The following is a 222,174-nucleotide window of genomic DNA, read 5'->3' on the forward strand; positions in this document are numbered from 1 at the left end:
AATCCAGCCATTTGTGACAACATGGATGGACATTGAGGGTATTATGCAAAGTGAAATAAGTCAGAGGGATAAGGTCAAATACCGTATGATTTCCCTCATTAAGTAGTAGATAATAACAACAACAAACAAACACATAGAGACAGAGATTGGATTGGTGGTTACCAGAGGGGAAGCGGAGAGGGAGGAGGGCGAAAGGGATAATTTGGCAGAAGTGTGTGGTGATGGGTTGTAATTAGTACTGGGGTGGTGAACATGATGTAATCTATGCATAAATAGAAGTATAATGATGTACACCTGAAATTTATACAATGTTATAAACCAATGTTACTGCAATAAAGATAATATTAAAAAGAAAAAGAAATCTATGTGAAAGAATTCTGAGTAAATCAACATGTTATCACTAAAAAAAAAATAAAAAATAAAAAAATAAAAGAAGGCAGGAAAAGGTGAAAAAGAACAAAGAACAAATGAGATAAAGAATAAAATAGCAAGATGGTAGATTTAAATCCAACCACAATGATAATTAAATTAAATGTAAATGATCTAAGTACTCCAATAAAAAGACAGATTGTCAGGCTGGATTAGAAAAAAGTCTGATCCCACTAATTATTATATTAAGTGTTAAGAAAAAACACTTCAAATTTAAAGACACAGATAGGTTAAAAATGAATAGATGGGAAAAAATTGTAACATGCTGTATTAGTTTTCTGTGGCTGCTGTAACAAATTATCACAAATGCAGTGGCCTAAGCCATTAAAATTTGTTATCTTCGGTTCTGTAAGTTAGAAATCCAACAATGGGTCTCACTAGGCTAAAATCAAGGCATCAGCAGGGCTATAAACCTTTCTGAAAGTTCTAGGGGAGAATCAGTTACCTCACCTTTTCCATCTTCTGGAGACTATCCACATTCCTTGGCTCATGGCCCCTTCCTCCATCTTTAAAGCAAACAAAGCAGGTCTAGTCCTTCTCACATCACACTACTCTGACCATTCTTTTATAGCCACATATCTCTGAGACCACAACCAGGAAATGTTCTTCATCTCTAAGGAATTATGCGGTTAGGTTGGGCGCACCTAAATAATCCAGGACAATCTCCCCATTTCAAAGTCCTTAATTTTATGGACCGGCCCCGTGGCTTAGTGGTTGGGTGCACCCGCTCCGCTGCTGGCGGCCCGGGTTCGGATCCCGGGCGCGCACCGACGCACCGCATCTCCGGCCATGCTGAGGCCGTGTCCCGCATACGGCAGCTGGAAGGATGTGCAGCTGTGACATGCAACTATCTGCTGGGGCTTTGGGGGAAAAAAACAAATAAATAAAATTAAAAAAAAAAAAAGTCCTTAATTTTAAGGCATCTGCAAAGTCCCCTTGGCCATGTACGGTAACATATTCACAGGTTCCCAGGACAGGATATGGACATTTTTGGGAGCTATTATTCTGCCTACCGCACACACAAACATTAATAATGAGACAGCTGGAGTGACTATCAGACAATTACACATGGGACATTCATCAAAAGAGACCATAAATTGGACCATATAAAAGTTCCAAAAGTTTCAATTAATTTAAAAACACTGGACTCATACGGAGTATGTTCTCTGACCACAAAGGAATTAAATTAGAAATCGATAATAGAAAGATTTGGAAGTAACAAGGGAAATTATAAAATATTTTGCACTGAATGAAAATGACAACAAAATTTGTGGGATGCAACTAGAACAGTGCTTAGTGGGAACTTTAGAGCTTTGAGTGCTTGTATTAAAAAAGAAGAAAGGTCTAAAGCCAATTGTGTAAGCTTCCATCTCAAGAAGCCAGTAAAAGAAGAGCAAATGGAAACAAAAGTAGGTAGAAAAAGGAAAACCTAAAGGCAAGAGAGGAAATCAATGAAATAGAAAATGGACAAACAATAGAGAAAAATCAACGACATCAAAAACTGGTTGTTTGAAAGTATCATAAAAGTGGATAAATCTTTAGCCAGACTGATTTAAAAAAAAAAAAAAAGAATACCCAAATTACCAATATCAGGAATAAAAGAGGAGACATCACTACACAGCCTACAGACATTAAAAGGCTAGTAGGAAAATATTATAAACAACTTCATGCCAACAAGTTGGACAACTCAGATGAAATGGATATATTCTTGAAAGACATGTATTCATTTCCTATTGCTGCTGTTAAATTACCACAAACATAGCGACTTAAAACACAAATTTGTTATCTTACAGTTCTGGAAGTCAGAAGTCCAAAATGGGTTTCACTTGGCTAAAATCAAGGTATCGGCAGGATTGCATTCCTTCTGGAGGCTCTGGAGCAGAATCTCTTTCCCTTCCTTTTCCAGCTTCTATAGGCTACCTGCATTCTCTTGGCTTCTGGTTCCCAGATAGCAACTGTTTCACTCTGACCTCTGCTTCTGTTGTCACATCTCCTCTCTGACACTCATCTCCCTCTTATAAAGACTCTTGTGATTACATTGGATTCATCCAGATAATCCAGGATAATCTATCCATTTCAAGATTAACTTAATCACATAAAGTCACTTTTGCTGTGTAAGGTAACACATTCACAGATTTTGGAGATTAAGACATAGACATCTTTGGGAGGTCATTCTGCCTACCAGAGAGACAGATTACTGAAATGGATACACAAAGAAATAGAAAATTTGAATAGCCCCGTAACTATTAAAGAACTTGTATTTGTAGTTAAAAATCTTCCCACAAAGAAACCTCCAGGCTGGGATGGCTTCAATGGTGAATTCTATCAAACATTTAAGGAAGAAATGAACATTGACTCTTCATACCAAATGCAAAAATTAACCCAAAATGGATCATAGACCTAAAAATAAAAACAAAAGTGATAAAATTTCTAGAATAAAACATAGGAGAATTTGTTTTTGGCTTTGGGATAGACAAAGAATTTTTAGATAGGACACAAAAAGCATGAACTATAAATGAAAAAATTGATGTTTTTCTTTATCAAAATAAAAACCTTTGCTCTTCAAAAGATAATGTTAAGAAAATGAAAAGGCAAGTCATTGACTGGAGAAAATATTTGCAATACATACATCTGACCAAGACTGCTTTCCAGAATATATAAAGAACTCTTACAACTCAATAAGAAGAAGACAAACAATTCAACAGAAACAGTGAGCAAAGAAGATATACAAATAGCCATAAGCACATGAGAAGATGCTCAACAGCATTAGTCATCAGGGAAATACTTATTAAAGCCACCTTAATATACTACTACTCATGAAAATTGATAACATCAAAAAAGGCTAAAAATACCAAGTGTTAGCAAGGATGTGAAACACTTGAACGTCTCATACATTGCTGATGAGGATAAAAAATAGTACAAACACTTTGAAAAACAATTTCGCAGTTTCTTATTAAGTTAAATAATACTTAGAATATGACTCAGCAATTCCAATTCTAGATTTGTCCTCCAGATAAAACATACAAAACATAAAATATATGAAAACATATATCCACACAAAACATATGAAAAAAACATAAGAGAACATATGTCCACACAAAAACTTGATCATAGCAGCTTTATGCAAAATAACTCAAACCTGGAAACAACCAAAACGTCCATCAACAGGTGAATAGATAAGTTATGGTATATCCATACCATAGAATACTACTCAGAAATAAAAGGGAACAAACTATTGATATCTATAACAGAATAGATGAACCTCAAAAGAATTATGCTGGGCAAAAAGAAAGACGCAGAAGAGGATATACTCTATGATTGCCATTTATATGAAATTCTAGAACAGGCAAAACTAATTTATCTTGACAGAAACCAGATCAGTGGTTGATTGGGGCTGAGGATGAGAGTAATTGACTGCAAAGGGGCATGAGGTTACTTTTTGCAGTGATGGAAATCTTGATTACAAGGGTGTATATATTTGTCAAAATTCATTGAACTGTGCACTCAAAGTGGGTGCACATTATTACATGTAAATCATAGCTCAATAAAGTTTACTTTTTTAAATAAAAGAAAAAGTCAAAAAATGAAAACACTTGGGCCCCATTCTTAAGTGAGTTCAACACAGCAGGACTAATATGGGGCCCAGAAATCTGCATTTTAAACAAGCCCCATGGATAATTACGCTGCAGGCTGTTTCAGTTATAGAAATAGTATTGGTCTCTATGAGCACCCAACTCTTGGACAACAAATCAACAGGCAAGCAAAGACAATTCAGAAGAAAAGTGTTTGAGTTTTTGTGTGCCTTCATTCCATCCCCCAACCTTCATTCTTTAGCTGGAAAACTGATCACTACCAAAGCATCCTCCTGAGTGCTCGGTTCTCCCAACTGTTGGCTCAGCTGTGGATAAGCTTCCTACACTCATTCTTTACAAAAGGAAGTTTACTAGGAAAATACATGGGAGAAAAGCAAAATAAAAACACAATACAAGTGCAGAGAAATCAATATGTTTGCAGAGCACAGATCCCTTCCCACAAGGTCATTCATGTCTGGTACCAGATGGACGTGGCTTGTCCAGCTCACTGGACATATGATATTCACAGATATGTCTACCTTAGGGGAACAGCAGGTAGACAGGGAGCCTGACAGGCCACCTGTGTGGAGAATGGAACAGAACAACAACAGATATGCTAAGAGCACTTATAGCCCAGAGAAAAGTCATTTCCCTGCTAAATTAGATTAAACTAAAGTGCTATATTTCCTTTCCTAAGTCTTTTCCTGCTGTGTCACATATCTTCCCCATCTTTTGGCCCCCTGTTCCGTCCACCTGTTGAAATCCTTTCCATCCTTCATGGCCCACCTTGAAGAACACCTCCTTCTTTTCAGATCACCATGGTCAAACACAACCTCTCCCTCCGCTGAACTCCTTTGGCACTGGGCTTGAAGAGCTCTTATAGAAATTTTGGTTTATATTTTAGTTATTCATGTGCACGTCATTATCTACTCTACTCGATTGTAGTCTCCTTGATTATAGAAATTGCAACTTATTATCTATGCAAAGCATAGCCTGCACAGTTCCTAGTACATTACTCAGCACTTAGTAGGTGTTTTACATACATGTATTGTAGAAATTAATAAATTATTCAGTCCATGCTGATTCATTATCTCTGAGCTTTTGCTTGTGCTGTTTCCCCTTTCTGGAAAATCCTTCCCACTGCAAGTGTTATTTCCTCCAATAAGCCTTCCCAGATCCCCAGGCTGTTGGGCTCCTATAGCACATTGGGTATAGCTCCATCTTATCACTTACAACCACCAGTGTATATTGAAATTAAATATTTATTACCTGTTTCACCTACTTAATCATAAGCCTCAAGAAGCCAAAGTTTCCATCCTAGTCATCCTTATCTTACCACCACCCAGCCCAGTGTTTGGTGGTAGTATGCATTTCATAAAGGTTTTCCAAACAGAATGATCTTTTCAGAAGTTTCTGGAAGCATTAGCCCATGACACAGAAAGCCTGGTGTATTTAGTTTGTGTTCCATTAGAGTGGCCAAAACTGTCCTGAGGTCTCCTTCCCAGAGAAGACCCAGCACAAAAGGCCTTCCCATCCTAAGTTTTCTCTTGGCTGAAGGAAGGAGTAGGACTGGATGTTCTCTAGGGCCCCTTATAGTCCTATGATCCTCGTGTTCCAGGGAATTCCCCAGCAGAATAGATAGTTGAGAACAATAGAGCAAATGTGGCCTCTCCTCAGAAGGTCTTTAAGATGGACCCCCAGCTTCTGAGATGGCTGGACCTAGGAAAAAGAATTTGTTGACCCTTTCAGTGACCCACGACTTCCTCTTTTTAAATACATTTCTCTTTCCTACCAGTCCCACTGCACTTTCCCAGTGTCACTGCTTCTGCCTCGCCCGCTTTCCCTTTCTTGCTAGATTTATCTTATCCATCCCGGGGCTCCTTCGTTTATCCTGCTCCCCTACCCACTCTCTCATTCGCCTTCTTTCTCTCCTGTCAGCTCTGCAGGAAGCCGAACTCCTCACCAAGCCCAGAGGTGGGTGGACCCTGGCGCCCGGTCCCGCCCCTCGGTGCGTATGTGAATGTCTGTGTGGCAGTGACGCGGCGCCGGCGGCGGGGAGGGAGGCCGGGCCCGCCGGAGAGGGAAGCGAGCGGATCGCCGGGGCTGCTCGGCTCCTGCGCGCCCTCGCGCTCCCCGCCGCCCGCCGAGGCGCAGGCAGGGCGCAGGCGGCGGCGGGCGGCATGGAGAGCCTGCTGGAGAACCCGGTGCGCGCCGTGCTCTACCTCAAGGAGCTCACGGCCATCGTGCAGAACCAGCAGAGCCTCATCCACACCCAGCGCCAGCGCATCGATGAGCTGGAGCGGCGGCTGGACGAGCTGAGCGCCGAGAACCGCAGCCTGTGGGAGCACCAGCAGCTGCTGCAAGCCCAGCCTCCGCCCGGGCTCGTCCCCCCGTCGCCCGCCCTGCTGCCGGCTACCCCGGCCACCGCCGCCACCGCCGCCGCCGGGGCCCAGGAACCGGTCCAGAACCACGGACAGCTCTCGCACGCCGCGCCACAGCCCGCGCCAGAGCAGCCATCACTTCAACACCACGGACAGCTCCTGGCGCAGCCCCAGCCGGGCCCCAGCAGCAGGGCTCACGCACCCCAGTCGCTCCATCAGCACCCAGTGGCGCCCGGGGCCGTCGCCGACAAGCAGAAGGAGCGTCCCCCGAGTTGTTGCGCTGCCGCTGGAACTCTCCTTCAGCACAAATCCCCCGCCGCCCTCGGCAAGGGCGTCCTGAGCAGGAGACCCGAGTGAGTGGGGAAGAAGGGATGGGGACTGTTGTGGTGGGAGAAAGAGAAGCAACGGGTGTGAGGAGGAGACAAGGGGGAAATTGGGTGCACCTAAGAGTCTGAAGGACTAGGGTAACATGAAGTGAGAAGATGCTTGGGGGTAGAAGTGTGTCAAGGAGATTTAGGGGAAAGGAGGGAATGATATCAGTGTTTGAGAGGGTTTGGGGGATGTTAGAGCAAAAGTGAGTATCCAGACCATCATTGGGGGCAAAGGAGAAAAGAAATAGGTTTTAAGTGATTGGGGATATGGGAAACTGGCAGGTTTTAAAAGGAACAAGGTTCACAGGAAGTTGGGGTAAAGATTAAACTGAAGAAAAGAGAACAGTTGAAGATCTTTTTTTTTTTTAAGTTAAGAAAAATTTGGAAGGGAGTTTGGGGAGTAAAGTTATTTGAATGAAGAGTGAGATACGAAAAAGATGGAGGCTTGGCAAAGAGATATGCTAAGAGCTTTAAAGGCCTGGGTCCAGGAAGAGTAGAATTAGGGTCTGAGGGAATTCAGGAGACAGGGGATACGGCAGAAAAGCAGGAATGATGAGAGAAGGCAGGGGGGTTTGAGACAGAGGAAGATGAAGGGTAAGAGAAAGCATTTTCCAGAGGAAATGACCTGGATCTTAAACTGATGCAGTGGGAGTCAAAGCCAGGAGTGGCTCATTCAGGGAAGCTTACTCTGCTCTGACCTGAGTGGGCACCTTTCTTCTAAATCTCCACAAAACCAGAGAGGTGAAAGCAAACAACCCACCAAGCTAATGGAGGACTCAGTTATAGTGTGAGGACTCAGTCTGGTTATAGCTTTTTCCTCTGACTCAAGGAGGGTTTCTGTGCAGGGTTTGGCAGTCATGGAAAGGGAACAATGATGAGAGAGACAGTTGGCAAACGGAGTTGGTACTTGGATGTAATTCCTGTTTAAACCTCTCTGTTATGGCTGGTGACTGCAAACCTGGTTTCCCCTCAGTAATTTGGTGATAACTGGAATCTCATGTTGAGTTCCAAGAGAAATATGCTCATTAACCCTCAGTGAGGGACTCTAGGACCTCAAGCTCTTTCTTTACTCCCAATGTCCATGAAGTAGGAATATGGGAAGAAGAGATGAAAGAGGACTGGACTGTTCTCTCCTCTGTATTGGGAAGGCTGTGACCATTTTAGCTTCCTGTCTCTGATTAGACAGATGACGGGAGAACCGCATGGAAGAACAGCTCAGGGGAAATCAGCACCTTGTCAGCACCTGACCCTGACAATGATGATGCTAAGATCCAGGTGTAGGGAGGGGGGAGGAGAGCCAAGAATCCCATCTTCACCTAGTCTTGGTGTGCTTTAGGTCTGGGGATACTTGTGAGGATTTGACGTATTCCTTAAAAACTCAATTTTTTTTCGCATCTACTGTAGATTTAGAGAAGTTGGGTCAGGATATGTTAGCTCGCAGAGTAGATTTGACTGGAACCATGGGCTCTTAGAGGTGCAGATCCAGGATAATCTGACTTGGCAGACGTACAGCATTTGAGTCAAGCCCCAAGAAGATGTGGTTTTCTTCCTCAATGGCCCATTTGCCCTTTCTTCAGTGTCACAGTTTTCTTTCCTTATCTGGCATAAAAAGCAGAAAGTCAGTTTTCCCTCAGTGCCCATGGCTCAAAAAAGGCAACATCCTCCAATATACTACGTGGATTTTTCCCAAAATAGAAGGAAAAGAACTCTTTTATTCCATTTCCCTGGGGGCAGCCACAGCTTCCTGGTCATTCTTATTCTTCATCTGATTCCTCTCTTTATGCCCTTTGGTGTCTCCCTTCTCTTCCATTGCATCCTCACTTTCTTTGCATCCCTTCAGGGGACTGTGTGGGCAAGAAGGATTGAGGAAAGACAATTTTCTTAGATAAGGACTTTGCTGTGGCCCCCAAAGTAGCTTAGAGAGCCCCAAGTCTGCTGCCTAGGTGCTCTTGCTGGGAATCCAGGGAAATAGGAATCACCTGGATTCCTATCCAGCCTCACATGTCAAAACCAGATAGGAACTGTAGTGTCCTCATCTTTCCTTCTCCCTTGTCCTGCTTTTGCTTCCCAAGGGAGCAGAACAAAAATAAGAATTAATTAGAATGGTGGAGAAGAGTGGAAGTTGTTGGAAATCTTTCACTTAGGAAGTTGTGCCAGGCACTAGGAGGTTAACACCACCAGTAGCTTCTTCCTTCTCCAGATCATTCAGCTTTTCCCCCTGCTCCTGAAGCCTGGACACCCAGAGACTTAGAGAGTGAGGATATGCATGCCTCACCTCCTCCCTGCAGCTCTCTCCCCTTGGATGTGAAATCATGGACATCTTGGCTGGCTGAATGCCTTTTGTGCCTTTTGGACCACCCATTTCTCCCCACTGTTTTGCCTAACTTCAACCGAAGTTTCCCCCAAAAAACCTCAGGAAGGAATCATCTTTGCTGACTACATGTTTGGACCCCCCCTGCTCTCTACCCATGAGCCCCATTTCAGATGTCTGTCTTCCTCTGCCCATACCTCTCAATGGTGCAGGGCTAGATGCAGCCAGCAAGCAGAGAGAGACCTTCACGGACAGGGTGAAGTGAGCAGAGGAGGAGCAGAGCCGGCAGCCCTCATGCTGGTGTTTCTCCTGGGGAGCTCCTGCTGCATCACTTCTCTACTGGGTGTGCTCAAGTAGGAAGAGACAGCAGAGGGGGTGGTCTTCGGATCATAATTTCACTGTCAATCTTTTCTCATTCCTTGATTTCCCTTCTCTGGCCTCATTAGAGTGAGAATGCAGCCCTGTGGAGGCTGCTGAGGGGTGGGTAGAGGTGGGTAGGGGTTCCCAAGGGCCAGGCATGGTATTAGATGCATTATCTCACTACCCAGTTGGTCTTTTATCCCCAGAACTCCTCTTCCTGCCCAAATCCAGCAGAGGCAGGAGACCAACGGAACCTGGGACAGGGAAATAATGTATCATTTAATTGTCATCGGATCTGCATTAATATGCAGCCTGGCCTCTCTCCCTCCTTCAGCTGAGGGAGATATGAAGGTGGTGGCCTTGGAGATCAGGCCAAGGCAGCAACCATGTGGGGGTGGGTGAGTGCAAACATATCATGAAGAAAGACACTCAAGGGGTTAAACTCTTTCTCTGCTTGCTTCCTGGCTCTTGCTAAGCTCCAGCCCCCACTGCTTTCGCCTCTTAATGAAAGCAGCAATCGTAGCCTTCCTCTTTATTTTTTTCAATCAAGGCTCACAGCATCCACAGAATTGAATATCTCTTTCCTGGCTGGAACGAGAGCCTCAGCCTGACCTGGCAAATTCTCCTCCTTGCCATGCAAGCACATGACCCTCCGTGAAGCTACTGGCTTCAGTGCGACCACAGCTTCTCTGTTTGAGCACCTGTTTGCCCACCCACCCAGCCATGCATTTAGAGCCCATGGATCCCAGGCTTGCCCATGTCCCCAAGCCCAGGAGCAGAGGGTTACTGGAGGCTGGGTAAGATTGTTGCATTAAAATTCAAATCTAGTTCCTACCCTGAACTCCCACCTGCAAGTGGCTGTCAAGTCTGACTGGCTCAGCAGCTCCTGTCCTCTCCTCCCTTCCTTCCTCCCTTGTCTCCCTTTTATACTCTTCCTCTTTCTCCTTTCCTCCTTTCCTCCTTACTACTTTCCTCCTTTCCCTTTGTTGTTCCTTCTCTCTTCCTCCCTTCTTCCCTCTCCCTCAAACACTTTCTCTCTCCCATATTATCTTCCTTCTATCTTTTGCTTCCACATAAGGTGCATAGGGAAGTCTCCTCTTGTCTACTCCCATCCTCTAAGCATGAAATACTTCTTAGGTCATCTTTTGAGCTCCGTGGTCTCATACTGACTGGAGGCTGGGGGATGGCTACAAGATCACTGGATGTGCTTTTTAGCCTGAGTTGTCTAAGACGCCAACTGAAGCACGTATCTCTGCTGCTACTGAGTCAGTGTTGTCTGCCTGGAGGTGGCAGCTGATGATCGGCCAATCCTGGGAGCTACTAAAAGAGTGGGAAGGTCTGTCAGTCAGTCAACTCTATGTATCAAGTGTCCAGTCCATTCAAAACTCCGCACTCTGTGCTGTGGAAAGTTGGGAAAGAAGCAAACAGTCTTTGCTCAACATACGCAAGACATGTAGCTAGAAACATTTAAACAAGTGTAAGCAGATTGCAGCTGCTTAGAGCTACCCACTATCAGAACAGCACAGGGCAAGAAGGATGAGCATATAAACCATAGTCAGACCCCAGAGAGAAGGACTGCTTGGATGAAGTCAAGGGTTTACGTCAGGAATAGTAAGAGCCAAGGATAACTGGAGGGGGGACAGAGCCCAGAAGAGTCAGTCCTCGGAGAGCACTGTACTGCATGTGCAAGATCCTCTGACATTGCAGTCCCCCTACCCTAGGCCCCTCCCACCAGGCTAACCCCCTCTCAACAGGGTAAGGGGAGCCTCAGCACTCAGGGTCCTTGTTTACCTTGTGCCTAGAAGGCCTGCTTGCTGAGCAAGCAACACTATGGCCAATGCTCACCAACCTGCGTATCCTCCTTCTCTCTTCCCCAGGCTCCAGCAAGGAGAGGACTTCTAGCTGGTAAACTGGGAAATGGGGCCAGAATGAAGGCTCAGGAGAGGAGGGAGCGTGTGTCTTTTTGCTCACCTGGAAGCTGGCACGGAGTGGGCATTTGTAAAGACTTGCTGGCCTCTGCCTTTCCAAGGGCCCAGACCACTGCTCTTCTCTCCCTTTAACCCAAAAAGAACACAATTAAAGAGAAACAAGTCACCCCTGGCCTCTGGGAAACTCCATTGCCTCCTTCCTCCCCACCAGGCCCTATGCCTTGCTCCACCTGTCTCTCTCCTTCCTTACTCCCAGACCCTTCCCAGACCCCACAGTTACCACCACAGGGCCTCGCAAAGGCATCCTGGCATGTTTTTCCATTGGCCTGAAACCAAGCAAGAGGAGCAGCCGTTGGTCCTGCTGATTCAGCAAATATCTGTGCAGCCTGAGTTTCAAAGGTCACTTATGAAAAAAGACAGATGGGGTCAGGTCTGGGTGGAAAGTGAATGAAAGGGAGGGTGATATGAAAAAGGAGGAGAGAGCTGGGACAAATAGCTGGGCCCATGGACTGGAAGGAGACTTGGATCCTGAATTTAAATCCCACTTAAAGATTGTTTTTTTTTGGGGGGGGAAGATCGGCCCTGAGCTAACATCTGCCAATCCTCCTCTTTTTTTGCTGAGGAAGACTGGCCCTGGGCTAACATCCATGCCCATCTTCCTCCAGTTTATATGGGACACTGCCACAGCATGGCTCTACAAGCAGTGCGTTGGTGCGTGCCCGGGATCCGAACCGGCGAACACCGGGCCGCCGCAGTGGAGTGTGCACACTTAACCGCTTGTGCCACCGGGCCGGCCCCCCACTTAAAGATTTTTAGACAGGCTTCCCTTGTTGCGGCACCTAAACATTCTTCACTGGAATCCAAACATACTCTCAGCGGCCCTGGACACAGGGCAGCAGCCGGTTAGTAAGGGGTTTCTTAGTAAGAGGTCCTGGGGACACTCTCACTGCATCTGGCAGATCCCCAAATGCAAGGCCATCTGGCAGGATTTCTGAGGCTTTGGCCACTGCAGCTCCTTCCTCCTCTGCTTCTGGAAAAGCACAAAGTGCAGATTCCCACACAGGCTGCAAAGGGTTTCTGGTTTCCATGGAGGAAAGGGGTGGTCATCTCCATTTCAGGCAATGAGGGCATTAACAAACAAACAAAAAAGGATCAGGAGTAGAGTGAGGGAGAAATTCGATTTTTCAGGCTGAAAGGAACTTAAGGAAACCATAGGATCACAGAATTTTCAAGACGTAGGTGTTAAGAACATGGCTTTGGAGGGAGGCACACCTAGCGATGAAGCCTGCTCTACCAGCCACCAGTTACGAGACCTTACCATCATCATTTACCTGCTTTGAGCCTGTTTTTTCATTTATAAAATGAGGAATGATATCTACTTCAAGGGTTGTTGTAAAGTTTAAAAATTAGATAGTATCATTTGCTTAGTACTGTTCCAGGCACCACAGTCAGTGCTCAGTACATGGTAGTCTTTCTACAGATAGAGAAACCAGGGCGCATCCACATCAGACCACAGCGACAGACTGGAATCCAGGTTCAGGGCTCCTTCTATCCTTCCAGACACATCCTCTCTACATGTGCCCTCTCCTCATCTCCCCCTACCTCTGGACAATGTGCACCCAAGCTATTCCAGACACACGAATGTGAGCTGACCTTGAAATGCAGCCCCGCAGGACAAATCCACCAGCCCTTGGTGATTCGTGATGAGGTCTCACAACTGTATAGCTGGGAAATGCTTCCTTAAGCCCAAATTACATCTCTTCTGTTGCATTTTAACATTATTTGCACTTCTCTTAAAGACATTGAAGAGATCTGAGTTATCACCCAATGCCCCATGGTGATAAGAACATTTTCTAAATGGGGAAGTTACAGTCCCGTGTAGTATATGGACTTGTCAAGGATAAAAGTGGAGGTGGGAGGAATGGAGTCTGAACCAGGAGACTGCTTCCCACTTCCCTGCAATGAAAGCTAAATCCATGTCTCCCAATTCTTCCATCCTGGGGTTGGAAGCGTAGACTCTGAGGTCAGAAAGCTGGAAAGAACAGCAGGGAGGGACTGAGAAAAGGAGAGGCCTGACATGTTGTAGGGTTTTGGTGGTGGTTGGTGGGCAGTTGGGGGAGGACTCCATTTTTCTGGTGAAACCCAGGGGGTAAAAGAGTTTCTTCTCGTAAGGACTTGCTTAGATAAAATACCTTCTAGGAAAAACAAAACAAATGGAAAAGAAAATATGGTGGGCTTCTAAAATTCTGTCCCAGGGTGGTTGTGGCTGTGAGGCCACCATAGGCAAAGACCACTCTGTGTGTGTGTGTGTGTGTGTGTGTGTGTGTGTGTGTGTGTGTATGTGTGTGTGTTGGGGCACTGGGCAGGGTGGGGGGCCAGGCTGTTTTGCTGTTGCTCTTTGTTTGGAATAGTCCATCTGGGAGGGTTATATAATTCTGCAAGACTGGCGTGTGTACCGTTCCTTCCCGGCGGGCGGGCAGGCTACTGTGGACAGAGGGCACGCACCCTGTCCAAATCCCTGCCCATGCTCTGGGCCGGCATTAGGCAATTCCCTTTAGGCCACAGCTGTAGGGGCTGGAGGGCTTTAGGAGCTGGACCAGGGTCCCCCAGCCCATCTGGAGAGTCAGATGAATGTCAGAGCTGGAAAGGTCCTATAAGATCATTTGGTCCAAACTTCTCATTTGGCAAATGAGGAGACTATGGTGTAAGAGAGAAGCGACTAGTGCTTCCAAACCAGTTAGTGGCAGAACTAGGTTTAGAGCTCAGATTCTCTTCACTCTTCAAACAGTACTCTTAACAATATATAGCGATGGACCAGAAGAACTGATCAGGACTGTTCCACGGGTGTGCAGGGCCAAACTTACAGCTAGTATGGGGGTTAAGGCGACCCAGGGAGGTCTCTCTGCCTTCCAGACTATCTCGCCTATGCCAGCAATTCCAGAATTAGAGACTTCTTTGGGTACTTCAAAATTATCTGCCATGTTAAAATGCAAATTCTCCTAGGACAGGAGAAAAACCACAGATTTAGCTATATCAGCCTTTTACACTTCAGCATAAAAGAGTTTATCAGAGCAGTTTTCAAGAGCAGGTTTGATAAGGGAAGAGGATGCCATGGCGGCACTGGCTGACTAAGGGCCAGGGCAGGAGGCTCACAAGGAGTTGAAGGGCTCATGAGGGAGGCTGTTGAGAGCCTAAACGATCTTTATCTCCACCATATTTTCCAGGGAACTGGTACTGACTTGCCTGGGTCTGGTAAGCAAAGGGGAGGGATCCAGGGCACCCCCACATTGGCTTTTCTTGGAAAAATAATTCTCTGGGCTGTGGAAGGGATACTTTTCCAATGAACTTCACGTTTAAGACCCACAAGGCAGGGATTTAAGGAGCATCCTGGTGCTTGGTAAGCACTCTGTTGATCCTTTCTAGGATCTTAAAATAATTTTTTGGATGGCAAAATTTCACACAACTCTATTGCAGTTTGCTATGGGGTGGGAAGATGTGGGCAGGAAGGGCTAGTAGGCAGTAGAGGTTGGTGTCACTTGAGCCGGAAGAAGATGGGGGACGAGAGGCTAACTCAACATCTAGTCGGTGTTGGACAAACACTGGTTGAATGAATAAACTCTGAGTACGTAGGGCCCAGGCAGGCTCATCGATGGTGAGTGGAGGGAGAGGAGGTGATGGTGTCAGGGCTGAGGAAGATCTTAGCTGGAGTGAGGCCCCACTGGGGGAGCAGGCTGTGCTTAGGCCCAACAGCACAGTGTCTGCAGCTGAGCATGCGTGAAAAGCTGGATCAGAGGCTCGGCTCTTAAGGCTGGTTGTAGAGTGAGGAGAACATGGGTGCTCCTTCCAGCTAACAGATCCCACCCCAATCCTATCCACGAGCATGGAGAGCCCTCCTCTCCCTCTGCTTCCAGCCTCTGACCAGACTAGTCCTCAGCCTGGGAAGCTACATTAAGAATAAATCACGAGAGAGCCCTTTGAGTGAGCATTTCATCTCAGTGACACCCACACAGACACAGCCTAGTTAGCAGGTTGAACTAAAATTGGACAATGGGTCTATGAGGCTGGGAGGGAAAGGAAGCCTGAATTGTGGCCATGTTTCTGGGTGGAAAGAGATGAGAGCTGGATTTTGGGGTCACCATCTGGCCTGGGAGACACAGTAGGAACCAGCACCCAGGCTCCAGGTCTCTTATTCCTATTTCTCAACCAGACAGTGTCAGCTCTGTTCAGGGAAATGTTAGGACACGGCAGGGAGGGTGAGTGGGTGTGTGTACTGCACAGATGTGTTTGTGGGACTGAGCAGACGGCTGCACATGGATGGGTGTGTTACTAACGGGCTGGAGGATTTGGGTGACAATCCACACTATACAACAAAGCTCAGCATAGGCCTTCTTCCCACCTCCCCATGACACCCTGTCTGGTCACACTGTCAGGACTCTGGGTGCCTTCTCCTTTCTCTGCATGACTTGATCCATCCCTCTTGGCTAGCCAGCTCCTCCTGGGTCTCCCCCTCTGCAAGATGGGGTGACTCTACAGTGCCTCTACTCCCGGCCTTCCATTCCTCACTCTGTCTCAAGCTTGAAGGAGACCAGGCCTCTGGAGGATGTTAACCCTGGGGTGGGGGTGGGGGGGCGGAGCCTGCCTGGAGGGTGGGCATGTGAAGGGGCGGGGCATCTGGGACTCTCTACTGAGGTGCTGTGACAGGAAGCTCAGGTACTGGGCAGCAGCGTGATGCACAGAAAGCTGCAGTGTGACTTTCCTATCTTGGCCTAGCTGTGGCCAGGGCCTGGCACCATGTGACCTTTCAGGGCTCTGGATATGTCAGGTCAAACCAGCCAACAAGCCGTCTTTCTGCCTCCAATCAGGAATGCACTCCCCATCCCAGGCAGAGAGGCAAGGGAATTCCATAATTTCTTCCTTGATAAACGATTGCAAACTACCACAATTTTCATTCAACACATCAATTCAACACAATAATTGTTTTAAAACAGCAACAGAAACTCTGCAGAGCGGTTGGGAATCTCTTGCTAGTGTCTAGTGTAAGTGTTTCCTGTGTACAGCCTGGTCTTTACAAACAGATGCCCGGAATGCTTCCAAACTGGCTCATTTGACATCTTTGACATTCTTGGCACTACTTAACTCATAGGAGCCCATCAGGGAAGGCCAAAGGGAACTCCAGAGGCAGGTACAAGACTGTTGGGCGGCACCGGAGGGGATACTAGCTTTCTAGGCAGCAGGACTCCGACCCAGAAGCCAGGACCCCTGAGTCCTGATTGCTGTGCCCACCCACACAGACCCCAAGTGTAAGCTTAGAGCAAACCCCTCCCCTTCTCTGGGCCTTGATTGCCCCTTCTGCCCAATGGGGACAATCACTCTTTGCCTGGCTTTTTGCCCCTCTCTCCTCTCAGCTCACCAAGTCTGTGGCAAAGCAGAGCTATTAAGAGGTTGCCGCAGCAAGAAGGACCTAGCTTAGAGGTGAAAAATGACTTCCAAATGATAAGATCCTTGGGAAGGTAACTCAGGATGGGGGACTGAGGGAGACTTGGAATTCACAGACCCCTGTGGGCCCCGTGTAGAGCGGCCCTGCTCTGCAGGCCAGGGAGGGATAAGGTGAATTTTGCAGGGGCTTCTAGCTCTAAGTACGCCAGGAATTTCCACCGGGCTCCCTCTGGACATTAATGCGTAAAAACCGGGAGCAGCGGGAGGCGAGAGCTCAGCCTTCTCCTTCCCTGCCCCAGCCTGAGAGCGCCCCCTTCCTTCCTCTGGTCCTTCTCCCACCCTCTGCCCCCAAATTCACTCGGAAAGCCTGGGGAAAGCCCTTCCTCCTCCGGCCGCGTTCCCCTGGGGGCTTCTCCGTGGAGAGGGAAGGCAGAGTCAGGCTTTCGGCTGTGTGGGCGGGCTGGCGAGCCGCTGACAAGCTGGATGGAATATCCCGGCCCACGCGCCCCTCCCCGCGCCCAGCTCCCCGCTTCCCCGCGGGGGAGGCGGCGGAGGGGGGCACCCCCAGCGCGGGGAAGCCGCGCGCCCCCTCCGCCCCGCGCCCTCGCGCCCTCGGTCAGGCGAGGCGGTGCTGAGTCACCCGCTCGGGAAGCGCAGTCTCCGCGCCGTCCCCGCCCCGCGCCACACCTGTGCGCCCAGGCTCCCCCCGGCCCGCGGCGCCTCCGCCCGCCTTCCGGGGCCCTCGCTGCGCCTCGCGCTCTCCTCCCCCCCGCCGCCGGCCTCCCTCCCGCTGCCGCCCTGCCTCTCTCCCCGCGCCCCGTGCCGTCTCTCGAGTCTGGCTGTTTCCCTCAGTCCTTCCTCACCCCCGCGGCCCTCTCCGACTCAGCCTGGCGCGCGCCCCGCCGCCCGCCCACGGCGTCTGGGAGCACCCACCGCGCCGCCGCCTCCCGCGCTTCCCGGGAACCGCGGGGGAGGGGAGGGGGCTCCGTGCTGCGTCACCACCCGGCCGCTGCTGCTTCTGCTGCCGCCGTCCGGGGCCCTGGTGGCATCGCCGGCTTCAGACCGTGACCCGCCCACTCTCCACCCGGGCTGCTCCCCCGAGGGTGCGGACCCTCGGGGCTGGATGTGCGCTTGTTTCCCGGCGTCCACAGGCCCCAGCCCGGGCTGGTCTGAGTGGATTCCCTTTGGAGAAGCAGGGGAGAAGAGGCGGGGGCGGCTAAGAGGGTCAGGGATCAGGGTGGTGTCACGGAGGTCCAACTTGTACTCAACATCCCCCTCTCCTAGCCTTCCTTGTACCCAAGACACCTCAGCACAAATACGCAGCCCTGTCTTAGCCTCCCCACATTTACATTTGTACTTTATAGCATTGTATAATCTTAGAATTCTGGCCCAAACTATGACGAAGCATACTAGTTCAGAGTGTGGCGCTGGGTTTGAATCCTGACTCGGTCATGTATTAACTGTGTGATCTTGAGCAGTGACAGCCTTGGTTTTCATCATTTGCAAAATGGGGAAAGGAATAGTACTAACCTCACAGGATTGCTGTGAAAATTACGAGGTAATGCCCATGCAGCGCCAGGCAAGCCTAGTGCCGAGAGTAGCCAGGGCCCAAAGTATAGTAGCTGCTGGTATTGGGGGCCTTCGGGCAAGAGCCAGGCCAGAAGGTGCTTATTGAAGGGAGAGTGCTCTTCGTGGTCTCCTTGTGTCTCCAGAGGGCTCGGAACAGGACTCCTTTTCCCCTCTTTGACAGTCCCTCAGATATTTGAAGACAGTCACCCCCTTCTCTAGCCTTCCTGTCCACTATTCCCCCTGGCCCCAGTCTTATTTTCTCTCGGACTAGCACACCTAAGCCCACCACTTCCCGCTCCACGTGGCTTTGTGGGTGGCTCCCCTTTCCTCATCCAGAACAGGACCAGGAGGGAGCCGTGCGCCCAGAGGGTGTGGCCAGGCCAGCGTGGGCACGGGGAGCCCCTCCCTCACCCCCTGCCCCAGCTGCACTGGTTCTGGACCCCCGCCTGGCTCTGGTCGCCGCCTAGGAACCCGCTGGCTTCCAGCCCCAGGCCACAGATGGGACCTGCCAGACGCGGGCAGTGAAAGCCCCTGGGCTCTTTTACTTAAAGGCCTCTGCCCTCCACTTCTGGCCACCTGTACGTGTGCTGAACTTCTCCCAGGCCCCTATTGGTTTTCATTTTGTCAGTCTGGTTGTGTCCTTTTTAAAATTTAATGTATTATTTTCAAATAGATAATACATTGACATAGGACAGAATTCAAAAGATGTAAGAGTTGGCAGTGAAGTGTCTCCCCACCCCTCTTTCTAACTCACTCACCCCCACCGCCACCCCTAGCTCCCAGGCAACTACTGTTAGCAATTACTCACATATCCTTCCAGGGATAGTCTATGTACGTTCAAGCAAATATGTACATATCTATGTATATATGTGTGCGTGCATGTATTTTTGTTTACACAAATGGCAGTATACTATATGCTGTTCTGCACTTTGCTTTTTTCCGCCTAATAATCTTTCTTGGTGATCCTTCCGTATTCAGTATAAAAAGAGCTGCCTCATTCTTTTGAGCAGCTGTAGAGTGTTCCACTGTATTGCTGTGAATCTAGGTCCTTTCTTCTTGTCTGCTGCAAGTTTGGAAGGCAAGCTCTGGGCAGCCTGCCCCTGTTGAATCATTTGGGATGTGCTTTTCTGAGGGCAGCGGTGGGGGAGGCGGATGTTATCTTGGCCCTCCAGCTGTTGACGTGCCTCTGTAGCGTCCCACAGACATTGGTAAATTGTGGTGGAAATAAGATTCAGAGAGCGTGCTCCCCTACCTGGAAGCTCTTCTCCACTCCTCTGGCTTGGCTCACTTTTGTTCCCTGCAGCTGCCTTTATTATCTGCTGTCATCAGGGTTGGGGGAGCTGCCAGGGTGTCATAATCTGGTTCAAAATGAGCTGAAGATGAGTCCTAAAACCCCACCTCCTTCGGGAAGTCTTCCCTGATCGGAGAAATAACCTGAGGTTCTCACTGCCTCTCCCCTTACCTCCCACCCCAGGCCAAGCATACTCCAGTCCTTGCTAAGAATGAAATTCTTTATTCCTGTGGCTTAAAAGTGCTTGTTTTCTTTGCTACAGAAGTCTATGTTCATGGCATCTGTATTTTTTCTTTCACTTAACAAACATTTATTATCTACTCTGTGCCAGATACTGGTCCAGGAACTGGAGTACAGCAGTGAGTAGCCCCCCGCCCCCCAAATCTCTTCACGAAGCTTACAGACAAAAAATAAACAAGACCAAGAATTAAAACATACAGTACGTCTGATGGGATAAGTGCTCTGGAGAAACATAAAACAGAGAAGGGGGCCTGGGTGTAGAGGGGTTTGCTGTTTCCAACAGGGAAGGCCTCACTGAGAAGACGACACTGAGCAAAGACCTGGAGAAGGAAGTTCTGTGCAGTGTGGGGAGCACGAGGCCTGGTGAGGGAGCCTGCCTGGTTGTTCATGTAGGACAGAGCAGAGGGAGCTCGGGGAGAGGAGTCTGAGGAGAAATCAGAAGCGTTGAGGGGTGTAGGGAGGGTGGGAGAGTGCAGGGGTGCAGTGGATTGTAAGAGATTTTCAGCTGGGATTTCCAAATCCACCAGGCAGTGTTTGGAAATGTGTGGGGACATTTAATTTTCTCAATGGCTGGCAGGGTCGAGGGGGAAAGTGTTGCTCTACCAGCCTTTAGTGGGCAAAGGCTAGGTCAAACATCCTATAGTGCACAGGACAGTTCCCATAATGAAGAATTGTCCTGCTCAAAATACCAGTGTTTCTTGTTGAGAGACACTGATAGGGCCTTAGAGTCCACTGTGAAGAGTTTGGCTCTTATTTTAAGAAAAACTGGGAACCATTGGATGGTTTTGAGCAGAGAATGCTTAAAAGGAACCTCAGCTGCTGGGTTGAGTTTCAGTTGAGAATAGACTGAAGGAGGAAGAAAGCTAGAAGCAGGGAGATAAGGTGGGAGGTTGTTGCCAAGTCCCGGTCAGAGGAAGTAGCTTGGACCAGGGGTAGTAGCAGTGAAGGTGGTGATAAGCAGTTAAGCCAACAGCCCTTCCTGAGGGATTAATGTGGGGTGTAAGAGAAAGAGGAGTTGAGGATGAGCTCAAGAGTTTGGGACAAAGTTATTGGAAGGTCGAGGTGGGGAGGTCTGGGGGGGAAGATGAGGGATTGAGTTTTAGACATGTTGAGTTTGAGATGCCTACTAGACACTCAAGTGGAGACAATTCATAGGCATTTGGAATGGACTGGAGATATAAATTTGGGATGGCTTTTAAAGCCTTGAGACTGGATGATACCACCAAAGAGTGAGGAAAAGAGACTGAAGAGGACCAAGGATGGAGCCTTGGACCACGCCCATGACAAGAGGTGGGGATGGGAGCTGAGAAGGAGCAGCCCAAGAAGGAGGAGACAGCGGAGAACCACGTGGTGTTGTAGGAAGGAGGTGTTTCAATGAGGAAGGCAGGAACATAGAGTCCAACACAGGGGGTCGGGTGAGGGATGAGAGCTGTCAGTGGCCGTGGGTGACATTGAGGCAGTTGGTGACCTTGAAGAGCATAGTTTTGGTAGAGCGGTGGGGGAGAAGCTTGACTGGTGTGAGTTTAAGAGAGGAGGGAAAAGAGACTTAAGAGACACGTCCACCAAATGTGGTGTGTGGACCTTGATTAGGTCCTGATTCAGACAAAGCAACTGTAAAAGGACATTTTTAAGGCAATTGGGGAAATTTGAACACAGATACTGGAGAATTATTGTTAATTTAGTTAGGTGTAATAATGATACTGTTATTATATCTTTTTAAAGTTCTTACCTGTTAGAGAGACATCTGGGTGAAATGACATTATTTCGGGGGTATGTTTTAAAATACACCAGCAAAAAAGTTGGGGGTGGAATATTGGCAAAATGTATGTTTGAAATTTCCCTGATAAAAAATTTAAAAGATGACAGAATGAGAGGAATTGTAGAAAGCGAGTATACAAAACTCTGATGAATTTTGCTGTAAAGAAGAGTAAAGAAACAGGGTGATCACTGGAGGGGAAGCAGGTTAAGACAGAGGTTGTTCTCTATGGTGGGAGAGATGGTAGCAGGTTTGTTTCCATCAGTGGGACAGTCGACTACACTTACTGACCACCCACCACAGAACAGGCCCTCAGCTAAGTCGTGTGGGGAAACTGAGGAAGGCCGCGTCACTACCTAGAGGAAAGTAATGATAATTTAATGAAAGCTAATATGTTGTCATGCGCTTACTATGGGCTAGGCACTGTGTCAAGGGCTTTACAAACTTTATCTCAATGTATGTCCTAAGAACTCCTCCTTTACTGGGGGATGAGGCACAGAGGTTTAGTAACTTGCCCTCGGTCAAGCAGCCAACATGAAGCTGTGTCCAGACTCAGGCCCTGGCAGTGCGGTTCTGGTGGTCAGCGCTCTTAGCCTCTGCTCTCCGCTGCCTTCCTGCAGACGATTGCAGTGCAGGGCACCCAAATGGCCAAGAGAAGTTTCCCAAAACACACTTGCCCCGGCCTCCACCCTAGAGACTGTCGTTCAGTCGGTGTTGGGGAAGGAGAGCAGGCAAGTGTACTTCAAATGAAGCTCTCAGGACTCTGAGGCAGCTCCCTGCTTAAGAACCAACAGAATAGATCAGCCTGAACACACTCATTTATCAACACATATCCACGCATATCCACGAGAGTGCTGTAAATCATGAGGCAAGCTGGGGGCTAGGGAAAAAAATTAAAATACGACGAGCTGTGCTGTGCAGGAGAAAGGAATGTGGAGAGAGGGGAGCTGAGCATCTTGTTGTTTAGGGAAGGGGGATTTTATTTAGGTTCCTCAAGGGCTCGAGTCATATCTGTACACTCATTGCACAAGTATTTATTGAGCACCTATTGCATGTTAGCTCTGCTGTAGGTGCTGGGGATTCACAGGGAGCAAGTCAGACAGACTCTGCCATCACGGAGCTCACATTCAAGAGGAGAAGACAAGATATTAAACAAGAAAATTAACACATGTATGTATCAATTCATAAGGACTCCAAGGAAAAACAAGGGGAGGAGCGTAGTTTTGACGGGAAAGACCTCATTTAGGAGGTGACATTTGAGCAGAGAGATTAAATAAAGCTGGGGACAGAACTGTGTGAAGACTTGAGGGAAACATTCTGTGCAAAGGCCCTGGCACTGGAAGAAATGCATGTGTTCGATGAATAGAAGAAGGGAAGGGTGGTCAGATGGCTGAGAGAGAGATATATATATAGAGAACAGAGTTGTAGGGGTCAGAATGGGCCTTCCAGTGGAGTTTGTGGGGTGGGAGGTTGATGGGAAGTCATGGGGGTGGGGACTTTGAGCAGGGGAGTTATGTGATCCATAACAGAAAACAGAGTTGGGGGTTCAAAGGGCAGAAGAGGGAGAGCAGTTCAGCAGAGAGGGCCCTGGAGTGCAATTCACAATCATTTGATATTCTCTCATTATTCCACCTTTCTTTCAACATCCATGCACTAATTTCTGCTATGTGCTAGGCTTTTGTGTACATTTATTATCTCATTTTATCCACACAATCCTGATGGGAAGGTATTATTATCCCTGTCTCACAGATGTGGTAACTGAGGCTCAGAGGGGTTAAGGTGACCCACCCAAGGTCACACAGCTGAAGTGGTGTCTTCAAGATTCACACGCAAGCTGTAGCCTTATACCCTCATGTAGCCATCCCCACTCTAGGAGTGTCCCCTGCGGTGTGGGAAGTGCTTCCCCTAGGCAAGGCCTGATCGGGAACAAGGCTCAGAGTTCAGGGACAAAAAGGCTGGTGGCACCATGCCCATGTGACAGTTGTTCATGTTGCTGCAGCTCTGAACTTGGCCTTTGGCCCACTCGTCTCTGTCATGCCTTGCAGGACTGGGCTAGAGGACTGACAGGATGACCCCGCATGGAGACACAGAGGGATGATTTGCAGTCCCACGGGACAGCGTATCCTTCCATGGCCCTTATGGGAAGGAGGGGTCATGTAGGGGTAAAACATCCTTGGTCTCGGTCCTGTATGGTATGTGTGTGCACATGCCTGGTTGTGAAAATATGTGTATGTGTATATGTATGTCTACACATCCAAGAGTGAGTACATTCAGATATATGCGTGTGCAGGATTGTGTGTGCATAGGTTCAGGGAATTTATATTGAGTGTGAGACTAGGAATATATTTAGGACCTATGTGCCTTGTTTTGAGATTTCTGGATGTGTACATGAAGTGAGGTGTGCATGTTAAGGAGTGTGTGCATGTGTGTGCGCACGTATGTATATTTATGTGTATGAATCTCCCCCCCCGCCCCCGCAGGTGTATATAAGCACATTGAGTGTTAGTGTGAAGCTGGTTCACCAGCTGCAGCAGGTGTTTCTGTGGGTATGAGTTGGGTTGGTACACATGAGCCTCGGGTGGCTAGGAGGTCAGTGGAAGCTGTGGGACTGGGGATTGGCTGGATGAGGTTTTGTGTTTCTGTCTATCTCAGAGTCTGACTGTGGTATGGAGGGCAAGATCAAGGCTCTTCCCTTCACGGCCCAGAGGCCACCTCCCCTGCGGATGCTCGCCATGGGGTCGAGGGTGCCAGGGGCAGCCTGCAGCAGTGGAAGGGCACGGGGCTAGTCTTAGCTGTGGGTTCTCAGGAGGTCATCAAACCTCTCTTAATCTTAGTTTCTTCATCAGTCAAATGGCATTAATATTAACATTAATTTTCATAATTATAATATATAATTATTTTTACTACCATTATCCCCTGGAATTACTTTTAGGGCATTCAAAAGTGTTTTGTAAATCAGAAACGCGGTACAAATGCAGTTGTTATTATTGACCGGGACACGCCTTCACCGACCCTGGGGAAACAATGGGTGCCCACGATTGACTAAGGGTGGGTGAGTAATGCGTGTGGGCGGGCTTCTCTGGTGCTGTGAGGTAGGATGTGGTGCAAAGCAGACTGCGGCTGGCATGGCCTGGATGGCCCTGATCCGTCCTCTCAGGCTGGCTTTGCCCAGCAGCCAGGCCCCCGTTTGCCGGGTAATAAAGAGATCTCTTGTGAGGGAAGCTGGCAAGATGCAGCCAAGTGCCCGGCTCTGTAATTCACGGCGAGCTGCCAGCCTGGCGCTGGGAGCCCTCCTGGCTCCCATAAAGGAGGCTGGACTTCAAACAAGTAGGCTTCAGGCCAGGCAACTGAATGGCTCTGGTGTTGCTGGCAGTGGCACCCTGCTGGGCAGGAAGAAGAGGGGCAGCATGAAGCTCGGGGGCTGGGAGGAAGCCCTGATAGCTCTGGGGCTGGGCCAGGGCGGTGAGCGTGGAAGGAGGAGGAGGTTGGGGCCTCCAGGCACACTCAAGTTACAGATGGAATTTCCTGGTCTGAGTTATGCTTCCCCAAGACTGCCAGGTGGATGCCAAGGCTGTATGACATTAAGCAAGTATCTTGCTCTCTCTAAGCCTCCTCATCTGTAAAATGAGGATTAAAAGGAGGTAATGCAGGACCTACAACTAGGGTGTACAACTACATACTGGGGCTTTGGGGAGGAAAAAGTGGAAGATTGGCAACAGATGTTAGCTCAGGGCCAATCTTCCTCAAAACAAAGGAGGTAAGGTATGGAATGGGCTTGCATATGCCTTGCACATCTGATGATAGTGGTGAATAGGTCTCTGTGGTATGTACTTGGGCTTTTGTTTCCATGCATGTGCACGTTTTGTGTTATGTGTGTGTTTGATTCCCCATTTCTCTCCTGCATCCTCAGTAATAGGGACTTATTCATGCGTTGAGTCGAGCAAATGGTATCTACTATATGCCACAAGCCAGGCTACGTCCTGTGCTGGCTGTAGAGATGGATTGGTCACAGGCACAGCTCTGCCCTGGAGAGCTCACTCTGGTACAGGGAGATGGGACATGTATATAAACACTGGCGATACAGCGTGGACAAAGTGATGTTGCAGCCTGCTAGTGTCCCATGCAGGGAGGCTGCTGTGGGAGTCCAGAGGTGAGTGTCCAGCCCGGGGAGGTGCAGAGGCCAGCAGGGGAGGGGCGTGGGCACAAGAACCAACCAGGGAAGACTTTGCAGAGGAAAGGTCTCCGGCGCTGGGCCCTGAAGGGTGGGCAGAATCTGGAGATCTGGAGATTGGAGTAGCCTGGGTTATCTGGCTGAGGCCTCCATGGACTTTAGTCTACTTCCTAGTCACACACTTCAGATATGGGTAGGGCTGGGCTGTCCCCCCAGTGTTACTGCAAGGCTTCGAGTGTGCAACTCCAGGGCTGAGGGGGAGGGACTCCGGGTCTCCAAGCAGCAGGAAGGTACTGACTGGGCTGGGCACAGTGCTGAGCACTTGAGGTATTCACTCACTTAATCCTCACGGTAATCCTTTGAGGTGGATGCTGTTTTACAGGTAAGGAAACTGAGGCTCGGGCAGGCCAGGCTGTTAACTAGAAAGTGCAAACCCAGACTTGGACTCTGGACTTCCTGTGCCTCGGATCAGTGCATGTGCCAGATATAGACATTTATGTTGTCCCTGCTGTATGCTAAGCATCGTACTAGCACTACAGCGTTATCTTGTTTGACCTTCATGATGACCCTATGAGGTAGTTTCTTTTATGACTCCCCCTTTGCAGTTGAGGAAACAGGCTGAAGGTCAGATAATCTGCCTGAGATTCCACAGCCATCCCAGCGGGAAGGCGGGGACTGAATGCAGGTCTTTCCAAACCTAAAGCCTGCTGGCTTTCCGTGGAACCATGCTGCCTTCTTTGATGTGAGAAGGGGCCTCGATGAGATTCCTCCCCAGAGGATTGGGGGCTCCCTCACTGCTCCATGTAGGCACACTCCCAGGACCAGAGGACCTCAGTTCACTGGGAAGTGCTGTAATGAAAGGAAGAGACAGAAGCACTGTGTGCCCACCAATGTGGTCATGGAAGAAGAAAGGCACTAGGCAACGGAAGCAAAATCAACAAGTGAGACTTTATCAAATGAAAAAGTTTCCACACAGCAAAGGACCATCAACAAAATGAAAAGGCAACTTATTGAATGGGAGAAAATTTTTGCCAATCATATAGCTGATAGGGGGTCAATATTGAAAATATGTAAGGAACTCATATAACTCAACAGCAAAAAACAAACAATCCAATTAGAAAATGGGCAAAGGACCCGAATAGACATTTTTCCAAAGGAGATATACAGATGGCCAACAGGTACATGAAAAGATGCTCAACATCGCTAATCATCAGGGAAATGCAAATCAAAACAACAAAGAGACATCACCTCACACCTTTAGAATGGCTGTTGTGAAAAAGATGAGAGACAACAAGTGTTGGCAAGATGTGGAGAAAAGGGAACATTTGCGCACTGTTGGTGGGAATGTAAATTGGTGCAGCCACTATGGAAACCAGTATGGACATTCCTCAAAAAAGTAAAAATAGAACTATCATATGATCCAGCAATCTCACTTCTGGGTATATATCCAAAGGAAATGAAAACAGGATCTGGAAGAGATATCTGCGCTCCCATGTTCATTGCAGCATTATTCACAACAGCCAGGGTATGGAAACAACCTACATGTCCATCAATGGATGAATGAATAAAGAAGATGTGTGTCTATGTATATACACATATGTATACATATATATATACACACACAAACAATGGAATATTATTCAGCCATGAGAAAGAAGGAAATCTTGCCATTTGTGACAACATGGATGGACCTTGAGGGCATTATACTAGGTGAAATAAGCCAGACAGAGAAAGGCAACTACTGCATGATCTCACTTATATGTGGAATCTGAAAAAAAAAAACAAGTCAAACAGAAACAGAGTAGAAAAGGGGTTTCTAGGGGCTGGGAAGTGGGGGAAATAGGGAGAGGTTGGTAAAAGGGTACAAACTTTCAGCTATGAGATGAATAAGGTCTGATCTAATGTAAGACATGGTGACTATATGTGATAACACTGTTTTGTATAATTGAAAAAAAAAAGGCACGCACTAGATTCAGGCTGACTGTGCCCCCAGTTCAGCAGACATTGAAGAGGTAGTGGTGGCAGGTCCTGTGCAAGGGCATGGGCATAGGGACACACAGGACATGGAGTTTGCATTGGATTGGGAAATACAGCAACTAACTCAAGAAGGAGTGACTACCCTTTATTATACAGTACTGTGGGCTGTGGGCTGAACTCCTAAAGTACATTTTCGCATTCAATTCTTTCAACTCTCCAGTGAGTTACTACTATTATTATGCCCATTTGGGATATAAGGGAAGATGCTCAGAGTGGCTAAGTGACTTTCCCAAAGTCACACAGCTAGTAAATGTAAAGGTGCTGTGTACCTTCGAATCAGCCCTATTCCAAACCAAGGTCTTTCCCCTGTGCCTGCCGCCTCCATGCAATGAAGTCACGTTTTCCGAAAGGCAAGGTGGTGGTCTGTGGATGGACTGGGAGGTGGGGGAGTCTGGGCCCAGGAATTGCAGTCAGGAGGCCGTTAAGAGTAACAAGCAGTGCCCCTGTGCTGCCTGCACTCTGCGTCATCTGCAGAGAGCTTTCCTTCCGGCTACCTCTCGTGACACTCAAATGACCCAGTGGGCAGTGGATTTCACAGATGAGGGACAGACTTGGAGAGCTCAAGTGACCTGCCCCAAACCACACAACCGGATGTCTCCCTGGAATCTGAACTTAGGCCCCCTGTTGGGTCCGCCATGCACCACAGTCTCTTCCGTGCAGTGAAACAACTTGGGGCCTGGGACCAGGCCTGAAGTCAGTCCTACCTCAGCCTGTGAGCAGTGGGATTTTGACTAGTTACTAAATTTCTCTGCTCTTCTGTAAGATGGGGATGATGATACCTACCTCTCGGGTCCATTGTTTTATAGTTATTGTGCATCACATTCCCAGCAGGCAATATGTGCTCCATAAAGAAATGGACGAGCAAGCAGTCATGGAGTGTTCACTGTCTCCTGAGCTCTGTGGGGGAGACCCTGAGTAAGAGGAGAGAGGACCCTTTCTGTCAGGGAAAGGATGCCTTAATGCCTGCTTCAGGAAGTGTGGAAAGGAGATGGGGTCCACCGTCTGCAGTTTGGATTGAGTGGAAAACTTGCAGAATCGCATCAAGCCCCTTCCTTTCTCCCAGCCCCGATTTCCCTATCTGTACAACGTGAGAGACGGCAGTAACAGTGCCCACCCCCAGGGAGAGGAGATGTGGGCTGCCACACTAGTCCTCAAGAGCAGATGCAGAGATGTGGGCTCTCCCCTGAAGCAGCTTATCATCCAGTGAGGAGACAGGCAAACAACCACAGTCTGCTATGAGAGTGCGTAGCAAACCCCCCAAAACTGTGTCTTAAAACCACCCCGACACTTAAAACAACAAGAAGCTTCTGTTCTGCTCAGAAATCGGCTTGTTGGGCACAGCTCCTCTTTGCGCCACATGGCATCATCTGGAGAGGCTTAACTGAGGCTGGAAGGTTCACGGTCAGGACCGGCAGCAAATGGCTGGCGAGCTGGTGCTGGGTGTTGGTTCCTTTCCACATGCACCTCTCCTCCCAGCCTGGGGGCTGGTTTCTTCCTATTACCGTGAAAAAAAGGAGGTAGAAGTACGAAAAGCAGGCAGACTACTTCCCTGGAAGTCAAGGGAGGAGGGTGTTTCAAGAAGGAGGGTTTGGCCGATGAATATTGCGGAAAAGTCAAGTCAGTTAGGAACCGAGAAATTCCCAGTGGGTTTGGCAACCACATCAGTGGGGACCTCCTTGGTGCAAGTTGTATTAGGGCTCTGGGGGAAGAGCCCTGTTACAGCAAGTTGGCAGGAGAGCAAGGGGAAAGGAAGCCCCTGCAAGCAGGCAACTCTTTCTGGAGGGCTGGCTGTAGAAGGTGGAGGGAGATGAGTTGGAGGGAAAAATAACATTTTTAGAATGAGAGATTTGAGCCTGTTTACACGCTGGAGCAAAGGCCTATGAAATTGACATTGAGGACCAGCAGAGGAGGAGAGGGCATGAAGAGTTGTAGAGACTGGAGAGGGCTTGGAGAGGAGGAGAACACCTTGCCTCTGAGACCAAAGGGAGAGAGGTAAGGGTGGCGGAAGTGGGCACATTAATAACAGCTGACATTCATTAAGCATTTACCATGTGCCAAGTTCTATTGTAGCTGCTTTACATGTCGTAACTCATTTCATCATCAAAACAATGCTTTAAAGAAGTTCTAATATTAACCCCATTCTACAGATGGGGAAACCAAGGCAAAATTTATACAGAGGAGTTAGGTAGGATTACTCAAGAAGTCTTCCTCCAGGCAGCGAGCAAAGGAGAGCAAGAAGAGCCATTGCAGGAGGGCGGCAGGGAGCTCCTCTAAGACCACTACAACTGGATGAGATGGGGCTAGCTTTAATAGCGGCAGTAGGAGGGCTTGGGGTTAGAAGAATGCTTTCCCAGCTGTTTTTTAAAAAAACAAAACATTCCCCCCCCCCCAAATTAAACCTAATGGTTATCCTTAATACATAAAACAGACCAAATCTGGGCCGGCTCCGTGGCTTAGCGGTTAAGTGCGCGCGCTCTGATGCTGGCGGCCCGGGTTCAGATCCCGGGCGCGCCCCGAGGCACCACTTCTCCGTCCAACCGGACTCCAACCCGGGGCCGAGTCCCACGTACAGCAACTAGAAGGATGCGGACCTATGACGTACAACTATCTACTGGGGCTTTGGGGGGAAAAAAATGAATAAATAAAATCTTAGAAAAAAAAAAACAGACCAAATCAGAGCTCCATTGGTTGAAGTGTAAGGGCCTATGCTCTGCTTTCTCCAATTTTCTCCAGCCTCAGTGCGGCCCCTGGGACAGCCACTGGGCACTGAGGCTCCTGGGAGCCCGGGAGAAAAACACCAGGTTCCTGCAAGACCAAACTCACATCCTTCATATGAATGGCTGAAGAGCCTGCAGTGTGCTTTTAGGGAAAATTTCTCTGAAAAGGAGAGGCAGGCCACTCTTTCCCTGGGGTTCTGTAACCTTCTATTCCTTGGTGGCAGGGGCATGGACTAGATGAACTTTAAAGCTCTTCCAAAGGAAAGTGAGCAGAGAATGAAAGAGAAGCAAATCCTGGTGAGTGGGAGTTCCACCCAGAGATTTCAGCCTTGCCAGGTGTGGGGCAGAACAGTGGACCCGGTGGGCCTACCCGGACCTGGATACCAACAGGGTGATATCGTCTGTAGCCTTTTGCCCTGGACTGCTGGAACATCTGGAATCGCTTGCCTCATTAAGATCTTTCCAAAGCTTTCTGTGGAAGACCGTGCAGTGGCAGAGTGCAGCAATGAGCAACGGAAATCTACCTCCTGCTCCACAGCCTCCAGGCCTGGGGGAGGGGCTGGGGGACAGAGGAGAAGGAACTCAAATGGCATCCTGCTGGCAACAGAGCTGTGGTTGCTGAGTTCCTCTGGGGCAAAGACTAATAATATCAATCATAGTTGTTATAAGATCTTGCATCTGTGCAGGATTTACGATGTTTCTCCCAAGGCAGTTTTACATTTAATGTCTTACTGAATCCCCACAACTCAGTGAGATAAACAGGGCAGGTATAAGAGCCTCACTCACCATCACTGGACCTTCCCAAGGGCTGGGAGTAGTGGAGTGGGGGCTGGCTTCCCTTCTCGGCACTGTTACCACTGCACTTCCCAGGGTCTCTCAGCCCCAGGCCCATGTCCAAAATTTCCCACATTCCACCATCGCCACCCCCAACTTTCTCATTGTCCTAGTTTCTGGCCCCCTGGACTCCTTTGGCTCAGTCATGAGCCATCTGGTCTCTGAAAATCCAATCTAGTGGTTGAAGGGAAGGAAAAATCTGGTGTTTTTTTCTGCTGCTTGAGGGGGGGTTAATAATTAGGTGATCTGGGAGCAATGGGAGGAGGGAAATTATTCTAAAGCCTCTTGATGAAGTATCAAGAAGTGAGAAGGGAGAGGAAAAGATTTTGGTCTTAGAAAAAAAGTCAACCATATTAAGGTACAATTCCAAACAATAAAATTCACTTCATTTTAAGGGTATAGTTTGATGAGTTTTGACAAAAGTAACCGCAATCTCAATCAAGCTATAGAACATTTCTGTCACCCCAAATGACCCCTTGTTCCCTTTTGCAGTTTAATCTCTCTCTTCCCATGTCACTGAACCTGATCTGCTTTCTGTCACCATAGTTTTGCCTTTTCTAGAATGACACACAAATGGAATCATACAATGTGTAGACTTTTGTGTCTCGCTTCCTTCACTTAGTATAATGCTCTTTTGAGATTCATCCAAACATTCATTAGTGCATGTATGAGTAGGCTTGTTCCTTTTTATTGCTGAAGAGTATTCCATTATATAGATACACTACAATTTATTTATCCATTTACCAGTTAATGGACATTTAGGTTGTTGCTGGTTTTTTTTTTTCCATGAGTCTGTTTTATTGATACTAACTGCCTCTACATACATTTAGAACACATGGTCCACATGTGTGCAGGATACATCATTTGCTCAGTTTACAGACAATGCTTGGTGTACATATGTATTTGTGCCCTCCTTGTATCAACTCAGGGCCAGCTTCATCCCACTCCTACTCCTCTGGCCCGGGCACAGATGCTCACAAAGTGGGAACCACTCATTTTAGTCACACAACTCAAGAAATAAATATTCAAACCAAAACACTTACGTGGATGTTTACCTTTTTTTATTGTATTTTATTTTACTGTGGTAAGAACACTTAACATGAAATCTACCTTCTTAAATTTTTAAGTGTACACTATAATATTGTTAACTATAGGCACAATGTTGTACCACAGAATAGAACTTATCTATCTTGCATAATTGAAGTTTTATGCTCATTGATTAGCAATTTCCCATTTCTCCTTTTCCCCCAGCCCCTGGTAACGCCATTCTACTCTCTGATTATAGGAATTTGACTGTTTTAGATACCTCATATAACTGGGATCATGCAGTATTTGTCCTTCTGTGACTGGTTTATTTCACTTACATAATGTCTTCAAGGTCCATCCATGTGGTCACATATTACAGGATTTCCTTCTTTTTTAAAGCTGAATGATATTCCATTATATGTATATACTAAATTTTCTATTTTTTTTGTGAGGAAGACCAGCCCTGAGCTAACATCCGATGCCGATCCTCCTCTTTTTTGCTGAGGAGGACTGGCCCTGGGCTAACATCTGTGCCCATCTTCCTCCACTTTATATGGGACGCCGTCACAGCATGGCTTAACCAGCAGTGTGTCGGTGCGCACCCGGGATCTGAACCGGTGAACCCCGGGCCGCCGCAGTGGAGCGTGCACACCTAACCGCTTGCGCCACTGGGCCAGCCGCTATACTACGTTTTCTTTATCCATTCATCCATCGATGGACATTTAGGTTGTTTGTAAATCTTGGCTATTGTGAATAGTGCTGCACTGAATACTGGGGTGCCAATATCTCTTCAAGATCCTGATTTCAATTTTTTTTTGGATAAATACCCAGAAGTGAGATTTCTGGATCATATGGTAGTTCTATTTTTAATTTTTTGAGAAACCTCCATACTGTTTTCCATACCACCATTTTGCATTTCCACCAACAGTGTACAAGGATTCCAATTTCTCCACATCCTTCCCCACACTTGTTGTCTTTTGTTTTTTTGCTAACAGCCATCCTAACAGGTGTGAGGTGATATCTCATTGTGGTTTTGATTTCCATTTCCCTGATGATTAGTGACTTTGAGCATCTTTTCATGTACCTTTTGGCCATTTGTATGTCTTCTTTGGAGAAATGTTTATTCAAGTCTTTAGCCCATTTTTTATCGAGTTATTACTTTTTTTGCTATTGAGTTGTAGGAGTTCTTTATATACTTTGGAAATTAACCACTTATCTGATATATGGTTTGCAAATACTTTCTCCCATTGCATAGGTTGCCTTTCCACTCTTGATTATTTCCTTTGCTGTGCAAGAGCTTTTTATTTTAATGTAGTCCCGCTTGTCTATTTTGGTTTTTGTTGCCTGTGCTTTTGGTGTCATATCCATGAAATCATTGCCAAGACCAATGTCATAAAGTTCTCCCCCGATGTTTTCTTCTGGGAGTTTTACAGTTTCAGGTCTTATGTTTAAGTCTTTCATCCCTTTTGAGTTGATTTTTGTGTACAGTGTAAGATATGGGTCCAAATTTATTCTTCTGTATGTGGATATCCAGTTTTCCCAGCACCACTGGTTGAAGAGACTCTCCTTTCCCTGTTGCCCAGTCTTGGCTGCCTTGTCGAAGATCAGTTGACTATAGATGTGTAGAGTTGCCGGTTTTTCACTGCTGTGAACATTTGCTGCCAAGAATAGTTTTATGTCCATGTATGTTTTTATTTACCTTGGGTAAATACCTGGGAATGCAGTTACAGGAGCATGTGGTTAGTGTGTGTTTAACTTTGTAAGAAACTGCCAGATTGCTTTCCAAAGTGTTGCTCCATTTTACCTTCCCACCAGATGTGGCTGAGAGTTCCAGTCGCTCCACACCCTTCTCAACACATGGTTGTCAGACTTTTTAATTTTATTCATTCTAGGGCGAGCATAGTGGTATCTCATTGTGATTTTAATTTGTATTTTTCTAATGATTAATGATATCATTAGTGTATTTTTTTGATGAAGTATCTGCTCAAATCTTTTGTACATTTTTTCTTTTTTTTTTTTTTAAAGAGACAGAAGGTTCCTTTGCTTGAATTTTATTTTATTTTATTTTTTTTTTAGATTTTATTTATTTATTTTTCCCCCAAAGCCCCAGTACATAGCTGTCTGTCATAGCTGCACATCCTTCTAGCTGCTGCATGTGGGACGCGGCCTCAGCATGGCTGGAGGAGTGGTGCCTCGGTGCGCACCCGGGATCCGAACCCGGGCCGCCGGCAGTGGAGCGCACGCACTTAACCGCTAAGCCACGGGGCCGGCCCCTGTACATTTTTTCTATAAGGTTGTTTGTCTTTTTATTATTGAGTCATAAGGATTATTCATTTTTCTTAGTGTCTTTCAAAGAGAATTTTTTTATTTTGATGAAGTCTAATGTATCAATGTTTTTCTTTTATAGTTTGTGCTTTTTTTTATCTTATCTAGGAAATCTCTGCATATTGTAAGTGACAGATTTTCTCCTATGTTTTCTTGGAGAAGTTTTATAATTTTATCTGTTATTTTAGGTCTATAATACATTTTGTATTAATTTTTATATATGGTGCAAGGTATCGATTCAGTGTTTTTTTTTTTGCATATGGATATTCAGTTGTTTCAACACCATCTGTTAAAAAGATTGTCACTACCCACTGAATTATCTTGGTACTTTTATCATGAATCAATTTACCAAGAATCAATATATGTTTGAGTCTATTTCTCACCTCTCTGTTTGGTTCAGTCAATCTGTATGTCTCTCCTTATGCCTTCATCAAATTGTCTTAATTTTGGTAGTTTTATTTTAAGTCTTGAAAGCACATAGTGTAAGTCCTACAACTTGCTCTTGTTTTCCAAAGTTGTGTTGGTGATACAGCCTCTCTCACCCCCCAGGAATGGGAGTAACTTCTGAGAAAATAAGGGTATCTTTTCCTGCTATTCATCCTATTTAGATAGAGAAGCCTTCCCGGAGGAGGTGAGAAAATTAAGAGGAAGTGACAAAAAGGAACCTCGTCTTCAGGCTCTACCAGCACCAGGATGGTGGAACCAGGACGGGTGGGGATGGGGGAGGCAACTGCAAATGATTCTGAGATTTCTCCCTTTTCCTTGCGCTCAAGACAGTTCCTTTAGAGAGGTTCCCTGGCTGTTTCCTTCCAAACTCTAGGGATTAACTCTGCTGTCTTCAGCTTGGTGAAAAGTAGAGGGGTTCCTCCTTCAAAGTTGCGCCACTGGGATCCTGGCTTTTCCTCCTTGATTTTCCTGCTGGGAGTCCCCCTTCTTCACCCCTCTGCCAGCTTCACCCACTGCAGGACTGCACACATCATCAGTTCCTCTGAACTACTCAACTGTTTTTATGGCCGTGCAGTGGAATCCTGCGTCTCAAACTGAATATAGACGTGGGATGTTATAGGTGCACAGCTGCCTGTAATTTTGAGCACCTGGCCTGGTGGAAGCTTTAAAGAGCTCCTGCAGCACTGAAGTTCCCTTATCCTTCTAGCCAGCTGGCCCTCAGACCTCTGCCCTTCCCTTCGCAGCACCACCACTCTCTTTGCAGCTTAGTTCTTTAAGAAACGGGGCCCTTTGCTGGCTGAACCCTCAGTTCTCTTCTTCCTTCAGGTCCACCGGCCTTCTTTGACTATCTTGATTGGGTGGTGCCCTGAAATTCCCTGAGCAGCTGCTCCTCTCATTCCCTGAGGACTCCCAGCTCCTTCCCAGGCTGGCTTCACAGCAACACATCCCAGTCCTCATTCTGGGTCTGGACTGCCCCACATCTAGGTTTACCACATCCCCCCACAATCCAGCTACCTCATCAATATCCATTAGTTTGAGGCACTGGGGATTGCCAAAGCTAGGAACAACTGAATTCTGCCTGAAGTCATGGGCCCTGGAATTAAGAGTACAAGAAATAAGCTTTTGGCCTGGATACCACAAGCTTCCCTCCTTTGGAATTCCATGAGCCAAAGGCTGAGAATGGATCATGTTGTGAATTTCCTTGAGTCCCCGCAAGTTCTAGAACTCCGAGGGCCACAGCCCTGGGCTGTGAACCCTGCAGACTATGATTTGAACAATGCCTCTGGAATTGTGCGACTTGCTAGCTCTGAGAAAGCCCCCCCAGGCTCCTGCTCCAGAGTGGGTTAGGGGCTGTATGATTCCAAGGCCTGGCTCACGTTCCTGATGTGCCTTGAAGGGTCCCCTGCACCCCAAAGTGCAGCGACTGCACTCAGGCCCGTGAGCACAGGCCTTTCTCCTTTCTTTACTCCTCCAGTAGCAATGGGCAGCAGACGAGGCCTGGAATTCTGCCTAAATGCCCAGCATCTTAGGGATCTGCTTGACTTGCTGGGACCTGTCTCACTCCACACCAGGCCTCAACTTCCACCACAGTGAAATGGGGATGCGGAGGTGTTGTGGGTCACCCTCTACCTGGTGTGATAAATCAGGCACAGGGAGCTGAGCATGTCAAGTGCTGAGGCCCCCGGGAGGCAGGTGCTGAGAGCAGCTGGTTCTTGCTATGTTGAGGGGATGTTTTCTTGCCTCTTGGTGCTCACAAAATGCAGCACTGATTGACTTCAGGGAAGCAGGACGCGTCCTTGGTGGAAGGAAGACTTCTTCCTTCCCGTCTGTCATTGAGCTGCTGTTACTCATGTAGCTTTCACCTGTACGATGTGCTTTTACATCCACCGTTGTATTTGCTCCCCTAAAAGCCCTGCAGGGGCAGTAGTTACTGTTGTCCTAGTTTTACATGAGAACACCGAGGCTCTGAGGGCTGAGGGGCTTGAATGAACCTCCACAGGGATGTGATCCATTTGTGGAGGGCTGATGACCCTGGCATAGATGTGGGGTGGGGGCAGGGCCTCAGGTCGGCCTCACTATGGGTTCTGTGACAGAGGCAGGTTGTGCCCATGCCCCCGCCTCACACGTGGACAGGCTGTGATGGGACATCCTGGTGACAGCCTTGGGTTGGTGCCACTCCAGGGACCCTGTCTTGTCCCTCCTGTCCCCTGTTCCTCTTCTCAGCCTCTGGGGCCCAGTGGTTCATCTGCTGTGGTGGCAGTGCTCCCAGGGAAAACGGGAAGAGAGGGAGGCAGAGAGAGAGGAAGGGCTGTGACCTGCAGACTGGGGATTCAGGAAGCAGGGTCAGGACAAGCCTCGGACTTGGGCAGAGAAGAACAACCCAGGCAACGGTTCCTCTGCCCACATCCTCATTATGGCTTCCTTTTCCAGCTTCAATCAAACAGGAGCTTCATCTGTTGTTAATTTGGATGTTCTCTTAGCTGGTGGGCTCCCTGAGACCCGGACTGCATGTGATGCTTCTTTGCACACTCGTGCATTGAGCACCAACAGTGTACCGTGCCCCGGGGTAGGCAGTGGGGACTCCCAGTTCAGGGCTTGGTGGCTGGACACATTAATGCTCACTGGCCAAAAACTTTTTGAAGTAGAGTGATGGGCACGATCTTTGAAACCAGCCTGCCTGGGATTTAGGCTCTCCTACTAACTAGCTGTGTGACCTTGGGCAAGTCACTTACCTCCTCTGAGTCTTGGTTTTCTCATTTGTAAAAAAGAGGATGATCACCCACATCATAAAGAGTTGTCATAAGGAGTGAGGCAAGTGTCAAATGCATCAGTGGTTCACAAACGCACTCTGCCTCAGTTTCCTGATCTGTAGAGTAATGAGGAAGTTTAGTTGGATGTTGTTTTATGAGAATTAATAAGTTAATACATGGAAAGAGCTTAGAACAGTAGGTGTCATGTAGTAAACACTATTAAGTGCTAAGATACAATTATTAGTATTTTGCTGCCCCAAAGTTATCGTCTATCATCTATCTACTAAACTCTAGACTTTATTTGTATTTTCCTAGATCTTCCACTGATATCCTCTTTCTGCTCCAGGATCCCATCCAGGGTACCACATGACGGTTGTCGTCTCCTTAGTTTTCTCTGGCCTGTGACAGTTTCTGTCTCTTGTTGGTTTTCATGACCTGGACAGTTTTGAAGAGTACTGGTCAGATATTTTGTAGAATGTCCTCAGTTGGGGTTTGTCTGATGTTTCTCACAGTTAGACTGGGCTTATGGGTTTGGGGGAAGAATCCCACAGAGGTAAAGAGTAAAGAGCACTTCTCATCACATCTCCAATTTTATTTTTCATGGGAAGGAATTCTTTGGGTCCCTTTGTTTTGGTTCTCCTTTGGGGTGGAGGGAGAAGTCTGGGAGGCTGAAGCTACGTTCAGCCAAGTCACGACCTTGGGCCAGGAAGGTGGCCAGGCTGGTCAGAGACGGGCAGAGCAGGACTTATAATTCAGCATGAACTAAACCCCAGAAAAGGCAAGAAGGGAGGTTATAATGGGGAGCCCTTGGCCCAGGCTGAGGAGGCCCATGGGGCAGGAGGTGGATATAGGAGAAACAGGAGGAGGGCTAAAGGTAGGCTTCCTCTCTCAGCTGGACTGGCCTGAGGACCCCATCCGCAGGAACCCCAAAAGAGACTGTAACCTACTGCCATAGCACTGCCATCCCAAGCCTGAGGTGCAGAAGGACTTGGGACATCCAAGCTTATGTCGCCCATTGCATGCGCCAACGCAGCCGAGTCTGGGGACCCAGGAGAACCATCTGGAGCCTGCCTCAGTGCCAGGTCAGAGGAACAGCTCGCAGCCCTGGGAGGACACCTCTGGGAAACAGAGGTGGGATCAGAACAGAGCCGCCAGGCTCCGCTGTGCCGGCCTGACTGTGTCTGGGTGAGCTCTCCTCCTGAAATGCCAGTGCCGCGGGTGCTGACAAGCTGTGCCTCTTTGCCCAGGCTCTCGGGGGCTTGTGTTCAGTTCCTACCCTGTCCGGGGGCACACAGGTGCACCTGGGGGCGGGAACTATGCCGTAGGTCCTCCGCTCTGTCTACATACTTGGGTCCACTGCCCCTCCACTCTTTGGGCTCTGAGCCCCTCTAGTTCCTGCCCTGTCTCCTCCTTTCTCCTTCCCTTCTCCTCAGTCCGGGAAGCCCTGGAGGCTATTGACTGGGTTTGTCTTTGCATTATTTGCGGGATCTCAATGTAGGATATTAACTTTCCTTCTGTCATATTGCAAATACATTTTCCCACTCTATCATTTGTCTTTTGACTTATTAGGGTATCTTTTTCCATAGAAGATGTTTTCATTTTATGTAGTCAGATATGTTTATCTCTTTCTTAATGGCTTTTCAGTTTTCTGTTTTGTTTTAAAAGTCTTCCCAACACCTAGGCTATATTCCTAAGTTTCCTTCTGAATTGTCCCTTGTTTTATTTTTTCTCATTTAAACATGCAATCTCTCTGGAATTTATTTTTCTCAAATTAAGGTAGGCTCCAATGTTATTTTCCTCCATGAGGATAGGCAAACTCAGCAGTTCCAGTCTATGCTCTCAGCGCTGAGGACCTCCAAGTGATGTATGGAAGGTAGCTACCAACATTGGGGCTAGGAGGTCAGGGAGGTGGCACAGACCAGCCCCACCCCCCGCCCCTTCCTGACCATGGAGCTATCCTACTTTGGATGTTTTACAAAATGAGTTTCCAGTAAAGACTGGTATTGGACCAAGTGTTCTGAAGCTAAAGGAAGTTCAAAAATCCCTTTCAGGTGATCTTTGGGGGCCGTTCCATGTCTGACATTCTCTGACTCCATAGTGGTGACTGCTTGCTGCGGGAGAGAAGGCAGTGGATCAGCATAACTTTAGCCAAAAGTAGTTTCAATATGAAATCCAAAGGTGGCTCAAAGTAGATATTAGAATCACAGCATTTTAGAGTGGAAGGGACCTTGGAATCATCGAGTGTAATGGCTCTCGATTCTGGCTGCCTTGAGAATCATCTAGGAGCTTATAAACAGTCCTGGTACCCCGACCTAGGCCAGATCAGGGGAGTCAGTCCCTGGGGAGTAAGGCCCAGGCATCGGTAGTTTTAAAAATCTCCTGGTGATTCTAACAAGTGAGGGCTGAGAACTACTTCTCTAGTTCAACTCCCTTATTTCATTAGTAAATACACTGGGACCCAGAAAAGGTGCACTAGGTACCACACAGCCGGCGGCTGGAGAGTTGGCACCGAAACCCAGATCTCTGCCCCGAGTTGGTGTTTTCATCTGCATCATGTGAACCCCTCGGCAAGCACCAGACCTTGGACTTGCCGCCGGCAACACTGAAATCTCTGTATGAGTGCTTTGTGTCTTTGCATATGATCGGCTTAAAAATGTTTGCTGTGTGCAATTCTGTGCCTGATAGATGAGTAGACTTAGTTCTGCCTAGCCAGACCTTGTAACAGGGTTATAAAGAACTAACGATGAGGGCCGGCCCTGTGGCTTAGTGGTTAAGTGCGAGCACTCCGCTACTGGCGGCCCAGGTTCGAATCCCAGGCACGCACCGACGCACCGCTTCTCCGGCCATGCTGAGGCCGCGTCCCACATACAGCAACTAGCAGGATGTGCAACTACGACATACAACTATCTACTGGGGCTTTGGGGGAAAAAAAAAGGCGGAGGATTGGCAATAGATGTTAGCTCAGAGCCGGTCTTCCTCAGCAAAAAGAGGAGGATTAGCACGGATGTTAGCTCAGGGCTGATCTTCCTCACCAAAAAAAAAAAAAAAAAAGAACTAACGATGATAATGATAAAAGATAGAGCAGAATAAATGGTACATCTGCACAGAGGAGCCTGCTGCGGGGATGGGGTGCAGAGGAGGAGTCGACAGGAGGTCGGGAGTCTGCAAGCCGGAGGTGGTGTTTGAACTGGGCCTGATGGGTGATGGAGAAAGGTCGGGAATCAGGGCTGCGCTGCCTTCCCTGGAGCAGTGTGTGGCGCCCTCGCTGTTACACAGGGCAAGGTTTCAGGGCAGAAATGCCTGGGTGTCAGAGAGCCAAGCTGGGACCGGCCTGTCTTGCGCACTCTGACCTTCTTCCTCTGCTCTGCCCTCAGGAATGAGACCGTGCTGCACCAGTTCTGCTGCCCAGCCGCTGACGCCGAGCAGAAGCCCGCCTGCTCCGACCTGGCCTCCCAAAGGTGGGAAGTAATTGTGGATGGTCCTCCCTTCCCCACCCACACCGTCCTGCCCCTCAGAGCAACGCGCACACCACTGCGCAATCTGGTCTCTTCCTCTCGAGTCTTGTGTCTGTGTTTGTTCTTTGTTTTTAACCTCCTTCCTCATACTTCCGTTTCTCTTTCCTTTCACTGGACCCCTGATGAGCCATTCCCAACTTTTGAGATCACTGTATCCTATTGTTCAAATTCCAAACCTACTCTCCTTCCCACTAAACACCCTGTATAAAATAGAATCTCTTTAAATGTGAAGGGAGATTAATATGATTATATATATATATATATATATATACACACCTCACATGGTAGGCGAGCTGGCGCTCAGTAGGTGCTCAACTCATGGTAGTGTCCATCCTTCCTCTTATAACAAATATTTATGTTTTTCTTTCTAATCTTTCTCCATCCATAAAGGAGCCAAGATGACTGAGTTTAATTTTAACTTCATTGAGTTAGTTGACAACCTGGGAAGAAGGAGGGAATATGGAAAAGTCAGGGTTCAGTGTCCTGCCCCAGGCTTTCTCCTGCGTCTTGTTTTGGGTGGTGCATACTGCCTGTTTCTTCCTGTCTCCCTTCCTTGGAGTCTGTCTCCACCATGCTTTCGTCTTTCTCCTTCCACCTTCATCTGTCTCCCTGCCCTTCTGCTCCTCCACTCCATCTCCTCCTCACCACATCAATGTCCTCTCCCCCTTGTCTTGATCCGTGTGTGCTGTCGGCCTCTGTCCCTATTACACTTTGTTCTCTTTTCCTTCCACCAATTTTTCTGTCTCATTTCAACACTTTCCCTTTTCTTTACTTGTTCTTTACTTCACTGGGAGTCAAGATACTTGGATTCTGGCCTGAAATTTGCCCCATCCACAGTCTCCTGTTGTCAGAATTTGGGCAAGTTTCTTAACTCCCCTGGGCCTCAGTTTCCCCATCTGTATAATGAAGGGGTTGGTCCTAGCAGAAAGTAACATTTACATGTAATCTCGTTGAGCCTCTCAACTGCTCAGTGAGGTTAGACCAGGCAGCTTTTATTATCCCTGTCTTATGTGAGAGCAAAATAGGGTTCAGAACACTCCAGGGACTTGCCCACAATCACACAGCCCGTAAGTACCAATGCCCACACTTGCACTGAGGGCATTTGACTCCTGCTTGCCATTTCCAGGTTTAAGACTCACTGATTCCATGATCTTTCTCCCTTTATTCCTTGGAAAATAACTAGATGGTAGCTACTGAGCTTGGGGACAGAAAACCATCCCCTGAAAGGCATTACTACTCATTTTCCCTTAAAGGGAAGTCAGAGGGGATCGGGGAAGAGGCAGGACTCCAAGGAGGGAACTATAGGAGTTGCGCCAAAATAAGTGGCCTACCTTTGAGATCCTTAAGTCCAGGGCTGAGGGCAGCATGGCAGTTCCCTGAGGCGGACCAAGTTGGAGGATGGAAGGCAAAGGGAAGGACCCAGTGCTGTTGCCGGTGCCCTGGGTGGTCTCTGTGCCGAGTTCTGTGCCCAGTGACTCAAGGAAAAGTAAGGCCACTTGGATCCTTGAGAAACTCCTCATCTGGCGGGCACTGTGATGCCCCCACGTTGAAACTGGCTCATCTGGAAACTGGAAGGAAGAAGCGAAATGAGAGAATGAGACAGTGGGAGAGAAGAGGAGAGGACAGAGAGTAGGGTGGCATGAGGGTGATCCAGGAGGAAGGAGATGGAGGACCCTGTCTTGTTCCTGTGAGCTGTCGCTGCTCAGACACGTGGCCGAGTCTTCTTCCTAATGTCCTCCTTGCCAGGGGAGGAGAAGAGAGAAAAGCCTTGCACTGTGCCTCCCACGCCATCAATCCTACTCAATTCAGTCAACATTTAATTGCTACTGCCCAAGCACTGGGCACGGGTGAGGGGGGTAACATAGTGTCCTCAAGAAGCTCAGCCCGGGGAGGCGCCAGCAGCGGAAATCCTGCCTTGGGTGGTCCTTCCTCTCTCTCACACTCGCCCCTCCCATTCTTTCAGGTGCCAACACTCCTCTGACTGCCTGGCCGGCCCACCCTGCAGCCCTGGCTCCGAGTGGGAAGGGGTGGGAGGAGCTGGTGTGGGAGAGAGAGGCGGGTGTATGTGGGGGCAGAGGAGGGATGCTGCCCCCTCGTGGGGGCCGGGTTGCCAAGGAATAGGCTTCTTTTCCAAGATTCTGGGTGGGATGGTAGGAAATGGAGTATCTTAGTTTCCCCTTGGAGGGGCAGGCGCCAAGCTTGGCATGAGGGTGCTCTGGGGAGGGAGTGTGGGTGGGGAGAGATTTTCTCGAACGTTGGTTCCTGGAGGACTGTGGGCACTGCCTGCTGCAGCCCTCCCCTCTGTGTGGGGTGGGCAGACTGCCCCCAAGTTGGTCCGGACCTTCTGCTCCTCTCTGCCTCTGTTCCCAGTTATTCCAAGTTGTCCTGTCTGTCTTGTCTGTAGCTTCCTAGAGTGTGTTTCTGTCTGTCTGTCTGTCTCTTCCATGTCAGTTTCTTAGCTTCTCTGGCAGGAGGCCCTCTGGATGTTTTCTGACAGTTCAACAGTGTATGTGTCAATCGGTCTGTGTGTTCTTAGCTTCTTGGGAGAATTCCATCCTACAATAAGTTTTCTCCCATCAGATCCCCAACATCCCTGCACCCAACCCTATCAGTGACCCCTCACCACCCCTTATCCCTTCCCTTTAACCAGGTGTCCCGCCTCCAGAGAGTGTAGTCCAAACCTCCCTGTGAGTTTCTCTACAAGAACGTGCCAAGAAAGAGACCGGGCTGAGGGCTAGCACAGTGTGGGTGGGTCACAAAGCCCTCTGGGCCACCCTAGGAGATCCTGGGCTGAGCTGTGGGGCTCTGAGACAAGCCAGGCTCCTCCGCACCGGTCAGTCTGGTTTCCCACCAGCTCAGCCAGGCTCCAGCTGCATCAGCCTTCTCTGAGGGTTTCTCGGGATAAGCCAGCTGCTCTGCAGGAGACGAGACCCCAGTAAGGAATCCAAACCAATCAAACAGATCTCAGGGTCATCAGGGCCTGTGGTGTGTGATCTCCGAGTTAGTCATGGAGGCTCCCTCACCTTCTTCCTCTGCACCCCAGCTGAAGCCAGTGGTGACCAAGGACAGCACATGTTTAAGGTCTCTGTCCCCTCCTTGTGCTCACCCCAAGCTGCAGGGCTGATCAAGAATCCCTTTCCTTCAGCAGCTGGGCTCATCCCCTGGGGCTGCAGTGGCCGCTGATCTGTATAAGCTGATCACCCACAGCCCCATCTGATCAGACATGTCAAGAGGAGCTGCTGCAGCTTGAGGCAAACCCTCAGCCCGGGGGAGAGGCACAGGGGTCCAGGAGGCAGCATGGTCCCAAAGAGGCAGTGAAGCCCCAGCCCCCCGGCAGATGGGTGCTAGGACAGCCTTCCGTAGCCACCTGTAGAGCAGCCTTGGGGGGATGGGGTCAGGAGAAACTCCGTCTTGGGACCCGGAGCCTGCCAGGGAGCAATGCTCCCAGCAGTGGGAAGACCCAGAGTTGAGCCAGCCTGGAACTGGGTGTCTGTAAGAGCGGAGGCCGAGCGGTGGGCATCAGGGACTGGGGTACAGTGGAGCGGTTATGACGCTAGCACAGGCCTCTGAGGCCAGACCACCTGCACACTGCGCCTAGGTTCACACGCCCCTAGACAAACAACCTACGCTTCCCAGGGTAATTAGGCCCTCAGGTGATGGCTGGCAGGGGTGCAGCCAGAGCAGCCGGCCAGGGGGCAGCAAGTGCGTGCCAGGCTCTTTCTTCCCACTTCCCCACCTCCTCCTGCTGCTAGCTAATGACAGGCCTTTATTCTGGGGAACTGAATAGGCTAGTAATTGCAGCCCTACTTTCGATCCCACAGGCTCCCCTCCCTCTCAGGCTCTCAGGACATTCGGAACAATGACACTGGAGCTGGCCAGCCGCCTCCCAGCATCCAGCAGAATGGCAGCCCATTTGTCTTGGTGGGTGGCAATGGGGTCTGAGATGAGGAAGACTGGCTTCTATTAGAGTAATAGAAGGGAAGGGGAGACACAGGGAAGAAACAGAACAAACCCCAGCCCTGGGGAGGAATAGGGCACGGGTAGGGGGACACTGGGCAGCAGACTGAACTGACTCACACCCGGTTATTTGGTCTTTCCTTCTCACCCACCCCACCCTTAATTCAGGATGGAAGAGACACCAATATTTATTGAACATATTTATTGAAGATGCCAGGCATGTTGCACTAAACACTCTCAATATTTTATCTCGCCTAATCCGGAGATAGCTGCTATTCCCATTTACAGACAAGGAATCTGGGATGGAGAGAAGTTCCGTATCTTGATAGAGGGACCACTGCTAATCAGTTCTGGGGCTGGAAGGTGAGCCCAGGTCTAACCCCACAATGCAACCTCTTCTCACAGAGCAGCTGTGAGGATTTTTTTTAGATGCACAGGAGAAATCCTTCTAGCCATTTCATTTGATCTTAAATAACATCTATTTTCTCTGATTATAAGTTATACTTACTAGTTGTTGGAAATGTGGAAAATACAGAAATATAAGGAAGAAAATAAAAACGGAATCCAGTCATATAGAATTAACCACTGTTAATATATTAGTGTGCAACCTTGCAGGGTTTTATTTTTCTAGGTACTGGGTTTTACATTTTCCCCCCCTTAATAAAAAAAAAAAAAAAGATTTTGTAGCCTGCATTTCCCACTTACTATTATAGTGTGTGCACGGGGGGAGCCTCCCGCCCTAACCAGTCCCTCCCGGTGCCCTCCCCCCGCTGCTGGCGCACGTGGCTCCCGTCTGTCACCCGCTAACCGGCCCACAGAGTGTGTGTCGCGGTGGCTGTGGGCGCCGCTGGCGGCGGCGCTCCTGACACCCTGGAGGAAGGGACACCCTTCCCAGAATGGCTGTCAGGGAGAGCCCTTCGTTAGCATCACCAGCGCAGCTGGCCGAGGCGTCATCAATGGCACAGCAGTGTTTACTCAGCGATTAGGGAGCAATTAAATTCTCAATCGATACGGTTTAGTCTTCAAACAGCTGGGTTCGGGAGCCTCGGCGTCGCGTGCCTGCTCCCGAAGTCACACCCAGGCGCAGAGACGCAGGGAAGCCTGCCCCGCCCCCGGGGGAGGGCGGGTCGCTCTGGGAAGCCTCGGCTTCCCTCGCAGGCCCCGGCTGGGGCGGGGGTGGGGCTCTGCGTCTTCGCGCCAGGAGGCCAGTGGGCGGCAGCCGAGGCCCAGGGCAAGTCCAGGGGTTGGTGCCCAGAGGCCTCTGCAGGGGTTGGGGTCGTGTGACCTAAGGCAGCACTGTGAAAATTCCCATGATGCTGTGCCCCGGAGTGGAGCCTCTGCGGACTGCGGGCCCAGGAGGTGTCCTGGGAGTTGAGGGCTCCCGTCTGGTGTGGGACAGCAAACCTGCACCAGAGTGCGGAGCAGCAGGGGAGGAGGGGTGCCCCTCCTTCTTGCTCGGGCTTTCTGAGCGGGTTTGCTCAGCAGTCGCCTGAGGATCTCCGTGTAGTTACGGCAGAATCCGCCCTGGCTGGGTGCTGCACTGAGGGCGACCTCAGCAAAGACGGCAGAATTCAGCCCCAAGCTAGAGAGATCCGTCCCCTGATGAACTGTGTGGCCTGTCGCTTTACCACTCTGCTTTTTGCCCCATCTGTGTCTTCCTGGCCAGACTCAGGAGGCACAAAAGACAAAATAGATGTCAAAATACTTTGATACCTTGGCCAGGAGTGTCCCCCCAATTCCAGAGAGTATTAGGGAAGCTTTGTCTTGTCAGGATTTTTGACTTTCTGTTCAGATCACTTTTCTCAGCTGGGATGTGAAACTGTGTTTGGAGTCAAGTGTTTGTCCAGGCCAATTTCCTCATGTACTTTTCCCTCCCAGGCCTTGAGCCGTCCTTTAAGACTGGTCTCTGTGTGAGACCTGGGTTGTCACCAGCAGGTACTTGGGAAACTTACCCGTCCGAGAGGCTGTGAGAGTGAGGCCAAGCTGGGGCCACCTTCAAAGAGCTGCTAGTTGGGACAGACAACGTCCTGTCAGCAGTGTGTCTCGAGATAGAGAATTCCTCCTCACTCTGTATTTCTATTCTGTGTCTCCCACCCATGAGAGAGGGAGAGAGAATTCTAGCTGTCATGCACTGAGCACTTGCTATGTGCTATATAATTTTCTTATTTAATTCTCACTGAGGGCCGGCCCTGTGGCTTGGTGGTTAAGTGCGCGCGCTGCGATGCTGGAGGCCTGAGTTCTGATCCCGGGCGCGCATCGAGGCACCACTTCTCCGTCCATCCTGAGGCCGAGTCCCACATACAGCAACTAGAAGGATGTGCAGCTATGACATACAACTATCTACTGGGGCTTTAGGGGAAAAAAATAAAATAAATAATTCTCACTGAAAACTTATGAAATATTACTATTCCCATGTTCCTGACAAGGAAACTGAAGATGGGAGATGATGAATGACTTGTCCAAGGGCCACATACCTGGGAAATGGCAGAGCTAGGACTTGAACCAAGCGTCTGTTGCAGCTTCTGCCACCAGAGTCGGATGACAAAAGAAGGGAGGCGTTTTCAAGCATAGGAAGTAACAGTGTGGCGGGGGCGTGAACAGCAGCTCCCACTTCTGCACCACAGGAAGGGGGCTGCTTAGGTCAGCTCCTCCCAGAAAGCCTGCTGGGTGTTCAGGGCCCGAGCCTTTCTTTCCTGCCCCTTCACCCCGTGCGTGAGGCTGTTTGCGGATTCCAGGCAGCGTTAGGTCAACACATCAGAGTGACCGTGCTGCAGAGACAAATCACCGAGAGAATACTTTCAGGGGGAAAAAAGCTCTAGGCTTTATTATTTAAAGAAATAAACATAACTAAAGATAATTCTTCCAGAACACCAAAATGGAAGATACAACAAGGAATGTCTAGCTATCTCTGTTCAGTTGGCGTTCATTAATGCAGAGTTTTGTCCAATTTTCTGGGAAACAAATTCTTTTTTTGTTTACTGAAAACGTCTTGTTTGAGTCTCTTGGATAGTCTTTTTTCATTCCTAGAAAGAGTAACCTCTCTTTGCACGCCTAGAGATTTTTCTAACCTATTTCCTGTGTTCTTTTGTTTTGTTTTTTCCTCTGAAAGGTCATCTGTACCTATTCATTTATCTTTTAACCAATAACATGACCATGAAAATAATTTATACTTTTGGTAAGTGTTTCTGATGTTGACAAAAAGGGTTTTAAATCCGTTTCATCAAACCAAAGAAGAGGAAATAATCTTAATCTATAGCAAGAGTGATTTAATCAGATCAGGCATTTTTAAAGACTTTACTGCCTTTGCGAGGCCTTGGAATAGCTTAAGAAAGGAGATTTTTAGAGATTTCTTTTGTGACAATTAAAAAAAAAAAAAAACAAGAAAGATAGCTGTCTGTGAAGGAAGACTGGCGTGTGTGCCTGTCCAGGCAAGGGAGAAGTGCTGGGGGGCAAAGAGAAGGGGTCTGTTGATTTTGAACCACAGGATGTCAGCCAAGGGATGCACCAGCCCTTTATTGCACAGATAGGAGACTGAAGACTAGGGGAAGCCCCCTTGCCCAAGGTCTCCCAGCTGGTGAAGTGCAGAACAGGGTAGAACCCAGGCTTCCCGACGAAGCTGGTGCTGTCTACCACGAGACTTAGACAAGGCATGCGCTTCTCTGTGCCCCAGCTTCCTCAGCTGTAACGTGAGGGTGAACTGTCTAATCCGCAAGGCCCCTCTAGCGGTGATTCTATGAGGACGCCCTCTGCCTTGGCCAGGGATGGGACATACACATGGAGAGACCAGGAGCATTGACAAAGCAGGGTAAAGGGCAGGTGTGTGGTATGAATAGTAGACTCGAGAGGCGGATGGGAAAGGCAATGTTCCAACTAGTCCGAGCATGTGGAAGAAAAGAGAGGCATTGGGTAGGCCAGTGCATGGCTTTTTTCTTTCTCCATTTTACTTATTGTTAAAACACAAAAGGAAGTTTTAAAAAAGGAGGAAACCCTCACCTCCCTCCTAATCCTACAAGCCCGGCACGACTGCCTCCTCTCGTTTTCCCTGTCCCCACGCATCCTGGGCAGTGCAGCCTGGGCACTGGGATGTAACCCCTGGAATGCCACACGGGAGAGCCTGCTACCCACTCCCCTTCCTCCATGCTGGCAGGTCAGCACTGGTCCTCATCTCGGATACAGTTCCTTTCACTCTAAGGACAGAAATGACGCAAAATGAGGGAGGGTTAAGCAGAAAGCCAGTCGTAACCTTAACAGCTAACGTGTGTTCGGCGTTTTCCAGGTCACAAGCCTCCTTCCCATCCTTTCCCTCATTTGATCCTCGCACAACCTTAAAGGTCACAGGGCCAAGAATTATTGTGTTCTTTTTATAGACGAAGACATACTCAGAGAAGAGGAGCAACTTGTTAAACAAGTTCCCGAAGGGGGAGGCTGGCAGGGGTTCAGACGAGAGCCCAGGCAAAGAGAGGGGCCATAGTGAGCTGGGACGTTGGCCCTGCTTCTGCCTTGTCACTGTTTGAATGTGTTGCCTCAGGGGCCACCAACCACACAGACTGGCAGGATCTTGGTGTGGTCACCAAGTTCTAAGCCCAGGTGACAGTTCTGCAGGTTCAGAGAATCAATTAGACTACTCTGAGCTCCTCGGATTCCAGGGGCACTGACTCACCAGAAACAAAGTCATGAGACTGATATATTAGTATGATTTACTAATTCACAAGAAATGATCCTGGTGAGCAAGGTGTTCATAATTACTGATCAGTAAAGAACTTAAAAATATGAGAGTCCCCTTTCTTCTCAAGGGCAGAGGGGCGAGCGCCAGATGATTTTTATAGAGTCGCTTCTACGTTGGAGAGGAAGAGAGAGGTGAGGAGGTGGTAAAAGAGTGCCCTGGGCTAGAAGATAACTTCAGGAAGATTTCAAGGAAGCACTAGAATGTGGAGCAGATGAGAGCATAGAAAGAGCAATTCAAATCCAGGGTCAAGTCCTGGCTTGGCCACTTACAAACTCTGTGACCTTGGTTAAGTTACTTAAGCTTTCTAATCCTCAGTTTATGTGTCTGTAAAATGGGAACAGCAATAGCACTTCCCTCTTAGAGTGGTTGGGAGGATTAAGTGAGATGATGCATGGGAAGGTGTCTGGCATATAGTAAGCACTCAACAAATGCTAGCTGTCTTAAAGCTGGATTTGTCAAGAGCTGAGAGGGAGAAATCAGTCAAGACCCAGGAGTCCTGGGAGGAGGGGTCTAGAAACTTAGGTGTGACTGGGAAATGTTTAGAAAGAATGGGCTGATGACTTCAGGGGGTGGGGTTCTAGTGGCAGAGCCCCTGGTATGGCAAGTAGGAGGGGACACACTACCTTGCATGCTGTTCAGGGCCACTGAGCTGTGCCCTCGGAGAGAGGGCCCAGCTGCTTGCTTGGATGGCAGGCCGTGGGCGTGGAGGCCGTCTCTCAGGGGTTTCTGTTCGAGCCCATGACGTATGGAGTGTCAGCTGGAAAGAGCCCAGTATCCACGAGAGAGAGACTGAGAACTGAGGGACCAATTTGGGAAAGAGATCGGAGAAGCTAAAGGCCTAGATGAACGCCAGTCAGCAGGCAAACAGGCCCGGAGAGGAGATTTTCTAGACATCAGGGCAGGAGAGGCAATGATGTAACCGAGCCCCAAGCCATCCCAGCGCAGGCCAGAATGAGAATCTTCTTGCCAGCTGACAGTTAGACTGCCTGCTCTCCTAAGAGGCGGAGACAGTTTAACTCTCGCAGGGAAAGGTGGCACTGACTCCTGCCCTGCCTGTGGGGGAAGGGGTCCCCAAGCTGGGATCTCTGAGGCTTCTTCCCAAAGCCAGTGTGTCCTACATTGTCCCTCCCTCCCAAACACTTTTGGAGATGACCCGTGAAACCCACAGGCATATGGGAAATGGCATGGCCATTCTGATACTGTAAGCTTGTGAGTGGTTTTTTGCTGCAGCAAGAAAGATTGAAGCTAGACATTAGGAAGGACTTCCAGTAGGAAAGCTGAAGATAAAGAAGGTGACTGTAGGGAAACAGGTAGGGAGTCTTGCTCCATAGTAACCTGATGGATGTCCAGAGCGATGTCCTACACTACTGGTAATTCTGCCATTTCCACCTCTTGTGTCACAAGACTCCTGTTTTTGGCAAGCACACAGCTGACTCCACAGGCACCTGTAGGCCATCAGAGATCTTTTCTCTGGCGTATGGTGAACCTGACCCTGTGAGGAGCTGGGAGGGTATCCTTCCCTGGAAATGACATGGGGCCAAAGGCATATCTGCTCTGCTGTGCCAGGTAGGGCTGATCTGGGTGGGAACAGGAGGAGGATGAGATGAAGGGACTTTACAGCCACGAGAGTACAAAACACCCAGGTGTGGTGTCCTGCCCTGCCTCTGGGAGGCACTGTGTGCCCATGGTTTATGTAGGTCACCATCATAGGGCTCTCGAGGGACCCAGGAAGGACAAGAGGTCTCTGCTCTCCAGGGAGTAATGGCTCTTTAGTTAGAAGCTGGGGAAGCACAACTGGCCCAGATTAGGGGAGGAAACCACATTTCCTGAGCATCAATTAGTGTCAGAGGCTTTATGGACATTGTTTTATTAACTCTCCCAGCGAAATCACGTGGTAGGTATCCCACTTTACACATGAGGAAACAGGCTCAGAGAAGTTAAGGAACTAGCCCAATGTCACACAGCCTGTGAGTGTTTGGATTTTAACCATGGTTTGTCTTGTCTGGTTCTTTTTTTGTGTGTGTGTGAGGAAGAACAGCCCTGAGCTAACATTCATGCCAATCCTCCTCTTTTTGCTGAGGAAGTCGAGCCCGGAGCTAACATCTATTGCCAATCCTCCCCCTTTTTTTCCCCAAAGCCCCAGTAGATAGTTGTATGTCATAGTTGCACATCCTTCTAGTTGCTGTATGTGGGACACGGCCTCAGCATGGCCGGAGAAGCGGTGCGTCGGTGCACGCCCGGGATCCGAACCCGGCCGCCAGCAGCTGACTGCGCGCACTCAACCACTAAGCCACGGGGGCGGCCCCTCGTCTGGTTCTTAATCTTGTACTCGTTAAGCTCTGCTGCCTCCCAGCCCTTATTACCTTCTGATAAGCTTCTCAGCATCATCTCTAACTCAGAGCTTCAGAAATTGTACCTTATGGGAGAGTCCAATATTTCTCTGTTTAAAGAGTTCTAGCACAAGACACCAAGAATGTAAAAAAAATGATAGCTGAAGTTAAAGGACCGTTCTTTATTCTGAAATCACATCCTTCCTACTTTTCATATTCTTTTATAATATTACAGGGAAGCTGAATGGTGCTGTTGCTTTTTATTTGCTTACTTGACAAAATAGCATGTTAGAAATCCTAAAAAGGAGAAAGGTGGTTGCTGCTTACATAGGGCTTACTGAGCATTTTACATACATTACGACCTTAATTCTTTCAGAGAGAGGAAAGTGAGGCACGAGGAGGTTAAGCGACTTGCCCAAGGCCACACAGCAGGTCAACGGCCAGAGCCAGTTCAAACCCAGCCAGTCTGGTGCGGCGTCCACACATGTAACTGGTCCAGTGGTGCCCCTAATCAGGAGCTGGCCAACACTACCTGTGGCCCTGTGTGCTCCCTCCCCCAGGAACCCCAAAGCGCTCACACCCTGGACCTGGCTCCCAGCCGGCTGGCGGGCTGACGCTTCTCCTGGCTATACCTCTCCCAGCATCACCCTTGTGGCTCCTGACGGTCACCACAGTCCATTTGGAGATCCTTACACCTCCGGGCCACAAAGGGTCAGAAGCAGGGGATCCTTAAGGAACAAGTTCATTTTCTTTCTTTCCTTGCTGAAATAATGGGCAAAACCCAGCTGCGGTCAGACCTCTGCCATCTTTCCAGTCCTGCCAGCACGGAGTTGCAGGGCCGTCACCCTTGAAGGGGCTTCCTGACCCCTTTGGGGTCTGCATGTCCCCGAGCGTTCCCGAGCCTCCCTGCGAGCACTCAGGCAGACATGTGCTCCGCCAAGCGGCCCCAGTGCTTGCGGCAAGACAGGAGGACGTCGGCCCTGGGGACAGGCCGGGGACCGCTGAGCACGAGTGCAGGACGGGGTCCTCCGAGGAGGGAGGAGGAAGACACGGGTATCCAAGGCTTCTAAGGTGCTCTTTCTGCAGCTAGGCACAGGTGGATGTGTTTCTTTATGCCTCACGTGTGTTATTGACATTTGTGTACAGAAAGTAGTTCATAATGAGAGGACAGTTACATCGACAGCGGAGTTCGCTGGGCCGTAGCTGGAGGGCTGCTGGAGCCGCTGCGCGACGCCTCGGGCGCGTGCAGGGACCTCGGGCGCGTGCAGGGACCTCGGGCGCGTGCAGGGACCGCTGTAAAGGCGGCGCTTCCGGAGCTTCCTCTGAAGGTGCGTGAGGTGAGAACGTCAGGAGGGGCGGCGTCTCACTGGAGGGGCGTGCGGCGAGCAGACCTACAGGAGAGAAACTCGGGCGTGTGTCCAGGCGCAGGGAGCCCCGTGTGCACGGGCTGGAGAGGCGTGCGTTGGTGAAGTTGGGTGCGTGTGCCCGGGAGGGTCAGGGATGTCCTCAGAGCTAGAGCCAGGCCCGTTTGTGAGAGAAAAAAATGCTCAAAAATGTCAGCATTCCCGTGGCAATAAGATGGCATTAGTCAGTGTGGCCAGCGTGGGAGCCTATGAGGGAGGTGTCCTGAGGAAGCTTCTAGACGAGGCCTCCCTGAAGCCTACCAGGTGCTGATGTTCTGCCGTGGGGTGGGCTAAGCAGGGAGGTTGCCCCGTGGGACGTCTGGGGACAGTCTGCGTGAGCTGCTCCTCTGGCCCACCTTGGGCGAGCACCCTGGGTATTGTGGGCCTGGGTCTGGGGAGGGCAGAGCCGAGAGAAGCGCTGCGACCCCTTTGACAGGAAGCCCCTGCAGACAAACCAGACCAGCCAGCAGCTTTTGGAATAGCTGTGAGACCAAAGCCTGCAGTCTCCATGGAGCCAACAGGAGAGAGAATAACTTATACTCTCTCAGGGCCCTTGGGAGATGGGAGGGAGAAGCATCTGTCACAGCCAATGAAGTCAGGGCAGCCTCTGCCCATCGAGGAGCCTGGAAAGCCACAGCTGCCTTCCTCCAGGGCTTTCTATTCTGAGGCCTGGCTTCCAGCTTGGATAATGGAGGTCAAGGAGCCACAGGCTGGGGGAGGTGCCGGCACGGATTACTGACACAGGGAGGCGAGGAGAGGCTATGCTGTGTCCCTGGGTGTTGAGGGTGGGGGAGCCAGAGCCCAGCCACTGGCTGGGGGGTGTGAGCAGGGATGGTGCTGTATGGGCCCAGGGCCCCTGCAGAGGGAGGGGAGATGGAGGGAGCTGGGCCTCTGCCTCCTTCCAGATATCAAAGCATCTTGCTCAAACTGTCCATTTTGGGATGAGGAAACAGAGGTCCAGAGAGAAGCAACTTGCCTAAGGCTATACAAAACGCTGAGGGCAGAGGAGAGGCTGGACCCTGACTCCCAGCACAGTGCTCTTCCGCCACCTCCAACAGCATTTTCCAGCCTGACCTGTGAATCAGCACAGAGTGAGTTTGTGTCTAACACTGCCCCTCTGTTCACCTCAACCCTCCCAGCCCCTCCTGAGACCCCAAAGGACGCTTGGCTTCCCTTGCTCAATGCCTTTATTCTGACCATCTAAGATCACTTTATTGATTCAGACAAGGGAGAGAAAGCAGTGTTTTAGTAAAGGCTGAAAAATCTTGAGATGTGAGGCGTGTTGTTAGCTTTTGTCTGGAAAATGCCTGGTTTCTTTGTCCCAGAAGAGCTTTAAGAAGGCTAACAGAGTTTGGGATAATCTGGTGCAATTGGTCAGGCCCTCTGGGGGAATCTTCTGGCCTGAGGTGTCCTTCAGGCTTCAAAACCCTCCTAGCAAGGCCTCTAGTAATTACTGGCCTAGCCATTGCACAGATGGGAAAACAGCCCCCCACCCCACCCTACCCCAGCTGCCCACCACCGTTAGCACTAACAAGCCCCTCAGGGCCTGGGCCTCCAGGCTCCTCCTCATTCCCTTCTCCACCTTTGTGCCCAGGGCCACCACCCACACCAGCCTCAGGTAGGGGAGCGTGGGCCTCGGTGCCCCCTCCCCTGCCGTCTTCCCCTCCCCCAGTAGATCCCGGGCCCTCTCCTGGCTCTCACACAGCTCTTCAGTTGCTCCTGTCCCCTCCAGCTCCTGGCTGTGGGCAACATGGTCTCGCAGGGTCTGCCTGGGAGCGCAGGGATGACACCCACTGCCCCAGCCTGCTCCCTGCGTGAGAGGGATGTGGGTCCTGCCCGGTGTCCCCTCTCCTTGCCCAGTCCTCAGAGAAGGGCTGTATTTCTCATGGTGGCCAGCAGACAATCTATGAGGTCATTTCCTCTTCATCACTCTCTTGGAAAGGAGATATTCACACCCCCATTTTGAAAATGAGAAAACTGAGGTGCAGAAAGTTTACGAGGACTCCATCAGTGTTGAGGGCAACGGTGGCCAGTGTCTGAGAGCTCTGTGGTGTGTGGTACCCACAGATTTCCTCTGTATGGCTAGAGCTGCCTACAGCCCTTGGCACAACCCTCAGCCAATGGGAGGTAATCCGTGATCATCTCTCCAGAAAAGTGTTTTTAGCCTGGGTCCATGGAGTCTGTAAAGCCTCTGAACGTGGGGGTAAAATTTGGTGTGTATGAAGTAATGTGCATTTTTCTGGGAAGAGAGCCCAGAGTTCTTATCAAGGTGTCTGGAGCCCAGAAAGGCTCTGCAGGTCTTGGGGCAGGGAGACCAGGGTAATCCTGGCTGTCAAGTAAAAGGAAGGAAAGAGACGAGCTGGTTCCGTCACTGACTGGGCTCTCTGGGAAGCACTCTGAGTTCAGGGTGCCGATTGTTTACTTGGGGTGCACTTGGGATCAACACCCACGAAAGGGAGGGCGGGAACACAGTGTGTGGTGAAGGGAGATGTCACATGTGACGGAGGTCCAACAGAAGCCTGCCAGTCCCACGTGAGCTCTGGAGTGAGAATGACAGACTGGTCAAACCCGCCCCACACTGAATCAGGGGGCTGAACCTGTATATCCCCACCTCCACCAGGGATGGGATGCGGACAGCCCTGGGGAGGACATGACTTTGGGCCATGTAGCTTTCCGCAGCTGAGACAATCTCTGAAGAGGCTGATGGGGCTGACAGCTGAAGGCGGTCTCCAGCAGCACTCCCAGAGCTGGGCAAGAGGTCACCCTTTGAAGGAGGGTCTGGGTAGTGCATCACCAAGGTCACCCCAGTGTCTCTGCCCTTGGGAAAATAGTAGAGATTAAATGATAGCCATCCCTCCATCTATCTATTCATTTAACATTTATTAAACATGCCTTCTGAGCCAGCCCACTGTGATAAGCACCTGTGATAAAAAGGTGTACATGGCATAGTCTAGTGGAGGAGAGAGACACATCAATGAATAATTAGAGCACAAAATCATCATTGTTGAAATAGCAGCAAGTGCCAAGACTTACTAGAACACATTGGAGGGTGGGACTGACTCTTCCGGGGGGCAACGAGTGAGTCCTGAAAGAGCTGACGAGGCGGAGGAAGGAAGGGTGGCAGGGTAGGAGCACAAAGAGGAGAGGGCGTTTTAAGGCGGGAGGGAGTCGTGTGAGAGGCACGGTGGTCTGAGAGGGCTTGGCAGATGTGGGGAGAGTTTCAGTGTGGACAGATGATGGAGATGATGCTGGAAAGGGAGGTTGTGCTAAGATCGTGAATGCTCTTGAGTGCCACACTGGTGGACTTTATCCCAGCAGTACTGGGAGGTCACTGATGGGTTTTGAGCAGAGAATTGGCATTAAAGCATCTACATTTTAGGAAGTCAACTCTGATAGCAGAGATGATAGATAGTCCGGAGTGGTCATGGAGTCCCAGGGGAGTCATATATGCTCAGCAGGGCCCTAACATCCCTCTAAGCACAAGCCGGCTTCCCACATGAGTGACCCTCCTCTGATGTGACATTCAATTCCAACACACAGGTCATACTGGTCCTGGGCACATGCAGTATTCCTCCTAGCAACTGCTTGTTCCCCCAATTTCTCAAAGACTTTCATTTCCCATACTCCAATCCTGTGTTGTCATGCGTGGAACAACCTCTGTGGATGGCCTGGGACCCTGTATGTGTATCAGGCTAATGTCATATGGGCACCACCAAAGCTTTCTAAGAACTCTCTCATTTTGGTGCCACCCACATTCTACTTTTTACCTTCTCAAACGGGTGCCCCAAACCAGGGAAGGTTGCCATGACTAGCATCTCCCTTATGTCACCAGTCACCCTAAGTTTCTCCAGGCTAGTGGGCTACCATTCCAGGAATTTGTTTCTGCAGCCAGATATGGAGCCCAAGACAGCTAAGGTCACCAACATCCCCCTCCAGGAGCTCACGGGAGGGGCTCACAAGAAGCTATGCAGGTCACAGAGTGAATCCCAGCCACATGATTCTTGTCCAAGTGCCAGGCTGCCTGAAATCTGACCCACTAAGGATGGCAGCTTCATGATGGGAGGTCAGCCCAGCAAACTCTGGAATCTTAATGGACATAGCCTGTGTCTTGGGAGGGCTGACGTTCCGGGTGCCGAAACAAGGGGCTTCCAGTTCCGTAAGAGACTAGATTGAAGTAGGTGGTCTCTAAGTTGAAGCAGATGGTCCTTCCAGCGATGACAGCCTAGGATGAATATTCTGACCCTTTCCTTGGACCCTTTTTATAGATGGGGTGCAGAGAGGGAAACAGAGGCTGGGAACATTCTGTTGATGCTTAGCCAACAAATAGAGGTTCTGAACACTCGGGCCTCCACTGCTCCCTGACAAAGTGCCCAAAACACAAATCCATACAATAGTCACTGGACAAATGCCCCCTGGGGCATGCCCCAGATTGTGGTAGGTACAGCCAAGGGGCCTGCCTATAGGTGGTGAATTGCACAGATTCCTCAGAGGCCACGGATCCCGTGACTTGGTGACCCCTAAGACCAAGGCCCTCTGCTGTGTCATTGCTCCAGTGGATGGAGAACAGGGATGGGAGGAAGCCTCAAGGAAGCCAATTCATCTTCACTTACCTCCCTAAAGACCCTGGGAGTTAGTCTGGAGGAGTAGGAAAGACCATGAGGTATGATGAAAAACCCTATTGCTTCAGTTTTGTGAAGGTCAAAGAAGCCTAATTGTTGAGAACCCATGTAGGAATTCTCTGTGCTGTTTTTCTTGGAATTCCTTTGGGACTCCATGCTTTAGGGTTCCAGCTCAGAATACAACCACCACTGCCATCACTGTTTATCAAGGACTCCTGTGTGCCAGTCACTGTACTATGTTCTCTGCAAGCTGTGTGTATTCCTCACAGCAACATTGCAAAGGCGTTATTAGGGTGCCCATTTTGCAGATGAGGAAATAGAGCCAGAAGCAGGTTAGGTAACTTGCCCAAAGTCACATAGTAGGTAGCAGAAGCAGGATTCTAATCCAGGTCTTCCTGACACCAGAGCCCACTTTCTTTGCCCTCTACTGTATAACCTTAAACTTTGCCATGTTGATGATAGCAGTCCTGGGTCTCACAGCCACCTTCTACCACACAAGTCTGTGAAGAAGTCTAAGGAAGGAAGGCAAAGAAAGGTCGTCTTTTCAACACTTTTCATCAGATACCTGGGAGGGCCACAGTCTCTCAGGTCCCTGTGCACCTACGTTGGCGAAGGCAGAGTTGGCTCCACCAGCCAGAGAGCTTGGAACCTTGGGGCTAGTGGGCCTTGGTGGACTGGCCTTGACACTTGAATCCGAGCTCCCAGAATGTCCAAGCTGGAAGGGTCCTTAGAGATGAGTAAACTCCCGTCATGTGACAGGTGAGGAAACTGAGCCAGGAGGAGGACACGAATTACCCAAAGCCACAGAGCTAGTTAGAAGCATTGTGTGTGCATCAGCGTGTGTCTGTGTGCATGCGCACGTGCGCACACGTGCTGGAGATGTCAGTGGAGGGCCCCCTAACTCCCAGGCCCTGTGAATGAGTCCAGGTGAGAAAGCCTGGGAGCCTTTGTCCATATCCAGAGGGGTGGCCCACAAGGAAGGCTATTTTTTAAATTTGTTTTGTTTTAACACAAGTAGTTTATTTGGGACAAGGTGACCCCAAGAAGTGTTGACAGGGGAGCAGGGGATGAGACACAGAAGAGAAGGAAGCCAGTGCAGCTTCATTAATGACCAGGTCACTGCTTTGGCCAACTGGGGCTCAGTCCCACCGGAGATGGCATGGAATGTGCCGCAGAGTTGTTCCACCCAAGGGACGACGAAGCTGGGATATTTATCCACCAGCCTCTACCGTCATTGTTGAGCGCTGCTATGGAGGGGCATCAACTCCCCAGAACCTCTTGCCAAGCACACTCCAGCAATCAAAGAAAGCAAGGGGCTTTTTTTTTTTTTTTTGGTGAGGAAGATTAGCCCTGAGCTACCATCTGTTGCCAATCCTCCTCTTTTTGTCGAGGAAGATTGGCCCTGGGCTAACACTGGTGCCCATTTTCCTCTACTTTATATGTGTGATGCCTGCCACAGCATGGCTTGATGAGCGGTGCGTAGGTCCGCGCTGGGATCTGAACCTGCAAACCCAGGCTGCAGAAGCAGAGTGCGCGAACTTAACCACTACACCACCGGACCAGCCCAGCAGGGGGATATTTTTAAAGGTGTTTGTAGCCCTGATAGCCACCAGTTCTCTAAGAGTCTGGAAACCTTTTGGGGTGAAGAGGCCTTGGGCATCAGCACGAAGGACAGTCCAGAGAAGAGATAGGTGAGACTGAATGCTGCCCCTCAGGCCCTGGAGGCAGGTTGTCCGAGGAGAGGGCAGGGGCTATTTCTATGTGCCCTGCAGGAAGAATGGGCGTGTCCTATAGCAAGAGGAGTTGAAGTTAGATCTTAAAAAGAACTTTTTGATGATACTAGTGAAAAAAACATCAGATATCTAGAGCTTGTCCAACTCTCCAGCTTGATTGGTGGCCACACAAGAAATGATGGAGCAAAGAAATAAGCTGTAGCAAGGAGGGTTTCCTTAGGGAGTTTGAGGCTCCTTGTTGCTAGGCTGGCCAGTGAGCTTGCCTTTCTGGGGGGAGGGGAGCAGGGGAGTGCTGGGAGGACAGAGGGAGGGTGAGCGAAGAGAGGCTTCTTCACCCCACCCTGGTTAGTCTAGCACCAGGACGCTCCAAAGGTGGGTGGAAGGGACCAGAGGAGGTCTCTTCTCTGGCGTGATTTGGGGCATCTTACATGGAGGCAAAGCCGTGGAAGAAGTGCTCAGGTTGCCCAGCTCTCTGCCCGGGGCCGCCCCACCTCCCAGGCCCCTGCTCCTCATCTGTAAGAAAGGGAGATTAGAAGCTGGACTAGGTGACCTTAGGGTCCCTTCCAGCGCTGACCGTCTATCGCTGTCTGCCGCAGAGGCCATCCTCATGGCCTTGCCTCCTTTCCAATTCTCTCATCAGCAAGTGCTCACTGAGCACTTACTGTTTGCCCAGCACTAAGTGGGGAGAAGGGAACAAAATAGAATGTGGGCCCTGGCCTCTAGGAGGGGAGAGATGGGGAAGAACAGTCTACGCTTACTGAGTGCTTACTCTGTGCCAGGGACTGTGCTAAGCAACCTACATACACTGCCTCCTTGACCTCTCACACAACCTAACACAGTCAGTACTGGTACCTCCATTATACAGGTGAGGAAACCAGGGCTCAGAGGAAAAGCAGCTTAACCAAAGCCACACTTGGTAGAGCTTGGATTTGAGCCCATGCTGTGAAATAGACAGTGACTCTCTTAGCACAGCCCCTAGTGTTCTGGCAGAGAGAGCAGTGAAAGCAGGAGTAACCCCGGAAAGCTTCATGGAAGAGGTGGCTTAGCTCTTGGCTTTGAGGGAGGGGCAGAACTTGGAGGCTGGCAGAGGAAGGTTGCAACCTGAGTGCACTGACTCCCCAGGGCAGGCTGGGCTGTGGCGGCTCCAGCTAGCAGGTATCTTCTTAGAGTCAGAGGTGGCAGCAGCTATGGCTCAGCCTGCTGGTGGCTCCAGCGGGGAGAAGAGGGGCCAGGGAAGAACAGATGCTTCCCTAAACCCAGTAGGGCAAGCACCCTCCTCTTAACAGACCCAGCCCCAAAAAGCTGGAGTCCCCCCGCCTTGGAGGGGCTGTATGCCCAAGCTAGGCCTATGACATTACTCCTTCCCAGACTCATTTGGGCGGTCTGAAGATGGAGCTGCTGCAGTGTGGATCAGCTTCTTCCCAGTTACCTAACCCAATGGCCAAGGAGCCAGATCACTGATAACTACCATAGTTAACCCTGATACATAGCAGGGACTGTGAGCCAGGCACTGTTTTAAGAACTTTAACTAACTTAAGCCTTCCAGCACCCCTATGAGGTAGTACTATTGTTATGCCCATTTCAGAGATGAGGAAACAGAGGTACAGTGAGGTTAAGTAACCTGTTCAGGGTCCCACAGCTAATAAGAGGCGGAGCCCGGATCTGAACCCAGGCAGTCTACTCTTTCCCGCTCTGCCATACAGCTTCTAAGCAGAGGTTCATGAGCTCTGCTCATAGCTCCTTCTGCCCTCTGCCTGGGACATCCTCCCCACATTCAGGTTCTCCTCCTTGCTTGGGGCTCTTCTCTTCCAAGACAGCCCCTCCCTAGAGGGGACTGCAAGAGGCACCCCCACCAGCCCCCACCCCTAGAAAGGCCCATTGTGCCCAGTTTTCCCCCTCCCATACTCACACGCACTCTGTCCCCTCCCCCAACCGAGCCCCGTTGCCTTTCGTTCACAGTGACGGCTCCTGCGCCCAGGCTGGTGGGGGCATGGAGGACTCCGTGGTGGCAGCGGCGGCGGTGGCAGCCGGCAGACCCAGTGCCCCTGCCCCGAAGGCTCAAGCCCAGGAGCTGCAGGAGGAGGAGGAGCGGCCGGGGGCGGGGGGTGCCTCCCCGCGGGCTGGCCCCCACCCCATGGCCTCCCCCGGCCCGCAGCAGCCTGCCCTGGCGACGGCGCTCTGCTCCCACACCCCTGCCGAGCTCTCCCTTGACCTAAAGAATAAACAGGTACCCAGGGCCTCCAAGGGGGGCGGGAAGGGTGGTGAAGGGGCCCTGCCTTCGGGAGCTGTCCAGGGTACCAGGAATCTCCCCAGTTGGGCTGTCCTCTGCTGCAGGCACACCTCTTTTGCCACTAGTTCTCCCAAATTGAGCTAAGTAATCTGCCGTTCCCTGTAGCCCGGTTCCTCAGGCAACCGGCCTTTACATGGCAGGGGTCACACTCTTGCAATGCTAGGCCCTTAGGCAGTGTGTCCAGGGCTCTGCTCCTCTCACCATGTGTGGGAAACCTAAACTGCCCCACAAACCTCTTGGCAGGTGGCCCATTGTTCTCTGGGGAAGTCCCCACCTCCATGTGCTGTTTAGAAGAGATAGCTCATCTTACACGCCCACCCAAGGGGCAAGCCCCACGCATAGGCACACACAGGCTCAAATGAAGTGCAAAGACAGTGGTCTCCTCCAAGTAGACTGAGGATTCCCAATATTAACCCAGATTGGGGAAGCCCAAAGCTCCTCTGTTGGGGAACAAATCCCATTGAGGGATTCTAGGCCTCCATCTTCCATGGTTTGTCTTGACAATTAAGAGACCCGAAGGAAGATCTGTAAGTCTGTGTGTGTGTGCATGCGCATGTGTGCATGCACTTAGAGAAAGACATCATGACTTGATATTGTTAGGAAAGAGCATTGAACTTGGAGCCATAGACATGGGGTCCAGTCCTGGTTCTTACTGTAGTTAACTCTGTGGCTTTGAGAATGCCAGCGAAGCACTCTGGGCATTGGTTTCCTCATCAGCAAAATTGTGAATTAGACCTTGAATCATCTCCAAGGTCCCTTCTAGCTCTAGAATAATGTGGGTTCTAAAGAACCACTCTTTAAGTCAACAAACAAAGTGAGTCTTGGGAAGGGAAGCCAGTAGAAAGGTCACTAAGACTGAGTCAAGCCAAACCAACCTCATTTCTTTCTTTCGGCATCAATGCCAAGCTACTATCCTGGCCAACTGTGGGTGGAGCATCTGGCTTTTAGTAAAGTATTTGACAGAATCTCCCGTGATATCTATGTGGACAAGACAAGAAGTGGATTAGACGACAATATAGTCAAATGAGTTGTTCTCAAACATAATTCTCAAAAAAGTGTTGATTTTTCTATCAATGCTGATTCCTGGGGCGTTGAATGGGGTGCTGTCCTTGGTCCTGTCCAGTTCAACCATCTTGACAAAGCACTGCTTTCTGATGACACAAAGCTAAAAGGGGACAGCTAATAACTTGATGATATAAGCCAAGACTTTTAAAAATCTCATTGGGACAGAAAGATGGTTTAAATGAAATAGGGAAAAATCTAAAGTTCTGCTCTTAGCTTTGAAAAGCCCATAGCATTAGTATAAGATGGACAGGCTTGGTCTTGTGAGAAAGGCCTTAGGGCTTCACTTGACTGTAAGTTCAAGATGAATCAACAGTCATGAAGCAGCTGCCAAAGAAGTGAGTGCAGCAGCCATCACAGATGGGTAGATAAAGCCCCCAACATGAGAGAGCGGCTGGCCGGAGCCCCATGCTGATTACTGGTCCAGGGCCTGTCTGGGAGCCCATGCTTGGTTCTGGGGGCTTTCTTAAAGAGGTTCTGAGGTTCTCCTAAGAAGGAAAACAGGACTGGATGGAGTCGTGTGGATAAACTGTAGACATGAAAACAACAATAAGGAGGAGGAACGGACATGTGAAGAAGGGATTAGATGTATTTTCTATTATTCCAGGCGAAAATAGTGGTACTAATGTATGAAAGCTATAGGAAAGGAAGCTTTTAGCTCAGTTAACGATTAGAGCTGTTAAAAATATAGACTGTCCTGCTTGTGAGGCAGTGAGTTCTGTGTCACCAGGGATGCCCATGCAGCTGCTGGAAGACAGTCCATCTGGACATGACAGTGTGATGTGGGTGGTCAGTTGGCCCAGATGAGAGAGACTCTCAATTCCACATGACTGCTCCTTGAGGACAGAGACCATCTCTTATTCATCTCTGTACCCTTCCTCCAGCATCTAGCAGAGTGTCTCAGACATAGTAAGAGCTCATTGAGTGAATATTTTTTGAATAATTATGATGCGCCAAGCAACAAGGGAATGGGGTACCAAAAAGCAAAAAACATGGTCCCTACCTGCCCCCAAAAGAGATTGCAGTTCAATTTAAGGAGTATCCAGCTAACAACACCAAGGGAAACTCATGCTTTGGCTTGGGCAGGAGGTTAATTTAATTCTGACTGACTAGGTGGGATATGGAGTGTTGTACAGGATTCTGATTGGTACTGTGGACGTAATTCTAATGGATGGGTTTGCACGTTGGGCCAGCAGGCATAGGGCTGGTGAGGTTGATAGAGGAATGAGGGGGCCCTCGTGTTGAGGGAATCCAGCCTTGGGGAACAGCTCGCCTCCCCTGGCTCTGGTATCTCTCCAGGCCAAGCATAGGCTGAGGGTGGGAGGAAGAGGCCAAAAAGGGATTGAGGATGCTAGAGCAAAAAGATTAAGAACAGGGCACACATTTACAAGAGATGGAGCTCTGCTCCTCTCTCTTCTGCAAATGAACTGTGTGACCTTGGGCAAGTTGCTTGACTTCTCTGGGCCTCAGTTGCCTCACATCTCTTTGGGGCTTTGTACATGCTGTTCCCTTTGCCTCTACTGCTAACATTCCTCCTCTCCCCACATGCTGCACTTGGCCTCGAGTACTCTTCCTCTGGCTTTGGGACTCTCTTTTGGGGTTCCTTCCTCCTCCCTGATAGCTCTCCCTGCCTTTTCAAGGCTGCTCTGGATGCTGTGAAGGAGCACCCAGGCATTCCTTGTCATAGTCCTTCAGCCCTGTATCCGCATCTCCTGTTGGCTTGACTCTTCCTTGAAGTCAGGCACATGACTTGTTCATCATTATATCCCCAATGCCTGGTGTGAAGAAGATGCTCGATGGATGAAAAGGGGAAAATAATAACTCCGTGACTGAAGGGGACGGGAATGGGCTTGAAGCCTGCAGCCAAGATCTGACTCTACTTTAGGTTTCTTTGAGATCTAGAACTTAATACTCTGAACCTGCGATCCCCGCCAGTTGCACAAATCCTGCAGTCCTTGGACCAGAAGGAATCTTGGACCATCATCATCTCCCCAGTCCACCAACCTGCCAAGCCTGCGCTGTCAGCCAGTCCAGAATCCCAGGTGTTTTCCCTGGCTCCTCTCTCTCCCTGGCATCTGCTGCATCCCCAAACCCCACGGATGCTACCTTTTAACTATTTCCCAAATCCCACTCTCTCCTACCAACCCCCATCCTAGTCCAGGCCGCCATGATCTCTTCCAGTGCCCTTGGGGACCTCCTCTAGGTTCCCCTGCTTCAAGCTGTGCGTCTTCCAACCTCATCTCCACTCTGCAGCTGAGTCCTCCTTATATAAAGAGGACATCTGATCATGGTGTTCCCCTGTGGGAGAGCCTTCCAGGGCTCCCCACTATGTGGAGGACAGACTTCTCCAGGCCCTTCTACCAGCCCACATCCTGCCTCGCTCCCCTTCAGGGTTCCAGCCACTCCTATTTGCCTTTCCTGGAATCTCCACGCCATCCTTTGCCTCTGGGCCTTCACATATTTTATTTCCTCTGCTGGGAATTCTCCCCACTTGTCCCCCAATCAGCTTCACCTGGGTGATCTCTACTCCTACACCCAGGTATCCCCAAGCCTGGGTGTGTGCTTTCAGTGAGTGCTCCACAGCTGACCCTGTGCCATCTGGTAGCTGACCCACTCACATGGGCAAGGACCATGTCGTTCCCAGGGCTGCCACAGAGTTGAGCAGGTTGTGCAACCTCTAGGGGTGCCTTTCACTTCACAGTCTCTGAGGAGCTAGCACTCCCTAGAGCCGTGCACTGGGTGCTGCCCTGCTCCTGCCCACTATTGTTTTCCTGCACCCAGCACAGTCCCTGGTGCCTAGGAAATGCTCAATATTGGAGGAACACAGGAATGAAAGAACGAACGAACGAACGAATGAATGAATGGATGAATGAATCAGGCCCGCCCCAGGTTTCCCCGTTCTCCCAGTTGCCATGCACCCACTGGCTGCTTCCCCAGCCCCCTGCCCATAGTCGCACAGTGAGCAGGTCCTCCTGACAGCTTCTCTCATCCTCTGCTCCCTGTGCCCTCAACTCTCTCACTTCACTTCACAGTGATCCTTAGGGCTACAACCTTGGGGGACGGGGAGGGAACATGCAGATCCCTTTAGGGGACCCTTTAGGAAAGTGGCTGTGGCAAGGATATAGAGGAGACCGGAGTGATTTCCTAATTCATTCGGGTTCTCCAGGAGTTTGTATCATTTTCTCTGCCACTGTGGGGGAGCAGCCCGTTGGAGCCCAGCTGAGATGTGCAAATTGCATAGCTCTCTGTGCTGTCCAAGCCAGGAAGCATGGAGCTGTGGTCAGTAACGTCCAGGCCCTGCTCTCCGAGTCAGGGTCCTGGGTGGAGGCCATGTTCCCTTCTGGAGAGCAGCCCCTTCCCCACAGATCTCCACACCCCGAGCCTCAGAGTCCGGCCTCATGGTGGGGTACCTCTCAAGGGGAGAAGTGGCGGCTATGTTTCCAACTCTCTGGTCTTCGTTGTCCTCATTTGTGAGACGAGGGGTTGTACCAGCGTGTGTCCAAGGCTTCTTCCCACTCTGAAAGTGAGAGTTCTACCACAGGCGTGGAGGGCACCAGGGGCCCAGCTACAGAGGATGGTGGTGAATGAAGGTTGCACCAGGGGTTGTCCATCCGCTCAGCTGCATTCAACTCAGGGAGCAGCATTGCACCGCTGCTCTGTCCTGGCCCTTTGCGAGGCCTAGGGACACCAAGATGCAAGATACAGCCCCAGTCCTCAGGGAGCTCACGTTCCAGCAGTGGGTGCTGACAGGCACCCAGCACTAGCGAGCACTAGCAGCATTAACTACGTGTCGGGCACAGTGCTAAGCATTTTCCATGCATTGTCTCCCCAGATCTGCAGAGTATCCCAGTGAGCTAGTTACTGTTACTATCCCCATTTTAGGAATGAGAAAACTGAGGCTTAATGATATCAGGAACTTGCCGAAGGACACATTCCTAGGTGTGCATTGCCGGTGCAGCCAAGACTTGGACCCACGGTCCGTGATCTTAACCCAGTGCCTTCCACCATCTCCTCCATTCCAGGGAAGGGGTGGGTTCCATGGGAGCGGTGCACAGGGCACTGTGGGGGCACTGGAGAGGGCAAGCAGCCCAACCTGGGGTTCAAAGTCGGCCTCCCAGAGCCACTCGACCTGAGGGAGTCTCTGTGACCTAGGAGGAGCTGAGCTTTACTCTCCCCACTGCTACCTGGCTTTGGTCAGGAGAGGTTCCCAAGGCCTCGATGCCCTGCCACGTTGAGCACTTTCTGTGTTTCGGACAGTGGGCAGGGAGGTGGGCACACAGAGAAAACGCAGGGGTCACAGCCCTACCCAGTACAGGCTGACCTCTCCTGTGAGCGGCCCCAGCAGCTCCAAAGCTCCTGTCTCCTCCCCAGACTCTGTGCTCCTCAGCCTCACATGAGGTTTGCCTTGCCAAGTTCTGCAGGCTCATACCATGTAATGCTTTAATGTGCTCAGTGGAGAAATCTCAGATCAGGGGAAATCCTTGCTTACATTTGAAAGCCCCCCGCGCCTGGCTCCCCCAGGTTCCTCAGCACTGTGGCCCCACAGCTAGCTGCTCTTGCCCCCCTACCCTGACTCGGCAGCCATCTCTCAGCAGCCCTCATCAGGTTCAGCTGCTGCAGCAACCTGAAAAGAGGGAGCATGTTCTAATTAACACTGAGAGGCCCATTAGAGAGACAGAGCCCCCAAGCCCCCCTCCACTGCTTCTTCTGGCAGGAGCTGAGAGATTGCTTTCTTGGGAGGAGGGGAGGTCACAATTACCCATGATTCATGGGGTTTAGAGAGAGGTGAGCAGAGCTGCTCCTTGGCCACTGGGCTCAGAGACCCCTCCCTCCTAGGGGCTGTCCTCTCCTGCCACATCCATCTCTCTCAGCTCTCTGGCCTGGCGCTGGTTAAGAACAGCGTTAGGGTGGATGGGTGGGCCTGCCTGGGGTAGATGGAGCTGACCTGGGGCACTGCTGAGTCCCCAAGCCCTATGAGAATGGGGGGAGGGGAATGCATGGGAGAGGGAGAGAGAAAGCATTTGACTCCAAGCCCAGATCTAAAAGAGAGCCTGGATTTTTATTTCCCCTGGGGCGTAGGAGAGAGTTCAGTTTAGTTCATGTCCGCAAGCATTTATTAAGCCCGAACCATGGATCTGGCTCAGCGCCGGGCACCAGGGATGCAGAGACAGATAATACTCTCCTGCCTGTGAGGTACAGTCTGTGGGTGCTGAGAGAGCATTGAGGGTGGGCTGCAAAGGATAAGGAGGAAGCAGTGGGGGACATTGCAGGTTAGGGGTGCAGCAGGCACAAGGCTGGAATAAGTGGGAGATAATTATGTTAAACGGATTGGAACAAATGGTGAAGATCCAACAACTGAATTCCAATACCATAGTGAGCAGGTGCTCCATGCCAGGCACTGTGCTGGGTGCCCTACATGGATCAGACGATGACTAAGACACACCTGAGGCCTCGAATAACTTGGGCTCTGTTGGAGTCTGGGGGAGGGGCAGGGGAGGGAAGGATGGGTTCGATAAATATCACGAAGATTAGTGGAGAAAACTGAGTGTCAAACAGAAGATTGAAACAGCATTCTCTCCGGGGGCCCAAGGCAGGGAGACCAGCTCTGGTCGGGGGGTTGAGAAGGCTTCGTGGAGGAGGCACATTTGAGATAGGTCTTGAAGGAAGGGGAAAAGTTTTACCTGGAGGAAAGGGGATGAGAGTGGGAGTTGAAGGTGGGGAGAACACTGCGGGCTGAGGGAAAAGGCTGAGCAAGTGCTCAGAGCAGGAAAGCCCAGTGTGGGCTGGGGGAGGAGCGGGAGTCAAGCTGGTGTGTTACATGGACTTCGTGCAGCAGTAGAGGCTGGGCGGTAGGCCAGGCCAGATTGCTCAGCGTCAGAATGCCAGGAGGAAGCATTTATACTTCTTTTGGGCAATGGTCTCCAGCAGCAGAAGCCCTGTGTTTACATCTGTTCTTTGGGAGCGCTGATCAGGGTAATACAATGTAAAGTTGATGGCAGGGGTAAGAAGGAAGCAGAGAGGCAGTGAGGAGGCTGCCAGAGTGGTCCAAGTGGGGAAGGAGTCAAAGAGAGCCCCACGTGGTGGCAGTCTGGTGGAAAGGTCAGGATGATTGCACAAGGTATACCGGGGGCGGTGGGGGGAGCAGCTATAGGACTTTGAGGTTGACAAATGCAGAGGATGGGGCAAAGGAGGACCCAAGGACAAATGCATGGTTCCCTGACCGGATGGCCTCACAGCCAAGGTGCTGTTAGGCAAATAAGGAAGTCAGTAAGAGCTGGTTACAGTGAGGTGGGGAAAGACAATGGCTTTGTACAAGGGGACAGAGGGACCCACGGTCTGGTGGAAATGCAGGTCTAGGATCAAAGCCTGGAATGGAGGCTTGAGCGTCATTCACAGAATCATCATGTCATCAAATAGCTACCACTTACTGAGCACTTACTATGTGCCAGCTGCTATATGAAATAATTTAATCCTCACAACAAGCTACAGAGTCAGCAGGATTAGCCTCATTTAACAGATAAGAAAACTGAGAGTCAGAGATGTTCAGAAACTTGTCCAAGGTCACCCAGTAGGGTGGGGGTAGATCTGAGACTAGTATTTCCCCTATGGCTTGCTCCTCAACCCATTAAAGTAGAGTGAATTGTAACAGTGGACGAGCTTCCCCATCAAGAGATAGAAGATATTAGCCTGTGGGACATCTGTAGAGTTGCCACAAAGGCTCTGCCTGAGCTAGCTCCCTCTTAATCAGTTGCAAATTATCAACTACTGGGGGCTGCTCTAACGACTTCCAACGTGGAAGTCATGGAAGATGTCCAGAAGTGCATAGGGAAAGTGCATAGGAATATAGGATTAAGGAGCTGTGTGGAGACAGAAAGACCAAGATAGACTGGGTCATGAGAGCTGAGGACAGAGTTTCAAGGTGATGAAGATATCAAGAGCTGCAGAAAGGAGGGAGGAGGAAGGTTGAGGATGGGCCATCAGATTTAGTGATTAAGGGTCATTGGTGACCTTCCTGAGAGTCATTTTAGAAGACTGGTGGGAGAGGCAGACTGTGAGGAGTCAGGGCCTGCGGAGTTAGACCGGTAGTTGAGCATTTGCTCATGGAGTGAGCCAGAGAGTGTAGATGAGTCCTCCAAGAGGTTCAGTGGGAAACAGAAAGAAAGAGACTGGGCTAGTGCGCCAAAGCAGGGAGGCCAAGCAGAGCTGTGTTTTAGCCTGGGGAGATCTAGGAGGGCCTGTAGGTAGCAGAAAGGGGCCAATGCCAGCATGGAGGTTGGGAAAACAAGTAAAAGAGAGACTAGAGGAGGAAGCAGACTTACAAAGGAGGCAAGAGAGGGTGAGATCATCAGCTCCGGGAGAGGAAAGTTACAGGTGAGATTAGAAAGGTTTTTGAGAGTCACGAAGATGACTTTGGAATTAAAAGATAATTTATTTAATAAATATTCCTTGAAGGCCTACTGTGTGCTGGCCACTCTCCAAGCCCTGGGGATAAAGCAGTGAACATGTCAGGCAAAGTCCATGCTTCGTGAGACTTACAGTCCAGCGGAGGACCTGATGGAACAGATTCAAGAATTTAAAGTCTGGTTTCCTCCTCTGCTTGGGTGAAGCATGGATGTTGGCTAGTAGAAGAAGTCTCCTCAGGTTATCTCAGCCAGCCTTCTGCCTCCAAGCAGAATGACACCATGCCAGGGGGTGGACCCCTTTACTGTTTTGGATAAATGGCATTTGGGATTTCATACCCTCCCTCTGTTGCCAATAGCATCTTGTAACCTGAAAAGAATGTTCTCGGGCCTGAGATTTCCCTAGAAATATGAATGGGACAGGCAGGAAAGAGATGTGAATTCCTGCCCGGTGTCAGTTTCTCATGGTGCTTGGGGAGGGGGGTTAAAAGGGAGACAGAAATTGAGAGAGGAGGAGGCAGTTAAGTGGTCAGTGCCCCTCACTCTCTACACTTCCCCTTGGAGGATTTTCCTTCCTAAGCCAAGGCCAGTCTCTCTTCCAGGCCTCAGGGAACCTGCCAGAGTTCCGCAGGGAGAACCAGCCGAGCTACAGTGTAGTCTCCCTTCTGGTGTGATTTCTGCACAAGCAGGAACAGAATGCCTCAGAGGCAGGTATCTGTGTTTCTCTGGAGCTCCTGGGTACGTGAGGTCATACCTAAATAAAGACCCAGTAGGCAACTGTCCAATGGGTATGTAGGCAGAACTCCCAAGATCCCTGCCCGTTTGTGTGCACATACTGTATGATCCCCCCCACCTCCCAGTGTGGGCGGGACTAGAGACTAGATGGGACATCACTCCTATGATTAGGTTAGCAACCAGTTGACGCCGAGTTAATCAAAAGGAAGATCATCGTGGGGGGCCTGAACCAATGAGGTGAACCCTTTAAAAGAAGGTAAAGCATCACAGAGACGCTCTCCTGTTGGCCTTGAAGGGGCAAACAACCATGTTGTGAAGATGGCCTTGTGGCAGAGAACAGCAGGCAGCCTCTAGTAACTGAGGTCCTCAGTCTTATAATCTCAAAGAGCTGAATTCTGCCGACAACAGTTAGCTTGGAAGAGGACCTGGGCCTCCACGTGAGATGACACCCTGATTTCAGCCTGGTGAGATCCTAAGGCGAGAACCTGGCGGAGCTGGGCCCAGACTACTGACCTACAGAACTACGAGGAAATAAGTGGGCGTTGTGTTAAGCTGCTAAGTTTGTGGTAATTTGTTATGCAGCAATAGATAGCAAATGCACTTGGTATGATTTTTAAGAGCACCTTGAGGTTTTAAGAGCAATGTGAGGATCATGAGGACTGGGAGAGATTCCTGCCTTCCGCTTAAGGCCTTGTGCCTTGTGAAGTGAAAATATTCTGGAAGGAGTAATATAGGAAGCCTTTTTGGCCATCCAAACTTTAAGAGGAATAAGTTTTCCAACTATCTTCAGAGTGGAGGGTTGGTTGTGGGGAGAGAGACAGCATAATGCCACTAGGTTTGAGGATGGGGAAGGGCACTGAATGGCGAGACCAGGAGAGCTGAAGACAAGAGTGAGGACGTCCTGTTTGACCTGGGATTGTCCCTGGGGATTGGGATTGTATCTGTGAGGTCTCCTGGGCGAGGAGGGTGCCTCTGCTGGTCCAGCTGTGGGACACCCACAGGGAGGGAGCAGAGGGGATTACTGGGGCTATGGGGAGGCTGTCACTCCAGCTGCAGTCCCTGGGGGGTGGAGTAGAATAGGAAGCAGGGTGAACGTTCCTCGTATTGGGGAATGAAATTGGGCCTTTCCATCTGTACCCTCCCCACCCATGACCCTGGGGGAACATGGGAGCAATGATGTTGTTCTTGGCTTGAGTTGTTAATCTCAGTCCACCTATCCGGATTCTTAGTTCAGGAATGACACTGTGTGTCAGTGGAGAGTATGGCTGTGAACAGGACATAATTTCAGGGCCCAGGAACACTTTCTCACTTCCCAAACTCCCCTAAGGACTGATCAGAGCCCACAATGCTACTACCATTATGTCCCTCCCCTTACCATAGGCCTTGTCTGTTAGTTAAATGCAAAAATCTCCAGGAAGGGGCATTGTTAAATGTTATTGGTTATTCACACTACACGTCAGGGAGAATGTCTTTCTAGTCCTTTCCTGAGAGGTTTTGATAAGGGAGAAAAAGAGAGGGCACAGCAACCCAAAGGGGAGAAAAGACCATAGACAGGGAGAGAGAGCTGAGAGGAGGTGAGTAAGGGCCTTGAAGAGAAACTGGCCCCACATCCTGAGTTCAGATCTGCCCAGATGAGGTAGCACACCCCACCAGCCAGCCCCACCAAGTCATGCACTGGTTGTACAGCTCCCATTGTTGAGAACAGAGGGGACTTGAATATGGAGCATGGCAGCCTGGAGGGACACTCCCACTCTTGAAACAGCCATCCGTCACCCATCCATCACCCATCATCATCCATCCACCTTTTTCTTCAATTCACATTTATTGAGCACCTACCATATGCCAGCCCCTGGGCTGGGTACTGGGAACACAGAGATAACCAAACCTACCCCAGTGCAGTGACATGAATGCTAAGAGGGAACGCAGGTGAACAGGAAAAGTGGCAATTTTTAAAGCATTTCTGTTAATTTTTTATTATTTTTAAGTGTACACAAAAGTAGAAGGAATAATGTAATAAACTCCCACATAACTATCACCCAGCTCCAACTATTTTTTAAAAATTATTTTATTGAGGTCATATTGGCTTATAACATTGTGTAAATTTCAGATGTACATTATTATATTTCAGTTTCTGTATAGACTGCCTGTTTACCACCAATAGTCTAGTTTTTGTCTGTCCAACTATTTTTATTAATATTGTTTCATATAACCCTTCCACTTTTTTTGATGAAGTATTTTAATACAAATTCAAAATTATCATGCATTCCGCTCATAAATACTTCCATGTGCATCTCTGATATGAACATATTAAAATAATCGCCACAGCAACATCTAACTACCATCAGCAACACCTCTCTCCCCTGCCCTGGGGCCTCACCAAGCCGGGGAATCCAATCCCACATCCTACAGCTCTGGGGGTTTTGCCAGGGACCTGGTATCTCAGGCCACGACAGGCTAGGAGTTTTCAGACTTAAGCCCCTCAGTGCCCACCCCCACCCACCCGCTGTGCATTGCTGAGCGCCGCCGAAGTTTGGCCGGGTGACTCCCTGCACTGGTGGACAGCCACCAGCACCTCCTTTCGGAAGCGCTGCAGCGTCCCTGCCCCAACCGCGCCTCCTCCTCTCCGTCCTTGTTGCAGATTGAAATGCTAGAACACAAATACGGAGGCCACCTGGTGTCCCGGCGCGCCGCTTGCACGATCCAAACCGCCTTCCGCCAGTACCAGCTCAGCAAGAACTTCGAGAAGATCCGCAACTCGCTCTTGGAGAGCCGCCTGCCGCGGCGGATCTCCCTGCGCAAGGTGCGGGCGCCCACTGCCGAGAGCCTGGCGGCCGAGAAGGCGCTCATGGAGGGCTACGGCCTCATGGGGCTGCCGCTGGTGCGCTCGCCCTCCCTGCCGCCCACCTTCGCGGGCACGCTCACCGAGCTGGAGGACTCCTTCACCGAGCAGGTGCAGTCCCTGGCCAAGTCCATCGACGACGCCCTCAGCACCTGGAGCCTCAAGACCATGTGCTCCCTGCAGGAGAGCGGCGCTTACCAGATCCACCAGGCCCTGCACGCCGGCGCCGGGCCCCCGGGCCTGGGGGCCGAGATGCGGGAGCCCGAGAGCACACACCCGGGGCCCGGGGAAGAGGCCGCCGAAGCCACCGGCCTGCCCCAGGGCCACAGCAGCACCCTCATGATGGCTTTCCGCGACGTCACCGTGCAGATCGCCAACCAGAACATCTCTGTCTCCTCCACTTTGTCAGTGGCCAACTGTCTGGGCTCGCAGACGGCCCAGGCCCCAGCAGAGTCCGCGGCCGGCAAAGCCGAGCCAGGCGAGGCCCGGGGACAGGAGGCCGCGGTGGCGACCGCCGCGGGCCAGGGGGACGCGCCCTCCGAGAACACGTGCGCAGAGGCCGGAGCCGGCGGGGTCCTGGGAGCCAACAGAGCTGGGGCCGCGGAGGTGGTGGTGGAGGAGGCCGCGGCCACGGAGGCTGAGGAGCAAGAGGAGGAGGAGGCAGGGGAGGTGGGGAAAGGGGCCGAGGCCGAGGCCGGCGACAACTTGGAGCAGCTGAGCAGCAGCAGCACGTCCACCAAGTCCGCCAAGTCGGGCTCGGAAGTATCGGCCTCGGCCTCCAAGGAGGCCCTGCAGGCCATGATCCTGAGCCTGCCGCGCTACCACTGCGAGAGCCCGGCCAGCTGCACGTCGCCCACGCTCTCCACCGACACCCTGCGCAAGCGGCTCTACCGCATCGGCCTCAACCTCTTCAACATGTAAGTGAGCACTGGCTCGGGAGCTCCAGTGAGGCCTGGGGGAGGTCCCCGCGGGAAGGGAAGAAGAGGGGGCACCTGCATTTACAGGTTAGCAGGGTGCCAGGTAATTTACCACGTCATCCCAGTGTCCTCCCGGGTGGCGTTTGTGACGCGCCTGCTCCTTGACATACTGATACTGTGTACCAATACATGTTTTAGTTTTAATTATGACTCAATTTTAAGAAGGATTAGGGACCAAATAACACTTCAAATCCATGATTTCGCCACTATTACTGCTTAAGATGAAACTAGAGTTTGAAAAGTGAGAGAATTTAAAAGAAAGTACAGTATTAAGTAAATAGTACACGTAGTATGAGGATTGAGCAGAAATCATTCAGGTAGGATATGAAGTGGGGGAAACACAGCAATCTCATGGGGTTGATGGAGAGGAGAGAGGAGACAATGAGCGAAGGAGAAAATGACGACAGGGAGATGAGGGACTGGAGAGGAGGGAGAGACCTAGTGTGAGGATTACAGGCAGGAAGCAGGAGAGGGCGGGATACACAGAGGAGGGAGACCAGGAAGAGAGTGCGAAGCATGCGGAGGCAGAGTAGAAGGAGAACAAGGGAATGGAAGGACAGAAACCAACGACTGCCACAGCTCAGAGCCCCCAGCCAGAGCCTGCAGCCAGACCTTTCCTTGCAACCAGAAGGTATACAGCCAGTGGCAAGCAGAGGAAACACACCTGCCCCTCTGAGGGAAATCTCAAGTAGAGGAGGCACTCATCTCCACCCTCCACTCACTCCTTCCTTCAGAGCCCTGAGCCAGGAGACACAACATCCCTCCTGCCCACAGGTAACTTCATTTATTCACTCCACTGTTATGTATTGAGTGCCAGGCTCCTTGACCACAAAGATGAGTAAGACACATCCCTTGGTCTCAAGAAGCTTATATTCCAGGAGAATAGCTACTGTTCATAAAGCATCTGCAATCTTCCCAGCAATATCTAGAGATAGCATCATTATGCCATTTCACAGAAAAGGAAACAGGCTCACACCACTAATGAGAGTTGCTTACACTGTGAAACAGCTAGTAAGCGCCAGACTTAGGTGAAGCCAGATCTGTCTGACTCCCAGTCCGTTGCTCTTTCTTTGACATCAGGCTGCCATCTCGGTGAGCATAGCCCCCACCCTGACACATCCACGGCCTCACTTCAGCATGCACACGAATGCTCACACAGATACTCGGGTCCCTCAAGACAGGGGTTCTCAAACTCTCTGTAGTGAAGTACCAGTTTGGGTTTTTACCCAAGACGTTGTGGGCTGACACTTTTGTAAAATACAAGAAAAATGAATTGCTAGAAAAATAATCACATGCTTAGTTGTCCTGAAAATGTCAAAGTGCTATAAAAGGTTCTAAATGCTTACCTTCTATTTCTGTACTTATCTCCTCCTGGACCAGTAAGAAACAGTTCAGGGCGCAGCATGGATTTGCAGACCACACTGTGAGCACATTAGCCTTAAGGCACAGCACCCACACCAACACCTACACCCACACACAGAGACTCAAGCCTGAGAAAGTAAATGCTGGCAAGCAGGATTCTTGTGCCCACCATCAACAGGGAAGAGGGGGTGTGGTGGGGATCTCACCTCTGTTTCTCAGTCTCACCCTCTCTCCAGATTCCAGGGTGGGTACTGTGTATAGATGATATGATACAGGGAAGAGCCTTCTTGGAGGGCCTGGGGGACCTCAGGGTAAGATGCAGTGGGAGTGAGGCAGGAAGAGGGAAGGCACACCTCCCCATCTGCTCTGGAATTCACTTTGCTTGGCCAGACCCTCCTTCCCTGGCTTCCCGCCACTCACTATCTTCACTCCTGTGTGGGGAGGTTTAGGAGAGTGAGGCTCTGGTGAGAGGCACTTCCAGTGGGGAACCCCTCTGCGTTGGAAGGAATCCTAGCATTTCCTGGGAATTCTTTACAAGGACCCAGTGGCACTTCCCCTGGCTGGAAGAAAGGGAGGAAAGAAGTCATGGATGGCCTTGGCTCACTCTCCACTCCTTCTCCCCACCCCCACCTCCAGAAACCCGGACAAGGGCATCCAGTTCCTGATCTCTCGCGGCTTCATCCCTGACACCCCCATCGGAGTGGCCCACTTCCTGCTCCAGCGTAAGGGCCTCAGCCGGCAGATGATCGGAGAGTTCCTGGGCAACAGCAAGAAGCAGTTCAACCGCGACGTGCTGGAGTGAGTGCCCCGCCTCCGGGCTCCTCTCCCTCCCACCCACCTGCCCAGGATCTCTTAAGAGTCCGGGGACCTCAGTGGGGAAGAAGCACTCAGGGGAGGACACGAGACCCCTGAAGTCTTGGCCATTTCCCAGAAATCCTTGCTCCAGTCCTAGCAGCTTCCTGATTGGCCCCAGAATCCAGACTCACGTGGTCTGTAGCCAATCACTGCATCTTGACCGGCCTCTGTTTCTCCTGGAAAGTCATTGATTTGTTGAGCGTTCTCTGTGCAGTGCACCACTGGAGGGGCCAAGGTACAGAAGTGGTCAAAGGAGACAAAAAGGCCTCCCTCTGCCACCCTCGGGGCAAGAGAAGGAGCCTGGAAAGAAGAGGGCTGTGTCTGGCTAGGGCCATCTCCGCAGGGTGAACTGGCCCCTCAGCTCACCCTCCCGCTGCCTCCAGTCCAGCCCTACCCCCACGCCGGCTGTAATCTGCCAGCTCCCCATATAGGCTTGTTCATACCGTGGAAGCAAACATGAGGCAGAAAAAAGAAAGAGTTAGGCTGAGGGTTTTTAAAGCAAGAAAATACTATGATTCCATAAAGATAGATTGACCACCGAAATCACAACAATGAAAGAAAATTGTTTTCAAGTCCAAAAATGGAGGTGGAGAATGAGGGGGCTGCCTTTGCTAGTGCTCGACTTTGTCAGTGTGGACTGGTGAGAGTCACTTCCCACTTGCTATCTCGTAGCCGCAGGGCAGGGGCAGCTCTCCTTGGGGCTGATGAGCAGGGCCTTGGAGCCCCTCCTCCCCTGGCGACCAGGGGTGAGGCCCCAGGCAGTCTGCTCCAGGCCCTGCCCCTCCCCCAGTGGTCCTTCTCTCTTCCACTAGGCCCCCTGAGCTCACTTCCTCCTTGAGGCCGCCGTTCTGTAGGGGGCCGCCCCTGCTTCTCCCCTCTTTCTCCTGGGGTACAGTCAGCGGAGGCGTTCTTCCAGAGGTCCTGGGAGAGCCTCTCCCTTTTGTACTTGTCCCTGAGTAGCAAGGGCCTGCTACAGACGGGCGGGGGCTCCTGATCAAGGGTTTGGACGCGTGGGAGTCACCAGGACTGACCGGGAAGGTCCTCAGTGTCCCTGGAGTGGGAGCTCAGACACCTGGTTTCTGTTTATGGAGCAGTCTTGGTGCTGCGTATTTGGACAAGTCCCTGCTCCCTGGGCCTGTGTCTCCATGCCTGTAGAGTGGGGATGTTGGATTATGAGGGGTGGACCAGTTGCCCTCTGGAATCCCAGTCACGTTCTAAATCCACTGAGAGAGTGGTTGTCTCACTGAGTACAGTCAGAAGATTGGGGCTTGGAGCTGTCTGAGGGAGCTTGAAATCCCCAGTGGCCATTGGCTGGCAGAACCCAGTTCCTGCCTCCGACTCTCGGTGGTTTTGGACCATCTGCTGTCCCTGCTGGAACTAGTGGTTGAGATGCTCTGGGTACCTCGCAGAGGGAGGTGAACTGATAAATGCTCAGTGTCCTCCTTTCACCCTCCTTTCCCTTCCCTCTCCCCTGGCCCTGAGGAGATGATAGGGAGAGGAGAAAGAGCGAGTTTCCTGTCTGCATCTGGCTCACCCCTCTGGCCTTTTCCTTTACTTTTGTCCCCTTCCATTCTGCAGGAGGGTGAGTGGAGGTGCTGTGCCATCTCATTCCATTCTTTCCAACTGCCCCCCACCACTGGGTGACCCTGCTTTGTCTGTCTGCTCTGGGGCAGGGATGACTGCTTCACTCACAGGCCCTGACTGTCTGCTGTCTGTTCTTGTCTCCCTGCCCTGTCCCTGCGTGGCCTGGCCCTGGAATACTAACCTGCCGGGCCCACAGTGACCTGGAGTGCTGGAGATGCATGGTTTTTCTCTAGCCCAGGTCGTGCTGAGCAGCACAATGAAAACTAATTGCCATCCTCCCTGGGAGACTGAGTGTGTGGGCTAGAGACTCAGACCAGTCGCTGCAGCCAGTGCTGCGGAGGGGAGCTGGGCTGGCAGCTGAGGCACGGGTCAGCTTGGGAGGAGGAGACAGTGTGGTGGGTAGGAGAATGGCTGGACCTGAGTGAGAGGGCCTAGTTCTGAACCCTGGCTCTGCTCCCAACATGCTGTGTTGCTTTTGCAAGTCAATTCTCATCTAGGCCTCGGTTTTCTCATCTGTAAAGTGAGAGGGTTGGACTGTGTGATCTCAAAGGTCCCTCCAACTTCTGTGAATCTACCATCTTTCCCATTCCTTAGTGCATTTGTAGCACACTGGCATCATTTGCCCAAACATCTGGGCTATGCCTATCATCCTGCCAGAGCAGCCTGCAGGGGTCAGTGCTGGGGTACCAGAGTTCGTGGGAGAACAAGATGACCATTTGTCATTCATTCAACAAACATTGATTGTCTCCCATGTGTGGGGAATGGGGCTGAACTGGGCATCCTGTGTGTGTATGTGGGATCAGGGTGGGGAGGAGTGGTGCAGGGAGGAATAGGCATGGCTCGTGGCCTCAGGAAACTTATAGACCCAGGTGTCAACGGGGAGAAATGAGAGGAGGAGCAGGGAGAGATCAGAGGAGAAGACTGGAAAGGGAGGCGAGGGGCTGAGGAGCCTCCAGCCGGCATTGTGGGTTTGGGGAGAGTTGGGTGCAGGGCTGAGCCCTGACTGAATGCCTGGGTCCCTTGTGCTTTTTTCTGCAGCCAGGCAGGCCCTGGGCTCTGAGGCCCCTGGCACACTCAGCCTCTGCACACGGACAGCTCCACAGGAAGGAGCCCTCCTCCCCAGGTCCACAGTTTGCTGACTGCCTGGTTGTCTCCTGCACAGTGCCAGGAGAAGACGGAGAAACAGGAGAGGCAGGCATGAGCAGGGAGCCAGAGGTTGGGGTTTTGGCATTTCCCTGCCACTCAAGCAGCTATCCTGGAACCTTTCAGGATCTGCTGCCTCTTCCTTACTCCCACCAGAGAAAACACACAATAACAAAGTCACCCAGTGGCATTTTGCCCAGGCCTTCCAGGCTTCATTGGGATTCTACACGGCTCCCCTGCCCCCGCCCGGTGACATTCAGCAAGTCGCATCCATTCTATACAAAGCTGTTTGCTGAATAAAAGGACACAAATCACCCATCCCCTTGGAGACTGAGACATCCTAAGCCACAGCACGCTCAAGGTACAGCCAGACAGGAAGGGGAGAGGCTGAAAGGCTCTAGGAGGGGAAGGGGCAGGACACCCCCCCGCTCTTGGGCCTGTGGGGGACAGGAAGAGAGGAGGGGCCGAGCAGAATCCACCTCAGCCGCTGACCTATGTCTGAGCATCATCAATGAGGTGACATTTTCCTCCAGAATCAGGCCCTTGGCACTCTTAGAAGCTGACCCCTCCATCCCTTTGTGTCCTACGTCCATAAGAGACACATTCCGAAAAGGGACGTATTCCACCAGGCTCTATCAAATAGTGATAGAAGGCATTCTGAGCTCAAAGGGCCGTGTCTATTCCGGTGTTTACCTGGGAAGAGTTTTTTTTTTTTTTTAATTTATTTAGGAGAAACCAGCCTTAGTTTCCTCATATGTCAAATGGAGATAATAGTGCCTACCTCATATGAATTAATTTTTAAAATACATATAATGTGCTTAACTGGGTGCCTGATGGCTTAGTAAGTTCTTGAATAGAATGGTAGCCATTTCTATTTTTGTGTATGTGTGTGTGTGTGTGAGGAAGATCAGCCCTGTGCTAACATCTGCCAATCCTCCTCTTTTTGCTGAGGAAGACTGGCCCTGGGCTAACATCCATGCCCATCTTCCTCCACTTTATATGGGACGCCACCACAGCATGGCCCGCCAAGCGGTGCGTCGGTGCACGCCCAGGATCCGAACAGGCGAACCCCAATCCGCCGCAGCGGAGCACGCGTGCTTAACCGCTTGCACCACTGGGCCTGCCCTGCCATTTGTATTATTATCATTCCCACTTGAAAGCACAAAGCTGTAGGCACAACCCCCCGCACCCCCGCCCCCAACACAGGAAATGCCTCAGGTCTGGTCTGAGATGGAGTCTACTCCCCAGACGACACGAGCTTGCTGGGGCATGCTGGGGCAGGAAGGGGAGCTCATGTGCAGACCATCCTGTCCTCTGAGGAAGTCCTCGCTGGTGCCAGGGAGAGAAGGGCAGTGGCAGGCTGGCAGCCGGAGCCAGACGCAGCCGGGATTAAGATCCTTTGGGGCTGGAAGCTTCTCCCTCTCAGTTTTCACGTGGCTGGGAAATTTGGCTCTGCTCTATTTCCTCTCTGAAGTGTTCACTTCAGTAGGTTTGAAGGCCAGCGATGAGGGAATGTTCCATGCAGGCTGTGAGCAGTCTCTTTTCTGGCCTGGGTGGTCTTTTCCGATGTGAGCCACATACACGTGGAGGGCGTTAGTGTCTGTCATTTCCATGGAAATGCACCAAGGGCAGCGTCTGGGTTGAGCCACCAGAAGAAAGTTTCCTGGATGTTCCTTCTCTCACTGTGTCTACTCCATTCTTTGTTAGATATTAGAGTTTGACATTTTAGTCAGATTTCATTATTTCATTTCCATGGAAATGTGTTGGCCAGAGTGTAACAGATTTGTTCTTAGGGGACATTCAGAAATGAAGACAGATTGTCTGTCAAACTCAACAGGCTGGAAGACTCTGGCCTTTCATAGCTAGGAACAAATTATTTGAGAACGTCCTGCCCATTGTGCTGTGTCTAACTTCAGAACGGTTACCTTATTCCTGAGGAATTCCACTAGGAGGCGGGGACCAGGCCTCATGGGTCTGGAGGAGGGTGGAAGGAGGCCTGGGGCAGGCAGGGAGAGAAGACTTTGGGGTTATTTCCACTGCTCTGAAAACTTGACGCTGCCACTGCCCAGAGGAATGGAAGGAGGAGTCTCTTCTAAAAGTGGTGTCCTTGGGTTTTATGGCCTCGACCCCTCACATCTCCAGTGCCCTCCCCCTTATCTCCACCGCTGCGGGCCCACAGCAACACACACACACACACACACACACACACACACACACACACACACACACACACACTGACTCACTCACAGATAGATGAGAGATTCTCCTTAATAGGAAAGAGTCATTAGCATTTAGGACCCACTTACTCCTGTGTGTGGAGATCTTGGGACCCCCACGTGTGGGGTGAACAAGTCCAGAGTTGAGACTCCCTTTGGCTTGGTCACATTAGCATATAAATTGGGCTTTAACCCAAAAATGAACAGACCTTCCACCCGATCCCTTCCTGATTATGCAGGCCCTATTTCTCTCAGTCCCTGTGTCATACTCAGGTGTGGCTGAGACTGGCCACTCTTTGAAGTGGGCATTCCTGGAGGGGCTTCCTGGGAGTTACACTCTCCTGGCGTTGTTTAGGAGGGCCGTCTGTGAGTGAACAGGCCATGAACCCTGATAATGACAGCTCCCATAGATCAAGCATTTACTGTGCGCCAGCAGGCACTGTTCCAAGAACCTTGCATGCAAAACCTCATTCCATCTTCACAGCAGCTCTGTGAGGTGAATGCTGTAAATTTGTACCAAATGAAGGAACTGAGCACCAGAGAGGGTAGGTGGCTTGCCCACAGTCACAGAGCTAATCAATGGCTGAGATCTGAAGCCAGGCAGAGTGGTTCCATACCCTGAGCCTCTAACCCTGTCCCATCCTGCCTCTGAGATTCATCCCAAGAGAAGTATGGTGGGAATGCCTGCGTAGTGCTGTCAGAGCCCAGGTGTTCATTGCGGTGCTGAGAGATCCCTTGGATAGCCAGCTTGTCCGGCCCTCTCATTTCACCTGGGCAGAAGCTGAGGCCTGGAGAGAAGACGTGACTAGACCCCTGGCCAGTGGCTGAGAAACTGAGCAGAATCAGACACTGTTTTGTCCCTCGACTCACCTTTATTTGCTGTGCTCTGACCCTCTCATCTGAGAAGAAAGCAGAGCTGAGAAACTGATTCATAAATCTCAAGAGGTCTGAGCCAGATTCTGTTTCCTCTCTCTGATATATGTATATTTTAAAGGGTCAATGGACAAATGTCTAACGATGTAATTTCAGGCAGAGTTCATTGGTGATCAGGGAAGGGATCTTACTACCTATGCTAGAGGGAACACCAAATCCACTTACTCACCTGGCATGTCAGCTCAGCGCTGGTCTCCAGGTACATAACGAAGACTATCCTCTATTAAGTTCTGTAACATACCAGAAACCTGATGTACATTGTCCCTTGAAACTCATAACCATCCTGCCCATTAGATGTTATAGGTGTTAGCTCCGTTCTATAGATGGGGAAAGTGAGGCACAGAGAGGCTAAATGATGGAAACAAGATTCAAACGCAAGGGTGTCTGACACCAAAGGCCTGGCTTCTTCCCATTCTGCCCACTGTTATTGGCATAGAGCAGTGGCTCTCAAAGTGTGGTCCCCAGAACAGCAGCAGCAGCACCTAGAAACTTATAAGCAATATCAACTCGCAGACTCCACCCCAGACCCAGTGAATCAGAAACTCTGGGGGTGGGCCCAGCGAGGTGTGTGCTAATAAGCCTGCCAGGTGATTCTGATGCTCGCTTAAGTTTGAGAACCACTTACTGCTAACAGGAGTGCTGCCAGGCCCAGTGGAAGGAAAGTCACCTCAGGCATCCACACTGGCTTCTCGTTTGCTTGGGCAGTTTAAATGTACTTCTTTTGGTTCCTGAGTCCTCATGGTGTGACTAGAAGCCATCCCGTCTGAGACCCCTCAGGCGAGGTTTTCTTCCTCCTTGTGTCGTCGCCGGGAGCACTGGCAGGTCCCCTGCACCAGCTTCCCCGCGCTCTGCATTCTTAGCCACATCGACTTCTCCAGGAGGCCTTGACCTTTGCTGGGCGGCTTATGCGTTCTGGCTAACCAAAATAACTCCCTAGTGGATGGGGATATTTTTCATTGAATTGTATGAGCCAAGAACTGCAGAAATAAAACCAGGGTTCCTACGTCCCGTGGCAGTGGGCGTTTTCGTTTTCCATCCTAATTTCAACCTGGGCTCAGTCTCCTCCTGGAGCTTCCAGGTCTGCAGTGCACACACCTCTGCTCGGCCTCGGCCCATGCCTCGCCTTCCAGATTGCTGCTGTCTCTTCCGGCCAATTAAAAATCTTTGCTGCTCTCGTTACCTGTTTTCAGCTCCCAACCAGTTCCTTTGTCTGCCAGACACTGTCTTGCTGTCATTAAAAAAAAAAGTTGGGATGACGAATTTCATTTTGATCACAGTCGAGCACAACGCTTCATTTCCCCGCAATGCAAACCACTTCCAGGCACAGATAAGTGTTAACAAGCAATTTTATGCAATATTGTACCTGTTTATACAGATGCAGGGAACATCTGTGCTTATGCTTCTCCAGCCCCTGTGAGGTACTCGCCACGGCCCCTGCAGAAACCCACAGCAAAGAGGGAGCTCTGAGCAGAAGCTTCCCCCTCGTGATTCACTCCCCGATCATCGGCACCCCGGAGGCAGGTCCAGACATGCTCGGTTAGAAGCAGTCTCATCAGCGCCCGTTTGCCCGGTTCTCATCACTCACTCCCTTGCATATGCAGCTGAAGGAAGAGGGAAGCATGTGGGCTCCACACTGCCTCACTGCCCTGGCCTGGAATCCACGGGGCCGTTTCCCTGACAGCTATGCCCAGGTCACATGATCTGGGCAAAGCAGGCCCAGCAATCCTGGGCCACAGGGCAGAGCTTCCAAAGACACAGGACACTGGGCTCCTTCCCCAGCTGAGCACGTGCTCAAGGTCCTGTCATTCACTCGCTTGGTCTGTCACTTACTCATTCATCCTGCAAACATTTATTGAATTCATGTATATGTCAGGGATGCAGAGATTAAAAGAACCAGCTGTGTGGTGAAGGACCACGTAGCCTGGGGGGAGACAGGCAGGGAAATGTTATGACCCAGGAGACAAATGCAGTGGTAAACAGAAGGCGTGTCCAGGGCACAGTGGGGATCAGGGAAGACTCCTAGAGAGACTCCTAGCTAAACAGAGACCTGCAAGGTTGGGGTTGGGAGGCAGGAGGGAAGAACAGCATGTGCAGAAGGTAGAGGCTTGATCATGAGCATGCAGGAGGGGAGCCAGGATGCCCAAGAGGCAGGAGAAGCTGGGGAGCTCACAGGGCCTTGCTTGCTTTGCTGAGGAACGTGGGTTTCCTACAAGGGATGTGGGAAGCCCTTGAAAAAATATAGGCAGAGGAGTGAGTGAGAGGACCAAATGGGTGTCCTAGAAGGATTGTTCTGGAAGATGGTTTGGAGGCAGGGAAGCTGGTAAGAGACTATTGCAGTCACATTGTGGCAAGAGTTGATGAGGCCCTAAACCTCAGCAGTGGCTGCGGGGAGGGTAGAAGTAGGTGGAGCCCAAAGGCTTGGAGAAGCAGCAGGCCTGGTGACTGGGGTGGGAGGAGAACAGAGGTGGCCAGATCACAGTGGACAGCCTCCTGAGCTGCTGAGAATTCAGCACACTTGCTCTTTGCATATGAGTATGTTTGTGCTTCAGGCTCACTAGTGTAATTTGTGCAAATTATACCAAATAAACATGCACGTATTTTCAGTTTAGGCGAGGAGAGAGATGCTGGGTTTGGGGACATTTCATCTGAAGAATTCCTCAAACCAGACATTGTCAAATATTTCCTGTGAACCAGTTCAAACATTAAATACCAGGTAAAACATAAAATATATGCAACCTCACTTCCCTGCAAGACATGCGAGCACAACCTGTGGTCATGTGAATACTGCCCAGTGACTGACATCCAGACCAAAACACCAGATGATCTCAACAGGCAGCACTCAGACGTGGTCAAGTTCCAGTCACAGGCGGAGAGCTGATGATTTACAGGAGCCCCCCGCACTCAGCAGCACTATCACTTACCGTGGTCTTCTATAAGCAATATAGATCAACCAAAAGGAAAATTTACTAGTTAGTGACTAATAATAAAATAGTAAAGGTGAACTCATCGCAGGAGATAAACACTAAAGAGTTGTCAGCATGCAGGCGACACTTGGAGCCGTTGGAATGGGTGCAGTTAGGAGGGAGAAGGGGGCCTAGTGGCCAGCTCTAAGTTAGAGATCAGGTGGAGGAGAAGGAGGAGGAGGCCTGGGGTGGAGGAGAGGCGCCTCCAACAAGGAAAGAGTCAGCCTGGCGGAGGTGGTGTGATGGAAGCAGGAGAGACCAGTGCTTCAAGAAGAGGGTGATAACCATGTCAGGGCTGCCAAGAGGCTGGTGGGATGAGGACAGAGGTTGGTGCCATTGGACTTGGCAACATGGCAGCCAGTGGTGGCCGTGACGAGAGAAATTTTAACGGATGCTGGGGGTGGATGCTTGGCCGGAGCGGGCTGAAAAGTGAATGGTATTGAGGAAGTGGAGACAGCATGCTAGGGATGCCTTCCAGAAGCTTGGCTCTGAAGAGGAGTAGAGAAAAGGGGTAGTAGTGACGAGAGAGCCAAGAACGGTCAAGGCAGGGTTTTCATTTGTAAAATAGACAAGACGAGAATTTAGGTGCCAATGAGAATGATTTAGTGGAGAGGGGAAAATTGATACTATATGAAAGAACATCTCAAATTTAGTGTGTCCAAAACCGAAGTCTCAATGTTTCCTGCAGCGTCTGTGTGCACCCCATCATGGTCTCATCTTAAAAAATAAACCAGGCCCCCAGTGCTCATGCCAAAGCTCTGAGACTCAACATTGACTCCTCGTTTCCTCCATTCCCACGTCCCCTCCGTCACCTAGTCCCATCGAGTCGTCCATTCCATCTGTCTGCACTGCTTCCACCGTAGCCCAAGCCCCATCACCTCTAACCTGGGCCTCTGCAGTAGCATCCCAGCTGGGCCCCTGCTTCCTTCTCGCTCCCTGCCCTCCTTTCTCCACTCATTCTCTCCCCAGCAGCCAGAGAAGTGGTCTTAGAACAGACTGGGCCACATCACTCCTCTGATTGCACCCTCCTATTGTCTCCCTCTGCGTTTGGGAACAATTTCAGAATCTTTCTTGTGACTCACAGAGCTCTGACTGGTCAAGCCCCTGCCCACCTTCCCAGCTCCACAGCCCGCCACTCTCTGTTATCCCGTTACTCTCTGGATTGCAGCCTCATCAACCCGTTCTAGGTCCTTGCAAGTTTTTTTCTGACCACAGTGCCTTGGCACATGCTTCCCCTCTCTGCCTGAAAGCTCTCCCCTGCCCTCCCCTTCCCTCGGTCAGCTCCTACTCATCTTTCAGGTCTCAGCTCAGATATTGCGTCTCCACAGAGGCCTTTCCGAGCACACCAATGTAAAATACGTCTCCTTTGTCCTCTCTTGGAACCCTGTCCTTTGCCTACATAAGACTTGTCACAATTATAATGAAATAATTATTTTTAACTCTGAGTTTAATGTCTGTGTCTCTCACCAGGACAGGGTCTATGTTTGTGTTGTTTGCTGCTTATACCGGGTCCCTAGCTCAGCACCGTGCACACAGGAGGCACTCAATGACATTTGCAGGAAGGAAGGAAGGAAGAAAAGAAAGAAAGCACCAGAAAAGGGAAGGCGGTGGGTCGTGGATTTGGTCCCTGCTGTGGGCTGCATGCCCAGGCCAGCTCTGAGACTGCAGGGTGACCACACGGCCTCGTGCTGACTGCCGACAGTGAGGTGGCTACTCATGCCGGAGGCTATGACCGTGTCCAGTCGTCCCCCCACCCCTCACAGGCTCCCATCAGGCGTCTGGGTGAGACAGCAGCCCCCAGGGAGAGACAGTTAGCACCAGCCACCGAGGGAGAGGCAGCAAGGACTGCGATGTGAGCAGTCCCCCTGCAGGGCTGGCTCTCACGTGAGCTTCAGTTTCCTCGTATGAAATAAAAGTAACAGGATAACTGTTCCTATCACGCAGAATTGAGAAGATGAGGTCAGCCTGTGCTTAGTGAAGCACGAGGAACAGCTCTCAGTGAAGGCGACACAGAGGGAGCTGCGGGGGTCAGGACCCCCGTGAAGTGCAGCCAGCCCAGCCGGGGGAGGAGGCCTCACAGGACCAGGAAGCCAAAAGCCTGCTCTTCCTAGTTGTGGGAGCCTGGGGCAAGCCCCTTTGTGGTCTCAGTTTTGCCTTCTGTAAAATGGGGAGATTATACACCAGAAAAGACCACTCAGAAACGTCTGATGTTTTCACCTTAAAGATGGTCAGAGAGGAGAGATGGGTGTTGGCTGTCCTGGTGGAGGCAGCAGGATGGATTTGGAAAACAGTCAGCAATCTGCTCCCCACAAGGATTCCAGGGTGGCAAAGAAGGGTGGGGAGGGGGAGATTTCAAGTGCTGGTAGATACTGCAAAATAAGAGAAGTGATGAGAATGGGGGAGGGAAGAAGAGAGAGAGGAGGTCAAGGTGTGGACTCAGGCGTACACTTAGGGAGTGAGAAGAGAATCATGCTACGGGGAGGGGCAAGGACTGTGGGTGATGCTGGGGTGACGGAGACCCCTGAGGTGAGGGTCCCCGGAGCAGGCTTGTTGGTAGAGAGCACAGTGTCGGCCCAGCCACCTGCCCCAGAGGCCCAGGCCCCACCAGGGAGGCACATGATGATTCTCTGGGAGGAGTGGGGAGAAGCCATCCGTCACCAGGAGCTGTATTCCAAAGCCAGCCAGAAATGACGCTGCAGTCTCCTGCCAGCTGGGGGCATCTGCAGGACCTTTAGGACTGATTGTGGGCCCTCTCTCTTCTGGGTCCTTGTCAGAGAATGTCAGAGGCGGGGGAGTCCTGAGAGGTCGCCTGGCCCAACCCTGTCTCCACGGAGAGGAAGTGATTTGTCTCCCAGGGAGTAATAGTGCCTTTCCACCGCTCAACACAGCTTCTTCCCTTCCCGCCGGGCGTTTTGCAAAAAATGTTGAGATTATTTCCCTAGGATCTGAGAACCCCAGGACGCCAGCTCCCCATCAAATGCTGGTGCCCCATGGTGGCAAAGGCGGGGATGAAGGCAAGAAATGTGTATGTGTGTCGGGGGACAGCGTCTCGCTGTACCTCCATCCTTCCCTCCCTCACCACCCCCACCACAAAAGCAGCCTGAGAGCCAGGTGGGGACACATGTGCCCCATGAGCCACTGCCCTGGTGGCTCGGGAGTTGCTGCACTCACATTTTAAAAGCCTTCACATGGGCCGATCCCCTCCTACTCTTGCACTTGGCTCAGCCATTGATTTTCAATTTTTAAGAATCTCCTGGAGGGGGCCGGCCCGGTGGCGCAAGCAGTTAAGTGCGTGCGCTCCGCTTCGGCGGCCCGGGGTTCGCAGATTCAGATCCCGGGCCGCACCAACGCACCGCTCGTTAAGTCATGCTGTGGCGGCGTCCCATATAAAGTAGAGGAAGGTGAGCACGGATGTTAGCTCGGGGCCAATCTTCCTCAAGAAAAAAAACGGGAGGGGGGAGGATTGGCATCAGATGTTAGCTCAGGGCTAGTCCTCCTCACAAAAAAAAAAAAAAAAAGAATCTCCTGGAGAGCTTGTGAAGAATGATGATTCCCAGGCCTTGCCTCCAAATGTTCTAGTCGGTAGATCTGGGTGAGGTTTGGGATCTACATTTTAACAAGCCACCTCGCAACTCTTACACGGGGTCCTCAAAGATGAGGGATGTAGAGACTCTCCAGCCCCCCGGCCCTGTGTGCTCCGTGAGTCCTCTCAGCCCGTGGCCATCACTGATTTATTCAGCACTCCCCGTTCCATGGGCTGGTATTTCCACCTGACTGCGTCTCCCATCTGGTCCTTGACTCTCAGGCTCCCAGCTCATTACTGGTGCTTTTAGCTGTAGCTCCGAGTGGGTGAGCGGCTGCGTGTCACCTGAGTGAAGGGCTGGACACTAGGCCATCATGCTCGGCTGAGCAAATCCTACCTTCTCCCCGCTGCCTCGCCGCCTCCTGCTGCTGCCTGCCCCCGAGCGCCTGGGCCTCCGAGCACCCACCCACCTCGTCGTGGGGTGAGGCCTGGTCCAGAGCACTGGGGCAGAGGGTCCATGCACACAGGCTCTGGGAGGGACACCGGTGAGGGACACAGGGTCCCAGGACCTTAGGGTTCAGGGGCCCACAGGAAGATGGCAGGGGCCAGGTAGGAGGTGTATAGAAGGACTGATACGGGCAAATCCTGGGGGCACCTGGACGCCAGACAAGGGAGATCAGAGGCCATTCTGCGTTTCACCAGAAGTGAGGCCTCGGGTCAGGGTTGGCCAGGCTGGGGCCCATTGCCCTCCCCCTTGGCCTTGCAAGAGTGGGGGGGTCCCTGGGGTGAGAGTATGCAGTGTGGCTGCCCTTCCACTCCACTCCTGGGCCCACCCAGCCCAGTCTGTGGGGTTTCTTCCCCTTCGTCTCCTTCTGTCTTTGCCTGCCTCTCTTTCTCTTTCTTTCCCTCTTTCTCCTCTTGTCTCTGTTTTTCTCTTGTACTCTGTCTCTCTCTCCCTCTTTCTGTTGGTCTGTCTTTCTCTCTTCCTTTCTTTGCCTCCTTGCCTCTCTTTCTCTGTCTCTTTCTCCCCCTCTGTCTCTCTCTCCTTGGTCTGTCTATCTCTCTCATTTGACTCTCTGTACCGTCTGTCTCTCACTGTCTCTGTGTCTCTGTCTCCTCCCTCCGTCTCCTCTCCCTGGCTCAAACTCCCAGTCCCCTTGCTGCATGGCCACACTGGCTCACCTCCTCTGGACAGCATCCCTGTGTGGCTCAATCATGCTTGATCCATAGCTCCTGACTGGGCTGGGCTGGGAGATATGCAGATGTGGGCCCCATGATGCTGCCCTCAGAGTTCGCATTCCAGCTGGGGAGGGCTCAGAGTAGAGATGACAAGAGCTGCCAAGAAATCAGGCTGGACCTGGAGGCCTCTACCACCCAGCTGTCCGTCTCAAATGCCCAGACACTGACATTGCCAATTCTCATACTTGGGCCAAATTCTTGTCTGCACCTCCCAGCCCCAAGCCCTCACCCACTCACTATCCAGGCAGACAAGCCTGAGGAAAGGCTGGGTTTGACCAGGCCGAGGATAGGCTCCCAGCCTGAAGATGGCCATCCACCCTGCCCTTGGTGGGGGGGCTGGGGAGAGCCCCTCCCAGCCCATCCCTCTCTAGGAGAGCTCGATGATGCTCTCTCCCTCTTGGTCCCCATGAAAAGAGTGGGGGAGGCAGAGTCCATGGACCACCAGGCCCTTGGCCACCACCACATGGGCGTCTCCCCTTGCTTTCTCCTAAAAATTGACAACAGAGCCAGGAGTGAGTCAGGATCTCTGAGTCTTCCGGCAGCGGGCCTGGCATAGTTGCTGGGATCAGGGAGGAAGTGGGTCCTGCTCAGGGCTCATCCCTCCTGTCATGCAGTCACTCCGCAGATATGTCCTGCGCCCCTCAGTGTGCTGGGCCACACTCTGGGCATGCAGCCGTGAGCACACCTCGCCCTCCATGGGGCAGGGGAGACAGGCAGTGAAGAGGCGATTGATGCCCAGGGTTGTGACACTGTGGTGGAGTCCGCCAGGGGCTGTGGGAGGAGAGGGGGGCTGCTCGCCCTCAGCAGGCAGCGTGGGGCTGGGTATGAAATGACCAGAAGAGAGGAGATCGGAATAGAGCATGCGTGCAGAAAGCTGAGGAATCAGCCGAGAGCTGTGTTGGCACGTGTGAGCCCCGTCTAACAGCCCTTGTGGTCAGCTTCCACAATTCTTGGGGGACATTAGGTCTGCTGCTTTTCTGGGCCTAGATTCCTGCCTCACTGCTCACAGCCCTGGGGACAGGGCACCCCAAAGGAGGGTAAGGCAGGAGGAGGTGGGGGATGGGAGGGTCCTGGCCCCAGACCCTGTGCAAGGGAGGGGCCACCAGAAGCAGGCCAAGCCAGAGGAATGAGACTGCCTAGTGGGGGTGACAGGCATGTGTCCCCATCTCCTCCTGTCCCCTCACACCAAAAGGGGACATTCAGAGTCAAACTCTTCGGCAATGGAGGTGGCATTTCAGAGGTGGAAGGGCCCTTGGGGAGCAGGACTCTGACCTCCTCCCTTCTCAGAAGAAGAGGCTCCAAGAGGCGCGTGTGTGACCCAACGTCACGCAAAATTCAGTGGTCAGCCCAGACCCAGAATCTGACTGTTTGTCACACTGTCCCCTCCTATGTTAAGCCAATTTGTCCTTTACTCTTCAGAGGCCACAGCCTTCCCACCACAACCTCCCCTGAGAACTACGGGCTCCCTGGAGTGGGCTCCCTGGAGTTCGAGTGAGCTTACGCCTTTCTGAGTTTGCCTACGGCACATCGGGGAGGGAGTGATGCAGGAGGAGAGGGCGTCACCTAGAAACCCGATGGGACCAGGACCGGGAAACAGGGAGACACACAGGCTCCTAACAGGTCTTCGAAAGAACAGAGAGTAAATTGTATTTGTTCATATTTAAACCTTTGACTCTGAGATACTCTGAGGTTGAGAGGAAAGGACTTGAGGTTTGGAGGCAGAAGATCTGCGTTCAGCCTCCTCCCAGCTCTCTGATCTGGGGCAACCAGCTAAGCTCTCTGGGCCTTAGGTTCTTAGCTATGGAATGGAGACAACAGTCAGCCGTCTGGCTCACAGGCTGTTGTGTCAGGTATGAGAAAGCCATCCTCTTAGGTTCTTAAAGGGAGACCCTGGTAGGTGAGTGAGGCCTCAGAAGCCCATGCCTGCTCCCTCCTGGTTGGTCACGGACCACAGTCCCTGCCCCACCCCACCAGGTGGGGCGTTACAGCCAGCGTGCGGGCTGCACCTGACTCCTCAGCTCTAGTGGGTGGAGGGAGGTTTCAGGAGCCGACCTCTCCTCATGACCCCTCCTCCCCGCCTGCCCTCAGCTGCGTGGTGGATGAGATGGACTTCTCCAGCATGGAGCTGGACGAGGCCCTGCGGAAGTTCCAGGCTCACATCCGTGTGCAGGGGGAGGCCCAGAAGGTGGAGCGGCTCATAGAGGCCTTCAGGTGGGACCCCCTTCCCATCCCACTGCCCTCACACACCCCTCAAAACACACGCCTGGGGCATGGGGGAGGGGCATGGGGAAGCAGAGTTGCTGTGAGCCTGGGGGACAAGAGATGCTGGGGATCAGTCAGGGGCTGGGAGAAGCCCTCTTGGTGAGGCAGGAGGAGTGGGCGGATAGAAAGGAGGGAAGGAAGAAAAGGGACAGAACTCCTTGAGCTCTCTCAGCTGGAGCAGCACTGGGCCATCCAGGTGAGCACACGCACCTCACTCATCCCCATCAGCGAGCCTCTGTGCAAGGCTGGTACTGTGTGGGATCAGGGGTGTGTGACACCTGCCCCTTCCCCTCAGTGGGGAGGAGGACGAGGGCTCAGGGCAGATGCTCAATGGGATGAGGAAGGAACCTCCCTGGGAGATTCTAAAGCCCTAAGAGAACCAGGCTACCTCCCCCGACAGTCCCCCATTGCTGGAGCCCAGCGAGGGAGGAAAGGGGCCTCAGCATCCCGCTCTGTGTCCCCCGACAGCCAGCGCTACTGCATGTGCAACCCTGAGGTGGTGCAGCAGTTCCACAACCCTGATACCATCTTCATCCTCGCCTTCGCCGTCATCCTCCTCAACACCGACATGTACAGCCCCAACATTAAGCCAGACCGGAAGATGATGCTGGAGGACTTCATCCGAAACCTGCGAGGTGAGGAGTAGGGGCAGGAGGGGCGAGGCCACTGCTCAGGCCCCATCTGTTCGGGGTCCATTCTGTGAGTCTGAGCCCCGATTGGAGACTGTCACCCCAGTGGCCAAGGGTGCTGGACACTGCTCTCTGGGCCTGGTCACACATAGAAGCCTGGGAAAGTTGCTTGCATGTCAGGCATCTGGGGAGTTTCCAGGAGCCACTGCCACTGCCCTACACCAAGCATCAAAGGCCCTTGGTCAGTGCTCCTTGCCCTCTGTGGAACATCCTCCATTGGTTGACTTCTAGGCCCTGGCCCCACAGCTGGTGCCTAGGTGGTACCAGCCCTTCCCACTCCACCACTTAGGAGGGAAGAGCCAGGAACAGGGCTTTTAGGCCTTGGGTCCGTGTAAGTCAGCCTTGCAGATAACTTTATGGCATTTACCAGCCAAGTCCTTTTCTAATTGATATAGTGCACTTACTGGCAGGGATCAGAACAAAACTGGCAGAGTGTGGTATGTGCTCAATTGATTTTTTCTTTTTTAGCATTTTAAAAATGAAAGTCACACGTGCACATAATTTAATAAAGTCAAATAATTCTACAAGGCTTACTACAAAAAAATTAGTGCCTGCCCCTCCCACTACTCTCCTTCCTCAGAGGCAATCACTTTCGTTTTTTTTGCTGTTAATTGTGTTTCTTCTGTAGCTTTAAATAACATGCTTCTGCTTCTTTTTCTTTCTGTCCCGTTTTTTTATTGGTATAAAATACATACTGTGAGGTGTAGGAATCTGAGAGCTTGGTGACTGTTTATCACACTCAGATCTACATACAGATCATTCCCATCACCCAGAACATTCCATCCCGTTTGACACCCCTGCCCGAGAGTAACTGTCCTGACCCCCATAACCGGGGTTGATTGTGCCAGTTCTTGTGCTTCATGTAACGGGGTTATACAGGATATATACTTTTGGTGTCTGGTTTCTTTTATACACTGCCACTTGTTCATGTTTTTTTATTTTAAGTATTATCTATTAATTTCTATCTTAGTCTATCAGGGTTGCTATAACAAAATATCACAGACTGAGTGGCTTATAAACAACAGACATTTATTTCTCACAGTTTTGGAGGCTGGGAAGTCCCAGATCAAGGCGCTGCAGTTCCATGTCTGGTGAGGGCCTGCTTCCTGGGTCACAGCTGCCGCCTTCTCACTGTCTTCACATGATGGAAGGGGCGAGGGAGCTCTGTGAGGTCTCCTTTTTAAGGGCGCTAACCCATTCATGAGGGATCCACCTTCAGGCTTAAGCGCCTCCAAAGGCACCACCTCCTAATACCCTCCCCTTTGGAGATTAGGATTTCAACATATGAATTTAGGGGAACACAAACATTCAGACCATAGCAGTTTCCCATCACAGAATGTAAAGATTGACCTGTCTTCCATCCACCTTCCCCAGCCCATCCCCACTCACGCTGCGCTGAAGCCCCATGCTCTCAGCGTGGTTGGAGCATCACTTTTGTGACATCGGTGTTTATGTTACTCAGGCTAGGCAAACACAATCTGAGGCTGAGTCTTGAAGTATATAATGATTACAGATCCTTTCTATTTCTATTTTCCTTGCAGTGAATACATGACTTCTTTTTCCATTTGCTTAGCTCTCTGTGTACCTGCCACTAATTCATCTCTAAACTCCCCAACCCAACCGTCCAATTCCTCTCAGTACATCGAGCCCCTGGAGGTAGTCCGTTCCATCTTCTTGGAGATGTCTTGCATCTGTGTCCCCCAGAGCTTCTGGTTCTGCTCCAATCTGGACAGGCTGCTGGGCCAGCTGCACAACTGTCATCCAGGGGTCTCCCTCCACCATCATCGGAGATCTCCTTCACCTTCCTCCTGTGCTGAATTCCTGTTTCCTGGATTTCATAGCGTCCTCAGTTTTAGTTTACTTCCAGAGAAAAGCTACACTGGAGACAAACTTTTTGAGAAGTTGCATGTCTGAATGTATCTCTTTCCATCTTCACTCTTGATTGGGAGTTGGGCTGTAAATAGAATTTCAGGTTGGAAACTGTTGAACTCGGGGTTTTAAGGCGTTGCTCCCCTGTCTTTTAGTTGACAGTGCTGCTTTGCCGTTCCAATTCCTGACCTTTTCCATGTTATTTTTTTCTCTCTTTCTGAAAATTTGTAGGTTCTTCTCTTTATCCTTTGTGTTCTGAATTTGGTAGGCACGGGGTTGGGTCTTCAGTCTAGAAATACGTGTCCTCCAATTGGGGGAAGTTTTCTTAAATATTGTATTTGATTATTTCTGCCTTCCATTTTCTCTGTACTCTCTTTCTAGCACTCTTATTATTCAGATACTAGATCTCCTAGTTTGTCCTCTAATTTTTATAGTTTTCCATCTGTCATCCTTGTCTTCCTGTTTGACTTTCTTAAAGATGTCCCTCAGCTTTATCTTGCAAGTCTCCTACAGATTTTTCATTTCTGCTGTCATTTTTCATTTTCAATAACTCTTTTGTTCTCTAAATGTTCCTCTTTTATAGCATTTTATTCTTGTTTTGTACTTGTGATATCTTCTTATATACCTCAGAAGATACCAATGATATGTTTTACTTGTTTGTTTCAGTTTCTCCCTGCTTGCTCCTATTTCTTCTGGGTTCCTTTTCTTGTTTTTCCCATACATTTTCGCTTTAGAGACTTTCCATATGTAGTTGATGAAACTTGGTTGTCTATTCATATTTAAGAGTGAACCACTAAAAGGCTGATTAAAAATTCTGTGAGTATGGAAGGGGGTTGTTGACTGGTGGGCTTTCTCATAGGGTGATTTAGTTGAGCCGTTTCACTGGGAGACCCCTACTGCAGGATCTTGTTGCCCAGAGGATATGAGTCCGGCTGCAGCGTTCTGAGATCTCCATGGGAGAGGGAGCTGAGGGGTCTCCTGATACACCGACATCAACTTCACCACCCAGCACTCAGCACAGACTCCCACCCTCGGCTGGGCTTGGGGTCCCTGGCCCAGTGTTCCGGGTTCATCCCTTCCAGAGAGTTAACCCTCAGTCAGCAGACGGGAGTGGAGGAAGGGATCGGGAAGTCCAACTGTGTTTTAAACTGACTTCAACCAATTTTCCTGTTTCCAACCCACCCTCACCTCCCCTTTTAGGGGTCCCACCAATTCCAGTGGTGGGCTGAGTGGCTTCTAACCTCTCTGCTGGGGCCGGCCCCATGGCTTAGTGGTTAAGCGCATGCACTCCGCTACTGGCGGCGCGGGTTCGGATCCTGGGCGCGCACCGACGCACCGCTTCTCCGGCCATGCTGAGGCCGCGTCCCACATATAGCAACTTAGAAGGATGTGCAGCTATAACATACAACTATCTACTGGGGCTTTAGGGGAAAATAAACAAATAAATAAAATTGTAACCTCTCTGCTGTCTTCGGTTTCCACTTTCTTAGGTTTACTAATCCTGCCACTCATTTGTCCACCTTCCAGGCCCTGTGGTACCACTGCCTCTTCCCCTGTTCTTTGTCTTTGTGGCAGATGCCTTACTTTAAAATTCCTTTTACCAGGGTATTCAGAGGTGTGCAACCTGCCGTCTTTAACTGGGAGCCACCAGGTATTCAGTCTTTACCCTGCTCTTTCTTGCCCCCAGCCTGATGTCTTCCAGGCCCCAGGGGTGCTGCCTGGCTCATTTGCCCGACTTTAAGAGCCAAGATCAGATGTGGAAGAAACAGGATCAACCCAGAGAGCTGCTCATAGAAGGTGTAATGTCCTTTCAGCAGTTAGGAAAACCCCTTTGAGGATGCTTGCCAACGTTGCTTTATTTTTAATTTTTCCCTCTTAAAAAAGAAGCATATAGTTATTAAAGAAAGATTTAGAAAAAGGAGAAAGAAGAAATTTTTTTATTGCCTCTGTTTCTATCTCCTAAAGAAATTTGTTTTCATGTTGGTATATTTCCTGCTAATATTTTTCGTTACCAGAGTTTTATCAGTACTATGAAGCAGGAGATGGGCGGAGGGTCTTGCTACCTGCATCCCCTCAGGGGGCTGCCCTGCTCCTCTTCACTGAATGTCTAATCCCCACCCCCCCACGCTCCCAGAAAGGGATGAATCTTGACACCCATTCAACAACTAATCGCCCTAGAAAGGGAAGCCCTGAAAAAGAACAAGACAGAGTTTCGGCCTTTAAGATGCTGTCGTGGCAGGGCAGGGAGCAGGGGATTGTTCAGACAAATACACAGAGGACGGACAAGAGAACTGCAGAAACAAAGGCAGGAACAGGAGGCTGTATCTGGAGAGGAGGGAAGAGGCCTGGGAGAATGAAGGGTCAGTTAAGGAACAGCAGAAGATGAGGCTGAAAATGTGTGTCAGGGCCATGTTATAGTAGTTTGGTGCCTGGCTAAGGAGTTTGTCCTTAATTTAATGGGTAGGGGAGCCAGCCATTGAAGGCTTTGGAACAGGAACAGGGCAAAATCAAGGCCACTGTTTAGGAGTGAAGGCTGGTAGGGGGTTTCACCTCTGGCTCCAGGCCTCTGACACCCGCCCCTGCCTCCCCCGCCTCCTCTTCCCGGCCCACATTTACAGGTGTGGATGATGGTGCCGACATCCCCAGGGAGCTGGTGGTGGGCATCTACGAAAGGATACAGCAGAAGGAGCTCAAGTCCAATGAGGACCATGTCACATATGTCACCAAGGTGGAAAAGTCCATCGTGGGCATGAAGACAGTAAGTGCCCACTGCGGAGCCGCACTCGCACTCGCCTTCTCTCCCCCGGGGCCGCCAAGGCCCTGCATCTGCATCTCCTTTGTTTCTTCCTGATGTCTCCTCCCATTCTGCTCCTTACCTGTCAAAAACACTTTTCCATTATTCATTCACTTCATAGCTGTTGAGTGCCCCCTATATGCCATGCACCACACCCTCTTTTCTGCACTTGCCTGATTTCCTCAGTGCCTCTTGCTACCAGCTACCGTAGCAGGAGACACTGTGGTGAGATGTCGGAAGGACTGCCCGGGGGTCTAGGTTGAAGCATCTAGATGATCAGATAGGGAGGTTTAGGATGGGATGGATCTTGGGTCCTCCTGGCTGGTCCTACTGAATGGAAGACAGGAAATGGGCTACAGTGGGCTCTAGACTGTGGGGTCTCAGCCACTGGGTGCCCCTTAGTTGTGACCTGTGTTGTAGTTTGCAGTATGTTCCAAGTTTGCAATGATTTTTAAAGTGAGCATTCCCTGGGCCGGCCCCGTGGCTTGGTGGTTAAGTGTGCGCGCTCCGATGCTGGTGGCCCGGGGTTCGGATCCCGGGCGTGCACCGAGGCACCACTTCTCTGTCCATCCTGAGGCCGAGTTCCACATACAGCAACTAGAAGGATGTGCAGCTATGACATACAACTATCTACTGGGGCTTTGGGGGGAAAAATAAATAAATAAAATCTTTAAAGTGAGCATTGCCTATGGGTTACTACACTACTGATACGTCAGCAGAGGCCCTTATGCCATAAATATAAAGGTTCTGGTAGCCACCTCCCTAACCATCTCCCTAACCCTAACCATCTCCAGTCCTCCTCCTCAAATTGCTGGCTCAGGGAGCGGTGTGGGGACCTTGTCTGAGGCTCTGCACCGGACCCCTCCTCTCTGTCTGGGCAGAGCTGGCCCTTCTCTGCCCACAGTCTACTGCTGAAGTCTTAGCATGTGTCCAGCTTGCAGATGCCCCTGGAATAGATTGTTTTACACACTGGAGCAGAGTCGAGGTGTCCCTGTAACCATCTCCCTCTTGCACACTTGCGTTTGGGTGCAGGTGCCGTCCTGCAGGCCACAGCCTGGGATGTGGGGGTGCCCTGAAGAAGGGCTTGGAGGGAAAAGGGTTGCCAGTGACTGGATTTGAACAGTCTGAAAGCTCTCTCCAGTGTCCTTTCTCGCCCTTGATGTCCTCATGTTCCCCAGCATAATGAACGCCTTCCCCCCAGCCTTGCTCCCTAAGAAGCATGGAGAAGGGGAAAGAGACCAGATGAGGAGAGAGGGGGCTTAGGGTCGAGTGCAGGCCCCGCCGTGGAACCCTGGGCTCCATCTGCTCTTCTGGAAGGCGGGTGCTGTGGGGCGGGGAGGCCTGGTGCTCCGGCCTCTCGCGCTGAGCAGAGCCCCGGCCACAGGTGCTCTCGGTGCCCCACCGCCGCCTGGTCTGCTGCAGCCGGCTCTTCGAGGTGACAGACGTGAACAAGCTGCAGAAGCAGGCCGCACACCAGAGGGAGGTCTTCCTCTTCAACGACCTGCTGGTGGTGAGCCGACCGCGGACGGGGGCCCTGCTGCCCTGCTCAGCCTTAGCAGGGGCCCGAGGGGCGCGGTGGGCCCTTGAGACCCCACACGGGGTGCTGTGTCCTCGGGGCCGATTCACCTTTCTCGTGGCGCTTCCACATCACGGGTGTGAGCAGCTCGGGCAGATGTGGTCGCTCCTGCTTTACAGGCACAGAGAGGGTGAATCATCTGTTCCTGGTTCCACAGTCGTGGTGGAAATGAACTAGGTCCCAGATCACCAGTCTCTCCCGCGTCGTAGGCAGCCTGGGGCAGGGAGGGTACAGTGTGCACAGCCCACAGCCTGGGGGTACGGTGGCCGGCGTGCACTGTCCTGGGAGATGCTGGGGTGTGTGTGTGCAGACATCTGTAGGGAACCCAGTCTTTGCTCCATTCCACAAGTATTTCAAGAGCTATGTGCCAGGCATTGTTCTGAGTGTAGGAGGCAGTGGTGAGCAGGACTTGATTTCTGTCTTCTCCTCGGCCCCCACATCCTCCCTCTCCAGGAGTCATATTGCACCACCTCTAAAATTGTCCCAAATCTACCCCACCTCTAAGGCCCATCTCCCACAGAGCAGCAGAGTGATCTTTCTAGAGTGCAAATCAGGCCCTGCGTCTGCCACGCCTCAGACCCGACCCTGGCTTCCCATGCCGGGAGAAGGAGGGCCACACTGCCCGCCTCAGAGCCTCCAGGGCCTCCCACCTCACTGCCTCCACTCCTCCCCTGGCTGCTCTGGCACCCGGCCCCACCAGCCGCCGCCCACAGGGCCAGGCTGGTTCCGGTCCAGGCCTTTGTTCCCGCCGCTCTTTCTGGTTGAAAAGCCCCCCAACCCCGGACCTCTGCCAGCCACCTCCCTCTCTTCCTCCAGGTCTCAATTCTGATGTCACCTCCGCAAGAGGCTCTCCCTCACCACCTAGCACAGTCACCTGCCCCATTACTTTCTATTCCTTACTCTATGGCACTGTCTTCAAAACACTTACCAGTTTCTGAAATTACCTTATGTATCCATTTCTTCATTTTGTTTTTTTCTTTTTTTTGCTTATTATGCTTTATTGATTGATCAGTTGATTTGCCCCCAGACGGTCTTCCTCCACGGTAGCATCAGCACCTGAGGGCGGGGCTCCCTCTGCCTCGTGGGCACCTCTGCCCCAGAGCCCAGCTCAGACAGTGCTGAAGAAATGTTTGTGCATGGAGCAGCTGGCTGGCTGAGCCTTCCTTCCAGTAGAGGAGGGAGATAGGAAATAATTAAGAAAACAAATAAACAAGATAATGTCAAATTGGGGGAAGGTGCTGTGAAGACAGTAGAAGAGAGTGATAACCATAGCAAGTGACTGGTGTTAAAGTGGACTTTTTTGTTTAATTTTGGTTTTGTTTGTTTTTTAGATAGGATGGTCAGGGAAGGAATCTCTAAGGAGGTAGCATTTGAGTTAAGATCTAAGAGAGTAATCCAGCCATGCAGTAAGCTGCAGGGAATAGCACATGCAAAGGGCCTGGGGTGGGACAGAGCCTGCCCTGTTCAAGCTATAGAAAGGACAGCGTGGCCTGAGAATAAAGCCAGAGTAAGGCAGGGATCAGATAGGGTGGGGCAGGAAGTGTGGATGGGCTTCTGAGCACAGTGGGAATAGCCACTGATGGGGTTTATGCAGTAAAAAACCATATTTTGATATTGTGTGTGTATACATATGTATATGTGTGTATATGTATGTGTGTGTGTATGAATTATCCTAAGTGTATGCATGTGTGTGTCTTTGTGTGTGTTTACTTGTGTGCTCAGTATCCCTGAGTGTTCATGCATGTCAGTGGGTGTGTGTCCCCCTCTCCTGGACAGATTCTCAAACTTTGCCCGAAGAAGAAGAGCTCCTCCACGTACACCTTCTGCAAGGCGGTCGGCCTGCTGGGCATGCAGTTCCAGCTCTTTGAGAATGAATGTAAGTCTCGGTCGGACCCCGAGATGTGGCCGAGGGCGGCTGGGGCAGTTGAGGGAGACGGGATGGGCTGTGGGGAGGGCGGAGGGGCGAGCACCCCAAAGGCCTGTCCACCCTCCGCGTCGGGCTGCCTCCAGCCCCACCTGCTGCTGCTCACGGCCCTGGGGGCCTGGGGTCTGGGTTCCAGATTACTCTCATGGCATCTCTCTGGTGACACTGCTCTCGGGCTCTGAGAAGAAGCAGGTGCTGCATTTCTGTGCCCTGGGCTTGGACGAGATGCAGAAGTTTGTGGAGGACCTGACGGAGTCCATCGCCGAGGTGACGGAGCTGGAGCAGATCCGGATAGAGTGTAAGGAGGCGGCGCACCCTGGGGTCTCCTAGGCTGGGCTTCCAGTCAGCAAGGAACAGGGTCGGCGTGCAGACAGACACCACTGAGTCCTTGCCCCACTCTGGAGTGAGGGTGGGGTGAGCCAAGGACCCTCCAGTCATCCTTCCCCGTCCCCCAGGCCCACTGCACCATCCCACCCGATGTGGGTGCACAGCTCTTCATGTTTCTTCACAATTAAAGCGAGGTATGCTAGGGCGTGCACACGTGTGTGCACATCTAGCCAGGCTGTGGGGCTGTGTGTGGGCCCCGGTAAACAGAGAACTCTGCCGTTTTTGGCCAGGGCTGAGTGAGCGACCAAGGCGGGCATGCAAACCAGATGTCTGGGAGCTCAGGGGCTTCTCTTCCCACCCAAAAGCCATGTGCAGCCTCTGCCCCGGATCCACTCCAGGTTCACATACTACATCTGGTTGTTTCATCTCCTTCATCTCTTTTAATCCAGAATCGTCCCCACACTTTATTTTTTCATAACTTTGTCTTTTTGAAGACGGGCTGGTTTTCTGACTGTCCCTCATCCTGGAGTTGTCTCTCTGTTCCTCTGAGGAATGCCTTGATTCTTGATTGTTCCAATCCAGGCACTTGAGAAAATTCGTGAGCCTCTTCAGAAGTCAATGGCTTACTGGTTGCTTTTTGGTTTAAGAAAAGAGCAGTGATGACCTGAACCTCTGCCCCTTGGAAGCTTTTACTGTTTAAGCATCGCAGTGGCTTCAGATAACCTTTAAGAAAATCAAACAAGAATGGACTCAGAAGCTAAAACAGAAAATAAAGGCAGACTTTGGACCTGCCTTATACGGCCACTTCATTTTTCTAAATTACTGGGAATCCATTAGGCAATAGGCAAGGCAGTGGCAGGGTTGGAGCAGGGGACCAGCATGACAGGGCCGTGCGTTTTAATCTCTGTTTTGGGAACACCTACCGTGTGCTGGGCAGTTTGTTCATATTCCGCTACTCCTCACAGTGACACTGTAAGGTAGGGGTTTGTCCCCACTTCACAGATAAAAATCAGAGTTCAGGAGCGTGTCCAGGTCATGCATATCAGAAGTGGAGGAGCCAGCCTCTGCGTTTAAGTTGCTTCCCAGGTTCCTGTACTTCCCATCTGAGAGTGAGAGAAGAGGTTCTGTTGAGAATTTCCTACGAGAACAACTAAATCCAGTTAACACAAACCCCACCAGACTAGACTGTATACCTCCCTGTGGCAGGAGGCAGGGTGCGTGCAGATCCCTTCCGGCACCCTGCTGGTATTCTTGCGTCCAGCCATGTAACGACCAGACTCTTTTCTTTGCTTTTTTTTTTTGGTGAGGGAGATCAGCCCTGAGCTAATATCTGTGCCAATTCTCCTCTTTGTTGCTGAGGAAGATTGGCCCTGGGCTAATCTCCGTGCCCATCTTCCTCTACTTTATATGGGACGCCGCCACAGCATGGCTTGACAAGCGGTGCGTTGGTGCACGCCCGGGATCCGAACTTGCGAACACCGGGCCACCGCAGCGGAGCGCGCGCGCTTAACCGCTGTGCCTCCAGGCCAGCCCCATGACCAGACTCTTTTCAAGGGCTGGATTGGAGGCTTAGAGATGCCACCTTGGCCGTTGATCTTGACCATTCTCAAGGACACGCCCTGAAATGGCTTCACTTCTCACTTTGTCAGAACGTCACAGATGGCTCTGTATGGCCCTGGGGAGCCAGAGCATCGGCAGTTGACGCACCTTTTCCCCCATCAGCCTGAGAGCAGCACGTCATGTCCCCCCAAAGTACAAGGGAGTAGACAGGCCAGCATCTGTTCTGTCAAGAGGTGGGTCTCCTCTCCTGCTGTCTAGAGGGCAGGGGCAGTGAGAGAGCCTGACGTCTGGCCCTTGCTCTTCAGATGGGGAGACAGAGAAGGAAGAGCTGAGGAAAGATGAAGGTGCTCAGGAGGCAGGGACGAAAGAAAGTAGAAAACAGAAAATGAAAACCAGCAACAGCTACCGCTCAGTGAGCACTTATTACCTGCCTGGCACAGGGCTGACGGCCGAACCTGTTGTGTTATTTAATTCTTGCCACATCTTTCCATGAGGTGAGTCATATTATCCTCATCTTAAATAGGGAAACTGAGTCTAACAGAGCTTAAAGAAGTTGTCCAAGTCCACGCAGTCAGTGACGAAACAAGATTCACACGCAGGTTCCTCGGGCTCCTTGCGCGTAATGACGACGCTAGCTTCTCCGAGGCCACGAGAGCCCCTCAGCGGGAGGAGCGCCCTCAGTTCAGGAGGAACGGCTAGTGTTGACCGATGCTGTGACTCGAGCATCAGGACACGGTGTCCTCGTTGGGGTTTGCGGTCTGGCGTCCAGGGAGACAGAGACTGGGACCTGGGAGAGCAGCTTTAACAAAAGGAACTGGAGTGGAGTGTCCTGGAAGAGAGCGGCTGAAAGGGGGATGTCGTGATGCCTGTCGGACCCCCAGAGTGGTGGCCGCAGTCCCCTGGCACCACCAAGAAGAGCAAGGAGCAGGTTTACAGTCTAGGGAGAGGACGTAGAGAGGAGAACAAGACAGATGCCCGGCCAGGCGGGCTGTGCAACGCCGGCAGAGCCTCGGGCGTGTGAGGGCTCCTCCCTGGAGAGCCCGGAGATCCTGCGCAGGCTCTGCCCGCTGGGCAGTCGGTTCAGCACCAGCCGCTGCTAAGGTCTGCCGTGCAAAGTATTCTTACACTTTGTAATAAAAGCTAATCTTTACTGAGCACTTGCCACAAGCCAGGCCTTGTTCTAAGTGCTTTAATATATTTCCTCATATAATTCTCTTAATGACACTTTGAAGTGGCACTGCTGTCCCCTCGGGTGAAGCACAGAGAGGTTAAGTAACTTGCCTAAAGCCACACAGCTGGGAAGTATCAGAACCAGATTCAAAGCGGGCAGTCCACCTCCCTCTTCCTGACCTCTTCTACGCCTCTCCGGTCTTCACGCAGGCTTTATGGTCCCCATGTGCAGATGAAGAGACAGGCTCGCCATGACGTGGTGCCAGACTTTGGGGTCTGGGTTTTGTAGCCCGTGTCAGGGAGCCTCTCTTCCTGCTCTCTCTCCTCGTCTCTTCTTCCCCTCTGTGTGGTCGAGGTCAGGGTTTCTCTCTGTTCATGAGCCTCTCCCTTCCCTAGGGGAGCTGGAGAAGCAGCAGGGAGCAAAGACGCTCTCCTTCAGGTCCGGTGGAGCCCAGGTGGACCCACAGTCGAAGCAGGGATCGCCTACAGGTGAGCCGGCTCCGCCCCGGAGTTCCAGACCCCAGGCCTGGGGTGGCCGGGCCCGGGCTGTGGGGAGGCCACTCGCCACGCCTGGGCTTGGGTTCCTGGGGAACGTGGTCGGGGGACATGCTCGTTTCCATGGCCGTTTCTTTCTGCTGAGGGGCTCCCGGCTTGCTGAATCCCCTGGGGCCTTAGCAGTGGGCGTGAGGAGGAAGGTGAGAGAGACACTTGTCGATTTACAACCCACACTAAGGCCCAGGGTCCATGTGAAGGCCGCTGTCCACCCTGACCTCCTGGCTCTGGTGGGTGCTACCTACCCTCCAGAGCCGGGCTCACTGGGGCGACCGGAGGTGTGGTAAGGAGAAACCTCATGAGAAAAGACTGCTGTGTCTAGGATGGGGGCAGAGTAAGGAGGAGGGGTGGCCAGAAGGGTCTGGAAATCTTGATCAGCCCCGTCAAGTCCTTTCCCTAATGAGCCACCAGCACTCTCTGATCCCAGCCCCAAATCCAGATAAACCCTCAAACTCCATTCTCAGATAGTTTCTTCAGACTGAATTCTTCACTCCAGACAAATCAAGCCAGCTTCAGGTTTGGTATCACCTTTGGCCACGTTCTCTAGACCTGCTTCCTTCCTCCACCAACATCCTCCCACCCCTCCCTTTACCCCCACCTACAGGGAGCCTGGGAAAAGTGCCCCCACCCCACTCCACCTGTCCCGAGTAGAGAAGCATTAGAAGGAGAGGTGGCATGAGAATTAAATCCCATCCCAGGGCTGGCCCCGTGGCTTAGCGGTTAAGTGCGCCTGCTCCGCTGCTGGCGGCCCAGGTTCAGATCCCGGGCGCGCACCGACACACCGCTTCTCCGGCCATGCTGAGGCCGCGTCCCACATACAGCAACTAGAAGGATGTGCAGCTATGACATACAACTATCTACTGGGGCTTTGGGGAAAAAAATAAATAAATAAAAATCTTTAAATCCCATCCCAACAGAACCCCAGCAGACCATCCAGAACTGTCTACTCATTAATTCAGTCGTTTCTTCTCACATCTGACAAACACTTACTTATTCAAAGCACTGGAAAGCCAGGGTCCCAGCACGGCATCACCTTGAGCTGAGACCCTCCGGTGGGTGTCGTGCTGTAACCCTCAGTCACCACCATGACACTAGACTGGACAGGCAGTGTCATGGGGCCGTCCCACCAGCTGGGAGATGTGATTTATTTTCCAAGCAAGACTTGGGGCTCTTTTAGCTGTGTGGAGATTCTCAGGGTGATGTCATCTTCTGCATGCGGGTTTGACCTGCCATCCTGCATTCATAGTTCTCCACCCTGCCTGGTCAGCCAGCACCTTTGTTTCTATAAGGTCAAGTACGTGGATCACTGCTTGTGTTCACAGCTGTTTAAACTCCAGAGTCTCTGACCCCCGCCCCACACTCTGCATCCCAGCCTCCTCTTTCAGAGGCTGTGACCCTAGTCAGGCCGGGATGCATGTCTCCAGGGCCCCGTCCATCAGGGGCCTCCACAATGGGGGCTTCTCCGCTCCGGACAGTGGCACAACTCCCTCTTGTGCTGCAGAGAGAGGGATGAGCACAGCCAGGGATGTGGCCCCCCCTGGGGCGTGTGAGAAATCAGAAGGCTCCAGCAGAGGGACCCTGGGAGGCCGCTGTGGCTGGGGGTGTGAGCCCGGGGGTGACTGAGCCAGAAAAAGTCATCAGGCTGTCCCTGGGGGGTCCACAGGGTCCCTGGCACTGTGCCAGGCCAGTCAGAAGGCCTAGGAGCAATTACAGAGCCATTATCAGCTCTGACGCCTGCCAGGCCCCTCGGTGAGTGCTGTTCAGCCTCAGCCCACTGACTCCCCTACTCAGCTACTGAGAGGGGAGGAACAGAAGAGGGAGCCTGCGGTTGAAGGAGACAGATGAATGCGCTGCCCACAAACACACAGCAGAGCCTCCTGTGTTTCTGGGAGCCGAGTACCAATGCCCCTCATAACCAGTTTTCACAGTCCCTATTGGGAAGGCTTTGACTGTGGGTGCCCACGTCAGAAAGAACATCAGAGATCGTCTGGTCTGTGGAGGCCCAGAGAGGTGTAGCATCTTGTCCAAAGTCACACAGCTTAAGGGGTGACTCCGAATTCCAGTCCACTGCCCCAGCTGCATCTCGTCAGCAGTGGCGTGGCACCCACCCGTCTAATTACAGGGATGCTTGGTTTGGGGGGTGCTGGGGGGAGAAGTAGTGATTAGTGTTGGGACTGGTGGAGAATGAGCCCTGTGCTCTTTGCATTCAAAGCCAAAAGGGAAGCTGCGCTGGGGGAGAAGCCTGCGGAGAGCACAGTGGAGGTGAGTGGAGGCCTGGTTGCCCAGGTGAGTGGTCGGCGCCCCTACTCGTCCTTCTTCTCACCGTGTCTGTTGTTTCTCTCTTCTCAGGTGTTAATCAATGCCTCCCCAGCCCGACTCACCATTTTTCCAATTTCAAGAGATACAATTAAAAGTTACCGCTAGTATGGTAACGCCACTGTTCCAGCGCCTAATTAAGCCGCAACACTTTCCGCCCATTCCCCAGCCGGGCTGCCCCCGCTGACTGCCCCCCATGGAGATGAAGCCCATGACACCTCCATGACGAGCCCCCTCAACTCCCAAATCCACTTCCCCGGAAACTGCTCCCTGAACCCCTAATAGTCACTGTGTCAGAGAACCCCATCTTCCCTTCCCACGCCCGCCGGTCCTCCTGTGGAGAATCACCCCTTAAGTCCAGTCCTCGAGTGATTGCTTCCCGGATGCCTGTTGGAGAAGTTGGAGCCTTAAGAGCAGGGGCAGCTGGGAGGGGGAGCTTCTCCCTGGTGCAGCTAGTCCTTCTGGAAAGCTGGCCGTGGGGGAGGAACGCGTGCAGGAGAAGGTGAGGCAGAGTAGGGCTGCAGTTGTCTTAGCGGTTTTCTCAGGGGGAGAGCTGATGACTCTGAGGATTGTCCATGTTGGATGGAAGGGCACGCACATCCCCAAGCCATACAGGGCAAGGAGCGGCAGCAGCTGGTCCTTGCCGGGCCCTCAAGTGTCACCGGGTTGGGGGGCATGCAGTTGCCCCTGCAAGCCTTGCTGGGCCCCAGTCCTCCCTCTCTTGCCCCCTGCACCCCAGGGAGCCCTCTCACTGCTTTTCTGCCAGGCCTCCAGGGACCACCAGCCCCTCACACAGACACCTCCCCTCCCAACTTCCACTCCAAGCCCCCGCTTTGAGGGGCGAGTCCTGCCCCCCAGCCTGGCCAAGCTTGGGGAAGCCCCTGATACCCCAGGGGAGCCCATTCTTCCTCTCTGCCCCCCACTGCCCCCACCCCCCACACACCTGTGTCTGGAGGAGGCACCTTTACCGGAGGAGCTTCCTGCCCCAGCAGCTGACAAGCCCCCAGGGTGGGTATTCCATCCCCTGCCCCTCATCCCCCATCTTCCTGCAGCTGCCCATTCTCTAGCCTTGCAGATAAACACGCGAAGTCATCAGCCCTCCAGTTTGGTCTACCAGCCCTGCCCGTGCCTTAGCCCGACCTGCCTAGGGAGGACAAGCAATCTGATGGCCCTGTCTCCCCTCCTGCCCTGCCCAGAGGGCCATGTGACTATCTGCAAGGCTGCCACCCTCAGCTAGTCCCAGGGCCCCGCCAGCTCTGCTCCCCTGCACAGAGGGCAGCCTCGCCGCCCAGCCTCTCAGCTGGACCCTGAGCTCTCTGTCCTCTGCCCTCTCCCCATCATTGCCTGGCCCAGCGCCCCTCTGGCAGGCGCTTCTCCATCTTCTCTGAGCTGTTCTGACCTGCCACTCATGTTCCATCCTCTCTCTCTCTGTCTCTCTCTCTCCTTTCATCAGCAGGAATGAGAAGGGGGTCAGAATGAGAAAATGTTTTACTGTCACTTCCTGCTTTTCACATATTGACCATTAAAGAGTAAGGCTCCAGGCTGGGGTAGGGAGGAGGGGGTGCAGACAGTGGAGGTGCAGCATGAGGCCAAGAGCTGTGGGCTACGTGGGGGCAGCAGCAGGGGAGGAGAAAGAGGGCCCAGGGGCTCTGGACTGGGGCAGCCAGGCATTCGGCCGGGGAGGGGCAGTTGTCAATCTGGGGGGCGAGAACAGAAGGGGACGAGTCTGCCCTCGCTGTCTCAGGGCACCTTTCTCCTGCGGAATAACTCAGACTACAAGCAGGTGGGGGAAGGAGCTGGTCCCTTCCAGCAGTGCTGGACAGAGGCCTTCTGCTCGAGTAAGGACCAGAGGGCTCCCCAAAAAGAAGGTGGGCCCCAGCCTTGCTCTCTGCCTGCCCTGTGTCTTGGCAGGGCAGTGAGGGGTGCGGGGTCTCGTTCATTTGTTGGGGGAATCTCAGGCCTAGAAAATGCTGCCGAGTTGGAGGTTGACAGTGAAGAATAAAGCCTGCAGCTTGCTGGGCATGGCCGTGGGGCTTGTGAACACTGAAGGGGCAGACAGAGAATGGCCCTGGGGAGCCTGTGGAGAGGGAAGCAGCCCATCGGGAGTGCACAGACCCAGCAAAGGGGGTCCCTGAAATTGCACCTTTTGCCAATAAATAGGGTTAGGATCTGCGGGTTTAGGGCTCTGAGATGGTTTTGGGCTGGGCTGTCCTGGTCTAGGCCTGGGGTAAGGTCTCCTCCCCTGCAGCCTCCGTTTCCCCCTCTGTGCTCTGAGCAGCAGGTCATGGGTGGTGGTGCCCAAGGACAGTAGGAAGCATCCTCAGAGAGAAGGGTCTCAGCCCCCCCAAAGGGCCCAGGTGTTGGCAGGGGATTGTGGGGTGTCCTATCTACAGGCTGGGAGCTGGAGGCTGAGGAATTAAACCCCTAACCTTCCTTCCACCCATTTCCTCCACCTCCCCCTGAGGGTAAGAGGAGGCCAGGCTAGTTCACAGTGACCTCCATGGTCTGAGGGAGGGGGCCACCTCCTCATGCCCCACCCAGAGGGTAAAGGTTAGAGTCCTTTTGGGGTACCCCCTCCTGCAGTGGGACAAATTTAACCAGGACCCAGGTTGGGCCAGAAAGGCAGCTGGGAACCTGACTCTGGCCTTGGCTGTCTGGGCTGCTCTCAAAGCATGGTCATGGCCTTGGGGAGTCTGGGAGAATGGAGTAGGTCAGGGTCACCCATCAGAGGTCCCTAGCCTTCTGGGGTTTGGGTGCCTCGTGATGTCAACGGTGACGATGAGCTTCTCCTTTAACAGAGCCGGTGGGAGGAGAGGGGCTTGAGAGGCTGAAAGATGCTGGATTGCCTGTCTGTGTCTAGTCTCCCTTTATCCTCCACACACCCCTGGGAGGCAGGGAGGGGACAAAGACTGTCACCCTTGCTTTTCAAGCTCGGAGTTGGTGGAGAGGGAGGTGGGAATCCACTCAGCAGGTCCATGAATTCAGACTGCAGAGTTATGCAGAACCTTCGAGTGCTTTGGTCCAACCGCCCATCACACCGATGAGGAGACTGAGGCCTAGAGAGTGGAGGCTGCTCAGTGTTGATGGCAGAACACAGTCTCTTGACTCCACCCAGGGTCAGCCCCTCTGTCTGCAGCCGGCTTTCCTCTGGGTGGAGAGATAGGGTGCGGGTCAGAGTGAGGGCACAGGAGACAGGAGAGTGGGGAGGGAGGCTCAGGGTAGCCAGTCCTAGCAGCTGGGAAGTAGTCTTGTAACATTTCATGCTTCTCTGGCTGTTTCTAAACTAGGTGTCAATTCACAACAGGCTTCAAACGTCCCAGCACAGCTCCGGGCTGGGGGCCGAGAGGGGAGCGCCGGCGCCGCTGCCAGACCTGCAGCCTAGCCCCTCGAGAGAGCAGCCCCCACCGCTGCCACTGCCGCCACCCACGCCCCCGGGGACCCTGGTGCAGTGCCAGCAAATTGTCAAGGTCATTGTCCTGGACAAGCCCTGCTTGGCCCGCATGGAGCCCCTGCTGAGCCAGGCTCTCTCCTGCTATGCCTCGTCCTCCTCCGACTCCTGCGGCTCCACACCCCTGGGCGGCCCAGGCTCCCCTGTCAAGGTCATCCACCAGCCTCCGCTGCCCCCACCTCCACCCCCCTACAACCACCCTCACCAGTTCTGCCCACCCGGCGCCCTGCTGCACCGGCGCCGGTACTCCAGCGGCTCCAGGAGCCTTGTATAGACTCTGCCACCACGCTGTGGTCCCGGGAGGGCTGGTTGCCGGGGGCATCCAGCGGCCCGACTGCCCCTTCATTGTTCTCCACCCCCTGGCACGCTGCATTCCTGGTCACCAATCACTGTCGTTTTGGCAAGAGAACCCCCATCCCTGGCACCTGAGTTTGCCTCGCCTGACTATGCTTCCCCTCCTCAATTGAGCACCCCTGTCCCAAAGCTGGAGACACCACCTCACTCTCTGGGGCTGGGCTCTCTTGCTCCTGCCACCACTCTGGCCACTTGGACCATGAACTGGAGGAAACAGGAGCTGAGGGCCTAACCAGCTTCTGGGTCCTGAGTCTGGTAGGACTCAGGCTGGGTGGGCAGGTGCGAGGGGCTGGGTGGCCAACACCCCAGCATTGGACAGAAGGTGGCCTGGTTTACCACTCCAGCACTAGATGCCACAATGAGTGGAGGAGGCTTGGCCCTGGATCCCTGGAGGGGCCAGGTCAGGAGGCGATATGAGGAGGGGGCTTTCTCTGCTGCCCCTGCTCCCCTCCCCTAAGCCCACGGTCTCAAGAGGCTGCTCCTCCATCCCCAGGGATGTTGGCTGTCCTGACCACATCCGCCCCCTCCTCCCGGGGCCTTCTCCTGCTTTCTCAGGAGCTGAGGCCCTGCCTGCTCAGGGCTGCCCAGACTCCAGGAAAGCTTCAAGAAAGGGAGGAGAGAAACGGGGGCCACTCTCAGCTCTCACTGGGTCAATTCAACAGACCTGCAGAATTGTGAGGTCATGTATTTGCAAAATGCACCTTTTTAAAGAGTTTCTTCGTTCCGTAGCCCCAGATAATACCCAGCCAACGCAAATTGCGCATGGGGCGTAAACCTAAACACGCACGAAGAGCACCAGGTTAATTTCTTCCGTTGTGGATGCGGCAACAGGGAGCAGGGGCGGGGACTTGCCCCGGGAGGGGAAATGCAGCCAGCAGAGGTGGGATCTGGACCCGAGTCAGGGCTCCCTTGTGGTCTCCGTGAGTGATTGGGACGCAGACATGGACGAGAGGAGCTGGTGCTCCAGGGGCACTGGCATTTCCCCTTCTGCCATCCCAAAGTAGCCCCTCAGCCTTTAAATCCCCACCCCCTGCTTCCCCCCACCAAGGCACCAGACCTGCCGCCGCCAGCTGGGGTAGCTAAGAGTTCCCACACCCTCACAATTGCACAGGAGAGCAAAGCAGGGCTTGCTGACCTCAGGTTCAAGCAGAATCCGAGAGTCAACCTTTATGGGCCCCGCGGAGCCTAGGCAGCCCAGCCTCCGAGACCTCCAGGGCAGTACCACCGCTGCCCCAATCGTGGCCCTTTCAGGAGGTATCTGTCCCAAGCAGGCTGGACTCTCCAATCCTGTGCCAACAGCTCACTGCTATCTTTCGTTAAGATCCCCTCCCACTTGGAGCCCATTTTCAAAGCATCCCGGGAGATGGAAGAGAATGTTGGCCAGGTCTAAAGTGAATTTGCTTCTCCCCGACCCCTGCCCCACACCCCAACTTCCGTCCCTGGGCCAGCTAGGAGGCGCAGATTCTTCCCCGCCTTCAGAGTTTCCAGATGACCTAGTTTCGTATGTATGTGTGTGGTCACCAGGTGTCCCTATGATGTCACCCAGCGAGTTTATTTCTGGCCCTGTCTTTGTCAGCCCGGTTTCCGTAACTTGTGGCCAGTTTGCTGTCTCCTCCCACTGTGGCTCCCCAGCAGGTCTGCTCCCCTGTCCTTGTTGCCCTGGCCCCTCTCCCGTGTCTTTTCTGGAACAGAGTTGCTCCCATCAGAGCCTTTCGGAAGGGAGCGGCTGACAGATGGGGTCATGAATCCAGACATGTCTGATGCCCTTGGCCGGGGCAGCAGGTGTCAGGGTCGTGGGAGGCAGTGGAGTTGTGGGGTAGGAGTGGATGATCGTGAATGAGGGGCAGGACATAGAGTGGGAGTTACGGGTGGGCGGCAGGGAGTGAGTTATGGAGGAAGAGGAGTTATGAGGTGCCTGAATATGTTTATGGGGTGGGGACCACGAGTGCCAGGGGCTGCTGAAGAAGGGGTGCAGTCCCCACTGTGCTCACATAGTGCTTCTGGTTGACCAAGTGCCCTCCTCCCAGTTGATGGGCACACCGACTCTGGCCCCTCTGCCCATCTCTGCTGAAGCCCCGACTTTCCAGACAGGACCAGCAGAGGTCTTAAGGCTGGTGCATTTCTGGAACCTCTCTCTGAGGACCCAGGCGCTCAGGCATCTCACTGTCCTTCTCCTGTAGGGGCTTACACCTGGTCGCTGCGGTGGCTGCCCTGGGCCGCCCTGGCAGCAGTGGGAGTCCCGGCCTAGGAAGCAGACCAGTCTGGGGTCAGCAGCACATGGAGCCAGTCCTGAGCTGTGAGGGGCTTTTAATTCCTGAAGGCCTGGGGCAGGTGCAGCTGGCCTTCCTAACTGTCAGGGAAGCCGGAGTTCCTAGTGTCTGTAACCTCCCTCTCCTCATCATGCAACGGGCTAAGGTTGGGACCCACATCTGTCCCCGTTCCCAGAGCCTAGCCCCTAGAGACGTGGGACGAGCCTCCTGCCCCTCCCCATGGCAGTGGCCATGTCAGGGCCTCCAGCCCTTCCAGAGGCCCAGCTGGAGATGCTCTTGGGCCCTCCTGCTCTCCCAAGGCCGAGGGGCAGTGGAGTGCTGGCTGAGCTCCCAGACACGGCCTATTGGGTACATGCCCAATTACCCCAACATGGCCCCACTCTGTCAACTCTCTAGGCCTTACTTTGGGGGACCTGGGCCCCTCCCTCAATCTTAGCTATTTGGCCCCAACTCCAGAATCAGAAGTGGGAGACAAAACTAGCTTTCCCACCCATTTTTGGCAAGTTGTACCTCAAGACCTGGAGTGAGATCCTGCCCTGGCAGCCTAAGCTGGAAGCCCGCCCGCCTGCCTGTGTCCAAAGGACACATCTATCAGCCCTGGGCCCTGGACCCCCCGCCTGTCCGCCCACAGCCTGCCAGAGTGTCTCTTTGTGCCCAGTAGCTTCCTGATAACCATCTGTCCATCCGTCCCCGCGTTCTGCCGTCCTTCCCTTCTTGCTGCACTCCCTCCTCCCTGCGCATGCCCTTCCCCCCTGGAGAGAACCCTCTCTAGGGAAAGGCAGGGTGGCTGCACCCAGCGACTAATCCAAATGGCAAATATTTTGTAACAAAATAGCCCAGAGGTATTTTATCTGTTTAATTCATAGAGATTTAGAGATTATATTGAAATATGTCACTTGAGCAAACTGTGTCGGTTCTGTTTCTTTTGTTCTCCAAGAGGGAGGGCCCACCTCAAATCAGAGCATCTAACTGCAAGAGTCCAGGCAAAAGGACTTTCAGATGCCCTCAGGCCTGGTGTCTCTGCTGGGCAGCCAGGCTCCAGGCCGCTCTCCTCGGGCCATAGCGGCGTCATTCCGTCCCCAGGGTGACGTGCTTCCAGCTGTGATGTGACAGGATTAGGAAGCCTCGCCTCAAATAAATGAGGCATGGGTGCGGGGAGTCATCTGATGGGTGGGCACCGGGTCAGAGCTGTGGGCTCAGGGCCAGGAAGGTGACTCCCACCAACACACACACACTCAGCCTTTAGCCAGTTGTTGAGACAGCAGGTTTCAGTGGAGACCAGGGGCAGCTTCGGAGGCAGGACGCACCCCAGCTGCCAGGGTGCATCCCGGCAGAGTGAGGGATGGAGGCTAGGACCCCTCTGCCCAGCCTGGCTTTCTGCAGTGGAGAGCAGGGGTATGTTGGAGGGTCAGGTTCCATGGACTATGCTTGATCATCAGCCTCAGGTGGTTTTCACCAGACATCAGCTCTGGAAGCCTGACCTTCCAATCACAGGGTCTGGTTTGACAAGCCCTGGGGTGTACTCTTGCTGAAATGGAGGTAAGACAGGCTCAGGTGAAAGGATCCGGGGAACACTGTCGGGAAAAGTGCCTGGAGCCACAGAGTGCAATGGAGCAAACATTTACCGAGCCCCGCAGGGTGCCAGGTCCCCTGCTGGGAGCTGGAAGGGATGCCAAGATTCTGCAGAGGGATAAGGCGACAGCCAAGTGGCTGTAACGCAAGAGAGAAGACTGAAATCTGGGCTGGAGAGAGACTCGAGGTGCTTGGGTGAGCATTCACAGCTACGTGCAGTGCCTAGATCAGGCCCCACAGACAGGGGCTTGACATAGGGCGATTTCTCCTGGCAGGGGAGGGAGGAGAGAGCCTTCCAGCAAAGCTGAGGCATCAGAGGGACTGCACCATGGGAGAAAGGCAACTGGCCGGGATGGCTGGTCCGGGGACACCTGCAAAGAGGGCATCCAGGTCTCCTGGTGACCAGAACTATGAATACCCAGAAACCCAGACAGCTCCCCAGGCTGGGTGCCGTTGTCCCCTGTTAAAGTGAGAAGGCACGTGGCCTCACCCTCCCACCGGGGAATGGGAAATTCCAGGAGAAGCCTGGGGCCAGCTATGACCTGTCCCTCTCTGGGAACTCTCTGGGCCAGGAAGCTGAGGACTGGCCCCCCGAGAGCATCCCTGAGGAGACCCAGCTCAGCCCAGCCTGGGAGAGGGCCCAGGGCCAAAATGGCCTGCTGCCATCTGTGGGGGGACGTGGGCCGGTGCCACCATTCTCCATGTCTTCTGGCCCCTGAGCCCGTCTAGAAGGATTGGCCGTCCCTCTAGTGAGAGAGGGAGACCATCCTGTTCTGACAGAGCCCCTCTGGTGTTCCAGGCCCCTCTGAGTCCATCTGCCATAGGGATGGAGAGCTATAGTCAGTGCATCTCCCTTGTAGTGACCCTTCAGATGAGGAAATGTAAACTCATGAGCCATTGACTTGGACTGTTTCCAGTAAGGGGTCCCAGGGTTTGCAGGTTTCTGGCTGAGAGCAACAGGCCAGAACAAGATGCCAGTGCTGGAACTCCAGGAAAATCCAACAACAAGCTTATGAACACCTGGTGTGCAGTGGGCACTGGTCTTGGGCAGGGGACGTGCCGTGAAAGGGACAAGCAAGCTTCCTGCTCTCGAGGATCTCACAGTGGTGGTGCCGCCAAGAGTAAACCAATGGGGCAAGTATTTTCACACGGCGGATGGTGGTGCAACAGAGGTGAGGGAGGGACTGTTTCAGACTCGACAGGAAGCCCCTCCACAGAGGCAAATTCCACAGGTCAAGATCAGGTCTGAGGGCAGGTGGGCAGTTCAGAGACCACCTCTACAGGGCGGAATGACTACAGCTTTTTGAGCCAGAAACTTGGGACAGTCAGCCAAAGGACCATTTCCTGAGGTATGAATTTACTTACATAAAAATTCTTACTGAGGGCCGGCCCCGTGGCTTAGCGGTTAAGTGCGCGCGCTCCGCTGCTGGTGGCCTGGGTTCGGATCCCGGGCGCGCAGCAACGCACCGCTTCTCCGGCCATGCTGAGGCCGTGTCCCACATAGAGCAACTAGAAGGATGTGCAGCTATGACATACAACTATCTACTGGGGCTTTGGGGGAAAAAAACAAATAAATAAAATTATAAAAAAAAAAAAATTCTTACTGAATCTTACTTAAATGCATTTAAAAGCCACCTTTACTGAGGAAATAATAAAATGGGGCTTCTAGAAAACCCGGGATGGATGGTCACCATATTCTATGGGCAAGGAGGTGGATTGAAAGCAGGCAGTCAGGTGGCCCCAGAAGGCAGGGTGGGTGGGGGTGGTGTTAAGGGCTGGGCTGCAGAGGAGGACCCAGGCTGCCCTGCAGACCCCAGAAGACAAACATGGGCGGGGAGGAAACGCTGGCCCGTGCCGGACAGGGCAGCCGCTGTCCAGAGCAGCTCCTGATGTGGAGGTGCCCTCTCCTTGGGGCCTGCAGGCAGCGCTCTGTCCACCTCCTCTCTGTCACCCCAATCCAAGCGGACTCAGGTTTGCCATTTAAAATAATAACAGGATGGGCTCCATGGCCTGGTGCCCACCTGGTCCTCGGGTTGATGACCTCTCCCACCCCAGCGTGAACTACATAAACTGTAGCAAGATCGATTCCTCTGACAGTGGGGCTGGTGGAACACTGCTGTGGGCCCTGGCGCGCCTCCCTCCCTTCCCCAGCCTTGACAGACGTGCCTCATTGATCACTGCACCATCCATCAACGTATGGCGACAGCAGGATGAAATTCACTTGCCCATGGTGTCCTCATTGAGGCCCCCTGCAGGAAGGGATTTTGGAGGGGGCAGCAGGCACAGGCTACAACTGTGGGCCAGGAGACACTGGGGCCCCGGGAAACGGCCCCGTGAGGAATTGCTCACGCGCATGCCCACTGTTCTCAGATTGCCCGGGAGATGGCCCGGGGAGGGACATCTGCTTTGTTCCTTAGCTCACTAGCGCTCTGCCCCTCCGATGCTCAGGGCTGCTTTCTTGTAGGACCCCACACTACTCTAACAACCTGTCACCTCCCTGTCCAGTGGGCCCCTCACTTGCTCTACTCACCTCCCACCAATTCCCTCTCCTCTGACAAGGTGTCAGCTGGGGTCACAGATGCAGATCAGGGGTGCCAGGGGAGAAGGCGTTCAGAAGAGCTCTCTATCCAAGGGCAAAGCACGGCCTGGAGAGGCCACCACCGGGCACTGCTGCCCTTGGGAGAGACCCTCACAGGGCAGGGGGAGGTGTTTCCTCCAGGAGAACGGGAGGCCCAGCCAGAGCCCAGTGGCCTGGAGTCTCAGGCTGAGTTCTTGTCTGCTCCCTTCCCCTTCCTAGGAAGTCAGCCAGGCCAGGGACAGGCCCCATGCCCTAGCTGGGAGGCAGAACTGGTCCTCTGTGGAAAATTCCATTCTGGAAGAGGCTGGAGGATGAGGAATAGAGCTCAGGAGATGGGCAGGAGGGATGGGAACTCTTTCCTCATCCCTCCTCCCATCCTCCCTGCAGGTCTGGGTGGCTTCGTTCTCTGGGGAACCAGGCGTCCTCACCCCACGAGCCAGGCCCTAGCACCTCAGTGTTTCCTGCTCCCATGACCCTAAAGAACCTCAAGGCAGGCTCTGGAAAAACTGTGGGAACTAGCTGCAGGAAGGCAGGAGACCACCAGGAGAGCTGGCTCTTGTTCCCACATTCCCCACTTCCCTAGACAGACCTGCTACCCCTCACCCCCACCCCAGGGACCCCTAGTCCTCTTTCCTTCCCAGACATCTGGGCTTGGAAGTCGCCTCCCTCCCAACCCCCCAGGGGAACAGAAAGCAGGGCGCAAGGGAGCGTGGTCAGCCATCACAGGCAGTCACAGAGTCCCGGTGTCAGGCCTGGCAGCAGACAGCTTAGTCAGTCCAACTGCTGTCTTCTACGGATGAGGGACGATTTAACGTAAGAAGTTAAAAACAAAAAAGAATAAGAGAATAATCCCACAGCAAGTAGAAGGAAGGAACTAATAAGACAAAAGCAGAAGTAATGAAATAGAAAACACATATACAATAGAAAGGACTAACAGAGCCAAAAGTTACTTCTAGGAAATGACTAATAAAATTGACAAGCCTTGGATAAGACTGATCATGAAAAAGAGCGTCGCACAGGTAATGCCCTGGCTGGGCATTGCTGGCTCTGGGCCCCTCATAAGGTAGCAGCCAATGTCAGCCAGACCTGCAGCCATCTGAAGGCTGGACCAGGGCTAGAGGATCCACTTCCACAGTGGCTCATTCCCCTGGCTGACACATTGGTGATGGCTTTTGGCCAGAGGCCTCAGCTCCTTCCATGTGGGCCTCTCTATTGGGCTGCTTGAGTGTCCACATAGCACGGCGACTGGCTTCCCTGAGAGCGAGTGATCCCAGAGATCAAGATGGAAGCCACAGTGCCTTTGATGACCTAGCTGCAGAGGTCACTCACCGTCACCCCCCACACTCTGTGGAGCAAGGGTGTGAATACAGGAGGTGAGGGTCCCCGGGAGCTGTCTTAAAGGCTGGCCACCACAGGCCTGAGGGGAGAAGGAGGTAGTAGGGGTAGAAAGGGTCATCCAGGGAGCTCCTTCTGTTCCCTGGCTATTCTAGGACAAGGTGCTGGCCGTTCCTGTGAGCTGACTCTAGCCCCACAAACCCCAGTCCTCGCTCCTTCCTCCCAAAGCCCATCCCTTTCTCCTCCAAGCCTCCTAGTCTATGTCCCTCTTGCCCCCCATGTGATTCTGTTCCTTTCTCCTGCCCCAAATCCCAGTCCCATAACCCTGTCTGCTCACCCTGGCGTGTAAGGGCTTACAAGGCTGCAGGCCGGGTGGCTTACATTCTCTCTTTCTCTCTCTCTCTGACTGGGGTGGGGGGAGTTCTGGCCTGAGGACCCTGGGTAGTACTGGCACAAAACGAAAGGGCACAGCTGATGCTTCCTGCCCACGGGGGCAGCAGAGACACGGGACCCTGACCAGAAGTTAGGGGCCTGCACCCTGAGGGTGGTTTGGAGGTGGAGCCCAGGCGATTCCTGGAGGCCCACACCAGAGCCAGCCCCTCCCTTAAGGGAGCTGCACGGAGCAGGGTTGGAGACGCCGTAGAAGGATGCCCGGCTAGACAGGAGAGCAATTTCCCCTGGTCAGATGCCTTTCCAACCTGACACACACAGCCTACGACCTTGCACATAGGAAGCCCACTCACCAGTGGTTGGGAGGTAATCTCAGCAGAGTTCAAGGCTCTCTTCAGCTCCTAGAACTCTCCCAGTCCAGGGGCTGGGGGGAGGCGACCGAGCATACCTTAGCTCACTCCTCAGCTCCTGCAAGGGCAACCCACACCCAGACAAGGCCAGGGGCTCTCAGATGAGATGAGATGGGGAGAGTCCAAGCCCAGGCAGGCACCAAGGCCCAGCCGCGTCAAGGGGGACATAGGGGAGAACCAAGGTGAGTGGCTGGGGACAGCAAACCCCAAGACACCAACAGCCTTGGAGAGCCAGCTCTGCAGGAAGTCCAGCCAGGGCGGGCAGGGGGGATTCCCAGGCGGAGCTCTGGGTGCCAAGAAGGCAGGGACAGTCTTAGCCTCACAGAGTGGAGGAGAGCCACAGTCAGGTAAAAACTCTTTTGCCTGAAAGAAGGGGAAAGGGGGGATGATTACTAAGCATATCTGATGAACTGGTGGGATTGGGAGGCAGACATGATCCTGAACAACAGAAAATCCAACTGAGTTCTTTTTGGCTTTGGAGTCCCTTCTGCCATGGGGGCTGCTGTGGCCTGACATCTTAGATCCAGCTTTGAAATTAGACTTAGCCACCACCCTTCTTTGGGGAAGGGAAGAGCCTGGGTGGGAGGGGGCATTAACCCAGGATGAATAAATAGCATCAGAGGGTCTACGGAATGGGAAGTCCACACATCAACAAGCTGGAGTTGGTGGCCGTCCTGTGACTGCCCGCGTCCGAGGCACCAGGACTCCTGCGACCATGGGCCTTCGGTTTCCCCCTCCTGCTCAAGCAAGGGTTCTGGTTCCCTCCCTTGCCCAGAGGCTCCCAGCTCTTCTCCTCAGGCACAGCTTATGAATTCAAATGCCTTCAAACGTGCATGTGTCAAAAGGTCAGGTGTGAGTAATAGGGAGTGGTGGAGCCTGTGGTAAACTGGAAAATGCCTCAAGGCATTCACTTAAAAATTTTGCACACATGTGCAAGTATGCACACACCCACACACCTGTATTAGTACCTGGTCACTTCAAAGAGTCAAATTGTTGCTCCTTGCCCATGTTGTGGGCCCAGGATGAGTGGGTTCCCACGAGCTGTGCAGTTGGCCAGAAGTCCCTTTCCCTGACACCCTGTCCTTCCAGCCCCAACCCGCCCCATCCAGACCCCTTTGGACCCGCGGGCCACAGAGGTTCTACCCTGAGTGCCAGGGACTTGAGGGAGGAACTGCTGCAGACACACTGCCCCCCGCAGCCCCCTGTGCCGGAGCCCAGACCTTCCCAGACGGCTGTGAGTTTAAAGCCGGGGGAGCTGGGGCAGCTGAGAGTACTGGCGGATTTATGTGGGGCAGGGGGCCCACGGGAGAGGGCGTGTCTGCAGAGACAGAGACTGCGGGATTCAGGGCCCAGCAAGCTGCAGAGAGCTTGTGCCCCACCAGTGGGCCAAATTGCGTAAATTCCTACAATGAGCTGGAGAGACCACGGCTCTACACAGGAGCACTCTGGGGAGGCGGCAGGGGGCTGAGAGCCTGGCTGGCCTCGGCCTCCATGTCTCCAGCCAGCTGCGCTGCCCCAAAGCAAGCCGACTCTCCTGGGGAGCCCCCCGGGGCCATGGGGAGAAGGATGTGGGAAGTATTTGGCTTCCAGAGGGTGAGAGCTTACACAGGGAAGGAGAGCTGCGCAGCCTGTCCATCCATCCCGAGGGCAGGAGTGAGGGCGCTTTCCTTCTTGCGAAGGGTGCTCTGGGGGTCAGAGGCAGGGCCAGGGGAGGCGGCACTGCTCCCACCTGCCACCAGGCGGCAACAGAGAGCACCATGCCTGCCCCACCTTTCGCTTGGACAGGTTCCCGGTCTCATAAATGACAGCAATCTGGCTGAAGCAGTTTCTCTCCATCCCTTTCTCCTCTGCCTCCTTCTTTACCCACTAACTAGTCCAAGAAGGGTGAGCACAGGTGCACGGAGCAGTCCAGAGGGAGGCAGAAGGCGACCGCCAGAACTCAGGAGTCTGGACATCTGCTCATGCCCAGTGTGCCAACGAACTTGTCCTCGCCAGTTGAGAAGCCTGCATATCTGGGCAAACGATGGTGGATGCTCTGAGGATGGCCTAGGGGCTGTTGGGATGGAACTCACCCTGGCCAGATTTTTACTCTGGCCACTGGGCAGTGGCTCTGGGTGACATCTACCTAGGCATCATTCGCCCCAGGAGACTCCCCTTCTTCCAGCTGCCAGGTCCTGCCCCAGGAAACTGTCCAGAAGTGGCCTACCCCATCCCCACTCCCTCTCCTTGCTTCCCTTCTGAACCCAAGAACATGGAACTTATCCAAGCCCTGCCTTCCTCCTCCAGAAAGCCTTCTCCAGCCAGGGAAGGATCTGGTGATTTAGTAGGGACACGGGGAGAGGAGCACCCCACGCACACCTCCCTCTCTGTGGGATACCAGGGGCTTTGCAGACCCCAAGGCCTCCTGGGGGAAGGGAGATGGAAAGTGGCAAGAACAAAGGGTCCAGAGAGGAAATGTGGTAAGAGGAGTACGGGCTGGCAGAGAAAATACCAGGGTGGGGGTGCCAATCTGGGAAGAGCTGCTCACTCCCTTCACAGAGGGGACCTCTCTCCCTCCTACCCCAAGGCAGCGGAACTGAACAGAAACGGGGTGAGGTAAAGAAGGCTAGCACATGGCGGCATGCAATCCATACGTGCTTGTTAACTAAGGCAGGAGGCTGTAATGGGGACAACACTGGCCTGAGAACAAGGAGACCAGGTTTTAGTTGTAAATCTGGCCTGAGGAGCTGTGTGAACTTGAAAAAGTCATTTTGTCTCTTTGGTCCTCAGTTTCCTCATCCATGAAGTCAGGGGTTTGAACAAAAGCAGGACGGCAAATGGAGCTGCCTGGAGCACTTATCTGGAAGGATGGAGGTGGGAAAGACTCCATGATGGATTAGCAATGTCTGTTTTGGGCATAGGACCACGGAGACAGAGGTGCCATGTATTTGCGAAGTCAAGGGATCATCTCTAAGTCCCTTCCATGCCAGTGCTCTGTGAGTTGACGACAACATTGCAGGAAGAGAGTGGAACTGAAGCTGGAGCTAGGACACCTGGAGAGACTGCCTCCGGGAAAACTCAAGACAGCGGTGGCATGGGAAGGTTTGCCTCCTGGCTGTTGCTCTAGTTCCTTCCCCATGGACTCCAGAAGGCTAAGCCTAATGAAGGACCCTCTAATGGAATGTCAGAATCCAGTGTGGTATGTTCAGATGCCACTTCCAACACTGTGCATTCCGTCAGGCTCTCTGAGTCAGATCACAGTATGTATTCCAATTGGCGCTATGCTCCCAATGCACACATACAGTAAGCTCGAACAGCAAACATCCCTACGGGGGAGTTCCCGCCCAGTGTACCGTGTTATAATCAGACCACCCTCCTTTATAAATATGACAGCGTGTTCCAACAGGGAGTCGTTCACAGCATGGCATGTTCCAGTGGGAGCGTCTTCAGCCCACCAGGAGGAGCCGCACCTGCTGAGGAGAGGACAGGAGTCCAGCATCCAGCTAGGGGTGCCCATGGACACTGAAAGGTTCTCAGCAGGACTGTGGTAGGGGACAGAGGCGAAGGCTGTCCATTGCCAGGAGCGAGTGGCCCTGACCTAGGTTGCTGGCTCAGGAGCCACTTGGCTTCCAGCCACATCCTACAAGCGGGTCTCTTTCTCCCCAGCTATCAGCCCCTCCCTTGCTGGGGAGGGCGTGCAGGCCTGGTCAGTGCTACCATCCAGACACAGGTGTCGCTTGGGCTGTGGCAGGCTGGGGTCAGGGGTGACGAGCTGCCGCAGGCGCTGTGGAGAGAAGAGGGGGTGAGTGGGTGCTGCTGGCGACAGAGGCAGAGATGTGTCCTCGTGTCTGTGTCCCCCAGACCCGGCACAGAGGCAGGCATGGGAGGCAGCTTGGTACAACATGAGTGAATAAACAAATAAATATCTTGAGAAGAGAGAAGAGGCAACAACATGGTGATTAAGAGAGTGAACTGCCTGGGTTCCAGTCCTGGCTCTGTACCGACGACCTGTGCAGTCTTAGGCAACCCATTTAAGCCCTGTGAGCCTCATCTGTAAAATGAGGATAAGGACAGTACACCCCTCACAGAACAGGGCCTGGCCCAGGGTACGTGATCAATATGTGTCTATTTTTGTTCTTATTATTGTTACCATTCTTATTATTACTGTTATGTGCTTAGTAAGCATCTATTATTTTTCTTATTATTGGTAGTAATACTATTACTATCACTACTGGTGTTATTGATGCCATCTCCTCCTGCTCCTTCTTGCCTTGACTGCCCACGTAATGACTGGAATCATGACAACTTTTTTGTGACCATGAGGTGATGAGTATGATGGTGAAAAGGCAACAATATAGGAAGTTCTGTGGAAAATACAGGAAGTGTCTGGTTCTAATGGCCTCTTTAAGCAACTGAACCAAATGCCAGAAACCTCTGTCTCTGGTCATCTTGATGTGTAAGAAAAAAATAAGCCTATTTGCTTATTGCAGGTTGGGTTTTCTGTTACTTGTAGGCCAGATCAATTTCTACAGATGTAATGTCTTTGTGGGACACCGGCTATATCCCCTTCCAGGAAGGCATGTCCCAAACTCTAAACAGGGAGCCTTTTGCGTGTGGCTCCCCAGGGAGGGTTAAGAGAAGGAAAGAAGCCAGGAGACTGTGTGTGGAATGAACCGTGATAGCTGGTTATCTGTTTCCTGAGAGCAAGGACTCTGGGCTTTATAAACCTCTGTGTCTGGGCCCATTGATGCTTTTGTTTGTTACTTCTTTCCCCCTAGCCCTTTGACAGTTTACCCTTGGTTAACCTGCCCAGATGATGTGCTGGAGGACAGATTCTGCAGGTCTAGGAATCTAGGACTTTTGAACATTTCTGAAAATGAAGCCACTGGATTGGTGTTCAAAGACCCTCTCTTGAGGATGCCATTGGACTGAAGGGCTGCCACACACTGGAGCCGGGCCCCAGCCGTGGTGTCCTGCCCCAAGTCCAGGTCTCTCAGTACCTTCCCTTCATGCGTCACTTCCCCCAGCCCCCTACCTTCTTGAAGGGACCCTGGGTCTTCAGGAGGGTGACGACGATGAAGAGCGGGACGCAGATCATGGAGGAGAGAGCCAGGAACCAGCCGATGGAGTACCCCCAGGGAGGGTACACGTAGACGTTGTTGTACTTGAGGGGTGTGTACTTGCTCAAGGAGAAGAGGAAAGTGGCCTAGAAGGAGGGAGGGGCAGACACAGATGAGATGGAGAGCCGCAGAGACCCTCTCCTCAGCTACTTCACTGTCCAGTGACAGACGGCAAGTTAACCACACTGTGGAGCATCCGTGAGGTGGGATAGTAAAAGCCACCACGAATCGTGGGCCAAGGCATCCCTCACGTCGAAGACTGAGACAGGAGGAGACGGAGAGGAAGGAGGGGAGATGGAGGAGCTCCAGGCAGACAGACAGACAGACCAATAATGGAGAAATCAGGCAGATGATGGGGGTGCTTTGAGAAAGGGATGGAGCAGGAACGAGAATAGATGACGATGATGGTAAAGCAAACAGATGCATGAGATGGCCCCAGAAAAAAGGGCAGAGGAACCAACAATAAGAGGGAATGGGCCAGTCCCCCAAGGTAGACTGGAAAGGCAGGGAAAGAGCCCCAGAGCTCAGGCTTCCTGTTCTTCATCTCCCTGAGTCTGCTGGGGGCAGGAGGGAATAGAGGGGTAGCTGGGTGGGCACATACCAGGCAAAGTCCAGGAGTCAGGAAGAGCCAGGAGATCTTCAGCAGGGGCCATGGCCGGTAGCCAATCATGTCCTCAACATTGTCATAGAAACGGTCAGCCCCTGCCCAGGGACAGTGGGGGAAGAGTGTGAGAACAGGAGGTGGGAACAGCCCGTGGGTATTCAGGTATTTACCTGGCGCTGTGCCCTTCCTCCTGCCCTGTGCAGGGAGACTGGCACATGAATGAGGCGGACCCCTGGCACCTCAGCCACAGCGCAGGGAGCGGGGAGAGAGGAGGGGCTGCCGCCAACGAGCTGGGGCCCTCTCCTCCCCGCGCTCTCTCCTGTCTCCCTGTCTAGGGATGAAGACCTACCGCCCTAACCAGAGGAGGCGTGAGCCTAAAACAGGGCTCCATGGCTGTACAAATGCTTGTTTGTCTGTGCAGCAGAGAGGAATTTGGTTTCAAGTCAAAACAGCAAAACAGCCAGAGTGCCACTGCTCAAGCAGAGCATGCTAAACTCACAGAGGCCCAGACAGCTACTGCCAACAGCACAACGGTCTAGATTCCAGGCTCCAGAGGAGCCACTCTGCATTCCAGTAAAGCGTGGTGAGAGGCTTGATTCGCGTTTGTGAATACACTGACTGGTTTTGTCTGGTTTTGTTTAATGTCCTTAGGTTTCCACATTTGCTACATCCTCTAAGAAGCAAAGAGCCACTTGGTCAAGACACTTGGAGGGCACCTCTAGCTTCCCCTCACCAAAGAATACTTTCCCACTGATCCCTGATGCATGAAATGCCACCATTAAAGAGTCATTCTTTGGCTTCTAAATTTCTCCCCAGTTAAAAACCAGATACTAGCTAGGCAGGTGTGACATATTAAGGCTTAGCCATTTACACGGCCCTGTGATTGAGTTTCTCAGGTCCTGTCTGAGAACAAGTTTTGGACAGCAGTAGGGGAATCAGGAAGGCATCAGATGCTTGAGTGAGAAGGCAGGAGACATCTCCAAGGAGAGGGAAGGGCACCAAATAGGAAGGCTTACAGCAACAAAAATAAACACTTGCCTACTCGTGGCTTGTCCTGAGGCCCTGCGACATGGCACCCACTTACCCTCTCCGCCCTGAGTCTTGTGACACTGGCAATGTGTTCCCCAACCTGGCGCAGTGGAGCCAGATGACCTGGGGTGTGGTGAAGGCTCCTCCACTGATAGCTGCGTGAGCTCAGGCAAGAGACCTAACTTCTCCGAGCCTTACTTCCCCCTGTCAAGGGCTGTTGTGTGGATTGTGAGATAGTGTGTGACAAGCAGTAGTGCATTGGCTCAATACCTAAAGGTTTCTCCCCCTATTATTATCAGGCACAATAACGGCATTCAGCACCACCACTTAGCTATCTCAGTTGGGAGCCAGGGCTGTCGGTGGAAGTCAGTGAAAGGCAGAATTCGCCCCAGTATGAGGAAGAAATGCATGACAACTACAGTGGAAAAGGCTGCCTCAGAAACCCAGGAATGAGTTTCCCGTCCGTGGAAGTATCCAAGCACAGTCTGGGCGATAACTTTGAAAGAGAATGTAGGAATCTGTGGAGGATCCAACTAAACGGCCCTGAAAGTCCCTTCTGACTAGGATTCCTACTGTGAAGGGCCTCCAGCAGCCTCTGTATCTGTACATTGTTATCTATACTCTCACTACTCAAGGAAATCAGTTTTGTCATTATGCCAGCTCTACCTGCCATAATGAGAAACGCCTGGGTTCCCAGAGGTGGATAAACTTCCCAGGTGAAAAGAACCAGGACAGCAATACAAAGACACGTAGAAACCAGGGGGCCAGCACACCCCATCTCATCCTGGGCAAATCCTGCCCTTAGCTGGGCCCCGGCGGCTCTTCCTCCCCACCCCCACCTCCCTCAGTGCCCCCACTTACCATACACCCAGCTGATGCAAATGACTTCAAACACTGAGAGGAAGAGCAGGCATGTGCCACTGGAAGCATAATAATCAAACAGCTGGAAGATATACATCCCGCCCTGCAGAGAAGGGAGTAGAGCTAGGCCTTGGCCAGTGGGGACAGGGGACAGGCTCTCGCCATCCTGCCTAGCCCATGGGAAGTCACTCCTTGCATATAAAAGGAGTTTGCCCGGCCTGTCCCTGCCTTCAGGCCCCTCATTTAACATTAAGACAACGATCCCGGACATCGGCAAGGTCATTGGGAACTGTGGTGGACATACACTGTTTTTCTGCCCAGCATCCCATCTTCTGGAAGCTGACACCACCTCACTCTAAGTGTGCTCCTCTCCCTGCTCCAGGCCTGAAGAAGAGCAGCCAGACACTGGCCGCGCTCTCAGGAAAAGGGCCCTCTCCTTCCTCTGCGGTTGATCGCGTGGCACAAGGTAAGCCTGAGGCTGCGCCAGCCTTCTTGAACATCAGGAGGGAAATGTGGCTACGTGTGAAGTGACTGGAGGAAAGGGGAGCCAGGAGACAGAGAGGAGCATTTCTGAAGACGTCATTAGAGCCACTGGATCCAGCCACGCCTGAAACCAAAATATCCCTAGACTTTTCAGTTTCCTGACCCCCAAAATTCCCCTTTCTGCTTAAGCCAGCTTGCATTTGGTTTCTGTTACCTGAAACCAAAAGAGAACTAACTCATACAGGTATGTTCCACTGTGTGGTGCCTACTGCCTCGCTATGAGGGAGGCAGGGCAGGTGTCAACACCCCCATTTAGCAGATGAGGAAAGTGTGGCTCTGAGAAGGGTCAGTAGTGTCCCGCATGGCTCCCTCGCCCTGGAGCCCAGCCTGCAGGCCGCCCACCCCTGCTCACCTCGGTGACCAGGAAGAGCCCTATGAGGTAGCACGTGACCGACACCGCCAGGATGAGGAGCTCCCGTCGCCCGCTCTTCCGGAGCTGCCGGGGGAACATGTCCACGGAGGCCGTCACCAGGCACTCCATACAGACAAACTGTGGGCGGGAGGGGAGTCGGGGTGAGGGGAGCTGCTGGCCCGTGGGCCTTCCCCAGCACAGCCTCGCTGGCCTCCTCTCACCCCACTCAGCCACGCTGACGCACAAGAGCACAGGAGGCGCGCAAAGGGCAGAAATGCGGGATGCCCTGAGGTGAGGCCAGCCCTGCACTTCGCCACATCTCCACAACAGAGGGGCCCAGCAGTGAGAGCTGGAGGGGAGATATGTTCTGTCCTCACAGCACGGGGGGCAGGGCTGGGCATCCTGAGCTGAGCAGCTGGAAGGAGGCTGGAGGGACATTTGGGAGGGGTTCCATGTATGGGGAAGGGTCAGGCCTGGGGGAGCAAAGCAGGAAGCCCCCTCACAGAGGAGGGTCTCAAGGCCTGGGGTCACCCAACCAACCGCAAGAACAAGCCCTGGACAGCGGAGGGGGCCCAGAAACCTATGGTCAGGGGAAGGGAGATGGGGGCAAGGTAACGCCGGGAAAAGAGGGTCACCAGGGCAGGGAGGGGCTGGGCTGGGGTGACAAACCTGGCTGTCCAGCCCGAGGAAGATGAGCATGATGAAGAAAAGGCAGGACCACAGCGGGGATAAGGGCATCATAGTCACAGCCTTGGGGAATGCGATGAAGGCCAGACCAGGACCTGCCCGACACACAGCGCAATCAGAATTCCCTCAAAGAAGAGCCCTCTCCAGAGGCAGTGTGTGTGTGTGTGTGTGCGCGCGCATGTGTGTGTGTGTGTGTATGAGCGAGTATGTGAGTATGTGTGTCGGGGGGCGGTGTAATTCAAGATGGCAGGGTGATTCCATCCATTATTCTGCTCTTCCTAGATGCTGGGGAGCCTGCTCTTCATCCATTCATCCACCCGTGCATGTAACCCATCCATTCCCCTCTCCCGCCTCCCTTCCCGGTTATGGAGGCCCCACCCTGTGCGAAGCATGGCCCCCAGATGCTAAGAGGTTTACTACCCAGCTTCTGCAACCCCTGCCTTTCTGTAGGAGGGACCTGTGTTCTCTCACCCTCCTTCCCCTCAGGTCCCAGACAGCAGAGTGGCACCTACCTGACTCGGCTACTTCAGAAATGGGCACCCCCTGCTCTTGGGACATGAAGCCCAGGATGGAGAAGACTACAAACCCGGCTGCAAAGCTGGTGGCACTGTTCAGGAAGCAGAGGGCGATGCTGTCCCTGCAGGGCGGGGTGAATGCAGGTCAAATGGAAGGGGGGAAGGAAAAGGGAGAAAGAAATCCATCATGGAGGAGAGATCAAATGACAGTGAGAGGGGAGAGAGGGGAGGAAACGACAAAGACCAGGCATCAGAAGGTGAGGAGAGGAGAGGGAGAGAGGAAAGGGAGGAAGAAAGAGATTCAGTCCGGGAAATAAACCCACAATGTCTATTTGACACAGCCTTTAACTACCTGGAAATAAAGGAGAAAGGCCTGGGCCCCCTGACTGCGTCTCATCCGTGGGGCCCACTCAGGACCCCACCCTCCTTAGACCATGGGCAGGCAGGGTCCCCAGGGGCCCCAGCCGCCATCCCTACCTGTAGCAGTTGTTGTGGTACTTGTTGTAGCTGCCCAGGGCTGTCAGGCACCCCTGGCAGATGGCGAAGGAGAAGAAGATCTGGGTGCCTGCGTCCATCCACACCTACATGTGACCCCAAGAAAGTGGTGCAGGGAGAGTGGGAGGGAGCCCGCTGACCAGAGGCCTGACCCATCACCCCACAGAACTAGCCTGGCCCCCTCGGTGTTCCCCGAGAGTTGCGTCCATCCCAACTCTCCATTAACAGTCCTGTTCTGCTCACAGCCAGGGCCCATTTTTAATCTGGCTCTGTGAGCGCTTAGTAAGCACGAAATACGGTGCATTATGTGAACTTCTTAGGTGGAGTCCACACCCCACGGCTGTAGCCCCAAGCTGGCAGGCCTGTCTGCAGGGCAAGCCAAGAGGCACGTGTGCTCACTCAACAAGCAGAGTGTGCAGACCTGATGGGGCAAAGGGGCCACTCCATTAAAATATAAAGAAAAGACCACCAAGCCTCCATGAGGGCATGGAGTGAAGGAAAAGAATGTGCTCAGACAAGTCCTAGAGGAGGAAATAGAAATGGCCAATAAACGTGGGAGAATGTCCAGCCTTGCAGTAGTAAAAAAATAAGTTAAAAAACAAAATGATAGTGTTTTTACCTATCAAATTATAAAAGATTAAAATAAATTATCATTGAACCTCTCGTGGGCCCTGCAGAAAGAAGGGACCCTCCAACACGGGCGATAGAAGCCTGCATCTGTCTAAAGCAGTACATCTCAAGAGCCTTAAAACATGCATGCTCTTCGCCTTAGTGATCCCACGGCTAGCCATTGTCAGCAAGTAATCAGAGTGTGGTCACGGATTTAAATGCAAGTTGTTCATTGCACCTGTATATACAGTCATAAAAAAAAATACCCGACCTAAGTGTCCGAGAACAGGGGGAGAGTTGAGTAAACGAAGACACTTGCCCCATTTGTGAGCGCTCAGGGGCACGGAACCCGGGCTAGGTGCCCGCTGTCCTACTCCAGCCCGAGGGCCCGACTAGGCACTTCATGGGTCCTCAGCACATTTTGGTTGAATGAATGAATGAACGGATGATGGAGGAAAATTATGTGAGCGTTAAAAATGACATTTACACTTTAATAACATGGGAAATGCTTACAATATGATTTAAGTGAAATAAGGTATTCGTCTCTCTATATATAATTCCCTCAACTATTTTAAAACAGACACACACACATACACACCACCTAGAGGAAAAAGTTGGAGGGAAATATACTAAAATGCTAACAGAGATTATAGCTGAGTGGTGGGATTACAAGAGATTTTTAGTTTCTTTTTCATATTTTCTTCCATATTATCTAATTTTTCTCCCGTGAGCATCTATTGCCTTTAAACCAAGAGAAGAGCAATCAAAGATTTTCAAAAGTGCAGATCTGGCTTGCAGTGGGAGACATCTGGGGAAACGGTCCCCAGCACAGTACCCACCTGGGGGTCCTTGAGGCGAAACAGATCTGGCTTCAGGTAATAGACGATGCCCTCATAGGCCCCAGGAAGGGTGACGCCTCGGATCAAAAGGATGACCAGCATCACGTAGGGAAACGTGGCTGTGAAATAAACCACCTGGAGGGGAAGCAAGCCAAAGTCACTCCAGGTGGGGACACAGCAGCCAGGAGGTGACAGGGAGTCTGCAGCGGTCCTCCTGTCCGACCCCCCGCCCCCCGCCGCCCCCTGCCTTAGGCAGCACAGCCACACCTAGCTCAGTGTCTGGCGCGTTCTTAGAGACATCTGAGTGGGGGTGACGCATGAAACTTTCCACGCCTTCCTGTCCACGTTCTAGCGGATCTGTTTCCCCAGCAGAGTGAGAGATAGATATCAGCAGGGCAAGAGGGGAGGAGGAAAGACAGGGAGGGCGCAGGTTTCCAGCCATAACATTTCAACGACTCTTTCTGTATCCAGAATCTGGTCTCCCTGAATTCCTTATCCTGACTATTCTCCCCAGGCCCCGGTGAGGGTGGGACTCCCCTTCCCCAGGGGAAGGGGGAACAGATTTGTACAGTGCTCTGTGGGAAAGTCTAGACTGTATTTTCCAGGCTTAGGGCTGGGGGAGCAGCACTGGCCTGAGCACAGGGATCTGCAGGCACACAGAGGAGCCCCCCAGCACCGCCCCCCTGTGTTTACCGTTTTCATTGTTACTGTTACATTACCATTACAACAACCCAGGGAAGGGGGAGGCTGCTGTGGGAACAGGCTAATCAGAGAAGTCAGCCCCTGTCTGTTCCGGCTTTAAAAAGCATGAAGCATCAGTCTCGGATTAAGTCTGAACTCTCTCTAAACATAAACAAGCCACTGTTGTCCATTCTCGGCTACAACCGCTTCGATGATTGGACACTCACCAACTCAGACAGCTCTGTTTGGGGTCCATATTAAACACTGTCTTGATGGGTTGTTAAATACAAAAAGCAAGTCGTAAGAGTGTATGATCTTAATTGTGTAATATATGCACTTAATAGATACAGATACACACATACATACATATAAAGGAAACTAGAAGGCTACACAGCAAGTGACAGAGATGAGCAGATCCAACCTGCCATCATGCTCATGGTCTACGCTGATGGTTCTGACATGTTTGTTATCTTGCTCTGGACATTATTTACATAAACAGGTCTTTTACAGTCATATTGAAAAAGAAAGGCTTTCCTTGTATTGAGTTAAACTCTGCAGACTTCCCCTGTTCTCACTGTGCCTCTCCCTCAAACTTCTGTTTCAGTTCTCCAGAGGGACCCCTGGGAGTGTCCCCATGAACTCTGGGGGCCACAGAGAGCTTACCAGGAGCCAGAACACCTCACCTTGCCTGTGATCTTGACCCCCTTCCAGATGCAGAAGTAGCAGATGACCCAGGCGAGCAGGAGACACAGGGCCAGCTCCCAGCGCAGGGCCCCCAGCTCGTGGATGCCCGAGGTGATGCCCAGAACTCGTCTCCTGACAGATTGGAAAAAATTAATAACCAGGTGAAGGACTAAAGGGGACAACTTGCCTCTGCCATCAAGCCTCCTGACTTTAGAGCTGACCCCACAGATCTCATATTCCAGGCTTCCCCTGCCTCCATCCCACTCCTCCTGCCCCATGGCCATACCATGTTCCCACCTGTGGTCTGCATGCCCCTGGCTGTTAGAGGACCAAATCACGTAATCCCATAGGTATCTTTGTCTGTCTAACTCATCCAGCTTTCTCTGTTGTATAGAGAGATAGAGAGAGAGAGTGACGGTGGTGAGGAATGTATGAATGAGTATGTGGAGAGTTGATATTTATGTATGCAGGTTGATGAGCAAGTATATGAGTATCAAATGGAGGGGCTGAATGTGTGTTAGCATCTAAAGATGCGTATGGGAGTGATTTAAATGTGTGTGTACAGGGCCGGCCCCATGGCTTAGCGGTTAAGTGCGCGCACTCCGCTGCTGGCAGCCCGGGTTCGGATCCCGGCGCGCACCGACGCACCGCTTCTCCGGCCATGCTGAGGCCGCGTCCCACATACAGCAACCAGAAGGATGTGCAGCTATGACATACAACTATCTACTGGGGCTTTGGGGGAAAATAAATTATAAAAAAATTTAAAAAAATAAAAAATAAAAAAATAAATGTGTGTGTGTGAAAGTGTAGGTGGAAAGGTGTGAGGTTTGGGTAACGGGAGGGCATACATGTGTGAGGGTGTAGGTAGACACGTGAGAGTGTTGGTGAACATGTGTGGGTTTAGGTAAGTGTGTAAGAATGAAGGTGGACGCGCGTGGGCATGGGTAGGTCTAAGGATGGAAGCAGTCACGTGGGAGGGGGAGGTATGAGTGTAGGTTCTCCCAGTTTCTGTGGTATAAATACTCCCACCTTGGCCAGTTTCAAGTGACCAGCATGACATCACTGAGCAGGGAGTTGGGGAGAGATGTGCACCCCACATCCCTAAGCCGGTGCAGGCTGTTTGCAGGACACCACTGGACACATGTGGGTAGACGTGTAAGTGTAGGTGGGTGTGCAGGGAGCAGGGGGACATGAGGGTGTAGGCAGGCGTGTGGGAATGCAAGTCAATGGTGAGTCTAGGTGGACACAGGCGGGTTTGGGGTAAGGGTGTAGGTGCACAGGGTGGGGGGATGTGAGTGTTCCCTCATCTCTCAGTGATGTGTGGGGTGGTGGGGTAGGAGGTGGGTAAGTGCTGGGAAGCATGCACGGAGAGGCTTAAATTTGCACCCCAAGTCCCAGGTCTCAGACACTCAAATTTCCTCTGCTTGGGGCCCCTTGGCACGTGGCATCCAGGCCCAGCACTTACTCCCAGAATTCCACGACAGGTGAGGTGAAGTTCTCAGAGGGGGTCGCTGTGCTGGCTCCCGAGTGGTTCAGAAAGTCCACGCAGTACTCTGTCGGGGACAGGTGGGGTGCGCATGAGCTAGGGATGGGCTGGGGAGAGATGCCCTCAAACCCTAGTCCCCTGACCCTCTGGCCTTGCAGCCTGGCAGTCCCCATCATTCCAGTCCCAAGAGCTTCCTTTGGAGCCTCCTGCTTTCTAGAGTGTCAGGAGTTGGCTGCTCAGGTGGTTCGTGGAACCAGCCCTCTCCCCATGTGCCTTGCGTTGCATTTGTTCCAGTGAATCGGGCTGTCCCTCTGGCCACCCCACCAACCTCTGACACAATCCAGACTTCAGATCCACTCTGCCTGCACCTATGGACAGCACTCTCCTGACTTGCCCAGTCTCTCCACTCCACAGATGAAAGGACTGAATCCTTGCGTCTGCCCTTCCCCAGCCTGTACTGCTGCTCACACAGTAGGCTTTCTTATTGCCTCAGCCCTCTGCTAGCACTTCTCCCTCCCATCAGTATACAATTACTGCACTGTTTATTTTGCCCATTACCATTTATCATTATTTTGTTAATGTGTCTGTTTCTACCGCTAGACTGTATGCTCAGTGAGGGCTGGGACCATGCTGCTCTTGCTCACCCTTGGATCTCTAGCATCTGGCACAGTGCTTGGCACACAGCAAGTGCACAGTAAATATTTGTGAAATCAATGGATGAGTAGGTGATGCCAACCCCTTGCAGTTGTATAACACATTCACAGTCCCATTGGGTTTTCCGTTCTCCTAGTGGCTGATCTAAAGTCCCACAGAAGGGTCAACCAGCAGTACTGGCACCAGAGCCCACACAGCTTGGCTTTGGAACAAGTTCTGCCATATGCTCTGTCACTGTTTGCCCATCACCAGCCACCATGGGACCAGCCCCCAGGGAGAGATACCTGTGTTCCAGTTATTGGTACATGTGGTCCAGGGCAGTTCAGAGGTAAAGGAGCTGAACAGGTAGAAGAGGGCCCAGGCAAGGATGATGATGTAATAGACGTTCAAATAGGACTCAATGACCACAGATGCCAGACCAATGCCTTCCGGTGCGGGGGAGGGGTGGGAAGCAACAAGAGAATCCAAGAGATCAACATTAGCCAAAAAAAAGTCACATGGAAGCTGCCAGTTGTAGTTAGAAGGATACTGGGCGCGCACAAAGAGAACCACCAGGGTGCATTTATTGGCATAAGAAGCCATTTACAGCATATTTTTAAGTAAGAAACACAGGTTACAGAATACTATTCTATTCATTCTCCCATTTTTTATAACATATTTTTGAATGTATATCTTTTTCTTTTTCATGAGAAAAACTCCAGCAGGATCATCATCCAAAAGTTACCAAGTAGTTCTCTAGGTGATAGGATTTCAGTTCACTTGTTATACTTTTGTTTTTCTTTTTGCCTATCTGCATTTTCCAGTTTTTCTATTGCAATCATACATTACTTGTTAAATGAAAAGGGGCTGGAAGAACATGGAGTAAGTAGGGAAAATTTGGTAAGAATCAGTCTCAAAATAAGAGCAAAGCCCAGCAGTCACCAGCAGGGAGGGAGGCGCGGTGGCCATCCGGAGGTCCGGGGCCTGGCTCAGCCTCACACGCCGTCCGTCTCCGAGAGCGGGGCGGGCAAGGTCCCCGGGCAGCCGCGTATCGGGACGGAAGGAGGGAAGGCCCAGGCCCCCCACCCGGCCCGCCAGTCCTACCCAAGTGGGAGCTTTCCACGGGATTTTAAAAGTAGCACGCTGCCAGGGCGGCTCTTAGGACCCGCCGGTTTGCCCTGCGGCCCAGAGGCCGTCCCCGGAAGCCGATGCCCAAGAACTATTTCACCAAGGACTGGTGGAGAGACAGGACGGCTGGAGGGCTGGTCCGAAAATCGACTGTCTACAAAGCCACCCCTCGCCCGGCGAGCCCACCCTGACGGTTCCTGTCGGCCGGCAAACGAGGCAGGCGGGTTGTGGTCCTGCGTTCTGGTCTCTTCCAGCACACAGGCTGTGGGGGCGGGAGCCCCGAAGCGTCTATGGCGGGGGCGGGCCGGGAGCGGACAGCCTCGGGCTGGGCCTCAGGAGGGAGGCGGCTGGGGCTGCTGATGGCGAGGAGGTCCGGGCGCCGGGCGCACGCGGGACCAGCGGCCGCTGTGCCCCCAGACGCGCCGTGCTGCCCGCGCCGGCGCCCGGCCAGTAAACACCGCGGCCGGAGGAGGCAGGGCGCCAGGCTGCGGTGGGCCAGCAGGGACGATGTGGGGAGGGAGCTTGTGCCTGTGTGTAAACTGAGGAGGGAGGGTGTCTCCTGCGTGTGCCAGTGTGCACAGGCCCGCTGGGAGGGTGGACGTGGGTGGAGGCAGTTAGGCTGAGAGAGGTAGGTGGAGAGCAGGTAGTAAGCAGCCTGGACAGTCCCCCCATCATAGGTGCACACACCTTGAGTGAGCCTCTTGCTGAGGCCCCAGGCCTTGGGGTCTCTTCAACTTGGAAAAGAAGGAAGGAGCAGCAATCCTCCCCTACCAACCCCATCCAGTGCCCCACTTGCTAGCCCTTTCCATGGCCCTGTTGGGAGAGAGAGTACAGTGTCCCAGAGAGGCCAGCCCATGCCTGTGCCACCCCTGGGCTTGTTTGGACCTAGGGATAGAGCCCAGCTGGGTGGGACATTAGGCTACTGCTAGGGTCCAGAGCAGAACACCAGGAAACTGTGTGCCTTGGCTGAGGCCAGAGCGCTCTGAGCACCCAGAACTCATCAGTAGAAACATGGGTGAACGAAGCGTCACCCTGCCGCAGCCCCTCACTGCTGCCCCTACAGGGGTCCTATAGATAGCCTTGACCCCCACCCCACCTCCAATCAGTGGTCAGGTTCCCAACCTGCTCAGGAGCCAGTGTTTTCCCACCATGCCCACCTCTGTCCAACCTACTAAGTTTGGTGGCAACCCCAGATAGTCTAGTCCCTGGGGCTCCCTTAGGAACTGACGTGAGAAGAAGAGTCCTCTCTCCCTTTCAAATATGCAAGGAACCTCTCAGGGACAAGGAGATCCCTTGGGTTTCCTGCTGGTCCCCAGGGGACTGACCCAATCAATAAAGAGGGGTGGCACAAGCTGCTCACATTAGTGCCAATATATCCATAGAGTTAGGTCCTAACGTAATCTCTAATACAGGAAAGAGCACAGACTTTCAGCTCAGGCAGACCTCGGTCCGAATCCTTAGTAAATGACCTCCTTTTTCTCATCTACAGAATGAGGTTAATAGAGTTATTATTGGAGGATTAGATGAGGAAATGCACGTAAAGTGCTTACATGAGCCCTGAAGCATAGTAGGGCTCAACGGATGTTAGGCAGCATCAGCGTCATCATTCTCATCACTATCATATACTTTGGAGGTGTGTCTGGGACCAGGCCATATACTCAGGAACATATTTTCCATGAAGCTGATGAAGGTTAAGCTTCAGGGCTCCTCACGTGCAAGGACTCTTTCCAAGGCTCTGCACCTCATTTTGCATTTGTAATTTTGTATTGTCTTTCTTGAGGAACGCCTTCCTCCCCAAGATTCATAAGTTTTGGGCCCCACAAAGCCTGATTATACTTCCTGTGTCTCCCACAGCACTTAGCACAGGATGAGATGGTTGAATGAAGGAGGCACAGAACGGGAGGAAAAGGGGAGGGGCGATGGAGGGATGGAGATATGATGGTGCCCCCCCCCGCACCCCCCCCCCCGCCCCCGGCCCCGTGCGGAGGAGAGGAGGGAGAGTACTCACCCTGGAGAAGGGGGCAGATCTTCCTCCAGGCTGTGACACTCCCCTGGCTGGTGTACTGGCCCAACGCCACCTCCAAGAAGAACACCGGAATGCCGCAGGTGAAGAAGAAGACAAGGTAGGGGATGAAGAAGGCTCCTGCAGAGGAATGGGAGGCAGAGGCTGAGCTTTCAGCCGGGGCCCCTCCCAGAGTTGTGCGCCAGCACCCGCCAGGCCATCCTTGTCTCCCACCTCACACCCAAGTGGCTTCCTCCAGTCCACCAGCAGGGACAGGCAGAAATTTTCCAGTCTGAACCCTGCTCGGGATAGGAAAGATCTTTGAAGGGAAACAAATGAAAGTTTAAGTGGAAATCCTAATATATGCACTATTTATTTTCTCAGTATGCTTCACAAATCTAGTCATTTATTATTTTTGGAACAAAAACGTGTTCTGTGTAATTTGATATGTTTATTAAATTATTGTTTGTTACATTTTAGAGAAAAACAAACAAAAACACCTTGGAAAAATTATTTTCCCTCTAATAATTTTCAGAGGGTTTTTTCCCTCCACCAGGCTCTGATCTGAACCGGGCTCCCAGCAGAGGAGGCCGTTCCTCTGCTCAGGCAGATCCTGGAGAACTGAGGTCACAGGTGCCAAGGGATCCCACCCTGACCTACAGGCCCCAATGGGAGGCCAGGCCTAAAAGACATCCAGCAAATCACATGCGAATGGAATGTGAAGACACTCCTGAGCCCACGGTGCCCACTCCAAGGCATACACCTCACCTCAGCAGCGTATCCACGGGTGAAGGAATTATTGTTTAGTGCACAGTAATAATCCTAACATGTATTTGGTGCTTACTGTGTATAAGGCACTCCTCTAAATGCCTCACCAATGTCTAATCCTCAGAGAACAACCTCCCATGGGGTTGGTACTGTTGTCACCTCCATTTTACAGATGAGAACACTGAGGCCAGTTTGAAGATTCAAAAAGTGAGGCAGAGATGAGGAAACTGAGGCACAAACCCAGGTGGTCTGATCTGGGTCTGTGTCCTTAATCACTACATCATAATGCCTCTCAGGTAATCTGTATCATTTTGTAGAAAAAATAGAAAGTATAATGGAAAAGAAAGGGAAAAGCATTGTATAGCCTTCCAATTTTCTTATAAACGCACACATATATATTTCTTTTTTTTTGCAAAAATGAGAACCTGCTATATATTACTTGATAACCATTTAAAAATGTATTTCATGAGCCTCTTTTCATGTGAGTAAATATAAATCTCTGTCGTCATGTTAATGGCTACAGAGTACTCCACCGCAGGCAGCTCTCCTAGTCGATTCCGCCCGCACCCTCACTGGCCTTTCAGGTTGTCTCACTAGAAACCCCGCTGGGATGGAGGCTGTTGTCCATGTCCTTTTGCACTTGTCTAAATTGGCCCTTAGTGTAAATTTCCAGTAGAGGAATTGCTGGGTCAGAGGGCATGTACATTTTTGTGTGTGCATGGGGTAAGATATACGTAACATAAATTTTATCATTTGAACCATTTTTAAGTGGACAGTTCAGTGGCATTCAATACATTCACGTTGTTGTGCCATCATCACCACCATCCATCTACAGAACTTTTTCATCATCCCAAACTGAAACTCTGCACTCATTAAACACTAACTCCCCAATCCTCCCTCCCCGCAGCCCCTGGCACCCACCATTCTACTTTCTCTCTATGAAACTGCCCATTCCTGCCACCTCATGTAAGTGGAATCATACAGTATTTATCCTTTTGTGTCTGGCTTATTTCACTTAGCATGATGTCTTCAAGAATCATCCATGTTGTAGCATGTATCAAAATTTCCCTTCTTTTTAAAGCTAACTAATGACCCATTGTAAGTATATCACATTTTGTTTACCCATTCACCCACTGACAGACATTGGGTTGTTTTCATCTTTGGGGCATGAACTTCTTTTAAGGTCTTTGAGGTGCATTTCCAAATTGTCCTCCCAAACTCTTGCACCCAGTAGCAATATGTGAGAGTAAAGCAGAAGGCTTTGTGAGTCTTCTGGGCCCTAGGGAGCCACAACAAGCCAGTACCTCTCCACCAAGTCCTGAAGTCCTTTTAAACCCTGTATTGCCTTCACATCCTGAGTAACGCTAGAGCATTAGTAAACACAGTGCCGCTAACACCACTGACTCCAGTTTAAGTGGCTTGGATGGTTGCAGGGGCTCGGCTGAGGGGTAGTGTTCAGAAGAGATGTGGCTGGGGTACTCTCCCAGAGGACACTTTCTAGGCAGTCTGTGGGGGCACATGACTCACAGGCTCTTCCCACTGGCTGTGTGGAGGTCCTGCCCTCTGACAAGGCAGATGGCTTCAGGTCTATCCTTGGAATGTAGACTTTAGCCCCACAGAAGATGGGGTGACTTCAGGAGGCCTGGACCTCAGGACTCAGGCTGAGTCCACCCTGAAAGGGCAGCGCTGGGCCTGGGGCTTTGGGAGCAGTGGGAGGAGGTTGGTTCTGGATCAACCATAGGGCATCCTCCATCCTTGGCTTTCTCCCTGGGTTTCCAACACACTGTGACTGCAAACACTCTCCCCTCAAATGAATTTCTCAGAACTCTCACTTTGCAGGGTTAACCCGGCCCACAGTTCTCTTGGTGCCTGCCCAGGCTATGGGGCACAAGCAGCCTGGTGCTGCCCACAGGGATCTGTGAAGACAGGGTGATTCAAGGCTGTTTAATCTCCCTCCCTCGGCTCCAGGGTGCGCCTTGTTCCCCTGCCCAGGGCTCCTTCCTGAGCTGCTGACAATCAGGAAACTCAGGATTTCATGACGTTATCTTTCGGAGTGAACCATTTCTGAAGGATGATCCAGTGTGGTGGTTCCCTGCTTTTTCGTAACCAAAGATATTATTAGACAATAACATTATTATTATTTTTCATCCCTTTCGAACGATTTTTCTCTATAGAACTGTGTTGATTCACTAATAATTTCTCTGCATATATTAATAAAAACCTTATTTAACTGCCAACCAGGGCTTATTTATGGTCAGCTTGAGAGAAACCCTATTACCACAGTGAATTAGTACAATTTTAGTCTGAAGTGAAACACTGACACTTGGGTTAATCTGTGAAGTCGTGTTCCCACCTAGATCCATTGTTAAGTTGTCTGAAATAAGGAAATGACTTCCCGGACCTTCACTACTACCTTCCTAGACCCCCAAAGACCCCAGATTGGGACCCCTGACCTGGTGTAGCCCCTCGTGTTAAAGACGAAGGAAGGAAGAGAGAGGGACGACAGCAATAGTTTACCAATAGTTAACCAATAGTTAGGTTGGGACAGAGCTAAAGTAAGAATACAAGTGACAGAGATGACACAGACCCTGCACAGCAAATGTAAGGCCACCTACTCTGGTCCCACCATTTCACAGAGGACCCAGGCTCAGCCCAGTGTCACTGCACGCTGTCATAGGTGCTTGTCTCTCCACTCCATCCCACGGCCAGTACAGAGGCCACAGCCACAGCTGCAGGGCAGGACAGAGGCAGGGTGGGCATCAGAGCCCGAAGCCCTGTCTCCTGGGCCCTCGTTCTCCCTCCTTTTCAGATGACAGGGCCAGATGCGTACGGTGATGGGGAGCCAGCGAACCTGGCTTCCAGGGCCTGCTGCTACCAACCAGCTCTGTGGTCTTGGGCAAGTCATGGAACCCTCTGAGCTCCTGTGTCCTCCCCTATGAAATGAGGGCTCGGACTGGATCATCTTTAGCTCTAGCTCTAACAACCTATATGCCCATGAAACTGTGGCCCGGGACAAAGAAATAAGTCACCAACCCTACTCCTTCTTCCTGCCTCCCCCGGTCTCTGGCCCAGCGGTAGGCCCCACTCCCAGTCCTGGCTCCAAGTCCTGACCGGCCCAGGAAATCTCATCTCTGTTTCTTTGCAGTCATCGTTCAAGGAGTTTGTAATGAGAACTGTAAATTTTAAATCACAGAGCCAGATATATGGTAGATGCTTAATAAATATTTGTCAAATTAAATATAAATAGAGTTTAGAAGGATTTTCTAAACGATGGTTATGTTTAAATAGGAATGTTTCTTTTTTTTTACCTTTCTGGAATGTTTCTAATATTCACAACAAACACATATCATTTCCACAAGAAGAATAAAGGTATTTTCAAAAGTCAAAAAAATGAATCTGGCTGTCACAAATAAATTCACATAAATGAATTATTCCATTTACCTGAAATGTTCTGTGTAGGTAAACCCATAGCCACAGAAAGTAGATTAGTGGTTGCCAAGTGCTGGCAGGAAGAGGGAACGGGGAGTGACTGCTAATGGCTGCAGGGCTTCTCTGGGGAATGATGAGAATGTTCTAAAATCAACTGTGGTGATAGTTGCACAATTCTATGAATATACTAAAAACTATTTCATTGTACATTTAACAAGATGAATCTGGCCCCTCCCTACCATGCCCCTGCTCACTTTTACTACCAGTGCTAAAAAATAATAAAATTATGTTTCTTTAAGTTCAAAAAAATCGTAGATAAGATAATATCATTTCTCTGATCAAAACTCTTCAATGGCTCCCATCTCACTCAGAGCAGAGCCTACAAGATCTGAGCCCCATTTCCTCTCTGATCTCATCTAGTATTTCTCCATCTGCCATTTCCCTCCTCACTGTTCCTCAAACATGCCTGTTGCATCTTCACCCCAGGACCTTTGCACTTGCTGTTCCCTCTGTTTGGAATGTTCTTCACCTGAAGTCTTTGCTCAAATGTCACCTCCTCAACAAAACCTTTCTGGGTTACCTTATTTCACATTTCACAGCTCACTCCCCCGACCCTGTAACCTGGCATTCCCTATCCCTCTTCCCTGCTCTGCCTCTTGCCATTCTGCTCATCACCATTTGACTTACCACAAGTTTTACGTATTTGTCTGTAATCTGCTGCCCTTCACTAGAATACAACACACAGAATACACTCTGTTTTGTATCTAGAACAGTGCCTGGCACATGGTAGGCCCACAATATTGGCTGAAGGAATGAATGAATCCTATCAACAACTGACATTGTATAGAGTAATGGAGGAGCTCATGAAAAACTCAGATTCCTGGGTCCTGCCCTTGCCTCATTCAGTCTTCACTGTAGCCCTGTGAGATGTCATCCCACCTCACAGAGGTGGACACTGAGGCTGGTGGTGGAGCCAGAACTCAGACTCAATCCCCCCACTCCACTTCAGCCTCCTTCCATTTTACCGCGTTGCCCAGGCAGGAGGCACCCAGGTCGGCACAGCCTGGCTGTCAGGGCACAGAGCTCCCCATCACCCCACCTCAAAGTGAACTCACCACCTCCATTTTTGTAGCAGAGATAGGGAAACCTCCAGACATTGCCCAGCCCAATGATCTCCCCGGCCACTGCCAGCACAAAGTCCATCTTGTTGGTCCATTGGCCCCGATCCTTCACCTGGCCCTTGCCTTCCTGGTCCAACTTCTCTGCCTCCTCCGGGACCCAGAAGACCACAGGAGGCGCATCCTCGTGGACGGCCCCTTTGCTCTCCATAGCCATGCAGTGGGTCAGAAGTCCACAGAGCTGGGAGCGGGGCGGGATGGTGAGAAGGCACAGTCTGGTGGGAGGAGAAGGAATGAGCTGTACAACCCCAGCACATGCTCCCCCATCCCTGCTTTCTCCATGCCAGGCTTTTATTATTGTTGGAATATTGCTTTAATATTTAATGTTGTTGGAATATTGTTTAATGTTGTTGGACTACTGATTTTATTCCCAAACCCTCAATGACATTTACACCTAAAGTTACACTTTGCTCTCATGACTCTGAGAACAAATAGGGAGCAAATCTTAGTTTGCCCATTTTCCAGATGGGAAAATCCAGGCCTTGATAGATGAAGTGACTCGCCTAAAACCATTCAGGAGTAGATTGGGATTAAAACCCAGGCTTGGGGTCTTTTATTCCAAGTCCCTTTTGATCTTTACAGTCAGCCACCAACCCTGCTGGCCCATCTGCCCCAGCTCCTCAGCGTCCAGTGAGTGGCACCAGCCCAGCCTCTGGCCTCCAGGCCAGAAGGGATCAAAGGCTCCCAGGGACGACAGGAGGCCAAAGGGCAGGTATGGTGAAGGTGACAGCACAGTCTTCCCCTGGCCAGCTGTGTGATCACCCCTGTGCCAAGGCCACTGATCAGCTCAGGGTGAACATGGGAGCCAGCTAGCTCTGAGCCTCTGATTGGAGGAAGGGAGAGGGTGAGGCTCTGAACAAGGCCAGATGAAGACCGGGATTGGCACCGGGTCTTAGTGCAGGCCTTCGAGGGAACCCTGGTTCTTCTTTTCCAGGTTGTCCCTCTGCCCTGAGGACAGGCTGGGGGGCCTGGTGACAGACGGGGTCACCAGGGTGAGTCTCACTTCGGTGGTAGTTGTCTCCAGATCAGAGTGGTCCCCCAAGGGAGACCCAGAAGTGGCTGCCCGATATCACAGGTTATTGCCCTTCCTGACTCCCTGCCCTCCCAAAGAGCCCAAAGGTCCCTGGACTTCCAGAAAAATGAGTGGGCCACTCTGTCCCTGAGGTTTACTCTGTCCCGCCCATTGCGGCATCGTGGTGCTATATCGGAATTCTTGTTTGCCTCCCCTCCCCCACCCCCCGCCACACACAATCCCCCTGAGGCCACCTCTGCCTCTGCTTCTAGTGAGCTGCCAGGACCAGGTGCCCAGGCTGCAGGGGGAAGCCCCCCACCGCCCCGAGCCCCCGAGGAGTATTGGGGAATCAAAGGGACCAGGATGCTCCATGCTCCTTCAAGGCCCTAGAGAAACACAGGGGCTCTTTTTATTAAAAGAAGACTCTGTGCTTATTTGTTGGTCCTTTTAACCCAGGCAACAGCCCAAGTCCAAGTCAGTCAGAAAGGCGTGGCAGGAGCCATGGGGGGTGATGGAAATTTTTGAAGGTGGCTTGGAGGGTGCAGGGTGTCCCAGGAATGGGAAAGCACATCAGGGTAAGTTCCGGTATCGGGACCTACTCAGAGGTTCCACTGCAAGCTAGGCCCAGGAGGGAAGATGAGGGGAGAGGCACCCAGTGGAGATCAAAGGTCTTCGGCCTCTGATATAAGGGAGGGGGGCGGGGAGAAGGGAAGGGAAGTGAGCTCCCAGCTCAGAGTAAACGGCCAGACCCCAGGGCAGCTTCAGGAACCAGAGCCTCAGGTTGACAGCACAGGGCAGGTCGGCCCCAGGGCAAAAGTTCATGACACCTAAAGCCACTGTGTGTGTTCTACAGAATTGGGGCCGGGGCGTCCTGAAGAATGGCCCCCCTGAACTGTTACCAAACAAATGAATGAATGAACTCAAAAACATTGATGAAAAAGCACCAGACAGGAAACCCAAGTTCTAGTCCAGACCTAGCTAATAATAATAATAACAGTTAACATTTGAGTAAGCACTGTACTAAAAACATACACATCTTTATATACATTATTAAATTTCATCTTCATAAAAATCTTTGCAGTAGGTATTACCATTAATTCCATTTTATAAATGAAGAACTGAAGCTCAGAGAGATTAAGGAACAGGACCGGACACCCAGCAGGTGTTCAGTAAAACTATTTTTGAAGGTTTGAATAAACTTACCAATATAATAAGTGGTAGAGCTGAGTCTCTAACTTGCTGTGTGACCTTAGGCAAATCACACCTCCTCTCTGGGCTTTAAGTCTCCCTGGAAGAGAGAACGACCTCTGCTCAACCCGGGTGTTAGGAAGGTGGAGGATAAAAATGAGATCCATAAAAGACAAGGAGAGATTATTTCCTCTGCTTGTCAAGCCATAGGGTAGCTCAACTCAGGGCAAGCTGAAGCCCAAGGGCCACCAAGGGGGTGGTGAGGAGACAAGCCTCACTTTCCAGACCAGAGGCTGCTATTTCAGGGCCAAGCTGTCCCCAACAGTTGGAGGAGGGGAGACCTGCTGGGGCAAAGGAGTAAAGGAAGGGGAAGCCAGAGAGCACGGGCTGGGGAAGCAAATCTCAGAGACCAGCTCAGGCACAGGATTGGGGTTGTATCAGGGATGGGGGAGGAGAGAGAAGAGAATGTGAACTGATGAACTGACACTGATGTGACACGTTAAAAAAAAAAAAAAAGTCTACTGGGAGGAGCATAATTTATGGGTAGGAATGAAAAACTGGAAGGGCAGAATGAAAGCAAGAGCACGCGAAAAAGAAAGCTGGCCCAGAGCCATGGCAAGTCAAGGGGAAACAGGCTTAAATTGCAGCAAGCGGGATTCAAGTTAGACTAAGAAAAGAAATGTCCAGGAGGATGTTAGACATAAAAACAAGCTGTACGGAGCTCTCCTTTTTTGGGTTACTTTTAAAAGTCGAAAGCACAGCACACCCTACCCTCCTGCCACCCTCACCCGCCCCCACTGGGCCCTTCTGCCCCTAACCCATTTGCTAGGAATGGCCAAACAGTGTTACCCACAGTCAAGATGACTTCCGGAGATCTCCCCCTTTCCCAAGGGTGCACCCCAGCTCTGTCACCTCTCCAGCCCCTCACATCACCCCCCAAGGCTGCCCTCCTGCTTTGCTAAGCTGGGGCAGGGTATGGGAGCATGGAATGGACCTCACCATACGTCAGTGCCCTCCAGAAGCAAAGACACCTACACCCACATTGGGTTCAGTGCTGCCCATTGAGGAAATCTTGAAGAGGCTAGCGAGTCCAAAATGAGCTCTGTTTTCAGGAGCTGGGCATGTGGACGGAGGCCTGGGCAGGGCCCAGCAGAGGAGCAGACAAGTTGTAGAAGTGCTGCTCCCACATGCTGCTGGGACCCCAGCTTAGTCCCATCATACCCCCCCAGCCAACACAGGCGTGACCCAGCCCCTGAACACGGGGCACAGGACGCCCCAGCCTCTGCTCCAGCCCACACCCACATACCAGTTCCCGTTTCTGTACACACACTGGTGCCATTCCCGTCACGTCCCTTTGCACATACATACCTGTGTGCATGGCACCAAAACCTGACTCCCGTCTAGTCCTTCACACCCCATGGGCTGCTGGGCTCGGCTGGTGGCTCCCTCATTGCCCACCTCGGGCACGAGCGTGCCCATGCCCCACACCGCCCCTAGCCAGGGCAGCTTCCTTCTTCTGGGAGACACTTGGCTCCCAGCTCACCGTGCTCGACTGGCGGGGGGAGGGCAGGAGCCCCTCACCTGCAATGGCTAAATGCAGATCACGGGCCTTCAGGAATGCCCCGAGGTTTCTCCTGTCCTCTCTTCCTCCCCACCTCGCTGGGCACGGTCTGCTTCCCCCTCCCTTTCAGTCAGGTGATCGCCGCCTCTTTCACCCACTCCCTGTGGCCAGCCCCGCATCTGTGGACTTTCCTGCTACCCAGGCTTGTCCCTGAGCAACTCAGATGCTGTGGATGGTGAGGGAGAAGCTGGGGTGACACCCCTGTCCTAAGATTTCCAAACATCAGACTTTCCTCTGGCCCCAGTTTACTGCTCCACAGACAAACACAGTTCTACAAAGTCTCGCCTCCTCCACCCCTCTGCGGCAGCTCTCAGAGACTGCAAGAGAGATCCAGCCCTCCACCTCCTGCTCACCTTAGTCCCTGATCCCGGCTCCTCCGGTCAGCTCAGCTCCGTGCCTCAGAGCCCCAGGAGAGCCCCAGAGAAGCTGCTTAGCAGAAAGCCAAGAGAGATGGGACCTGAAAGGGAAACTGTCGTCCACCTTCACTCCTTCCCCTGTTCTTTCCAGCTCAGAATCCCATCCAAGTCATTGTCATCATTGTCCAGGGACTCCCAGACAGAAAGCAACTGTGTGTGTGTGCGCGCGCGCACGCACGTGTGAGCCAATGTATTGGGAAGTAAAGGAGCAGAGAAACACCACAAGCAGCAGGAGGGACTGAGGCCAAAAGTCTGTGACCCAGGATTACAACATCTCACCTCAGGAAGTCAAGCCCTCTGTCCCCAGTCCCCCTCCCCCATCTCTCTCCCACTGTGCACCCCGCCCTCAAGATCAGTGCTCTCCTAGCAGGTGCTGTCCCAAAAGCACCCCTCCAGAGCTTGGCTCAGAGACTCCCATCTAACTTCATCTCCCCTCCTTGTGTTCCTTGGCCCTCTCCCTTCCCCCTTCTCACCTTGCCCCCTCCCAGTACCAGCTCCTTCTGAGGGAAGAGGAGACAGGAGACAGGGCAGGGTGCAGCCCTCTCTTACCAGAGCAGTAGGATGGGAGCCACCACCTCCCAGGCTGGACACTGAGCACCTCGGGAAGGGAGTTGGCCTCGCTGACGAGGGCACAGGAGGAGGGTGAATCATGCCCTGGAGTTTTCCACCAAGTACTTGCCCTCTGTGGTTTCAAGGCAAGGCTCTGGACTTCACAACCACTACCCTTTTCCTCGGGATTTTCCTAGAGAAAGTGCCCAGAGCATACCTCCAGAAGCATAATCTAGAAAGGACACAGGTTTGCAGTCAAGTAGACCTGGGTTTGGAGCCCTCCTCTGTCATTTCCTGGTCATGTCAGCCAGGGAAGGATCTGAGCCTGTTTCCCAATCTCTAATAGGGAATACCTACTCTGCAGGGTTGCTGTGAGGGTTAAAGGTAATATGGTAAATTGCTTAGGATATGTCAGTGCTTAGGGGAGTTAGTGGTGTTTGCTGGGGGTGCTCTGGAAGCAGGCGCTGGGATGGTAGAGTATCTGGTCCCCGACAGCTCTGGCGACTCTCAGCACTCAGGCACAGAGCTGGGACTTGTCTGATTGCCTGGCATTGCCTGGCAATTTATCAGTGTTGAATCGGGATTTGTTGAATAAAGGTGTGTGTCCCACGCTGGTGCCCAGCGAGCTTCTCCAGAAGAGGGTCACCATCACTGTTCCTGAGCGTGTCCTCGTGGTGCTGGGCACAGGACTGTCCCACAGCCATTCTTTCAGAATAGCCAGTGCCTCCTTCAAGACAATGAAGATGCCTCTTCAGCCCCAGGTGGTGTGGAGGGAGGGGAAGTTGTGGGGAGAAGGAAATTTCCATTTACATGTGCTTCCCCTTAGTGTTTTAGAACTTCCCAGCAGGGCAGGGTGTGAAGCGCGAGTCTTGGTCTGTAGTTTTCCATCCAGCACCCCCACTCAGTGTCTCTCAGGCTCCTCTCAGCATCTCCTTTGGTGTTCCCCATCAAGAGAAAGCCAGAGTGAGTCTTAGTTCTCAGACTCTTTGCCTCTGTGGAACCAGAAGCCGGGCTGGGGGTCACTCTGGAGATTAGGGCGTGGTCCCAGCAGAATTCACACTCCAGATACCCTGTGCCCCGCTAGGATAGTGTGGCCTGCATTGCTGCATCTGCCCTGTCCCCCATGTCGGGTCCCCCATGTGTCAACCATGGAGTTTACTGCAGAGGGGACATCAAAGTCCACGAGATTACCTAGCTGCAGCTATTCCAGAACAAAATACACAGCCTCTCCATGAAGGGAAGTGAGAGGGAAGAGAATCAGGCTGGGCAGAGGGTGAATTTCCTAGCTTGTTTGTTCATTCAGAAATTTTATTTCATGCCTACAATGTGTCAGGCTTTCTGTGAGGACCTGGGGGTACATACGGTCCAGCAGCCTTGTCGCCTCAACTTCACCTTGTGGGAGAACAGCTGCCTTGTTTGACCTGGCCCTCCCTTTAACTCAGGGCCCTCCCTTACTAAAGCCCCTCCCAAGCCCCACAGCTTCCAGCCCCACGAGGTATTCAGACCATTTGGTAAACTCCTGGAGGCCAGAGACCTCCATCTTTGCAAAACGTAGGAATCCCTAAATTATCTGGAAAGCCTAGGACTGGGCTGTTGCCACGCTGGAAAGGGTCCAGAGTCGAGAGGAAATAGGTTAAATGAATCAGGTATCTTGATGCAGTGAGAACCACTGAACCCCACAGAATGTTCTCCTCACCACCCTCATCTTCTAACCCCAAGCATGCTTTTAGAGAGCCTGGCATGGAACCTGTTTCCTGAGCATCTAACTCAGGCTAGGTGCTTTATATGTTACCTCATTTAATCCTCACAAGAGCCTTGAAATGTAGGAATTATTAGCCCCATTTTTACAGATGAGAAAATTGGGCTGAACAGAGCTAAGTGATGTGTCCTAAGGCCATACACTAGTAAACGAGGGAGCTGGGATTTGAACCTGGGCTTCTAGGCTCCAAAATTCTGTGTTTGTTGCACTGCAGCAAACTGTTTCCCAGACCACGAATATCTAAAGGGCGGGGGTCATATTTCACAATTCTTTATTTCTGCCTCTAGCATTTACTACAGTGCTGGCGCAGAGGCACTCAATGATTATCAGATGGATGGATGGATGGATACAACTTGAGGGAAAAAATGATCCCAGTCTACCCTTTTCTGGGAGTGCACTGCTCTCCCAGAACCAGGGGATAGACTAGGGTTTGGAGGACTCAGGTCCTGCTGTTCTTAGACAGTAGTGCTGGTGCTGAGCAGGACCCTCGGGCCACAGGAGGCAGGGTTATTTTAGGGCCACCTCTCTCTTGCCTCCTAGCAAACATGCTTAGCTAATAAATGTGTAGCCTTGCTTCTGGGGCCCAATGCAACCTGACACCTGGGGCTGGGGAAGCCAGGGGACAGCAAAGATGTCTCTGAACTCTTCCTGGGCTTTTCTGTTTCATTGACAGCCCAAAGTGGGGGGGGGGGGGGGGGCTGGAGTCATAGGAAATAGGATGGGTTTGCTTGAAATGTGTCTCCAAGGCAACTCTCCCTTCACCCTCCGCTGGAGTCCAACAACACAATGATGTAAGTATTATTATTCCCATTTTATAGAGCAGAAAAGTAAGGATCAGAGAGGTTAACTTACTCAAGGTCACATAGCTAGCAAGTAAGACCCAAGCCAGGACTGCAAGCCTCTACAAAAGAGTATGCTGGCAGACTGTGGTGTCTCTGAGTTTGTGCACACTTATCTGAGGATGATGAGGGACTGTGTCTGTGTGTGTGTGTGTGTGTGCACATGTATAGATCTGAGACCTGGGTGTACTTGTGTGCAAGGTCTCAGGTATGAGATCTGAGGCCCCAAGGCAGCCCAGTGGGCTCAGGGCCTAACCAGTTGCTTCCCTAACTCCATGGACTGCAGTCTCTAACTCTCCAGTTACCTGTCCTCTCCCCTCAGCTGTCACTTGCCCCAAACCTCTCTCTGCCAGCCTTTCTTCCTCTGCCTTTCTTCTCCAACAGGTGTGGCCTCTAGACAAGAGAGGGCTCCCCTACCTTTTGTGTCTTCTTCCTCTGAGAACTGTAGGGTTCTGTTGGCACCCTTTCTGGCAAGAAAGGAATGGGACTGAAGGCGCCCTGCCCCCACATCTCTTCACTCCCTTGGCTAAAGCCCAAGTCCAGGTGTTCCTGCTCCCTTCCTGACCCTGACCTGGGCCAGAAGCTTTTCTCTCACATGGTTGCCTGTCAGCCCCCCGGCTTCTTAGAGCAGCTCCCCCCATCCATCCCCCACAACTGGTTTAATGACCTCACACCGTTTGGCCCCTAGTGTCTGAAAGGGCTCTCACACCCCTTACCTCATTTGAGCCCTACAACATGAGGGCATGCAGTATTATCACCGTCTGAAAAAAATGAAGACCTGAATTCCAAGTAACTTCCACAAAGAAACACAGCAAGTTAGAGGCAGATCAGGACTAGAACCCACATCTCCCGATTCTTATGCCAATGGATTATTTTCACACTATATTCCACCATTAATGAATCTCCTAAATAGAATGCGAATCACCATTATCAGACTGCCTACATTCCTTCCTGGGCCTCGCAGAGTCTGGCTGATCAGATGGATGGATAGAGAGAGAAATATCACACCCTCAGAACAGCCTTCCAGACCACCCACCTAAGTCATCAGTTTCCTTCCCATACCCCCGTTATTCTCTCTCATAGCACTTTGCTTTCCTTTCGTAGCATTTGTCACAATTTCTGGTTTAAGAAATTGTATCTATTTTTGCTCCTCGTGTGTCATGAGCATAGCATGGCACCGCATAGTAGGTGTTCTGGAAATATCATCAGATGCCAGGTGGGTGGTATCTCAGGTTTTGGCATGTTTTTCTAGCAGATTTATTTCTCCCATCTTAGGACTGTGATTGACCCTGGCACACACGGGGGATGCCCAACTGGCCATTGTCCAGGAAGGAGCAGCCAAGGCCAATGCACAGCAGAGCTGCTATCTCTAATTTTTATAAACTCTCCCAACAACAAGAAATCAAAACCTGAAGACTGGCAAAGATTTCAGTGCATTTTCCCACTAAGTGACTTGTAAAAAACCGAAAAAATCACCCAGGAAACAGTGTGCCCTTAGTCTGCAGCTCTAAGAACCACCGGATGCTCTCCTGGAACAGCACCGGAAGAACCATCTGAACAGACAGGCACACACACAGATACGTGTGGCCCTGCTCCACACACCCGCTCAGAGGTAAGGCTGCAGAGACACACCTGTGGCCATGGTTGCTGACCCTGAGGTAGGACAAGTTTTGCCTTCCACCTGGATCCTCTCTGCAGCCTAACCCCAAGAGCTCATCTGCACAGCTCAGGCCCCGACAGTGGGGCCGTGGTCATGGCAGTCCCTCCCCTCGTGGCGGCGACCACATCCGGCACCTACTCTTCTTAGCGGAGGATGAAAAAGGAGGTGGTCCCAAGGAAGCAGGGTCCCTCTGCTGGCTGGCCTGGGGTAGTGCCCTGCTCTGCCAGGGCTTCCCGGACCTGCTGCCTCCGGTCTGCAAAGTCACTGCTGTCCCTCTCTTATGCCTCTGGCACCAGGTCCTGGCACGCGCACACAGGTTTGGCAAGCGGGGTCAGGCGAGGACCCAGCAAGGGAAAAGTGGGCAAGAAGAAGCCCACATTCTTTCCTCTTCTCTCCTCCACTTAGGGCTTATGCTTCCCTCAATTGCCTTTCTCACTCCCCAGAGCAAAGGAGGAGGGCACTCAAAGGGAAGCACGGAGAGGAGTGGCTGATGACAGAGGCTCTCAGCTGGGCCCCATCACCCTTCGCCCACCAGCAATCCCTTCTGCTCACGGTCCACAAGGAGAACTTGATGAGGGAAAGACAGATGGGGCAGGGGTGGGGGGTTCTAAAGCCACAGCTTTATAGTGAGGAGGTGGTCAAGGCAGAGGGCAGAAACCAGGCGGAACTGCTAGCGTCGGTGGGAAGAACTTGGATTTAATGGAATGAAGGGTAAGAGGGCCCAGCAGCCAAACAGACCTTTCCCTCCATCCTCACCCAGCTTCCCAAGGCCCGTCGCAAAGGGGATGCTCTTGATACTGGCATTTCACACCTGTTCAGCCACCCCTGGAGCAGGGAGGTTGGGGTGGGAAGCCCCAGCTCAGAAGGTGGATTCCAAAATATCCCCTTTTGTCTTATCTACCCCGGGGAGGGGGCAGAGAAGCACAGTGGGGCTGCTTCTGCCCTCTCCTGCAGCTGTCCCCACAGCCAGGCTCACAGGCACCATCCAAGGGCCTGACCACCCCTAGCAGCGAGACTCTAGTTCTGTGACTCTGAAAAGTGATGTCCTGGGTGTGGCAGGGGTGGAGGGTTCTGCTCGGTTCCGTTGGGGCAGGTCTTGAGCTGGGCACACAAGCTGGCGAATTCTCTGCAAGGAGAGTGGAGGTGGCTGTCATGAGGTGGAGTGGGGGGCAAGTCCACCAGCTTCTCTCATCACTTACGCCTGCCTGCCTCCCCACAGACACACATGCCCTCCAGGTGCAACCCTATAATCACAGCCTGTGTCTTCAAGCATCCAGTCTCTTTCCGAGACTTCTAAGCCCTCACCCTGTCCCTCCCCAATACCCACACCAGGCTCACTGGCCCTCCTGTATACCAGCTTTTACCCTGGCGGGTAGCTGCCTATCATCAAGGTGACCCTACCTCATCCACTAGGATTCCTACACCCTCTGACTGTTTTTCTGCCAGCTAACTCCCTACCTCTCTGAAGGGGCCCTTGAGGGTGATAAGTTTGTAGAAGCTCCAGGTGGGAATGCAGACCATGGAGGACAGAGCCAGGAGCCAGCCCAGTGCATCACCCCACCAGGGGTATGTGTACTTCTTGTTGTAGGTCAGCGGGGTGTACTTGATCAAGGAGAAGAGGAAGGTGGCCTGAGGGTGAGAGGAGAAGAGAAGGCTGGGGGAGCAGGGGCTCTGTGCCCCCAGCGCCCCTGGAAGAGCAGGCGGAGAACACTTACACTCCCAGCCTAGATTTGCCTCCAGGCTCATCTGGGCCAATCAGCCTCCAATCTCCATCCACATTCTGCTCAAAATCCACACCCCTCAACAGGTATTTTCAAGATACCTACCCTGTCCCTCGAGGGCCCCCGTGCCCCTGGGCACCTTACACATGGTTGGCCCTCAATTAGGACGCAGTTCTGTGCCTGCTGGTGTTTTCAGTGTTTCAGTCTCCTGTGCCATCAGGTGGGGCTGTGAGTACCTCAAGGGCAGGGGTCATGCCCCCTTCCCCCTGGGCCCCCTGTACATCCTGCATGCAGTGGACGCTCAGGGGAACTGCTGACACACAGATAAAGCCAGAAGCAGCAGCACACAGTGGTGTGTGGCTCAGACTCTGGGGCTGAGTGCCTCGGCTGGAATCCTAGCTCTCTGCCACTTTCTAGCTTGGGTAAATTGCTTAACCTCTTTGGCTTCAGTTTCATCTGTAAAAGGAATATAATGGTAATTCTTACTTTGTGGGGTTCTTGTGAGGATTAAAGGGGGCAAAATGTGTAAAGCACTTTGTGCCCAGCACAGAGTAAGTGCTCTATACCTGTCGCTATTATTACTGCTGTGATTATTAGTATTATTATAAGCAGCCCAACGCACTTGGGTTTCAGTGCTGCCTGTGACATTAGACTCACAATGTGGTGTTGGTGAAACTGTCTGACAGCTCTGGACCTCAGTTTATCCTTCTGTGAAATGGAAAGGAAGAATCTATCTTGCTGTCATTTTCTAGAATCCAACGGGAGGATGAATGAAAATCTAAAATAATTTTCAGTCCCCATAGAGAAGCCCCTCCTAGGGGTAACGGCCTATGTATCTATCTTCCTGCCACCACCATTTCTCTAGGCCTTCATCTGGCTTCACCCTTTGAAGGTTATCTTACTATGCACACAGCTGGTGTAAGGAAGAGCCAACAATATTTGATAAGAGGCCATGGCCTGTACCCGATCATATCTTCAAGGTTGTCATAAAAGCGCCCAGCTCCTGCCATGAAGAGAAGGAAGGAATGGGGAGAAAGGACATTCTTTAGCATCCAAAGCATCAGGACCAGGACCATACAGACCAGGATGGGCAAGGACCAATAAATAAAGATATCATGATTGTCTTTTCAAGTCACTGCTGGGAGAGAACTCTTCTCCGGAATTCATAGGCATAAACAGCTGTGGGCAGAACTTGGCTTAGGCAAAGGCAATAACTTTCTTTTGTTTTTGTTTCCTTTTTTTGTGAGGAAGATCAGCCCTGAGCTAATATCTGTTGCCAATCCTCCTCTTTTTGCTGAGGAAGACCGGCCCTGGGCTAACATCCCTGCCCATCTTCCTCCACTTTATATGGGACGCCGCCACAGTGAAGCTTGACAAGCGGTGCGCGCCCAAGACCCGAGCCTGCGAACCCCGGGCCGCCAAAGCGGAGCACGCGCACTTAACCGCTTGCGCCACTGGGCCGGCCCCAATAACTTTCTGATTATCAAAGTTGTTAAAAGGTTGAAAAAGTTTGGATAGGACAAGATATGGGGCCACCTGGGGTGGTCTGGGTGTAGGCATAACCAAGAGAGTGGACAAGGCAACCTCTGGAGGGCCCTTCCAATGGTAGCAATTTAGGATTCTTGAGATTTTTGGGGTTGAGTAGGGGAGGAGTCCCAGGAAAAGGTGGATGTGAGCAGTGGATGTCTCTCTTTTGTCTAAGGGCCCTCGAGTGGAGGCGAGTACTGGGGTTAGGACCTGGGGGAAGAGTCACTCACCATAGACCCAAGCCACACAGAAAGACTCAAAGATGGCCACGAACAGGAGGCACATACCACTGGCTGCATAGTAGTCAAAGAGCTGAAACACGTACATACCACCCTGCCCAGGAAGAGACAAAAACCAGAACTGTATCCAGAGGAGACAGACAGATTGACCCCAAGCCCACCCGCCTCACACCCTTGGGGCACAGGGCAGAGCCGGTGAGGACCACAGGAAACAGATATTAAAATAGAATATAGTTTGTGAGCTGTAAGGCACTAGGCAATAGTGACGATAATTATTTTTTATTATTGTTTTTGGAAGGAAGATAGATGAACCACACAGCTATTGTTAGCTTATCCCTGAGAAAATTTAGGGATTGATGCAGAAGTCCAAGACGTAGTGTGCACTTTTTTGGGGAAAGATCAGGATAGGGGCTGTCATTAGCATTATCAAGCTGACAAGCTCCATCTCCCTCCCTCTCCCTGAGACATCACACAAAATCTCATGCACCCCAGGGTTCCGTTTCTTCCTTTGAAGTTTGTCCCTGGAACTTGGTTCAGCTGCTGGGGATATCATGGGATCTTGCTGGAGAGGCAGTTTTTCCTAATGCAAGTCTTCTCAACCATCCTTTTCATACCTCTTAGCTTACAGGGGAGCCAAATTACCCCTCACCCATCCCCAGAGGAAAGTGGTCAATGCGCAAAGGCCAGAGGAGGAACTTGCCTACTTTGTGCTTCCTGCGGTGGGGAAAGGAGGGCATGAAGCCTGGGGGGCCTGCCCTGCGACCCGAAACCACAGTGGCCTGCTCCCCCTGACAGGCAGCAGCTGCCCACTGGCTCCTCCTCCTCACCGGGTCCCCACCTTCAGGCCTCCCAGACCCGCACCTCTGTGAGCATGACCAGCCCAACCAGGAAGGAGATGACGGACACTCCAAGGATGAGGACCTCCCTCCGGTTCTTCTTACGGAACACATGGGGCTTCGTGTCCACCAGCGCCGTCACCAGGCTTTCTACGCACACAAACTGGATGAGAGGGCAAAAGAATTGGAGGGAAAGAGAGCTCCCAAAATAAGCTCCATCAACCAGCTCTGGCTTCTTGGTCCCAGGATCAGCCCTATCTCAGCCAGTCTCCCTGTCTCAAGTCCCGAGAGCTGTCCTTGCACGGTTAGGTCTGGACTCACCCTTCAAAACTCCTCTTGGTCCCTGGAAGGGCACCCACTCCTGACATCGGCCCAGTCCCCAACTGTTTTAAGTCCCTCAGGGCATCGAGCTCAACCTCATGCCCACTGCTCCCCTCCCCCAGCCCACAAACACCACTCATCTCTCAGGCTCTGAGTGGCCACCTCTTGATACCTGGCTGTCCAGTCCCAGGAGGACGACCATGAAGAAGAAGCAGCAGGCCCACAGAGGAGAGAAGGGCAGCATCACCACAGCCCGGGGGTAGGCGATGAAAGCGAGGCCAGGGCCTACAGCAGAGGAGCAGAGGAACACAGCTCAGTGCCTGTGCCAGCTCCAGGCCACATGCCATCCCAAGGCTTCCCAGTGTGGGCCATGGAGTAATAGGAGCCAGAGGAGACTTCACCTGGAAGGTACCAGCACCACCACCATCCTCACCAGCAGAAGCCACCCAAACCGTTCCCTGGTCCCCAGATTTCCAAGGTACCACCTACTGTATTCTCATCAGCAGGAACAAAACCTGGAGTCTGTGGGTGTAAAGGGCTTTGGGAAATAGAAAGGGGTTATATCCACCCCAAATCCTCAGGGCTCACTCTCCAGATCTATTGCCCCAAACCAGAGGTTTCAAACTTAAACAGAGCTCGGGGGCCAGGCAGGCCGTGTCCATCTGTGAAGCTGACCCAGTATAAAATGAGCAAGAGATAGGGCCTGATGAGACCTGGAGCCATCAAGCCTCTAGGCAACTGCTGTGTTGTTTCCATAAAATAGATGGTCCCAAACAAAATTCCTCCAAGATTACATTGGGCCTGAGGCCACCAGTTTGACACCTCTGCACCTGGAGCCTTTTCTGTCACCCTACAATGAGTGAACTGGTATTAATTTCGGAATACCATTGACATACATCCTCTCAAATAAATTAATGTTCCCCTCAGTTGGCTCAAATAGCAGGAAAAAATTCAAACGCCAGCACCTTGGTTCATCAACAGGAAGCCTCCTTTGAAGAAAAGGGTAGGACTGAGTGACCTTGGACAAAACCCTGCTTCCCACACTGGTGAGATGTGGTAATACCAGTACTGCCTCACAGCTTTCCACTGCCTAGTACAGGCATAATGCTTCCCACAGTGCCTGGCATCTAGTAAGTGCTTAATAAAAGTGAAAAATTATCATTTTTAATAAGAATCAGTGATGGTAGTTGCTCAGTGCTCGGTGCTCTGTGTAATGGGTATGCTTGTGAATGCTATGATAAAAATTTGTCTTGTTACAGAGCGTGAGTGGCCCACAAGCACAGGAGAAGAGCGTGAGGAACCTTTGCAGCTTACGCAGTTGGGGTACGAGCCCTTGATTTTTTTTTTTAATTTTTTAATTTTATTTATTTTTGTTCCCCCAAAGCCCCAGTAGATAGTTGTGTGTCATAGCTGCACATCCTTCTAGTTGCTGTATGTGGGACGCCGCCTCAGCATGGCTGGAGAAGCGGTGCGTCGGTACGCACCCGGGATCCGAACCCGGGCCGCCAGCAGCGGAGTGCGCGCACTTAACCGCTAAGCCACGGGCCGGCCCCTTGATTTTATTTAAAAGCAACAACAACAATGCTGCGTGGTGGCAAGGCAGTCACTTAAAAAAGGAGGATACTCTATGTGCCCATATAAACTTATCTCTGAGCTTCATTTTAAAGTGAACCAAACAAGGCAAGATCAGAACAGTGTATGTAGGGTGTTATTTTTAAAAGGGGGTGTGAGGAATAGAAATAGTAATGTATGTATGTATGAATGTGTACGTATACATGTGTGTGTATTATTTTTCTCATATATGCCTAAACTATTTCTGGAAGGATAAACATGAACCCGATAGCATTGGTTGCCTCCAGGATAAGGAACTGGAGGCCAGGGGTGGGAAGAAAAATGTTCACTGGATACCCATTCATCCTTTGAGCTGGAATTCCTATTTAAGTCCTAGATGCACCACTGAGAGGTGACGATAGTTCACCCACGGCGTAAGTGACAACAGAAACACCCTGGATCCCGGGCGGCAAAGGTTTAAGGAAAGCTCACGGAACCCACTGCCTTGGGCCCTCCCCAGCAGTACTCACCTGACTCCGCCACCTCAGAGATGGGCACCCCCTGCTCCTGAGACATGAAGCCCAGGATGGAGAAGATGGCAAACCCAGCCACAAAGCTGGTGCCGCTGTTGAGGAAGCAGAGGGCGATGCAGTCCCTGTGGGACGGGAGGGGAAGGCAGGAACAGGCAGGGTCAGAGAGGGGCTGCCAGGACTTCAGACCTCCTGTCTGGAGCCAACAGAAACCCCAGGGGAGCACGGGCAGATGGGCAGACTCTCGTCCCAGAGGTCAGAGGCCTCTTCACAGAGGCCAGAGGGGCTGCCTGGCAGAATTAGGGTGAGCATTCAAGGGGTTGGTTCCCCCGACTCCATTAGCTCAGACTTGGGATAAATCAAGGTAGTCCTAAAAGAATGGAGCTCTAAGGAAATAAAATAAACCCCAAAATTACAAACTGCCACACAGCTTCCCCTCCCTACCATACTGCCACCACACCTCTTGGGACACTACCACTCTGACACAATTCAGTCTGGCATGCTAACGTAGAGGATACGGGCATGGATAACCCCAAGCAACAAATAATTCTTACTCACCTAAATTTGATTTTGAAATGCATAATGATTTTTTTTAGCCAATATTAAAATTGACTTAAATTCTCTGATATGAACCAGGCAGACTGGAGGGAACCTTTGGGAGGGGACATGAGATAGGGGAGGGATGAAGTAAAAATGGGTAAGGATTCAGTGTTCGCTGGGGCAAATGTACAAAGAGGCAAGACGGAGGCTCCACTGCACACATTATTAACTACTTCTCAGGCTTTCTTACACTCCTGAGCCTACTAACCTCTCAATTAGCCAGGGGCCTGGGCCCCTGCTGTGGTTTCCCAGCCACCCACAACCATCCCATCCTTTTGGAAGCAATCCCCCTGCCCATGCGACAGTTGGCTCCTTTCAGCTCTGGTAGCTCTGAGGCATTGGAAAGTGGGGTGAAGATGGGTATGGAGTAGGCAAATCCATGAGCTGGGGCACCCTCCAAGTCACCCCTGATCTAGCACGGCTGCAGGGACAGTATAGAGAGGGGGTTTGTGGCTCCAGCCCCACTCCCCCAATCACCTGTAGCAGTTGTTGTGATACTTGTTGTAGCTGCCCAGGGCTGTCAGGCACCCTAGACAAATGGCGAAGGAGAAGAAGATCTGGGTGCCTGCGTCCATCCACACCTACATAGGGAAAAGGCAAGAAAGCTGCACCCCAGGCAAGCCAGGTCATCTGGGCTCCATGGGAGCACACAGGCCCATGGCTGAGCAGGCTCTGGCTAGGGATGGCGAGAAGCCTGCTCTCAGCCCATGCAGGTGCCCCTGCAGCCCCGCCATCCCAATGAGCTCTACTACGCGGAGCCCTAGATGGAGTTTCTCGGGCACCACCAGGATGGCACAGGCATTAGGCATTCGCAGAAGAAAGCTGAAGGACCCGTGGTGGAGATGGGTGGGAGGGCAGGAGGGTGCTCTAGGACTAAGCGAGGCCTAGCTCCCAGAGTTTATAATGGAGACACAGCGCTGGCTTCTGCCTCCACGTTCCCCGCTCCTAGGCTCTCCTGGCAGTGTGGCCAATTTGGGAGGAATCCAGGGACAGGATCCCTAGGGATATGGGCTTAATGTCAGTGCCATCACGAGCATGTAGCTTTGCCCCTCATGCCTCAAAATCTTCGGCTGAAAACCAGGAAGAGTAATCCTCAGCTCACGAAAAGTCAAGAGGACGCACAGAAATGTATCTGTAAAGGGCTTTGTACTCTTCGGGGGGAAAATAGCTCTCCAGCTAAACACAGGGTATGGTTGTTACTGTTATTATCTCAGCTGGCTTCCCGAGCCTGTGCATGTTATGATTTAGATTTAACAGCTAGAACAACATCCCAAGGAGAAAGAACATCAAGACAAACAGGACTAGGCAACCCTGCAGATCTGCAGGAGGTGGGGTCCTGGGGCTACAGACCCTCCCCAGGCACATCCTGCCTTCAGAGGACGTGAGCACCACAAGGGAGCTCAAACTATGGACGCAGACGTCGCCAGGCAGTGTCCTAACACTGCTCTGGTTCCCATTTCTTGTCTTTTGCCTAGCCCTGCCCCAGTAGCCCCCAAACAGGCCACTGCTTTCCTTCCACTGACATCAAGCTCCAAATTCCCACACACAGCAAAGCCTCAGCTTCTTTCTGTCCAAGGCTCCTCAGTCCCTTACCTGTCTCTCCCTGCCTCCCTAACCATCGCCCCCACCTTCAACCTCCTTTGCTCTCTCTCGTCACACTCACCCCCAGCAGGGTGCCCATTTTCCTCAGCATTGTAGTGGGTGCAAGCAACCTACGGGCAAGCTGACTACATCAGAATCACATCGATTTCTCAGCAAGCATCCCCAGTTGAAACACTGACTTTCTAGGCCTGAAGAAGAACCCAGAAATCTGTATTATTTTCAAAGCTTCTGGGTGATCCTAATGGACAGCCAGATGTGGGAATCACTGCCCTATGGCCCCTGAGAACTGGCATCAGGGAGCCACCCAGGGCACTCACTCTTCTTGTTATAGTTCCATTTCTGTGGGAACGGGAACAGAGCAGGGAAAGATGGTAAAGAAAAGGGGAGAATGTCTCCAGCCTTCTGTCCCTTCTGCTCACTGTGAGTCCCATCCCCAAGGCATTCGGTGAGGCAGGGGTTGCCACCAGTGGCAAGGAGCACAGAGGAAGATCCAGAAGGGGCCAGGGCTAGCAAGGAAATGGCACAGAAGGATGGAAACACCAAAGAAATTTTTCAACTTGAGGGAAAATTATCATGGGGAAAGGAGAGGGGGTTTCAGGACTTGTTTCAGAAGATAGAGAAAGAAAGGGTAGGAAAGAAGAAAGGACCTGAGGACAGGCAGGGGAGTGCCGACAAAATTCAGCCTGATGCCACAAAAGTTTGAGGAGATGCCTTGGGTAGTCTGTTTGCTCCTTCAATATGCCTCACATCCTTTCCCAAAACTCTGCCCCACAGATACAGTGAGGATAGTCATCTCAGGAAAACTCAGTGACCTCTGGTCTGAGGGTCACTCTGTTCTATTTCATTCCTGCCTCACTCAGTAGGTTGTGGGCAGCTTCAAGAGCAGCAAGAGGCTCTGAGCTCATACAGAAAGGATCTATCCAGGCTCAGGGATGTGAGGGCTGGGGAGAGATGCCACATGCCTCGGGACTCAGGTACTTCCGGGTCAGGAGATCAGGGGATCTCTCCCAAACAGGTCAGCCAGGATACAACCCAAGAGTCTGCCTGCCCCAGCCCTGGGTGTGTGCTCACTGGGCCTAGAGTGACCCACAAGTTAGCAGGGAGACCCCCAAGTGCCCAGAGACACTTTGTGGCTGCCCACAGCAGGCAGGGGGCACCAATCCTATGGTTATGAAGTTTTGCAAACTTGGGCTTGGGAAGAAAAAATAAGAAAATCTGTGACTTGGCAGTTCACCTCACCCTGAGGGGGACAGACTAAGATTGAGTTGGGAGAAGAGGTTAAAGAGAACAGAGGAAAATGCAGCAGGAGGGCTGAGAGTTCAGAGTGCAAAGGTCAGATACGGTGCCCTTGACTAAAGCCCCCTCACTGGGAGCTTGGCAAGCCCCAGCTCTCTGCACAGCTGCTGCCTGACAAGCCTGCTGGGATGGGGAAAGGAATGGGGTCAGAGGAAGGGCTGAAGGAACAAGCAGAGCAAGCTGTTCTGTTTCCCACCACGGGAGACCCACTCCCTGACTATTCCAGGAGCTGTGGTTTCTAGAACAAAGCTCCAGTGTGTCTTTGGCTGAGGCAGAAGACTGACCAAGAATAAAACAAGTGTGAAAAACACTTGGCGAAGTGTGGGCAAAAGAAGAGGTCTTTCGGGGGACAGAGGGAGAAAGAGACCTTTACGAGATCCAGGAAAGATGTTTTCAACTTTGAGTCCAACCCCAAGGATTGTCATAGTCACTGTTTTAGGAAGGCAGTAGTGTGTAACGGAAAAAGCCTGGGCTGTGGAGTCAAACTGAACTGGTTCAAATCCCGACTCTACTAATTACTAGCTGTGTGATCTTAGGCAAAGTCACTTAACCGCTCTGAATTTCACTTTTCATGTCAGAAAAATGGGTAGAATAACAAATAATGTATGTAAAATGCCTAACAAATAAATAAATATTATTTCCCTACCCCACCTTCTGGAATAATTCTGGAACAATAAAAAGCAGCCCTTAAAACTCTCAAATAATTCATATTATTTGGAAATGTCTATTATGGTGATTAAGACAGCAGACTCCAAAAGACTACTTGAGATGAAACCCAAGCTCCCCCACTTGCTAGTTTTGTGGTTTGGGGCAAATTTCTTAAGTTTTCTAAGCTTCAGTTTCTTCGTCTGTAAAATGAGACTAACCCCTAACTCAGGGGTCAGCGTGAGGATTAAACCGTGTCGCGCTCAGTAAAGCGCCTGGCAGTAATAAGCACATAGTAAATGTGTTCGCTTTTGCTGCTGTTTGTTGTTGCTATTATTTTAAAAAAGCAACTCACCTTCCAGGGACAGTAAGGTCCCATAGATTTCAATGTACGATATCAAAATAAAAGGACTCATTCCAATCAATGGTCCCAACCTCCTCCCTACACAAACCCTTTGTTAGAATAGCTTAACATGGAGACTTTTTTAAAGGGTTCAACAAGCACCCAGGGAACCTCTCCTCCCCGCTTCCCACTACCCCCTGCCCTTATCGATCTACCAAAGTGCAGCAGAACAGGCAGAGGGTCAGGGCGAGGGAGAGAAACGAGGGCCCGAGTAAAGCACACACGGCACCAATGAGTCTGGAGTCTCCAGGGGCCATGCCCATGTGAAAGAGACGAGGCCTGGGGCACACCAGGAGAGGCCGCAACCTGCCCGCCACCCAACAAGCTTGACAGAAGGAGGGAGGGAGCGAGATAAACCCAGCATTGTCTCGGCCTGGCTCCCTGCTACCAGACTGAGGACTTGGCAGAGAGAGGCGTCTTCGGTCTTTGTGTTGGCTAGCAGGAATTTTGCACCTTTCTCAAGTGCCATGCAAATGCCAGTTGGAATTATCACGCTTTCTGGGGAGTGCCAACTACATTCAATTAGGGCTCTGGCAGGGGCATCCCACCCTGCAGGTGTTGCTCTGTTCCTGATGACAAAGCCCTAGCTTCAGCATGAGACCAGGACCAGACAGCTAATAAGGCTGCTCAGAAGCTCAGGACCACACCTGCTTTTTTTTTTTTTTTTTGTGAGGAAGATCAGCCCTGAGCTAACATCCATGCCAATCCTCCTCTTTTTGCTGAGGAAAGCTGGCCCTGGGCTAACATCTATTGCCAATCCTCCTCCTTTTTTTTCCCCAAAGCCCCAGTGGATAGTTGTATGTCATAGTTGCACATCCTTCTAGTTGCTGTATGTGGGACGCGGCCTCAGCGTGGCCGGAGAAGCGGTGCGTCGGTGCGCGCCCAGGATCCGAACCCAGGCCGCCAGTAGCGGAGCACGCGCACTTAACTGCTAAGCCACGGGGCCGGCCCGACCACACCTGCTCTTGACACATCTCCTTCTCCACGGCCTCAGAGGACTTGGAAGACGTATGCCCCCCGCACAGTGTACAGCTGGCTGGGGTTGGAAGGATGGTATCCTGGAGATTAAAAGAGGTTTTGTTCCCTGCAGTAACCCAGACACAGAATTATGGCTTTATTAACTCTCAGAGTTGAAGGCTATCTGGTCCCCCTTCTTAATATTTGTGGAAACTAGTATATAACAAACCCACACCTTGAGCAGACCTGGCACATAATAGATGCTCAACAAATGTTTACTGAATGAATGAGCTGGGAGAAAAACAAAGATGAGTAGACAGGGACTTTGCCGTCAAGAGACCATAAAGCATGTAGGATTCGTCGTCGTTCAGAATTGGATGCCAGTTGCAGGCATCCAATTCTTTAAGCTCTCTAGGCCTTAATTTCCTATCTATAAAATGGGGAAACCTCATTGATCTGCTGTGAGGATTGTCTGAAATAATGCATGTAAACCTCTTAACAATGCCAGGGACAGAGTGAGTACTCAATCGTTCTTAGCTATAAACAGCTGATCAGGACAAACAAGGCATTGATCATTGATCACAGAAGCCATAAATCAATTCCAGAAAACGGGACCCCTCTCTCCTTTTTCTCTTCCAGCCTACCTGCCTGGCCCCCTGCCTGATCATGTCCCCTCCTTCCCAGCCTGAACCCCAAACAAAGGCAGGCTTGGTAGTTCAGCCCCTGGTTCACACCTCTGCTGCTCCAGAACCACAATGGCTCCCTCTTGCACAGGGGATCCAAGCCAAACTCCACACCTGGCCTTCAAAGCCTTCCCTCAAGCCTGCTACCCCCACAACCTCCTGCTTGCTACCTATTCTCCATTACAACCCTTTGGTTGCAGATAAGTCAAAGGGCTCAGAAAATAAAAATATGCTTTGTCTGGCCTCCACTGACTTGCTGTGTGACCTTGGACCTCGGCTGCTCATCTGTGCAACGAGGAGTTTGCATTAGATGATCTCTGGGGTCCTTCTAGCTTCAAAAGCTATGGTTCTCCAGTTTGGCTCCAGAGCCTGACTACAGCCCCTGTGCCCCACGTGGAGATGATGCAGCAGCAACCCGTATCTCTAGTATGTCTAAGAAATGGGAGAGGGGAAGGATAAACTCACATCCCATCAGAAGATCATTGAGAAATACCAAGGACCAAGGCTACTTGACTGCATGGGGAAGTTTCTGAATAGGAGTGGTCTGGCCTCTGGGAGCCACGGCAGCCCCAGTAAAACTCAGGATGGAAGAACTCATAACTCTGCCAGGGGTGGCTGGGAGACGAGAACAATTCAACTTCTGGATCACCCCAAATTCTGCACAAGGGGGAGTCATTGCCTCTGTGCGAACTGAGTCCCCCTGCCTCAGAGGGCACTGTGGAAGTGTGTGTCACACCCTTTTCTCTTGCTCCCTCTCAGCAATTTCAGCAAATGTGCTGGTGCCTTACTATTGAAAATGTTTGAAAAGCCATACAATTGTTTGTCTTCACTGTGCCGAGAGCCTCCCGCCCGAAGTCTCCTCATGGCCCCTTTCATAGACACAGAGAGCCTCCTCCAGCACCCAAGGGGAGGATCTCTACATTGTACACACACTCCCCAGGGAGGGCGACCTCTGTGCCAGGGAGGCAGAGGCAGGGCACGTAGCTGGGTAACACATTTTAGGGGCTCTGGGGTGGAGCTTACCCACGCTCCCCTCCGGCCCTCCACACCTCCTGGCTTTGCCAGCTTTCAAAATGGCTGCCAAACAGGAGAAGATAAGAAACCCATCAGAGGCAATGGCTTCTTATTTCAGGCCCTGCTTTACAAACCCCTCCAGTCAGCAAGCAGCACCGCCCCTCCCTGCACAGGGCCATCGAGAAGCTGGCTGTAGCAGATGGAGTGTGGACTGTGAAGGAAGGGCCAGAGGGGAGGGAAGAGGCAGTGACCTCTGGACAACCGACAGGAAACTCAACACCAGCCCAGCCAGTGCCGGGAGGGGCTGGGAAACTGGGGCCTAGGAATGGGCCACGTGGCCAGAGGGAGGGAACCAGAGGGGGCTGGTGGAGGGTCAAGAAATAGAGGAAGCTCCGTGTGAAATGAGCTTGCCAAGAAAAAAAATGCAAAAACCGGCTGGGCAGATGTGGGGAAAGGGGTTCAGCATGTGAGTAAAGGCTGTTAGTGACATATTGTGGCCCCTGAGAAATATTACTAGGGCCTCAGGGCCTCCTGGCAGGATTCTCTGGCAGCTGTGAACCAAGGAGAGAGACCGCAAACAGCTGCTAACAGATGTCTGGAGACCCACACACAGACCACAGACACCTTAGGGTCGGGCCAGGAGCAGGGACGCCTGAGCTGAGCACGAGGAAGGCCTGTAGCTTGAGCACCTTCAGGGCCTCGTGATTCCCCGCATCTGTGGCTTCTTACCTGGGGATCCCACAGACGCGTGAGGTCTGGGTACAGGTAAAACTGAATCCCTTGAATTGCCCCAGGCAGTGTCACCCCTCGAATTAACAGGACCACCAGCATGAGGTAAGGGAATGTGGCTGTGAAGTACACCACCTGGCCAAGGGGCAGATGACAGACAAAGAACTTGTGAGTTAGGAAGGAGGGGGCTGGAGACCCAGCAGCAGAGGCAGGAGGCAGGAGCTCCCCACCTATGGAAGAGGTCAAGGGAGTTCCTCTTCTGCTCCCTCCCTCTCACCCCACAGTTGTTGAGTTTCATCTCCCCTCTGCCATAAGCCACAACCTCCCCTCTCCCTTCCTCCCTCCAGCTGAAAGCACTCGCCCTCCCCCTGACACATACCCAGTAAATATTTGTTGACTGACTGAATGAACTTGGGCATTCTCCCAACAAATGTGCTTGGAATTATGGTAAGGGTTGTCAGGTATGAAAAGATCTGTAACACATGATCTCTGTCCTCACAGAGCTTACAAGCTTAGCACAACCAGGCAGCCAGATTAGGAAGAAAGCCTTGTCAGAGGCCTCCAGGGCAAGAATCCGGAAGAAATCAGAATGCCCTCTAATGCCTCATACACTCTAGGGCAAAGAGTCCCCCAAAATTCTTGGGTTGGTTGAGAATCATTTTGAAATTAACAGTCTTAATGGAATTCTTTTTCCAAAGAACTATTGTATGAAATAGGGAGCCATGAGCTGTGTTCAATTTGCAATGTGCCCACACATGTGGTATATTTCCAAGATCAAATTCCTCTGGAAGTGTCCTTCCTGCCTTTCTCTCTCTCACTCTTCCATTTAATTCCCAAACACAGAAGGACATGGGATTGAATCTAGGAGAGGCACAGAATCAAGGAAAGGCGTCACATAAAATCTTTGCTGGGTCGTTCCCTCCCATCCCTGACTAGGCTACAACTTAGGGAACTCCTAAGTGACTGAGCCCCCAGTGAGGCAGGGAGTCCTGGGATGGGAGGGGCCAGGAGCTCTCCAGCACGGACCTTGCCCGTGGACTTGACCCCCTTCCAGATGCAGAAGTAGCAGATGACCCAGGCAAGCAGGAGGCATAAGGCCAGCTCCCAGCGCAGGGCCCCCAGGTGGTGGATGCCATCAGAGATCTTCAGGACCCGCCTCCTGGGGAAAGAAGGTTGAGCCGGGCTCCACTTTTGCTGTCAGCCTCAATTTTGTAGCCCGCGGGTCTTGGGCAGTGGAGCCATGCCTCCAGGGTCTTGTCCAGAAGCTTCTCAGCTCTTTTCACTCAGATCCATGAGGCTCTCCTTTGCCCAGAGATGGGGGTAGATATAAAAGGAGGCAAATAGAAACTGTTGGAAGTTTGTTCTGGGAAGCTGAGTACCAATTTAACCTAGAGAAGGAGGTGCAAACACATATTTTCTCAACCAGGGTTTTAGGATGTTTTGACATGAGGAATCATGCCCTAGATGAATATCAGTATTTGGGGGAGGGGCAGATAAGAGGCAATGCACAAGCAGCTGAAGAGAGGAGGGCAGTTAGGCGTGTGAACACACGTGCACATGCACTATGTACATGCGGGCGGGCACATGGGGAGGAAAGGCAGGCACAGCCTGAGGAGAGTTGCAAAATTCTCATCTCTGAAACAGTTCTGCATTAACCACAAATACAGACACAACAGAAAAAAACCACTTAGGTGAGAGGGCCACCAAAGAAGGAAACGGAAATTCTTCCCCTGCTGTCCACTGAGAGTCATCACTGCATGAACCCATCCCCAGGCCCTTCTTTCAAACACACAGCCCACAGTGGGATGGGGAAAGGGCATCACTTACTCCCAGAACTCGATGACAGGAGAGGTGGCATTCTCAGAGGTCACATTCAGGGAGCCATTGTTCTTCTGGAACTCCACACAGTGTTCTACCCATGGGTCCCAGGGAAGGAAGAAAGAGAAGGATCATTAGTCAATACCTGGCATGACTAGAGAGAGTGGAGGGAAATTTTAGGAGAATGGGAAGTAAGGTATCTGAAACGAACTGGGCAGAAGTTGTCTATACAAAATATCCTCAAACACATAATAATCTCAACAAACCCACCTCACCCTCTCCCACACACTTTTACACATGGGTTTATAAATGTTTGGGTACATTTTTTTTTAATAATTTTATTTATTTATTTTCCCCCCAAAGCCCCAGTAGATAGTTGTATGTCATAGGTGCACATCCTTCTAGTTGCTGTATGTGGGACGCGGCCTCAGCATGGCCGGAGAAGTGGTGCATCTGTGCACGCCTGGGATCCGAACCCGGGCCGCCAGCAGCGGAGCACGCGCACTTAACCGCTAAGCCACGGGGCAGGCCCTGGGTACATATTCTTATTAAAGCATGATCACACAGCAACAGGAAAGATGCTCTGCATGCCGTCTGGTTCAAAGTACACAAATATTTCCAGGTAACTGGCCTGTATCAAGTCACAACGTTTGAGGAAGTGATGTAACAGAGTGGCTAAGAGCAGAGGTACAAGGTCCGAAAGCTCTGGCTTGAATCCTGACCCTCTGGTTATTCACTGTGTGGGTCTCTAAGCCTCACTTCTCTCGTCTCTAAAATGTACATAAGAATGTACATTTGTAGGACTGAAAAAGAGATTAAATGAAAATATCTCCGTGAAGTGCTCAATAAGTAGTGGCTCTTGAATTATCCGTATATGACTTTGGTGTTTCACAAAGAGTGTTCACATTCTTTTTTACATTTTATTAGTATAATAGTCCTGGGAAATATTAAGATGGATAGTGTTTTTCCCATTGTACACACAAGAAAGTAAATCTTCTTAGAAATGGTCTGTCCTAGCTTATAAGTGACTGAGGGCTAGAATCCAATTCAGCAAATTGTGTATGTTCAACCTTCAAAATATCTAGAATCTGAACTTTCTCATAATCGCCTCTACCACCACCCTGGTGCAGGTCACCATCATCTCATGGCTCCCTAACTGGCCTCCATTTCTACTCTTGCCTCCCTAGTCAAATCTCCATACAGTGGTGCGAGTGATTTTGTTAAAATTTAAGTCACTTCACATCATGCCCCAGTTCAAAACCCTCCAATGGGTTTCCTATCCCACTCAGAGGAAAAAAGCCCAAACACCTATAGCCACCTGCAAGGCCTTATTCAATCTACCCCCATCCCCTTTGACCCCGTCTCCCACTGCTCCCCCACTCATCTCCAGCTCCTCCAACCCTGCTGTTCCCTGGATGCGATAGGCACAGTGCCTTCGCACTTGATGTTTGCCCCCTGCTGTCTCAATGGCTCACTGCCCCCCAGCCTTCAGAGTGTTACTCAAGTGTCTTCTTCTCAGTAAGGCCTTCCCTGATGACCCTATTTAAAATATACCCCACACCCCTAAAATTACCAATCCCTCCTCCCTATTTTGTTTTTCTCCACAGCACTTCTAACATGATACATTTTACTTGTTTATCTTGTTTATGTTCTCTTGCCACTAGAATGAAAACTCCATGAGGGCACAGGGATCTTCGTGTTGTGTTATTTTTTTTTTTTTTTTGGTGAGGAAGATCAGCCCTGAGCTAACATCCATACCAATCCTCCTTTTTTTTTTGCTGAGGAAGACAGGCCCTGAGCTAATATCCGTGCATATCTTCCTCCACTTTATGTGGGACGCCACCACAGCATGGCCCAATAAGCAGTGCATCAGTGCGCGCCTGGGATCCGAACCTGGGCCACCAGCAGCGCAGCGCAGCGCATGCACTTATCCGCTACGCCACGGGCCTGGCCCCAGGATCTTCGTTTTTGTACGTGACCATTTCCCCAGTCCTTAGAACAGAGCCTGGCATTTACTAGGAGCTCAATAAATATCTCTTGAATGATTGAATGCCAGTTGAGTGCTCTTTTCTCTAAACCATATCACTTTCCTTGAAGCTTCAGCACATCCAGAAAAGCGTTGTTTCATCTTGACAGGACAGGACAGGATGTCCTATACTATTCAAGATGCTAGGCTCTGAGGAAAACCAGACTCACTAGGAGAAATGTCAAAAATGTCAAGAAGGAAAAGACTTGGGTATTGAATTTGCCTCAGAATTGTCTCAGAGACCCCCCAGGCAACCCAAAGGCAGACAGGCCTCATAACGCCCTGAAGCAAAAGACCCAGACCTCCAAAAATTCACAAAATCTTTACAAGAGGAACTCCACTGAGATCTGGATAAAATCACCATCTGACGAGCTGGTTGTCAAGGATGATTTCAGTGCACATAGATGAAAGGAAGGAGGGAAAAATATACGAAGAAAATATTAGAATAAAACAGACATTTAAAGCCTGACTCATTCGACCACCATTCCTGAACCCTCATGACGTAGCTGCAGGGTGCTGGCACAAAGGCTGCCGAGATGGACACATCTTCTGCCCTCGAGAGCTTACTCGTCCACGGGAAAACCAGACCAACAAACAGAAAGCAAGCGAGGTGAACGGCACGGCAGGGCCAGGGCTCAGTGCCGGTACCACCAGATACACAAGAGAAGAACCTAATGAATTTGGGGTGTCAAGGGAGGTACCCCCAAGATTTGACTTTTCACTTGAAAAAATGGCAGAATAAAGTGGTGGCAGAGACTGGCAAGGGAATGCCTGGAAAGGGAGCATAAAGTTTGAGGGCAAGAGGGGCCTTGAATAGCATGTTCAACATTGCAAAAACATGCTTCCTTAGCAAGCGAAGAGTTCCAACTCCAGTTCAGAACTGAGTAACCTGTCTGAACAAAAAAAAATTAATCATGGCACTGGTAGGGGCTCACTGACAGGCACTGAGAGGTATTTGGACACTGAGAGCAAGATGTAGTGCTGAGGATCCAAACAAGACAGTGTCCAATATGCTTTTCATCTCTGCCGTCCAATAGGGTAGCCATTAGCCACCTGTGGCTTTCTATATTTAAATTAATTAAAAGTAAATAAAAATTTAAAAATTCAATTTCTCACACACACCTGCCACATTTCAAGTGCTCAGTTGCACTTGTAGCTAGTGGCTATCATATCGGATAGTACAGAGAACATTTTCATCATCACAGAAGATTCTTTCAGGCAGCACTACCCCAGGTATTTTTAACTTTTTGTTACTTTCAATTCATTAGACTCAGTAGTTCTATGACCATAGGTAGCTCTTGTAGTCTTATAAGAAAATCACATGTAGTCTTATAAATACAGGAGAAAATTAATTGCTGTTATAAATTATATTGATGACATACAAAACAGCTTATGCCCTGGTTAAATCCAAATGAAGTGTGAGTTGGAAAGACCTAAAAAAGTATCAGAAAGAAGACATGAGAAACAAATAAATGAATAAACAATATGTATATATCAAACAAACCACATTTCAAATCAAAATAAATAAATGGCTAAACTACAAAAAAAGAAGTAAATTCTACTCACATAATACATGAATTCATAATACATTAATTGAATACATGAATTTCGTTTTTAAAAGTCTGTGACCTTTTGCCTGTGATGCTGGTGAAATCTCGCTCTTATCTTTGATATACGATCTCCATGATCTACTTGGCAGATTTTCTAGTGAGTCCCAAGTTAAGGCTGGGGATTGGGTCCCCAGGATACAGGGACAATCCCATGCCTGGCGAATGCAGCAGAGCAGCAGAAGGAGATGGACTCTCTGGAGATGACCTACCCGTGTTCCACTCGTGGTGGCAGCTTCCCCAAGGGAGCTGGGTGGTGAGGCTGCTGAAGAGGTAGAAGAGGGCCCAGGCCAGGACGACGATGTAGTAGATGTTGAGGAGGACGACGATGATCTGGGAGGAGTAGCCGATGCCTGAGGATGAAAACGACAGAACTGGGCTAGGGACAGAGAATGGATTTCTCACACACTACCCATCCCTGTGTAGGAGACGGTTTGCATGCACTGTCAGTGTCCTAAAGCAAGAAGTGCTGGGGCCTCGGCTCCTGGCTCCCGCCCCTCCCTCCCCAGCAGCCAGGAGTGTGCTGCGGCCCCAACAGCCCTTCTCAGGCCCAGAGGGGACTTTCCTCCCTGCTTCTGCTGCACTACCCGGCTTCCTGCGCACTTTCATCTTTATTGGTTCTGAAAGGTCACTGATTCAAAGTTATTTTTAAAATATATAAGACTAACTTCAAGATTCCAATAGTTAATATTCCCTGGGATTAGTCTGATATGTTTCTGAAATATAAAAACATATGTTAAGAGCAGGAACAGACAATTCACATATGAGAAAACACAAATAGAGCCTCCCTAATAATTGCAAGTGTGCAAAATGAAACAATGAGGTACCATTCTGTGTCTACAGCCCTAGTGAAATTTTTTACAAATAGTCTAACTCAGTGATTTCCAAACTTGTCTGCATATCAGAATTACCTGGAGATATTTTAAAAATTCTAAAGCCCAGACCAGACCCCAGATCAATTAAATCATAATCTCTGGGGCTGGGGTACAGGCCTCAGGATGTTTTGAAGGTCTCCGGGTGATTCCAATGTGCAGACAATTTTCCCCCTTGTTAAAGATATGGGGGAAAGATGCTTACTCATGTCTAGTGACATGTAAGACAGTATAACACTTCCATAGGGCAATTTAATAAGCCAGATCAAGAGATATCAAGTTGATTGTCCATTTGATCCTAATCCTGGGAATTTATCCTAAAGAAATAATTCCCAAAAAGGGGGGAAAAGCTATCTCAACAAATATACATGATAGCATAATATAACAATTTTATAAGTAATTGAAAATAAGCAAAAAGCCCCAAACAGGGAACTGTTAAGTAAATTATGACATATCTACTTGACAGAAGTTCATGCAATCATTAAATGATTGTTGTGTAGAAAATGGAAAATAATACTAACTGAAAACAGAGACACCATCTGTATATATTCCATATAATAGATATGTAAACTCTATAGACAGAGAAAGAAAGAATGAAACAAAACCCCCCAAACTGGAAACAACCCAAATGTTCTTCAGTGGGTGAATGATTAAATAAACTGTGGTATGTCCACACCATGGAATAGTACTCAGCAATAAGAAGGAATGAGCTACTGATACATGAACAAGCTGGATGGATCTCAAAGGCATCATGCTGAGTGAAAAAGCTAGTCTCAAAAGGTTATATACCGAATGTTTCCATTTATATAACATTCTCAAAATGACAAAATTATAGTGATAGAGAACAAATTAGTGGTTGCCAGAGGTTAGGGTTAGGGAGGGGAGGGTATGACTATAAAGGGGCAGTATGACAGAGATCTTTGTGGTGATGGAACAGTTCTGTATCTTGATTGTGATGACGGTTACACAAATCTACACACGTGATAAAATTACACAGAATTATACATACACATTCACATGAGTGTCCATGCACACTGGTGAAATCTGAATAAGGTCTGTGGATAGTACCAATGTCATTTCCAGGTTTTGATATTGTTCTATAGTTATGTAAGATGTTACCATTGGGGAAAACTGGGTGAAGGGTACACGTGACCTCCCTGTACTGTTTTTGCAACTTTCTGTGAATATATAATTATTTCAAAATAGAAACTTAAAGAAAATCCTATAGAGGGAGAAATTTTGAAATAAAACATTCTAAATTTTAAACAGCTATTGTGTCAAGATAGTAGAATTATTAACGATATTTTTTCTCATTTAAAATTCTATTTTAAAATGTTTTGTAATTGATTAAATATTTTGAAATATTTTGAAAAATGCAAAATCATTGTTACCTTTTTTAAATATATAGCTAAAATAGCTTTGCACTCTAAAGCCATCCATCCTCATCCCCCTCTTCTCCTCCATTCTCTGATGGATGGTGATTAGCTCACACTGGAGGGTTTAACATAAAGACACAAGGTCTTATCTCAATTAGCACTGCAGCTAAGCCACCCAGTCTTTCCAAATAAAGTTTATAACCACTAGTGCAGATACCCTGGAATCAGGTACAGAGCTACTCACCCTCAAAGATGGGGCAGATCTTCCTCCAGGCTGTGATGCTTCCCTGGCTAGTGTACTGGCCCAGCGCTGTCTCCAAGAGGAAGACAGGAATGCCACAGGTAAAGAGGAAGATGAGGTAGGGGATGAAAAAGGCACCTGTGGGTGGGAAACAGGCTGTCTATTACCTGGCACTAGCCTCCTCATGGTCCACATTCATCTCCTCCCATTACCACCCCATACAGCCAGTCAGAATCCCAGGGGTGGAGGACATGTAAAACTGCAGGGTACATCTGTCTAGATGTCTGGAACCATAGCAGAGATCAAGAGTCACCAAGTTACCTAGGATCTAACCAGTTCCTTTTTTCACTCTAAAGCTTCAATCTATACCCACCAAGATTTGCTCCCCATTGAACATTAATTACTGCCTAAATAACACATAACTGTAGCAACAGCAAGGAGCTCATTGAATAATGGATAGCCAGGAGCATTAACACAGCCCACAGATTATAATTCTTTTCAAAGAAATGATTGCTTTTAATGTTAGATAGGGACTTTTAGTAGGCTGAAATCAGATTTCCTTTTAGTAATCCTTTCTGCTTCTGTTTTCACAATCATTGGCTGAGACAAGTCTACTGATGTCAGAAATGCTGGCGTTTTCTCCACCACAGACCTCTATCTGCTGGCAAAGTATACAAGGGAGTTCACAGAATACTGGAGAGGAGAGAACTACACAGAGAGGGAGATCCAAATATTGGCAGAGGGTCTCCTTCTAGCTTTCAACTGAGTACTGGTCAGCACATATGTGTGAGGAAACCACCCAGGGTCAGAGAAAGGACTATTCAAAAAGATTGAGAGTAACGGTGCTCACACAGGGCTGGGAAGAGTGCCCGTTCCCACCAGCCAGACTGAATAATCTCAGGATTCACAGAGCATTGGGAAGAGAAGGCATTTCCTCAGTAGTGGGGAATAATTAGCCCTAGATTGAGCACAACTCTGGTTCTGCCTAACAAATCTTAAAAGCAAAACCCAAAAGGATCAAATAACTTCACTGGTCCCAGAAAAAAGCTCAAGAATATTTACAGAAATACAAAAATACTGAGTAACCATTAAGGCAATTAATGGTCTGGCATCCAATTAAAAATTACCAGGAAAACAAAGAAGCAAAAAAATATTACTCATAATGAGTAGATAAATCAATCAATTGAACCCAACTCATAACTTACACAGATGTTAGAATAAAGAGATAAGGACATTAAAATAGTTATTAGAAGTGTATTCCTATGTTCAAAAAGCTAAACAGAGACATGAAAGATATTGAAAAAGACCCAAATCAAACTTCTAGAGATGAAAACCACAATGTGTGAGATACACTGGATGGGACTGATGGTAGATTAATAGCAGAAGAAAAGAGTAGTGATCTTGAACCATAGAAGTTAAAACTATCCAAAATAAAACAAAAAGAGAAAAGAGAATTAAAAAAAAAAACAGGTTTCAGTGAGCTGTGGGACAATTTCAGCCTAATATAACTATAAGTGGAGTCCCTGAAGGAGATAAAAGAGGGAGAAGGGCCAGAAAAAAATTTGAAGAAATAATGGCTAAAATTTTTTCAAATTTGATAAAAACTATAAATCCACAGATCCAAGAAACTCAATGAGCCCTAAGAAAAGAAACATAAAGAACACTAGAACAAGACACATCATAATCAAATTATTTAAACCAGTGATTAAAAGTTTTTAAGAGGAAATATTAAAAGCAACTAGAGGAAAAGACACATATATATCAAGGAACAATGATAGGATGACATCAAATTTCTCATTGGAAACAACGCAAGTGAGAAGACAGTGATAGGGTACCACATTGTTAAAGTATTGAGGGGGAAAAGAGTCAAGCTAGAATTCTATACCCAATAATACTGTTCAAAAATGAAAAAGAAATAAATGCTTCTTAAGACATGCAAAACCTAAAAGAATCCATTACCAGCAGACCTGCACTACAAGAAATGCTAAAGAAAGTCCTTCAGGCAGAGGGAAATGATGACGCCAGAGAGAAATATGAATCTACATAAAGGAATGAAGAACATTAGAAATGGTAACTACATACATAGGTAAACATATAAGAATCTTTTCTTATTCAAATCTCTTTGAAAGATAATTGACTGGTTAAACAAAAATAATAACAATATAATGTGGAGTTTATAACATATGAAAAATAAAATGTATAAGAACAGGAGCACAAATGTTGGGAGGAGAGAAATTGAAGTGTGTTATTGTAAGGTTCTTACACGTAAAGTGATACAACGTCACTTGAAGGCAAACCGTGATAAGTTAAAGATGTATGCCACAAAACCTAAAACAATCGCTAAACTAATACAACAAAGAGTTATGGCTAATAAGCCAACAAAGAAGAAAGCCAACAATGGAATAATAAAAAATATCCAATTAATCTAAACAAAGGCAGAAGGAAAGGAAAAGAGGAACAAAGAACTGAAAGGACAAATAGAAAACAAATAGTAAGATGACAGATTTAAACTTAATCCTATGGATAACTGCATTAAATGTAAATAGTCTAAACATCCCAAATAAAAGGTAGAGATAGTCAGACTGGTTTAAAAAAAAATTACAAGACTCAGCTATATGTTACATAAAAGAAATGCACTTTAAATATCAAGACATGAATAGGTTAAAAGTAAAAGGAGGGGAAAAGATATGCCATGCTAATACTAATTGAAAGAAAGCTGGAGTGTTTATCTTAATATCACACAATGTAGATTTCAGAGGAAAAAATATTACCAGAGGTAAAGAAGGTCATTGCATAAAGATAAAGAAGCTGATTCATCAACAGGACATAACAATCCTAAATGCACGTGCACCTAATAGCAGAGCTTCAAAATATGAAGCAAAAATGATAGGACTGCAGGGGAAAATAGATAAATTTCTAACTAAAGTCAAAGATTTCAGTAGCCCTCTCTCAATAATTGATAGAACAAGTAGACTAAAATCAGTAAGGATATAAAGTACTTAAAAACCACATCAACCAACTTGACCTACTTGACATTTATACAACACTCTATCAAACAACAGCAGAATATACATGATTTTCAAGTGCACATGGAATATTTGCCAAGATAGATCTATTCTGGGCCACAAAACAAATCTCAATAAGTTTCAAAGCATTCAAGTCATACAAAGTATGTTCTCTGACTAAATTAGGAATCAATAAAAGAAATACACTCAGAAAAGCCTCAAATATTTAGAAATCAGGTAATACTTCTAAATAACCCATGTGTCAAAGAAGTAATCAAAAGGGAAATTAAAAAGTATTTTGAATTGAGTGAAAGGAAAGCACAACATTTCAAAATCTGTAGGATACTGCTAAAGCAATACTTAGGGGGAGATTTTTAGCACCAAACACCTATTATTATAAAAGAAGAAAAGTCTCAAATCAATGACTTCAGCTTCTACCTTAAGAAAGAAGAAAATGAAAACATCAAGGGACGAATGGATAAAGAAGCTGTGGTATATATACACAATGGAATACTACTCAGCCATAAGAAACGACGAAATCCAGCCATTTGTGACAACATGGATGGACATTGAGGGTATAATGCAAAGTGAAATAAGTCAGAGGGAGAAGGTCAAATACAGTATGATTTCCTTCATTAACTAGTAGATAGTGACAACAATGGACGGATACATAGGGACAGAGATTGGATTGGTGGTTGCCAGAGGGGAGGGGGGGAGGGAGGAGGGTGAAAGGGATAATTCAGTGCATGTGTGTGGTGATGGGTTGTAATTAGTATTTTGGTGGTGAACATGATGTGGTCCATGCAGAAATAGAAGTACAATGATGTACACCTGAAATTTTTACAATGTTATAAACCAATGTTACTGCAATAAACAAAAAATTAAAAAAAAAAAAAACAAATTAAACCCCAAGTAAGTCAAAGGAAATAAAAAAATCAAAGTGGAAATCAATGAAATAGAAATCAGGAAAACAATAGAGAAAATCAATGAAACCAAAGCTGGTTCTTTGAGATAATCAATCACACTAATAAACTTGTAGGAGATACAAATTACTTGTATGACAAATGAGGGCAGTATCATCAGTACAGATTCTATAGATATTAAAAGGATACTAAGAAAATATATAAACAACTTTGTGTCAATAAATGCAACAATTTAGGTAAAATAGACAATTTCCTTGAAAAATACAAACTACCAAGGCTCATTCGAGAAGAGACAGATAATCTGAATAGCCCTATTTCTATCAAAGAAATTTTTTTTGTTGTTAAAAACCTTCCCACAAAGAAAACTCCAGGCCCAAATGACTTCCCTGGTGAATTCTCCATTTAAGGAAGAAATAACACCAATACTACACAAACTGTTCCTGAAAATTTAAGAGGAAGGAATGCTTCCCAACTCATTCTATAAAGCCAGAATTACCCTAATAACAAAGGCAAACAAAGACATTACAAGAAAAGAAAACAAGAGGCCAATATCTTTCATGAACATAGATGCAAAATTCCGAAACAAAATTTTAAACAAAATCCAACAATATATAAAAAGGATAATACAGTACGTAGTGGGGGTTATCCCAGGAAAACAAGGTCGTTTTAACATTTAAAAAAATCAATCAATGTAATTTATTATATTAATAAATTTAAAAAGAAAGACCATATGATCATTTCAATAATTGCAGAAAAAGTATTTGACCAAATCTAACAGCCATTTCTGATAAAAACTCTCAGCAAATGATGAATAGAAGGAAACTTCCTCAACCTGATAAAGGACATCTACAAAAAACCTACAGATAACATCATACTTAATGGTGAAAGACTGCTTAATCCCTAAGATCGAGATCAAGACAAGGGTGTCTGTTCTTACAACTTCTATTCAACGTTGTTTCTATCAACACTGATTCTAACCAAGGCAATAAGGCAAGAAAAGGAATTAAAAGTTATTCCAATTGGGAAAGAAGAAATAAAACTGCTTTTATTCACACATGATATGACAGTCTACATAGAAAATTCTTTGGAATCTATAATAGTCAAACTCACAGAAGCAGAGAGTTGCATGGTGGTTACTAGGGGCTGAGGAAAGGGAAATGGGGAGGTGTTGGTCAAGGCGTACAAAGTTTCAGTTATGCAAAACGGGGAAGTCCTAGAGATCTACTGTACACCACAGTGCTTATAGTTAACAATATTGTATTGTTTTCTTAAAAATTTGCTAAGAAGGGGGACGGCCCAGTGGGGTAGTGGTGAAGTTCTCATGCTCTGCTTCGGTGGCCCGGGGTTCGTGGGTCTGGATCCTGGGCACGGACATATACCATTCATCAAGCCATGCTGTGGTGGCTCCTATATACAAAATGGAGGAAGATGGGCACAAATGTTAGCTCAGAGCTAATCTTCCTCTGCAAAAAGGGGAGGAACGGCAATGGATGTTAGCTCAGAGCCAGTCTTCCTCACAAAAAAAAAATTGGCTAAGAAGGACAATCTTATGTTAAATGTTCTTATCACCAAAAAATTAAAATAAAAAAGAGGGCAGAAAGAAACTTTTGGAGGTGATGGACATGTTTATGGCATTGATTGTGGTGATGGTTTCACAAGTGTATATTTACCTCCAAACTCATCAAGTTGTACACATTAAATATATACAGCTTTTTGTATGTCAATCATATTTTACTAAAGTGTTTTTAAAAAGAAAAGAAAATGGCCGGCCCCGTGGCTTAGCAGTTAAGTGCACGCGCTCCGCTGCTGGCGGCCCAGGTTCGGATCCCGGGCGCACACCAACGCACCGCTTCTCCGGCCATGCTGAGGCTGCGTCCCACATACAGCAACTAGAAGGCTGTGCAACTCTGACATACAACTATCTACTGGGGCTTTGGGGGAAAAAAATAAAAAAAATAAAATAAAATGTTTGAAAAAGAAAAGAAAAGAAAATCCTTTGGAATGTACCAAAGAGCTACCAGAACCAATAAGTTTGTTTAGCAAGATTGCAGGATACAAGATCAGCGTACAAAAACCAATTTTATTTCTATATACTAGCAACAAACAATCATAAATTACGATTTAAGAAATAATACCCTTCACAATAGCATCAAAAAATATGAAATACTTAGGAATAAATCTGATGAAAGATATGTACGCTCACAACTGCAAAACATTGCTGAGAGAAATTAAAGAAAACTAAATAAATGGTGAGGTATAGCATGTCCATGGGTCAGAAGACTCAATATTATTAAGATGGCAATTCTTCCCAAATTAATCTGCACATTCACAGCAGTCACAATCAAAATTCCAGCAGCCTTTTTTGTAGAAATTGACAAACTGATTCTAAAATACATATGAAAATGCAAAGGACCTAAAGTAGCCAAACAACTTTGAAAAAGAACTAATTTTTAGGCTTAACTCTCCCTTATTTTTATATTATCATAAAGCCAAAGTTACTAAGACAACATGATTTTGGTGTCAAAATAAACAAATAGAACAGAATAGAGTCCAGCAACAGGCACATACATTTATTGACAACCGATTTTCCACAAAAGTATAAAGGCAATTCATCAGAGAAAAGATAGTCTTTTCAATAAATGATACTGGAACAAGGGGGGATACCCATATACACGAAAAAATGAACTTCAGTCCATACCTTCATTATATACAAAAATTAACCCAAAATGGATCATAGACCTAAATGTAAAACCTAAAACTACAAAACTGCTACAAGGAAATATATGAGACCTTGGGCTAAGCAAAGATTTCTTTCATGTGACACAAAAAGCATGATTCATAAAAGAATAAATTGATAAACTGGACTTTATCAAAATTTAAAACTCCTGCTCTTCAAAAGAACTCTGCTAAGAAAAGGAAAAATTTAAGACAGAATGAGAAAAAAATATTTGCAAAATGCATATTTGATAAAGGACTTGTATCCAGAATTTATAAAGAAGCCTCAAAATTCAGTAGTAAGAAAATAAACAACCCATTTTTTTAAATGGTCAAATGATTTGAACAGGTTTTCACTAAAGAAGATATATGGGTTGCCAATAAACACATGAACAGATGCTCAACATCATTAGTCATTAGGGAAATATAAATTAAAATGACACTGAGATTATATTACACACCAATTAGAAAAGTTAAAGTTAAAAAGACTGACCAAGTATTGGTGAGGATGTGGAAAAACTGGCACTCGCATACACTGCTGGCAGGAATGTAAAATGGTACACCATTTTGGCAAAGTGTTTGGCGGTTTCTTAAAAAGTTAATATTTTTTATTTATTTATTTTTCCCCCAAAGCCCCAGTAGATAGTTGTATGTCATAGCTGCACATCCTTCTAGTTGCTGTATGGTGGACGCGGCCGTGCTGAGGCCGGATAAGCGGTGCGTCGGTGCACGCCCAGGATCCGAACCGGGGCTGCCAGCAGCGGAGCGCGCGCCCCCAACCGCTAAGCCACGGGGCCGGCCCTTCTTAAAAAGTTAAAAGTGCACCTATGATGTAAACCAGTCATTCCACTCCCAGAGGACTCAAGGGAAATGAAAGCATATGTTTATACAAAGACTCGTACGCAAAGGTTCTTAGTGGTTTTATCTACAATAGCTAAAACCTAGAAGCAACCCAAATATCCATCAAGGGAACAGATACACAAATTGTAGTATATCTACATAATGGACTACTACTCAGCAATAACAAGGAATGAACTACTGATGCACGAAAAATACAGATGAATCTCAAAATAATTATGCTGAGCGAAAGAAACTAGATAAAGAAAGTACACACTGCATGATTCCATTTATATAAAATTCTAAGAAATGCAAACTAACGTATAGTGACAGAAAACAGGCATGAGAACAACCTAAGTGTTGGTCAACAGGTCCGTGGATAAAGAAAATGTCACACACAAGGAAATATTATTCAGTCATAAAAAAAGAAGGAAATCCTGCCATTTGAGACAACATAGGAAAACCCTGAGGGCATATGCTAAGTGAAATAAGTCAGAGAAAGACAAATACTGTATGATCTCACTTATATGTAGAATCTAAAAAAGCCAAACTCATGAAAATAGAGAGCAGAATGGTGGTTGCCAGAGGCTGGGGGGTGGGAGAAATGGGGAGATGTTGGTCAAAGGGTATAAACTTCCAGCTATAAGATGAATAAGCTCTGGGGATCTAATGTACAGCATGGCGACTATAGTGAACTATACTGTATTATATACTTGAAAGTTAAGAGAGTAGATCTTAAATATTATCACCACACACACACAAAATGGTAATTATGTGAGGGAATGGAGGTGTTAACCAACCTTATTGTGGTAATCATTTCATAATATATGCGTGTATTAAATCATCCCGTTGTACAGTTTAAACTTACATATACTATATGTCAATAATATATCAATAAAGCTGGAAAATATATATATATTTCAGAAAAACAGGTCTGTGGTTGCATTGGGATCAGGTAGCAGAGGTCAGAGTGGAAGAAAGGGACAGGAGGAAATTTTGGGAAGTTACGAATATGTTCATTATCTTGATTGTGGCAATGGTTCCAAGGGTGTGTGTATATATATATATATATATATATATATATATATATATGTCAAAATTTATCAAATTGTACACTTTAAATATGTGCTATTTATTGTAGGTCAATTATACCTTAATAAAACTGTCTCAAACAAAAGTTAACGGGGAATAGAGTTGTCTAGTTCTTCACCCTCCAAATCTCTGGCATGTAGTCCACACGTCCATAAGTCAGGAACTGAGGGAAATGCTTGATGACCACAAGGGCAAAGAAATAAAGATTGTAAACCATTCAGACTAATAAGCACATAAATCAATCCAAGACTTGTTGGGCAGGAGGGGAAAATTAGAGAAGAGAGAATCTTGTAGCTGATATGAACAGTCACTGTTGAGAGTTGGAAACGCTGCAGAAAGAGAGAGAGAGAGAGAAAAGAAGGAAAGAGAGAAGATACAAAGAGAGGGAGAGGACAGAAAGAGAGAGGATAGAAAGAGAGAGAGGAGAGTTTTCAGTCCAGGTCAAGTCTCTACTTCACATCTGTATGCTACCTGCTCTTTCTCAATAAACCAAGCCAATGTTTAACTGCAATGGGTCCTATGGTCAACTCTGCTCCCCTCCTCCTCTGCCTCTTTGAGCCCTGGGCAGCATGCCACAAGGGACAAGGCCCATACCTGCCAGGCAAAGACACTGGCCTAAAAGTGGGGAAGTTGTGAGGGGCAGAATGGAGCCCAAGAAGGACCCAAGTGCAGACTAGGGAGTCCTGTAGGGCTCTCTGCCTCTTTCCCCACCCAAGCCCCTGGCACCACCATTAAAAATGGAGTTAGTCCTGGAGATGAAGGATGGAGTTCACAGTTACCGGCTCCCTCGTGTCCCCCATGTTGGTCTCCTTCCCAAAATTCTAAAATGTCCTGGCATTTTCCCCTATGGGATGGGAGAGACCACACACCCATACTAGAAGGAATCATTCTGTGGTGTCACCTATAATGTTCCAGGTGACATTTTTTAAAACACAAACTTATGATAGTCCACACGGGCAACACAGCAGTGAGCATACATGAAGAGTTATATGCTCTAATCAACACTAATCTGACCAATACTGGGCATTGAATAATTAACTAAAAACAGTAACAAATGGTCATGCACTAGTAAAATAACTATTACTCTTATATGAAGAAAAGTGTTCCTGGTTTCTCTTCGTCCTTTAGTATCTACAAATAGCATCAAAGTGAACAGTCTTCCCTGATGCCAGGTGCCATTTACCCCGTTTATGTTGGTGTCCTGTACCCTCTCAGTCTACAGTCTAGAGCTGTTTGCTGTGCTGCTGCCCTTCCCCCACAGTCCTTCCCCTCTAAGATCCCTATTCCTGAGAGGTCCAGCTGTGCCACACTCTGTTGTAGTCTCACACGGGGTCTCCAGTCCCAGGTATTCTGGGTGTCGAGGAACTCGGTCTGTCAGCAGCCAGGGTCCAGGGAGCTGGAGAGGGTCCAGCTGGAAGCCCATGTTCTGAAGCACCCAGGATCTGGCTGTTTGGAGACTGAAGATCAGGGGAGGAGGGCTTGGAAGGGGGCAAGGAAGAAGGGAGCATCAGTCCTCACACAAGGTGGTCTCCAGCTGCTGTTCCATGACTAGCAAAAACCACAGATTCTCCGCATAGGTGACCTCTGGCCCTGGTTTTCAACAACCTGGATTTAGAAATCAAGTATAAGATGATTGGCAGATGATCTGTTTTTGTCTGGGCTGAGATTGGCAGGCAAGTCATTTCAATTCCCTCCTGGCAGAGTTGAATCCTATTGCCAAAACTCTCTCCCACCACCCTCCCCCACATCATGCCCCTTGAGTTATCCAGAGTCTCCTCATCCACATGGCTAGAGCTTTAGCTGGACAGGCCCTGGTGGAAGACCATGTTTGCTCTTCCCTCCTGCGAGTTGAGGGTGGAGAGCTGGGAAAATGGCTCAAATGTGCAGCTTTTTCGGCAACTTCACCAGTCGTGAGACCCGTCCCTAACATTGCTGGACACACTGGGCACTATCACTACTATGCAGCACTCATATTGGCTTATTTCCCCCCAAGAGGGAGAAGACAGACAGAGGAGATGAATTTCACCCTCTCCTGAGTTTTGCCCATGTAACCCAGATTTCCTATTTCCAATTCTTCCCTCCCCCATTATCTTAAACCTACTGCAACCAGCCTCTGCCCCACACTCCACTGTAACTGCTCTTACACCAATGCTGCTAAATCCAACAATCAATTCTTATTCCTCATATTTCTTAACATATTCAGCAGAATTTGATGTAGTTAGCTCTCCCTCCTCCCTGATATCATTGCTTTACTTGCCTTCCAAACACTCCATTCTCTTGGTTTTCACCCTACTTTACTGGTTTCTCCTCTTTTATTTTGCTGGTTCCTCCTCTTCTCCCAGATCTTTTAAGGTCCTTGCTCTCTTTTCTTATACCATCAAAATCTAATGACTTTCAAACTTATATCTCCAGTCCAGATCTCTCTCACAAACTCTAGACTCACATATGCTACTGCCTAGTTGACATCTCTACTAGGATATCTGATAGATGTCTCAATTCAACATTCCCAGAACTCAACTCCTTATTTTCCTCTTAAAACCTGCTCCTCTCGTGGCCTTCTACATCTCAGTAAACGGCAACTCTTTCCTTCTAGTTGCTCAAGCTAAAATCCTTGGATTGCTTAGACCAGGTCGTAGCAGTGGAGGTGATGAGAAGTTATATTCTGCATATCTCATGTGGGGTCTCCAGTCCCAGATATTCTGGGTGTGGAGGAAATCAGCCTGTTGGCAGCCAGGGTCCAGGGAGCTGGAGAGGGTCCAGCTGAAGGCCGATGTTGTAAAGCACCCAGGATCTGGGTATTTGGGTAGAGCCAACATTTATGAGAGAAAGAAGGGAATCAAGGATGACTCCAAGATTTTTAGCCTTGTAACTGGTCTGCTTCTGCCCTTACTCCTCTACAATCAGTTTTCAACATAAGAGCCAAAGAGATTATTTTAGAATGTAAGATCATGCCACTCCTGCTCAAACCCTGCCGTGACTCCCCACATCACTAGAGTAAAAGCCAAAGTCTTACAGTAGCTGACAAGGACCCACAGGATCTGCCACTCCCACCCTATTTACTCCTCTGACTTCACCTTCCACTTACTCCCCTCCTGATGGCTCCTCTAACAAGCCAGTCAGCTTCTTGTTTCAAGACCATTAAACATTTTGTTTCCTCTGCCTGGAGCACTTTCACTGTCAGTTTCTACATGGCCAACATCCTCACTCGCCGCCAGCCTTTGTTCAAATGTTCTCAATGTGACCACCCCACTCCTACTCCTGATCCCCTTTACCCAGCTCTATTCAGTCTTCTTCCATAGCACTCATTAACTTCTGATATACTATATAATTTTCTTATTTACTATGTTTATTGTTTATTGTCTGTCTCCCTTCTCTAGAATGTAAGGCCCAAAAGGACAGGGAATTGGTCTGTTTTGTTTATAGGTGTATCCCAGCTGCTTACAATAATTCCTGGCACACGGTAGGCCCTCAGTATGTAATAGATGTTGAATGACGCAGTCAGGATCAAGGTTTGGTTGGCCATGTGCTGGGGCAACTGACTGAGACTGGAGACTCTAGAAAGCCATCAGGATGAGGCAGGTGCTTGTGGTGGACTGGCCACAGGTCCTAGACAGCAGGGAGGGTATTTACCCAGGGGATGATTGAGGTGGCATCCCTCCCATCCATCTCCCTAAAAAGCCTACTGGTTGCTTCTGATTTTAGATTGGCTTCTTTACACCACTTTCTCACTTTCTCTGGTTTTCAACTACAGTGTTTAACTGTTTGCCAGTTTTTCCATCATATTCTTGCCTCAGCCCTTTCCCTGCTCTGAAACTCACTTTAAATTAGATCTTACAAACATAAAAGCTGGAAGGAACTAAAGAAGACATCACTTATGATTTTAGTTTGAAACCAAAATTATGCTTTGGGGACTTTTTCATCCCTGACCTTGCCACTGAACAAATATTAATAATAATAAAGTCCCCAACTTACCCCACCCTCCCGCCCCGCCCCAAGCACAAAAGTGGCTATTTGAAGCTATGAAGTTAGAGAAAGGGCCCAGAAGCAGGCTGATAGCATATATTACCTGAGCATGTAACATGCCAAAGTAGCCCAGCATCCTTCTCCAGAACTTGCTCAGAATATTCCTCTCATCCCCCAGGAGTCCAAGCCCCAATCTGAGAGCCACAGGCTTAAATAAAATCACTAGCCGGGGAGGAAAGGGATCAAACCAATTAAATGGTCTCCATTCTCCTCACCCTCCTTTCCCACATCAGCAGCAAATGGTCCTATCATAGAGAGGCTTCAGTCTATTCTTTGACAAAGAGACAGGAGATGACAAGATGAAGTGTTAGGGCCCATTCTCTGTAGGAACTTGTTTTCCTTGGGAGGTGAGGGGAGTTAAATGTCGACAGAAGGGTTAAACCGCTGGCAACACCAAAAAACAGCAAAATAGGCACGTCTAGGTTTTTCTGATGACCATATCTTTGGTTAGTCCCCCTTACCTTGGCAAAGGAGCCTTTCCATTAATTCACCAGGCGGCCCTGGATGACTCATGCCCTTCAGAGCAAAACTGGACATTAGCCTCCAGCTCCAAAGCCCCTCAGAAACACTTCCCTCCAGCTGCTGTTGTCCATCAAGGAAAAGAGAAGAGAAGTCCTAAGGCCCTGCGCTTGATCAAGGGAAGCAATTATGGGTGGTGGTGTAAGGATTAAATAAAGAGAACTTGACAGGAACCAGGACCCTTAAAAATGTCTCCACTATCAACTGGGATCAGCAATGCTGGAAGGCAGGCTCTATCCATGGAGGAAGAAGCCAAGCACCCACCCTCCTGCCTCCACCTTCCCCCACAAGCACCCATGGGAAAAAGCAAGGGTCATAGATACTCTTTTCTTCCTAGGCCGGCACTTCCACCCAAGACATAGTCACACGTTCCCATGGCTGCACAAACTTACCACAGAGCCCTGAGGCAGAGCTCAGCCCCAAACACTGCCAGACAGGCTCACCTCAGCAGGGTGAGCCCCACGTCCCTCCCTCCTGCTCCTGTCACTGCTCCCTTTACTGCCCCCTCTTCAGCCCAGTGGATTTGCACTAGACCTGGAAATCACTCTCTCCCACCTCTTCGTGCCATTCCTGCTAATTCCCAGGCCAACCTTTACCCAATTCCAGAAAGGCTTGGGGAAAGTGGCTCACCTCTTAATCTTTCTGCCACGTGAGAAGCTAAGCTGGTTACCAGGTTCCAGATCCAGAGCCCCAATGCCCAGCTTAGCCCCAGACTCCTGCTCCTCCCTGGACCAGCCCCATCCCTTCACCCAGTTCTCTGAAGGGAGAAAGCTCAGGCCTAGATTCCTAAACAAGCATGTGGAGTGTCCAAGGCTAGGTCAGAAGTGGGAAGACCTCCCTCTTTCCCTCACAAAGCAGACTGAACAAAGTCCTGTGATTTCAGGCTGCTGGCCAGAAATTCCTAGGGAGAAAGGACGTATCAGCCCATTCCCAACCCTCTGGAAAAATATAAATTAGCTTCCAACCCCAGGGCTAATCCTCAATTGCCACAATACAGAGAATAAGACTCTATGGGCTCAGAGCATGTCTCTACGCTCTCCCCAAGTCCTCCCACCTCTGCTCTGCGTTATATGCTTGCTCTCTCCAAAACCATTGTGAGACTGAGCTTGATGTATTTGGAGGCTCCTACTCCCCTGCAAAAGGATAAGGGCTGCACTAGGGCACCCTCCAATCCTTGTGGCCCATGAAATTACCACTCCTCTCAGAATTTTCCCCCATGATCTACCTCTGCAATCCCCTTTCTTCCAGCCCAGATGGCAGCCTCACTTCAAAACCACACCTGGGAGCCCCAACCCCTATCAGCTTTACCCATCAACAAGGAGATCTTCCTTACTCACTGCTCAGCTAAAACACTTTCAGATCTGGGGCTTCCCACAGAGATCTGGGATTCCTTGAAAGTGAGTTAGTGGTAGGAAAATTATCACCACTGCTGTGGGGGTAGCAGAGTTACCCCAGGGGCCTGGAATGGAGGGGATAAGAAGCCAGTAAAGACTTAGAGTCAATGCTCCACACACACATTTTCAGTGGGAAATTTTTAAAGGAAGAGCCACTAGTATCAAAGGTTAAGACACTGGTGGGGATTGGGTAATGAATGGCTTAGGGAATGTCATGGTGCCAGCAGAGGAGGAGGAAGATACAAAGCCACGGCTAAGGAGTCTCAAGACGACAGGACAGTTTGTTATCACCATCATCTTCAACATAGCTACCATTTAAGCACTTTATACACACTATCTCTAATCCTCACAACAAACTTGAAAGGCGGGTATTCCAACTCAATTTACAGGAGCAGCAATTGAGGCTCTGAGGGCTTAAGTAACTTGCCCAACATTATACAGAGAGTAAGTAGCCAAGCCACAATTCAAACTTTGATCCATCTGGTTCCAAGCCTATCTTCATGTTTCTATGATGCCACCCTATAATAGAAAAACCCCTGGGAAAGTCATGTGATCTGTCTAGGTCTCAGTCTGATCCAGTGTCCTTAAAGACTTCTAAGGGCCTTTCCAACTCCAGCATTCTATATGCCTATGGGACTCTTTGGAGGGGCAGAAGGTGAGGAGATGGAGATATCCTCCTTCCAGGGGTGGGTGGAGTGGCACAGTGGCTCTCACCTCCCCCATTTTTGTAGCAGAGATAGGGAAACCTCCAGACGTTGCCTAGGCCAATGATCTCCCCAGCCACTGCCAGCATAAACTCCGTCTTGTTGTTCCACTGCCCCCGTTCCAGGTTGCCATCTTCCTCCGCCTTTTCCACGACCGGGTATACTGGTTTTGTCTCTCCATTACTGGTTGTGACACTGCTATCCATCCCACCTGGAAAACAAGCAGGGCACTCTGTTACTGCTGGGAACCCGAGAAGGAGAGCCTTCCCCCTTTCTTCAACAGCAAATTCCCAAGGGAATAAAGGCACTGGAAAAGAGTCACTTTCTACTCCCTTGTCTATAGACCCATGTCCTCCTTAATGTCTTTTATTGGTAAAGGCTGTGTCACAGCTGCTGAGAATAAATATTCCTTTCCTTTTTCAGGAAGAAAGCACGGACACGGACACGCAGACATGGCTTCCACCACGCAGGTTTTCTCAGGTTGGGGCTGTGCACATGGGAGAATTCACACAGCCCTGGGGTCGTCTAAGTCCTCCCTGTGTCCCACAACTATCCTTGTCTGCATTCACACGTGCTTCAGCCTCTCTATTCTGTATGCTGGGGACAGTTGAAAGAGTGAGATTTTTATACATCCTCAAAGCCACCAATTTTCCTTGCAGGAATTTACTCTAAGGAAATAAGTGTGACTGTAGGTAAAGATTTGGCATTGAGGATGTTCATTGTTTATAACAGCAAAAAATTAGAAAGTACATAAATGTTCAAAAATGGTAAAGAGGTTAATAAACTTGGCACATACAAATACTATAAATCATTAAAAATTGTGTTGCAGAAGAAAGTGTAATGAAATGAAAAGGTGTTCACAATATGTGAAGTGAAAATAGTTATAAAATAGCACATACAATATGATTATGCTTGAAAAATATTTCATAAAGTATTTGCATGCATTGAAAGATTAGGATATCCACCAAAATACTTCTCTCAGTAGTTGGATTATAGGAATATTTTCCTTATCTATATTTCCTACATTTTCATCAAATAAAACAAATGTCTTATTTTGTAATATGAAAATAAAAGCCAGTTTTTAAAAAAATCCTTCCAAAGGAATGAGAGAAGTTGAGTGGGACCAGGATCCCTGAATAAGATGAGATGATCTTCCAGCTACTCCCTCCATCTCTCTCTGAAATCAACATAAGAAAAAGATGAAGTATGGGCTCTTTTTCTTTTTTGGTGGTGACAAATGTAGGAATCCGTTACAGTAGAAAAGACAACATAAAATGAATAAAGAGCCACAGTTCTAAACCCTTCACTGCCCTATCCTAGACTCGGATTGAGATTAAGGATAAGATTGGATGTGGCTCACATTTAGTGAGCAACTACTACATTCTAAAGACTTGACATACATTTATTTCATTTAATCCATGCAACCACCTTGAGATATAAGCCGTATTACCTCTGCCTTGTAAATAAGAAAGCTGCAGCTCAGAAAGGTTAAGGGACATGTCTGCTGCCATATAGCTAGTAAATTGCACAGCCAGGACTTGAATCCCCTCTATCCCTGCACTTTCAACTACATCCCTTGATTCCCTTGGCTACCTAGGTTTATCAGCATGCCTAATATAAACATCTTCTAATGACTCCTCCCTGATTTTATACAGTAGCCCCTTTTCTGGAGAAGTGGGTAAATGACTTTTTTCTATACCTCAAGAAAAGTTCATGTTCACAGAACTTTCTCAGAGGGAGCCCCATCTGGCCAGAGGCTCTCTTGTGGCTCTGCCTCCCCAGTTTAGCTACCCGAGGGATCTAGAAGTCAGAGAGAAAGTCAGAGAACAGTAGGCACCTACGCTGATTTGATAAATTAGGGAACGGGCTCCAAAGATTATTTGTGGGCTAAGAAGGAGAAACCCAAGCAGCTGGTCCCAAGAAGCTTCCTTGTCCTTTTGAGAAGGTTGTCTAATGTCTTGCGCTGGTTCTGGGCCTCCCTTTACCGTCTGACGGATGTCTTCCGATGATAGCATGCCATTTCCCTTCACTTCTTCATCCTCTCAGACCCTAGTAGAAACAGTAGCCCTATCCTGGGTCCCTTAGCCTCATTAGGTACCGTTTCTCAGAGGTGGCATCGTGCAGTTGAAAGGACTTGAGCTATAGAGTCAGACAAGCCTGGGTTCAAACCTTAGCTTTGTGCCACACCACTGCCTGACTTCAGTGAAGTTAATTACTCTGAGCCTTAGTTTGCTCATCCGTAAAAGTGAGAATGATAGGATATACTTAGCTATCCTATCTTATACATATTTAGATACCTAGAGATAGATACTACTTATTACAATATACTTATTACATATACTTAGATATTATATATCAAATCAGGTTATATATATATAGACATGAAAGCACTTGGTAAAATAACAGGCACTCATATTTTTATTTCTTTTAATCCTGTCAAAATTTTTATGTTCTTTCAGTCTCAATATTGTCTCATTTCACAGAGAAGAAAATCTTCATTTTCTTAGCATTAAACCCAGATGACAGGGCTGGCCGGCCCAGTGGCGAAGTGGTTAAGTTCATGTGCTCGGCTCCAGCAGCCCAGGTTTGCTGGTTCGGATCCTGGGCACAGACCTATGCACCGCTCATCAAGCCACGCTGAGGCGGCGTCCCACATAGAGCAACTAAAAGGATGTACAACTAAGACATACAATTATCTACTGGGGCTATGGGGAGAAAAAAGGAAAAAAGGAGGAAGATTGGCAACTGATGTTAGCTCAGGGCCAATCTTCCTCAAAAAAAAAAAAGTCTTTCCTCTCTACCTAGGGTTCTCCTTCTCCAAATCATTGTCCCTTAAGTCAACAGCCACCGAAGTTTCAGAAAGTCAAGAAAATAGCATATAGTCTTTGCATACGCACACATAAATGTCAGAAACATTTTCTAGGAGAGGATCAAAAAATCCTTTGGTTGTAAGTCCTATGGATCCCACCAACCTGTAGTCTGAGTCTCAGAAACAGAAAAAGAAGAGAAGAAAATGTTACCAACCTTACAGCAGTTGCTGCCAGAGGTCCAGTCAGGGGGAAGAAGAATTATCTAAGGGGGAAGGGGAAGGTGCTGGCTATTTAAAGTGTGTTCCAACTCCTCTGCTGCATTTGTAATTCTAAACTTGGTCCAGCCCACATTCCGCCCTCCTGCCTTCCCTCTCCCCAGTTCTCCCCTCCCCTCGGGCACCAGACAACTCACACGAGTGATTTCACAGCCCGGGGAGTGTGTGCACACCCTGGCAGGTCAGGCCAGTTGCTTGTGGGCTTATCGGCAGCACACTCTCCTCCCTGTAACTCACGGGCTCTTCCCTCTTGGTGACCTCAGGGTCTCTCTAGAGGGATCCTGCCTTCCACCCCTTTCTCCAACTCAGGTGCTCCTATACATCCATCAAGAATAGGTGTTTCTTTGGTCAGATGCTGTGTAGATTAATTTAAAATACATTTATCTTACCCTTTTGCAGCTTACAATTTGGAATGGACAATGATTTAGAATAAAGATACACAGATTACAGAACTCTGAGAAGTCAGAAAACTTCCTAAACACACACACACATTTATATACACATAGAAAAGTCTGAAAAAATATTCACTAAACGGTTAACAGTAGTTACATTAGGAGAGCAGGGTTGGTGCCAAGAGATGAAGTAGAGAGACATATTTTCACTTCTATTTTTAAGGTTCAGTATTGTTTGAATTTTTAAATAATGTGCTAGAGTTGATTTTTTTAAAATAATTTTTTAAATCAATAAGAAAACTAAGTGGCAAGGTTTAAAAGAAAGCAACGCCCTAAATCTGTCATAAGTGAAGGAGTTGGCTGCAGAGAGGAGGCAGAGATAGTCATTGGAGCTTTGTTTTGAGGCAGGAACAGCCCAGGGAGGCAGCTGTGGTGAGTAGAGGATCATTCATTCAGCTCGGAGTGGGGTCGGAGGACCAGGGGCAGGGACCCCAGCTCAGCCACGTGCTGAATGAAGTGCAGTGCTGTGCAGTGCAAAGCTGCTGAGGCTTTGCAGCCAGATGGTCCAGGGTCCGAGTCCTGCTTCTATCACTTTCCAGCTTGTGTCCTTCAGCAAGTATTCAACTTCTGAAAGTCTTGTTTTCTCGTCTATAAAAAGGGGAGATATTCCTTACCTTGCAAGGTTGTGTGAGGTTTCAGGAGCTAATGTGTATATGTAAAGGGCTAATACCTAGCAAGCTCTCAAACAGTAGCTCTTATTTATCCTTAAGGAATTATTCACAGTGAGCAGGGAGGTTTTCTTGAAGGGGATGGGATTGAGAGACCCCTGAGCAAAACTGGGCTCCGGCCGAGACAGTAAGAATGACTCAAGGGGTGGGGGGTGGGCTGCTGAATGAGATAACAAAAATGTGCTTGAAAGGACCAAAAGGAGTGGAAAGGAGGGTAAATCAGAGATTCTAAGGAAGTTTCTATTTCGCTCATCCCTCATCAGCCCCTAGGGCGTTGAAGCAGGGGCGGGGAAACACCTCGTGATAACACCTAGGAGCCTGGTGGACATGATTCTTCTTACTTTTCAGAGGCCCGTCTTCCTCTCCCCTTCCAACCATCCATCCGTCTGATTTAACTACGTAAAGCAACAGACCGCGGCGTGACGTCAGCATCATGGCGGAGTGAGTTGTTCTCTTTTTCTCTCCCCTCTAAGTGACAACTAAAGGGACATCCATTAACCACCAGAGGATTCCCTATAGAGCACAACAGGATGCCTGAGAGAGCCATGCAGCTATGCAGCTGAAGGTGGGTGGAGCGGGCCCCAGGGAAGCAGTGGAACTAGGAGAGCGGCTCCCCACCCCCGGCAGCGATCGGGATCCTGACACCGTCGCCAGCGCGACAGGGAGCGGAGGCGGGGGCAGCCTGGCGGCCCGCGAACGCGTGCGGAGCGGCGGGAGCCCCGCCCCGAGCGCCTACCGTGTGGCGGCCCCGCCCGCGCGACTGCTCCCGGCCAGGTGGCCGCGGGCTCAGCCTGCGGTAAGGCGCCCCCGCCTGCCAAACGCAGTGGCCGGCCTCTTCCAGGGGCTACCGGCACAACTGCAGCAGACAGGGCAGGAACAGAAAACACAGACAGCCCACCCCCACCCCCGCCCGCAATGGTGGTGGCAGGTGGAATCTGCAACTAGAAGCAACAGAAACCACAGAAGGTGACCCAGCCCTGGACACCAGCTCCACCAGCTTCAAGAGCTGTATACAAGACCTGGGGTCCCCAGCACCACCACCACCACCACCACCACCACCACCCCCACCCCACCCCCGTCACAGTGACACCCATGAACCCAGCACCCCTGGCAGCAGTGCAACCAGCGCCCCAAGACAACCCGGGAACCCAAGAATCTGAATAGACCAATCACAAGTAAAGAGATTGAAACAGTAATCAAAAACCTCCCAGAAAACAAAAGTCCAGGACCAGATGGTTTCTCTGGTGAATCCTCCCAAACATTCAAAGAAGATTTAACGCCTATTCTTCTCAAACTCTTCCAAAATATTGAAGATGGGAGGCTTCCTAACTCATTCTTTGAGGCCAACATCACCCTGACACCAAAACCAGACAAGGACAACACAAAAAAGGAAAATTACAGGCCAATATCACTGATGAACGTAGATGCAAAAATCCTCAACAAAATATTAGCAAATTGACTACAGCAATACATTAAAAGAACCATACACCAGAATCAAGTGGGATTTATTCCAGGGATGGCTCAACATCCGCAAATCAATCAATGTGATACACCACATTAACAAAATGAGGAATAAAAATCACATGATCATCTCAATAGATGCAGACAAAGCATTTGACAAGATCCAATATCTATTTATGATAAAAACTCTCAATAAAATGGGTATGGAAGGAAAGTATCTCAATATAATAAAGGCATATATGACAAACCCACAGCCAACATCATACTTAACAGTGAAAAACTGAAAGCCATTCCTCTGAGGACAGGAACAAGACAAGGGTGCTCACTCTCACCACTCCTATTCAACATAGTACTGGAAGTTTTGGCCAGAGAAATTAGGCAAGAAAAAGAAATAAAAGGGATCCAAATTGGAAAGAAAGAAGTAAAACTCTCACTTTTTGCAGATGACATGATTCTATATAGAAAACCCTAAAGAATCCACCACAAAACTGTTAGAAATAATCAACAACTACAGCAAAGTTGCAGGGTACAAAATCAACATACAAAAATTAATTGCATTTCTATGCACTAATAACGAACTAGTGGAAAGAGAAGTCAAGAATACAATCCCATTTACAATCACAACAAAAAGAATAAAATATCTAGGAATAAATTTAACCAAGGAGGTGAAAGACTTATACAATGAAAACGGTAAGATATTATTGAAAGAAATTGATGATGACATAAAGAAATGGAATGATATTCCATGCACATGGATTGGAAGAATAAACATAGTTAAAATGTCCATACTACCTAAAGCAATCTACAGATTCAGTGCAATCCCAATTAGAATCCCAATGACATTCCTCGCAGAAATAGAAAAAAGAATCCTAAAATTTCTATGGAACAACAAAAGACCCTGAATAGCCAAAGCAATCCTGAGAAAAAAGAACAAAGCTGGAGGTATCACAATCCCTGACTTTAAAATATACTACAAAGCAATAGTAATCAAAACTGCATGGTACTGGCAGAAAAACAGACACACAGATCAACGGAACAGAATTGAAAGCCCAAAAATAAAACCACACATCTATGGGCAGCTAATCTTTGACAAAAGAGCCAAGAACATACAATGGAGAAAGGAAAGTCTCTTCAATAAAGGTGTTGGGGAAACTGGACAGCCACATGCAAAAGAATGAAAGTAGACCATTATCTTACACCGTACACAAAAGTTAACTCAAAGTGGATTAAAGACTTGAATGTAAGACCTGAAACCATGAAACTCCTAGAAGAAAATATAGGCAGTACACTCTTTGACATTGGTCTTAGCAGTAGCTTTTCAAATACCATGTCTATTCTAGCAAGGGAAACAAAAGAAAAATAAACAAATGAGACTACATCTGACTAAAAAGCTTCTGCAAGGCAAAGGAAACCATGAACAAAACAAAAAGACAACCCACCAGTTGGGAGAAAATATTTGCAAATCATATATTCAACAAGGGGTTAATTTCCAAAATATATAAAGAACTCATACAACTCAACAACAACAACAAAACAACCCAATCAAAAAATGGGCAGACCAGGGCCGGCCCCATGGCTTAGCAGTGAAGTGCACGCGCTCCGCTACTGGCGGCCCGGGTTCGGATCCCGGGCGCGTACCGATGCACTGCTTCTCCGGCCATACTGAGGCCGCGTCCCACATACAGCAACTAGAAGGATGTGCAACTATGACATACAACTATCTACTGGGGCTTTGGGGAGAGGAAAAAAAAAAAAGGAGGAGGATTGGCAATAGATGTTAGCTCAGAGCCAGTCTTTTTCAGCAAAAAGAGGAGGATTAGCACGAGTGTTAGCTCAGGGCTGATCTTCCTCAAAAAAAAAAAAAAAAAAGGGAAAACCAGGGCCAATCTTCCTCAGAAAAAAGAGGAGGATTGGCAACAGATGTTAGTTCAGGGCTAATCTTCCTCAAACACACACAAAAAAATGGACAGAGGATATGAACAGATATTTTTACAAAGACGATATACAGATGGCCAACAGGCACATGAAAAGATGTTCAATGTCACTAATTATTAGGGAAATGCAAATCAAAACTACAATGAGATTTCACCTTACAGCCTTCAGAATGGCTATAATTAACAAGACAAGAAATAACAAATGTTGGATAGGATGTGGAGAAAAGAGAACCCTCATACACTGCTGGTGGCAATGCAAACTGGTGCAGCCATTATGGAAAACAGTATGGAGATTTCTCAGAAAATTGAAAATAGAAATAACATGTGATCCAGCTTTCCCACTACTGGGTATTTATCCAAAGAACATGAAATCAACAATTCAAAGAGATTTATGCACCCCTATGTTCATCACAGCATTATTCACAATAGTCAAGACATGGAAGCAACACAAGTGCCCATCAACAGAAAAATGGATAAAGAAGACATGGTATATATATACAATGGAATACTACTCAGCCATAAAGAAAGACAAAATCATTCCACTTGTGACAACATGGATGGACCTTGAGGGTATTATGCTAAGAGAAATAAGCCAGACAGAGAAAGACAAATACCACGTGATTTCACTTATATGTGGAAGATAAACACATGGATAAGGAGAACAGATTAGTGGTTACCAGAAGGGAAGCAGATGGGAGGAGGGCAAAAAGGGTAAAAGGGCACATATGTATGGTGATGGATAAAAGCTAGACTATTGGTGGGGCCAGCTCTGTGGTGTAGTGGTTAAGTTCGGAGTGCTCCACTTCAGTGGCCCTGGTTCTCGGGCCTGGATCCCAGGCGCGGACCTACACCACTCGTCAGCCATACTGTGGTGGCGACCCACGTACAAAAATAGAGGAAGACTGGCACAGATGTTAGCTCAGGGTAAATCTTCCTCAGCAAAAAAAACAAAACTAGGCTATTGGTGGTAAACATGATGCAATCTATACAGAAACTGATATATAATAACGTACATCTGAAGTTTACACAATATTGTAGGCCATATGGCCTCAATAAAATAATTAAAAAAAAAAAAGCAACAGACCAAAAGGGTCCTCTGAGAGAGGCTGCGAACTCATGCAAAAAAGTCCATCTTCAAAGGCCATGCTACCAACTTCCATTTTTACTTATTATTGAGTGGTACTTACTAAAAACCTATTAATTGAGCACCTAAGCATTGGAAACTCTGGCGTTTGTAATCTAAAATTACCAGATAACTGGAGTTTACTGAGGACTCAAATTTGGTATTCTAAGAAGTTGGGATACCACACAGCCTTTGGCAATGTTGCCTCTCCCGTGTCCTCATATACGCAGATGGTTGGAATTCCCAGTTTCCAGGAAAGACTCTCAGTGATCAGGGCATCATCAGGATAATCCTGAGTTGGTTTTGAGTTGCTGCTCTTGTATTAAGGAATGTTTGGTTTTACTTGTTGATCCCTTTGTTTTTACATAACTGCTGCCATATTACCATTTTGATTGCTATTTTATTCCTCTGCAAATCTTTATTATCCCTAATTTTTTTTTCTCTATAAAGTAGGAATGGACACGGTAGGGCTTTTGCCCTGCCTAGGTTGATGAAAGTTAAAAAAAGTTTGAGAACCACTGGTAGATGAGTGTTAGTGACAGTCCCTCACCACTCCCTGTCTGGGGTTGAGGACAAATCAGCTTGAGGACTAGCCTTGCATCTACCTCATGTCACCATCTTCCTTTGGTCTCCTGGGTGGGGGGTCAGGAAACCTGGAAAAAGGTAACACTAGAATCAGTATTCAGGAGTTCTTATTTAAGAAACTACCTAAGTTTTAAGACTCACTTGAGATTGTTAGTGAGAATAACAGAAGGCCATGCTCCCCAAACATGATGTATGAAACAAAGTGAGTCATGGAGAAAGCAGGCCTAGGAGGTCTTGGTTTCTATCAAATTGACCCTGGGCATATTTAAATGCCAATATGCCGTGATATACTCTCCCAACAATTTTTTGTCCCTGCTAGGAATAAGAGCAAATAAATTTAAAAAGGAGCATATATCGTTTCAAAAATAATATTTCTGAGCAACATCAGTTTCAACATTGGAATGGGTTGGTGAAGGAAAGGGTGAGTTCCTCTCCTCTGGAAAGCTCTAAATTAATAAGCATAGTTCTGTTTAACCACAAGGGTAAGAAACCTGTTGACCTTTTTGATCTTTTTTCAAATATCACACTGAAAAGGAACAAAGGAGCAAGTGGAATAAACTAAACAACAAATTATGGTTTGCTAAAACTGGAAGAATTGGAGCAACAAAATGAATTATAATAGTACTTAGAATTATAACTCAGAGAATAAAACACATTCACAAGTTCGTGCTAATGTAAATAAATAATCAAATAAACGGGGGAGAAAGGACAGCTCTTCTGTACAGTGGAATTCCAATTAATAAATGTAGAAGGAAAGAGAGAAATAGATAATCACCATTAGACAAATACCACTGTAATAGTTGTTGTAAACAAGATCCACCAATGAATGCTAAAATTAGTGGATGAAAGTTTGAGGAGGAACAGAGTTCATATGATCTCAAAGTATCTCCCCCAAGATATTTATTAACTACAGAGAGAAAGATAGTAACTTCATAGTAGAAAAACCAGGCAGAAAATACTTTAACCACGTGACCAAGGTCAACATCACCAGCAATAAGACATATCAAGATCCATATAAGGAACCATAAGTGAGATGATATACTAATAAGAAGGACACAACAACATTTCTGTGGTATTCTTGCCAAAAATGTAGTTCAGTTGTGAGAAAACATAAGACAAACCCAAAGTGAGGGACATCAGACAAAATAACTGGCCACTAATCTTCAAAAGTGTCAAAGTGATGCAAGACAAGGAGACTGAGGGACTGTTTTAGGCTGCAGGAGACTAAGGGAAAATAGCAACTAAATGCAATGTGAGATCCTGGATAGGATCCTAGACAGGATGCTAGAACAGAAAAGGGACATTAATGTAAAAACTGGTGAAATTTGAATAAGATCTTTAGATTAGTTTAATTGTAGTCTACCTATGTTAATTTCCTGGTTCTGACAATTGCAAGATGGTTATGCAAGATGTTAACATCAGGGGAAGCTGGGTGAAGGATATATGGAAACTCTCTGTACTATTTTTGCAACATTTCTGTAAGTCTAAAATTAATTTAAAATAAAAAGGTTGTACTTAAAGGTTATGATTTGCTCCTGGCTGTTGCAGTCCAAGTACTTCACCCTGCTGGAAAAGCTCGGGGATATTCCGCTCAGGAACCACAGGTGCTACTGAAAACTTTGATGACTCTTCTCATTACTGTGTTTGACTGCACATAGGAAAATTAGCCTGAATTCTATAAGTCCAAGGTCTTAAAGAAATGAAACTTATGAGAAAGAATATTAATAACATCACTCATCACCATTACTAATGTTGATTGAGCACTTCCATTGTGCCAGGCACTGCTGAGTGCTGTGCATGCACCCTCTCATTTCACCCTCAGAACAAGCCTATGAAACAAGGATTGCTATTATGACCATGTTAAGGATGAGAAAACAGGCTTAGAGAGAATTAAGTGGCTTGCTTCAGGTCACGTAACTAGAAAATGGTAGAGGCAGAATTTGAACTCAGGCTTGTAGGATTCTAAAGTCCATTATTTATAACTACCATGCCACGCTTTAACTCCAGAGGGGAAAAAAGACAAAAAAAAAAAAAAAAGGCTAACAAGCACAACTCTAGCATTGTGTTTATTTGGGCTATTGCTGGCCCATGGGATTAAATATAACTTTCTTAGGAAAGAGGTGAGTAATGAAATGACAAGAAAAATGTTGCTTTCACTGAAAATTTCATCAGACCTGAAGAATATTTTAAAAATCTAATTAGAAGGCTCTCTTTCCTATCCCGATGTGTTTTACTATCCTCCCCCACTGCTCTGCCCTACCTATCAAGGGAGGAAAATCATACCTTTTCTCTTTAACTCCAGAAAATTAATTGTAGTTCTTTTCCAGTTGCATCCAGTTTCTTCTGATCCCTGTGTCCCTGATTTATTGTCTGATTCTCAGAGTACAGAGAGAGCAGAGTTTGCACCGTTTATGTAACTCGTCTCAGCAGGAAGGTCTTGGTGGATTAACAGTGATCAGGGGCTCTGAGTGAATGTGGATATTGCCAGCACAGATCCCACACCCTGACGCTACAGCCCAAAGCTATGGTGAGGGATTCCGGCAGAGTGACAACATGTAAAAAGAGCAACTTCAACGGTTGGACAGTCTTTTATCCTAAACATTTTTTTTTCTTTTTTTTTTTTTTTTTATAGATTCCTTGACTATATTCCAGACTTCTTGAATTAGGATCTCTACATATGGGAATCAGGGATCAGTATTTTTTTTTTTTTTTCAGGAAGATTGGCCCTGTGCTAACATCTGTTGCCAGTCTTCCTTTTTTTCTTTTTTTCTCCCCAAAGCCCCAGTACATAGTTGTATATCATAGTTTAGAGCTGCAGCTCTTCTATATGGGACGCTGCCTCAGGATGGCTTGATGAGCAGAGAGTAGGTCCCCGCCCAGGACCCAAACCGGCGAACCCCGTGGCCACTGAAGCGGAATGCACGAACTTAACCACTATGGCAATGGGCCGGCTCCTATCCTAAACAGTATCCTAACTCAGCTGACTGATGTGGAACTCGAGGTGCCACCTGCATCTCGTCCCTCATGGCTGTTGACTATTCTCAGTCCAGAGATGGAACGGACCCAAAAGGGAGCATAACTATATAGCTCTCCTCTGTCCTGGCTTCCCCAAACAAGAAAAAACAGACAGGGCCCACTCAAACTGTGTTGTGTCAATGCCCACCGGCCAAAGACTGCCAGGAACACACCTGCAATTAAAGAAGTTGGGCTTATTACTCATTGCAACAAGGGAGAATTGTGGGGTATCTCAGTAAGAGGGTGTTAGAAAGGGTTTATTATAAGATCAATTCATGTTTTTAAGGAGGGTTCAGGAAGCAGAGCTTTGCTCTGAATTGGATGCTATTAGGAAGCAGGGATAATTTTATGGTTGGATTTCTTAATGAATCTTATCTAGAAAGCAGGAAGAATAAAGTGAAACTAAAAATTGGAATTGGTGAGGAAGCAGCAGTCACTCATGTTAGCGAACATAGAGGAATGTTGGGTCATTTTGTGGTTTGGACAATGTTGACGTTTTTGTCTTTGCTCAGACATGATCACAGAATGGTCTTTCTGTCTTGATCCATCATGATCACAGAGTGGCCTTGTCCGATGTTGATGTGTGCAATGGTTTATGTCCAACAGGAGAACACCAGGCCCAGCTGTGTCAAGCCAGCTCCTAGCAATACCAAGGCCTAATTGATAACGTCAGTTCAGTTTCTAGCTGTCAGGGGCATCTTTTCTCTTCCTCAGCCATAGTGGCCACGCACACTCAGAGAACTGCACTGAGATCATGGAAGATGGTGACTCTAGGGAGAGAAAGAAACCTATATTTACTCTCAAGGCCTTGGCCACAGGTTTTCACTTCCTGTTCCCTATATTCTCTACCCTTCAAACTAATCTCAATCCCAACTTCCTCCACTCACTCTTGTTACATCTTACTCCTACTTCCTCCATTAAAAAAAGTACTTTTCTAGAATGGATTGACATCCTTGGGCCATTTTCCTCTCAATTCTTCCATAAGATTAAAATGTCAAATTTTGTGAATCAGAAATCACAAAGTATTAATGAAGATCCTGGAGGACCTTGTTTTAATGGACCTTGAATCAACCAGGACAGAGAGAGTGAAAAGACAACGACCTCTTGAAGGTGTTGTTAACCCTCCTTTTACACTAATATCTCCCTGTTTCAGCAGCTCACCTGCTTTATTATGAACTTTTTAAGTTACTGCTGATGGCCATGCAGATGACAGTCTGGCCCCATCCACCCCTGCCAACTTTACTTCCCTCTACTCTCCAACATAGTCCTCCTCTCCAAACTCGTTTCCTCAAGATCCCCAAAGATGTCCTATTTCATTTCTGTCTCACCTGGCATGACTTCCTTCATTCACTCTCTTTTCAAACCCTTCAAGACTCAGCTCAAATCCCACACTTCCTGTGAAGTTACCACCAGTAATTTCAGCCCTTGCTGACCTCCCTCTCAATTGAACTCCTGCGGCAATCCGTACCATTTAACTTAGTCCCTCTTGTGTTGTTTTCTAATTGGTTCCAAGGCAGGAGTTTGTGAACTCCTTAAGGCGGAAAAAAAAAATCCGTGTTCTCTCTTCCCAAGGAATACAATAGTCCCGAACACGCAGCAGGTGCTAATTGATTGGTGTCAGGCTTCCACCTCGGGTTAGCATCTAGGTGTGTGTACAAAGAGAAGAGGGAAGTGGAGGTGAAGGTGCATTTCTTCCCCGGTATACAGCTCACAGTGCTTTTCAAGGCAAAGTCAATGCTGTCAAAATCTGCAATGCCTTTCACAGAGTGGATGTTAATGAGAGGTGCAGGTAAACTAAGAAATCATGAGTATGTGATCCTTCCCTAGAAAGTGATTCCTAACACTGACTATGCATCAGAATCACCTATAGAGCTCTCTCTATATAAATACCTATATTTAGCTATCTACCTATACATACATATTATATATAACTTACATATACATTTATAGTCTGGGCCCCACCTAAGAGATTTTAATTCAGTATCTCTGGGGAGGGGCCCAGATATCTCTATATTTTTAGAACTCCATAAGGTGATCCTGGTTCTCACACAGATGATCCTGGTGCACAACCAGGGTTGAGAATTCCTGCATCTGAAGAAGGCTACCATATCAAAACCTGTCTCTAAATGAGACCCTAACCTAAATGCCCCAAGCTAAGAGTCTATTATACACTTACATCATTTCCAAGTAGGAAGATCACACACCCTCCTCAGTGTCCTCTCCCAAATCATATAATTCTTGGCAATTAAGGAGCTTTTCTCTTCACCCTTAGCCTAGGTTCTCAACTTGGGTTGCCCACTGAAGTCATTGGGGAAACATTAAAAAAATTACTGACACTTGGTTCTCAACCCTAAATATTTGGATTTAATTGTTCTGAAGTGTGGCTTGGACATTGACTTTTTTTTTTTTTAAGGTTCCCTGGATGACTCTGATGAGCAGCTAAAGTTGAAAACCTCTGTAGCCTAAATCCTCTTGCTGCTCTCTTTTTCTCATTCTGTCCTCGGGGAAGACGTACCACAGCTGGTCTTATATTTGAAACTCTTTTTGAAAGCCACCCTTGGCCTTTTCCTCTCCAAGATAAATAATCACAAATCCTTTCATCTTTCCTAAGAGTTTTTATTTCTTACCCCACCCACTGTTTTCATTGCTCTCCTCTGGATGCTCTCCAGGTTCTTTTTTTTTTTGTTCTTTGTGAGGAAGATCAGCCCTGAGCTAACATCCATGCTAATCCTCCTCTTTTTGCTGAGGAAGACCAGCTCTGAGCTAACATCTGTTGCCAATCCTCCTTTTTTTTCCCCAAAGCCCCAGTAGATAGTTGTCTGTCATAGTTGCACAGCCTTCTAGTTGCTGTATGTGGGACGCGGCCTCAGCGTGGCCGGAGAAGCGGTGCATCGGTGCTAAGCCACTAAGCCATGGGGCCAGCCCTGTCCAAGTTCTTAACATCCCTATCACATTGGAGTGTCTAGAACTCCCTCATGACTCCTCCATGCTGTATTCCTGTTGACTGGCTAGTGTTGTGTTTGCTTCAACAATGGCTCTGCATTGCTGACTGAATTCTTCATTTCCACCAATCAAGAAATTCAGCAACTGAGGAACACTACAAACACACCAGCCAGACTAAGAGGCAGAAGCCTAAAGAACTGACTATTGGAATAGGGTAGTAAGTTCTGCAAGATGACCAATGCAGAAAAAAAATAAAGGCAAAAAGAAAGGGCATAAATGGAGAACGAGGCAAGAGCAAATTTCAATGTGATGAAAAAAATGGATAAACTGGGAGGCAAAACTCTAAAATCTAGTCCCGGATATGACCCTAATCAGCCCCATAACCTTGGGCAATCTATTTCACCTTTTTATGCCTCAGTTTTTCATATGTAAAATAGGAGAGCAAGCTGGATCATCTCTAAGTTTCGCTTCAACTCTGAATCTTTCACAGCTGGTCTTACGCTGCAATAGAAAAAGAGAGCCAATCTGATCATTCTCCTGCTACTTGATCTGCCCATAATTCTTTCTCCTGGCTGCTCTAGTCATTCCAAGTGTTATTATTGTCCCAATTCTGATAGTCAATGACTATAGTCCAGACTGAGCACCACTAAATGGAAGCTGATTTAAAACAATACAATGCCATCTTCTGAATATAGAAAAAAGTCTGGGAGTATGCAGTCCACTCAGCAGATACTTAAAACATTTAAATGAGTTAAATATTTTCCTCATCTCCAAGAATTGGAGCTCTAAACAATAATGACCAGAATAATTAGCATTCACCTCTTCTTCAACAACTATGCCTACCAAAACTTAGCGTGAAGTCATCAATAGTAGCAGTTATGGCACTGTGCTAGGCACTTGGATATCCATTCTCTTATTTGTCTTCATTGACAACCCAGAAAGATTGGCATTATCCCTATTTTATAAGTAAGAAACTGGAGCTGCAGAGGGAGTGACGTCAGCATCATGGCAGAGAGAGCTTCCCCCATTGAACTCTCCCCCTCTAAGACACAACAAAAAGGACATTCATATTCCAACAGAAGTTGTGAGAATAACACAACACAGGGGACGTCTGAGGCACCCAGGCAGCCGTATACCTGAGCACCGAGGTGCTGGGATGTCCAAAGTGGAAGGAAGTAAGAGGAGCTCCCTTCCTTCCCCAAGGACTGCGACCCAGAGACTGAGACCATGCGACTCTCGCAGGAAGGGGAGGGGCGGCTTGCCTTGTGAAAAACGGCGCTCTCCAAGACCCATCACAGCCCGAGGGGATCCCTCTACGGAGGGAGCAGAACTGTTGCAGGGTAGTTTCAACAAGCTAGCCCCTCAGGAGAGCAGAAAGCGACAGCGAAGTGAGAAACCTCTGAGATGGGGGAGGAGAAAGTAAGCGCCCCTCCCCCACCTGGCCCACCTGACTGACACTTCAGCACAGCAGGGCTTCAGCTCAGCCACGTCCCCAGCGCAGTGGCTCCCAGGTGCCCGGGCCTGACCAGCAGTGGGGCGAGCCTGCGCCCCCGCACTAGAGGCAGCGGCAGCTTAGTCCCCACCATGCCACAGCCCCAGCTGCTCCAGCTGGACCAAGCCATGGCCCCAGCTTCCCCAGCTCCACCATGCCACGGCCCCAGCTCTTTCTGCTGGAACGTGCCCTGCCCCCGGCTCCTTCGGCTTGACTGCCCCCCCCACCGCCCTGGCTCCAGCTGCTTCGGCTTGGCCTGTGCCCAGGCTCCAGCTGACTTGGCGCCAGTGACTTTGGCCCAGCGCACTCCAGTTCCAACTTCTTTGGCCCAGCGCACTCCAGTTCCAGCTTCTTTGGCCCAGCAGTGCTCCAGCTCCTCCTTCTTCGGCTCAGCGCACTCCAGTTCCGGCTTCTTTGGCCCAGCAGCACTTCAGCTGCAGCTGTTTCAACCCACCTGCACCCGAGCCCCAGCTCCTTTGGCTTAGCTGTGCTCCAGCCCCAGCTGTTTCCATGCTTCCCCCGCCAGCAGCATCCCCTCAGCCACACCACACATCAGCCAGGGGCCGACAAGAGTGCCTGCGGATTGAGGCGGGCCAGAATACACAGTCCTTGACCCCCACCCAGCAGCAGCAAGAGGAAACTGAAACCACATATTTTCACTATGAGGAAAGGTAAGCCAACACTGACAGGCAACATGCAAAAATATATTAAATCTCCAGACCAAAAGGAAAATGACAAGCACTCAAAAGTCAACCCGGAAAGCACAGAAATGTATAACCTTAATGACAGAGAATTCAAAATAGCATCATAAAAAAGCTTAATGAAATACAAGAAAACACAGACAATTCAGTCAAATCAGGAGTTTCTTCACAAAAGAGATTGAAACTATAAAACAAAAACAATCAGAAATCTTAGAGGGCCGGCCCTGTGGCTTAGCGGTTAAGTGCGCACGCTCCGCTGCTGGCGGCCCAGGTTCGGATCCCGGGCGCGCACCGCTTCTCCGGCCGTGCTGAGGCCATGTGCCACATACAGCAACTAGAAGGATGTGCAGCTATGACATACAACTATCTACTGGGGCTTTGGGGGGAAAAATAATAAAATCTTTAAAAAAAGAAAGAAATCTTAGAGATGAAAAACACAATAGAGGAGATAAAGACAAATCTGGAAGCCTTAAGCATCAGAGCTGACAATATGGAGGAAAGAATTAGCAATATTGAGGACAGCAATGCAGAAGTGCTCCAGATGGAGAAGGAAAGAGAACTAAGACTAAACAGAAGTGAAGAAACTCTCCGAGAAATATCCGACTCAATTAGAAAATCCAACATAAGGATCATAGGTATTCCAGAGGGAGAAGAGAGGGAAAAAGGAGCAGAGAACTTGTTCAAAGAAATAATACTGAGAACTTCCCAAACCTGGGGAAGGAGCTGGAAATACCAGTGAATGAAATAAATAGATCTCCTAAATATATCAACATGAAAAGACCCTCTCCAAGGCATATAGTAGTAAAGCTGGCAAAAGTCAACGACAAGGACAAAATATCAAGGACAGCTAGACAAAAAAAAAAAATAACATACAAAGGATTTCCTATCAGGCTCTCAGCCAATTTCTTGACAGAAACATTACAGGCTAGAAGAGAGTGGAACGATATATTCAAAATTCTGAAGGACAAAAATTTTCAGCCAAGAATACTCTATCCAGCAAAAATATCCTTCAGATATGATGGAGAAATAATAACTATCCCAGATAAACAAAAGCTATGGGAGTTCATTGCCACAAGACCCACACTACAAGAAGTGCTCAAGAAGGCCCTCATCCTTGAGGAAAAAAAGAGAAAGGGGAATCAAAGTTTTGAACGAGGAGGAAAATAGGTCGACAAAACCAGAAAAATTGCAGTCCTCTATCAAAATAGATTAGCAAACACTTAATTACAAAATCAAAGATTGAGGGAAGGTAAGCACCAACCATAAATATAACCTCATCATGTTAAACACGAACTCACAACACAAGAATGAATAAGATGTGACAATAATAACATAGAAGGGGAAGAGGAAAGGGATCGAATCAATTTAGTCGAAGGGAATAAGAGGCAATCAAAAAATGGACTATCACATCCATGAGATTTTTTATACAAACCTCATGGTAACCACTAACCAAATAATCAGAACAGAATTACACATGATAAAGAAAGAGAAAACTAAGAGAATTGCCATACAGAACTATGAAACTGAATTGGTAGTCCAAAACACACAGGACGAGAAATGCAAAAGAACTGGAAAAACAGCAATAAAATAACAAAAAGCCCTCATATATCAATAATTACCCTAAATGTAAATGGACTGAACTCTCCGATCAAAAGACACAGAGTGGTGAGATGGATTAAAAATCAAGACCCAACCATATGCTGCCTCCAGGAAACACATCTCAGCTCTCAAGACAAACACAGGCTCAGAATGAAAGGACAGAAGACAATACTCCAAGCTAATGGCAAACAAAAGAAAGCAGGTGTCGCCATACTTATATCAGACAAAGTTGACTTCAAGATAAAACAGGTAATGAGAGACAAAGAGGGGCAATATATAATGACAAAAGGGACACTCCACCAAGAAGACATATCACTTTTAAATATATGTGCACCCAATACAGGAGCACCAAGGTACATAAAGCAACTATTAACAAACCTAAAAGGAGATATTAACAACAACACAATAATAGTAGGGTATCTTAACACCCCACTGTCATCAATGTACAGATCATCCAGACAGAAAATCAATAAAGAAATAATGGACCTAAATGAAAAACTAGATGAGATGGACTTCATAGACATACAGAGCACTCCATCCAAACACAGCAGATTACACATTCTTCTCAAGGGCACATGGAACATTCTCAAGAATAGACCATATGTTGGGAAACAAGGCATGCTTATAATTTAAAGTCATGCTTAAATTTAAGAAGATTGAAAGCATAACAAGCATCTTTTCAGACCACAACGCCATGAAGTTAGAAATCAACTACAAGGAAAAAACCAGGAAAGTGACAAAGCTGTGGAGACTCAACAACATGCTACTAAACAGCCAATGGATCATTGATGAAATTAAAGGAGAAATCAAAGCATATCTGGAGACAAATGAAAATGAAAATACACTGTACCAACTCATATGGGATGCAGCAATAGTGGTGCTGAGAGGGAAACTCATAGCAATATAGGCTCACCTTAACAAACAAGAAAAAGCCCAAATAAGCAACTTCAAACTATGCCTAAAGGAATTAGAAAAAGAAGAATAAACAAAGCATAAAGTCAGCAGAAGGAGGGAAATAATAAGAATCAGAGCAGAAATAAATGAAATTGAAATTTAAAAAAACAGTAGAAAGGATCAATGAAACAAAGAGCTGGATCTTTGAGAAGATAAACAAAATTGACAAACCCTTAGCAAGACTCACCAAGAAAAAAAGAGAGAAGGCTCAAATAAATAAAATTAGAAATGAAAAAGGAGAAATTGCAACAGATACCACAGAAATACAAAAGAGTATAAGAGAATACTATGAAAAACTATACGGCAGCAAGTTAGACAATCTAGAAGAAATGGATAAATTCCTAGACTCATACAACCTCCCAAAACTGAATCAAGAAGAAATAGAGAACCTGACCAATCACCAGTAAAGAGATTGAAACAGTAATCAAAAACCTCCCAAAAAATAAAAGTCCAGGACCAGATGGCTTCTTGGGAGAATTTTACCAAACATTCAAAGAAGACTTAATACCTATCCTTCTCAAATTATTCCAAAAAATAGAGGAAGATGGAACACTTCCCAACACATTCTATGAGGCCAACATCACCCTGATACCAAAGCCAGGCAAAGACAATACTAAGAAGGAAAACTACAGACCAATATCCCTGATGAACATAGATGCAAAAATCCTCAACAAAATATTGGCAAACAGAATACAGCAATACATTAAAAAGATCATACACCATGATCAAGTGGGATTTATACCAGGGACACAGGGATGGTTCAACATCTGAAAATCAATCAATGTGATACACCACATTAACAAAACGAAGAATAAAAACCATATGATCATCTCAATAGATACAGAGAAGGCTTTTGACAAGATCCAACATCCATTTATGATAAAAACTCTCAACAAAATGGGTATAGAAGGAAAGTATCTTAACATAATAAAGGCCATATTTGACAAACCCACAGCCAACATCATACTCAATGGGGAAAAACTGAAAGCCATCCCTCTGAAAACAAGGACAAGACAAGGGTGCCCACTCTTGCCACTCTTATTCAACACAGTACTAGAGGTTCTGGCCAAAGCAATTAGGCAAGAAAAAGGAATAAAATGAATCCAAATAGGCAACAAAGAAGTGAAACTCTCACTGTTTGCAGATGACATGATCTTATATATAGAAAACCCTAAAGAATCCATTGGAAAACTATTAGAAATAATCAACAACTACAGCCAAGTGGCAGGGTACAAAATCAACTTAAAGAAATCAGTTGCATTTCTATATATCAACAACAAACTAACAGAAAGAGAACTCAAGAAGACAATCCCATTTACAATTGCAACAAAAAGAATAAAATATCTAGGAGTAAATTTAACCAAGGAAGTGAAAGACCTATACAATGAAAACTATAAGACATTATTGAGCGAAATCAATGATGACATAAAGAAATGGAAAAATATTCCATGCACTTGGATTGGAAGAAGAAACATAGTTAAAATGTCCATACTACCTAAAGCAATCTACAGATTCAATGCAATCCCAGTAAGAATCCCAAGGACATTCTTCACAGAAATAGAACAAAGAACACTAACATTCATATGGGGCAACAAAAGACCCCATATAGCTAAAGCAATCCTGAAAAAGAACAAGGCTGGAGGCATCACAATCCCTGACTTCAAAACGTACTACAAAGCTATAGTAATTAAAAGAGCATGGTACTGTTACAAAAACAGACACACAGATCAATGGAACAGAATTGAAAGTCCAGAAATAAAACCTCATATCTACGGGCAGCTAATCTTTGACAAAGGAGCTAAGGACATACAGCGGAGAATGGAAAGTCTCTTCAATAAATGGTGCTGGGAAAACTGGACAGCCACATGCAAAAGAATGAAAATAGACCACCTTCTTTTGCCATACACAAAAATTAACTCAAAGGGAGGAATGGATAAAGAAGATGTGGTATATATACACAATGGAATACTACTCAGCCATAAGAAACGATGAAATCCAGCCATTTGTGACAACATGGATGGACACTGAGGGTATAATGCAAAGTGAAATAAGTCAGAGGGAGAAGGTCAAATACCGTATGATTTCCTTCATTAAGTAGTAGATAATAACAACAATAAACTAACACATAGGGACAGAGATTGGATTGGTGGTTACCAGAGGGGAAGGGGGGAGGGAGGAGGGTGAAAGGGATAATTCAGTACATGTGTGTGGTGATGGGTTGTAATTAGTATTTTGGTGGTGAACATGATGTAATCTACGCAGAAATAGAAGTATAATGATGTACACCTGAAATTTTTACAATGTTATAAACCAATGTTACTGCAATAAACAAAAAATTAAAAAAAAAATGGATCAAAGACCTGAAGGTGAGACCTGGAACTATAAAACTCCTGGAGGTTACTACTCAGCCATAAGAAACGACGAAATCCAGCCATTTGTGACAATATGGATGGACATTGAGGGTATAATGCAAAGTGAAATAAGTCAGAGGGAGAAGGTCAAATACCGTATGATTTCCTTCATTAAGTAGTAGATAATAACAACAATAAACAAACACATAGGGACAGAGATTGGATTGGTGGTTACCAGAGGGGAAGGGGGGAGGGAGGAGGGTGAAAGGGATAATTCACACATGTGTGTGGTGATGGGTTGTAGTTAGTATTTTGGTGGTGAACATGATGTAGTCCATGCAGAAATGGAAGTACAATGATGTACACCTGAAAGTTTTACAATGTTATAAACCAATGTTACTGCAATAAACAAAAAATTAAAACTCCTGGAGGAAAATATAGGTAGTACACTACTCGCCATCAGCCGTAAAGGGATCTTTTTGAATTCCATGTCTCCTCAGACAAGGGAAACAAAAGAAAAAATAAACAAGTGGGACTTCATCAGATTAAAGAGCTTCTACAAGGCAAATGAACCCAGGATGGAAATGAATAGGGAACCCACCAGCTGGGAAAAAATATTTGCAAACCGTATATCTGACAAGGGATTAATCTCCATAATATGTAAAGAACTCACACAACTGAATAACAAAAAAGCAAAAAACCCGACCAAAAAATGGGCAGAGGAAATGAACAGACAGTTCTCCAAAGAAGATATACAGAAGGCCAATAGGCACATGAAAAGATGCTCAACATCACTAGTCATCAGGGAAATGCAAAGCAAAACTGCACTAAGATATCACCTTACACCCGTTAGAATGGTTATAATCACCAAGACAAAAAGCAACAAATGCTGGAGAGGCTGTGGAGAAATGGGAACCCTAATCCACTGCTGGTGGGAATGCAAACTGGTGCAGCCTCTATGGAAAACAGTATGGAGATTCCTCAAAAAAATTAAAAATAGAAATACCTTATGATCCAGCCATCCCCCTACTGGGTATTTACCCAACGAACCTGAAATCAATAATGCAAAGAGGCTTATGCACCCCTATGTTCATCGCAGCATTATTCACTACAGCCAAGACATGGAAGCAACCCAAGTGTCCCTTGACTGATGAATGGATGAAGATGTGGTATAGATATACCATGGAATACTACTCAGCCATAGACAAAATTGTCCCATTTGCAACAACATGGATGGACCTGGAGGGTATTATGTTGAGTGAAATAAGCCAGACAGAGAAAGACAAACAGTGCATGATCTCACTCATATGTGGAAGATAAACCAACACATGCACAGATAGATCTGTTTGGTGGTTACCAGGGGCTCAGGGGGTGGGGGGTGGGCACAAGAGGTGGAGGGATGCACTTATATGGTGAGTGATAAACAAAAACGTACAACAAAAATTTCACATTAAAAGTAATGAAAAAAATAAAAAATTAAAAAAATTAAAAAGAAACTGGAGCTGGAAAGAGAAGTAAATTGCCCAAGATTCCAAAGCAACTAAGTAACACAGTCAGGATTTGAATTCAGTTCTCCCCGGATTCTTCTGCTTCACCTAGCAGAGGCAGATATACCAGCAAGTTAATAAAGCTTAAGTTTCAGGGCCCCTCACTTGCATGGGTGCCTTCCAATTCCCTGTATCTAGTTTTGAATTCTTAATTTTACACTATTTTTCATAAAGAGGGCCCCCACAATTTTCTAAACTTCAGGTCCTACGAAACCTAGATCCACCCCTGAATGCAGCTTCCCAAGTTAACATAAGCACTACTCTGTTTAGTAATTTCAGTCTGAGGGCATTTTTTAAACATGAATTCAAGGGACCGGCCCAGTGGCGCAAGCAGTTAAGTGGGTTCGAAGGTTTGGATCCTGGGCACGCACCGACGCACTGCTTGGCAAGCCATGCTGTGGCGGCATCCCATATAAAGTGGAGAAAGATGGGCACGGATGTTAGCCCAGGGCCAGTCTTCCTCAGCCAAAAAAAAAAAAAAAGGAGGATTGGCAGATATTAGCACAGGGCTGATCTCCTCACACACACACACACACACACAAAAAAAACATGAATTCAAGAGGAATCCTTGCTGGCTTTCTGCTCTGGGAACCTATGCTGCTACTTTGAAGAAATAATAGAGTATGGTTTCACTCTGTGACATGGATCACCCACTATTCATTCTTTTCCTGCTTTTACTTTGTACCCATGGTATTCTTCTCCCATGACAGGCTGTGGACTCCCTCTCTCCCTTGTGGCAGGCCTGCTATAGTGAGTTTCATCCTGTAGCATGCCCTCCATTCTGGTTTGCATAGATCTCTAGTCTTCACCTCACGTGTGGCAATGGCTCTGTTCCGCCCATCCTGTTGCCTCTCGCACCATCTGTTCTTTGGACCAGAGCCTGCGGCTGCTTTGGTATTGGGCCTATGTGGCTCTTTGTAGCCATAAGGGCAATGCTTGTTGACTACTTGGAAAGAAATAACTTGAAAAGAGGGGAAAAAAGAGGGAGCATTTTATACCTCAATTTCCATTAGATAGGTCCTAATACCAGAATTTTTCACATTTCATTCCAGCGTCCTTTGTAACTCCATCAGAATATTCTAACACTATTTTTTATCTACTGTCCCTTCCCTTCATCTTGACCTTAGTTATCAGATCCTTGTTCTTCTTTAGATTACAACATATTTTCCCTGAGGCTGGCCCGGTGGCACAAGTGGTTAAGTGCGCGCACTCCGCTGCGGTGGCCCGGGGTTCGCCGGTTCCGATCCTGGGTACGCACCGATGCACCACTTGTCAAGCCATGCTGTGGCAGCGTCCCATATAAAGTAGAAGAAGATGGGCATGGATATTCCTCAGCAAAAAAAGAGGAGGATTGGCAGATGTTAGCTCAGGGTCGATCTTCCTCACACACACAAAAAATTTTTTTTTAAATAAAAAAACAAATTTTCCCTCTTTCCTTCCCTCTCGGCAAACCAGAGAGGGTGCAGATACAACTTGGAAAAACACAGCTTAGCAGAGAAATATCTTGGGAACTGGGAATTTCATGTGAACTCAGCACATCTTCTCCCACCGCCTACCCACTCATCATCTCCCTTAGTCTCAATATCTCCCACACAACTGGAGCCATCTCATAAATCAGAAAAATCTTTGCTCAGTAAACAAATATTTATTGTACAACGGTAGCTTAATTAGTAATATTAGGAAAAACAACAAGATGGAACTAGGCTATTTATACATATTCCCAGACACATTTTTCATGCAAGCATTAGCCATCGTTTAGGATGATTTAGATACTATCCTGTTGGTAGCAGAAGCGTGGAAAAGTTGACATTAGGATGCCTGGAAATCTTAGGGCTATGTAATTCTAAGACATGATTTAGGAGATATAGATATATATATATATATCTATATCTCCATAGAACCTAGAGCAATAGAATATTAAATATATCTGAGAACTGCAAAACACACACACAAAGCCAGCACTGACTCATGCCCCTGCTGAGGTGTAAACAAGTCTGTAGGCAAGTGGATATATAAAAATTGCCCATCAGTAGCAGAGACAGCATTGCCCATCAGTAGCAGAGACAGCAATCTTATCACCTTGAAAAGGAATTATTATTAGTTTACAAACTTGGGATGAGATCCTTTAAAACTCTCAATTCTGCTTCCAGTTTCTTCTCTTGCCTCTTATCCTTTCTTACCACATATCAAGAAATCAATTGACTAAACTCCCAATTTACCCATCCCTAGAAACAAAATAGAAATTCCCAGGATGCATGGGAAAGATAAAAAGAGAGTACTTCCAATGATAAAAGAATCCTCACATTTCCATATCCATGAATGGAAATTGAGAATGGAAAATACAGCAATTTTTGCTGACAGTCTCCAAAAGCATGAGGCTACAGAAGAAAAAAAAAATGTACAGAGAGAACAAATTTGCAAAGTCTCTTAACTAGGCATACTGTAAATCTTCTGAATTAAAAAATTCAGGGAGATCTGATTCTTTCATCCAGAATTGTAGTTTAAAAATCAAGAATGCTTTGCATAGACATCAAAAAGGATATGAACAGGGGCCAGCCCAGTGGAGCAAGTGGTTAAGTACACACGGTCCGCTGCAGTGGCCCGGGGTTCGCCGGTTCGGATCCCGGGCGTGCACCAATGCACTGCTCGTCGAGCCATGCTGTGACGGTGTCCCATATAAAGTAGAGGAAGATGGGCATGGATGTTAGCTTAGGGCCAGTCTTCCTCAGAAAGGAGGATTGGCATCAGATGTTAGCTCAGTGCTGATCTTCCTCACACACACACAAAAAAAGATATAGACTTGATGAGATTTGGAGATTTCTATTTCTCTAAGCAGCAGAAAAGAACTGCTCCATCAAATGCAGGAGGGGATTGACCAAAGGGTAGTTATAATCACCCCAATGGCAGCAATCTTATAAGTTTAGCATGAGTGAAAAAAGTTACTGCTTTTCTTCTCCAGAACATTAGAAAAACAAAGCCATTACACTTTTCTTTTTTTTTTTTTTTTTGTGAGGAAGATCAGCCCTGAGCTAACATCCATGCTAATCCTCCTCTTTTTGCTGAGGAAGACTGGCCCTGGGCTAACACCTGTGCCTGTCTTCCTCCACTTTATGTGGGACACCGCCACAGCATGGCCTGACAAGCAGTGCATCAGTGCGCGCCCGCGATCTGCCCCGGCCGGCAGCAGCAGAGCGCGCGCACTTAACCACTACACTATGGGGCCAGCCCCCAATACGCTTTTCTTTTTCAATCTAACTTGAATAGGAAAGCATGGATAGAGTGAATTTTGTGAGGCCTAAAGAGGTTAGCTTCTTTTCTCAGGCACTTCAATCTTAATCTGATGCAGCATATTACTCACACTGACTGTGAGTTGGCAGTCTCCAAGATGGCTCCCCATGGTCTTGGTATTCACACCCTGGGTGATCTCCTCCTCTTGAGTGTGAGCAGGACCTGTGACTTACTTCTAACCAATGGAATATGGCACAGGTGACAAGATGTATGTGTACATGATTATATGATATAAAATTGTCTGTCTCCCTAGGAGATCCTTTTCTTTGCTGGCTTCGAGAAATAAGTGGCCACGTTGGGAAAGCTCATGAGCCAAGGAACTGAGGATGGCCTCTGGCAGGTGGCCAAAAAAAAAACTGAGGGCCTCAGTCTGACAACCCACAAGGAACTAAATGCTACAACAACCACATGAGCTTGGAAGAGATTCTTCCCCAGCCAAGGTTCAACTGAGATCACAACCTTAAACACCACCTTGCTTACAGCCTGTGAGACCCTGAAGCAGAAGACCCAGAAAAGTTGTGCCCTAACTCCTGACCCACAGAAATTGTGAGGTAATAAATGTGTGTTGTTTTGGGCTGCTAAATTTGTGGTGAGATTGTTACACAGCAATAGATAACTAATGCCATGAATATATTGAATGTATTCACATATGTAAAGTTGTGTTTGAATATGAAAGGTTTTGCAATGACTATATTTACACATGCATAGAAATGCAAGGCAGATGCTCAGATACTTTAAAGAGTGAATGAGTATGCTGTAAGAAATTTAAGAAATGTAGTCAAGAGAGGAATAATTTAAAGAAATAGCATCCCTCACACCAATTAATTCAAAATGGAACAAAGATTTAGTATAGAGAATAAAACTATGAAAGTATTAAGCAAAATCATGGAGGTATTTTTATTATCTTATAGAGGAGAAGGTCATTCTAAGCATGTGAGGAAAACTAGGAATTATAAAATTACAGAGGTTAAGTTTACATCAGAAAATTTAATAACTTCTATAAAGAAAAAAATATAAATAAGGTTAAAAGGCTAATAACAAGGTGGTCAAACATTTGCAACACAAGACACAGAAATAGTGTCCTCAGTATACATAGCTCTTAAAAACCACTAAGAATCCATTTAATGCAAAACTATATAGCCATTAAAAATGACACAAATCTATATTTATTGTCTTATACAAATGTTCTTGTTATTAAGTAAAAGAAGTTATAAAGCAGTACATAGAGTGTGACCTCATTTATATAAAGATGTCCATATTTGTATATATGCATACATAAATATGCATGGATAGCTGTCTGAAAGAAATTTGGTTTAATCTGAACAGTGGTCATTTTTTGGTGACGGATGATTTTAATTTATATCTTCATTTTAGTATTTTTTTAAACAAATGTGCAAGTATTATTTTTCAAAAAAATATATATTTTCCCCCAAAAGTTTTGGAAATATTAGTGTATTTATAAAGCAAAAATCTATATTTGGCAGAGAGGTTAGTCAGACAGCAAAACATCTAGTGAAGAAACACCAAGTGAAGAAACACCAATGTGAAAGCTACTTAAAAGAAAATAACTTTATGGATGGTATGTTGCAATAATTTCTGGAGACTAAATTATCTCAGGGAGACTGCTCCTGAGATAATTTCCATTGCCAATAACTTATGAGCTAAAGGGAAAAAAGCAGACTAGAGATGTTTTAAAATAGCTTGGGGAAAAAACGGGAGGCAATTTTGAATAGCTACTAAAAGGTATAATGGGAAAATAATAGAATGGTCTATTAAGTTCCATTATCAAATTAATGATTTTGGCATACTGGTGATGGCTGCATGCACTGGCAAAGGTGGGAGGCACAAATCGGAAAATATGTGAAATATCCTTATTATACACAGCTCTTAAAAATCATTAAGATGCCTTATAATACATTTAGAACTGTGGTTCTCAACCCTGGCTGCATTATGAAAATCACCTGGAAGTTTTTTAAAAAATCCTAATGCTTGGGTCTAGAAAAGGCAAATCTACAGAGACATAAGTAGTTTTGTGACTACCTGGGGTTGGGAGTGGAAACAGATAGTGAATGGGGATGAAGTTTCTTTTTGGGGTGATGGAAACATTCTAAAGTTAGATTGTGGTGATGGCTGCACAATTCTGTAAATGTACTAAAAATCATTAACTCATACATTAAAATGAGTGAATTTTATGGTATTAGACCTCTATAAGGCTGTTCAAAAAAATACTGGTTCTTGGGCTCTACTCCAAGATACTCTGATTCAATTGGTCTGGGGTGGGAGCGGCAGGGATGGTTTTTTAAAGCTCTCCAGATGATTCTAACATGCCACCAGGGTTGAGAACCACCAATTTAGTTATATGAAACCACTTTACAGAATTACTTTCACGTTACCAAGGCCAGGTTCTTTGAGATAGAGAATATTCAGAGCTTCAGACCACCTTTGGTTTCCACTGTACATCTCCAACTATACAAATGGAATACTATTCATGTTCATTGTGAACTCCATCTTGTTGCAGTGACTATACAGACATATAGTGCCACCTTTAGAATTGTAGCTTGAAAGCTAAAAGGATGCTCTGAATATATATTTAGGATGGATATGAAGTAAGTTGCAGTTAGTTCAGAGAAATTCAACAAGTTTGAGTCTGAAAGAACTCAAAGTCATAGCACATAAGAATATTAAGCCAGAGGATTGAAGATGAGGGGTGGGGAAGTAGAAATAATGGCTAATGTCAAATATCGAAAGGCTGCCAAACAGAGGCAGTTGAACTAGTTTTTCACATCCTCAAAAGAATTAGGATTGACATATGAGGCTACACGGAGATGGATTTCAGTTCTTCGTAAGGAAGATCTTTACAATAATCTTGTTCTAGGTATTATGCTAGATCCTGGAGATATAAATTCAGTTACTATAATACAGTCTAGTGGTTCGCAAACTTCAGCATGCATCACCTAGAGGGCCTGTTAAAATGCAGGTTGTTGGCTCTGCCCCAGAGGTTCTGATTCAGGATATCTGGGGTGGGGCCCAAGAATCTGCATTTCTAACAAATTCCCAGGTGCTGCCGATGCTGCAGGAGACCACATTTTAAGAGCCACTGTATAATCTAAATGCTATCAGAGCTCCATGAAAGGACAACTAAATCAGATTAGGAGGACAGGAATAATCTGAAAGACTTCTCAGAAGAGTTTTGGGATGAGAAGAATGAAGAATGAGGAGGTAGTAAAAGGGTAGATGAGGACATGGCAGTCCAAATATAGAGAACAATAAATTGAGAGGGACAACAATATATAGGGAGGAACAAAGGCATGAAACAGCATTCATTCAAGTTATTTATTGAATGTTTACTATATGCAGCACATTGTTCTAGTTGCTGGGTATAGAGAGAGAAAGGAAACAAAGTCCCTGCCCTCATAGAACTCATAAACAAATATACCACATATTGCAAAGTCCCATAATGGAGCAGAATAAGCTGTTGTGAGAGAGAACAAGGAGGCCTCTGAAGAGGTAGCATTTAAACTGACATCTCAATAAGAGCTAGAAGAGCATTCCAGAAAGAGCCTAGCCTGTACAAAGAAACGAAAATCTGTGTCTGAGCAGTCACTGAGGGTGTGTGTGGAAGCAGACGAGCACAGAAAGGTAAACAGAGGGCAGACTCCATAGGACAATGTAATGAACAGACTGGCTCTTTAGATCGTTCATTCTGGTAGTAATCTGGAAGATAAACTAGAGATTGAACAGACTAAAGACTAG

At 49.3% G+C, this 222,174-nt stretch overlaps 3 protein-coding genes across 3 annotated transcripts; 1 reads left to right on the forward strand and 2 right to left on the reverse strand.

The window, feature by feature from the left end:
• Positions 1-6,181: 6,181 nt before the first annotated feature.
• IQSEC3 (IQ motif and Sec7 domain ArfGEF 3) lies at positions 6,182-115,356 on the forward strand. The gene is made up of 14 exons (XM_087442920.1): positions 6,182-6,735; positions 41,326-41,409; positions 62,194-62,461; positions 74,360-75,477; positions 77,536-77,697; positions 93,444-93,566; positions 94,086-94,252; positions 98,794-98,933; positions 100,354-100,479; positions 102,322-102,421; positions 102,606-102,767; positions 105,923-106,015; positions 108,291-108,364; positions 111,682-115,356. The coding sequence occupies exons 1-14, from the start codon at positions 6,182-6,184 to the stop codon at positions 112,114-112,116; spliced, it is 3,606 nt and encodes a 1,201-aa protein (XP_087299046.1). The 3' UTR covers positions 112,117-115,356.
• Positions 115,357-124,111: 8,755 nt separating this feature from the next.
• SLC6A12 (solute carrier family 6 member 12) lies at positions 124,112-148,781 on the reverse strand. Its single transcript, XM_004438768.2, has 16 exons — positions 148,548-148,781; positions 146,589-146,673; positions 144,311-144,588; positions 139,005-139,139; positions 136,174-136,314; positions 135,215-135,302; positions 133,749-133,881; positions 132,385-132,519; positions 130,919-131,022; positions 130,439-130,563; positions 129,909-130,021; positions 129,240-129,377; positions 128,345-128,447; positions 126,452-126,552; positions 125,766-125,936; positions 124,112-124,514 (listed from the first exon to the last, which is right to left on the reverse strand). The coding sequence occupies exons 3-16, from the start codon at positions 144,528-144,530 to the stop codon at positions 124,371-124,373; spliced, it is 1,851 nt and encodes a 616-aa protein (XP_004438825.1). The 5' UTR covers positions 144,531-144,588; positions 146,589-146,673; positions 148,548-148,781; the 3' UTR covers positions 124,112-124,370.
• Positions 148,782-154,134: 5,353 nt separating this feature from the next.
• SLC6A13 (solute carrier family 6 member 13) lies at positions 154,135-191,601 on the reverse strand. Its single transcript, XM_004438769.3, has 14 exons — positions 191,234-191,601; positions 176,015-176,149; positions 173,735-173,875; positions 169,899-169,983; positions 169,098-169,230; positions 168,072-168,206; positions 161,220-161,323; positions 160,143-160,267; positions 158,234-158,346; positions 157,766-157,903; positions 156,896-156,998; positions 156,041-156,141; positions 154,876-155,046; positions 154,135-154,543 (listed from the first exon to the last, which is right to left on the reverse strand). Exons 1-14 carry the CDS (start codon positions 191,427-191,429, stop codon positions 154,421-154,423), a joined length of 1,803 nt encoding a protein of 600 aa, XP_004438826.1. The 5' UTR covers positions 191,430-191,601; the 3' UTR covers positions 154,135-154,420.
• Positions 191,602-222,174: the final 30,573 nt, after the last annotated feature.

This window comes from Ceratotherium simum, chromosome 17 (genome assembly GCF_057802395.1).
Source record: "Ceratotherium simum simum isolate JZ-2026a chromosome 17, ASM5780239v1, whole genome shotgun sequence".
NCBI classification, from domain to species: domain Eukaryota; kingdom Metazoa; phylum Chordata; class Mammalia; order Perissodactyla; family Rhinocerotidae; genus Ceratotherium; species Ceratotherium simum.

Excerpts from the sequence above, each read along its gene's own strand:
- IQSEC3 (XM_087442920.1), top strand. The coding sequence starts at position 6,182 with ATGGAGAGCCTGCTGGAGAACCCGGTGCGCGCCGTGCTCTACCTCAAG. Across the intron at positions 102,768-105,922 it reads GGAGCAGATCCGGATAGAGT|GGGAGCTGGAGAAGCAGCAG; the intron begins GTAAGGAGGCGG and ends TCCCTTCCCTAG. Across the intron at positions 108,365-111,681 it reads GTGGAGGCCTGGTTGCCCAG|GTGTCAATTCACAACAGGCT; the intron begins GTGAGTGGTCGG and ends TTTCTAAACTAG.
- SLC6A12 (XM_004438768.2), bottom strand. The coding sequence starts at position 144,530 with ATGGCTATGGAGAGCAAAGGGGCCGTCCACGAGGATGCGCCTCCTGTG. Across the intron at positions 135,303-136,173 it reads TACCAATAACTGGAACACAG|AGTACTGCGTGGACTTTCTG; the intron begins GTATCTCTCCCT and ends TGTCCCCGACAG. Across the intron at positions 124,515-125,765 it reads CCCAGGGTCCCTTCAAGAAG|CGCCTGCGGCAGCTCGTCAC; the intron begins GTAGGGGGCTGG and ends TTCTCTCCACAG.
- SLC6A13 (XM_004438769.3), bottom strand. The coding sequence starts at position 191,429 with ATGGATAGCAGTGTCACAACCAGTAATGGAGAGACAAAACCAGTATAC. Across the intron at positions 169,231-169,898 it reads CCTGTCATCGAGTTCTGGGA|GAGGCGGGTCCTGAAGATCT; the intron begins GTAAGTGATGCC and ends TTCTTTCCCCAG. Across the intron at positions 168,207-169,097 it reads GGGTCAAGTCCACGGGCAAG|GTGGTGTACTTCACAGCCAC; the intron begins GTCCGTGCTGGA and ends CCCCTTGGCCAG.